General features: G+C 51.2%; 11 protein-coding genes and 1 non-coding gene across 18 annotated transcripts; 5 read left to right on the top strand and 7 right to left on the bottom strand.

The window, feature by feature from the left end:
* Nucleotides 1-2625: 2625 nt before the first annotated feature.
* On the bottom strand, nt 2626-32680 carry TRIP4 (thyroid hormone receptor interactor 4). Its single transcript, XM_054272951.1, has 13 exons — nt 32529-32680; nt 32026-32192; nt 30347-30477; nt 27741-27974; nt 26478-26556; nt 24424-24553; nt 23163-23378; nt 22715-22841; nt 21871-22058; nt 20797-20921; nt 20400-20491; nt 6576-6678; nt 2626-2848 (listed from the first exon to the last, which is right to left on the bottom strand). The coding sequence occupies exons 1-13, from the start codon at nt 32612-32614 to the stop codon at nt 2781-2783; spliced, it is 1746 nt and encodes a 581-aa protein (XP_054128926.1). The 5' UTR covers nt 32615-32680; the 3' UTR covers nt 2626-2780.
* Nucleotides 32681-32962: 282 nt separating this feature from the next.
* Nucleotides 32963-36755, top strand: PCLAF (PCNA clamp associated factor). Its single transcript, XM_054272952.1, has 4 exons — nt 32963-33099; nt 33874-33966; nt 34763-34904; nt 36108-36755. Exons 1-4 carry the CDS (start codon nt 33054-33056, stop codon nt 36163-36165), a joined length of 339 nt encoding a protein of 112 aa, XP_054128927.1. The 5' UTR covers nt 32963-33053; the 3' UTR covers nt 36166-36755.
* Nucleotides 36756-43597: 6842 nt separating this feature from the next.
* Nucleotides 43598-143457, top strand: CSNK1G1 (casein kinase 1 gamma 1). Of its 2 annotated transcripts, XM_054272514.1 has the most exons (15): nt 43598-43661; nt 63303-63410; nt 85956-86371; nt 91919-91959; nt 96141-96210; nt 113813-113964; nt 119567-119801; nt 122139-122224; nt 124235-124319; nt 125940-126088; nt 128078-128182; nt 132291-132398; nt 135025-135131; nt 137230-137253; nt 140159-143457. In XM_054272514.1, exons 3-15 carry the CDS (start codon nt 86194-86196, stop codon nt 140211-140213), a joined length of 1395 nt encoding a protein of 464 aa, XP_054128489.1. In that variant the 5' UTR covers nt 43598-43661; nt 63303-63410; nt 85956-86193; the 3' UTR covers nt 140214-143457. The 2 variants fall into 2 exon arrangements, with proteins under 2 accessions (XP_054128489.1, XP_054128490.1); XM_054272515.1 differs by lacking the exon at nt 137230-137253.
* Nucleotides 143458-144698: 1241 nt separating this feature from the next.
* Nucleotides 144699-146603, top strand: PPIB (peptidylprolyl isomerase B). Its single transcript, XM_054272516.1, has 5 exons — nt 144699-144854; nt 145309-145422; nt 145546-145639; nt 146012-146196; nt 146275-146603. The coding sequence occupies exons 1-5, from the start codon at nt 144699-144701 to the stop codon at nt 146395-146397; spliced, it is 672 nt and encodes a 223-aa protein (XP_054128491.1). The 3' UTR covers nt 146398-146603.
* Nucleotides 146604-147048: 445 nt separating this feature from the next.
* Nucleotides 147049-150523, bottom strand: SNX22 (sorting nexin 22). The gene is made up of 6 exons (XM_054273057.1): nt 150452-150523; nt 147855-147938; nt 147662-147766; nt 147464-147558; nt 147267-147343; nt 147049-147146 (listed from the first exon to the last, which is right to left on the bottom strand). The coding sequence occupies exons 1-6, from the start codon at nt 150521-150523 to the stop codon at nt 147049-147051; spliced, it is 531 nt and encodes a 176-aa protein (XP_054129032.1).
* A 551-nt stretch (nt 150524-151074) lies between these two features.
* Nucleotides 151075-163467, bottom strand: SNX1 (sorting nexin 1). The gene is made up of 15 exons (XM_054272603.1): nt 163330-163467; nt 160360-160462; nt 159474-159607; nt 158914-158980; nt 157459-157502; nt 156412-156553; nt 155869-155947; nt 155549-155624; nt 154421-154534; nt 154203-154296; nt 153107-153312; nt 152366-152509; nt 151953-152033; nt 151596-151667; nt 151075-151486 (listed from the first exon to the last, which is right to left on the bottom strand). Exons 1-15 carry the CDS (start codon nt 163459-163461, stop codon nt 151436-151438), a joined length of 1539 nt encoding a protein of 512 aa, XP_054128578.1. The 5' UTR covers nt 163462-163467; the 3' UTR covers nt 151075-151435.
* A 3083-nt stretch (nt 163468-166550) lies between these two features.
* On the bottom strand, nt 166551-171959 carry PATL2 (PAT1 homolog 2). Its single transcript, XM_054272901.1, has 19 exons — nt 171923-171959; nt 171270-171372; nt 170853-171148; nt 170666-170734; nt 170495-170557; nt 169963-170130; nt 169764-169850; nt 169418-169572; nt 169240-169317; nt 169026-169164; nt 168797-168911; nt 168613-168717; nt 168295-168332; nt 168009-168151; nt 167610-167769; nt 167194-167334; nt 166996-167093; nt 166771-166923; nt 166551-166590 (listed from the first exon to the last, which is right to left on the bottom strand). The coding sequence occupies exons 1-19, from the start codon at nt 171944-171946 to the stop codon at nt 166551-166553; spliced, it is 2175 nt and encodes a 724-aa protein (XP_054128876.1). The 5' UTR covers nt 171947-171959.
* A 2344-nt stretch (nt 171960-174303) lies between these two features.
* B2M (beta-2-microglobulin) lies at nt 174304-176690 on the top strand. Its single transcript, XM_054272832.1, has 4 exons — nt 174304-174394; nt 174530-174808; nt 175270-175305; nt 176448-176690. Exons 1-3 carry the CDS (start codon nt 174325-174327, stop codon nt 175281-175283), a joined length of 363 nt encoding a protein of 120 aa, XP_054128807.1. The 5' UTR covers nt 174304-174324; the 3' UTR covers nt 175284-175305; nt 176448-176690.
* Nucleotides 176691-178517: 1827 nt separating this feature from the next.
* Nucleotides 178518-184549, top strand: TERB2 (telomere repeat binding bouquet formation protein 2). The gene is made up of 7 exons (XM_054272487.1): nt 178518-178581; nt 178993-179074; nt 180449-180594; nt 181465-181523; nt 184056-184144; nt 184250-184338; nt 184407-184549. Exons 1-7 carry the CDS (start codon nt 178518-178520, stop codon nt 184547-184549), a joined length of 672 nt encoding a protein of 223 aa, XP_054128462.1.
* Nucleotides 184550-185188: 639 nt separating this feature from the next.
* RPS17 (ribosomal protein S17) lies at nt 185189-187827 on the bottom strand. The gene is made up of 5 exons (XM_054272787.1): nt 187776-187827; nt 187426-187577; nt 186847-186952; nt 185698-185763; nt 185189-185313 (listed from the first exon to the last, which is right to left on the bottom strand). Exons 1-5 carry the CDS (start codon nt 187776-187778, stop codon nt 185233-185235), a joined length of 408 nt encoding a protein of 135 aa, XP_054128762.1. The 5' UTR covers nt 187779-187827; the 3' UTR covers nt 185189-185232.
* Nucleotides 187117-187244, bottom strand: LOC128935101 (small nucleolar RNA SNORA71). Its single transcript, XR_008482917.1, has one exon. It is a non-coding gene; the product is annotated as a small nucleolar RNA SNORA71 (small nucleolar RNA).
* An 886-nt stretch (nt 187828-188713) lies between the features above and the next one.
* On the bottom strand, nt 188714-212118 carry CPEB1 (cytoplasmic polyadenylation element binding protein 1). Of its 6 annotated transcripts, none has more exons than XM_054272874.1 (11): nt 211874-212118; nt 211421-211609; nt 197012-197226; nt 195289-195538; nt 194944-195057; nt 194725-194829; nt 193789-193925; nt 192658-192856; nt 191062-191156; nt 190771-190851; nt 188714-190137 (listed from the first exon to the last, which is right to left on the bottom strand). In XM_054272874.1, the coding sequence occupies exons 2-11, from the start codon at nt 211572-211574 to the stop codon at nt 190027-190029; spliced, it is 1461 nt and encodes a 486-aa protein (XP_054128849.1). In that variant the 5' UTR covers nt 211575-211609; nt 211874-212118; the 3' UTR covers nt 188714-190026. The 6 variants fall into 6 exon arrangements, with proteins under 6 accessions (XP_054128849.1, XP_054128852.1, XP_054128853.1 ...); XM_054272877.1 differs by having other exon boundaries at nt 194740-194829; XM_054272878.1 differs by having other exon boundaries at nt 194776-194829.
* Nucleotides 212119-229421: the final 17303 nt, after the last annotated feature.

Genomic DNA, 229421 nt, shown 5'->3' with positions numbered 1-229421 from the left:
CACTGTTTGGAGAGGAAATTTCGGTTCAGCTCAGTGGGGATGTCCCACTGCTGTCTCCATGACACCCCAAAACCAGGAAGGTGAACCAGTGTGACAAGAAGTGCCAATGGGAGGTGAGATGCAGGATCCCAGCTGGCATCTGTCAGGGCATGGAGCAGGAATATGCACAAATCTGCAGTCCTGCAGAGGGAGAGGGCAGCACCAGCTCCATGCACCCAGCCAGGGTGTGCTGTAAGTATTCCAGCCCAAAGAGGTGCCACCATTCCTTGAGTGTGCCACCATCCAGTGCGGTTTTAGGAGACCATCAAAGGAGATGCCAATTTCTTCTGATGCTTTGTGCCCTAAACAAGGACAACACAAGACTCAAATCCCTGGCAAAGAATGCCAAGAAGGCCAGAGGTTTGGGTGTCTCGCCAGCTTTTGGGGCTGGGGAAAGTGGGAGGGAGCCAGAGGATGTTCAAATCAACAGGAAAAGAAGGATGAGAACTCTGACAGCCCAAAATAAAGAGGAGAATTCCTTCTTTATCTTGATGAGGACAAACTGTCCTCACAGAGCACAGAGCCAATGCTAGCAGGCTCCAATTATATTATATTATGTATTAATAAAACCAGGTCAGTTTTTACTGAAGTATTTTCAAGGATTGGGTAAAAGGTTTTATGGGCATTTGGTGTTGACGCTCAGCAAATCTCAGACCAGGAATGGTGCTTCCAAGGTGGAAAAACCAGTGTCAGTCAGGAACACAGGATGAACCAGGGACGGGTCAGTGCATCTTTCCTGGCAAAACTCTGATGCCACTAACACAGAAGGAAAACAAAACCCCTGCCAGGCACGGCAGTTCCATTGGGAATGATCTCAGCATTGATCCAATGATGTTTTGCTATGAGCAGGGCCTGTGATCCAGCCTGCTGCAGGTGCTGGAGATCCCACAGGATCCCACAGACCATGGTGGATGTGGAACCCTTAGGGGTGAAACCTGCAGGCACCAGGTGAGCTGTGAGTGACAAAGGACAGGGAGGTGACAAGGCAGCAGCCACCGTCAGAGGTGGGTGCAGGAGATGAATCTGGTTTAATATGGAGCCAAATCATGGTTTCATATCAAAGCCTGGCTCAGGCATGGGATGGGTGACCCATCTGGGGAAGCAGTACCTTGGGATGGGGATTTTAAGAGGAACTAGGTGTGATGCAGGTGGGATTTTGTGGGATCACAGAGCTGGTACGAGATCCCACTCTGTCATGGTCTTTGATGGTGCTGCACTCCTGGGACAGGAGCAGGGGCTGCAGCACCTGGAGCCAGCCTGGCAGCTCCTCCCTGGGTGCTGACTTCCACCCTGTGTCCCACCTCTCCCACATGCCCACAAGGCCTCTCCTGCCTCCTTCCCAAGGCACCAGCACCCCAGGATGATTCCCCAAGCCCCCATCCCTCCCCAGCTCTGCTCCTGTTGGTACCACAGATACTCTCCATCACTCTCAAGGGACATGCACCAGGACAGCAGGATCTCCATGTACAAACAGTGCGGGGAAGTGTCCAGGAATCTCAGCACAGCTGGCTGGACCACAGTGGTGGGACACAAGGGATGCAGCCAGAGGAGGAAGGAAGCAGGAGAATCCCATCACCCTTGGCCACACTGAACAACAGCTGCCACACCATAACATGTGCTAATCGTGGGCAGCTCAGAGCTGAAACACCCACGAGGGTTTTCCCACTGAGGGATAACGTGGGTGAGCCTTGGATCCAGCCCCATCCTTTCCAGCACCTCTGAGATCCCACAGGCAGCAAATGGAGCCAGAAGACAACTCCCAGGGCAAATGGCAAATGTCAGTGCTGCAGCAGGAAGGCTTTGCACCCTCCTCCTCCTCCTCTCCCATGGGGCAGCACGCTGGGACAATCCACACCCAGGGACCGAGCAGTTGAGCTAGCAGCTCCCACCACAATCCTGGGAAAGAGGAGGAAAAGGGATGCTGGGAGTGCTGGGGGGATCACTCCATCCCCACCAGAGCAGGGTGGGCTCAGGGTAATGAGGAGCTCTTAAACCATGGCAAGGCAGAGCCTGGAGTAGCCCAGCACGAAGGGATCATAGCCTAGTACACACCAGTGCATGATGAGCGTGGTAATGTGGGGAGAGGCACAGTGTGAGGGAGAAAAAGGCAAAATTCAGCTTATTCCAAAGGTGTTCTACACACAGCTGCTGGGGCCAGGCTGGTGCTTTGGTACCAATCAGCAGAAGGATGTAAGGTTGGGCACTCAGCAGTGATTCCCAAGGGCAGGAAGAGCACCTGTGGGCAGGCACAGAGCCCACCTCTAATCCCAAACCTCCCATCCCCACTTGGCTCTCTGGCTGTTGGGAGCCATCCCCCTCATCCCCTCAGCTTCTCACCCTTCTCCTCCATGTGTTTGACCCCATAGAGCAAAAAACACCTCACCTTTGGAGAGGGAGACCCTGCCAAAGCCAGGCTGGAGCTGGGCTGCCTGCTGCCAGAGAGCTCCCCATGCTGCTCCTGTGGGTGCCAGTGATTGCTGAGCTGCCTCCTGTCAAGCTCCATCTCCCACCCACCCTTGTCTGCAGCGTGGGACCTCCCTGGAAGCACAGGGCTGCTGGGCCAGGTCTTGGTGAAAACAAGTGTCTTTTAATGCTTTTGGAATACAAAGAGAAAGCAATACCTAAACACAATCTGGGATCAGGGATCCATCTTGCACCTGCCTTCCAGAGCTGAAGACCATCCTGGCTCCCTTCAGAGGCAGTTGGGTGCTTCATGGGAACCAGTGCTGCTCCCCCGGCGCTCACCCCACCGCTTTCTGCTTCATTAACCCCTTCTTTGCTCCCTGGTGGATCTTTGCATCCAGCTTCCCTGTAAAGAGGGGATTAAAGAAAAAAAGAAAAACACAACAAACCCTCATCACTCTTTATTTTTAAATGCTATTTGCAATGCAAATGAGCTGGAGGCAGCGAGGTCTCCTAGTTAGTGTGTTCCTGTCACATCCAATTATCGTGCTTGAGGAGCCAGGCGTTTCCAGCCGCCCTGGCCTCCCTCTGCAGGCGCGACACCCGGGAGCCAGGGGCAGCGTGTCCAACGCGGCCAAGGGGGGGAAATTCAGCCGGGAGAGGAGTGAATTCACATCCAGCACTCACCTGCCACTACCAGGGGGGAAACCAATCCCTGTGCCTGCCCACTGGATGCTTGGAGGAGATGGGGACCATCCAGAAATGTGGCAGGGATGTGTTGCTGCACGGTGTGGCAAAAGGCAGGAGTGGGACAGCAAACCCTCAGCTTGGGATACCAATGTGATGGGGACACCTGCTCCACGTTGCTACGTGCCAGCTTGGTGGTCTCCAAGGCCATCTGCTGCCTTTGCCACCAGGGAAAACCTCAGCCAGCAGCTCCAATGGGACCTGGAGCAAACACTGCCTTCTCCTTGTCCTTCACAGCCCTTGGGGGCTTCACTGCCAGCTCTGCTTTCCCACCTGGGAGAGGAGCAGGACACCAGAACATGGGGTTTTGGGTAACTCCTGCTGAAGAAGCCAGCAGCCAGGCATTGTGATGTGCTTCCTCAGAGTGTCCTTGTCTTCTTCTTCCTGTCTGTAAAAGGATGCTCCTGCTCTCCCAGCTCCCAGAGAGGCTCTGCCAGCAGCCAGCACTGGTCACCTACTCTAATGCCACATCTCCCCAGGACTTGCCTTCCTGCTGCTCCCTTGGATCTTCCCATCCTCTAAATGCCAGCCTCATCCTGTCTCTGTAGCTGGGAACAGAGACAGGGCAAGACAGACCAGGCTCCAAAGCTCTGCTTCAACCACTGCTCCAAAATCTGCTGGTAAATGTCCATGTGCCATAAGAAGCAGGTGCTTCTCCAGAGAAAATGGCTCCTAACCAGCCAGTGACCATCACCTTCTCTTCAAACCAAGAAAACTTCTCAATTCCAGTTCAACAAAGACAGAGTGCAGACCACAAACACCACAGATCCACAAACTGAAACATGGCTTGAAGATGTTCTGGGAGATCCTCCATCCCCTTGGCTACCCCAGAGAAAATTTCCCCCCACCACCTTAGGATGGGGAAGAAGCCCCCTCCTTGCAATTGCTGTTTCCAGTCACTGGCAGCCCAGCAGGCTGAGCCAGCCCAGCAGTGTGTCAGACCACCCTGTCCTCACCTCAGGAGTGGCTTTGGCAGGAGAAAGGCAGCAAGTTCACCTTCTCTCCATGCTCTGGTCCCCCAACACCACCTACTGTCACCAGGGCTGTTGCTTTTCATGTGCCTGCCTGCTTCTCCTGGACCCAAAAACACTAGGAGCTCCTCTGCTCTTCCAGCTTGCAAACACCACACAGGTAACCTTTAAGAAAAGGCTAAAAATAAGGCAAAGCCCCAGGGTCCCTTGCTCTTTCTGCTCAATGATTCAAGGCCTCTTGTCTCACACCATGTCCTCTGCTCCTCTTCACTCTTCCAGACACTGGCTGTTGGAGGGAGGCTTCTAATTGATGCTTCAGGGTAGCTTTGCCTGGATTCAAGGAACTCTCCCAAGAGAAAGGCCAATGAGCTTTGTCCTCTTGCACTGAAACTACAAGGGGACATATCTGGGGAGAGCTGTGCTCCCAGATGCAACACTGTGCCCACCTCTCCACAAAAACAATGACCCTGGCAGCAAAAATTGAGCCATGCTAGGGTTTTTTTCCCATCCCCAGGCTGCTAGAAACAATTTGCAACAGAGAAGCATCCGGATGTCACCGTGGCGAGGTCCACGCTGTTATCTGGCAAGGAAAACTTCTCTGGCTTGGCTTCCCAACAGGACAAACTGGCATTTTGTCATGGTTTGAGCCAGGTTTGAAGGAGACCAGGGCAGCCAGCAAGCCCAAGCGAGGATGTGAGCTGGCACCTTCCCTCTGCTCAGCTTCCAGCTGGGAGAATTAAGCTTCTGACTGCCTGGGATGCAATGCCAGCTTCTATTAAAGCAGTGCCTTGCACCGATGAAAGGTCAAAGGCTTCCCTGCTCCTTCCCCAGGCTGTCATAAATATCACCCAGACGGACCATGTCCCTTCTGGGAGGTGAGCACACAGCTCCACAGCCCCCCTGTGCTGCTCCTGTGACAGCTCCTACTGGGATGGAGGGCAGGGAAGGCAGGGCCAGCAGCGGCAGTGGGAGCACAGGCAGCCGCCAGCACAGCCGGCTCCCTTCCAGGCTGTTAGACTGATCCCTCTCCAAGCAGGAAAGTGTCACAACACAAAGGAGATGATGTGACAGATGGGGAGGGGACTGGCAGCACCTGCACCCGGCAAGGCAGACGGGCAGGAGCCGCAGAGCAGCCTCACCCTCTCCCACCCACGGCCACACAGAGGCAGAGGTGGGAGTGAAGGAGCTCGAGAGCCTGGCAGAGAGAGGGCAAAGGAGAGGTTAAAACAAGAGGAAAAAGGATGCAGGGGCTGCACCAGCACACAAGGGCCACAAGGCCAACCCACAGCCAAGATTTGCATCCTAAATAACTCCGGCCTGCCCACTGGCACTCAGAATAACCCATGTAGGGGGAGAACCATAAGCAAGATTCAAACACCTGCAGGTCTCCAAGCACTGGTCAGCATTGGCTGAATACACCTCCCAGATGCTGGTCAAAAAGGCAAGGAAGAAACCAAATGGTTTTGCAGGACATCCCAACACCCCGCTGTGGGAGAAAGGTGATTCCCAGAGAAGAGAGGGGAAAAAAACCCTCAAAGCCAACAAAAATAACCCTCTGCTGTGCTTCAAAAAAGCCCTTATTAACCAGTCCTGAGAAATCCCAACACTCCTGAACGCCAGGTACTAGCCCAAGGATCCATGTGGAAAGGAGGGAGATCACCCAGTTGTCAGCTCTGCTGAACAAACAGCCAAGACCCTTCCTGCTTCTGCTGCTTTTAGCCCGTCAAATTAATTTTTCACATCCCCTGCAAGCGCGCGCGGTGCCTTCCCCGGGCTGCGCGCTGGGGAGGGAGGCTGCTAATAAGGACGGAGCTGACTGCGGGCTCCCCAGCTGCCGCATTCCCTCCTCCATCCTTTTTATAGCAGGGATAACTGGCAGCCTGCGGAGGGGCTGGTGGCTCGTAAAAGGGACTGACGGCGCTGGCAAGCGCGGCGCAGACAGATGCTGCGGCGCTTCCCCGTGTGCTCTGCCAGGACAGGGCATCCCAGCCCAGCCCATCGGCCTGCAGATGGGGAACATCCATCTGGCCCTGCAGCTCTTGCTGTTCAAGCCCTCAGGGGCAAGAGCGTGGTTTGGAACTGCAGGACACGGAGGTTGCCTGGATCTGCCTGGGCATTGCTGCACCAACTCCCATCCTGACCCATGCTGGTGCTGGCAGATCAGCCACTGACACAACTGCTCTTTGACTCCCCAAGTGTTTGCAGAGGATGTATTTGGAAGGCAGCAACATCTGGGGAAAAGGGGAACTGAAGACAAAAAAATATTACAGATGTACTCAAGCCATTAAACAAACACCTCCAGATCAAAGAGCAGCCGGCGAAGGTTGGGAACTCATCTGGCAGCAGCAAGCTGGGGTGGCAAGGGGAGCCGGCTCTGAGGGCTGGGGGGACACCTGGGGAAACTTTACTACTTACAGATTTTGTGTTTTCCTTTGATGGGAAACTTGAGAACCATCTCCTGGGGATTCGTGCAGATAAAGACAAATGGAGAGCCGGACTCCTGGCTCAGGTCCGGATACTGTGAAACACAGAGAGACACAGAGAGCAGAGTCAGGACGGCTGCATGGGCACAGAAAGAGCTCAGTGGGCAAGACAGAGGGATCTTAGCCAAGACATGGGTTATATGGAGGCTGTAGCAGCTCAGACCAAACCACTTCAAGAACTTCTAATGAAAAAAAACCTCAAACAATTCCAGGTTTGGGTCTTATTCCGCAAGTCCCTTGCTCAGGCTCTTCTCACTGTGCCTCTTTGGATCCACTCATCCTAGGTGTTCCCAAGCCCCTTTCAGCCCCCTTTAGCACCCCCTGTGCTACCCCTGTGGTTTCACACTTGATTTAGGCTGATCAGAACCCTGGGATGTTGAGAGGGACATGGTTGGGGCCCTACCATCACCAGCCCACCTGTTCGCTGGGACTAGCAAGGGACAGATTTTCAGCCTGATGCATCCCCAGATTCAGATCACTGGGAATGTGAATATTCACACTAATCCCTAACTGGTCATGCACAGCACACCAGCACCACAACCAAAACAACCTGCCAAACCCAAAATGAAATGACACCAGAGAGGGGGCCACCACCAGCTGTCCCAGGTACAGATACATCCCCAAATGTTCCCCACAAAGCTCAATCCCAAACACAAGGATTTGAGACTTGGAGAGTGTGCACAGTCCCGCTGTGGGACACACATTCCTTGATATTCACTTGCCTATAAAGGGTGAGCAACACACCTGCTACATACCAAGGTGATGGCTCAGAGAGGCCAGCTCAGGGCTGGCTCCATTCACAGAGTCAGTGGAGGGATTTTAACACACTGAACACATGGGGGAATTTTACAGGAAGAGAATAAACAGATTATAGAATCATACAAGCATTTAGGCTGGAAAAAGACCTCTAAAATTGTTTCTCTCATTAACCATGTGGGGAAAAAAGAGAAAAAACCCACTCCATGCAGGAAGCACACCAAGATCCTGGCTGGCTGCAGCTCAGCCTCCCTGGCATTCAGAGGTGAAATGCAAAACAGTCATAAAAAATGTATGTCTCAGCTCTCACCTCAGACTGTCCATGAGCTGCAGAGCTGGTGCTGACAGCACTGAGGCCAGCACATGGCAGAGGATGCTCCAGCCCAGGAAACCCTGCTCAAACAGACTGCAGAAGTGTTTTTCCTTCCATAGGAAAAATGCCTTCTTTTTTTTTCCCTGCTCCCCTGCCTTCCTCGAGCAGATCCATCAAGGCTGCTGGAGGGGACAGGATGCCAGAGCAGATGGAGCTGCGTGTCCTGGCAAATCCCCCATTTGTTAGTAACAAATGACTCCGAGGCCGAGTGTTTGAAAAGCTCTCACCGACCTGCCAAGATGAGTTTGGATTTGCCCTGGAACAGCTGGGCACGGCGAGGGAAGCAGGGAGAGACCTGCTCTCCCCACACTGCAGCAGGGCTTGGCAGCACTGCCAGCAGCTCAGGGAGATTTACAGAAGCCCAACGCTGGGATTGGATCAACCAGGGGAAGCGTTTCCAAGCCCTCTCATTTTCCACAGCCTGGAAGAGCTGTGCACTGGGTAAGAGAGGGGTACAAGCACTCAGCTGCTCTGTGCTGGGGAGGAGGAGCTGCCCTGATCTGCCCCATGTGCCCATGCCCTGCTGCACCAACCCAGCCTTGGACAGCTCTCCTCCTCTCTGTTCTCTTTTGGCTGAGTCACCTTACTTGACTTGCTTCCACTGCTCCGTGCCCATGCCAAGGATTTTCATTTCCCATCTGCAGGGAAGGAGGATCTTGGAAGGTTAGGAAGAGCCAATGTGAACATCCCAGTCAGTGCCTGGAGAGTGTGAAATGCTGGCACTGCTCTGTCACTGTCAGTATCTCCCAGTGACCGGTGGCACCTCCATGGCTGGAGGACCTGAGGACAAGCCAAAGGACCAAGGTCCTTCAAGGCTGGAGGAGCAAAGGCTACCCAAACCTGGCTGCAGAGGGGATCCTTCCTGCTCCACTCCCCCTGGTTCAGCCCATGGGGCAGCCAGGATGGGTGTGTGGCAGAGGTGCTGCTGCTGGAATACAGCTGCTCCCCAAATCCCCTCAGCCACATCTCCCAGGTGCACCAGGACACCACCGTGTCCCCTTCACACCTTTTACAGCCCCATGCTAGGAACATCTCCCAAACAGGCATCAGCAGGGAAGCAACAGCCAGTTGGTTTCTCCACTGACAGCTTTCATTCAAACCTGGATGGAGCCTTCAGCTCCAGCAGTTCCTGCTCAATCCAATCTCAAGGGCAAGGTGGATGCCACACTGTGACTTGAATTCCTGCTCCCACACCACAGCCTTTCATCTTTGCTGCCAGGGTGCATTTCTGTCTGTGAGCCAAGCCCCTTTGTGTCCTTTTTCATTTTAAAAAGCTTTGGTCCTTCCTCTGGCATCTCACTTCCAGGAGGCAGGGAAGGAGCCTCTCATCCAGCCACTGCACTTAAGGCTTCCTATTGTATCTACTCCAGAAAACTCTTATCTCATGAGGGTGAACAAGAATCCAGAATATTCCTGTGGGCTGGAGCCGAGAAAGAGCCATAACCCTTTCCTGTGCCTAGAGTCAGGATGCTCCCAGGTGAGGAAGATGAGGCTGAGCCCCCACAAGATGCTGAGCCAAGCCAACAGCCCAGCTCCCTTCTTCCCGTAGTGCCTTCCATGACTACATTCCATTCATTCATCCCACAGAAAGCTTCATTCTCAAAAGAGATGCTGCCATCAAGACACCAAACAGGTCAGCTCCTGTTACATTGTCAAAAGCTGCCCAAATTTAAGTATCAAAACCTAATTTCTCACTGTTTCTGCTGTGAAAAGTCAGTTGTGTTACTCTACTGTCTGAAAAGCCAGACGTTTAGGAGACAGAGAAAAAATTTATTCCCAACTACTCCACCCCACAGGCAGCCCATGATCACTTCAGTAAACCTGAGCTTGGAATAAAAGCCCAAACCCAGAGCTGGTGTGGCAGAGGGAGAGGACAGAGCACATCCTGTCATGTTGCTCAGGTTGGACAGGCTTGGTGTCACTGGCTCTAGTGGGAGGTGTGTTTCACCCCATGGCAGGGAATAAAATGAGATGAACTCTATGGTCACTCCCAACCCCAACCAGTCTGGGATTCTGCGACCCCCATTAAAGACAATCTCCAACAACAGTTTTTCAAATAAAAGGTCAGTTCAGAGTGAAACCATGCTCCCTCTCTTCCAGAGACCACAGAATCAAAACCCAGCCAGGAGTCTGATGGGGGCTGTCCCTTCTTAAATTCAACAGCACTCATCTCTCTTGTACTGGTGGTGTTAATAAGACAGGGGCTGATACTCCAGCTTTACACTGGAAGCAACCTGGATACAACAAACACAGTCCAGAGACCAGATTGTCCCTCAAAAAGGAGCAAACCTACCCTTCTCCAGTCGTGCAGACGACCAGAGAAGCTCGAAAGAGAGAGGTTATGCAATGCAACTACAGTGTGAAAAAAAAGATTCAGCCTCCTTTCAGACCTTCTGCCACCTTGTAGTCAGCAGGCAGCAAGGGAGGTGGGAGGCCAGTGGGCTGTGTGGGCTGCAAGCAGCTGATGTGGCTCACCAAGAGCTGCTCCTCCCACTGCTTCACACCAACACCCCACAGACACACTCCACTCACAGCCACTGCCCCCCCTGCTCGTCCCACCTCTCCAGCTGGGCTTCACTTTGCTGCTAACAGGTCTGGGAGACCCCAGCTGTGAGGAGATTAGGTGGGAGGGAAGGAAAAAGCACATCTCAAGGCAACTTAACACCTGCAGGAAGAGCTCGAGGTTAAAGGAAGGTGGAAAAGGGAGCTGAGCACTGGGCTCCTCCAAAAACTGCCCACCAGACTCACCCTGACGCCAGAGCCAGCGCTCGGAACACGTATTAAGTGGCTATCAGATGTCCCCAACAGCCACCCAGCTCAAGCTGCAAGCAGGGATAATTGCTAATGAATGTTCCCTACACTTTGTTTTCACCATCCCTCGTCTCCCATCACCAGCTTGTCACCACCAGGAATAGCAGCAGGGCTGCCAGCCTCCCGCTCCACAGCCCACAGCAAAAGAGCAAAGGAGGGGACGAGCCAGCTCGGAGCCAGCAGAGACACAAACCCACCTTCTCTGACATCTGAGAAAAAAAAATCCTGCTAGATTTTTCCCCCCCCCACACCAATCTGTTACACTTTTTTCTTTCCCAATTTAGGTAAAGCCTGCAGCAGGATGCTGGGGCCGGGCAGGCTCACCCAGCATTCCTGGTACTTAACGCAGCATTTGGGACCCTTTGCTCATCCTGATTGCATCTCCACAGGAGAAAAAACCCATCCTAAACCCCACGATTTCTGCTCCTCTCCCCAATAAGCTGCACTGGCTTGAACCCAACTGCTGTGACCCGGAGGCAGGGAATGGAAAGAGCAGAAGGAAAACGTCCTGGGGGGAAGCCAAACCATCACTAACGAGATGAGCTCTGCTCTGGTGCATCCGAGGCAGGAACAAAGGCACCGCGTGCATGGAGCAGCGGCTCCGCACAGCACAAAGCCCCAGCGCGCTCAGCAGCTTCTCTAGCGACCCTCCAGGAGCATTCTTGCTCTCATTAAGGCCTGGGGACACAAAGGGGTGGGAACAGTCCTGGTTTCACACACGGCAGCCAGCCCGTGGAGCCCCGCAATGCAGCCTGAGCTCTGCTTGCCATGGGAGCGCGGCGGAGAATTGCACGCTGGAACCTGCGCTCCTTCCCCTGGTCACTGCCACTGTCTCTCCATCTTGCAGCTGCTGGGGACACCAGCAGCCAGGAGGTGCTTGAGATGCTCTGCAAGGTTCATGATGGAGAGGGGTGAATCATTTTCCTGGCGGGGCTCCCCAGTGAACAAGAGGGAAAACACGGCTCGCTCTGCCAGGCAGCGCCGGGCCAGGACACCCGCTCCAGCCTTCATTTCCCTGCTGCTCTCCAAGAGCCTTGAAATAAAAGAGACAGCACTGGAAAGCAACGCTGTCTGGAAAGAATAAAAGCAAGCAGACCCCGTGTGCTGGCAAGAGAGTTCACCATAAAATGCTTTCAAAGGGGAAAGAATCATCCTGGTGGAGGCAGCATCTCCTCTGGCAGAGCGGGGCTGCTGCATCCAGCAGGGGCCATAAATCAGCGCCCCCCGGCAGGCAGAAACACACACTGGGCTCGTCCTGGCTGCTGGAGACACCCCTTGGCCACGTGCAAAAAGAGGAGTGGGATGCAAGGGAGCCCCCGGGAGCCCAAGTTCCTTCACCCTGTTTTCTTGGTGATTTGTGGGAGAGGCGGATCCGCTCTTCTTTCATGCCTCATAAGCTTCATCGCTGTCACAGACACGTAACAGGTAATTAACTACTAAACAGCCATTTTCTCCTCCTCTCCGGAGGGAAATTGCTCACCATCCAGCTAGAAAATGTTTCTTCAGTGGTTTGCAAGAGGGAAAAGAAAATGGGCAGCTTTTTGGGAGGGAGGGGGGTGCTGCAGCCAAATAAGGGCACTCGCAGCAACGCCTGCACCACAAACACATGGATCCAGGAGAACTGAAGCCATCAAATCTGAGAGATAATGCTTAATTGGATGTGGGTGCCACTGTGCCCAAGCCACATTTGGCCTGTCACTTTTCCAAGGTGAGTGGTTTAGGAGCATCAGCTCCCTGTCATTTGTCCTGACACCAGTGGTCTCCATCATCTCTTTACAAGGACGTTCCCTTTGGGGAATTATCCAGCCTATTTTCCCAACACAGCCTTCACTCTGAGTGCCCCAGGGCACATTCACTCAGAGGTGACACCCAACTGCCAACAGCAGATCCAGGTTTACCACCACTGTGTCACCTCCCGATTCAGCCCTCCAGTCCTGAAAAGCGCTTGCAGAGCAGCAAGTGCTTCACTCTGAGTTTTGATCACCCTCATGACACAGTCTTGCATCACACTTCCAGCTCCAAGCACTTTGTCAAGCACCATTTTTTAAGGTCATATGCCAACCAGCCTTTGGCCCATGAGAAATGTAACATTTTCCTAAATAGAAACCCTAAAGCACATCCAAGTTTCTAGAAATGCCAAATTTTCTAGCTCGAGGCAGAAACATCCAGAACATGCACCCAAAGAACACTACAAGCTGTCCTTGGCCATGGAAGAGCTCAGGGATGCAGCAGAGCTGCTCCACAGAGGCTGTGTCAGCAAAGGGATGCACGTTGATGTTCAGTTCAAATCAACAGAACACGAAAAGAAGGAAAAAAAAGTAGGATCACAAAGAAATCCAAACAAAAGCCGTCAGCCAAACTTTTGTTTGAAAGCCTGTCAGGTCTAGACTGCAACGTGTGAGGAAGGAACAGCTCGAAACCACAGCTGCTAATGGTTATGGATTTGGCAATCAAAATGTCTTTGTTAAAAAAAAAAGAGAAAAAAAGTTAACTGCCTGACTATTGAGGCTACAAACCACAGCCTTGATGCATTGTTGCAGTCAACATCCTCCCCGCTGTTCCTGAGCGCTTACAGCTGCTGCTGGCAGCTCTGTGTGCTGGCACATGCTCCCTGCACCAGGATGCACAAGGAATTTTGTGAGCCTGCCTTCCTTTCCCCTTCTTCCCACCACAATGCCTGGCAGCCCCGGGCTGCTCTGCCCCTCCATGCCTGGCTGGTAGAACCAGACGCTGGGATCCTTCCCTGGAGGGGCGGATCCATCCGGTGGGTGTTCTCAGAGCCCGGCTCCCATCGAGGTGTCTCTACACCACAGGCTGTACTTTGATTTGAAGGGCAGGGGAAGCAATTAAAACACAGTAAGTAATAACAGGACTTTGAAATGTAGATTTCAAATTCAGCCTTGTGCTGGTGCACTCTAAGCTGTCTGCCAGGGCTCAGCTGCACAGCTCTGCTCTCCCTGAACCGGCAGTGCAGGACCTACAGCCACCAACACCCTCCTGCCCTCACATCCCAGCCCAAAACCCGCCCATGGTAAACCCTGGAAAGGCTGGAGGTATTTATAGAGTGCCTGACAACCAGTTCAGGAGAAACTGGGTGGACTTGGAGTAATATTTGGGAAGGCTGAAAGGGCTGTTTGCATGCCCCGTACCAAGGAACAGGGCTAAGCTCAGCTCCAACACAGCCCCATCACCTGCACCATCAGCAAGGAGAAGGGAAAAGCAACAGGGAGGAGGAGCTGAGGGGAGCCAGGATACCTCAGCTGGCTACATACAGTCAGACTTCAAGCAGCTTCACAAAGGCCTTTCACAGTCAGAGCTGGGAAGAACAGGGGTAGGACACACAGCCAAGCCGGAAAACACAAACGTCGGGAGCACAGCCCTGCCCCTGCCCTGGCTCACTGGGCAGCTGCCTCTCCCCTTGCTGACCCTTGCTGCTGCTCCCCAAGGAGGAATGATGCCAGCACCTGCCCCCAGAACTGATTCAACCCCTCAGATGGGATGGGATCTCTCACAGGACCAGGACACGCATTGGAGCGACCGGTCTGCTCAGGGTTAGGAAATCAGTGACACACAACAAAAGCTTAAGCAAGCACAGTCCTTGGGCACTCTGCATTACTGTGGGGGCTGCACTCTGCAGCTGACACACCATTTGGGGTCACCATGGAAAGGGTGGTCACAGCCCAATCTGGATGGGAAGGCAGTGGGGCACCAGACCTGGGGCTCTGGGTCAGTTTTATCTAACCCTGAGTTTCAGGATTAAATAAAACCCAAACACTGAGAAGGCAGCAAGTATCAGTGACCACATCTGAGAGAGGGAAAAAGCCCTGCCAGCTCATGAGTAGTTTGCTGAAATGGTAGCAGAGGCAAAGTCCACAGTCATCATTAATTAAGTCATATGCTTCAGCCTTGGCTTGGCTTTCTCCCTTGGGTCTAGGAAACCAGAGGAGAGGGCAAGCAGGCCTCTATCATTCGATTTCTTTGGCATGCTAATGCATTCCTAAATTAATCATCATCAAGTGACAATCTCTCCTTCATCTTAACAGCCTGAGCAGTGACCTGAGCAAACCTGCTGGCTTATGCAAGGCAGCTGGAGCCTCAGAAGAGCCTCTGATGAAAACCAAAGCACTTCCCATATGGAAAAACTCCCCCATCTCTTACCGTCCCTAATCCAAACCAGCTGCATTCCTGCTCTGCTCCCAGAACCACAGATCGGGGGATTTTGTGGGGTGAGAACCTGAATTAAAGAGATGCATCACCCTGTGAGCCAGCCTAATGCCTGACACCAGTGGATCTGGCATCTGGCTGCACAGTAAAGACAAATTCAGCTCAGGAGAACGCAGGGCCCTGCAAAGTTCAAAGGCCTTTCGTGGGCTGCAATCATTAACAACCACCTAGACTGCTCCAGAGGGAAGGATATCTGACCTAGCTAAAAATCCTTCACTGGGAGAGGTGCCTCAGGAATGAGAAGGCAAATATCCTGGTGGTGGGGAGGCAAGGAAGGGGCCAGGACAGCCACAGCACCACACAAACAGGCATTTGTCTCACTCAGAGCCTGCACCAGGAAACCCTTCCCTCAGGGACCAGGTCCTCATAAAAAGTCTCTATGCATTTATACTGTTCCTAGAAGCACACATCAATGTCTATGTTTGTGTTTCTCCCCTCCCATTAACTCCTTAGGAAAATACTCCCAGAGGGCTGTTGTTCCTTTATTTGGAGATAGTCTAAACAGGCACCTTCTGGAGTCTAAATATAGAAAGTCTCTACCCTTCTTCACTCCCTTTTGAGAATCTAAACCAAGTTCTGTACACTGGGCACCTGAGTTCATTTTTTTGTTGTTGTTCTTTTCACCAGGGAGGGAAGAGGAGGCCAAAAGTTTAAACCTAAATTTCCTGAGTGGGAAAGCTGGAGCCTATTTAAACGATAGCTGCAATCTCGTGGCACAAAAATAGCTTCTACATGTTCCCTGAGCAGATTTAGGACACTAAGTGATCACCTAGAAATGAAAAATTAACACTTAACTCCCATCAAACATAATTAGCCAATAGTTCAGCCTGGTATAATAACTCCATCCAGGTATTGGCACTCGAAATAAGCCAAGCACACCTATCAACCACCCAAACAGCAGCAGGAAACACTCTTTTTCCAGCTAAATAGCCTCTCAGATCAAAGCCGTTAGCAAAAGGAACATGGACTTCAGAGCACATGGAAATGGCATCAATGTAAACACCTCCCTGCTGGCTTTAGTGCTGTGCCAAGGCCTGCCTGCCCCACGCCACAGATCCCAAGTGGGCACTGCTGAAGTCACTGACACCTCCTGAGGAAAACAAGGGCAGCTCCTTGCTCTGCTCAAGGTGTCACTGACGTCAGCCCCAGCAAGGAAAAGCCTCAGTGAACACTTGGATCTCCAAGGGGGAAAAAAGTTTCCAGGTCACCTCTAGCTGAGAAGTGTAACAAAGGAATCATTCTGGTCTTGAGCAGGGATTTTTGGGCTGCTGCCAGGGAGAGAAGGAAATGAGCCCAGAATGTGCTCTGAGGAGGGGCAAGATGTGCAAAGCTCAAGTGGAAATCCTGAGATTTCAGAGGGATCTGCAGGCAGCAGGCAAGCAGGGCTGAGCTCCCTGCAAACACAACAAGGGACACTGAACACCTGGGCTGGACCCTCCTGCCTGAACTTCTGCTTCAAGCCAAAGATCACAGCTCTGAGCAGCAAGATGTGGTGTAAATAACCTCTGCCTGGAAGAACTGATTTATTTTTCACGTGGGAAAGAGACCCAGAGGAGCAGATTTAACCAGCTCATGCAATAGGCAGCGTAACTGGGATTAGGGTACCTGACTGATCCTAATCACAAGGACATCTCTGCTCTTCCTCTGCTCCCTGCCAGCTCCAGCACTACAGATCCTGTTCCATCATCACTTCCCACACGTCCTCAGGATCTGCAAACCATCTCAGCAACGTCAGCTGGGCCTCCAATGCTGCAGGTAGGGCAGGGGAAGGTAGGGACCGCCCCCTCTCAGTGGTGATGAAAGGCCAGGCTTACATGTGCAGCAAAAATGTGGTTAAATAACCCCTCCCTGGCCATAATGCAAGAGCTCTGGCAGGGAATGGGTCTGACTCTGCTGGGGCAGCATTGCTTAATTTTGGTTTTTTGAGCACAAGTGTAAAAAAAAAAAAAATTAAATGAGGATAATGATAGAAAAATACCAGCGGGGTGCCACAACATCTTCATTAGCAACTTGAGAGAGGATGCAAACAGCAGGGAAATTAAATCTGCAGACAGTGCTAAACAGGGAGTGGGTGACAGCAGTGAAAGGGCTGAGAGGTAATGGGAGAGTTACAGTGGGACAGACCACAAAGCCATGGAATCACAGACTGGATAAAGTTGGAAAGGACCTTAAAGCTCATCCCATTCCACCCCCTGCTATGGGCAGGGACAGTTCCCACTAGACCAGTGCTCCAAGACCTGTCCAACCTGGCCTGGAACACTTCCAGGGATGCAGGGGCAGCCACAGCTGCTCTGGGCACCCTGTGCCAGGGCCTGCCCACCCTCACAGGGAACAATTCCTTCCCAATATCCCATTCATCCCTGCCCAATGGCAGTGGGAAGCCATTCCCCCATATCCTGGCACTCCTTGTCCCAGTCCCTCTCCAGCTCTCCTGGAGCCCCTTCAGCCACTGCAGGGGACTCCAAGGCCTCCTCAGAGCCTTCTCTTCTCCAGGCTCAACAGCCCCAGGATGAAGAAAAACAGACCTAAGACCTGGAAGAGTCTCCCTTGCCTATGGGAACAAATAGTCACAAGAGTCAAACCAAACCTTCGTGGCTGCCAAAAAACACTGGATCACCACCAAAACACCGTGAGCAAGCCAGGAACTATTTCATCCTCAGGAGGTTGGTATAACCTGCAAGTGAGGCTCACCCTGCACTTGTGAAATGATTTCTTCTGGAACATGCAGGAGCCTCCAACAGGAGGTGGTGAGGAGGAGAGGTGTGAGTCAAAGCACAGAGCCTGGAAAAGCTCCACCAGAGCTCAATCCCCGAGAGGTCTCTGCTCTGCATCACCTCCCCTCGCCTGCTCACACATTCCCTGAAAATACCCAATGTTTCTGCACGCCCTAAGTGGTGGGAAAAGCATCATGTTCCTTGCCTTTCTGCCTGAGCTACAAGGAACTTTTGCACGCTGGATCACAGTGCTGACACTGCTGATGAAGCCAGGCTGAAACACCCACGTGAGCAACAGGAATTTCTTACTCCTGGCGAGACCCAACACACATTTCTGAGCTTTGTCATCCTGCTGACAATTGCAATTAAATTCAGCTCAGCTTCCTTCAGATGCACTTGCTGCTCCTGAGAGCCCAAAAAAACCAGATATTTCCTCAGAAAGCAACTGCAGAAAGGCTCACATCTCTGGATTTTAGCTCACAAGCGAGGGAAATTACCACTGCTTAAAGGAATCCTGGGAAAAACAGACAAAATCACCATAAAAAAGCAGGAAATTAGGGATTATAAGCAGTTTGGAATATGGGAGCAGCAAAAAGGCAGAGAAATGCAACTTAGGAAATGCCACAGCACTGAGGAGAAAGGGAAATCTGCCACTAACAGGTTGGATAATGGTGCTCCTGGATACACTGCTCTGCCTCCAGCCCCTCTGCAGCCAAGCAGTGCCCACAAACTGGGAGGGATTCCCAGAGAATGTGGCTGATTGGGAAGGTCCTTCCTAGGAAGATTGAAGCTGGTTGCCTACAGCACAATTCCCAGCTCAGAGATGCTGTCACAGCCATTCCACCAATGCCTGAACCATCCACAAAGCAAGAGCAGGGATTGTGACAAACAGAAAAGTACTTGTAAGAGACCAAGATTTTCCACCACAGCAGAAGATGGACAGGAACCTACACTGAAGCCCAAACTGAAAATTAGTGGATGCTACAAAATAAAATCCCTACAATGGCCTGGGTGCCCCTTCCTCTCCCTCTCCCATGGCTTGTTCCCATACAAAGCCAAATATTCCTGTAGGTTTCATGGTATTCCAGTCCCAAAGCTCCCTCTGCTGCTCATGCTCTAACTTCTCTGCCTTCCTCCTTGTGACTAAGAGACACAACCTCACCAGAAATACACTCCCTGTCTTTCCAGGCATCTCTCCCAGGTAAAAACCTCACAGGGTTGGGAAAGGCAGAGGAGAACTCCCTGAAAAACAGCCCCAACTCTTGCTGCTTCTCCAGCTTTTCACAGCAAGAACATCCTGGTGCATTCCTTCCCAAGGAACTCATTTATTCCACCTCACAAGATGGTCATGGTTCACTATCAAGCCCTACAAGGTTTGGTGATTCAAACATGCACAAGGGGCAGTGGAGTGAGCAGGGATGAAATGGGATCAGGAGCAGCCATGCTGGACTTGGTGCTGAGTGCAGGTTTTGTAAGCCCATAAAACACAGCTCAAGGAAAGCTCCTGCTCCAGATTTTGGGAGCATGGAGTCAGTCACAACATCAGAAGGTCTCTAGTCCAACCTCCCAACCAAAGCAAGGCCAACACTGAATTCAGGTGAGGCTGCCCACAGCTTTGTCTTGAAAACTTTCCCAGGTGCAGACCGTCCAACCCCTTGGGCAGTGCCTGCCCCACTGCTGGGCCATCCTTATGGTGATTTCTTTCCTTAAGCCACATTGAACCCTCCCCTTTCATTTATGACCCTCCTGCCTTGTATGTCAGCACAGAGCCCAGCTCTGTCTCACAACACTCTCCTTGCAGGAAGGGGAAGATCTCTGTGTCTCCTGCCTCTCCCCACAGGGCTGAGCCCCTAACCACCCTTGTGGTCTCCATGGGATTTGCTCCAGTTTATCAACAATTTTAGGGTGACCCAAGTATTCTATATATGGTTTAACCAATACATAGTTACCAGTTTCTACTGGTTTTGACTCCTCTGGGATCTGTGCCCACTCCAGGACAGCAGGTTAATAGATACTCTCCATTCTATCTATTGGATCTAAGAACTCCATGGGGTTAGTGAAGCATGAGTTTATGCTTAGGTAAATCCACACTTGCTAGTCCTAATGTCCCCTTCCTACATGTGCCCAAAACTGTTTTATTAGTTTTGTAAACAAAAACAAATGTAAACTGGCTTCCAAGAACAATCTCTCTATGAGGTTCCCAGAGTCCAAGGTGAAGCTGCCTGGCCTGAAGTGTCCAGATCTCTTCCCTTCCCTTTTTAACCACAGCTGCAGGAGAGTCCTCTCCTGCTTTCCATAACCATCCCAAGCTAAGAGTGGCCTCACAAGGTCACCTGACAATGCTCTCAGCACATCTGGAACACATCATCATCACCCATGGACTTTCACAGGCTGAGATTTCTCAAGAGACTCCTGATTCCAGCCCTGCTTCACTGCAGGTAGTCCTGTGGCTCTCCTGTCCATCCTCCCTGGTGAGAAAGAGCTCACCTGTCCATGGCTGCATCTCCAGGTCACTCAGTGCCCCAGACAGGGCACAACTCTCACCAGTGTGGCAGCACCAGTGAGGCCACTGTGATCTCCAGCTCCTGTAAGAAGATCCAGCAGTTCTGGCCCAGGATCCCTCTGCACAGGCCAAGCCATGTCTCCCACAGCAGGGCAGTCAGTGCCACTGGCACCACAGGGCAGGGACAAGCTCCCAAGGCACAGCACCACCACTGGGGCAGAGCTGTCCATGTTTCCATGCTGTCCTGAACTGCCAGGCCCCCTCACGTCCTCTGCCACAGAAATTTCCACTCAATGTCTTCTCCAGAGGCAAGGTCCACTGCTTTAAAAGCCTGCTGGTTACTGCAAGCATGGGAAGGTTCATTTCTGTACTCACCTGCTCCTGAAATTGTTCCTGTGATAAACAATCAGTCACATCCACACAGCCCAGGAGGCATCCTGAGGGATAATCACTTGGAAATTCCACATCTGCAGCACAAGAAACAGCTCTTCAGGGAGCCCATATTCCCACACACAGCTGGGGTCTCCCAGTCCCCAAGTGCCCTTCCCTCTCCTCCAGGCACCTCTACTTTTTGAGGCACAAGAACACACACAGCAATTTTAGCACTTTTTTTGGTGCCTTTTCCAGGTCAGGATCTTCCCCATGAAGGATTAGGGCTGGGAAATTTAATTTTATGTATAGCACTCCCTACTCAGCAGAGAGGGATTTCCGACACTGCTCATTACGTGGCTCAGTGTACCAAATCATCCAAGAACCAAGGAGAGGAGTTCACCTTTCCTGTGCAGCATTCTGTAGGTGGCCTCCAGCTCTGAGATTTCCTGAGGGGAAGGTCTTTTAGCAGTAGCTGCAATCCATAACCTGCCTCGATGAGATGTGTACCAGGTCCTGCCCTCCACCCTAAAGAACAGAGGAAAATGCAGGAGTAAAACTTCAGCAGACACCCCCACATTTTCATTCCAACACAGTCAATTCCTGCTGCTAAGCTTTGCCCTGATTACCCCAACTCAAGCAATGTGTCAGGACCACAAAGAAAAGCTGAGATAGGCAAAAAACAATGTCACAAATAAAGCAGAGCATGTCCTCAGGGCTTTAGAGGACACCAATCCCCAGCAGGGCCAGCAGAACACACATACAGGACAATCTGCTCACACAAGTCCCTCACAAGCTCCCAAAGTCACACAGAAAAATCAAGGGAGCAATAAGGGATTAGGTCTCTGCATGGAACAGTTGTCTGGAGATCCTGGAATTCTGCAGCTGGAGCATCCCCAGAACGCCTGGATGAACAATCCTGGCACATTAAGATTTACAGCATCTTTAGCTTGGGAAGTGAAAAAGCCTTGGTCTCCAAAATGAGAAATGTGGTGAAGGGAAAAAAAGGCAAAAGGAGATTCTTTGTTCACTATTAACAGTAGCAGCTCCTTTTTGTAACCCAATTCCCAGCCCAGGAGGCTGAAGGTAGTGGCAAGGGTTGGGTTTCTTTTACACAAAGCCTGGTGCCACTATTGCTTCTTTATACTGAACAAAAAACCCAGAAGAACCTATTTCAAGTGATTACCTTATTTGCTTTTCAAATTTCACACAGGAACGCCCCAACTACAGCAGCGAAATCTCAGCTTCTCTCTACACTCATTCACCCACTGTGAAGAAATTTGTCCCTTACAGGTTAGGTACTATCCCAAAAAAAAAAAAAAAGATTCTCTAGCTCCTCAACGCACTGGAAGAGGAAGCACAGCTTCCACACCTGGAGCTATCACAGGTATCAGAGATTGCACAGGCCACAGAGATGCTCTGAGGAACACAACCTCCCACCTCCCTGTGGAGCAGGAGCTGCCTGGGACACCTTCACCTTTTGATGCCTCTCACAAGCAGGGAAGCCCAAGGCTGGTGCAGGCTGAGGCACCAACCATCATCCGAGATCTCCTGCAGCTCCCGGTCCTGGATCCGCAGGCGGCTCCGCTCCGAGCTGCACTCGCCTCCAGCCTCCGTGGAATGAGCAGCTTTCCTTGGTGGGAGCAAACCAGTCTGGTCCACCCACTTGGGAGTGTTCAAAAGAAACAGGGAAAAGGTTAGCACCTCTCCATGTGTGCAAATCCTGTCTGAAGTTTTCCTTCATTACCCTCATGCTCTTTGGGAAATGGGAATCTGACAGAAAAGGCTTCAAAAAATAGAGGTGAAAGGGTGACACAGCCTTAGGCTGACTCAGAAACTGTTCTGCATGCCTGAAAAGGAGGCAGGATGCTAAAAATCCAATAAACCAACCCACCAGGAGCAGGGCATTGTCAAAATTTCCCTATCCCAGACTGAGATGGCCAATGAGGGACACGGGGGAGGAAACAAGGGCAAACAGGGGCAATGGCTTCCCACTGGCAGAGGGCAGGGTTAGATTGGATATCAGGAGAAATTATTTGCTGTGAGAGGTGTGAAATGCTGAAACAAGTTGTCTAGAGAAGTCACTCCATCTCTGAAAGTGTTCTTGGCCAGGGTGGACTGGTGAAAGGCGTCGCTGCCCATGGCAGGGGATGGAATGAGATGGTCTTTAAAGGCCCTTTCAACCCCAACCATCCTGTGATCTTTTCCCCAAAAGAAAAGATCACAGGATGCTTCTACACACATGCTGGAATTGACAATTGTCAAGCTCAACTCCCCAACTTAGTCACCACTCTGGAATAAACCACAGAAGCCCCACTGACCAAAGGAGCAGGCTGGAGGAGACGGGGATTCACCAAAACCCCCGAGTTTGGTGTCATCTCTGCCCCAGGGCTCCTGGCTGGCTCGCTCAGTGCACCACAGCTCATGGCTGCAATGGTCTCATCCAGCCTGCAAGCACAAAGGAGAGGGATGAACATTCCCTGCCTCCCCTGGGAACATCTCCCTTCTCCCCACACACTCTGACTCAAAGCATTTTTTGCCCCATTGCCCATAACTAAATGACTTCCTTGCTCAATCTGATTTCCAGTCTGAGGACTCACTGCTCTCTAGTGCAGAAACAGCTTGGTGTGAATCTGAGCCCAAGTGGCTCTGTTGAGACAGGCCTTCTGAAACACCTCTTTCCCAGGCAGCTTTACCAGGCGTGTCAGACCACTCTCCATAAGGATTTGCACCTCCTTGCTCCCGGGCACGCTGCCAGCCCTCACTCACTTGCTGTGGTACTCAGCCATGTTGCTGTCCTCCTCCAAGATCTGCCTGCCAGCGAAGTCGATGGTGATTTTCCTGGCCAGCCGGGAGGCGTGGCGCAGCTCCCGCAGCTCCTGCTCCCTCTTCTGGAGCGCTTCCCTCTCCTGCTTGGACAGCCACTGGTTGGAGTCCGTGGCAAAGTAATCCGACTCGTCATCAATGACCTGCGTCCGACGCACGCTGGGAGAGCAGCCCCCACAGGAGAAGGTGAGCATGGCACAGCCTCAGACCCACCCTCCAGCCTGTGCAGTCCCACTTTTCTCCTCACAGAGAAAAGCAAGGCACAATTCTTCCCAAGAATATTCTTATCTTGTTTGCTGTGCCTGTGTTTGTGCCAAAGGAGAATGCAATATGGAGATTGTTTACCCAAAGTGATGAGGTTTTGTTTCCTTGGCCTGTCAGGGGACTCTGTGTGTGTGTTGGGACTGTCTCTGACAGCCATGAGATTCTGTGCAGTGTGTGCAGAGTTGAGTGCTTGGCAGATTCAGTTTAGATGTAATATAGTATAGAATAATATAGTATAATAAAGTAATTAATTAGCCTTCTGATAGGATGGAGTCAGATGCATCATTCTCTCCCCCTTGTCAGGGCTGCCTGTGAATTCCACAAACCTGCTCCTTCCCATCCCTCTGGAGAACTGGACTGTCAGGGACAAAAAGCAAGGACACCCAAAAGGATCCATTCCAGAGACTCACTCCTGTCCCACCCAATGCCATAGTTAAGGTGTCAGTGGCTGTCACTGTGATATTTTATGAAAAATCCCTTTGTCAGGATTTTTCTCCTGAGACGTCTCAGAAAATAAACGTAAACAATAACTACCTGATTGCTTGGAATGTGGTTTGGAGGTTGCTCACCAACAGGAGCATCTTGGATTGGTTCCATGTGAATTGTTTTTACTTCATGACCAATCCCAGTCCAGCTGTGTCAGATTCTCTGGTCAGTCATAAGTTTTTATTATTTATTCTTATTTTAGCCTTCTGATGTCTCCTTTCTCTCTTTCTTTAGTATAGTTTTAGTACATCATTTTCTTTTAATATAATATCATAATATAATAAATCAGCCTTCAGAGAACTTAGATTCTCATCTCTCACCTCATCCTGGGTACCCCCAACACCACAACAAGTGGCTGTGGGTTTTAGAAGGAATTCCCAACATTTCTGCTAAAGGCACCTCACCTGCCAGGTCATTTATGGTAATCATGACAGTCTCCCACCTAGTATCTTACCTTGTCCTGTCAAACTCCAACAGTTTGTCCTTGTGCTTCACAGCCATCTCCAGGCCTGACTTGAGTCTTGCTTCCTGCTGAGGCAGCAAGCCTTTGCTTATGGCATCCAAATTCCCTGAACTTTCAGCACCTGAGGCACAAAACAAAACACAGCTCAGCACTCAGTGTGTTAAAGCCATTTGGGCTGCAGAAATGCCCCCTAAACTAAATGCCATGCCAGGAGCTAAAAGCACAGCTTTGCAGCAAGATCAGCATCTTTCTGCGAGGTTAAAGCCACAATTTTCCCTCAAGCCCATTTTAAAAACTCCTTCCTCCAAAGAGAAGGAATCACTTAAATATCACAGTGATAAAGTCTGGGTAGAGGTTAAGGAGAAGCTCTTGGCCTTTGGCTTTCCTTCACCCTTCCCTAACAATTTGGGCAGCCAAAATCCCTCCCATCACCAACCACGGGCCTCAGGTCACAGAACCATGGAATGGTTTGGGTTGAAAAGGACCTTAAAGCTCATCTCATTCCACTCCCTGCCATGATGGAACACCAAGGACACTTTCCACTATCCCAGGGTGCTCCAAGCCCCATCCAACCTGGCCTGGAACACTTCCAGGGATAGGACAGCCACAGCTTCTTTGGGAAACCTGTGCCAGAGCCTCACCACCCTCACAGAGAAGGATTTCTTTGCAAAATCCAGTCTAAATTTCTCATATTTTAGTTTAAAACCATTCCTTCTTGTCCTATCACTATGTGCCCATTTAAGTAGTCCTTCTCCCTCCTTTTCATAAGCCCTCTAAGACTGAGAGGGGCTCAAAGGTCTGGAGGCCTTGCCTCTTCAGCAACAACCCAGCTTTTTTAGGAGGCCCCTCCTAAAAGCCAAGCCCTTCCTACATGCTGTTACCCCCACAGATTGCCCAGGACAGATTCCAGGGAGACCCAGAGCCTTCTGCTGCTGTTTGTGCCTCCCTCAAACCAGATCCTCTTCTGACACACCACACCAGATTCCCAAACCAGCTGTTTCCAGGGATGGAGAAATCTATTCCCAGCAAATGCTCTTCCTTCTTACCCCTCCTTGGCAAGGGGCCCAAACCCACCCAACCAACAGGGAACAACCAAAAAATGCCACAATAAAAGGCTTGAACCCAGGCCATGATGGAACAAACCAGTGCATTTCACCACACTGGGAAATGCCTTCATTTCAGGGAAACAATTGCCTGTATTGCCCTTTGGTCACTGATGCACAATTTTTACTCCCAAGACAAACAGCAAACCACATTCCAGCTTTTACCTACACAGAGAACAAAACAAGAGCTGGCAGGGCCAGGAGGGAAAGAGACAAAACAGGTAAGAATAGAGATCCTGAAGTGTGCCAAATCTGTATTGGAAGGACAGAACAGACTGGCTGGTGCTCTCAAGGACTCCAATCCTCCTGCCATGTCCACAGCTGTAAGGAGAAGCCCAGATCTGCAGTAAATATTTCCCCAGTTCCTCAGCAAAGTTTCCAACCAAGAACAGCACGACCTTGGCTGCAGTTCAGCTAAACTCAGACAAACATCCCCACAATGCACAGGTCCTTGCTGGGACACTGGGTTGTATTTCCTCTTGCTTTCCTTGGCTCTGTTCCCATTTCTAGCTCCCAAGGTAAGTGTGAGACAAGAAGAGCCATTAGAAAATATTAACCACCACCTCTCTAAGCCCAGCAAATCAGACAGCAGCACTTTATCTTGCACAGCACACACTCCACAGGAGACTTATCCTAATTTCCAAGGACCGCTACAACAATCCAGCTCGTGGGATTGATTCTGGAATGCTGAATGAGCAGCCTTGGGGCCTCAGGGAAAGGACAGCACACACTGCCATGTGACACTGGCCACTGTCACCTCTGCTGAAGCCTGGCAATGCTGCCTAGGGCTTGCAGGAGGAACCAAGGAACAACTTCCAATCCATCCCTTTAATGCCAGACAAAGGGCAGCAATGAGGGCAAGTGGCTCAGTGAAGTCTGAAGGAAATATTGCACACAAACCATTTGGATTCATTCTATTCCAGGTATGGAATGGCCACTGACCTGCCATGAGCTTCTTCAGCAGCTTCTGGCTCTTGTTGGAGTCCCGCTGAAGAATGTCCTGCTCTTCTTTAGTGCACACCTGAGCAACAGAAGGAAATTAAGGCTTGGGAAGGACATCACATGGGAAGGATGCCACAGCTTGACCAGTTTCAGAGCCCTGGACAACAATTCAGGCTGTTTAAAGTGGCAGTGACAGTCCACACCTCCTCCTCTTCCCCACTGACATGGGGAGAACCCTGGAAGCTCATTCTTTCCTAAAGAGAAAAGTAGAGTTTGGTCTCTCCATTTTCTGTGGGTGGACATGCTGCTGACTGAGCTCAAAGGACAAGAGATGAGCTCAGAACTATCCCAGGCAGAACCACAACCCTTAACTCAACAGTTTTTCTCTCCTTCTTGGCCACTGGGAGTTAAACTCATCTTTCAAAACAGCAACCAATCTGCTTTAAAACATTTTGCTCTACCCAGTTAAAATTCTCCTCTCACATGGAGAAGAATTTCCTCTGCCATCAATAACTTGTCCCCTTCTCCAAAAGGTGCCCTTTGAACTGAATCTGGTATCCCAGAGGATCCATATCACACAGGAGTTGAAGGAAAAGCAGGACACTGCTCCTGACAAGGAGACCAGGGCTGTGCCTGGGATGGGGCTGAAGCTTTGCAGAGATTTTGGACACTGCAGAGACACACAGGAGACTGTCAGAAACCAGACAAGCTCCAAAGCCATGTAAATTATGGGGGAAACTCCTAACAGGTTCTTTCCTTTCCTGATTTAGAACTCTGCAAGAGGAACTGCTATCTGAAGGGCTAATTCAGCCAAATTCTCCAGGTCCAAGCAGGGCACAGAATTCACAGAATCACTGGGCTGGAAGAGACCTTAAAGATCATCAAGTCTAATCCATCATCTCAAATAAACCATGGCATCAAGTGCCATATCCAGTCTACTTTTAAACACATCCAGGGATGGTGACTCCACCACCTCCCTGAGCAGCCATTCTAGAACTTTATCACCCTTTCTGTGAAAAACTTTTTCCTGCTATCCAACCTGAATTTTCCTTGGTGCAGCTTGAGACTGTGTCCTTTGGTTCTGGAGAAAGAGCCCAGCCCCAGCTGAGCACAGCCACCTTTCAGGGAGTTGTAGAGTGATGAGGTCACCCCTGAATCTCCTTTTCTCCATGCTGAGCACCCCCAGCTCCCTCAGTTGTTCCTCCCAGGGCTTGTGCTCCAATCCCCCCACCAGCCCCTCACAGTGACTCCCTGGGTACTCACCAGGGCCCCACAGAAGAGGCAGGGCCCAGAGCCCTCCTGCTCACACACAATGCGCCCGCACTCCAGGCAGTTGTTGATGAGTTTGTGCTTCTGGCCCAGGCACTCGCAGGCGTGCCGGCCTGGGATGAGCACAGCCAGCCTGTCCTGCCCCTCCCTGGTGTACAGGTTGACATACTTGGGCTTCTTCTTGCAGGAAATGCTACTGCTGCTGACCCTACTGCTGCTCTCCTGGGCCTGGGAAGGAAAAAAATAAACAAACAAACCGGGCAGCAGAGAGCCAGCACTGACCCCCGGGCAGGCCAGGAGCTCAGACAAGTGTGTCACTCTGCCTCACTGCAATGGAACTTGGACCAGACCCCAGACTGAGCACAAAGACAAGCTCAGGCCTGCCAGAAAAGCTCCAAGGAATCCAAACAAAGCAAGGACACCAGGATGCACTCGAAGTTTGCCACCCATGCCAGCTGGAGCTGGTGGGATTTGGGCAGTGAGTGCTGCTCTCTGTGCTCTGCACAGCCTCATGCCTGTTTAACAGCTCCAAACAGCAGCTCAGCTACCCCTGATGCCTCAGGGTTTGGCTTTTCTATTTTTCAGATTCTGTTCTGCTTTAGTGTGTAAGTCCAGGTTTCATATCAGGAGACAGTGAGCTCTGTGCACAGAGCAGGGAGACACAACAATTCCTGCTCCAGCTGGGGAGCCAAGGACAAATGATCCAAATCTCAGGCCCAAGAGCACAAACAATGTGAGTTGAAGACAGAAAACAGGAAGGATGGGACTTTATGGGCTGGAGCTGGAATTGTTTTGGTCCAATATGCTAATAGAACAAAACTGGGACTTCATGGGCTGCTGAAGCTGTAACTGTTTTGGACCAAAATGCAAATGGACCAAACTGATAAAAGTGTGTGACCCCATAACCTGTGGTCCATTTTGTGGCCATTTTGGGTTGTGCTGCCCAAGGTGGATCCATTAATAAATAATAAATCCCTACTTTATTCTTTAGCTCTGTCCAGTCTCTGTTCTGGGTCAGCCTTCACAAGGCATCACTCCCAAGCTCATTTCCAAGGATTATTCAGATTCCCTGTTTGTAGCAGGGAATTATTCAGATTCCCTGTTTGTCTGTGCACCCTGGGCACAGCTGGGATGGCAGCAGGGCATTCCCAGCCATGTCACCTCCCAGCAGCCTCCCCAAATCCCACAGCCACCTCAGCAGAGGTTTTCCACACAGGAGGGTTCAAGTACTGAGCTGTAAAATAAATTCTGCTCCTCCTTCTGTGATCTGGCCTCAGTGATTTCATGATTCACTCCTGAGTTTCAATTTGGTTTAGTGACAAGCAGATGCAGCATTTCCAGTCCTCCCAGTAAGGTCCAACTGGTTTTAGTGCCACTGCCAGATTCACTGCCACCATAAAATACCCAAAAGAAGATAAAGTGACTTTGGCAGATCTTTCTCACTTTTCTCTTAATTAAAATTAAGTTAGAAGGTAACTACAAGGAAATGGAACATCACTGTCCACTTTTAACCCACCAATTCAAAAATGTTGTGGTTTATCCTATAACACTCTTACAAAATACTTTCAGCCTTTGCAGCCTCCCTGCTCCAAAAAGTTCAATTTAAAAACATGAAATCAAGTTCCACTCCTTACTCAGGAATTGCAGCATTTCTCAGGTTTTGGTGTTTCTATGCTCTTATTCTACAGTTTCTAATTAAAGCTTCAACCAGTGTGACAGAGATAGTTTAAATACAGTAGGAAAGGATGTTCTAACCACTTGGTGGGTTCAATTCCCCTCATATCTGATTTAAAGAAATCCCTTTTATTCCTAATTAGAGCCTCAACTTCCTTCACCTGCTTTCTCCTCTCAGGCTTTCTGGGGGAGAAAAATCCATGCTGGCATATTTGCTACCTGATGGTTATTTTACTCCCAGTTACAGACACAAACAGACACAACCTTTCTCCCCATCCTGGACATCACAGAAACATGGAAATGGTTTGGTTGGAAAAGCCCTCCAAGATCAGAGACCCATCATTAATTTGCTCTCCTTTCCTTTCTCTCCCTCTCCCTCCTTTTCCCTCTTCCTCCTTCCCTTCTCTCTGTCCTCTCTTCCTCTCCAAGTGCCACATCCACATGGTTTTTGAACCGTCCAGTGGTGGTGACTCCACCACTGTCCTAGATAGGCCATTCAAGTATCTGACTATGGTTTCCATGATTTTTTTCCCCTAATATCCAACCTAAACCTCTCCTGGCACAGCTTGAGGCCATTTCCTCTCATCCTGTCCCTGTTCCCTGGGAGGAGATGCCAACCCCACCCAGTTCCACCCTCCTGTCAGGGAGTTGTGCAGAACCACAAGGTCCTTTCTGAGCCTCCTTTTCTCCAGGCTGAGCCTCCCCAGCTCCCTCAGCTGCTCCTGGTGCTCCAGACCCTCACTGCCTTTCTTGTGAGGAGCCCAAAACTGACCCCAGGATTTGAGGTGTGGCCTGAGCAGTGCCCACCTGGGCACCCCAATGTCCCAGACTCTCATTTCCACCTTCCAACCACATCTTCACCAGTGTCTGACACCTTCTTACCCCAAGGAAGCCTCTCCAGTGCCCCCCTGGCCCCCAACACTCACCTTGGCCAGGTCCAGGGGGGTTTTCACCTCCTCCCCATGAGCGCTGGGCTCGGGCTGTGCCGGGGTCTCCTGCCTGTTCCTCCCTTTGCGCTTCCCCTTCTTGCCCTGGTCCCGCAGCACCTCCAGAGCCTCTGCAGTGGGAGAGGCACAGACACAGGAGCAACACTCAGGTCACCCCAAAGCTTCTCTTCTCAGGCTGAACAACCCCAATTCTCCCAGCCTCTCCTTCCAGCTGAGCTGCTCCATCCTCTGAACGTTCTGGTGCCTCCTCTGGCCTCACTCCAACAGCTCCACGGCCTTCCCGTGCTGGATTGCTCTCACACATCATGAAGCAGATAAAATCTGATGGAGCTGGAGCTCACCAGGCTGTGCAGGGATGGGAGGTGCACAGAAAGAGCCTGGCATCAAATATGGGCCTCTGTGGAACCTCCCACCCTGCTGGGAACCTCAGGAAAGAGCAACACGTGGGATTTAGGAGCAACTAAACTGCTTTGGCCTCTAATAAACAAATCAAGAGAGAGGCTGGGTAAGTGCCAGCAGAAGAAAAATGTCCCTGGACTCTACTTCATGACTGAAAACGTGTGGCAGCAGCTCTCTGGCCACAGACTTTGCCAGAAAAATCCTAGTAAGCTGTGGGAAACTTAGAGGAAAAGAATTCAAACCATTATCTCTCCTTCTATAGCCACTGTCTATAGATGGTTCTATATATGGTTCTCTAGAGTCTGTTATTGATAGCCACCAATAAATGTGTGAGAGGTTTCCACTTTGACACCAATCAGGTCTTAGGTACACCATTGTTTCTATAAGAACTGTAGATTTCCAGTAATAAAGTGTCTTTTATACCTTCTTGTGAAAAATGTGTCTTTTACGATTGGCTTTTTGCAAATATTAAAATGAATATTATATGTGTTGTGTTAGAAAGTTATGCTGTGTTAATTCTATTCAGTACTGTGTTAAATATAGTTTTAGGTTATAAAAATCGTTAAAATAGAAACTATGCTATGTAGGATACTTTTTTTTTTTTTGTAAAGAAAGGACTTGCAATGAGATAGCAGCCACAGGACACCTGAATCTTCCAGAGAAAAAGAATTTATTGCTCCATTATCAGAAGAAACGAACTTCTTCCTGCCTTGAAGGTGCTATCAGGATTCAGAGGAAGAAGCTGACACTGCCCAGACAGAATCCTGTGTTTGAATGGAATTTATGCATCATGTATGAGGTGTATGAATATGCAACAGGCTGTTGTTTTTAAGGGTTAATCCTCTGTTAAGGTGGGTCCTTTTTAGGGCTTATTTTGCCTGGAAAAGGTACCCAGACTGTCCATAACTCTTTGTCTCTATTGTCTCATATTATCCTAATTCAAATTGTCCAAATTGTCATTACTCTAATTGTATTACTATTTTTATAACCATTTTATTACTATTAAACTTTTAAAATTTTAAAAACAACTGACTGGCGTTTTTCACACTTCTGGATCACGGAGTCAATGCTCATTATTACCTGGCTGGGGGCCTGCTACCACAAAAATCAGCTTTAAACTGCCCCAAATCAGGGATGGGATGGTATCCACACAGGGATTCGTGGCATGGAACTGTTTGTGAGCACAACAAGCAGGTTTATCTGGGAGTTTCGCACAACAACCGGGTTTATCTGGGAGTTTCCCGCTCTGCAGCACTCACCGTCCTTTTTCCGGTAGGCAGGGAAGGGCTCGGAGGGCAGCTGGGCAGATTTCCTCCACCGGCTCAGCAGCTCTTCCACAAACCAGCTCTTCTTCCCGTCCGTGCCTTGAACAAGGTCCACAACGTACTCCCGGATCTCCTCCTCGTTCGTGATGGATAAGATGTACCTAGGGCGGGCCGGGGTGGATAAAAATGGGTGAGGGGGAGGATGGTCCGCGCTCTCGCGGCACAGGTGGGACATTTATCTTTCCTTTTCCATCAGGTCTCTGTGGTAAGACCATGGCAGGAGGTAGAACGATATGATCTTTAAGATTCCTCCCGACTAAGAGCAATCTGTGCTTCTGTCACCTCACATCCCACCTCCCGCCACTTCTCCTCCCCGAATCTCCCCCCGAGCCACAACCCCGGGCAAACTCCCGGCAGCTGCTCCGGCACACCGTGTTTCCTCCGAGGAGCCCCTCTCAGAGGGCAGGAGAGCCCCGCCCGGCCCCGGCCCCGCTCACCTCACCACGTCCTCGCCCACGTCCAGCCCGAAGTCCCCGCGCAGGTGTTGGACGCACCAGGCCAGGAGCGCGCTGGACGCCGCCATCTTCCGCGGGGGACGGGAAATGCCGCCGCACCGCCCGGCACCCTCCCCTTCCTTTCCCTTCCCCCCGGGAACGCGAACGCGGAGCGACCGTTCCGGGACCAGTTCATTCAAACCGGGAATGGCTTGGGTTGAATGGGACCGTAAATCCCCATTCCATTCCATTCCAACCCCGCGCTGCGGGCAGCGACACCTCCCGCTAGACCACGTTATTCCAAGCCCCATTCAGCGCGGCTTTAAACACTCCCAGAGCTGGGACGGCCACAGACGCTCTGTGCAACCCGTACCAGCCCCTCGCTCCCCTCGCAGGGAATTTCTCCCCAGTATCCCGCCCGGGCAGAGGAGAGCAGGAAGGGCAGCGGGACGGGGGCGGCCCCGTGCTCCATTGGCGGGCTGTGGCCAATAGCGCTGCCGGGGCGGAGCTGGGCCGTGCCGGGTAGGGATGGCGCGGACCAAGGTGGATCAGCGTGGTCGTGCCTTCCGCAAGGGTGCGGGAACGGAGCGGGACGGGGACAGGGATAGGGATGGAACGGGCTGAGGGGCGGGAAGGGAACGGGCAGGGCTGAGGGGGTTCCGAGCGGGCCGGGACGGGCAGGGGCTGGAGGGGGTTCCGAGCGGGAAGGGAACGGGAGGGGCAGGGCTGAGGGGGGATACCGAACGTGATGGGCAGGGCAGGGCTGAGGGGGGTTCCGAGCGGGAACGCGACGGGCTGAGGGGGCGGGAAGGGAACGGGACGGGCAGGGCTCAGGGGGGTTCCGAGAGCTACGGGACGGGCAGAGCTGAGGGGGGGTCCGAGCGGGAAGGGAACGGGCAGGGCGGGGCTCAGGGGGGTTCCAAGCGGGAATGGGACGGGCAGGGCTGAGGGAGCGGGAAGGGAACGGGCAGGGCAGGGCTCAGGGGGATTCCGAGTGGAAGGCAGGGCTCAGGGGGATTCCGAGCGGGGGAGGAAAGGGACGGGCAGGGCTCAGGGGAGTTCCGAGCGGGAACGGGACGGGCAGGGCTCAGGGGGTTCCGAGCGGGACGGGCAGGGCTGAGGGGCGGGAAGGGAACGGGCAGGGCCGGGCTGAGGGGGGTTCCGAGTGGGAAGGGAACGGGACGGGACAGGGCTCAGGGGGGTTCCGAGCGGGAAAGGAATGTGACGGGCAGGGCTCAGGGGGATTCTAAACGTGACGGGCAGGGCTCAGGGGGGTTCCGGACGGAACGGGACGGGCTGAGGGGGTTCCGAGCTCGGCTGCTGAGCCCCGCTGTCCCTTTCCCCGCAGTGTTGGTCGCCCGCGCTCCCCGCAAGGCGCTGGGCTCCGGCAGCAGCGGCAGCAGCAGCGTCAGCGCGGGGCCGGCAGTGCCCGGCCGGAGAGGTGAGCGCGGCCCCTTCTCCTCCATCCCTTCCCTCCCTCGCTTTTTCCTTTCCTCCCTTCCCTCTTTCCCTCTCTCCCTCGCTACTGTGAAAAACGCCAATCACTTGTTTTTAAAATTTTAAAAGTTTAATAGTAGTATGATCACAGTAATAAAAATTTGGACAATTACGATTTAGGACAATACAAGACAATAAGAGCAAAGGGTTACAGACGGTCCGGGTACCTTTTCCTGGTACCTTTTCCTGGGCGAAATAAGCCCGAAAAAGGACACACGTTAACAGAGGATTAACCCTTAAAAGCAACAGCCTGTTGCATATTCATACACTTCATGCATGATGCATAAATTCCATTAAAACACAGGATTCTCAGTGTCAGCTTATTCCTCTGAATCCTAACAGCATCTTCAGGGCTGAGCGAGGCAGGAAGAACTCGATAAAATAGCAATAAATTCTTTCTCTCTGAAAGATTCTGGTGTCCTGTGGCTGCTATCTCAGTGCAAGTCCCCTCTTTAAAAAAGTACCTTACATAGCATAGTTTCTATCGTAACCTTATGTTATAGCCTAAAACTGTATTTAACACGCTGCTTAAGAAAATTAACACAGCGTAACTTTCTAACATAATACATGTAATATTTGCAAAAAGCCAATCATAAAATACACATTTTTCACACTACATTCTTTCTTCTTTTCTTCCCTCCTCCTCCTCCTGTTCCTCCTTCCTTCCTTCCTCCCTTTGCCACTCCCTCCCTTTGCCACTCCCGCCCGCCCTGCCCAGGCTGACCCGGCGCTCCCCGCAGGTGAGCGGCGCCCCGTGGGGCTGAACCGGGTGTGTGTGAGGCCGGTGCCCGCCTGGCAAAGGGGCATCAGCGACTTCCTGCAGCTGCCATCCAAGGAGAGCCGGGCATCCGACGGAGACACGCCCGGGACCAGCGGCCTGGAGTGGGTATTGGGGCAAGGGGAGGTGTGCAAGCCCAGGGAATATTTCTGTGTCTGCTCTGGGGTGCCCTGACTTTGACCCTCATTCATGGAGGAAGTTTCCTAAATTCCAGAATAGACTAGAATCCACAAAAGTGTGAAATATAGAAAGCAATGTAGGTGTGTCACTTGGTGAGATATTTAGGTTTTGGGATTTTTAGTGTGTTGTGGATGGAAGCAAGGTGGAGGGCACAGAGTATCCTCCTGGGTTTCTTCTTCATGCTTCTTCTTCCTCCTCCTTCATGGTATTTTGTAATTGGGCAGAAAAGTCCCCATTGCAGCTCTTTGGGATCAGTTATTGGGTTAAAAGGGAAAATAATCCTGGTGTCAGTTCTTAATTGGATAGTTTAGTCTTAAAAGACCTTGTACCAAGAGATTGTTGGCCATTTTGTGCCTTCTAATGAAAAGGTGCTGAACTCACAGCAGTGAGACTGTTTTAGTGATAAGAAATAATAAACACCTGATTCTGAACATGAATTACCCTCTCAAGTGCCTTCAGTCCAGACCCAGAGAAACCAACAACTGGGACCACCACAGGGAAGCAAGCTGTGATTATTTTTTCTCTGTGAAACTCCATTTTTGGAGGGGCAAGTTGACATTGTGTCTCCTGACCTCTGTGTCCTCATGGAAGTGATGTTTTTCACCAAATCTGGCAAAGTTTTCAGGGACCTCGTCGAGGTTCCAATTTCCATGTGCCAGGAATTGAATGGCTTTTCCAAGCTGGAGCCTCAGAGATTAACTGTAGGCTGCACTGCTGACTAAAAAGGCAGCAGTATAAAATAATGTCTTACTGTTTTCCATAGGGAATTCTGGGTTGGAACTCCATTCTTCCACCAGATATAGGTATTTCTAAACTGCTAGGGGGAGTTTGGAAATACCTATAAGATGCCATAAGAATTGGCCCCAAATTGTCCTGCAGGACAAGCAGACAAAGGCTTTTAAGTTGGTGAAACAGAAAATGTTTGCTGTAGCACGGGAAAACTTTCATCCTTTTAATTTGGAGTTTGTGGGCTGAACAAGAAAAAGGTGGAGGGAAGAGAACACAGAATAAAGGAGCCCCTGTCAGTCCTGATGCCTCAAGGTCTAACTAAGTCCTTGGGCTTTGGGAAAAGCCTTTCAAACCAGAGCTGGTTCCTGCTAATGCTTCTGAAATAATGCTCCTTACAGAGCTCGGCCCCTGCCACTGGATCCTGCTGAAGAGGGAGAGTGCTTGGAGGAAGAGTAGATGTGACCTGACCTCAATTTTCATGTTAAAATGCTCCTCCTACTCCAGCTGGGTTTTGTACATTTGCATAGCTCTTTACTTTTTTTTTTATTACTTCCTTTCAGCTTTTGTACAAGCCTAAAAGTCTGAGAGATGGCGCAAACACTGGAGGAATTAATTAGTTTTTACTGTTTGGCACTTGATGTTCATTGTAAAGCACTGGTTTAATTTTTATCTTGGTTTGCTTGAGTTCCTCCTGCTTTTGTCTTTCATCTTCTGCCTGCCTTGTGTTTGTGCAAGACTTGCATGATCATGGTTGTTCCGTTACTGCAAAGCAGATCCTCGTTTTTAATAAACTGAAACCATCTGAGCACACACCTGTGCTGTGTCTTTACTGCAGTAAAAGCTGTTAATGAAGATTTCTTTGTCCAAAGATGAGAAACTGGACTTGGAAAGACACTGGAGAGGTGGGTGGGCAGCTGAAATTTGCTCTGATTAGAGTTGAAGTTTGATTAAAACAAACTGGTTGTTCTAAAGAATCAGAACTCTGAAAGCTGAGGCGGCAATAAATGGCTAAAACTAAATAAATCTTGTTATTGTGGATGTTGTAACATTGCCACATAACTTCTGGGGAAATTCATAGGAAAAAAGCAAGTGGGGCCTTGTGCTAGGTCTTGATGTCAGGGGTTCTGCTTCTGCTCCTCCTCTGAAGCTCCCTGAAGTTAACATGAGCAAATGAGAAGGGGAAGTTAGGAGGAGATTAAAATTTAAATTTAGCACACCAGGAGAGTTTAGTGGCAGCTGTTGTAGGTCAGCCTGCTGGGGAAAGCAGTGAATGCTGTAAAAACCTCTTCCTAAAAGTCTATTGATAAAAAGGAGAGTTGTCACAGAAAAGCAATTCAAGTTTGAATGAGAAGCTGCAATTGATTTAAGATTATGTAAATTAAGGGGAAAATCTGAACAAGCCAGACTTCTTTGCCCTAACACCACACAAAACATCATCACAGTGACAGGTGGCATTAATGGCAGCTCTTTCCTGTCCCTTTGACCTGCCAAACCAGCGTACCCTCACTTCCATTTCTCCTATAAAAACGCCTGGGAGGCAGCAAACACCTGGGGGCTCTGATCAGATCCCATCCCCTGCATGCCCTCAGCTGCTGCCTGTGTTCAGCTGCTCCCTCAGGGCCGTGCAGCTGCCAGCTGGGAGGGGAAGGATGAGGAGCTGCTCACCAAGGAGCAATGTTGGGATCTCAGCTGGTCACAGTGACCCTGAGAAAAGTTGGAAAGTCTCTTTATGCAGCCTGGCACTTGATGAAGCAGTCAGAGCTCTTCATTTGTCAGTCTCAAGGTCGTTTATTGTTTCTTATCTGTAAAATTCTTTCTCCTGTCCTGCCAAGGTCAGCTCAGCAGGACAGTCCCAGACACTCTGCCTGGCCCAGGGTGGTGTTATCTCTTTATGCTACAAACTACATATACAATGTTTACAATTGCTTCCCAATACCTATCACCTATGTTAGACAGTGAGCTTCTACTCTAAACCAATCCCAAAGTGCCAACATCACAGCAGAAGATGGAGGCCAAGAAGAAGAAGGAGAAAGGCTGGACACACCCAGTTCCCTCCATCTTGCCCCCTGAACCCCCATACCAGAAACCCCAAAATCTACTTTTCCACCCCGTGATAACTTCACTGTTATTCTACCCAAACTGTTGTGGCTTGCTGATCTTCATATAAGGTTTGTAATTTGCTCCACAGGTGATAATCAAACCCACAGGTGTTTTAGGCTCTGTGCCAGAGCTTCTGAGCCCCCTGGCAGGGGTCTTGGCTGTCCTGGCCAGCCAGAGGGATGCCCTGGGTTCCCACAGAACAATGCTTGTGGAGACCTGAACCACAGATCCCAGAATGGTTTGGGATGGAAGGGACCTCAAAGCTCATCCCCTGCCATGGGCAGGGACACCTTCCATTAGCCCAGGGTGCTCCAAACCCTGGCTTTGGACACTTCCAGGGATAGGGGCAGCTTCTCTGGGAAATCTGTGCCAGAGCCTCACCACCCTCACAGGGAAAAATTTCTTCCCAATATCCCATCTAACCCTGCCCTCTGGCAGTGGGAAACCATTCCCCCTTGTCCTGGCACTCCAGGCCCTTGTAAAAACAGTCTCTGTCCATGTTTCTTGCTGCCTCCTTCAGGTCACCCTGAAACTTCTCTTCTCAGGCTGAACAACCCCAATTCTCCCAGCCTCTCCTCCCAGCTGAGCTGCTCCATCCTCTGAATGTTCTGGTGCCTCCTCTGGCCTCACTCCAACAGCTCCACGGCCTTCCCGTGCTGGATTGCTCTCACACATCATGAAGCAGATAAAATCTGATGGAGCTGGAGCTCACCAGGCTGTGCAGGGATGGGAGGTGCACAGAAAGAGCCTGGCATCAAATATGGGCCTCTGTGGAACCTCCCACCCTGCTGGGAACCTCAGGAAAGAGCAACTCTGGGGACTGAGGAGCAACTAAACTGCTTTGGCCTCTAATAAATAAATAAACCTGCTCCCTCTGCACAGATAAAATCCAAATGTTTGCAACAGGACCTGCAGCCTTAAAGCTGAGTTTTCAATAGGAGCAAAATGCAGGAGAAGATGTTTACTTGGCTGCTTTCCTGCCCCAATGGGAATACAGGAGGGTGACCTTCAGCCCACCCTCCCTGGGGCTGGAGCTGATTTCGCTCCAGCTGTGCCCCTGCTGCCAATCTTTGAGTCTAGAGGGAAACAGGAACAGCACCCAGCTCTTCTGAAAATAAGGGGAAAAATTAGAAAAGGAGAGAATGCTAAAGCTCAGGAGCTTCAGACAGCCCAAAATAAAATTTAGAACTAAGACCAGACTTATAAGAGGTTTCCATGTCCAAAAGCTTGCCTGGTTGTGTTTTTTGGGTTTTTTTTCCAGCTATTGTTGTTCCAATAAATATCTCCTTAGAATGCTGAAGAGAGCTGCCCCTATGCTGACACCTGTGCTGAAGGATTTCCATCAATCTCAAGAAATGCTTCAGCCCAGTGACATAATTAATAGTGAAATTTAATGTGGTAAAGAGGGGTCATGCACAGTGCTGAAAATTAATTTACAGATAAATTGTCTGTATCACTGTACTCGGTGTAATGTTACAGCACCTAACAGGTTTTCCCTGTGAAATGGGATTTCCACAGTTTTAGGGCAAGAGGTGTGGTGCAGAGAAACCTCCTAAGGGGAACAATCAGCTGGAAATCCAGTCAGTATTACTTTTATTTCTTCAGAGTAGTTTTTACTTCTGAGGTAATTTCTTGTAATTTTAAGGGATTATGCTATAATAATGATATTTTGGTTAAATCCATATGAGCACCACGACTCATTGACAGCCCCTTCTAGTGCCTAAAAGGGGTTCAGGAGAGCTGGAGAGGGACAAGGGATGGAGGGACAGGACACAGGGAATGGCTCCCACTGCCAGAGGGCAGGGATGGATGGGAGATTGGGGAGAAATTCCTCCCTGTGAGGGTGGGGAGGCCCTGGCACAGGGTGCCCAGAGCAGCTGTGGCTGCCAAGGCCAGGTTTGATGGGGCTTAGAGCACCCAGGAAGAGTGGAAAGTGTTCCAGGGGGATAGATTGAGAGGAATTTAAAGACATTTTCCAGCCCTAATCCAGCCCGTGGCTGCACCACTTTCAAACACTTTTCAGTACCCCGGGCTGACCGTAGATGTCAGCAGCAGCTTCAGCTACAAACGCTGGGCTGTGCCAGCGACCAGACAAGGCTCCTCCTGCCTCGGACCAGCTTATTTAGGAAACGTGAAGAGAATATATAAATGTACGGACGGGAGACTGGAATTGCTCATTTCCTGAGCCTGTGCTATCTTGCCAGGTAAGGAAATGGCCCCAGCAAAATCACCCTCTATGTCACCTGCTGAATCCCTGTGGCTTCCTCGAACCCAGCGGTGTGCAGGGTCAGGGATGGGCAACCCACTCCCCCCAGCAGCTTTATTTCCATCCTCACACATGGAATTTTCTTCCAATAGTCCAAATAATGATTTATCCGACCCCTGACCTCGAGAACAGCACGGCCCTGAGAGCACTAATGAGCAATAAACTGCTTTCAGCTGAGCCTGCTATTCACGCCTGAAGGTCCAAGAGCTCCTTTTGACCCAGGCTGGGGCACCCACACCTTTCCCCAGGGGATTTTGGATGTACCCGCATCACAAATGAGAGCTCAGGGGGTCACTGCTGCCACAACTGGGCATGTGGTTCAGCAGGGGCTGTTGGATGCTCCAAAGACAGCTGCAAAGTGAGCAAACAAAGGAGAGGAGATGGAAGTGTTTAGGAAAAAAAAATCCCAAGGGCCTAATATATTGAATTTTAAACCTTACTGGGCAAAATGATCTTTGTTTGGCCAAGAGACAGTGATGGAACAGACACCATCCCATCTCATCCCCATAGCCTAAGGCTTTTTCTCACAGGGATAATCACAAACTGCTGCTGCTCCAGAGCATTTTTGAGCTTTTCCTTGCAGACCCCTTCTCCCCTGAACAGGCCAGACAGCCCATTTCTGTTGGATTTAGCTGGAAGGAAGGAAGGCAGGAAGGATCCCCTGCTGCTGTCCTGCTCAGGGGGCAGCTGCTCGGCGGGGACAGCAGATGTCTGGGCCATGGGGACACAGACAGAGGGGAGGGAGCAGGGCCATCAGCTGTCAGCCTGCCGACCTCTTACCCCGCCATGGGAAATCCACTGCCAAATCTCAGGGATCTCATCCCCACATGAGGGAGTTTCATCATTTTTTTTCTGATTTTCAAGGCTTTTTCTGTTACCAGACCATGTCAAATTTATAGCCGTGATTGTTGACTTCCCATCTTTGGAGCGCAGCCTCTCTGCTGGGGACACTGTGCTGTAGAGTTCAGGTGTTGCCTGCTTGTGTTAAGGGAGATACACTCGACTCCTTCTAGAGCTAATTTTGCTAAATTCCAAACCTGTTCATGCACATTCCTGCTGTGGATTGAGTATTTACAGGGCTGTTTCTACGGGAAGAGAGACAGGTGAGACCCTCTGCTCTCACCTCTCTGCCAAAACATGCGCTTTAAAGCTTTGTCTTCCCTTTAACTTTGCTTTTTTCCCTTTGGACATTACTCAGAAGGATATGAGGTCTGTGTCTGCAGGGTTCCCCTGCCCACGCTGGGGCGGTGCCTCCCTGTGCCTGATGCTCAACAGGAGCTTCATTGTCCTTGCCAATGCTGGGACAAAGGGGGATTGTCCTGCCCACCACGAGCTGCTCCATCCCGACCAGAGATGCAGGAAGAAAAGCAGGAGGTTTCCTTTCTCTGCATGATAAGGTGCTTGGGAATCAGGCTGGAATCTCACCTATCTGGGCTGAGGACGAGGAAGCAAGGAACTTCCACTGGGGTGCTCCTCACTCACCCCAAACATTTTTGGGTCAGTTTTCATCCCTCCTTTATTCAGCACGCAGGCTGGTGTTCAGATAAACTCCCAAGGGATTATCACAGGGCTAATGAGAATCCACGCGTTTAATAGGGCTTAGCAGAAGAACTTCTCGGACTAAAATTGATGATAAATCATTTTTTTCAGAATTAAAATGCTCCTTGGGAGTGCCCAGAGGGTTCAGAGCAGAAAAAAAATGGGAGCTGAATTGCAAAAAATGCCTCCCCCTTTGATCAAAGGTGTTGTCAATATTGTGATATCCACATTATTATTATTTTCCACAGATAATAGCACAAAGAATGAGCAAAATAAGCTCATTTTGGAGCAGAGGTTCAGGGTAGGGTTTGACAAGATGCTGCCAGATAAGGCTTTTCAGGTGCCTGGATTGAGACATTCTGCTTTTGATATTGACAATTTAAAAGGTTTAATCAGAAATATTAAGCCTTTATTAAACCTATACTGAGTCAGCCAAGTGTGTATAGCTCAGAAAAGAGAAAGAAAAACCTAAAGTGAAATGTCCATTTTTATTAGAACTGGTCTTTGTTTTCTGGTCCACAGCATCAGGGAAAAATTTCTAAGCTCGGGCTCAGGATTATGAAGTAGTAGGGGAAATAAAAATTTTAATGCTTAAATTCTGGATCTGCACACATTTTCCAAATAAACCTTTGCTTCATCCTTGGTGGGGCCCATATGCTGGCAAGCTGTTACGTGTGTGGCTGGATAATGGGATTGTCCCAGACTGGAGGCCTGCACACCAGGGAGGAAGGTTTTCCTCACAGTGTTTCTAACCATTTTCAAGGAATGAGCAACCTGGTTGGGTGGAAGGTGTCACAGCCCATGGCAGGGAGGGAATAAGATGGCCTTTAAGGTCCCTTCCAACCCAAAGCAGTCCGTGATTCCATGATTCTATGAATACGTCAGCTTAAATGCCAAGAAAACGCCAAGTTCTTTGCCAGAATCTGCCTGGCAGCATCCAGGTGACAACACCAGTGGGTTTCTGCTCCTCTTCCACTGATTCAAGGAATGGTTTGGGTTGGAAGGGACCACCCCAATGGGTGCTGAAGCCTGGGGGATTGCTGAGCCCCAATGGGGTGCTGAGCTGAGCCCTGGCTGATGCTGAGTGCCAGAGGATGCAGAACCCCACTCGGTGCTGAGCCGGTGCTGAGCCCCGGAGAGTGCTGAGCCCTGGCTGATGCTGAGCCACAGAGGATGCAGAACCCCACTGGGTGCTGAGCCCAGCTTAGTGCTGAGACCCAATGGAGTGCCAAGCTGAGCCCCAGAGGATGCAGAACCCCATTGGGTGCTGAGCCCAGCTTTGTGCTGAGCCACAGAAGATGGTGAGCTCCAGTGGAGTACCAAGCTGAGCCCCGGAGGGTGCTGAGGTCCAGTTGATGCTGAGCCAGGTTGGCAGTGAGACCTGGAGGGTGCTGAGCCCTGACTGATGCTGAGCGCCAGAGGATGCAGAGCCCCATTGGGTGCTGAGCCCAGCTTTGTGCTCAGCCCGGTTGATGCTGAGCTCCGGTGGGTGATGAGCCGAAGGGTGCTGAGTCCTGGCTGATGCTGAGCCCCGGCTGATGCTGAGCTCCAGTGGGTGCTGAGCCGCAGTGGGGTGCTGAGCCTGGAGGATGCTGAGCTCCAGTGGCTGCTGAGCCTCGCTTATGCTGAGCTCCGGTGGGTGCTGAGTCCCGGAGGATGCTGACTCCCGGCTGATACAGAACCCCGGCGGGTGCTGAGCTCCAGAGAGTGCTGAGCCGCAGCGGGGTGCTGAGCCCGGCTGCTGCCGAGCCCGGCCAGCAGCGCAGCCCCCGCGGCCCCGGTCCCGCCGCGCTTCCCGCCCGCCGCTTCCTCCTGGCAACGCCACGCGGTTTCCAGGGCCGGCGGTGCCCCGGAAGCGGCGCGGGCGCGGCGCGGCCATAGGGCGGAGCCGCGCGGGGCGGTGCCGGCGCCGAGCGCTGCCGGGTCGGGCTGTGGCCGTCGAGTGCCGTGAGGGAGGAGCTGCGGCGGGCGCGGGGAGAGCAGCGGCGGCTCCGGCCCGGCCCAGCCCGGCCCGGCCCGCCCGGGGAGCGCAGCGCCGGCGGAGCAGGTACGGCCGCGGGGCGCGGGCGGCGGGGCCGGGGGGGGGGCGGTGCTCGCGGCCCGCCCGCCGCGGAGCCTCCGCCGGGCTCGGCGCTGCCGGGGCGGCGGGAGCGGCTCCGGCCGGGCGGGCGGGCGGAGGAGCCGCCGTGGGGCGGCCCCAGGGAGCCCCGGGCGGGGCGGCGGGCGGGGGTCGCGGCTCCGCCGGGTGTGGGCGAGGGGAGCGGGGCTGGTGCTGCCGGCGGGGCGGAGCGGCGGGATCGGATCGGGGGAAGGCGGCAGCCCGAGCTGAGGGGCTGTCCCGGGAGAGCCGGGCACGGACCTGCCCGGGGAGGAACGGGAGGTGCCACCTTCCTCCCTGGTGGTGTTCCCAGTGCTCTGTGGAACTGGAGGTGTATCAGCAACTTATTTGTGTGAAGAAGTTGTGTGTCCCCCCTACGTCTGGGAATGTTTGGCACACTGTGAAACTCTAAGGGTTGGGGTTTGTTGTCTTATCCAAATAATGGAGTCGGGATGGTTTGGGTTGGAAAGATCTCAAAGGTCATCTCATTCCAGCCCCTGCCATGGACAGGGACCCCTTTCACTAGACCAGGCTGCTCCAAACCACGGCCAGGCTGGCCTTGGACACCTCCAGGGATGGGGCAGCCTCTGCCCCTCAGGAGGGTGACATCTGCCCTTCCAAATGTTTCACCGCTACCCACAGTCCCCTGTAGCCTGTCTCGACAGTGACTTCTCTGTTCCTGGGAAGTCTCCTGAGCAGAGTCCAAGCTCTGTCGAGCTGCCTCCCGTGCCTGACTTGCGTGACATTTTCTACCTTGCTCGTTTCTGGGCTCACCATGACCTGCCTGCAGTCCCACTGTCACGGGTGTGACCTCAGACTGGACTGGTTTTTTTTTTTACTAGTGACCTAATGCCTGTCAGCTTGTGCAGCCACTCCCCAAGTTCTTCAGGATCTGCTTTTCCTTCTCTCAGCTGCCCAGCTGTGATTTACCCAGACAAACCATCTCCACATCCCTGGTTCTGTGCTGTGCTGGTAACTCAGTCCCTCTTGGGAGAGGATGATGGGTGAACTGGGAATCACGAGCTTTGTTCCTATTGAGAAGCTCTTATCAAATATTAGCAGCATACACATTCCAAAAAACACAAAGAGTGCCTTTGAATTATGAGTTATTTGCAGAGATTCAGGCTGCAGAATTCCTCAGTGCTTGCCAGTGGCTCAAGTTTTAGAAGTGCCACCTGGGTGGTGGAGTGTTACTGATGAGAGAGTTTGGGTTTCATGACATTGCTGTTGTAGGGATGCACACCATGGTTATTTCCACGTGGAGCTGGGCTCACACTGGAGCTCCTGGAGCCAGGGATGAGCTGGAGGTGCTGCCAGTGATAAATACCAGCAGGAGTTCTGTTCAGGGAAGGTCACCGCTGGCAAGGTGTGACCCGATAAGAAAAGAATTTAAATATCATGGTGTGTCATAAAAAAAAAATCATTATTAGTAAGAAGCCATGCAGATGTAGTTAGGAAGAGGGAGGATGCAGGTGAGGGGTGCCAGGCAGATCTCAGTTTCCATGCTGAAGGTCTGGCCGCCGGTGTAGCGGCACCGCTGATGCTCCAGCCTTTTGGCAAAAACCTTGCTGACTCCAGTGAAATCTTAGACTATTGGCCTGATAAAATCAGGCCTTTATGCTCACACCCTGCGTAAGCACCTCGGCTTTTTTCAGATACAAGTGTTTCTTGAAACAGCTCCTGCCCTGAAATCGCTCTTTTGCTGGACTGGGCTGGTGCATTTTGTATTCTTTAGGAGATGTTGGGTGCTGAGGAAGAGGAGTCTCCTCTCTCTGCTCTCCTCTGCAAGTCCATAACTGTGTGTTTTCAACTGCTGGCCAAAAAGTCCTCACAAGTTTGGGCCAGTTTGGGCTCCTTGCTGTGTTTTGTGTAAGTTCTGTTTTCTGGACATGAGATCTGGGAACTCACACCAGATTGTCACAATAAATTTACCTGGGACATACCTGCCTGTGTTTATGCCAGAGTTGCTTCCTATAAATCAGCTCTTCTCTCTGTTGGTGCTTTCAAAAAGCTTGGCCCAGCTGTTGGCTCCTTATTTTCAAAGCACAGTCACTCTTTTCCAGGTTCTCTTGTTGCTCTCTCTCCTGCTCACATTGGCAGGGCAGGGAATGGCTCTCTGGGATGCTGTGCCATGCCATGGAGATTCCTTTGAGCTGGTATCCTTCATGGCTGAGACAGGTTGGTGGCTCACAGCATGGCAACAAGCTCATATCCTGTCTCTTTATTTTTGCTTGGATTAAAGAGTTTTTGCAGTTCATAGCAGTGTTTGTGTGAAGTGCCTCATTCCAGCCCATCTATCTTGCTCTTCCATAGGAGTTTTCATGTTGTTCCAGTTCTCTGGATTGGCAACAGCCTGGTTTGCTGTGCCAGAGTCAGTGATGGAAAATCTTCAGGCAAGATCCTGAGTCCATCCTGGTCCACAGCCACTTGCTGCTTTCCCTGCTCCCTTTTCCAGCCCTTAGGAAGCGATCAGCCCCTGTGCATTTTCAGGTTAACAGATGAAATCCTGTGTAATGCCTTAAAAAGTGCTACCAGATGAGACCAGGAATCCATCTGGCCTGGTATCCTGCTCACTGGTAACCAGGAGCAGATGCTTGGGGAGGGGAGAACACAAACACAGCAGATCTAATCCAGGGAAATAGTGCTTTATTCTTCTCTCTCCTGCAGTTCATGACCTCCCTGAGCCAGGTGTCGAATTTAGGAACCTTCACACTGCTCTTCATGATATTCATGATTTTAGAAAAATACTTTTTCCATTCCTGGCAGTCTCTTGGCTGAATTGTCCTCATATATTTTGACTTCCTGTGGCTCTTCTTGTATCTCATGTCATTGCCAGCTGTGCTTCAGCCTCCTTGAGACAGGTAAGGGGTGGGGCACAGGGCAACAGAGGACATTGACAGAGGTGCTGGGTTACATTTATGGTATAAAAATATATTTATATTTTTAGAGATATTTTAGGGGTATTTTTCCTATATTATCATCTCTGTAATTACAAGTGTTGTGCTTGTTCATTAGTGATCTTGGAGCCATGTTTTTTGGTGGAATATTCTGCTGCAGTCCTGCTTTCCCAGGGTTGGTTTGAGTTCAGTCTCTCGTGTCGCCTGAAGTTGATTTTAGGGTGGTTGTTCCTGATGTGCTGCTCTGTGAATTGTATCACCCACTCATATCACGAGATTTTACTGCAATTCCTTGGAGTCATTGCTCTTATTTACTTCTCATCCTGAATTATTCAGAGTAGCAAATGTTGTCATCTTAGTAACACAGCTCGGTGTAAAGCAGAATCCTTTGGTGAGTCCCTCCTGCTGCAGAACGGACCAGTGATACATTCTTCCCCCTCCTTTACCTGTTATTTATGTACATGAAGGATTTTTCCTTTTATCCTGTAGTTTTTCTCTCCCGAGAGCTTTGATGGATTCTGCCATATAGTATCTTGCTTTTTTTCAATGGAGTTTATCAGCTGATTTTCCCCTTGTTGATGTGCTCTGTCCACTGCAAAAGGAAGAAGGAAAAGGAGAAAAAAGAACAGCAGCCCCTGACTCCTGAGACATGGCTTCCTTTTGTACAATATAATTATCTCTGCAGCAGTTTAGGCTGCTCTTTAGGCCAGCTCTGGTTTGCCCAGGCTCTGCTGAATGGTTCTGTGAAAGCTGGGCCAGGAGACTTTGGGGTACCAGCTTTAACAAGGGCACTTCCCCATCTCCTCCTGTGTGACTCTGGGGTGAAGTGAGGCTGTTGCTGTCACCTCATCATTTTTACCCACCAAAAGCCTGATTTTTGAGGTCAAGCAGGGAGAGAGGAGGTGGCCAAGCTCAACAGAGTGTGTATAAAATAAAATTTTAATTTTTTGGAGATGTTGTCCGATGATTGATTAACACAATAATGGATCGTGTGGCTTCTAACCTTTTTTTCCTTACTAAAAGTAATTTTAGTAATTTTAGATTTTGTAATTTTTTGTAATTTTAGATTTTGTTTCCTTCTTGGACATTTAGCCTTGCTGTACAGATGGGCTGGCTTTGATTACTTGGTCAGATCACACTGCAGGGCTCACACCAGTACTCCAACTGCTGTCAAGGGTGAAGGCAGGAATTAATTCAGATGAGATGTTTAGATGAAATTCTTCTCTGTGAGGGTGGGGTGGCCCTGGCACAGAGCAGCTGTGTCTGCCCCATCCCTGGAAGTGTCCAAGGCCAGGCTGGACAGGATTTGGGGCACCCAAAGGCTCTGCTTTTCTGGTTTAAACTTGTAATTCTGATGTACAGGGGATTTCTTGTTGACACAAAAAACTTGAGGTGCTCAGATGGTAGTGTCAGCTTAGGTCCTCTGAGTATGTGCTTACTCCTTGTGTTTTTTTAATGTCTAGTGGCTTCTTACTCTCCACTGTGTTCTAAATGAACTTGCTCTGTCCACTTGCAAACCAGACATTTGAGGTTTTTCCATCATGCGTTTAGATTTCCAGCATTTGTGAAGAAACACTCCTGACCCTTGTTTTTTGTCTTTCCATCTGGCTTGCACTGTGTTGATATTTTTTCCTAGCCATGGATTTTCACATGGCTAATTCTTGTCCCATCTGTAGGAGTTCTTGAGGAGATGAGGCTCTTCTTGATGAATCACCTTCTTTCCCCCCAAAGATGCATCCTCCTCAGATATACTCTCCCCTGGATCTGCTGGCTTTCTCTGCTCTTCTGCAGTGTGAGAGGAACCTTTGATTTTGATTGCAGGGGCCACTGTCACGGTGCTGTTTTGATCCATTCAGTCCTTGTTCTTTTACAGGCTTCCAGTTGTCCCAAAACCTTCTCAGATCCTAATGAACCCAAGCCCGAGTGTGGGAGCCATTCTTTGAGGTGCTGTCACACAGCTCTTGCTCACTGCCTTCCTATTCTCAGCCTGAGTTTTGCCTCTGTACCCTTGCAGACAAGAGCCTGGAGTGCCAGGACAAGGGGGAATGGCTCCCCACTGCCAGAGGATGGGGTTATTTGGGTTGCTGGGGGGAAATTCCTCCCTGTGAGGGTGGGCCAGCCCTGGCACGGCTTTTCCAGAGCAGCTGTGGCTGCCCCACCCATGGCAGTGTCCAAGGTCAGGCTGGATGGGACCTGGAGCAGCCTGGGATAGTGGGAGGTGTCCCTGCCCATGGCAGGGGATGGAATGGGATGGGCTTTAAGATCCTTCCAACCCAAACCACTCTGGGATTCTATGAAGTGGTAAAATCTCAGAATTTTTGTACCCGCCTCATCTCTATGTTCCACATTAACACCCCCCAGCCCCCGACCTTTGTTTTTTACTTGAGGGAGGAGATATTTGAATTTCTTGTTAAATGGCCCATTTAATTTCTGGTTCATCAGATCTCCCTACCTTTTAAACAATCCCTTTTTTCCTAGAAATTGGCAAAAGCAACAAAATGAAACTCACTAGGGGTGAAATTACCATTTTCTGCTGGCTTTTCATATGTTCTTCCTTCTTGTCAGATCCATTTGGAGCAGCCCATCTCCTGCAATGGATAGGTGTCTCTTACCTGTCTGAATCTTCTGGTTTGCTTTGCTCATCTTTGAGCAAATCTCTTCAGGAGAACAGCTTAAAAGCCTGAAAAGCTGACAGTGATTCCACCCTCAAGATCAGCCTGACAATTTCTGTGTTGTGGAAGACAATGGAATAGCTTGGATTTGCTACTCCGAGCATTTAATGCAGGAATTGGGGATATTCACCAGGGAGATGGGAAAATTGTTTTCCTGTCTGCCTCTGCTCTCCTGCTCCTTTTTTTTTTTTTCTCCCCCCTTCTTAGAGTTCTATTGTGACATTCCTTTAGGCTGGGAATATTGTGGCTGTTTACAAAGAGGTGAAGGTTTTTCTGCAGCCCCAAATCTTTTTCCTGAGGTCATCCTGTCTCTGTAGCTCTCTTAGATGAGTTGGCCACGTTGTGTGGGGTGCATTAGAGGAGGCCACATCATTTATTAAATATCCTGAGTAGCTGCTGTCCTATATACGTGTTTTAATGTCTGGTGATAAAGCCTGAGGAGTTCAGTGCTGAGGTTAAAAAAGCTCTGAGATACCTGGTTCCTATAGAGCTGCTCCTTTTTCCCAGCCCACAAGGAATTGCTGTGCATCAGTGCCAGAGGTAGTTACATCAAGTTGTAGGAGAAACCTATTTGAACTCTGTGAAACCAACCTGCCTGACGTGTTTCCTGGAGCTATTTATTTTATGTTAGAGAAGATGATCTCTTCCATCTTACTGATTTGCTGCAGAGCTCAGTTTGTGATTTAACCCCTGCCGTGCCCTGGGCTGATCCCCCAATGTGGGCAGCAGGACAGGGGTGGGGGGGATTCTGTCCCTCTGCCCTGCTCAGGTGAGATCCCACCTGCAGAGCTGCCCCAGCCTGGGATCCAGCATCAACAGGACATGGAGCTGCTGGAGAAAATCCAGAGGAGTCCAGGGCTCCAAGGGCTGGAGCCCCTCTGCTCTGGAGCCAGGCTGGACAAGAGAAGGCTCCAGGGAAACCTCAGAGCCTAAAGAGGCTCCAAGAGAACTGAAGAGGGAGTTGGGACAAGAGCCTGGAGTGCCAGGACAAGGCAGAATGGTTTCCCACTGCCAGAGGGCAGGGTTAGCTTTGATATTGGGAATAAATTCTTCTCTGTGAGAATGGTGAAGCCCTGCCACAGGTAATATCTTGTTTGTAGAAAGAAGCCAGACTCACTGTTCCTTTGTTTTGCACATTCATTTCTGAGTTACAAGTCAGAGGACAGATTCAGCTCATTTCAGCTGTCATCTTTCACATTAATGGAGGGCTCACAACAGGGAAAATTAACACAGGAAATGTGTCTGCATCAGTCTTGTGCTCAGCAAGGAGGGGTTCATAGATTGACTCATTGATTTGTTCAGGTTGGCATCACCTTTAAGAACACTGAGCCCAGCCATTAATGTTACTTCCCCTGTCTAAAGTTCTTTAGGTGGGTTTTGGAAGAGTAGCACTTCGGAAGAGTAGCAGTTTGGAAGAATAGAAGTTTGGAGTCTCTCAGACTTGCTGCATCTCCAAGCTTTCATTCCTCATCACTCAAAATTCCTTCCAGATCTGACTGCTGTTTGTTTGGGTCTGTTACAACAAATGAGAGGCAGTTCTCTAAAATACAGCTTTAATATCATGCATGGAAGGTGGCAGTTCTGGCAAGTGTCAAGGAAGAGTTTGATTCTTCCCAAGGCTGGAACAAGCTCCTTCATTGTGCAGCAATAAATCCCATCCTGCCCCATCCTGGCCGTCCTTAGTTACCTTCTAACTGTCTTCCTTTGTAATGCACGAGGCCAGTTTAGTTTCTGCAGTTTATTTTTATTTCCTGGATCTTAAAAGAACAAGTTTCATTGAGCAAATGAAACCTAAGAACCTTTAACATCTTATTTTAATGAAGCAGAGGCCACAGGCTTTGTAGTTGTCTCTTTTCAAGTCCGGGTTGGACTTCAAAGGTCTCGCCTTCAGGAGTTTCATGATGCAGACTCATCCTTGGTGTCGCTTTTTGGCAGGTCACAGCACTCTGGTTTGTGCTGGGGGAAGGGACTGGGGCAGCACGTGCTTTGGATGGCAATAAACACTTCCACAATACCTGCTGTGTGCCATTCCTCCAGGTGGCGAGGCTCCTGAAAGTGTCCAAGGCCGTGTTGGGTACGGCTTGGAGCAGCTTAGTCTAGCTGAAGGTGTCCCTGCCCATGGCAGGAGGAGGAACAAGGTGGTCTTTAATGTCCATCCCAACCCAAATCAGTCTGGGATTTTATGGTTGTTTCCCCACCCTGAATAATTTTCACTCCCTGGTTGCTCTCTCATTTTTCTAGCCACCCTCAGCTGGCTAGCCTTCAGTGCTGGGTTGGATGCTTTGGAAGCCCTCAGGTTCTCCAAATGATCATCCTGCAGCTGACATCAGGCCTGGAGCCACTTTGGCATGTGATCCTGCTTCCCAGCTGTCCTCTCTTTGGAAAGGCTTTGACCAGTTTCCCATTCTGGAGCAGCTCTCTGCAGTGTTGGCAGCGCTGAGGCTTCAGTTTGATTTGTGATAGATGCACTGCCAGTGAGGTAAATCATCCCTGGGCTGTGCTCTGCATCTCTGGGGGGATATCTCTGCTCAGATCCCTGGCATTCTGTGATTAAAATCCAAGCCTGGTATTAGGCTCCAACACAATTCACAGCTCTCTGGTTTTGTGTGGATTTGCTGGGCACAGTGCTGGCACTTGGTGGTTTTTATCCCTTCTAAGTGTTAGGAATTACTGGGCATGCCAGAATGGCTTTTCCTGTCATGATCTGAGACTGGGAGTGGGATTGTTTTGCAGCCACTTGTTCTGTTCTTCCTGATGCTTTGACTTTATAGAGACAGTGTGATTGAAGATGGGGGTTTGGGGGAACTTGGCTGCTGTGGTGACAGCTACAGGTTTTGGCTGGGGGACCTAGGGGTGATGGCATCCTCCTGGCTGGGGCCTCTGCAAGGACAAATTTATTGAGAACAGTGATGTACAGGGTGGCTGTTGGATGTTCAGGTAGCCTTCTGTGTCACCATCTGTTTGCAGAGGCATTAGGGGATGGAGCCTGACTTCCAGATGCCTTTTGGACCATACACGCTCAACGTGTGATGTGAGAAACCTTGTGCCTGGTTGGACTTGGTGTAGTCATCTTAGTGATCCTGGCTTTGCATGCTCGAGTTAATGCTTCTGTTTGAATTTCTGGCACGAAAATAGGTTCTTGAGCATCTTTGAAGACCTGTAGGGCTGAGGCAGATAGTTCAGAAATTCCTCAGTGGTGTCTTGAAACCAGATTCTTTAGATTGTTTTTTTCCTACAGAAGATTCTTGCAGTGATGCTGGACATCAAACCTCAGCTGACTGCTCTGGTCCTTCCGTGGGCTCGTGGCTGATACTGACCCCAAGACCTGACACAGTTGAAGAAACTGAGTCACCCCTGCCTGTTTGGCTTGGAAAATTATTAAATGTGTGACAAAACTGTTGGCTGATACACTTTTTGATAAAAAAAAGCCAAACTGGGGCTTGTCTTCACAAACTGTTCAGTCAGCCTCTGCTAACGTTTACAGAAGCTGGGAATAATCCCTGAGTTCTTGTCTATGTAGCTGTTAGAAGTGTAGTGTGAGGTGAGGTAGAGGAGGAAATGTGCTTGCTAAGGAGGTGTTCTGAAATATATTTGTGCTGAAACCCCATCTGTTAAACCTCCTTGAGCTCCTCCTGCTCACTCTGAATGTAGTAGTTTAAGCAAACCAGCTCTAACAGGATGGCAGTGTCCCATTGCTGAGTTTGTGGGGTACTCAGAGACAGCTCCTCTTTGATGGGTTGGGATCAGGCTCCCCATTTATAGCTTCAAGATCATTTGCAATTAAATGGAGCCAAGTCTTCCATGGGATTTACCCTAGGAACAGTGCTCCACACCAGTATCCGAGCTTCCCATAACCAACAGACTTGCCTGAGGCACAGGTTGGCTAAATTTAGTCTTCCAGCGAGCTTGGTACGACCTTGTGCTGCAAGGACTTTCTGCTTGTGTCTCTCTCAACACATAAACACTGTTTTGTGTGGTGGACAGAGCTTTGAGCCTCGAGGATGCCAAACAGCTTTTTGTGTTTGTCATTGGCCAACGCTTCCAGCGTGGCTGTTGGCAGGAATTCCCTTGGGATCTGAATGCAGTGCAAAAGGTTAATGAATGATCTTCTGGTACAAAGCCATCCTCTCCAGTGGGCATTGAGGCTTCAAAGGAGAAAGACCTGATATGGTGGGTAGAGCAGATTAGTTGGTAACAGACATTTCTAATTGACAGCTATGCTGAAGATAGGGGCTTGAAAACGGAAGTTGAACCAAAGCAGCTTCATACAGATGCAATTTCTGAATTGTGGGAAATGTAATGTGTGCCTTCAAGGTAACATGAAGCTTATCTGTGCAAAATAGCTCTTCACTTGAGCTTCTGGGAGAAGTTTGTAGCATGTGTGAGCTGGTGCACAGAGGTGGCCAGTTTGGCACGTGCTCCCTTGTGTGGGTTTGTGAAGTGAGACTCATCCTCCGTGTTCAACTTCAGCAACTTCTCCTTGAAGCTATTTCTAATTAAATATATAATTCAACTTATGAGCATAATGAAGAAGATGCCTTCAGTGTGTACTCAGAGCACTTCTGGAGCTCTTCTGCCATGCTCCAAAAATGCCAGGCTCCCCTGAAGTTGGCAGCACGCTGCCTGCTGAATGGGAAAAATTGCTGGAAACTCAAACAGGATTTTTGGGTGTCTGCCATGCTGTTCAGGAGCACAGTGAGTGGTGTGGGGTTTTTTGCCTTCTGAAAGAAACTCATTTGCAGGGGAGTGGGCAAAAACCTTTTGGTTGGCATGGGCATGGCTTGGAGCCATTGAGATTCATCTCTCTGGCATTGACTCAGTTGTTGTTGGAGCACTGGTTTCTTGCTTGCTACAGATAGCACACATTGTTTTATTTCTTGGAAGGCTGAAATATTAATCTGATTAAGGATTAGGGTCGCTGAGTAATGCACTGAGTAAATTGCAGTGGGTGAGTGTGTGATTACTCCTATTGTGTTGTGCATTTCTGGTCATTGCATCTTTACCAGGGTTGGAAAACCTGTGGAGAGAGAGAGAAAGTGGAGTTGAAGGTGAATGAGAAGCTGCCTGTCCTGGGCTGTCTGAAATGCCTGAGACTCTTGGGATTGGGAGGATTTCATTAAAAAGCTGGCAGCAAACTTCTGCATGTTGCTCTGGGGCTGTGTAGAAGCTGTTGGTTTAGAAGCTGGACAAACCCAGGGTCAGCATGTCCGTAAAATAAATGCTGGTAGGGCTGGGCAGTTGTGTGCATGCCAACATCTGTAATCCAGGAATGGCAGATCCTGGAGCACACTGCAGAAGTTTGCTGCTCCCTGGATCATCCTCAGTTGCCAATTGACACTGATGCTCTCCTGCTATTAATTCCACCTTTGTGAGCCTCCTGCCTTTCCAGCATCCTGGGGCAGCATGAGGGGGGGTAGTTTCTGAAGAGCTCTGGAGGATGCCTCAGGGATTCTCAGAGAAGGGGAAATCTCCAGCTGTTCCCAGGATACTGTCCATATCTACAGGCCTCCCATGCTGTGCTCTTCAAAGAAGATTTGCTCTACAATGTACTGAGGCTTGTGAGTAAAAGCATTCCAGGGAGGATAGATAGAAATGGAAAGGAGGGAAATAAAATTAGAAATTAGGGATGGAGGAAGGAATTGAACATAAAGTTCTTGGTCCCTTTAAAAGGGAAAAGTTACTGAAATTCCACCTTTCTATGCAGCAAGTGGGAGGAGGTGATTATAATGCCTCTCTTCAGCTTTGCCAGTGTGGGATCCAGCAGGAGCTGGGCTGGCAATCAGCTGGTGGCCCAGAATGGGGCAGGGACAGCCAAAAGTGAAGCAGCACAAGTTAATGTCCTACTCTGTGTCACACTAATTACATGCAGTGTATATATGTGTGTGTGTGTATATATATATACATACATATATATATATATATATATACACACACACATACATACATATATATATATATATATAAATATGTAGGGGTGATCTCAGTATGTCCCTGGGGCTGTTTCCCTTGTGTTCATGTCATGGCTGACCAACTGTGGGTTGCTTTTTAGCTTCTGTGCCTGCTAAAAATCTAGTTTTAATCAGACACTGACCTATTAAATTAATAACTTTAAGCATGGATGAGGAGCCATTAACGTAGTTTCATATCTAAACATGACACTTAGTGTTTCATTACTTTCTCTGGGATTGAAATATCCTATTGGAGAATGTTCACAGCTTGAAGTCTTTTTTTGTTACCTCCACAGAGGTACCTGCTGTGCCCAAAAGTGGAGATTTTGTCCTGCCTTTCCCATATGCTGCTTGTCAAACCTGTTCTGAACTGCCCTGAGTTTCTAACCTGGCACAGAGCTCTCCAGGTATTGTGGGGTTGGCTTTCTCCTGTTGCTGTGATGAGTTAGACTGGCTCAGCAGTGGCTGTGATGAGGGGAGAAGCCACTGGGGGTTCCTGCAGCTCCTTGGTTCCTGCAGGGTCCAGAGAGCACCTGTGGGCTTTCCTTCAGAGCTGCTGTTTCACCCTGGGGTCAGTTCTAGGCTGCAGGCATCTCCCCAGCTTTTGGGGCACTCTGGATTGTTGTGGGGTTCACACATGGAGGAGGAGAACCAGAACCAGCAAAATATCTTTAGGTCTCCTAAAAACTTGAGGGGCATCAGCAGAGGCCCTGAGGAATGGAGACTACTCAGATAATTTGGTGTTGCTCCCTCTCTTTAGAGAGCCATGGTGTCACCTGAGTGTGTGATGAGCTCTCTGGATCTCTCCAGTGAGGAAACAGGATCTTAAATATCTGCATTTGTGTTACTGGCTTGTGCTTAGGTCTGGAGAGGGCTGTGAGCTGAAAGAGCACTAAATCAAGAGTCTGTTAATGATTGAGTAATCCCATGTAGTAAGGAGAAATGTGGAGCAAATCATCATTGCTGTGCAGGTTGGGAGCAGCGAGTGCTCCAGCAGCTCTGTTATCCTCTCTTCAAAAGGATGTGAAGAACTGAAGCAGCTCTGCTTCAGATGTGAATCAAAGGGATCTTGCAAGAAAATTCCTTAGACTGGAGGGGATTATTTTCAAGGGTTTTTTTGTTATTATTCTTATTTTTTTAAAGTATTACTGCACAATGGTCTGGGTTGAGATTGAGACCTGGAGTGTGAACTTGGCCATGGCTGACAGCAAATGCCATTTAGTGTGACTTTAAACTTAGGAGGGCTCTGTCCCTCTTCCCAGAGGCTCTGGGAGTGGTGACATTTCTTGTGCAGATGACAGAAGGATATTACCTGTGTGATTCATGTAACCCATAAAGGGATCCTTGGAAAAGAAGAAAATAATAATAATAATACAAAATACGAGCAAAGTGCAGTGTGATAATGGTAATAGAGAGTGTGTGAGCTGCATGCTGTGTGCTTCAGAGGGAGGTGTAAGGTGAGTGAGTGCTGTGTAGAGGCACTTGGGGCAGATTGTGAGCAGAGTCTTCCTCAAAGCCTTTTTCCATAAGATAGTGGGAGTTCAAATTCTCACTTTTAAGTATTTTTCATAACTCAATGTTTAGTCAAGGTGGATGCTCAGTTTTGACCCTTCTCTGTGAACTCAGGGCACCCAGACCCTTACTGGGTGCTGTTGTGGGGTGCCCTCTGTTTTTGCTACAGGGGAAGCCAAAAGGGAAAAACTCCATTTCTTTGCCATAAAAAAGAGTAAAAAGCAGATGTTTCATATTAAGGTATGTGCTTGTGTTTCCCTGAGCCACACTCTCTCCTTCCTCCAGACCACTGTTCCTTGCACAGTATCTGCAGCTGCTGCAGGGGGAAAGGTTAAATCATCTCAAAGTGAAAAGTAAAATACTCCTTGGGTGGGCTTTCCCTGTTGGAGGTTCAGGCTCTGGAAGCTGTACCAGGCAGGTCAGGGTTTGGGAGCAGAGGCTCACACTGGAAGGATAAATCAGAGTTCTGTTCATGGGAGTGCTCAGCTGAGCTGTCACATCTCTGAGCTCCCAGGCTGAGGTGTCACCAAACCACATCCCATGGAGTGACTGCTGCTGGAAGCACACAGGGCAGCTCCATGCTGGGCTACCTCAGATATAGGCAGGGAAAACATTCCATGAAATTTGATTTAGAATAAGCAGGCCTCTGTTCCTGGTGAGTTAAAAGATTTAAAGAATCCCATTCCATGATATTCCTGTGTTGCAAGACTCTACCTGAAGTTGCCTTCATGTTTTCTCTGAATTTTTTATTCTTGTATTATTTGAGGCACTGTTCTGTTCCCTTTGATCACAAAGGTGGTTACCATCAGTTTGGAAGCCTTCAATATTTTGCTGTTAATGAAGTGTAGGCCCCTGTTATGTGTTAGGGACAGGCAGCTTACTGGGAATATCAAACCTTCATGTGCTGGGATGGTGTCACAGACATCTTTTCATGAAAAATCCTTTCTTTAGGATTTTTCCTCCTGCGGAGCTGAGAAGCCTCAGGAACAAAATGTAAACAAAGATTATCTGCTGCTGTGGGATGCAACAGGTAGATCTTTGATTAGCTCATCTTAGATGTTTATAATTAATGGCAAATCACAGTCCAGGTAGCTTGGACAAGAGTCTGAGACAGCTGCCTTTGTTATCATTCTTTCTATTCTATTCTTAGCTAGCCTTCCGATGAAACCTTTTTCTTCTATTCTTTTAGCATGGTTTTAATGTAATATATATAATAAAATATAAATCAAGCCTTCTGAAACATGGAGTCAAATCTCCGTCTCTCCCCTCATCCGAAAACCCCTGTGAACACGGTCACAGGATGGCATTAGGTAACTCCAAAAATATTTGCAGTTTTCCTTTTGTAAATACAGAATTGAGATCTTGACCTGTTTGCAGCATTTCCTTGCTGTGTTGGAGGTATGCAGGCTGCTCATGAGTTAAGGGAATTGGGAGGGGGATGTCAAATGGGTTTTGTGAACCACAGGTTTGTATAATTGTATTTTTTTACTGTGGTGTGAGCTGATAAAGGCTGTTCTGAGCAGTGCCCAAGTACAGTGTGGGATAAAGGCTGACTCTCTTGCTTCAGCTGAGCAGAATGAATGCAGATATCAGCTTTGGGGTGTATTCAGGGGGGAATTTGCAAATTACTGAGTCCCAGCAGGAGCTTTGCTTCAAGTGCAGTCATGAAGGCATTCATCTTTCTGTCCAGCTCTTCCTCAGGCGTGGAATGTGTTTGGTTTTGACAAAAAGACAGCAAAATCTACTCAACAATGTATGACTTTTCCCCTTTTGACCCTGCTACATTTCATGTTTTGAGGGCAGACAGCCTTAATGTGTCATTGAGGTCCTTTCTGCTTCGCTGCTGCTCTGCTGGTTTTGGTATCTGCTGATAACCAGCAGATGATGTCACTGATTTATTCACAGCAAATGCTGTTTATTGAGTGTGTGCAGCCAAAGTTCATGTCTCTTTCCCTCCTGCCAAGATTTGTTGTTTAGACCTGTCTGCCACTCGAGGGCCAGGTCACAGAGCCATCAGGGTGCATGTGGCAGCACAGTCCCCTCCTGCTGCCATGAGGTCCAGAGGGGGTTAAATGGGGCTGACAGGCCACCTCCTCAGATATTGTTCAGGTAGCCAGGGACTGCTGTGGCTGCAAAGTCTTTGTGTACAGAGTCTGGAGAAGAACTGGACACACTCCTGAAGAGGCTGCACTGAGTGTTCTCCATAGAACTGCAGAATGGCCTGGGTTGGAAGGGACGCACCAGGACCAGCAAAGTCCATCACCTTGCACAGGACAACCCTAACAATCACACCCAGAACACTCAGGTGCCCAAACTGGCTTGGGGAGGCCCAGAAATACAAACCACTGCAAGTGAGAGAATGCATAGTATTCTTACTCTCTTCCTTCCCTTCCCAAATATGTGTGCATGGGTGCTCTTCCAAGCTAGCTGTGCCCTGTTCTTTGGTTCACTTCTTTGCCTCTTGGAGGATGTGACACGAGGTCTGAATGGGCTCATCAATCCAGCTCCTGGTGCTGCAGAGCCACCCCAGCAATCCCACCCTGTCAGCTGGACTGATTCCCACCCACTTTTTGAGAGTGCTGTCCAAAAGGTCCCTGAGCTGTGGCACCTTGGGGCTGTGACCATGCCCTGAGGAGCCTGTTCAGTGCCTGACCACCCCTGGGGGAAGAACCTTCTCCTAATATCCAACCTCACCCTCCCCTGACACAGCTTCATGTATTTAAGGTTTATGCTGAAGCTGTCTGGCAGAGTTGAGGTGTCCTGGAGAGGCTTTACCACACACCAGACATGCTCTGCAGACACCTTGTATTTTTCCAAAGGAGTGTGGAATGCTTTGATTGAGAGTCTGCTCATGTGAGCCCCCACTGATCCAGGACTGATGGGTTGCTTTTCACATAAGTCACTTGTTTCTGGAGAGTTGCACATCCTGGGCACTGCTGAGCCAGGTTCTCATGGTCTGAGCTCAGCACAAGGGCTGGAGCATCATGTTGACTCCTGAGCTTGTGTTCCATCATCTGAGACTGGTGGGAACAGTTGTTCCTTTTCTGCTGTGCTCAGTGGTGTGAACACTTTGGAGCAGGGCAGTGTCCATTAGGTTGGAATTTGAATATTGTTCTTGTGCTTTAATTTGGGAAGAGTACAAACACCTCCAGCCTAAAGATGAGAAGCTTTTTCAAAGTGCTACCCTGAGTTTTGTGCTGCTAACTGATAATAAAATAATAATGAGCTGAAGTATGAAAGATCCAAAAACTGTGTACCAGCTTCCATGGAGAACTATGGAGAAGTGGATTTGTAGTGACTTCTCTGCTGTGGCAGGAGTCATGTCCTCCTGGCTCAGGCTGCCAAGGATTTCCCTGGTCCCTGGAGGAGATGAAAGACCTGGCTGTGTACTCCAGGTAGCAAATGCTGGCTTTTCACACCATGCCCTCAAGGATGTTAGTTTTTATCTGGAGCTGAAACAAACTTCTCGTCTGCTCCTTGCTTTGAAAAGTAATGTGGAAAATAACCAGCAAAGCTTAAAGCTTCTGGGGGAGCCCTGTTCTCTCTCACTGACAGCTCAAAGAGTTTTTGGGGTCTTTGTGGATTCTCCAGCCAGTGTTTCTGTGATATTCAGGTAATGGTTTAGGTTGAATGGGCTCTCAAAGCTCATCTCATTCTTACCCCTACCATGGGCAGGGACACCTTCCACTAGACCAGAGCCCTGTCCCACCTGGCCTTGGATACTTCCAGGGATGGAGAGTCCACAATTTCTCTGTTCCAGTGCCTCACCTGGGAGAGGTGAAGAACTTCTTCCTCAAGGGACCAACATGCTGCTTTTGGCCCTGTGCTGGGAACAGACCACTTTGCTGTGGTTCTCTTGACTGATGCAGGGGGTCTTCTCCTGAATACAGGTGTGTGGGACCCATGCCCAGCTCCACAGCCCTGACTGCTTCGTGTCCTCCTGCCTTTGGCACTCTGGAAAATCAGTAACTTATTGCTGAAGTGCCTGGTACAAAGCAAGGCATCCTCATGGGAGGATCCTGCATGGCTGTGAAACACCAAGGCCTGTTCAGCTCCAGGTGTGTGTCTCTGGGCCTGAGGCCTCTCTGGAGCTGTCCATGCTAGGACATGTCACAGGAAATGGGCTCAGTGTCTGAAGATGCTAATTAGGTGCAAAAAGGGTTAATTATTTGTCAAGAGCTAGAAAAGGACCCACTTGCCAGTCAGAGTTTCAGGTTTCCTCTTTTGTTGTAATTCTGCATTCTGCCTTATTCTTCCCTTCACCCAGGGATGTGGTCCCTGGATTCTCTTCAATGTCAGGCTTTGCACATCAAGGCTGGATGGAAAGGGAGAGGCTGGAGCTTGTTCCCATGATAAATGTGCTCTAACAGGGCTCTCCACATATTCTCACTTGCTAACCATTGCCAGAGGTGCCCTTCTGCTCCATGCCATGCTTGCAGCTAAATGAGGTTCCTGGCCATGTTTAACACAGGCAGGATTTCTGGGTGTGTGGCCAGGGAAAGGATGGAGACCAAGCTCTGCATTTTGAACCTGGGGTTCTCTCAAAATGCTGGAGTCACATCTGTGTGAACGTGGGAGTTGTGTTTGCTGTGCTTCAGGTCAAAAGGTCTGTTAAAAAGAGGTCTTGGGTGAGCTGGGGATGGGTTTTGCCACTTGGCCTTGGCAGTAGGAAGTGGCAGGGTCAGACTGGCACGGGGATTTTCCCACGTTGCACTTTGATCCTCTGGAACGTGCTGGTCGTCTTGTTCTTTGAGCAGAACATGAATAATGCCTAACCCCTGCTTCAAACCTGAACCCTAGGATGGCGTGAGATGATTTATTTACCTTTATTCCTCAAGTGAATCATCGTACCATGGAGTGCATTATAAATAGAGTCTTCTGTTCTGCTTCCTTGTTTGGAGTCACCACCAAACATTGGGATTGGTGTAAGGAAACTGAGGAATGAACCCATCTGGAATTTTTATGCACAGCTTTTGGTTTTCTGAGTTTAAGTAGGGCATGTTCCAAGTGGCAAGACAGCAGAGCTGAAAGGGTGTTCAGCATTTAAGTATGTGGACTGTCATGTTAATGGGATGCTCCAGTTTTTTGCCCAGGAGTGGATGACAAGTGGCTAAATAAAGCTGCAATCTCTGTTTTCCTGTGAATAGGTGCTCGTGTTTTCCCTTTCTTTGAGGTCTTGGTTGGTTTGGTACAAGTTTGGCTGGTTCTTCCTTGCTGCAGCCTCTGACCTGGTCAAATAAAGAAGAACAAAAGATGGCCTTAAATGCTTCACAGTAAATTTTATATTGAGGGCTCCATTCAGCTCCCTAATACCTTTTCATTTGTGAGGAGTGAGTGTCACTGCTTGTACACTGGAGCAGTGGCGTGTGTTCCTCACAATGGTGCTTGGCTTCATTCTGAAGCTGGTGCTGGATAATTGCAGAGGAGGATTAATTAATGACAGCTGTTGGGAGCTCGTGAGGACTTTCAAAGTCTTCTACAACCCCACTGAGCAATCCTCCAGGCTTCTGGGGGACAGAAACCATGAACAACATCAGAAAAGCACGGGTGTGACTTGGGCTGCACTGACCACAACTCCTGAAAGGACAGGTCAGAGCTGGACACCAAATTCCCATGTGCTTCAGTCAAAGTGGTGTCACAGCCACAGTGGCTTCAGTCTGTCTTGCATTTCATGATGGAGAAAGCAAAAACACCCTCTGCTTTAAGATATTAATATGGAACTTTACTGTTACCTTGCCACAACAGTTGGAAAAATAAGGATAGAGTGCTAACTTAGCTTGGAATACTCATTGGAGAGTTGGTTGCTTGTAGCTGTGTAAGGGAATCTCCTGTGGTGTTTCAGAAGTATCTTCTTTAGATGACAGTCAGAACTTAAAGTTGCTTTTTAAAATTCTCATTTTTGTTAGAACTCTCCATGTGTTTTCTTCCAAAGAGCATTACATTACATGCATTACATTACATGCCCAGGTTCTGAGTGCAGAACAGAACAGGCTGTCTCTGGTTGCTCTGGGCAGAGTTACCCAGAAATAGTTTCATTTCAGTTTGACTTCCACACGTGTCTTACAGTGCACTCCCCCTCAGAAATCACTGTTTGGAGGGTGGTTTTTAAGGAAGAAAGTCACAAACAAACAAAACCCCCCTGTGCTTCCTGCTGGCCAAGGTGCCTGGAGCAGGGCAGGAGATGGAGCCAGCCCAGGCACTCTGCGTCAGGGCAGTTCAGGTTTGGGAACCTGTTTGCCAAGGTGGGGAAGCACAGTTCACCAAAAACCAACCCTCCAATTACTGAAGAGACAGAAAGATGTGTTTTTAAAGAACTCACTGACATTCACATTATTTATTGCATGGAAAGCTTTGAGTTTGCCCTGACATAGGGTAAAGAGAATTATTTTCCTATGAGCAGTGGGGTTTGGCTCCGTTTCATCCCCATGCTTGAATGCTGCCATATCCAGCTGAAACCAAACAATGCCTTTTTTGTTTTTAAGCAGAATACAATAAGATTGGAAGTCATTGGTATCAACTGTTGCATGGAGACTTCCTAAAGTGTGTTTTCTTCCTTCCCAGGTTTGGTACAGATATGAGTGCCTGGCTGCCCTGCTGCTCCCGTGCCTCAGCACTCCCTGCCCTGTGATTTTGGATAGCAAGCCTAAGAAGTGAATTACACATCAGCTGGTGAGTGTCACATGCCTTTGATGTCCTGAGGTGTCCTAGCTTGGAGCTCAAATAGTCATTCCTAAAAACCCAAATTCACCTGTATTTGATAGGAGGCACCTCCCTTGTGGAAGCAGGGAGAACTGAGTCTGTTCAGCCTGGAGAAGGGAAGGCTGCATGGACACCTCAGAGAACCTTCCAGGATCTGAAGGGGCTGCAGGGAAGCTGGAGAAGGACTGTTTATCCAGAACAAGACAAGGGAGAATGACTTCAAACTAAAAGAGGGGAAATTTAGGTTAAATGCAAGAAAGAAGTTGTTCCCTGTGAGGGTGGGAGACCCTGGCACAGGGTGCCCAGAGCAGCTGTGGCTGCCCCATCCCTGGCAGTGCCCAAGGCCAGGACAGGGCTTGGAGCACCCTGGGATAGTGGAAGGTGTCCCTGCTCATGGCAGGGGGTGGAACAAGCTGAGCTTTAAGGTCCCACCCAACCCAAACCATTCTGTGATTCGCTGATTCTCTATATGAGGCAAGACACTAAAAATCCAGTATTTTATCTGGATTATGAATAAAATACCTACCAAGCCTATGGAAGGATGCTTAGAGACCCAAATGTAAGTTATTCAATTCTTATTCCTTATTTCCATTTTGGGTTTTTTTTTTCCTCTCAGTTTTGTCAGCATTTTTCATCTGAGGTAACTTATCTGGGAACTTACATCCCTGATTTCCTTTCCCTGGCATTATTTTTAGAAAGACACGTGTGGAGCTGAGAAGTAGGTGCTGCAGTGTTGCTTGTCAGTGACTAACAAGGAAATTGGGTAGGATTAAAGGCAGGGAGAGTCCAGAGTCTCCTCTGGTGAACTCAGAGCAGAGTTGTTGTGTTGTGTGTATAAGTTTGTTTGTGTGACAAACAAAGTAATGGCCAGGTTATCTAATCTGTAACAGCTCACCTATGGAATGAGCAGATAACTCAAAACTGAAGTTGTTGGTAAAATTTTCCTCTCCAGAACTCAAATGGAATAGTATTTGTAGGTGGGAGTGTTGGACTGGTTGCAGTGGGGGTAGATCCCTTGATTTCATGAAAATAAACCAGTGAGTGTTCTGGTTTGGTGAGGGTGGTGACCTTTAGGGAGTGCAAGTCCTGCTTGGCACAAGGGGTTTTTGGGGTGTACATGAAGGCTGAAACTGGCACCAGAGTTCCCTTTCTGGACTTCTGAAAAAGCATTTATGTACTGATAAACAATTTTTTTCTGTGCAGACTAAGTGATCCTGATTAAGTCATTGGGATGTTTTGTTTAGGGCCATAATTGTGCAGCATCCTTTGGGAATTTGTATCTGTTTTTTTCAAAGTGATTCAACAAAACAAATTCTTTTAAAATTGTAATTTCCATTTAGAATTTTCTCTGTAGAAAGTTTGATGAGCTCTTGCCTTTTGGTAATTTCAGCTGGGGGCGGGGGGGGGCACGGTGGATGTGCCACAGTTTCATCCTCTCAGCAGCTTCCAGCCTGGAGCAGAAATCTGCTTCCAATTTTGCTTGATATTGCATCTCAAATTTTTTTGCAGCTTCATTCCCTAAAACCAATTTGTCTATTTTTGGTGACAGTAGTAGGAGTGTCATTAATTGTTGAAAAGTGTTTAGTTTGAGCAGTTCAGGCTGGTGCAGTGCTTTAATATCTCCTGTGAGCCCAGCAGAGGCTGTGTCATCTGCCTGGGCCTTCTTTCACATTTATTTTTTTCTCAAAGAGAAGCCCCTGCAGCCTAAAGCTTTGCTGTTGTGATATTGTGGAGGGTTTATTTGGAGCTGAAGTCACTGGCTTGTTTTTCTGTAAGATGTCTGGGATCTTGGGAAGTTTTTCGCCTCAGATACTCCTATTTCCCAAGGTTTGTGTTCCTAGCATGCTTTGTCACTTGGGTGAAGCTTGTTTCCTGTTCCTGCCTCCTTTAATCTTTCTGTATATTTTAATTTAATATTTAAAGACACGTGTGAGTGAGGAGCTGGCTCTTGGCCCTGCCTTAGTGACCTCAGTGTGCTCAGTCAGCCACGTCCAGCTTGTGGAATTTGGCCTTAGGTGCAAATTTTTCTTTTCCTGGATGGCACAAATGAGCAAGAGCAACAGCAGCTGCAGCCTCAAGCTGATGTCCAAAATCAGGGAGACACCTGTGAGGGCCATGGGTGCCTCCTCTGCACCCTGCCTGCATCCTGAGAGCAGCCCTGGCAATGTGGGGAAGCCTAAATTTCTCTTTGTGCATGGAGCTTTCTAGTTGTATTAGTCATCCATCAGGCTTCTGGATTATTTAAGTGCTTGAGCACTCCTCAAAAACCCAGCACTATCTATTTGTAGAAAGGTACATCGTGTGAAGAGCAATTCCAGCATGTTAGAGCTGCCTGCTGGAGGTGTTCTTGGGAATTTTGCCTTTCCAGTTGTGGGACTTCAGGAGCTGGAGAGCCCCCATCAAAGCTCTAAGATCTAAAGGTTTCTGGTTGGTCTTGTGGACCTATATGGTGATATATCAGAGCTCTTCTCAGCTTCTCCCATGAAATCCCTCCTCCTGTTCAGCCCAGTGCAGCCTCAGCGGCTCTGTGTTGGTCTCCAGACACTGAGAACCCTGAGGAGAAGGTGTTCTGGAGCATTAAAGGGAAATATTCTTCCATTAGGCACAGGAAAACTGACTCAAACAGTGACAGACCAAAACCCTCTTCTCTAACTCTTCAACTTGTTCTGTCTTGAAAGTCTGAAAGTGCCTAAAGCTGAAATGCTAAATTTTTAAGCTGTAATTCATCTGTCCATGCTGTTGGCAGGAAATCTTTAGGACAGTTGCTAGCTAGAAAGTTAATTCCAATACAGCACAATTGTATCCTCATAAACTTAGAGAAAACTCAGATTTTCATGAGTTTTGTAATGTGTGTGAGCTGACTTCATTGTTTTCTAACCCAGAAATGAAACATGATGTTTCATGTAAGCTTCTGAGATTCACAGGCTGGCAAAACACTTGTCCTTGCTTCTGCAGTCTGGCTTTTATGTAACTCATTATTTTTGCTCAAATGTTGCAGATAGTCGGTTTCCTCTAGCAACAGCCACCAGATGTTTCACTGAACAAGACTTAATTCTTTAAAATTGACCTGTGAGAAATGTGTGAAGGCGAACAGGGAGGCGGAACAATTGTGTGCCAGTGTGATTTCCATTTCCTTGCTCAAGCCCCACTGCAGGCCCTGCAGTTTGATTCCAGCAGTGAGGGATCCTGATTTCTGTGCTGCACTGTGAGGCCTTGTCTGTGGTTTTTGGTGTTTCCATAAATGTGGTGTTGGGAGCTGGGGGATGGGATCAAGCTGTCTCGCAACTCTTAGTGTTGCTTGGGCAATTAGCTCTATATGGATTAATTGTATTTAGTGGTAATCCTGCTGTCTGTAGGTCTTCTGTGATCAACCTTGTGCTTTGCTAGACTGTTTCCTATTTCATATTTCCATGGGAAACCAACTCCTACCTCAGTTTCCCTCCTACCTCAGTTTTCCAGCTGGGGGAAGAGAGTGACCCAGTGGGGTGAGTGGTCCTGGTGGTCACTGCAAGAAGTTCCCAGCAGCTTTTGTGTCCATCCCCATTCTGGGGGTTTGTCCTGTCCATCCGGGGCCACTTTGTGTGGGAAATTGCACAGGGATTCTTTGCTAGGGGGGAATTATGTGCAACCTGGATTTTTGGGTCTGTTGTTTTATTGTCCAGGTCTGCAGAGAATACATAAATCAAGGCAGGGCTGTGTGCTATTTCCCTTCCCCACAAGGATATTTTGCTGCTTCTTGTGCAGTTTGGGCACAGATGTGTGCATGGGACAGATGATCTTCAAGAGGAGATTTACTGGTCTGTAATGGGGGTACTGGTGATAGCTCTGTGCCTGAGAAGTAAGGATTGAGCAGAGAAGTTCAGCTCTGCAGATATTTTCAATATTTTGGAGATGAGAGTATCTCAAGGCCAGGTTGAATGGGGCTTGGAGCACTCTGGGCTGGTGGGAGGTGTCCCTGCCCATGGCAGGGGGATGGAGCTGGGTGAGATTTTGGGTAATTCCAATCCAGTGTGGGATTCAGCTGGCAGCCAGCCCTGCAGTCCTGGAGGGCCTCACTGAGAGGTCAGACAAGTGCCAGGGCTGGTGAAAAGGAGGGACCTGAGGGTGTCTGGTGGATGGAGCACCAGGCAGGTGCCTTTTGGAGGAGCTGGATGTTAACTGGGGTACACACCTGATGTGGTAACCTGGGGGCTGTTCAGCTCTGCAGTCAGAATTATCTCATCCCAGAATTACAGAATCAATTAGGTTGGAAAAGACCTTTAAGATGAAGTCCAGCTTTTGAGCAGTCACCACCTTTTGAGCTAGAACAGAACTAGAACAACCTACCATCAGTTGTTTCTTGAATAGCTCCAGCTATGGTGACTGCACCACCTCCCTGAGCAGCCCATTCTGATGCTCCATAACTCCTCCTGAGGAGAAATTCCTCCTGATGTCCATCCTGAACCTCCCCTGGCGCAGATGGAGGCCATGTCCTCCCATCCTCATCCCCAGTGAGGCACCTAAAGCCTGGCTTTGCTCCCCCTCTCCTTGCCCATTGTAACCATGCCATATGGGGCTCTCTGCCCATGGAGCTGCCCTGTCCCTCCCAGCAGTGGCAGGTGTGACCCTGACCTGGGACTGCAATGCTGGAGGCTCCACTGGGCTGGAATTACCTTGGTTTTGCCTAATTTCAGCTTTGAGCCTGTCTCAGCCTGGCTGCTGAGCTGCTGATGCTGTGCTCATGGTCTGTCCCATCCCTGGAATGGCTGGAGGAGCCTGAGCTGCTCTGTTTCAGGCCCCTGGGGTGCTGTGGGGCATTTTGGGGGTTCACCTGAAGGCAGCTGCTGTAAGTGCTTGTGGACAGCATAGAAGATGTTGCTGGGATAAACTGGGATTTTTATCTGGGAAGGTTTCCTTGCTGCTCACTTCCTTTGGGTCATGACTCTGAAGGTGTAAACACTGAATTGTTTTAATTCTAAGGATTAGGTGCTTTTTCTCATCACTTCAACCCCTCTTTCTGAGCTTCAGCACTTGCAGATGATTAAAAGACTTAAGATCAAATCTAGAAGGGACCTGTCACAGTGAGTGGCATCCCTGCCAGTGGGATTGGAATGAGATGAGCTTTAAGGGCCCTTCTCACCCAAACCATTCCATGATTCCACCAGTGTGTGGATTGCTGTACATATGGAGCTTTGACTCACACCCAGACTCTGTGGTTGTGCTGTTGTAAACAGAGTTGAGAAGGCTGATTTTTGTGCTGTGCTGGAGGCTTGGTCTCACTGACTGCTTTCCTGGCAAAAAACCCCCCCACCAGGAAAACTAAAGCTTGATTGCTAAGTTTTGTACCTGATCACCACCTAGATCAGGTGTAAGCTGCTTTTTATATGTGTGTGTGAGTTGGGAAAATTGTCCTACAGTACCACTGACCTTTCCTTAGAACAAACAAACCCCACTGCTAAAATGCACCATCACAGTAATCCAGGGAATAATCCCTGGAAAATATTATAAAATCATATGAATCCTTTCGTTTTCTCAGCATGCAGGTGTGTAAGAGATGCCAAAGAATACTTGAGCATCTTCACCTGTGTCTGGTGGTGTTTCAGGGGACACCAGAAGAGCCTGGCTGCTGGAAGTGGCATCTCCTGTTCCTGTCAGATGTCCTTTGGTGTGAGTGCTCCCAGGTTGTGCTGTGCAGGAGGAGACATCAGCTGCAGCCAGGGACTGTCCAGCCTCCTCCCTGGCCAGCTGGTGATGTGATTTCTACAGGCCAACACATGGTTGTTGTCATCTTCTCCTCCTCAAGCAGCAGCAGCAGAGGTTTGCAGGGCTGGAAATCACTTCAGGGAGTGCAGGTAATGAAGCCAGGTCCCTTGGGGACATCAGACTGGCACTTTATAGATGTGGTCAAGCAATGACCCATCACAAACAAGGGGCTGGTTATATTTAGGTGGGTTGTTTCCTTTCCCATGTGCAGCTTCTCCTTGTCCTGAGATGCAGCCTGGGAGGGATGATGGCCAGACCAGCATGGTTGAGAGTTTGCTTTCCATTTTAATGTTGCCCTCAGGTTGTGGGAGGTCTCATTGTTAATATTTGATGTAGTAGGAGGCAGATGCCAATTCAGGGAGTCCATAAGGTGTTTTCTAACCTCTCTGCACCAAACTGCTGCTATATCACAATTTCCTTCTCACCTAAACTTTATTCTCCAGGTGAGTGAGAATCAAATCTGGGCAGTTTCTGTGAAAAAACAGCATTCTTCCAATTCTTGTTGTCTTGCCTATCAATGGAAATGGAAAATGGGTTAAAAAGACCTTTCTGATGCAGATGTTTAAGCTTGCCACAGTGAAATTGTATCAAGTTTTGCTTTTTCTGGGATGCCATCTCTGGGGACATGGAGCTGCTCCTGTGAACAAGGATGGTGGCCGGCCTCAGGTGAGCTCTGAAGGTCACAGGTCCAAGAAGGGATGAGCTGCCCCTCATGTCCCTGAGCTGTGGGAACAGGAGCTGCACAGATTCACCCAGAGCAGGGTGAGTTCAGTCAGCTGGGGAAAGCCAGTCCAGCACTGATAATATTGCAAGTTCTGAGATGGTTTTTAAGTCCTTCACTCCAACACAGAGCATTGCTGTGCTCTCCCCATGCTCCCAGGGCTTGGCTGCCTGGTGCTGGTCCATCACACCTGCACTGCCATGGCATCAGCTTCTCAGGAATATTCTGGAATGCCCTTGTGCCACCTGCCTGTGTTCATGATCTGACTGAGGAGACTCAGCTGGAAATAGCCTGAATTTTCTTCCGCGTGTGGTGATTCAAAAGGGCTGAGCACAGAGCCTTTTTTGGGTTTCAAACCACAAAAACAATGTTTGAAAAAGTGCCTAAAGTACTGGGCTGTTGTCTAGAGATGTGATCAAGAGGTGCTGTGTTTCTTGTGGAAGAACTGCCTTGTAGGCAGAAGAATTGAGCTCATTTTTCCACCTTTCTCAAGGTCATGTTGCTGGCATAGGAGGGGGAACAGGTGCTGTAATGGAGTAATTACTCTTGGAAATACAGTTTAAGATAGCACCTAAAGGGGATCTGTGGTTGAGAGAGGCAGGATTCCAGCAAAGGATTCTTAGAGCTCAGCCTGTATTTCAGTGAAGATTTGGTGCTGGGGGAGGATTTAGGTGGGAGGTTTGTGCCTCTCAGAGGGCAGAGAGGCTCAGCAGTAACTGGCTTCTCCCATGGTTTGGAGGCAAGTCCTGCATGGGACAGCCCCTCCTGTCTTGTTTTAGATGATGATTTTAAGCTAATAGGGTGGGAAAGGGTGTTGTGTCTCTGCTCAGTGAGGTTGCTGCCTGTGAAACAAGTGCTGGGGTTCAGTGTGAAGAAATGTGCCAGCTGTGATTAGTCCAGGCCCATGCAGTGCAGGATAAAGCAATGCTGTCATCAGGATTTGCATCTCTCTAAGTACCTGTGTGACATCTCTGCTTCATTTTAAAAGATAAACTCAACTCTGAAGTCCAGATGAGTGTGAGAGGTAGAATAAACAGCTTTCTCCTTCAGCTCCAGAACTTGCTCTGATCATCACTCCTTGTTCAGGGCATTTCTTTCATGGTTTTCTTGCAGGGCATTGGTTTCAGTTTCTCCCATTGCTAATCCAGGGAGTCCATAAGGTGTTTTATAATCTCTCTGTTATACCAAACTGTTGCTATATCACAGCTTTGGTTCTTGAGGAACCTTTAGGCTTCTCTCTGCAGTGTCACTAATTTTTAAGTCATTCTAGGATGGGAAATACAGTTTCATGGAGCTGCACACACTTCCTATAGCTTCTGCTGCTGGAGTGAGTGAATTCAAGGATGTATTAGGAAATGTGGTTTCAGTTCTTGGATGATCCAGTATCTAATAAGGCCCAAGTTCTGAAGTTCTTTTTCTGTGAACAGGGTTAAGCATCTCCATTCCCATGTGGATTCCTTTGTGTTGTGCTGCACAGCTGAGCTGGTACTTCATTATTTTCCTCACTGAGGGAATATGTGTGGATAGGCCTCCTATGAGACCTATCATATCAGTGGAGAAATTCAGGGTGTTTGAATTCTTTTTTAAGTGGGATTGATGCCAGTTTGTTGTGGTCAGCAATCTGTGGTGGGAAGGGATGGCAGGCAGAGGGACCAGGAGAGGTGGGACTGTGGGGAACTCATGGAGCTCAGCAAGGCCAAGTGCAGTGTCCTGCCCTGGGCCAGGGCCATCCCCAGCACAAACACAGCCTGGGGGAAAGGACTGAGCACAGCCCCCCAAATCCACTGCCCTGGGTGATTCCCCAGATGGGCAGCAGGGCAGGGGGAATGTGCCCCACTCAGGTGAGACCCCACCTGCAGAGCTGCTCCAGCTCAGGGGTCCCACCAAAGAACATGGAGCTGCTGGAGAGAGCCCATGGAGATGCTCTGAGGGTGGAGCCCCTCTGCCCTGGAGCCAGTCTGGGAGAGCTGGGGGTGCTCATCTCAAAAAGGCTCCAGGGGAGCTCAGAGCCCCTTCCAATGCCTGAAGGGGCTCCAGGAGAGCTGGAGAGGGACTGGGGACAAGGGATGGAGGGACAGGACACAGGGAACGGCTCCCACTGCCAGAGGGCAGGGATGGATGGGATATTGGGAAAGAATTCTTCTGTCTGAGGATGGGGAGCCCCTGGCACAGGTTTTCCAGAGCAGCTGTGGTTACCCCATCCCTGACAGTGTCCAAGGCCAGGCTGGATGGGGTTTGAAGCACCCTGGGATAGTGGGAAGTGTTCCTGCCCATGACAGGGGGTGGAACAAACTGAGCTTCCAACCCAAACCAGTCTATAAACACAGGAAAGGGCCAGAAATTTCTGAAACAGGAGTCTCAAATACAAGTATAATGCCTTGAGGACTGCAACAAAATCCTTCTTTTTGTTAACCGCAAGCCTTCCCTCTTGTCCATACTGGTGGGTATTTATAGTTTTAGTGGTGTGTGCCTTGTCTTTCCTTCCTAATGGATTGCTGGACCACAAGTGGGTGGAAGATTTGTTTGTTTTGGCACCATATTCCCTTTACATGGGCACGTCTGGAGTTGAGAGCAAACGGAGCCAGGCCGTGAACTGTGCAAAGTCCTTACCAGGAGGGAAAGGAGAGAAGCAGGAAGAGTTGTCATGTAAAATTACCTCTGTGAAACTGAGCCATCCCTTCAGTTGATTTCCCTGCTGGTTTACAGGCTGCTCCCTCGAGCTGACACTGCTCCATGGATGCACTGTGAGGTTGAGGGTTTGTGTCAGCTCTGCCTGTTCCTGCCACCTGCCCTCCCTGGCTGTGCTGGGGGTTGTTAATCCAGTATCCCTGGTTTGGGGCATTGAGGAGCTCCAGGGTAATGCTCTTCTGGCACAGATTGTAATGGATGTAACCAAAACAGCAAGGTGACCTCAGAGAGGGAGCTCAGGTGTTCACTCACTGTTGAAGTGCCTTTGATTGACCTGTCAGATAAGCACCAGGCAGTGACACCGTGCTGAGATGCACATAAAGGGTTATCAGTGTCAGTGACAGCAGCTGACATGAATTAAATCCACTGCCATGACCTTAACACAGCAGCATTTCTGAAATTTGGCTTTATAATGAAAATAAATGTGCTGTTGAAGCTGGATATGCTTTGGAGTTACTGCTTATGAGTAGAAAAATCATTGCTTAGGGAATATCCTGACTTGGAAGGGACCCACAGGGATTATCAAGTCCAACACCTGGCCTTGCACAGGACACCCCAATAATCCCACATCCCTGAGAGCATTGTCCAAACCCTCCTTGAGCTGTGGCAGCAGCCTTGGGGCCAAGACCATTCCTTGGGAGCCAGTTCAGTGCCTGACCACCCTCTGGGGGAAGAAATTTTTCATATCCAACCTAACCCACCCCTAGCACAGCTCCAGGGTATTTTTCTTGCTATGCAGGGATTTGGGGGGTTGCAGATGTCCTTGTAGGCATTAACACCCTCTTGGGCACATTGTGCAAAGGCAGGTGATGTCTGACCACCCCTGTTTGCCAGCCTGTGTTCAGAAGGGATAGTGATGTCTTAACCAGGCTGATCCTTCACTAATTTAAATTTTTCCTTTTACTGTCAGTTTGAGGGGGGAAATCTGATGACCTTGGTGATGCCCATGTGAGAGTTGGATGGGTATTGGCAAGAAGATGTCTCTGAAGCTTCTCCAGACTGTCACTTTGAGAAACCAGAGTGTGTTTGTTGCCATCTCTGGTGCTGCACGTGCCACCCAGACGTGTTCTGGTGTGTACAACGGCTTTGCAGGAGTGCCAGTGCAGAAACTCCATCTCTACTGATGGAGCACATGGACCTCATCTTGGCATCATTTTAAAAAGAAGCTGCAGCTGTGAAAGCACAGGTAGAAGAATAACAGGTGTAGGATGGTGCTTCCTAGCACGCCTGGAAGGAGCTGAAATCCCCATCCAGTGTGTGAAGACTTCTGAGGAGCTGAGAGCTTTGTTGGAACTCAGTGCATCCCTCTGGGTGTCCAGAGTCACTGAGGACCCTGCCAGGGGGCTTGGAGACCTTGGCAGGCAGCCCAGAGCACCTGGGGATTTGATTTTGACCTTTGGAGCAAGTTGCCAACTCTGTATGAGGACTTGAAAGTCACACAGGTTTGAATGGTGTATTAACAAAATGATCACTGGGTGAAAATGTAGATTTTAGGATTTTTGGTATGGGAGTTATGGGGACAAAATGGAGGAATCTGGGTGTTTAGCCTTCCTTCTTCTTCTTCTTGTTCTCCATTTCCTGCAGTGATGTTGGCACTTTGGGATTGATTTAGAGTAGAAGTGCACTGTCTAACACAGGTGATAGGTATTGGGAATTAAGTGTAAATATGTTATATGTAGTTTGTAGTATAAAAGGACAACACAGAGTGCCTGTGGCTGCCCTGCTGAGCAGATCTCTCTCCGCTGGGCAGAAAGAAAATTTTACAGATAAGAATTAATAAACAACCTCAGGACTGAAGAGTGGAGAATCCAGACTCGTTCTTCAGTTGCACAGGCTGAAACAGAGACACCCTGCACATCTCAGGGCAGCAATTAACAGCAACCCGAGACAGCTTCAAATCTGAGGAAGAAAAAACCCAGAAAACCAACCAACAGCACAAACCTTCAAGTGTTATGATTTTTTAAAGCCATGTGGCTGCCCCTGGAGTGTTGGTGCCTCCTGCTTGGCCTCCCCCTGCGGGCAGGTGCCATGGGCCACTTCCTTGCCAGAAACATTTTGTTTCTGTGAACAAATGCAACTGTTTGCCTGTGTATTTTGGGATCACAGTGCCTAATTGCCCTCCTGAGGAAGTGCAGATTTTTATGGGGTTGATGGTGTTTGTGTGGGTGTAGCCACCAGCACAGAATCAGACCAGTAACCAGGAGTGGACCTTGCACTGGGGAGGAGGCAGCTCCTCCTGCCAGCAAACAGAGCGACCTTTGCTTCTTTCAGAAATAAATGAAGACAGATAAATTATAATAAATGAAAATTTAAAAGGCAAGAGACAGGATCCAAACGTCTTCTGGCCTGCCTGCAAGGGGGTTGTGCTTCTCCAGGGGGTATTTTGCTTGGTCTGGATGTAATTCCCAGCACCTTTCAGTCACACAGGTAATCCAAATCCTTCTGACAGCTGAGCTGCCTCATCAGGACACAGAGCTGGGAGATCTGGGAGATACAGGGAGTCTTATCAGAGAGGAAGGAAATGATGGCTCCTTATGGGCCATAAGGATGCTGCCCTGTGGGACAGGTGGGTTTTGTGGTGGGACAGCTTGTTCTGACATCATGGAGTTTTTATAATCCCATACCAGGAAGGGGATTGCTGTAGCAGGTTTCAGGCTTTGAGTATAACAGCACCTTAAATATCAAATTCTGGCAGTTTTTAATTATCTATCCCAATAAAAACCTTCCTCTCCCAAAACAGAGGTAGCAAATAATCAGGGTGCTGGCAACAGCATTGGGTTGCTGAGGCTGAAACATTGATTTATTAAGCCCATATCAGTAGGATTTATTACTTAGGGGTTGTTCTTACCTTCCCAGCTCCCTTGTGCTCTAAGCCTCACAAGCAGGTGAATGATCCATAAGCAGGTGAATGATCCATAAGCAGGTGAATGGTTTGTCACCCCCATTTGACAGCCATTCACCTCCAAAAAAGCAGCCCATTAAAGGCTGGGGCAGATTTCTCTCCCTCTGTAGGTCTCAGGTACAAGACATGGTTTAGTTGCAAATAAAATATGTAGGTGATGTCAGTCAAATTCCTGCCAAATGTCTCATTATATGAAGGACAAGGTGGTCTGCTCCTCTCTCCTTGACTGCTGGAAAAGGCACAAAAGAGAAGGTAAAGTTCAGGCATTGAAAGGAAAAAGACATGTCAATTAAATCATGGACTTTCAGGTTTTCTTGTGTTTTCCCTCAATACACTCGCTCTCTCTCCTAGTGGCATCACCATTGCTATTTTTTACAACATGCTGCAGTTCCAGCTCTTACATCACCATGTTTCCAGTTTATTACCCAGCTCTTACAAGGAGATTTTAGTGATGAGCAGCCTTGAATGAAATCTGTTGGGCACCATCAAGAGTCTGTGGGGTGGAATGACACAGACTTGGTGAAGTTCTCTTCTCCATTTGCTGTGGGGCGTTTGGGCTTTGCCTGCCAGGCCAGGACTTCAAGTTCATCTGCACAGAATGTCCTTGAGAGTTCTCCCCACTGCACCCTTCTTGCCTTTTCATCCTCTCTTTGTGTGAGGCTGAGTGGTGATGAAGAACACTGGAGTTACTGTGGGGTCATCCCTGGAATCACAGGAGGACGTGGATGCACAGTCCCTGGAATCACAGGAGGACGTGGATGCACAGTCCCTGGAATCACAGAAGGACATGGATGCACAGTCCCTGGAATCACAGGAGGACGTGGATGCACAGTCCCTGGAATCACAGGAGGACGTGGATGCACAGTCCCTGGAATCACAGAAGGACATGGATGCACAGTCCCTGGAATCACAGGAGGACGTGGATGCACAGTCCCTGGAATCACAGGAGGACGTGGATGCACAGTCCCTGGAATCACAGAAGGACATGGATGCACAGTCCCTGGAATCACAGGAGGACGTGGATGCACAGTCCCTGGAATCACAGGAGGACGTGGATGCACAGTCTCCTAGAGCCACACCAGCTTTGGCTGGTGGCTGCTGTTCATCCCTGCAGGACACACCTGAGCCAGGCTGAATCGTGCCCGAACCATCTCACTGAGTTAGGTACTTGTGTGAAAATCCCTTTCTGAAGCCACCTACTTCTGGTGCACCCTCATAACTTCATTCCTGTTGCATGGAAATGGAATCTTCTCCAAGGCTTTGCTGCTCTGTGCCGGACATTTGGACGCTGAGAGAGCCCTTGCAGCATGTTCAGAGCTCAGTGCTGTGAGAGTCCAGATGTTTTCCTGTCTCCTGAGCCATTTGAGCACCAGAGGCTGATCCTGGGTCTAACCAGTGCTGTCTGAAGATCATTTTAAGAGCTGGTAAGAGGCTTAGCAGAAGTTTGGTGTCATTTTGAGCTGAGGCAGCAAAGAAACCGTTCTGCTTGTTTGTCCTCAGCTTTTGGAAGTGCTCTAGGTATTGGTGGGACAGAGAGGGGACAGCCTGTTCCCACAGGTGACCACAAGCCAAGCCTGGGGACCTGGAGCTTTCTTATATTGGAATACAAAGACCCTGTGTCTGAATCCCACCTCACTGCTGTTCTGTTAGGACACTTTTTATGGATACTTTTTATGGATGGCACTTGACAGGATTGTCCTTCCCTAGGGGAAACACAAATACCTGTTGGATTCACCTTGGACAGTGCCAGAAGGCTCTCAGAACCTCAGGGCTCCCTGTTATCCCAAGCTGGGTTCCACTAGCACAGCTTCTACCCACCCCCCTTGCCATCAAGGTGTCTTCAGTTTTCTTTGGCCCATCTCCTCAACTTCACAAGGACTTTTCTTGTGGTGAGAGGCTTTTCCCCACCCCACACACACTGTGGAAGCTGCCTTGGCTCTAAACTGGATATTTGCATTCCTTTCTGAAGAAGAAGAAAGCACTTCATGGTTTGGAGACTTCCAAGGCTTTTGGGGGTGGGGGGAGTTGTGTTTGGCTGCCAAGCTCACCAGTCCTTCCAGGCTGTCTGAGCCTGTCTGCAGTTTATCCCCTGTGCTGCTTTTCCCTGCCAGACAGAGCAGATAAAGCAGTCGTAGATGATTGAGGTGCATCTGTGTTAAATTATGCTGTAAATCTGGAAAAGTGATGTTGCTGCCAGTGATCCAAGGCTGCTCCAGAGCCTGAGCTCCCCTGGTGGTCTTGTCGAGGACTTTGATACCATTAACTGCAAACTACATCCATCAAGCACCATGGGTGCACCTGAATCCATGTGCTGTGGATTATTCCTTGGTGATGGATGCACATGGCTGTCTGGAAGTCATCTTTGCATTTTTCTTCTCCAAATCCATGGCCTGGAAGGAAGGAGATGGTATAGGAACATTTGCACCTCTCTTTTGTTAAACAACCTGGTATTTTAAGAGGAAAAACTTACAGGTTTATGATGCCTGGATATCAGAGAAGAGAACTTCTGCAGGGTCTGTTGTAGAGCTTTTGCTGCTGGCAGGTTTTTCCTCATTTCTTCCGTAGCATCCCCATAAATACATATTTCTGCTGAAACCTGATCTTTTGTGGCCTTTCACAGCCCAGCAGAGATGTATCCTGACCACCAGGCTCCTTGGGAAGCTGTTCAAAGCTTGGAGTTGATGATTTTGGAGGTCTTTTCTGACCTTAGTCATTCTAAACACTGGATTATAAAGCTGGGTCAGCTGCTGTATTATTAGGTGGTAGATCCCAAAAGTGCTGTGGGTGTGAGAGTCCCCTCCAGGCAGGGACAGCCCAAAGTATGTAGAGCTCAGGTTTCATGAGGGGATTTTTAATTTTATTCCAGCATTCAGCTGCTTCTTTAGCTGTTCCAGCATAATCTCCCTCTTCATAGACAGCACTAACCCTCCTTTTCTGACAGATTATGGTCTCTAGTCCTTTTTACATCTGTAGGAATGTGCATCCCTGGCTGCTGGGACTCAGTTCAGGGAGAGAAGTCGATGAATTGATCTCACATCACACAATCCACTCCCCTGGAAAATGCTCTCTGCTTTGTTTGGACTCTGCTTGCTTTGTTTGGACTCTGCTTTGTTTTGACTCTGCTCATGTGGAAGAACTAAATTTCCAACTAAATTAGTTTTTCCCTTGGAAACATTGCTGGCTTTCGTGCTGAGCTTCTGTAGAGGGGACTGGGAGCAAAGTTCAGGAGTGAACTTAGGGAATGGGTGCTGGGATCACTCTCAGTGAAACAATCAACTGGGATCACTTGGAAAAGTAACTTGCCAGTGTATTTACTAGGGGATTATACAATTAATGTATTTTAGCATGTTCACAAGGCCTTCAAGGAAAAAAAAGAGCTCTTGGAAGTTCACTTTACTCAGCTGGAAAAAGACACGAGTTCGTTTGGGTTCATCCTTGTTTGTAAAAACTGTAACTGGAGGATGCAGACCTGACAGTCCTGGGCATTCAAGAGTAATGAATGAGTGTAATGATCCACAGTTGTCCATCCCTGTCCCTTCCCAGCAATATAGACTTAAATATGGTTTGTGTGCCTCCTTATTTTCCTTCTGTGAAGCACTGAGCAAAACTAACTGCACAAGCTGAAGATTAAATTGTTGGGTCAAATGATTCAACAGAAGCAATTCATAATGTTTAAAAGGCATCTGCAGCCTCCAAGGCTGGGCAGAATCTCCCAAGTGAGGGGCATCTGATGTGCACCTGCTTGCTGTAGCTGGCAGCCAGCTTTGTCACTGCTGTTCCCAGCTCTAAATTGCAGCAGAGAATTTTGACCTACTTTTTCAGTTTTTCTGTTGTTTTGCACAACATTGAGGACACTGAAACCAGGTCAGTGTAGTGCTGGTTGGGGAAGCACAGATAAATGCTGTTCTCTGTGGAGAGGTGCTGCTGGGGTGCAGCAGGGGAGCTGGAATCCATCCACTGGAAGATCCTTGAAGTAACCAGGGAGACAAAAAGGTGAAAAAAAAACCCAAAAAAAGATATTTCTCATGTCTGAGTGGGGAAAGTATTTGACTTCCATCTTCCCTTCCTTGGCTTGGGTAATAGCCAAGCACCAGAGCAGGGCCCTCTTCCAGGTGACACCAGGAGTGTGGGTCTGCAGAGGGATCTGGACAGGCTGGATCCATGGGACAGGGCAGGGGTGTGAGGGTCCACAAGGACAAATGCCAGGCACAGCACTTCAGTGACAACAGCCCTGTGGAACACTCCAGGTGTGGAGTTGGTGCCTGGTGAAAAAGGACCTGTAATGGTCAACATGAGCCCAGGTGTGCCCAAAAATCCAGCAGTGTTCAGGCTTGTGCCAGCAATAGTGTGACCAGCAGGAGCAGGTAAGGATTGACCACCTGTGCTGGGCACTGCTGAGGCCACACCTGGAATCCTGGGCTCAGTTTTGGAGCTCTCACAGCAAGAAAGGCACTGAGGGGCTGAGGGGTGTCCAGGGAAGGGAATGGAGCACCAGGAGCAGCTGAGGGAGCTGGGGAGGCTCAGCCTGGAGAAAAGGAGGCTCAGGAGGGACCTTCTGCTTCTGCACAACTCCCTGACAGGAGGGGAAAGCTGAGGGGGGCTCAGGCTCTGCTCCAAGGGAACAAACAACAGGACAAGATGAAATGTCCTCAAGCTGCGCCAGGTGAGGATTAGTTTGGGTATTGGGGAAAAGTTCTTCATAGAAAACTTTGTCAAAGGTTGGAACAGGCTGCCCAGGGCAGTGGTAGAGTCACCACACCTGGAAGTGTTCAGAATGTGTGGATGTGGCACTTGGGGACGTGGTTAAGTGGTGGCAGTGCTGGATTAATGGTTGGACTTGAAGAGCTTAGACAGCCTTTTCAACCTTATGGATTCTGTGATTCTAACATAAGATATTTGTTAATAATAATCTGTTCATTTGTCTCCTCAGGAGCAGGGCAAATCTCAAAACTCTCATTATTAGAACAGTGACTTTGTCAGGAGTAATAACAGGAAGGCTGCAGAAGAAGAAAATTTTGTTGTGGCCAGTTGGAAGGACAGAAGCAGGGTAAGAAATGCAACATAAAAGCAGTGGGATAAGAAGAATTAAGGGGTATGAAGCCTGTGGAGATGTGTGACCATGCAGAAGAGAGCAGAGCTGGGAATGAAGGCTTTCCTAATTGCACTTTAATTAAGGCAGAGCACTGACACCTTGGAAGCTGTTAAGGCACACAGTGAGGCAGAGCACACAAAGCCAGCTTGATCCTCTAAACTTAGGGGTGTAAGCATAAAATGAGTTGGTAGATGCTAAAAACATGAGCAACACATTGTGTGTGTCCTGGTTTCAACATTTCTCCTTACCTGCAGCTTGGCTGCTCTCCCTTTTCCAGAGGGTGAGTGCTTTGTCCCAGTCTGTGGCAAAGTTTTCTGCTGCTGAAGGCTCTGCTTTTTCCACAGTGTGAGGGTGGAAGCTGGTGAGCTCATATCTGTGTGTTTATAACGTGTCAGTTGAGAGCCCTGGAGGATTTTCTAGTCTTTGAAGTCATGTGGGAAGTAGCAGATCTTGTCTGGAAAGTGCTCTCCACATCAGGAGACTTAGCAGACGTATTCACACAGGCACGTGGGGTGGATGTTGGAGAAGCCAGTGGGAAGGCATGTGCCTTGTCCTAAAGCAATGATCTTGGAGCTGCTTTGAGGAATTGTGGTCCTGTGTCTGTAGAGAGCAGGGTGAGTTCACCCATCCCAGCAGAAAATGGGGCTTTCTTGGACATTTCTTCTTAAAAGATTAAAAAAAGGAATTATTGGGCTGAATTGCTGCTTTTCAGGGTGTTGCTCCATCCACCTGGCATTTTCAGTTTTATTTCTGGCATGTAGTGACTCCTTCAGGGATGAAAACTACACACAGACCTGGAGCAGGCCTGCTTGCTTGCTTCAATTTGAAGAAGGGGATGTTCACTGACTATTTCAGTTTGGGCAGATTTCTGAAATTGTGCCACAAACCAAGACTTTAAGAAAACTTGTTCCTGTCATGGAATGGTCTCCAGAGTAACTCAAGGAGGTCAAAGAAGTTTTGAGTTCAAGGGAAGTGAGCTTTCCCTTTGGGGAACAAGGGAAGGGGGGAGCAAGGATGGCTTTGGCTTCATTGCACCAACCTCTCATTTGTGATGTCCTTTCCTGCATCTGAAGGGCTCCCCTGAAAAATGGTGTGGCTGTGAGCAGAGTCTCTGTGCCATTCATTAAACACTCCTTTATGCTGGACTGTGGATATCAACACAAACAGCAGCTGCCCTCCAGACCTGCCTGGAATTGTTCCTGTCCAGGACCAGGCTTGGAGCACCTGGGATAGTGGAAGGGGGTGAAACAAGATGGGTTTAAGGTCCCTTCCAACCCAAGCCATTCCATGATTTAACACCACCTGGAAGCTGGTTTCTAGCTGTAGTGCTGTGGGTTTATCAGTGGAGGACAGGTTGTGACATAGATTTGGGTCTTAATGTTTGGAAGTGTGTAGGATACTGTGCTGTTGTTTTTTACTTAGCTAACTGTGCTGCAAATAATCTCCTTTCAAGCCTGTTTCTTTCATTAAATAACTGTTCCTGTGTCTCCAACTGTATTGTAGTGAAATCAATCCTGGAATTGGGCTGATTCACCATTAGGCAAATATCTTCATGGAGCTCTGTTCAAATGGAAGTAACTTTGAGGAGCAATCTTGCTGAGTGGGTGGAAAGGTAGGAAGGAATCATTATAAAAAAGTTTCAATCATGACAGGAAGTCATCCTGGTGTTCTGAGCAGCCTTTAAATATTAATGTGACTGACAGTCTGGTCTTCATTCTGCTGCTGCTTCCCGTCCAAAGCCAGCAGAGTTTTCTCCTGGTCCTCAAAGGCCATATTTGATGCCATATTTATTACTTACACTTTTGGTAGGTGGTAATGATGGTGTAAGATCTTTGTGTGATCCGTGTGCTGCTCCTCAGCTTGGCTGTGATAAAGAGCTTCTCAGAGGTGTGGTTCCCTCACCTATTGCTGCTCTGAATTCCTGTTTGCAGGAGGCTTTCAGCTGAGAGAATGGTTGGTGTTTGCAGACTGCCAGGCTGACCTTTCCATCCTTCTCCCCAGGGAGAGCTGATCCAGATGGGGAGCGGGGGAAGGAGCTCATAACTGTTAACATGTTAACATCTCCCTTTGTGAGCCACAAGATGTGTGGTGGGACTTGTGCTTGATTTGCCTGAGGATAATGGGCTTGCTTGTCCCATCTGAGATGTGCTGAGCAAGGTATGAACTCAGCAGAGTTTGTGCTCTTGCTGGAGATTTTTTTCTGTTTCCATTTCTGAGGTTGTAGGTAGTTCTCTGTCATAAATTATTCAGTCTTGACTGAAATAATGACTTTGGTCTCCAGGGAGAAAAAATTCTTCTCTGGCTTTGGCAAGTTCTGCTGTGATTTCCAAAGTGTTACTGGGTTTTTACTCACAGAATTCCTGTGTCCTGCTCATCTTCCTTAGTGATCCAACCCTAGGAACACTCCAGCACAATGGAATCATTTAGGTGGGGAAAGCCCTGTGAGATCACAGAATCCAGCCACTCTCCCAGGTCCCCAAGTGCCAGACCCATACGTTGTATCACATGGAAGATGATAGCTTTAACTGCAGATAAAACATTTGGCTGGAATGTTCTGTGTCTACTTCTCTTGCCATAGCAGAGATAGACCAGATAGACCAAAACTTCCCATGCTTCAATTTTATTTTTCCAAAATTTTATCAGAAGACCAAATAGACAGATAGATGAAAACTTCCCATGCTTCAGTTTTATTTTTCCAAAATTTTATCAGAAAGACCTAATAAAATGTGTATGTGAGTAAATCCACCTGCTACTAGAAGTCATTCTCACGTTTGGTGTGAGTTGAGCAGCAAAGCTCTGTAGTTTCACTGATGGTTCTTTTTCATGTTGTTTGTTTTGAAGGCAGTCTCTCCTCCCAGGACAGCCTGGGGTGGAGTCCAGTCAAAGTGATTTTCTGATATCTGATAGAGCCTCATCACTGCTGCTGCTGCCTGGTTTCACAGGGCAGACACAGCTCTGCTGTGTGTGTGCCAAGCGTGGCAGCTGAGTGGGGATGTGTGTGATGAAAAACCAGCTCGGCCTGTTCACTGGTAACGGAGGCTTCCTGCTTATCCATATTCAGCTCTGAGTATTAAATCTGGGATTAATTTGAGGGACAACTAAAGCTTGGTAATGCTAAATAATTTCTTGTACATGAACATCTCCAGCTCTTTTGTCTAGGCCAGAGGTACAAATGGTGTTTCACACATTGCATGGGAGACTGGTGGTATGGCTGAGACTTGGAGGTTCTCAGTTGACCTGGTGATTGTCAGACCTCCTGGACATGCTGCAGACCTTTTCTGTGTGACATTTTCTGCAGGGATCCACAGCTGTCCCAAGTGACAAGGAGAATTCTGATACCTAAAGGGGATTAATGTACAGGAAGGCTGAGGAGAGACTTGTTACAAGAGCAAGAAGTGACAGGACAAGGGAGCTTGAAGCTGAAAGGATGTGTTTAGATTGGATATTAGGGAGAAATTCTTCCCTGTGAGGGTGGGCAGGCCCTGGCACAGGGTGCCCAGAGCAGCTGTGGCTGCCCCTGCATCCCTGGAAGAGTCCAAAGCCAGGCTGGACAGGGCTTGGAGCACCCTGGGCTAGTGGAAGGTGTCCCTGCCCATGGACAGAGGATGGAATTAAATGAGATGGGCTTTAAAGTCTCTTCCAACCAAACCATTCTGTGATTCTGTAAGTACTCAAGGACTGGAATTCCCAACTGGTAGTCCCCTGCATTTTGTGCATCCAGCATGAGTGACCCCCACCTTCTATCGAGGTGCCTTAGGTCAAACAAAAAGTCTCCAGAAACAGAAGTGTTCCACAGCTGGAGGCCAGGGAAAGCATTGTGAGATTTCAGAAGGGCTCCTGCTTCTGTTCTCTGTGGATGGGTAACAATCCTTGTCCTTTATTTTTGGATAACTGGAAGTTAGTAGCTTAGCTTCATCCTCTTGTAGACCAGAGGATCATCATTGAACAGGTTAATGGTTGGACTCGGTCATCTTGGAGGTCTTTTCCAACCTTAATGATTTCATGGCAAAATGAACGGAAGGAACTCTTGCTAAGCCCTCTACAGAGGTATTGCTGCAGGAGAAGTGAGCCAGCTGCCTGAGTAAAGTAACTTCTGAGCCCTTGTTTGTGTTTTGTGTCCTTCCGTGGGACTCTTGGGTGGGTGGTGTCATTGAGCACTTGTGTGATTGCTTCGGAGGCATTGGAAGTAGGACACAAATTTTACTTGTTGATAAAATTATACAGGAACTGTTCTATTCACATCTGGAAAACCTGAAAGCATCAGTGTTCCTGTACCTTTGTATCCTGGGATATGGGGGGCAGTTCCAGGTGTGTTTATTCTAATCCTTGCTTGAAAACTGCACCCCAAGAGTGCCCGATACCATCTCCTGATGCAGCACCTGTGCAGACCAGACACCCTGCAACCTTTCCCTTTATTGTGCTGATTTCTTGGGAAGTGAGGGGAAGCTCAACCACCAGGCTGGTACCTCTGGACTGTCCTTGTGGGGCAGGACCTCCTGGGTCCTTGCAGCTCCTGCCAGTCTCCTCTGGTCTTGTTCCTGAGCACAGAAGAACCATTTGGCCTGCAAGGGTTGAGAGGCATCTATGTTTTGTCCCCTTTAGAGTGAATTATCAGCTTTTAAAAAAAAATAATTCATGCTTTGGCTCTTCATTTTGGTCATCTCTGTAGGTCAGCAGTTTCAATTAGCAAATATATCTGAGGTCAGTTTGGACTTCAGTGATTCTCATGGGTCCCTTCCAACTTAGGTTATTCAAGATAATCTAGATCAACTTGAAAAGAGGTAAAAGGAAGGAGAATTTATTTAAATGATACAAAATTTTCTTCTTCTCTTGGCGCTTTTTATTGGCTCCTTTGTATTTTTCATCTGGCTTTTCTGTAGTACTTGATAAATGTATGAAGTGAGGAAAAACCAAACCTACCCTTCACAGGGGCTTTAAAGGTGGGGTGTGGTTTCCTCACAGTGTCCACCTGACGTGCTGGTGTGGTTGGAATGGCTCTGGTTACTGCTTGTGGTGTCAGTCCTGATCACTCCAGTGGAATCATGGAATTACAGACTGGTTTGGGTTGGAAGGGACCTTAAAGCTCAGCTGGATCCACCTACAGCCAAGGGCAGGGGCACTTTCCATTAGACAGGTTGCTCCAAACCCCATCCAGCCTGGCCTGAGACGCTTCCAAGAATGGGACAAGTAGCAGCAGTGGATGGACAGCACTTACATTTCTTCATGGCATCAGGGCTTTTTAAGAAAATGATAAAGTTTCCATATAGCTGTTAAATTCCTCGAGGCCAGGAAAGCTCCGGGCATTGTTCCTTTCTCACCTGGTATTTTAAAATAATGATTTTTATTTCATGCATTTCTTCTTTCCCCCAGGTAAGAAACCAAAAGCAACCTGCCTTTATTGAATTCTCAAGAACGCAGCCGACCCTTTGGTACATTATCAAGATGCATTAGGAAACTGGATCTGGTGCCAAAAGAACTCCATGAGTTTCCATGACTCTCTTGAGCTCCAGCGCGGATACTTTTGGATATAAATTTCTGTTCTAAGGAGGAGAGTGTGTACTCCAGCTGCTTTCTGCCAGCCCGCTGGCAGAGGTATTTCGCTAAGATCATGGACCATCCCAGTAGGGATAAGGATGAAAGGCAGCGGACGACGAAGGGAATGCCGGGCAGGAGCGGGCACGGATCGCGGCCGAGCTCGTCGGCGTCCTCCGGTGTGCTCATGGTGGGACCCAACTTCAGGGTGGGCAAGAAGATTGGCTGTGGGAACTTTGGAGAACTCAGACTAGGTAAGAAGCAAGCGTTTCAGTGGCCTGCATTGTGCAAAATAGCATTTCACCACTGGAATAGGAATACATAGAAACCTAGCCTGGCTCGAGAAATGCGTGCGCTGTATGGTTTCCCAGGTGTTGAGCTGTCTTATCCGAAGCTCCTGACTCAGAAGATGTAACTCTTAGAGTGATTTTGATTTGCATAAAGTCAAAGGGAATACACTGGAGAGGCCAAAGATGCAAATTTTGAACAATCTCAACAAATGACGACTGTTCACAGCACTGAATGTCTTGCCTAAGGTGAAAAAACAATCTCAACTGTGAATTGCTGATTCTTGCTCTCAATTTTTTGTTTGTAAGCTAGCACACCCATTTAAAGGGATGGGTAAAACTCTTTCTCAGCACTCAGACTCAATTCCATGTCCTTCTCTAGCCTCACTGCCCTAATTCCAGCCCCATCACTCTGTGCCTGCTCTGTCTGTGTGCTGGGTTTGCTGGCGAGGAGCAGGATGTGCAGAGTGGCCATCTGGCTCCCCCAGCCAGCCCCACATTTGTTCATGGTCTGTTGGTTTCCTGACCACATCTTGCAGCTGGTTGCCCAAAGCAGATGGTCCCACTGCTGCATTGTTTGTTTAGGGCTACTTAAGAGACCAATGCAGAGCAGGGCACTGGGCCCTTAAGTCCTCCTAAAAAAACAATGGCTGTGTTTTAAATGAGATGGGGGAAGCAGCTGGTGTTGCTTCACATAACTCAAGGGTCGTAACACTGCTGATAGTGTCTTTGTAGATTCCTGCTCAAAATCTGTCATCCTAAATGAATCTGTGTGATTTCCCTCTCTGAGGTTGGGTTATTGCATCAATACATGGTGTGAAGATCAACCAGCTCACCTCTGGTGTGTCTCAGTAAATGCGTATTTTGGTTTCAGCATTGCATCAGAGAAGTTTTATTGATTCATCCGAGCAGAGATAACACTCCTAAGGTGGAGAGAAACCGAGGGCAAGGGTGGAAACTCCCACCTTCCTGCACATGAGTATAACTGGCAGCTCAGATAAATTTGGATCCTTACAGTGACATAACATGAATTGCTCTGTTGGATTCTCAAAGCTCCCCCCAGCACACGTCACACACTCAGGATCCCCAGGGAGATGTTGAGCTGCTTTGTAATCCAAGCTCTGCTCTGAGGTTTAGCACCTGTAGTGGATCCCTCTGGCTCTTGAGTTTATTCAGCTGGTGCCCAAATCACAGAATCACAGCCTGGTTTGGGTTGAGAGGCACCTAAAGCCCATCCCATTCCACCTCTGCCATGGGCAGGGACACCTTCCACTGTTCCAGGCTGCTCCAAGCCCTGTCCAGCCTGGCCTGGAACAGTTCCAGGGATGCAGGGGCAGCCACAGCTGCTCTGGGCACCCTGTGCCAGGGCCTGCCCACCCTCACAGGGAGGAATTCCTTCCCAATATCCCATCCATCCCTGCCCTCTGGCAGTGAGAAGACATTGCCCCTGCCTGTCTTGTCCCTCCATCCCTTGTCCCCGGTCCCTCTCCAGCTCTCCTGGAGCCCCTTTAGACACTGGAGGGGACCCCAGAATCTCCCTGGAGCCTTCCCTTGTCCAGGTGAGCACCCCCAGCTCTCCCAGCCTGGCTCCACCCTCAGAGCATCTCCATGGCCTCCTCTGGACTCTCCAGCAGCTCCAGGTCCTGCTGCTGTTGGACCCTGTGCTGGGGCAGCTCTGCAGTGGGGTCTCACCTGAGGGGGCAGAGGGGCAGAATCCTCCCCTCCCCTGCTGCCCACACTGCAGGGAGGCAGCTCCTGTTTCCAGGATGCTTTTTCACATTTCTCAAAATTTTAGTGATGCTGATTTTGTGACTCATGTAAAGTTTCATGGCATGGGCTTTACAGAAGAGATTTCACTTCTGAAAAAGTGAGTTTACAGAGAAATTCACTTTTAAATTGCAACACCTGTTAATTGAGTGTTTCTTTTTTTTTAATGATACATGTATTGTTAATTCTAGTTTACTAAAAATTTAGGCAATGAGCCACACATACTGATAACAGCAATTTGTTGCAAGGTTCTTACAGAAGCTGTATTACTCTTTTTTCCCATTTCTCTTGCTTTTTGCCAGTCACTATCACTTTAAGAGTTCCTGTTTGCTCAAATAGCAGCTATTTCTCTAGCACAGCCCATGGTAATTATCGCTGGGGGGAAGGAGAAGCAGCAGCTGAAATCCGAGCACACACAAGTCTCTGATAACAGTTTTGTCCTGTGAAGATGAATGATGTGCCCTCTGCTTTTTTGCCTATTTTTTACATGGTTTCAGAGCAGTTCAGCACCAACATCACAGGCAGAACAAAGTCATGCACTGAGAAGCAAAGGGAAAATAGGCTTTTCCAATTCCCTGAAGAATTTCTCTTTTTTGAGGTGTTGTGTTTCAGTTGAGGCTGCTCTTGTTTGATTCTTCAGGGAGGAGATGGCACTTACCTAATGAAGCTGTTTGCTGTCTATACCCAGCTCACTGCTCAGGGCTGATCTTTCTTCCTGAAAATACAGATCACCCAAGGACATGGCTTTTTTGGGGCATGTGGGAGCAGCACAGTTGGATTCCAGCCCTCAAAGAGCTGAGATGGGGAGCTGAACACAAAACTTAGCATTTGGTAGGACAGGGGAAACAGCCACAAGTTGTACCAGGGGAGGGTAAGGCTGGATATTAGGAAAAAAATTCCTCCCTGAAAGGGTGGATGAGCATTGGAGCAGGCTCCTCAGGGAAGAGCTGCAGTCACCATCCCTGGAAATGTTCAGAAAAGGAGATGTGGTTTAGTGGGAATGGTGGGACTTGTTCGAATGTTGGCCTTGATGATCTTGGACGTCTTTTACAAAATAAATGATTGTGTGATCTGAAACAGGGGCTGCACCTTCACTCAGCACAAGCACAGATCTGCAGCACAGTCAGGGGATGTCACTGTGCTCCAAAAGCCTTTCAGGCTGAGGCAATGCTTTTGATGGAGCAGCAAGTCCGTGGCTCAGGTCTGGGTGCTTCCACTGACAATTCTGTCATATTCCAAAGGAGAAGGGATGCATTATGTCACCTGCATTCACGTGGGAAGCTTCCCCAGGAGGATTTCTCCAGGCCTTGGCAGTGAGATGTGAATGTATGGATGGACTGGGGAGAGCAGAGAAGCCCAAGAAGATCCATCTCCAAAATGATGCATCTGCACAGGGACAGACCATTGGGCACTTGGGACATGCCTGATTTGCTGTCCCTTCCACAGCTCCTGGTGTAGGAGCTTCCCAGCCCCTGCTCCTGCCCTGCCCTCCACATCTAACATTATTCCACTCAAATCATGACTTTGGAAATATTGGTTATTTCCAAAATTTGGTTATTTTGGTATTACAGCCCCAGTATCAAATGTTATTACCATGTTTAAATATTTATTTTACTGGTTTGCTTGTTTTGAAGCAGAGTTCCTGGCTTCAAACTGCAGCCTGGGAGGCAGCTGAGTGATTCTCACTTTTGGGAGCTCCTTCCCAGTTCCAATGGAACTGCTCTGACCTACCAACCTACAAAGAAGCAGCTTTTCTGCTGGTTTGGGGCCTGCTGCTCTTCTAACAATTTTTCCAGTTTCAAGCAGGGTGAAAAACTGTGTTAACTGCCATTTTTAAATGGTACCTGAAATAATTTTTAAATTATACACTGTTTTGAAAATGCTAGATAATGTTTCAATCCGAGCAAAAAGACCAATTCAGCAAAATGAAGCTGGAGCTGCCACTGGGGCTTATTTGCTGGTAGCTAATGCAGAGCAGAGCAGATAATCCAAGTGTATTTAGATTTCCTTCCCTTAATGTCCTCACATCTTCTGCCCCCAGCTGCTGGCTGCAGCCCTGCTCTGTGTCAGGGGGTGGAGGGGTTTATCTGCCACCTCCTTTTCCATGGATTTGGCCTGTGAGCTCCTTCAGTGCTTCCTGCTGTCAGTGGGTTCCTGATGAAACTGCAAAATCTCCTTTCTACTTTTAGTTTCCAGTCTGGGCATAATATTATGGTTTTTTTCTAAAAGATGGAAAGAAATACATGGAAACCCCCCATGTGTGTCAGGGGTTAGGGCTGGAGCTCAGCTTTCAGCTCTGCTGGCAGAAAACACCCTCTGAAGGTATCTAAGCTCACATTTAAATCCCTGTCCTGTGCATCACCAGGTTAGAACAATGATGTCTTCTATTACTGAGAGATGTCAGAAAAATCCGCTTGGTGCAGCCTGGGCCTGGGAACACCCAGTCACAGATTCAGAGGCCAGAAATACCCTGAGTGATACAGCAGGGAACGCACCAAAAGAAGTTAAATGCAGAAAACATGAAGCTGTTATAAAGTAAACTGAATTTCCTCTGATATTTCAGGATTTAAAGATGACTGTGTGTCTTTTCCCATGTTCATAATGTCTTTAATTTCATTGAGTCTCCCTGTGCTGTTGTATCCTGTGCTGAGAGGACATGGAAGGTTTTTTAATGCTGTCGTGTGGATATGGAAGAGCTGCTGCAGCTCCTGCCTGCTCTGAATGATGTCACTCCATGTCCTGGGCTTTCTCAAGAGCTGGGCTCTCCCAGCATCAGTACCCATTACAGGAATTAGAAAATAATTGAGTAAGAGAGCTGAGCAAAGCTGATGCTACAAATAAGCCCTGATAACTCCTGGATTTTGGAGCTGCTCAGTAAAAGCATGACTTGTGCTGTGACACTGATGACAGAGATCAACATTTCCCTAAATAAATCCACAGGGAGCTTTTGTGGTGGGACTTCCTCCCTCCAGGGGGACAGTGGGACTGGGACACAGGGGCTCCAGGGACTGCCCAAGCATTTTCCCTGTGGTATCTCCTCCAGGAGAGTTTGCTGTGTGCCAGGTGGAGAGCAGTGACTGCTGCAATTCCCTGCCAGGGGAAGCAGGGGACATTGAGGGATAGGATAAGTGGCAGTGCCAGAGCACAGGGAGAGATGCTCTGTGACACAGAGCTGTGCATCACTGCCTCACATCACTGAGGAGGCCCAGGGCTGCCTGCAGACACCAGACAGGCTCCTGGAGGACAATTCCCCTCCAGCTGTAGCACACATGGGTGCCAGCTCTGCTTCAGTGCACCTGGATTGAGCTCAGCCTGTTGTGCTCATCTCACATTCCTGCCCTTCCTGCTTCCCAGTGCAACTCCCTGCACATCCCAGGATGGAATTGTTCTGTGTCCAGCAGATCCAAGGCGTTTCCAAAAGCAATGACACTCTGACTCTTCAATTTTTGTTCCCAGACTTTTTTGGCATCGTGGATAATGAAGCCTGATGTGTCTGGGATACCACATGGAGCAAAATACAATTGCCTTGTGCTAAGTGGAAGGTGTTATTTACCTGCCCTGCTAAACTGCTGCAAACTGTTCATTATTTTGATTATTTGCAGGCAAATGCTTTGTTAAAGGCAGGGACTTCAGGGGGAATTGGGAAAACAGCCCTTTGGCATCAGTGTCATTATTTCTCATTGTGCCTCGAGGTGCAAGTGTTGAATGTGGAACTAAAAGATTTTTTTTTTTCTTCTTCCTTTGCAGGTAAAAATCTCTACACCAATGAATATGTAGCTATCAAACTGGTAAGTAGTAGCTTCAGGTGTCTTTCAATGACTTCATCTGAAAAATTCAGACCAAAAGCAAGTTTTTCAGTTTGGGCTCAGTGCTGCTCCCACCCTCAGCAGGGAATGATTTGTCAAAACTAAAATAAGTTCTTAAAAGCAAGAAAAAAACCCATCCTTCCACCTTTGGAAGGTTTTTGGTACCTGAAGGATCTGTAGCTGTCTTGGAGCAGTGAGAGACTTGTTCCTTTGCCCTCAGTGAAGGGCACTGGTGGTGGGGTTTGCTGTGGCTCAAACCTTTCCATTCAGGGCTCCAGAATGTTTGGTTAGGAGTATGGCACTGTGCAGCCTGGTGGTCCATGTTTTTGGAGTCCAGAGGCAGGAAAGAGGGTGTTCCTTTGGTTATAATTCCCTGGGGGAGAAGAGTACAATTTGGTCTGGTGTGGTGCTGAGAGCCTGAAGATGCAACAGGCAAAACAAGATCCAGTTTGGTGAAGATCAGTCTTCCTTGGGTTGCAGAGATACAGTCTCATCATCTGTGGAATCTGGGGGATGAGGAGCTCCCTAACTTGTAGCTCTCCTGCATTTGTAAACTCACAGCCCAGTAGTTTGTGTTTAGGCATTAACTTTTCCTATCTGTAAGCTCAGGCTTTCATTAGTCCCTTGGGGTTTCAGATTCCATGTCTTCACCTGATGGGCTGAGCTCTCATGTGAACACTCTGTAAACATAACCCAAGCCCTAAAATCTGAAGTTAAAGTTGTGCTGCTGTATTGACACTGCAGCAAACCCCTCAGTTTGCCCAGTTGATGGGATCTGGCAAAATGAAAGCAACCACTCCTTACAGAAAATGAGGATGGGTTTGATGTATTAATTGTGATCACATTTGAGTGCCTCAGATTCCATATCTCTGGCATTCCCCTTATGATGTCTAGTAGATGAAAAATAATTACAGCTTTGCTGGAGAGACTTGTTTTCACACCTGTTAGCGAATGCCAGAAGATGTTCCCTAAAGTAAATAAATGAATGTCTGCAGAGGAATTCAGGAACAGAGTATCCCACACAGGTTTGGGTATCCTGGAAGGGATCTTAAAGTTCATTTCATCCCATCCCGTGCCATGGTGGAACACCAAGGGCACCTCCCACTATCCCAGGCTGCTCCAAGCCCTGTCCAGCCTGGCCTTGGGCACTGCCAGGGATCCAGGGCAGCCACAGCTGCTCTGGGCACCCTGTGCCAGGGCCTCAACACCCTCACAGCCAAGAATTCCTTCCCAGTATCCCATCCATCCCTGCCCTCTGGCAGTGGGAGCCACTCCCTGTGTCCTGTCCCTCCATCCCTTGTCCCCAGTCCCTCTCCAGCTCTCCTGGAGCCCCTTCAGGCCCTGCCAGGGGCTCTGAGCTCTCCCTGGAGCCTTCTCTGGTCCAGGTGAGCACCCCCAGCTCTGCCACCCTGGCTCCATAGGAGATGCCCTTGATATGGATGCACATCAGAAAGGAGAATTGTTGCTTTTAGCCCTTAGAAAATGTGCTGTGTACACAGGCAAGGTGTTTTATTGAGGCAATAATGCTTCTAGTTTGTTCCACAGATAATCCCACAAAGCTGTTGCATTGGAAACCATAAGTTAAAACACAGCTGTACCAGTCCAAAGGGTGCTTTTTTCTCTCAGAAAAGTGGCTGCAGTGACACCTCTCAGTAACCTGAAGCTTTTCCATATGGCAGGACTCAGTGGCATTGCCTCATGGCTGCCTCAGCCTGTTTTTCTGGTCACATTCTTCATTTTTCTTACTATTTTTCCCCCCAAATAACTGAAAGTTAAAGCAGTTACACTGCACCACTCTCCAGTTTCATTTGCCCTGTTGTGATCCAGGCTTAAAAATCTCAGGTTCTTCTTGTGTGAGGGGCTGGAATTGCCATCTGATGGCCATCCAGGTGTCCATATCCATGCTCTGTTTTGGAGAAGTTTAAGGAAGGAGCAGTAGGAGATATGGGGGTTTCTTGATCTCCTAATCTTAGACAAAATTCCACAGGAATAAGAATGACTCAGCCTCCTCAGCAGCAAATACACTTTTCTTACATGTGGACTTAACTGCTATTTTCTTTATCCTTCAAGTAATTTGGGGATTAGTGGTGGAGTAGCTGTAAGATGTACTTATAGGCAGCATTTTCTTTTATCTCCATTGTTGGACCGAGTCAAAGCTCTGCTCCAAGTCCTTCAAGCTGTGAGATCCTCTCCCAGCACTGCAGCCCTGCTGTCTCAGCTATTCCTGCCTCCTATTAGAGCTGGGAAATGAGGAAATTGTCTGATAGATACCAAGAGCCCATCAAAAAGTGCTGTGAAATTCCATGCTAAGGCCTCACGGTTTCTTTTTGGGACTGAGGCTCCACTTTGGAAAACTGCTGGCAGTGGAGGTTGGTCCTTGTGTGTGGTGTCACCATGTAGCTTCTGGTCCTGCTCTTCAGCTGCCTTACTTGGTCAGGGCCATCTGGTTCATTCTTCTGAGGGTTTTCCAAGCTGCTCTGCTGTGCCCACATGAGGAATTTCTTCCCTGGGAGCAGCCAGCCTGGTGCCCCCCAGCTGCAGTCAGAGCACCAGCACCAGCCCGTCCCCTCGCAGCAATGATGACACCCCTGCTTCCAGCTGTGGATTTTCTCTGTTAGGCAGCAGCAATTCGGTTGTTTTTGCTACAAACACAAAATCTGCCATCATCCCTAAGCCCTTGGCCTACAGGACAACCATCTGTGCTGGTATGATCTCCTCAGAAGCTGCCATGACTCTGGCAAGTGTCCAGAGCTCTGGCTCCGGCAGATCCTGATGCAGAAGCAGCTCAGGGCTGCCCCTCCTGATTTTGTCATGAGCAGCATCACGTCCTGCTGCATCAATCCTTCCCCTTTGCATGTTTGGATAAATAAACTACTCCCCGAACATGCTGAGCTCCTGTTGCCCTGAATCCCTGTGCTTTGCACGTGTCTGTAGACCCTCCCTCAAGCCACCAACAATTATCTTAATTTTTATATAACAAGCTTTTTTGTGTTTGCCTTTGGTGCAGGTTCAGTTTTTCCTCCAGAATATTTTTTTCACATTGTTTGCTGAGTATTTGGTCATATTTGTCTGCTGGAGCTTTAAAACATCGGGAATTTGATGACTTTAGAGTCCTTTTCCTACCTCAGTGATTGTATGATTAAGCTGGGAAGTAACCAGGAGCATTCATTCCCCTTGCTGGGAAATGGATGGGATGACTTGAGCTGATGGGGAACAGCTTGGCTACAAGTCAAACTGCCTGAATTCCTGTACAGAATTCCTTCTCCACACTTAGAAAGAAGCCTTGGCTGTGGATTTCACAGCCAGTGTGGACATCAGCCTGTGCAGACTAGAGGTCAGCAAAAATTGAGGCAGTATGAACTCCTATCTCCAGGGCTGTTGGTAAACCCCATCCATGCCCATCCCAAGTGCACAGTTTTATTGCAAATGTAATTACTCCAGTCTCTTAATCCTCTCCATATTAACTTCATATTTTTAGAACCTCTGTAATCTTGCACGTTAATGCCTTGATGGATTGTAGGCATTAAGTCTTGTATGTAAAACACAGATGAGTAACAGTTAAAGAATGGGATGGTTTGGGTGCATTGCAGACTTGCCCTCTTATTTTTTTGTATTTTGTGGATGAAAATAGAATATTATTGAGTGTTTCAAGATGTTTGACTGACAGCTGCCATAAGGAGGGGGAGACTTTTTCCTTTTTCCCAACTGGCTTCACTGTGGTGCTTGCTGTGAGTGACTGTGGTCTGATCTAAAACACACTTGTATGACTCAACATTTTTGAGAAATACAGGCTGGAGACCAGCAAAAGCACTGTGGGCAGTCACAGAGCCCACAGAGTGAACTGGGGCTTGAGCTTCTGCACCCTTGACTTCCCTCTGCCAATGTCCAGGGTTGTTCTTCAAGGACCAGCAGCTCTATGGAATGATCTTTGAATTTCATCACTGCAATGAATGAGCTTTGTATTTAAATGAGGATGTTATTTCTCCTCCAGAGAGCAAATCTTACTGCTTTTTGTTCTTTTCTTATTTAAATGTCATTTAATGGTGAAGTCAGTTGCTAGAATTTCAATTTGAGGTGTATTAATACTGCACAAATCTTCAAGTATAGGACAGAACTTCTTTTAGTCAAACTCATTTTAACCAATTTATTTATTTTTGTCCTAGGAACCAATTAAATCCCGGGCACCACAGCTTCATTTAGAGTACAGATTTTATAAACAACTTGGAAGTGCAGGTGAGTAAACCTACCTTAAGCTTATCAAAAGTTTTATTAAATTTCTTTAATAAAGGGATTTCTTTATTAAATCAAACACCACCATAGTATTTGTTGTGTAACTCTGACTTGAACTTAGGGATCTGGGCCAATTCCATTTATCCTCACACAAGTTTTGGAAGTGATTTGGTGAGAATGGGATCATAATGATGATGTTGTGTAATTGTGTGGGCCTAAAACCTTGAGTTTGTGAGGATATGCTGATATGGAAATACTCCTGTAAGTGTGTTTGTAAAACACAGGAATTGCCAATGGATGGAAAGTTATTTGTGTATGGAACAACACCCCTTAAGTAGGTGATCTAAAGTCTAAACCTAGGAAACTGTTTTCATTTTTACTTGTTAAATCATAAGAGTGTCCACAAGCTCCATGGCTTCTCTGTGCAATCATGGTCTGTAGCAAACAGGAGAAAAATAGAGCAGAATCAGCCAAAGGTGGAATTTTTTATACATTTTTTCTGGCAGTCTCTGATTTCCCTGATACAGAGCTTGAGCTGTGTCTAACAGTGTTTGGATTTTTCTTCCCTGAATTTATGGTTGCTTTTTAAGCCTGCAGAGCCTTTTAGCATGTGCTGTTTCCCGTGCCAAGGATTTCCACAGCCTCATGCAGGGTGTTCCACTGCTCAGGGAAGTCTCTGTGAAGCAACAACCTTCTCTTCTCCTTCTGTGCCTTGAACATGTATTGACTTTGGCTTTTGACAAGTTTCTTACATTACTGTAGCGTTTTTATACTTCTGATTTTATTTTTCCTGTTTTCCTTGAATGGACCCAGCTTCCACTTGCAGAGGGTGTCTGATGGACATCCAGAAATACTTTGGTGATAATATATTACCAAAATACTTGGTTAAACTTCTGCTGGAGTTCTGTTGGTGCTTGTGATGTCTGGGATACCCCAGCCCACATGTCTTGTGACACATGAGTGAATCCCAGCCTGCTTCTTCTACACCACTTGGCTTCCTTCCACTCTTTAGAGATGTTATTACAGAATTATAAAATGATCAGAGTGGAAGAAGTGGCTTTATTTTGGTCAGATTAAATATTTTTAGGTTTTCCTCTGTTCCTAAAGAATTTAAGCTTTCCATCCTGTAATATTTACGCACTCAGAACATTCATGGAATGGTTTGGGTTGGAAAGGACCTTAAAACCAGTCTCATTTCACCTCTGCCATGGTCAGGGACACATCCCACTATCCCAGGGTGCTCCAAGCCCTGTCCAGCCTGGCCTTGGGCACTGCCAGGGATGCAGGGGCAGCCACAGCTGCTCTGGGCACCCTGTGCCAGGGCCTGCCCACCCTCACAGGGAGGAATTCCCTCCTAATCATGCAGCATTTGTGCAGGGGCTGCTGAGAAGCCTCCTGAGCACCCTGACTGTGTTTCTGTCTCTGTGGTCCCACGGGTGTCACACACCCAGCTCTGGATGCCTTTGGAAGCTCTTGTGCTGCAGTTCTGCTAAAACAATTGGAAATTGGCCAAGACTTGAGGGGAGGATGTGAACTTCAATTCTGGTCTCACCATGAAATGTGGAATCCCAGCAAAATAAATTTTGGTGGAGTCAAGCTGCCAGGAGCAGGGAGGCTTGGCTTGGGAAGAGTGTCTGGCTGGAAAAACAGATAAATAAGTGCCAATAAATAATTATTGGGGTAATAGAGGGGTTTGTTCTCAGTGATGTTGTGGTAATGGTCCTTGCTCTGGAGCTGCTCAAACAGCCAGGCTTGAGCTTCCAGTAGGGATGTCTGGTTCCTTGGAATTGTCCTACAGCAGCCAAGCCAAGACTAGGAGTGTCCGAACACATGGTGTGCATGACTCAGAGAGAGCAACAGTAGCACTGCATGTGACATTCTGCTCAATAAATCAGCCAATTAATGCTGCCAAGTGACGTGTCTGGCTGCAGCTCCCACTGTTAGCTGGAGGAGGGAGAGCAGAGGGAGCCTGGTTGTGACACCACAGGAGCCACCTCGTCCCCTCGTCCCCGTTCCACAGCCAGATGGTCCCAGAGAGCTCTGAGATGTCAGAACTGTTATCGCATGCAGCTTTGGGAGCAAAATGGGGGATTTCTTCCTAATAAGAAGAGTTTTAATGGTGATTTCCTTCTTGGATGTTCAGAATAAACATTTTTAAATGTGTTACTCTTGGTAGTAGTTAGAGGAAAACTTGGGCTGGAAGGGACCAACCTCCTTGGCCAGTACCTGAAGGATGTATGTGGGTATCAATAACCTGCTGCACTTGACATCATCAAAAACTACTGAAAATAGTCTTTTTTTCCTTTTTCTAAGTTATTCAGTCAAGTTTTGCATTTCCCTTGGTTCAGCTGGGCAGAGTAGCAAACAGCCCAGTGATTCAGAAGCTAAATCCTGAGATGAGCTTCCATGAGAGATGTTTCTACATGAAGAGAGGATGTGATAACTGCCTGTTCCTTAGCAGTGGCTCTCCCTGTGCCACGTGCTCCATCAGCCTCCATGTTCCAAGACTTTCTGACAGGGCACTGAAGTTGCATCTGTTCCCTCCCAGTCAGCTTGGATTAGCAAAGGAGCAGACTGGATTTCATGTGTCTCAGACATCTTAAGATGCTTCACACTAGATTAAGTGATGGAGCAGGGAGAAGTTTGTCAAAGGGATCTAAACTGCAGGAATGTGGCTCTTCTTGGTGCTTTTCGGAACTGCTCAATACTGGTGGATAGATCCAGGGGGTTCAGAGAAAGTCCTGAGTCAGGAGTAACCAACTCACAGATATCTCTGATGTGCTGCTTTGGATATTTGATGCTGTCTCTGATGTTTTAGTGCAATTCCCTTCCTCTAACTGGAGGAATGCTTGCACATAGAAATGGATTTTTGTGATCCTTCCTTGAACATTTCTCCCTGCAGAAGTCAAGCAAAGCCCTGCTGCACAGTGACCATCTGCCAGCTTCTTCCCTCTCACTGTGGAATTAAATATCTAACAACCTAAAATAGTGTCTGAGCACTTTGCTTTCATGTGAGCAGCAAAACAAAGCAGCAAAGCTTGGGCATGGAGTCAGAGACCTGATGGTCAATCCATAGGGTGTCTCAGGAAAGCACATTTTTCCTTTAGGAAATGTAATTCATTTAGGGTTTGGGTAGTCTGGGATATGATCCATTTGCTCACCAAGGTAATTGAAATAATTTTAATCAGCTCTGTGCTAACTAGTTGCATTGCTCTCATCAGTCCTCTAATGCCAGTGTTGTACTGAACTGTTTAATGATTGGTTTTTGTCCTAAAAGCCACATTGCTCCAGCATCCTGACTGGAGTCAGGATCATTCAAGTCTCCAAGATGTTTCTGGTACTGGATAAATCATTTGAGCATGTCACTTGTCCCCTGTACTTTGGAGTTTGTGAAATAAACTGAGTTATTTGTCCATGGTCTAACACACCCAGGTCCTTCCTGGAATAATTCAACTTCTTGGGCAGTTAGCAAAGGACAAAGCTTTGGCTTTGCTTGAACTGTCCCCTGCACACCCAGCAGCATCCCAGGACCCTCCTGCTTGGTTTGGGATGAGGAAAAGCCACTGCTTTTCCCATGGCTTGCAGGAGTCCTGCAGCAAGGGGTCCTGCTGGTGGCACACCAGGGTCTCAGTGAGTGTGTCCTGTGGATAACAGGAATGGTTTTTTTGTTTTGAGGCTGACTCCAGATTAGAGGAATCTAATCTTCTTTTCAGGAGCTGCTGGAACAAGTCCAGAGGAGAGCACGGAAATGTTTCAGGGGCTGGAGCCAGGCTAGGAAAGCTGGAGGTGCTCACCTGGACAGGAGAAGGCTCCAGGGAGAGCTCAGAGCCCCTGGCAGGGCCTGAAGGGGCTCCAGGAGAGCTGGAGAGGGACTGGGGACAAGGGATGGAGGGAGAGGACACAGGGAATGGCTCCCACTGCCAGAGGGCAGGGATGGATGGGATATTGGGGAAGGAATTCTTTCCTGTGAGGGTGGTGAGGCCCTGGCACAGGTTCCCCATCCCTGGAAGTGTCCAAGGCCAGGTTGGATGGGGCTTGGAGCAACCTGAGCTAGTTCATCTCATTTTACCCCCTGTCTATGAGGGGGTAAAATGAGATGAACTTTAAGGTCCTTTCCAACCCAAACTGTTCTGGGCTTTGTTACCACATTTCAAAGCAGCTCTGGCATCTCTCCCTGAAGCATCACCTTGGGAAGGTAAAATGGCAGTAAAAACTTGCAGGTTTCTTCTGGCTGCACGGAGCTGATGCTCAAGCTTCCACATAGTGACAGCTTCTGCCTGTGCACGTCGTGTGCACAAGTCATGCATTTTTGATTCAGTAGTAGTTTATTTTTATATCAGCTGGCAGATGAGTCACACCTTCCCCCAGCCCTCTCAGTCCCACCTTGGCACATGTGATTGATTCATTCACACACGTGCATTGTGCCACTGCTCTGGAGCCACTGGTCATTCCCAGCATGGGGAGGTGACACTGGCAAGTGGCCGTGGGACGTCATGAGCCTCCAGAGTGGCGTGGTGAGGAGCAGCAGAGGAGCCTGATAGGCTGGAGAATCCCAGGAAACCGAGATCTCTGCAGTGCCCAGCCCACGCAGGGGATGAGTCACAGAGTAGGAGCAGAACGTTCTGAGTCAGGGAGGAGGGCTGTGTCAGTGCATATAGAATATTGACGGATTCTGTGGTTTTGTTTTAATTCCTGCTCTGTAAACAAGTTCACCTCTAATGAAGTATGGAGTCTCTGTGTTTACTTTGGGATCTCTCTGTGTTGCACAACTCGCCAGAGCGAAGCAGTCTGTTTACTTGTCAGGAGGTAGGACTGAGGGAAATGAAGGTGTTATAAATAACCAATCCTTTGCATAGTCTAGTCAATATTTGCATATATATTCCTCAGTGTGGCTGAGCTGTCTGCTATCCATGCTGCCTATGGAGCTCTCCTGTTGGGATTGCTGCTGTTGAGCACCTTTTCCTGTGTTGCTCTTGCTTTACCCACATGTGATGGTGTTCACAGGGCTCTGAGGATGAGGGAAGAGACGAGGATCTGACTCCATGTTTCAGAAGGCTTGATTTATTATTTTTATACTATATATTACATTAAAACTATACTAAAAAGAATAGAAGAAAGGATTTTATCAGAAGGCTAGCTAAGAATAGAAAAAGAAAGAATGATAACAAAGGTTTGTGGGTCGGCTCTGTGTCTGAGCCAGCTGACTGTGATTGGCCATTAATTAGAAACAACCACCATGGCCAATCCCAGATGCACCTGTTGCATTCCACAGCAGCAGATAATCAATGTTTACATTTTGTTCCTGAGGCCTCCCAGCTTCTCAGGAGGAAAAATCCTAAGGAAAGGATTTTTCATAAAAGATGTCTGTGACACCCACACACACTTTGTATGTATCGGTGTGCTTTATGAAGAAATTCTTTCCATGCCAGTTGCACAATGCTGTCATTCACGTGGCAATTAGGGGTCATTTTGTTGAAGCTCCTTATGGGATGGATGTAAACAAGTCTCCCTGGTGGAGCTGCCAACACCACAATTTTATGGGGAGGTCGTTGAGCACAATTCGCTTCCCCGAGGGAGCAGAGTAACTCCCGGCCATGGGAGGGAGGGTTAGTGCAAGTGGTCCCCACCCTCGTGTAATTAAGAAGTGTGAACATACCCATTAACAGTGGCTACAGTCTCTGTAATCTTCAGAATTCCCACTGGTATTTGCCACCTGGATGGAAACATTGCTGTGGGCAGGAGCTGAGCCAGGTCACCCCTCAGCAGGAGCTGGTTTGGGGGGGCTGATCATAAAACCATGGAGTGGTTTGGGTTGGAAGGGTCCTTAAAGCTCATCTCGTGGCCATATGGGCACACCTACTAGACCAGCTTGCTCAGAACTCTGTCCAACCTGGCCTTGAACATCCCCAAGGGTTCCCCTTTGCACCCCAAAGTCAGTTTGGACTTGTGTGGGGCAACACGTGGCTGTCACCTGAGGTATTTTATATCCTACTTATTGTATGGGTTTGTTCATACCTGTCACACTGCAACACTCTGGATGAGCACTGCAGCCTCCTCCTTTGAAATACTGGAAATATTTTATATTGCCAGTGTTCAGTGACTGTAAGCATTCAATAAGTGACTCATCTGTGCAAGGTGATACAAAACTGACGTCTCTTCACAAGGAAACAGCTTCAGGACACATCTCATGTCACTCATTCCCTACCTCAGATGCCTGCAGTACATCTGAAGGTTTGAAGATGTTGGGTTAATTTTCTACCAGTGAGGAAAAATGTCTCCATTCTCAAATCCTGCCCAGCAGTGTGCCCTTGGCCTGAGGTGGGAGATATTCAGCAATGGAGATGCATTTTCTTTCTGCTGAAGATGTTTTTAGGCAAAAATTGGAGACCCTAATGCTGAGCTGCATATTAAGGAATGGTGATCAGCAGCTTCATTGTAAAGTCAGAGTAGTCCAAGGAGCCTGAACCTGAGGGATCCTGGACTTCCAAGCTTTTGAATTGCAGAACGAAATGTAGAGGGTTACTGTAAAGTGCTCAGTTAGACCCTGCTGCTTTCAGGGCTGGCTTGCTGTTGATCTCCAGAGAATTATGTTTCACTATTTAAAAATACATGGCTTTTCTTTCATGTGGCCATTCCCTTGTTAGGAAGGGCTTCCTGAATGTGCACATTTCAGCATCTCAGCATCAGAAGTTTTGACTTCCTTGGGCTAAATTTAGATTTTGTCAATTGGAAGTTATCAGATGCTTTTAGAGCAAGGCCATTAATATTTGAGTATGAGATTAGGGCAGTTTCCTTTTCATGTTCCGAAAAGTCCTCGTGCATCTCCTGCTCTTCCGGTATTTGTGGCAGTGATCACAAATCAAACACCAGCAGCTCCAGGCAGCAGCTCCAAATCAAACACCAGCCACTGAAGGGGAGCAGCAGGATGCTGGGAAGCTGGAAGATGCCTTTCCTGGAGACACTTTTCCATAAACCTGGAGCAGCTGGTCCCATCCAGGTCATCCCAGATGTCCCACTGGGTTCTCCTCGTGGTCAGCAATGCCCATGAGAGCGGGCTGTGGGATGTGCTGCTGCCCTGAGGATCCAGCAGGACTGGAGGAGAGGGACAGACATTTCATCATTAAGGTCTCTGTGCTGCTTCTGGTACCTTCTAGCAGACCCTGAGCTGAAATAAGCCTTGCTGGCTGTGCTGGGAACTGGAGTTCCTCAGCCATCAGAGTGGGGAGGTGGAAACCACAGAACCACAGACTGGTTTGGTTGGGGGGGACCTTAATGTTCCTCTCATTCCATTCCCTGCCATGGGCAGGGACACCTTCCACTATCCCAGCTGCTCCAAGCCCCATCCAACCTGGATTTGAAAACTTCCAGGGATGGGAAAGTCCACATGATACATGATGTTTGAAGATAAACTTTGGAATTTATATTTACATTGGATGAAAAACCCAGTTTGGCAATGGGGAACAGGATAATTAACAAGGATTAGGAGCTGGTTTGCTATTCTGCTTGTTCCTCTTTCTGTGAACATTCCCCTTCTATGAACATTCTTCAAGCCATGGGGATGCTGCACTTAGGAACTAATTGAGGTTTAAAGTGATAAAATTAGTTTTGAGAGGGGCTGCTGTGTCAGGTGTTGAGCACTGCTTTGACCCAAAGCTCTTTCCCCTTTGGATTTAGTGGGATCCCTTCCAGTGCAGCAGAGGCATGCTACACACACTGGAGGTTTCTAAGGTGAAACACTGAGCTGTGCCAGGGAAGTCCTGTTATGGAGGGCTGCCCACCTCCCAGACAGGCTCTCCAATGGCTTTGGAATTTGTGTTTTGGAGCTGTGCCCTGCCTGCTATTGAAAAACATCCTCTCATTGCTGAAAGATAAGGCAGAGGCTCTGCCTGAGTGTGATGGGTCAGGCTGGAGTTCTGAAGTTTTGTAAAAATTTTTCTGTCTGAAAGTTCCTACCCGCTCTCACTTGACTCTCTTAAGGTGAAACAGAGATGGGATCTGATTTGGTGCCTCTGAACTTCTGTTGGCAGCAGGTTCTCCTGCCATTAGAGGGAGTGGGAGGTTTTCCCTCAGGCTGGAAGGACTGTGTGGGTAACACTTCCCTACTCATGTGAAAAATCCCTTTTTACCTCCAATCCTACAGTAGTGATGGGACTGATGGGAGCGAATCTCTTGCTTTGTTGTGGAGAGTTTACATCATTTCATTCTTATCCATCACTTTTTTACTTTTGATGCTGCTGCAGGGGCAGACCTGCAGAAATCCACCCTCCCAGTGGGACCAGTGGGAGTTCTGGGGGCCTGAGCTGCAGGAAGATCCCAGCACAGCTCTGGGGTGACACATAGGGCTGTGCTGCCAGAAATGGCCCCAGATTGTCCCACCACAGTCTGGTGGGAACCTGGCCTTCAGCTGCCTGAGCAAGGCCGAGCATCCTCTTCCTCCTGAGCACCCAAAGGTACATATCCAGTACCACATCTGCTTTATCCAGCTGGGTCTGACCCCTGATCTGCCATCCCAGGTGAAAATGCTGCTGGATCCAGGACAAATCATGCCTGTTGTGTGCCAGTTTGGCCTCAGGTGGCTGTGCTGTGCTGTGCTGTGCTGGTGGCACTGCCTGTGGCCCCTGCTCAGGGCTGTGGCTGCAGCTCAGGCTGGCAGAGCCTCCTGCATTGTCATCATGGAAATGTCACCCTGCGTGCAGCTGGGCAGGGAGCAGGGAAAGCTCTGCCCCCAGCCAACAGTCTCCAATGGAGATGAGCTGAGGAACAGCAGGAGCCACCTGGGACTTGCTGTGATCAAACCAAAATGGTTCTCTGGGCACCAGAGGGGCAATTCAGTACAAGCAATTTGTTTTTGCTGCTTTTGTGGCATTTTTCATCTGCCCAGAAGTAGCTTCTTCCCTGGCACTGCTTCTGGAGTTAAATTTGAGTGCTGCTGAGCAACCAAGAACTCTTGTTGTTGATTTTTCTGGAGGTTATACCTGTAATGTCATTAACTCACATCACTTCATGTGCATAACGTGTTGCTGAGGGCCACTTCTGATCTCTGCTCCCTGTCACCAGGAACACCACCTGAGGGAAGTGTTGGAGCTGTACTAGGGAGGTTTAGGTTGGATTTTGGGGAAAGGTTCCTCCCCCAGAGGGGCTCCCCGGGAATGGTCACAGCCCCAGGGCTGCCACAGCTCAGGAGTGTTTGGAAAATGCTCTCAGGCACAGGGTGGGATTGTTGGGGTGTCTGGGCAGGGACAGGACTTGGACTTGTTGGTCCTTGTAAGTCCCTTCCAGTGCAGGATATTCCATGATTCTATGAATTTATTCTCGAAAGAAAAGAAATTACCAAAGAATCCCATGATTTCATCTCAACTCCCTCTCGGCAGGTAGGGCACAGCAAAGGAAAACTGATCAGGAGCAACTTCCAACTGCTCCTTGGATTTTTATTTTTTGTGGGGGGAAGGAGGGAATTTATTTCTTTCTTTGTTTCTTTCTCTCTTTTTGGTTGGGTTTTTGTGGGTGTTCTTAAAAGCAGAGCCCACTTGGCCACCCAGATGTGCTTACACAGGTATGTGACCTGCAGAGGAGCAGAGTCACAGAATTGTTTAGGTTGGAAAAGAATCCTTCTCAAACCATCAAAGAAAAGAATCCATCTCAACCACACCCCAGCACTGACAAGGCCACCATGACCCCCTGTTCCCAAGTGCCACATCCACGTGGCTCCTAAATCCCTGCAGGAATGTTATTGAGTGGCTCCACCACTGCCCTGGGCAGTTCCAGGGGTTTTCTTTCATCCCTGTCCTTGTATTGCAGGTGTGTGGGAAAAGGTAATTAACTAGAACTTTTGTGGATGGTTTGAAATAACTCTTCTGAAGTTATTTACTGATTTTATCCTTCTTTTAAGGCGTTGTTCTATGTGCCAGCTGCCATCATCACTGGAGCAAGATGTTGAGTTGGATACAAAATCCAACAGTAATGTGTAGATTTGAATGCAGTCATTTCCCTCAAGCCCTAGAAATGTGAATTCAGTCTTTTGAAACTTGAGAAAAAAATCAATTTGTTGTGCTGTTCTTTATTCTTCTGTGTTTGTCAAGAACAGAAACAATTTCACTTGATTAATTTAGTTGTTAGAGCTAAGAAACTGCCTGTGAATGGGTGTTTCTGGGTAAACTTCCCAGATTTTGAAAGTTTTCCTGCATTTGACCTTTCCAGATAGGGTTGATTCTTCTCCCAACCTTTTTTTATCTTTATGAATACAAATATGAATATCTCCTTGGTACCACCTCTTCAAGTGCTTCTTGCTTTGTGGATGTGAAGAATTGTTTAATTGAGAGAAGCCATGATGTCAGGAAACCAGCTTGTACCACTCAAGGAAGATGAAATGCCACCCTCTTCTAATAACACAACGATCCTGAGATTTGTTTTTCTGCAGTTGAAGTAAAAATCAAATTGTTTGGATTTTTACCAGCATCAAGAACAAATATGTTCTTCCTTCTGTCCTTCCCGGGCCTGTTTTTCCCCTGCTCCTTTTCCCCTACCTTTTCTTTTTTGTAGGTTCAAATATTACCAAACTGAAACAAAACACAGAGAGTTAAAATCCATCCTGCATAATGTGAGATAAGCTGGAGTGAGGCTGGAGCCTTGGGAGTGCACGTGGAACTCCCAGGAGATGACAGTGGCTCTGTCTCCTCACAGCTCGTACCCAGCTGTTGCCTTACACTGTGCTTGGTATCATCTCTTCCCATGGAAAGCTCAGCTCTCTCTGCCATCAGCAGGGAGAAGGTGTTGATCCAATATTCCTGTGGCTTTCGCATCCCTGGAAGTGTTCCAGGCCAGGTTGGATGGGTCTTGGAGCAACCTGGTCTGCTGGAAGGGGTCCCTTGCCATGGCAGCTTTGAGGTCCCTTCCAGCTTCTGAGGTTCTCCTTTGAGTGATTTCCTCTCAATTCAGAGAGTGTTTGAGCTGTGCCTTTGAGTGATTTCCTCTCGAGTTCAGAGTGTTTGAGCTGTGCCTTTTCCACATCCAAGGCCAGGATTAGGGCCTTGCTCTGCCTCTCCTCCTCCTCCTCAGCCACTGATGGGCTAAAGCAGAAGGTCCTGCTGCAGAAATTCCTGCTAGGCAGTGGTGCAGGAGTGTCACAGACATCTTTTCATTAAAAATCTTTCCTTGAGATTTTTCTTCCTGAGAAGCTGAGAGGCCTCAGGAACAAAATGTGAACAATGATTATCTGCTGCTGTGGAATGCAACAGGTGCATCTGTGATTGGTCTCATGTGGTTGTTTCTAATTAATGGCCAATCACAGCAGAGCTGGCTTGGATAGAGAGTCTGAGGCAGCTGCCTTTGTTATCATTCTTTCCTTTCTATTCTTAGCCAGCCTTCTGAGATGAAACCTTTCCTTTTATTCTTTTTAGTATAGTTTTAATATAATCTATATCATAAAATAATAAATCAGGCCTTCTGAACATGGAGTCAACATTCTCATCTCTTCCCTCACCTGAAAACCCCTGTGAACACGGTCACACAGGAGCATCCAGCATTGCTGGGAGAAGTGATTTATTGCCCAGACAAAGCAGGGACAGGATGCTGTGAGAAGCTGGCATCAGAGAGCCAGCAGAGTCTGGCAGCAGCTGGAGCACACAGCAGGAGATGTGTGAGGGGTCTGGACAGGCCTGGCTGCTCTTCACCTTGTTCAGGTGAGTGAGAAAGAACTAAAGGTGAATTTTGGGCTCTGAAACCACAATGTCAGAGCTCAGGAGAGCAAGGAAACTGTTCAGGCACCTTACAGCATGGCGGTGTTCTCTGTGGGTCACCATTGGAGCAGCCTTCCTCCAGATCCTCCAACCCCTCTTCTCCATGTGCATGTTTCTGTGTGAGGCTGTTGAATCAGATCCCTATTTTTAGGTTCTTTCCCTAATCTTATGCCAGTTCAAGGTTGGTGAAGCTTAGGAGTGGTTGGTGAGATTGTGGCAGACCTTTTGCATCACCTCTTTTTCCACCTGCAGGTGAGCTGGTGCTGGAGTCACAAATTGCATTTTCTGCTTGTTTTCCTTCACATCTCAACTGCTGTTTCTCAAACAAGAGAAAACACTTTCAATCACCCAAAATCTCTGTCCTTCCCTGAGCTCCTCCAGTGAAGATTTAAGGTGAAGGACTGTATTATAAAGCTTTTGCAGCTGTACTTTGAAGGAAGATATCTCTGAAAGGCATCCAATCAAATGGATGGATCAGCCCTTAGGACCAGGTTATTCCCAGTAACAAGCCCAATCTCAACTTTTGTCCCATCTTTCTATTTTTGAAGCAGACTATTCCAAAATCTGAAGGGCAGGATGAGTCTTTTTACTTGCAGCTCCCAGAAATAACCTGTTAACTAACGTGCTCAGGTAGATTTACATGGGACATGTTTGAAGACATTAAAAGCTGAGATCTTGGCCCAGTCAATGTTGATCACAAATCTTCTCTTTCAGCCAGGATTTTATTCCGATTTGAAAATTAAGAGAAGGGTAGATCCTCATTAGTGTAATCAGCTTAAATGGGTTGACTGCTCTAAAGCAATTTGTTTAATTTGTTTGGAACATGTTTAATTTTAGCTATAGATATTCAGCCCTCTCACAGTTGCTATTTATGGTGTTCATCGTGTAATTTTGTGTTCTGTGATTTGTAAAAATAAACTTTCTGCTCTGAATGAGAATTTTGTGACAATCTACGGCCCATTCATCAGAGCCTCTTTAAAACCACACAGAACTTTCTGTGCACTGATGCTTCTGGTGTGTGTGTGTGTGTGTCTGCATCTCTTTCAGTGAGAAAGAGTTCTTGCTGCCCACACAGAGCGTGGGTTTGCATCAAGCATCAGCTTTTTGCTGGCCTTGGATTCCTCCCCGCTCTGGGTGTGGAATTTGGGGCTCTTCAGGAGTGTCTCCCCTCAGTGTCAAAACCTGCATGAGGAGAGGGTCTGAATTCTTCTTAAATTCTTGAAATTGAAGACATCAGCTTCTCTATTTGGCTACAACTCATTGAAAGACAGTGGAAAACAATTCCCCATGGGACCAAAAGCTATGGGTGGTTCAGAAGCTGCTGGTATTGATCACAAGCTCTGGATGTTTCTGGTGATTTCCTGTATGGGGATGTGGCACTTCTCCCTCCATTCAGATGCCACGTGCATCTTTCTGCACTTGCTCCCTCGTTCCTCCTTGGGTGTATTTTACTTGCTGTTGATGAAGTTTATTCACAGAGCCTCAGGCCAGGTGTTCTTCTGGAGCAGGTGGGTTCTGCTTCCTGTGCCCTCCATGCAGGGCAGGTGCTGCAAACTCTGATTATTCCCTCATGCATAACCTTAGATTGGCATCTCTGCCCATCACCATTTCATAACCAGGCCAGGAAATGGCTTTGGAATGTCAGTGTGCCTGAACCAGTGAGGTTTTTTGGAGTATGTTGGATGTCTGAGGAGTTTTGTGGCCATTAGTCATGCTGTAAGAGATATGGCAGCAAGACAACATTACTGAAATCATCCAGGGTGGCATGGAGTGGATAGCATTACTCGAATCATCTTGTGGTGGAAGTTCCTGGAAGGTGTTGCTCCAGGTGTTAATCCAGCTCAGATGAGGCTCTCTGGAAGAGCAGTGATCCTGCTCCTTGTTACTGTTCCCATTCTTGTGTTCAAGCTCAAGCCAAGTGTTTTATTGGGTTGACCCAACATATTGCCCAGCCTCAGAGCGTGAGGAAGGATGGGAAGGTCCCTTTTGGTGGCAGCCCAGAGCAGTGAGAGTTTAGCATCCCCAGAAAGCCAAGACCGGTCACGGGAGTGTGGGGGAATCAAAGTCTTGAGTTTTTGGCTTTGATGTCTGCATTTGCTCTCGTTCCAGCAGTGATGCTTTAATCTACAAAATGCTTTGCTAGGTTTTCGCTGCACTCAGCTTGAATTTCTTCCAAGACATCACTCTGCTGAAATAGCAGAATTTGCCTGTGGATTCCGGTGCAGCAATCAGTCTGTGTTTATTGGGGTGATAAACTTCCTGTGAGAGTGAGGGTGGAGTGGGCCCTTTTCCATGTGGCTGAGCCAAATCACTCAGCAGCGAGACCAAAGCCGTTAAGCAAATTGAGATGATTTCTGCTTGCAGCAGTCTCTGCTGTAATAAACTGGTTTTCCTCCAAAGGAGAACCTGCACGTAGCATGCCTGTATTTTCTTCCCTTAGTGTATTGCTCTTGTTTGATACCATGGAGAAATTCTTGGTTGTGATGTGATTTCATGCATTAATTGCATTTAACAGATCCTGGTTTGTACTTCAAGTGTTGAGTTGTACCTTTGAGTCCTCAGTGTGAGACTCTGCTCTGCTGGTGGCTTTTCATCTCTCTGAATTCAGAGCTGCTCACCTACAGCATGACACCTTGGCTTTGTGTGACCTTTCCAGTCCTCTCCCACTGAGATTATTTTCCATTAAAAACCTCAACTCCAACTGCCCAGGCAAAAAAGGTCCTTTTTCCCCCATCAATCTTTTCAGTTGGCAACATCCTTAAGTATTTACAGATCTGCTGGTGATATTTATGGAGTTCCTGTGGTTCACTGTGACAATGGACTCAGCACCAGGACACAATGCTTTTTGCTGAAATAGAGCCAAGCTACGTCATAAATTATGCAGATGGACTGTGACAAAATCAAATTTTATGCAGATTTTCTTAGGCTGACCCTTTTTACTGTTCAGAGTGCTTATGGAGCTGCCTGTATCTCAGATTTCATCCAGTTTTATCTGCCAGCACACCCTTTAATGTGTACATCAAGTTCATCTTTTGAGCTTTTCCTCTTCAAAATGGTGAAGGTTGAGTTGAGCTTGAGTGAGCTGAGGATATGTTATGCTGAGTTCTTCCCAACTTTATTTCCATAACTAGTGTGGAGCTGAGGATCCCTGGTGTGGGCTGGGAGCTCCACAGGGCTCATCAGCAATATTCCTTTGGATCCAGAGGGATGTTACAGCAGCTTTATCCTGGCAAAGGCAAGAGGGAAGTCCTTGACTGCAGAGCTGGCAGTCGGAGAAAACCCTCAGGGAAAAATCGAACCCTAAAAATACGCCCGAAGCCAATGGTGTCTCCTGTATTCTGACATTTAGGATGCTTTTTTTATGTTCTTCACTAAGGCCTGGCTTGGCTAGAGCTCCCACAGAAAGCAGAGCTTTCCTGGGGGTTTAAGACAAAGAGGGTACTCCAAGCTCTGGGCTGTGAGCTCTGAGTAGGTAAAGCTGAAGGAATTGGGATCCCAGAGAGCACCAAGTAGTGTTGCTTCCTTCCCTGCATGAAATCCCCACCTTTTGGGTCTTGCTGCAATCTGTCTTTCGGGGTCTTATGCCCAGTAGGAAATTCATTTTGATTGCAATGCTTGCCCCTTACCACATGAGGCTGTCAATGTTCTCATACTCCCCTGGGAATATTGATATTAAATGGGATCCTTCACCTTCTTTAAGAGCCTTTCTACAATTTTATTCTCCTGCATCCCTTAGTTAGCAGAGTCCTAACTAATTCCTTCCTCAGTTCCACTATTTGAGACTTGTAGAAATTGTGGTAGAGGAACTCATTGTCTGTCTGTATCTAGAATCTATAATGGGCTCAGGTTTAAACTTTGCATAAAATATTCTGTTAATCTCTTCTTCTCTATTATTATTCTATTATTCTCTAAAAAATAGAGATGCTTATCTTGGTGTTAGAGGTGACTTTGTAGGTAAGTCCTCATCAGACTTCACTGAAAACCCAGTGGCTCACCATGAGTCACTTCAAGAGCTGTTGCAATTATTCCAGCCTTCAGCACTAAGCTGATGACATTAAATTGCCATTTGTGTTGATTTGGGGATATTTGAAGGCATCTTGGAGCTGCCTGGATCATATCCCGTCATTGTTTGGCTTTCTGAATTGCTTCTGCATCAAACCATCCTGTGTTCCTAGAGGATTTAATGAGTGTGACTGCTTCCTGAAGCATGGAGCTCTGTTAGGAGCAGCAGCCTCCCAACCCCAGGTTGGGTCAGTGTTTTACATGGGACACAAAACACTGGTTAGGCAGGGAATTCCTGCAATGTCCTGTAATATCCCATTAATGCATCCTGCTGACAGATTCCCAGAGCATGTGAATTAATGAGATTAAAACCCTCCTCAGGTAATGTTTGTCAAACTGCAGTTTGTTCTTTTGGAGCAGGAGTTCTGTGATATTTACAGTTTGGTGATCTCAGTGCTGCTTTGTTATGTTGTTGGCAGGTTGCAGAGTTCTGAGTGCCACGGGGTGGATTAGCAGGGTTTCCCTAAATCTGGAGTAGGACTTGCACTTGTTGTGTTGCTGACATTCTCTCCAGCCTGGAATGTTTCACTGAGCACCTCACACCAAACTCTGAGCTTCATTAGTCAAGTATTTTGCTATATCTAACATTGATCACTTATGCAAATCCAGGTGCATGCCTGCACTTGTTTAAAACATGCCATAAAATTAGTAATCACAGTGCTTTCAGGTCCTGTGCACTATAATTTGTGGATCTCTGTGGGAAAAAAACATAGCAGTGCTCCCCATGCTCAGCCTTTACACCGAATAGCAGGACGCCAAATCTTTGGGCATTCAAGCACATATTTTGTTTTGACATAAGACAAAGCCCTGTATTTCAAAACAAACCCTTTCTGTTGTGTTTTGGAGCTGCTTATGAGGTGTAGACTGGAAATACAGAGATATTTAAACGTGCTACCCAGCTTGTAGGACGCCAAGGGTTGGTGCAGGTGCTGATTAGCAAAATGAGCAGTTGGGCCTGTGCTAAATTCCTCCTGTTTAGGCTGCTGTGGTTTCCTTTTTGACTCAAAGGTAATTCCAGGAGTGCTGTGCAGCTCTCTGAGTCTTCCAGCATCAAGGCTGGTTTCTTCCCTCTGCTTCTGATGCCTTTCAGAGAGCTGATCCACCCAAAAATCCCCTGCCAGCTGAGTATCAACACTGCACTCCCACAGAGCAGTCTGCTGGGCGGGAAGATGGGCTCTGGCTCCTGCCAGTTCAATGTTGATGGTTGTGTTGTGTGCACATATGCTGATGGCCATGATCACCTGTTTTTGTGTGCTGATCGGTCAAAATATAAAACTTTTTCCTATTTTATAGGAAAAGGGTTTTTTTCCTTTTTATTGAGTGTAAACTTTGTGTAAGGTTGTGCTGAAAAGCAAAGGCTGGGTGCTATTTTGGTGACAAAGCAGCCCTTTTTTGGCCGTGCTTCATTTTCTCCAAGGACTATCATCTTCCTAACTGCTCCAGCAAGTGCCAGCCCACATCTGGGGCTGTCCTCTGCCTGGTTTGTAGTGGAACACAGGGAACTTTGTGTCGTGTTCCCTAAATCCAAGCCTTTAAGCTGCCAAAGCTTTGAGGTGGACTTGTTAATTGCTCTAAAATCCCTTTTGTCTGTGCAGGGCTGTAGCTGAGCAGAGCCTGCACTGCTCAGGTTTGGCCTTTGGTTCAGTCACAGTTTGTGCTGGGACTTTTATTTCCTTGCTGGGCAGCAGCAGCAGATAGAACACTCAAGAAGTGACAGTAAAACTGCCTAACAAAAGGTGTGCACACAGGGGGACGGGAATTAACTTTGTCCCATTGACTGATTCCAGTTTTTTTCCCTGTTCTTCCAGCTGAAGGGCTCCCCCAGGTGTATTACTTTGGACCCTGTGGGAAGTACAATGCCATGGTATTGGAGCTGCTTGGTCCCAGCCTGGAAGATCTGTTTGACCTCTGTGACAGGACCTTCACTCTGAAGACGGTGTTGATGATTGCCATTCAGCTGGTGAGTGATGGCAGGGCCTGCCCTGGGGTGTCCTGGGTGTCCTTCCATCCTAGAGTGGGCACAGTGCAGGGTTCAGGGCTGAGAGAATCTTCTTCCATCACAGAATCACCAGGTTTGAGTTGGAAGGAACCTTCAAAGATCTAATCCCACCCTCCCTGCCATGGGCAGGGACAGCTTCCACTATACAAGGGCGCTCCAAGCCCTGTCCAACCTGGCCTGGAGCATTTCCAGGCATGGGACAGCCACAGCTTCTCTGGGAAACCTGTGCCAGAGCCTCCCCAGCCTCACAGGGAGGAACATTTCCAGGCTTCTCTGGGAAACCTGTGCCAGAGCCCCCAGTCCCACATTCTCCCCAATATCCCATCTAACCCTGTGCTCTGGCTGCAGGAAGCAATTTCCCCTTGTGCTGTCACTCCAGCCCTTTGTCCAAGGTCCCTGTCCATCTTTCCTATAAAAGAAAACCTCTCAGGGGTGAGGAGGCCTCGTGCCCCTGGAGGAAGGTCAGATGATGTTGATGAGGAGCTGGCTCCCTGCACAGCAGAACCAGTGCAGCCGGATTCCTACGGACTCACGTCCCTCATCCCCTGCACACCCCAGGTCCCTCCCTCTCTTTGGACATCCCAGGAACATCTCATTTCTCACCCTCTCCGTGGGACACACAGAGCACAGCACCCTCCCACACTCCTACCAGTTCTGCTGGTTTGGTGCTGCTGGGCTGTCCATAGACTGAAACCTCACGGGGCAGTGGGGGCTGAGCCCTCCCCAGCCAAAACAGCAGCCTTTGCGAGCTCTGCCTCTGTCAAATGTGGTCAAAATTTGGTCAGTCAAGTGAGTTTGAATCCCTGACACTTGGGATAGAATAATTCTATGGACAACATCATAGAGCCTTTAATGTACCCGAAAAGGAAAGGAAGTGAAGCTGGAAGGGATCCAGCTTGGATTTGGGTTTGTGTTAAAAGCAAACAACATGAAATCTGAACATTCTAAATGTGGTGTGGATACTTCCACAAGTCAGTGGGGCCTACCAGTCAGTTTGGCTTTTTTGGTTTTCACACTAGCTTGCAGATTCCCAAGTACCTAAATATCTGCAGATATCCAGACCTTGCATAGCTGGACCTTGGGATCACCCAGATGCTCCACAGCAGAGATGGAATTGTATATTCACATTAATATCTCTGTGGATAGAAGCATGGTAGGGAAGAGGAGATGTAAGGGATGAGGAACACAATCCTTTCCCGATAAACTGAAGTTTGACACAGCAGATGGAAAACTGAGGTCAGAACTGCAGAGGTTTGAACAGCACCTGCCTGGTACTGAGGCCTCCCCAGCAAAACAGTCAAGTTCTCTTGGATTTGAGTGTTTCCTGATCAATGGAAAACCAATTTATAGTATTGGCTTTGATTAAATCAAGTGGCAACAGCTGGCAAAGCCTCAGATGCAGCTTGTGTGACCTTTGCAGGGAAAATATAAAGATGTAAATTCATTCCCAAGGGACTGCTGGGGAAATCAAGACTGTCACAGCCATGGCTGCTGCCTTCTGCTGTGCCCTGGGGCTGCAGCTCAGCTCTGGGCTTGGATGTTCCTCACTGGCATCACATGTTGATCTGGTGGCCAGGCTGCAGCTCACCAGGGCACTGGTGCCAGGTGAAAAACACGTGCAGGGGGACAGCAAAAGCAGCTGGAAATGGAGGAGCTGATGTTCTCCCAGAGGATCAGGTGCTCCCCTGGCCATGGGGAGATGCTGTAGGACCTTCTCAGTCTCCTCAGGGGGGTTACATGAGTTTCCACCTTGGAGTGTGCACATCTAAGGGGACAGATCAGACATGCTCAGGTGTGCCACATCACCTTGGCTCTGGGAAAAGTGTTTTCCAAAGGGGCTGGCACTTACTGCTCAAATGAAATGAAAACACTCTGCTCTAGCCACAAGGCTTTAGGGAAAACCTTTCTCCCACACTAAATGATTGCAGTCACTGTGTCACACTCCTGTGTGAGACACATCAGAAAGGAAAGCTGGACTCTCAAACTCCTTGGGCTCACATCCATGAATTACATTTCATTCCTGCTTCTGACTGGCCAAGTCTGCTAAAGCTGTAATTCTAGCCATGGGCATTTGTCCCCTGATTTTCTCCTCATACTTAGGATGATCCCCATGTCTGTAGGAGCATCCAGTCCTGTGGTCAGTTTTTAACCAGAGGCATTTTTTTGATTTTTTTTTATACGTATTTCTGCTTGGCTGTTGTGAATGAGCTTGACAGGCTGCAGCATCTCAGGGCTGGGGTGGATCCTTTCCAGATGTTAGAAGAAAGAAGAGTCTCTCTAGGAAAAACAAGGGCAATGTCTCTTAAGAAGTGCCTCGTGGGATTACAGGAGAATTCAAACATAGTTTTACATCAGGAAGGCTCTCCTGGCTGAGGGCAAGAGAGACTGGGTGACGATGAGTCCTCAAGGAAGGCAGCCTGTTTGGGAATTGTTCAGACTCAAACTGCTTCCTCCATATTCCACATGCAGCTGAAGACATCCAGTGGGTGAAACTCCTGAACAAAGCCAAGCTTGGCAATTAAAATGTAGTCACTGTATCAGTCCCCACAGCCCCATAAATCAGGGGAGAATGTTTTTTTATTCAGACTTCTGGTTTTCACTCTTGGCCAAGCCCAGCCTGTACAAAGCTCACTGACAGCTTACAGCAAGGTCTGTTGTGCCACCAGGCACTGGAAAAATACTCTGGATGTGATCTGGACCGAGTTATGGCAGGATGTTTTTCTACCAGTGACCATCAAAATTGCCTTTGAACAAGATTAATTTCATTCTCTGCTGGTCTGATCTGTATTTAAGCCACTGATGTGTGGAAGGAGGGCTCAAATTTATCAGGAAGGTCTAGAGATGGAACTGCTGTCAAGATCAGTCTCTTAAGAGTTACCTTTCTGGGATCAGAGGGTTTGTTACACTTGCTGCCTTGGCAGGAGGAAGGCACACGAAAGCACGGGTTCCTTTGGCACCTGCTAAATGTCACAATTTCCTCTCATTTCTCCACCACAGCTCAGGGGTCCTGCCGTGTGCCAAGGGATTCTCCCCCCTCCTAAAGGTTTCTCTGACATCTGAAATGGAAATTTATGGCTCCAAGGATGGACTCAGCCAGCCGTGCCCATGGAAATCCCTCTGTAATTTACAGTCTTCCATCTACCCCAGTGCTCCCCTGCTTGCTGGTTTTCCAGTGTCAGAGCAATGGAAAAACAGCATTCCATTCCTGGAGTGGTTTCTCTGCCCCTAAAAGAATTAATTCAGAGTGTTTTGAGCCTGTAGTTCAAACCCAAAGGAGCAGGCACCTGTGCATCCAGCACATTTCTGGAGTGGCAGCTCCACCTCCCCTTTTCTTCAGCCGGGGTTGGTGCCGAGGTTGTGCCCCAGCCCTGCTGCTCCTGTGTGCTCAGGCAGAGCCTGGGAGGGAGATGCAGCCCAGACACTCCACATCACAGCAGCCACCAGCAGGGACACTGGCTTGTCAGGCTGAATACAGCATGGAAGCTGCTCCAAGAAACATCTTTCTGACTCGGGGAGTGTCTTTGAGCTGCCATGGCTGAGCAAAGCTCTCCAGCATGAAGCGTCCAGGCAGGTGGAAGTAAAAAAGGAATATGAAAGACCCCACAGCAGCTGTGTGTGTGTGTGTGTGGTGGAAGCAAAAAAAGGCAGGTGGGAGGAAAAAAGGCAGGAAAATAAGTGTCCTTGATTACTGCTGGAGCATAATGGCTCACCTGACACCTCAGCTGTCCAGGTTGTTGTCCTGCCTGCTGCAACTTGCAGAGAGTTTTTAAAGAAGAAAAAAAATGGGCCCTTTTCAGGCTCTCTAATTGCTGTTGGGATTTCAACAACTGAGCTGCTTTGGTAGCAGGAACAAATCAAATGAGGCAGTCAGGCTCCACTTGGAAGCTTGTTATGTGTGGAGAGGCGAGGAAACTCTTTGTTCCACTTTCAAGGGTTGCATCTTCATTTGAATTGCCTCCCAACGTGGCTTTTTGTCTCACGACCTGCTGCTGTGTCCTGTAGGTGATTCAAAGTGTGAAGAATGACTGAAGAGCATCTGCTCTGCTCTGCACCAGGCTGTAATTGATTGGAAATAATGGCTGTTAGCCGTGAAACCCATTTTCTCTGCACATTGGAATCAATCACTGCGTGAGGGGAGGGAGCGGCAGCACGTGCTGTTCCCTTCTTTGAAGAGTCTTGGAGCAAATTCTGGTTTTTAAGCCTGATTGACCTGCAGCCAGTTTTTTCCTGTCTGTTGCCCTCCCTGTACAGCTGTTTATTTTATAAAGAGGGCTGCCTGCTCCTTCTTTCCAAGAGGTGGAAATGCAGCAGATTTTCCTTTAAAACAGGGTGCATGATAAGGGCCTGGGAGTGTGATGGAGGATCACATGCATGTGGACTTTTAAAACCAGGTGTGGGTCCAAGATGTGTAAAGAGAAAGAGTGGTCTGGGTTTGCCAGGTGGGAGTGTGTCTGGATTCAGTGAGGAGTGAAGGAGCAGTCAGGGTGTGCCAGCCCCACAGAGTGAGCAGGGGGTGGAAGGGCTGATGGGGGGTTCCTGATGCTTGGCTGGGGCAGAGATGGCTCAGTGAGCCAGAGACTCCATCCTGCAGAGCTTTCCCAGCAGGATCCACCCAGTGGGGTGAGCAGCTGGTGGCCCTCAGCCTGGATGTGCCTGTGCTGTCCCTCACAGCGGTGTGGCAGTGACCTCTGGGGACTGAGGCTCGTTAGTGCAAAACTGGGACTTGGTGCAACTTTGCAGAGCTTTCGTGGCATTGCCAGCCCACAAATATCTGGGTGAATCCCAGTAGCCTTTCCAAAGAAGCATCTTTGGCGTGCAGGGCAGCTGCAACCAGGACAGCCATAAATGAGGGTTCTTTTGTGTTCATTTGAAACATGTAAAGGCAGTTAAAGGTAATAAATTAAATGGAATTGAGAATTATTTTCCTTTAGAATCATCTCCTAAATTCAGGACCCAAGGAGTACTGCTTGACAATACACCTGCAATATGTTTGTTTTCAAAAGCAATTTTAATGATGATCTTCTGAGCAAGGTGTGTTGTTAGAGGCACTCTGTCACCTCAGAAGTGAGGTTCCTGCCCTTCCACCTTCCCATTCACTCAAACTTCCAGAAAAACATTAGTCAAAAGCTGAAAAATATTCCAGCTATTCCCAGTTGACAGCAATGAGATTAATTATTATTTTAGTCAGCTTTGAAGATCGTAAAGCTCCTGCCTGCCCAAAAATCCCCCTCCACGAAGAATCTGGCATGTCTAAGACAACATATGGGTCGAGGGAGGAAGGTGATAAGACACAGAGCAACAGGGGAAGGAGATGGGCAAGGGAAGAGCTCTTGGTAACCGGTTTAGTATGTTTAAAATCAATACAAAAAGGCTGCTGCAGCTCCCGTGGCACCCTGCCAAGAGCTGCATCCCAGTGGTAACGCCTCAGAAACAGCCCTTGCCATTTCCGTGGGAATAAAGCAGGGAGCACAGCACGATAGCCTTGGAAAGGAGGGGATGACACATTCCTCTTGCGGCTCTGCTGGGAGCCAGAGCTCTGCTCACATTTCCCTCCTTTCTGCAGATCTCTCGGATGGAGTACGTGCATTCCAAGAACCTCATCTACCGCGACGTCAAGCCGGAGAACTTCCTCATCGGCCGGCAGGGCAACAAGAAGGAGCACGTCATCCACATCATAGACTTTGGACTGGCCAAGGAGTACATCGACCCCGAAACCAAAAAACACATTCCCTACAGGGAGCACAAGAGTCTCACTGGAACAGCGAGATACATGTCCATCAACACGCACCTTGGCAAAGGTTTGTGTGCGTGGGGGCAGCTTGCAGGGTGTGCTTCAGGCTGGAGGAGCTCTCTGAGGTCACTGAGTCCAACAACTGGCCAGCACTGCAGTGTTCACCTCTAAACCACGTCCCCAGGTGTCACATTCACATGTCTCTTGAACACTTCCCAGCATGGTGACTCCATCATGCCCTGGGCAGCCTGTTCAATGCTTGACAGCCCTCTCAGTGAATTATTTGCTCTAATATACAACCTAAACCTTCCCTGGTGTTGCTTGAGGCTGTTTCCTCTTGTCCTTTGTTCCTCTGTCCTTTGTTCCCTGGGAGCAGAGCCCAACCCCGCCCCCCTGGCTTCCCTCTCCTGTCAGAGGATTCTGCACAGCCAGAAGGTCCCTCCCGAGCCTCCTTTTCTGCAGGCTGAGCCTCCCCAGCATCTTCAGCTGCTCCTGGTGCTGTGCTCCTTCCCGAGCTCCCGTCCCTTCCTTGGACACATTCCAGCTTGCCATTTGAATCCTGCAGACCTCCCATAGCATTTTGGCTGAGCTCTCTTGTGCCCCTGAAGCTGTTTGTGAACCTCCCAATGCCGTTCACAGTTGTGTGCCTCTTTTTTTTTTTTTTTTCTCCCTTCTTTTGAGGAATTGAGCCAGCTGAAATGTTGGAAGCCTGATAATTACAGTTTTTATTAGGAACTAAATGACTGGGAGCAGCCCTGCACTGATAAAAGACAAGCAGGCAGGCAGTGATTGCTGCACTGGATGATAGACAAATAGATTTTTATAGCACAGCACTGTCCCAATGCCTTCCAGTTCCAGGTGTTAGAGTTGGATGTTCCCTGACCTAGTAACTGGTTGGAGAAAATGAATGATTTAAATAACTTTAAACCTGGCTTTCATCTCCTCCCCTTGCTGCTTTCTTTCCTAACAGAAGATTACATTTCTGTGGCTGAAAGGCAAAAAATAACTTATTAAATGTTTATATTCTCTTAAATCTATACAAGCAGTGAGATAATGGAATATTTTCCAGGAGGCCTCCTAGCATGTTGGCTCCCACTTGGAGAGCTCACTGTCTTTGGGGAGTAAGGAGGGATGAGCCTGGTTTCTAATTTTGGAAAGTGAGGAGTCAGGCAGGGATGGAGGAATGGGAGGGCGCAGTGCGAGCAGGCTGGGAAGCTGCTGATGAGGGCGATGTGGAGGGAAGATGTGTTTGTGTTTGAAGTGCACCATGTGCCTTCCTTAGGACCCATCTCCCACAGGATTTCAGCTCCCACCATGGCTCATGCAGGGGAAGGGTCCAAATCAGTTCTGGGGGTATATTTGAGGGGGCTGTCCCTGCCCACAGGGGCTGTGAGGAGCTGATGCTTCGCTGGTGAGACCAGCCCAGGTGGAATCAATCTTTTCATGTTTCAAACACGGGAGTCTGACTCCAGCTTTTCTGAGAGACAAGTGCACTCAACCATCTTCCTAGAAGGCCATCTGCATCAGTGCACTAAATTACCCAGGGCATCCTCCTTTTTTCCCCTTTTTATCAGGATAACTGCAGGAACTGTCATTTCAGTTCCCTTCTCCTGAGTGTTCCCACTCCCAGCATCTCCTGCAGGTTAAGTGGCTGCAGTGGATCTGCTCTGGATCATGGATCATGGATCATGTTGTTTGGAGCAGGTGGGGTTCAGAGGAGGGGAGGTTACACCAAATGAGTCCAGGAGCTCAGTGAACCCAAGAGTGCAGCTCAGCCCAGCCCAGTGTTGCCTCCACATCTGTTGTTCTCTTCTGTCCTCCCCAGGGGTTTTGGATACATTTTGGCCGCTTGTTTTAGGATATTTTTCCTTTGGCTCTGTGCCCCTTTCCCCCCCTCTCATTTATAATTACAACATCTGCATGTGGCAGCAGCAGCAGCAGCAAGTGTTCCATGGTGCTGGAAGGAGCTATTTTTGATCTGCTCTGATGAGCAGCAGAGGAAATTGGGGAAGGGTTGGCACTGTGCAAGGGTAGATCCCTGCAGCTGGCTGTGAGCATCCCATTCCCATTTAGTCCAGAGGAAATGATCCAGCACCACATGGCAGCACTGACACTGCTAGGTCAGAGAAGAATTGAGGCACTGCTTTATTCCTCTGCAATTAAGAGTTGTCCATTCTGCCTCAGGCTGGATTGTGCAGTTCCCATGTTACCTCACGACTTCTGGCTGATTTTACACATTTTCTGGCTTTCTGAAACAGCTTCTGGTTTTGCACAAGGTCTGAGCTGCAGACAGTGAGTGAATGTCCCTGTGGTACCTTTATCTCAGGTACAGGTGTGGCTGCTGCTGAGATCTCAGAGCCATTTCTGCTTCTGCAGCAATAATTTGTCGTCTCTTCTCTTTCAGAGCAAAGTCGTCGAGATGACTTAGAAGCCCTTGGCCATATGTTCATGTATTTCCTCCGAGGCAGCCTGCCCTGGCAAGGATTGAAGGTAGGTTCAAGCTTCAGGTTTTGTCCTTTAAAACTTTGGCTAGTCTCTACCCAGAGGAGAATCCACTGGGGAAACATTGGCAAAACCCAGCCAGAAACACCGTCCTCTCCTTTGTGTCCTTGCAGCCTAACACCCAGGCATTGAGTTTAGCTGCAGGGAAGATTTTAAGGTAGAAATACTTTACCTGGCACTTTAAATTGCCAGATTGGTACAATTTTGGAGAGAAGGTTGAACAGACAGAGACAGGGACAGCAATGGGAGAGCTGTGATTGGAAGCTGCCCTGAACTGGAGCGTGACTGGGACACAGTGATTGTTTATGAAATTCCAGTTACGGCAACACAATCCCCCAGCTGCATCTGTGATCCCTGTTTATAATGGAGCAGTTTGATGGCTTTAGATGCACAGATGGACTTCAGCTTGAAAAACTGGTTTTCTGGCACAAGTATTGGACTTGGCTTCCCTCCAGAGACACTGGACACTCAGTGCTGGGGAGTTTATGGGATGCTGTGTACAATGTGGAGAGCTGCAAGAAATTGAGTTGCTGACTGCCGCCAACATCCATCAGCTGAGCTAACAAGGAGTAAGTCATTTTCTGGCTCCAGAGCTGTTGGAAGCTGCATCTTCACTTCTCCATCACCTCCCTGATGATTAAGCTACTGTGTTCAGCTTTGGCATTGAAGGGAGTGAAGGGACTGATCAAGTTAGGCTCATCAGGAAAGACAGCAGCTCCTGTTGGAAAAAGGAGCCAAGGCTTTGGGTTCAGGAGCTGCTTGGCAGAGTTCTGCATTGGTCAGTGGGTTCCAATTGGGTTGATAGAACTTGTCCAGCTTTTTTTTATCACCTATCCAGAGTCAGTCTCAGCTTAGCCTCATCAGGCACATGCCAGAAATGTTGGCAACAGCTCATAAAAGCAAAGAAAGGTTTATCAAGCATGAAGGGGATTGTGAAAGAAATCAGACTCTCTCTGATTTTATGTCCACGTCTCTCTGTAAGTGTGTTATTCTAGTATGTATTTTCTTTCTGGCTTAGTTGAATTCATCTGCTTTAAATGAATCCTGTAAATTATTCTAAAAAAAATCCAAATTTATACAAAGTTCTACAAAAGTTCCTCAGTTCAGTGTTAAACTTGATAAGAATTAGTTGACTCCTTTTTGAGGTCCAGGGCAAACGCAGACTCTCCAGCTGGATTTAGAATGTGGCATCTTTGCCCTTCTAGGTCTCCTCAGCTTAGACTTTTGGCCTGCACTGTCAGGGCTGTATCTGCAGAGAATGTCTGCAGTGCTAATTATGCTGCTGCCAGGTCTAACTGACAGATTTTGAAATGGAGGCAAGAAACCCCACTTTTAGGGTGCCAGCTGGAGCAGAGTTCTCTGCCTCAGGTTGATTTAGGTGGGAAATCCAACTGCAAATAGTTTCATTTTCTTGTTGACCAGGTATTAAACCAGTGCTGAGTGATAGATGCTCTGGGGGTGAAAGGAAAGGCTGTGTGGGAGCAGCCTGGGATTTGGGAGAAGTGCACTGATCTAGAGTCATATTCAATGTGGTAACATTCTGTTGGCACAGAGGAAAACCCAAATTGCTGTGCATTGTCTGTGAATTTCACCCAAATTGCTGTGAATGTGCTGTGCAACTGCTGTGCATTTGTTTGTGAAGGTAGCTCGATGGCTGGGGAGGTCCAGATGTGCCATCACAGTTCATGCACCTTTATCTCCTTCTCCCATGAAACCTTCCCTGCACAGTCCTCAGGACTGGGCTGTGAGAAATGAGCCTTGTAAGACACTAATGAGGGTCCTGCCTTTCATGAACAAAGATGTTTGCACATCCTTGGATGTTCTCTCCTGTGAAATATTCCCACTGGTGTAGTCCAGGATGCAGTTCAGTTACAAGTAGCATCTCCTGATGTCACCCAGAGTGGACATTAAATACCTTGTTTTTCTTCCCACACAGCATGTCCTTTCTCACATGGTTGAACTCTTTCTCCACAACTGTTTTGTCTTTGTGCGCTGCAGGCTGACACCTTAAAAGAGAGATATCAGAAGATTGGGGACACAAAGAGAAACACTCCAGTTGAAGTTCTCTGTGAGAACTTTCCAGGTAAAGCCCTGATGGGATTGTGTGAGTGCAGCTGGAGGTGGCCATACCTTGTTAAATGGGATGGGCCTGCACATCTCTGACACTTTCTCTGTCAGAAAGTTTTGGGTCACATGTATCCATCACATTGTTCCTCAAGCTGGCAAACAACTGAAGCTGCTGCTATAAATTAGCAGGGCCTGAGGTCTTAGAGTGAACAAAACTCTTCTCATTAAGGAGGCTGGACAGTGCTCAAGGGCCTTGTATGCCTGTTTTACTTCTTGGCTTCCTTCCAAAAGAGCTCCACGTTATTTTCCCTCTCCCAAATGACCGTGCTGAAACTACTGAGTTAATTCTTTTCCAAATGGAAGGTTTTTCAGGTGTTGCAGGTGTGGGTGGCCAGCTTGGAAGATGGGATGGTGTGTCTGTCCATGAATCCCAGCTTCTGGGAGCAGTTTTAAGCAGAGTGTTACTAAAGAGTGCTTCTAGCCAAGCCCAGCACCTGATCTCCAGTTTAACAGATCTTGGAGCTGGGGGAGCAGGGTACAGAGTTAGTGCCTTCCCCAGGGTCCCCTGGGCACAGAGTGGGCTTGGGAGGTTTTGTGGAGTGTTTCTGAAGGCCTGACACCAGGGAGAGCACCCACAATTAATCCCATTCCTGTACTGCCACATGTCTTTCCCAGCATGAGGAGCAGCAAGCCTGGAATGGGATCACTGTTCACTCAATTTACTCTAATTCTTCAGATGTCTCATTCCAAAATCCACCTGGTTCCAAGCAGAACAGCTTCAGGTTGGCTGTTCTCATCTTTTAGCCAGTACTCCTCCTCACAGCTCCTTCAGGTCTGGGCTGATAGGAGATGAGAGAGCTGAGTTCTGTCCCTTCCTTGCCTGAAACTGGTTGTTCTCCACCTTCTGGAGGTACTTAAAAGAGAGGATTCTTTCTTCTCCTTTCTTTTCCCCCTTTTTTACCTCCATGGAAGCCACAAGCCACAGACAGAGTTAAGTATCAATAAGCAGTACTGTTCTTATTTTTGTCAGCTGAAGTCAAGGCCATGAGCCAAGGGAGAGCTGGGAAAAGGCAGGACATGAGCTCCTAGGACTCAATATTCTGTGCATGCAAAGTGAGACCCAGATGCAGGAAAGCAATTAATTATCTTAACACCAAACCCTGGTCTGTAAATTAACCCTCTTCAGGTAAATTAACCTTGGAGCCTCCCCTTCTAGTCTAGTTCTGAATATTCAGGCAGTGCCAATGTCATGGTGGGACACCTTCCACTATTCCAGGATGCTCCAAGTCCCATCCAACCTGGCCTTGGACACTTTCAGGGATGAGGCAGCCACAGCTGCTCTGGACAAGAGCATTCGAAATACCTGTGAGCAGCCTGTTGTCAGGTTCAGTGAGCTTATTCCTCACTCTGTTTATTTTTATACAAATGTATAGACTAAATCAAGGTGTGGAAGTCAGATTTGAGCAAAGGTGGGACTTCCATCTTTGCTTGAATTGTTTTCCGTTGAGGACTGTTGGGAAAACCATGACTTGTAGGAGAAAAGCCAGAGGTAGTGCTGGCAGCCCAGACATTGGTTTCTAAGAACTCATTTAGAAGGTTCAGGCTAAAATCTGCTGCTTTTTGCCCTTTCTGACAGAGGAGATGGCCACGTACCTCCGCTACGTGCGGCGATTAGACTTCTTTGAGAGACCAGACTACGATTACCTGCGGACCATCTTCACGGAGCTCTTTGAGAAGAAAGGCTACACCTTCGACTACGCCTACGACTGGGTCGGCAGGCCAATTGTGAGTTGTCCCTGCCACATCCCGTGCCTTGCCTTCCAGGTGCTGCTCCCCCAGCACTGCCTTTCTGTTCCCAGTAATCCCAATTAATGCCAGTGAGTTTAGGATTGAATCTTGTTGAATTTTTAGGCAGTCTTGACATGGGAGGAGATGAGAATCTTGACTCCATGTTTCAGATGGCTGATTTATTATTAATGATATATATTATATTAAAAGAAAATTATACCTTAAAATAACACTAAAGAATAGAGAAAGGATTTCATCAGAAGGCTAGCAAGGAATAGAAAGGAATGATAATAAAATCTTGTGACTGACCTGAGAGTCTGAGACAGCTGGACTGTGATTGGCCATTAATTAGAAACAACCACATGAGACCAATCACAGATGCACCTGGTGCATTCCACAGCAGCAGATTATTGTTTACATTTCATTTCTGAGGCCTCTCAGCTTCTCAGGAGAAAAATCCTAGCAAAAGGATTTTCCATAAACTATGTCCGTGACAGGATCTTTCAAATCTCAACACAGTGAGATATCCTGATGTTGTGTTCAGGGGGTTCTTGCAGTGCCTCCAAGTTTTCCTGAGGGACACAGGCCCCATCCACCTCTCTGGACATTCAAGCCTCATTTTCCTATTTGTGACAATGATTATGATGAGACAGCTAGATTAGTCCAGCACAGAATTGGAGACCAGTATCTAAAATCCATCTTAAAGCAAGAGAATCACAGAAACCCTCTGTAATGGTCATGTTCCCATCAAAAAGGAACAGAGTTTGTGATGGATGTTCAGAGGATAGTAGAATCACCGAATGGTTTGGGTTGGAAGGCAAGATTGTGATGCCCACTTTGTTCCAACCCCCTGCCATGGGCAGGACACGTTCCACTGTTCCACTATCCCAGGTTGCTCCAAGCCGTGTCCCACCTGGCCTTGCACACTGCCAGGGGTGGGGCAGCCACAGCTGCTCTGGGCAGCCTTGCCAGAGCCTCACCACCCTCACAGGGAGGAATTTCTTCTCAAAGATCTAATCTGAACTTGCTCTCCTGAACTCATAATATCCTGGAGGACACTCAGAGGCTGAACCAGCTCTGTGCAGTACATGGAAAGGAAATATGGGAGAAACCAACCTCCATGTAGCAGTTCCATGACTCCATGTACACCATCACCCTGATCTATTGCATGACTTTTACCATCAAAACCCAGTTAAATTCAGGAAGACCTTAGCCAAAGAATGTGTCATGGGGAAATATGGTAGAAGAATCTAAAGCTCTTTGTTCTGGATCATTGGATCGTTCTGCTCACAACCCACCCCCAAGAGCAGTAGTGACATCTGTAAATGAATTGTCATTGGTGCCAGATCAAACGCCATCGGTGCTAAACTTGGTACCACTGCTTTAGTGTCCCAACTATATTTAGTGTTCCCCATGCTTACTGTGCTCAACAGAGTTCCTAAGAAATCATTCCCTTTGTGAATCAAGATTTTCCCTTCGTTTATCTTTAATTACAAAGGCAGTTGATAAAGAGCACCTTGTAAGACAAGTGTGCTATTGCTGACAACCACGGTGGTTGCCATGGAGATCTCGATGTTGGGAGCAGGGATTATGACTTTGGTGAGAAGAGAGCAGATGAAGCTTTAATTTTAACACGTCCTGTTTCTATGCAAGCGTGATTTTTACAAGTGGTGAGACAATGGGATGAGGAAAACAAGTCTGTATATTTTCAGTTGTAATAATTCTGTGTGAGACACACTAGGTGTGATCTGACATCGAGACAGGCACCTAACTGTATCTTCTTAATTAATTTTTACACAAGACATTTGGTGCTGGTATCCACCACCACATTTCATGTCTGTAAACCACAGGGATTTTATAGCCCTGGCTGTGATTCTCCTTGGCTCCTTTGGGCAGTGATTTAATGTTTTTCTTCTTCCTGCTGGCTTGACAAGGTGAGTTTGTGCAAGTGAGAATCTTAGCCCTAACCAACACCTTATTTTCCAGCCTACTCCTGTGGGATCTGTCCATGTGGATTCTGGGACCTCTGCAGTGACCAGGGACAGCCACATCCACCGGGACCGACCATCCCAGCAGGCCCTCCGCAATCAGGTGTGTTCCTTGGCTCTCTCCCAGTTCCCTGGCACCGGGCAAGCAGGAGCCACATGGCATTATAGATAGCTGGGGCTGATTCTTGGTCATAGCAGGGACAAATCCTGCTTAACTTAGAGATGGTGATTTGAGGAGAATGTTGTCAAAGCGACAGGTTGTTGAAATAAGGTGTCAACCAGTGGAATTCCTCAGTATGGTGAGCTAACCAGAGTCCACTTTGGAATGGGGTTGTTTTTCTGTAGTTTGTGGGTAAACAGGTTAAAGTCGATCATCCAGCATGGTTAGACTCTGTAACTACCACATTTTTGAGGTGCTTTTAATCATAACACATGGACTGGAGCAGACTGAGAGTTGTGCTGATAGCAGCCTGTTCCCAGGTGCCCTCTGCCCACAGAGCTTGTGGCTGTGACAGGGATGTGTGTCCCAGAAACATCCATGTGTCCTTCTTGGAGTGCCCAGTTCACAGTGGGAGGGTTGCAGAGCACAAGAACAGGCAGGGCAGAACCCTCAGGAAGGCATCACAGTCTGGATGAGCTGCCACGGGGAAATTGAATTTCCCATTTTTTCCTTTCTCGTTGCGCTGTTTTGTTGGTGTTGAGAGTTTGGGTTTTCTGTGTTAACAGAATTCTCAGACTTGCAGTAGATCTCCCAGCTGTTGCTGCTGTTATTCTCAGGGAGTGGTTCCAGGTTTATTCTGCTCCCCAACCTCCAGGTTCTGCTCAGCTCCTCGAGCTGGGGTTTGTGGGTACAGAACCGAGCCTGGGGTGTCACAGCCTGTCTGGGCTCAGCCCTCCTGGGCTCTGAAGGGTCACACAGCTAACACAGGGTAGGACACATCCCAGTCCATCAGCTGCAGTCAGGATAAGCCCTCCTTGGGCAGTGTGGCTGTAGGAGGCTGGGTTGTTTGCAGCATGTGTGCATGATGGTGAGTGTGGGCTGCTGTGTGAGCCCTGATACAGTCATCTGCTTTAATAAATACCCTGATGGATGCAGTAACCCCCTGGTTTTGGGGGGATTGTTCAGCCAGTCTCCTATTGTCCACCTTAGCCACAGACCTTCACATTGTGTATGTGTGAGGCATCGTGTTTCCTTGACAGCACAGTGACACCTGGCTTCGTTTTCAGGCATTTTAGTTCACAAAGGCACAAAGAAATCCCAAATTATGCAGGCAGCCTGCAGGCCTTGTTCTTCTGAGCTGCACAGTTCTGGATTGCACAGCAGCTTTTCTCATATTTTCACCTAAACATTATAGGATGATGAATTGTTTAATATGCCACAGAGGAAATCAAGTTCTTCTCACCAAAATACAAACAATTCTCTTCTGAAGGATGGTCCCTTAAAGTCTTCAGCAAAGCATTTCTCTAAGGGAAAAAAAGCAAAAAATAAATGTCTCAAGAAGTGAATTGGAGGCATGGGTTTGGATCTCCAGATTTAATGGCCTAATTTTTGTTCTTGGGTCTAATAATGCAGATTCTCTCTTACAATATTTGACTCCTAGTAAAGAGCTAACGTGGAATCACCTCTTTGTAGCCTTTTCCTCTGGAAAGTGAAGTGTTTTTAATCAAAGATGAGTGAGCCTTTCCCCCCTCTGTCTTCAGTTTTGCCATGTGATTTGGGGGGGTTTCTGGAATCTTTCCCTGGATGCACTTTCACTGCTCACAACCTGGGTTTATCCACTGGAGCCTCTTGTTTCCTGGCCAGATCCATGGTGGCTCATTCAGCTGAGGCCTGAGGCCAACACAGATCTGTTTGTCCCACGCTTCCCAGACCTGGGAAGCATTCTTCCCACTGGTCAGTTGGGTTCAGGTGTGCTGAAATCCTCCTGGGTCTTAGGTGAGCACTGGAGGTGTTGTCATCCAAGCTGGGTGACTGTCTTGGTTTGAAAGACAGGGGTCTGCCAAGGCATGTGTGAACCTCCCTTGGAATGGAAAAAACATGACCCCCTTTCCTCTCAATTATTACAGTTTTGAAATGAAGGGGCTTTCAGGCAGAGATGGGGAAAGGATGAACAGTTCTTTACCAGTGTGTGTGTATAACAAGGCCCACAAAGCCCAGCTCTGGCACTGACCCCAAACCCAGCACAATCCCAGCCCCAAACCCAGCACAATTACGGCCCCAAACCCAGCAAAATTCCGGCCCCAAACCCGGCACAATCCTGGCACAATCCCGGCCCAAATCAACCCCAATCCCAGCTCAATCCCATTCCCAATCCCAGCACAATCCCAGCCCAAAATCAGACACAATCCCAGCACAATCCTGGCCCCAATCCCAGCTCAATCCCATTCCCAATCCCAGCACAATCCCATTCTCAATCCCAGCACAATCCCAGTCCCAATCTCAGCACAATCCCATTTCCAATCCCAGCACAATCCCAGCCACAATCCCAGCTCAATCCCAGTCCCAGTCCCAGCACAATCCCAGCACAATCCCAGCCACAATCCCAGCACAATCCCAGCTCAATCCCAGTCCCAATCCCAGCTCAATCCCAGTCCCAGTCCCAGCACAATCCCAGCACAATCCCAGCCACAATCCCAGCTCAATCCCAGTCCCAGTCCCAGCCCGGCCTCTCCTGCCCACGGCGCTCTCCCCCCGCTGCAGTTCCGGGCTCGGCCACCAGGGGCGCTGCTGGCTGCGGGCCGGGCAGGGCTGCGGTGATTCCCCGATCCTGCAGGGGGCGCTGTGGCGCGGCCGCCGCTCCCTCACGCGGGGATGGCGGGCGGGCCTGACACAGGTTCAGGGCTGCAGCCGGAACCTCAGAGCGGCAGCTGTCATGGCTGGGACAGGCAGATCCCAGAGTAGTGAATGAATGTATCAGAAACTCCACAGCTGTAGCAGGAGCTGTGAGGTGTCCTGGCAGGCGGGGCTGGGCAGTGGCAGCCGGGCTCCTGAACATGGCCATGAGAGGCTCCCTTGGAGCAGGGAGGGGCTCACAGTCCTTGTTTTTGCTCTTAGGCATCCCACTAGATGTTAAGGGTCCTTTCCAGTTTGATCAGATGTTAATAAGTTCCCAGTCCTACTGCTTCTCTTACGAGCAAAGGCTCACCCCCAGTAAGAAAGAAGCAGTAGAGGGCTGGGCTCCAGCAGTGGCAGTGAATTCTCCCCACAGTAAGCAACAGCTCAAACATTCTCCCCTGATGCTGACAGCGAGAGGGGAGCTGCACCCAGCCCCTTCCCTCAGCCTAAAATCTGACAGTGAGAGGGGAGCTGCACCCAGCCCCTTCCCTCAGCCTAAAATCTCGTGGTAACTCTGCCCTTCCCCAGAGAAACCCCTCAAGTAAGAGGGTAGCCAGCTGCACACTTATCCCTCCTCCTCCTCCCAGCCACATCTTTTGTTCTCTTAAGTATCTTAGCAACAGATGGGACAACATTTCCTGAGAGAAAGAAACAAAAGGAAAAACCCTCACCCTCAACAATGACCCACCTGAGCTTCACGTGCAAGTGCAGAGTGATTCTTCTAAGAAAATAAATGAAGTTCTAATAATTTAAATTACCTGATGTTCTTCTGTTGAGGGCAAAGAGGAATCTTGTTAGCCAGAGCATCCTATCTACTTTTCTGCAGAAACCCAAAAAGCCCCCAACCCTCTCTTCAGTCAAGCAGGTGTGGATGTTTCCTTCTGCACTGCACAGGTGAATCAGCGTGTGGTACTGCCTTTGGGTGAAATTAAATGTTTGGTTTCAGTTGCAAATTTTAGTTTGAAAATATGTGTTTGAGGGAGGTTGAGCTTTGTGAATCCCATCTTGCTGCCGAGCCAAGTGCTCTGCTGTGTGTGGCCTGACAGACATAGTTAAATACTGTCAGTGTAATTGTGGCTGTGCTGAAATCCATGGAAGTGAAGCTGTTCTGAAGAAATTATTTCCAGAATAGATCTTTCCCTTCATTCAGCAGCTAAAGGAGATGAAATCCACTCCCGCAGTGGATCACTGCAGCCACTATGGAAGTAAATAATGAGGTGCACGTGGTAAAGGGGAATTTTAGCCCAGCTAAAAGTGTCAATGCCTTGCTTTCTGCAAAGAAACTGACTCACTAACCAATACACCTTTATTTCTTCTCCTCATTCACCTTTTGCCCTCCCTTCTGTTTCTTTCATGCTCCTGAACTCCTGAGCAGGCGTCATCGGATCGCCGAGGGGAGTGGGAGATCCAGCCGAGCCGGCAGACAAATACCTCGTACTTGACATCTCATTTGGCTGCAGATCGACATGGAGGATCTGTGCAGGTACCTCTTCCTTCCCTTGTGTTAAACCCCCTGAATTCTGCTCAAATTGCAGCAATGTTGTGGTCAGGAGAGCAGTTTCACTGGTGCTGTTCTATACATCATGCTCAAGCCATGGTTTGGGAGGGACCCAAGCTGTGATGGCCAGCACCATAGCTTTTACTGTTTCAACAAAATTTTTTAAGCTTTTTTTAAGTTTTGAGCCCAAATTTGTTAAACTGAAAACAAAAAGGAGTGGCATTAGTAGATCTGGTCTATAAAGTACCCTCTGTTCTATCTTGGAGATGCTCTAGGGCAGTACAGGCGGCTGAAGTAGGATTTGTTGTACATAGTCCCCATTAATATTGGGAAGAGTTGAGCTGTTCCACAGCAGATCAACACCAGTTTGAGGGCACAGTGGGCACAAGGTGGATCTTCAGGGGGCTGCACTGCCAGGAGATGAGCAGAGGATGTGCACCAGACAGTGTTGGAGCTGGCACTACCAGTGTTTTTAAATTCCTGAAAAATTCCTATTTGTGAAGCCCTACGTGTCCTGGTTATCACTGAGGCTTGCTGAGGGACTTTCTGGCACTAAAGCCAGAGTGAGCTGGCTGGACAAGCTGGAGAGAAGGTGCAGGAGTCATCCAAGCAAAGAAGAACTCTGTTATCACTGCCTCTTTGGCACAACTTTGCAGCAGAGCTGGCTCTGCTGTCAGACACAACACCCTGAACAATGGCTCTGGTGAAATGGGAATTAGTGCTTGGAGCAGGACAGAGCTGAGCCAAGGAGACAGGTAGTGCAGGATGTCCCTAAGGAAAATGCAGATTAGGTTGACATTTTTACTTATTCTTGATACTAACTTGGATTTAATGTGGTTTTGGCTCGATTAGCCTTGGTTCTCTTTTAATTTAAAGATATTTTAGTGAGTAACAGAAAAACAAAAATAAGGAGGACCTGATGAATGTGTAGCTCTGCTCCCAGATGTGAGCAGAGAGTAACCTGGAGAAGTGTCAAAGGTCAGGGTGGGTGGAGTTTGGAGCAACCTGTTCTAGTGGAAGGTGTCCCTGCCCGTGTCAGGGGGTTGGATTAGATGAACTGTAAAGGTTCTTTCTGACACAAACCAGTCTGTGATTGTACAGCTTCAGCACTCAGTACAGAGTAGATGTTCTTATTTACTTTTTTTTGTGTGAGTGTCCTGTTCCACAATAAAAGGAGTCTACAAGCAAGCCTACAATTCCTACAAGTGATCCCCTGCTCCCTCCTAGCAACCTAATGCAAAATGGCTCTCCTTGTGTCATAGTTAGCTGCTTTTATGTGTTAATGTTCTTCCCACAGCCTGAATTCCCCGAGCATCCTTCATGGGTGGGTGGGGAGAGGTCACTCACAGTCCCATCATGGAGACTTTCTCTGCCCTGACTGGCTGTGAGAAACCTCCCCAGGGACAGGGCTGCTAGCACAGCACGTACACTCTTACAGGAAACTTTCATCTCATGTATAACATATGTTAAGGCATGAATAAAAATCAGATTGGTCCCTCTCAGTGAGGGGAATGTTTCCTTGTGACAGCAGCACTGAAGCAGCCCTAGAATTGAATGGGAAGAGTTGCCAACCTGAGCAGTTTACGAGCTCCTTGTGCCACTGTAAGCACTGAAATTCTGCTTACCTGCAGTTGAGAACAGGAAATGTGCTGTGTGTGGCTGCTAAGCTGCAGAGGCTGGAATTGTTCCTCAGCAGATGCCCCAGCTCATGCTGGACTTTGGCATGTCAGCAGCTTCCAGTCTCCATTCCCTTTAAGGCAGAATTTGCCACATGAAGATGAAGTGAAAAGCAAGGAGGAAAATCAAAGCCTTTTGTAACATGGAATTTAACAAGTAGCTGAACAAAGTGTGGGAAGAGCCCTGTGAACAACACAATTAAGTGCCAGTGCTCTGCAGATCTGCATGGGAAGCGTGGGGGTCTGGAGAACCCAGGGCAGCCCAGGCAGGATGAGTAAGGGAAGGGATGAAGACCAAGGAATTGTCACTTGAGGAGAGCTCTGAGCACCATGTGAGCAGAATTCTAACCTGTCCTGGCAGAGCCCAAGGGGCCTGGTTGGCAGAAACAGCAGCTCCTGGTGTTCAAATTAGTGTGTATTCAAAATTAACATAATGTGCTGACTAGGGGACATTTGCTGCAAGGGCTTCCTTCCCTTCATCCCTGGTGGTCAGATCATCCAGAGCCACCAGGAGTTCTGGGTACCACCCCTACCCCCACCCCATGGGAAATGCCTCCTTTTACCTTGTAGAAAGGCTAAGAGGAGGTCCTGTCAGGCAACAGGACTGAGCTGCTCACCTGTAAAAATGTCAGGAGGAAACAATCAGCATGGTACAGCTGATGTGAGTAGACAGGGCTGGCAGTCAGTGCTCACACCAGTGCCTGCACTCCCAGAGGGGCCTCTCAATGCCAAGTCATGGGCTGGCACAGGAATGTGAGCAGGGGAGCACACACACAGCCCCCTGCCTGCTGCTCCAGCCTGGAGACTCCAAGGCAGCCACAAAACTCAGCAGCCTCCTGAGAAGGTGAAAAGAGACAGAAGTAAATGGTGATGTGTCAGCTTTCCCATTCCCTCAGCAGGCAGCCTCATGAACAGGGTGTTCCTTTGTGTTGCAGGTGGTGAGCTCAACCAACGGGGAGCTGAACGTGGACGACCCCACAGGAGCACACTCCAACGCACCCATCACGGCACAGGCGGAGGTGGAGGTGGTGGAGGAAGCTAAGTACGTTTGCTTTACCACAGCCTTTCCACTGGTTGGTCATTATCCTCTCCTGGGAAGCGAGTGGGGACATTTCTCTGTGGCAAAGTCCTCAGTGCTCGTGTCCCGTGCCCTTTTCCTTGCCTATTGCTGCTTTTGTGCATGGTGCCTTCAGTGCTGCTGCTGCTGCTGCTTCTCTTTGACACTTGTCATGCCTGGAGAACATAACTCTTACTCAGAGCATGTATTGCCAGATAGACATTTCAGGAGCACAGATAGCAAAATCCTGGGAGCTGATCTCAGGAATCCCAGTGAGCAGCCCCCATTGCAGAGGGAGAACACGCTGTGCTTTTGTGCTGAGAGTGTAGGAGTAGCTTGAGCATAGCTCAGCAAAGAGATCCTTGGTCTGAGAGTTGTCACTTCATTTCTGGCTGTGAGAGGTGTGTGATAGGTGTCCATAACAGGCTGGAAGTAACTCCTGCAGGGACGGGTTGTTCTCCCTGGGGGTTCTCTTGGTCCAGCCCTGAGAAGCTGAAAGAGAGGAACCAGAAACAGCTTGTGGAGGGGAGAGTGCTCCCTCTAAGCTGACCTCTCCTGTAGCTCGTGGTCAGGTGTGAGAACTGCTGTTGGAGCTGCTGCTTTGACCATTTCCTGTCCTGTATCCAGCACCATCATGTCACCTTTTGCACCTTGTCACCACCCCTGAACTAAACCAGGACCTGTCACTGCAGGGTCACCACAGAGTTCTGGAACCCCCCAGGCGAGGGGCCAGTAGGCCCAGGGCTGCCTTTGAGCTGGTCATGGCCCAGCTGCCTGGTTATTATTTGACTGGGTGATCCTGGTGCCACTTGTCCCCCATTGTTTGCCTCAACCTGTGCAGGCACTTCTGTATGAGGAGGAAAAGTGGCAGGTGTAAGGAAGGGTGCATGGATGGAAAAGGTCCCTAGGTGTGTGTCATCTGTGCTGGTTGTCCTGAAGGTCTTGTGCTCTCTGTTCCCCACTCCCTCAGGGATTCCCCAGTCCCTTGGGCAGCCATGTGTGTGGGATCTTGCTCACTGGTAGGTGGCCTGGCCTTGATCCCAGCAGCCACAGACACACCTTCTCCTCCCAGACCAGGAAGCCTCAGATTTGCTGCAGGCTCCTCATCAAGCTGGGAGGGTGGGGGAGATCTTGAGGAGCAACTTCCAGAGTGGGCAGCATTCCTGTTAGATGTGGGTTATGTGGCCAGCAGAGACCACCAGCTGGGCATCATGGGCTCTGAAGGGGGTCCCCCCGGGCATGTGGCTCCTAGGATGGGGCAGATTCTCATCCTGAACAGTTCTGATCCAACAACCCAGTGCAAGGAAGACCCAGGAACATCTCCAGCCCATGTTTGTGCAGTGAGGCCAAGTCCAGCCCCACTCTTGTGTACTAGGGGAACGTCAAGCCAGGTGGGAAGGAGCTGTGCCACCCAGGCCCTATCCCACTGCACATGGAGCTGTCCTGTCTCTCTCCAACCCTTGTTTGTGTGCTCCCAGATCGGTTTTGGAGGTGCTGGGAAGCAGAGCATATGCTGCTTTGCACTGACAGGTTTGTAATTCCCGGGCATAGGTCACTTCATTCTGTTTGCCACAGGGAGGGTTTGTCTTCCCTTACATCTGATTACACAAGGACAAAGGACTTTGGGATTCTGCTCTGCAGGAAAGGGTGCCAGAGAGAGCTGGCAGGAGCTGGAGCTGGGCTCTGTGTTTTGAGATGCTGTGCAGTAGTGGGCTGGGCTTTCCCTGGCACTCCACAGGCAGAGCTGTGCCAACGCTCCTGCTTGGAGCGTGCTGGAGAGAAGCTCCTGATTCTGGCAGTGGGTGTCGCTGGAGGGCAGGGCCCAGGTGCAGATCCATCATCGGGCCCTTCTGCTGCTGCTGGAGCTGCAGGGGACAAGAGCTGATGGTGGCCTGGAGTTCCTTCAGATGAGAAGCTGAGGGCAGAGTGGTGTGAGTGCCGGGGCGGGCGGCGGGCAGGCCTGCTGTGTGTCTGCCGCTCTGCACTGCATGTTTGCATGGCTGCAGTGACTCGCTTCCATCCCACCTCTGTGAACTAATCGCTCTTTCTTCCTTTCTGTGTTTTTTCTCTATACTCTCTGTAGCTGCCTGAAAATGCTCAACTTGTGGTGAGTCCCTCTCTCCAGTCCACATGCAAGGGGGAGCGGACCAGACTAGACTGGGGTTGGCAAAACCAAACCCACCAAACGCTAAAAAGGCACAAAGTCAAAGCCAACCCAGAGCCGTTTTGATTTTAGGACCATTTGCAATATTGGGGAGGGCATGGGCTGTGTCTGACCGGCCACACTAGGCTGAGGGATTTGGCTGATCTCTGGATGGATGCAAAATCAGATTTGAATCCTTTCCTATTTGGCTTTCCATCTCCCCCAAAACGTTTACGTCTGTGAGCAGATGATGCCTGATGGAGTTGGGCAGAGTCAGGCCTAGGCTGGCTGAGCCTCTTGCAGGAATTCCTCACACAGACGGTTACAAAGGGAAAGCCCTGCACTGAGTGTTGAGGAGAAGGGCCACTCACTTCCTTGGAAAGTCTCCTCTTGGAGAAGCACAGGCCAGGGAGAATGGAAGGACAAGGCCAGGGAGTCCTCATTAGTCACAGAGCCCCTACTGAGAGAGGACAGGTGGAGGGTGGCTCCTTTCTGAGCTGAGATGCAGGTGAATGGGCTTCTCCAGGAAAGAAGGGGTGGGAAGGTTGGGATTAGCACTGGTCCAAGCAAGCCCAGCTTGGGGTTTTATCAGACCTTTGAAGCTATAGTGTTCCAGTCTCAGGTTGTCCCAGGAGGTGCCCCTTGAGGAAACCATGTACCCAGTAAGGGAAGGGCCATGCAGACACTCAGATGAGTTTGCAGGTTCCAGGGTGGGCTGATGGGTGGAAATTGCCACAGAGTGAGGGGGCCGAGGCCGTGTGTGGCGAGGAATGTCCTTGTTGGATGGGAGACTGACTCTGCCCTGCTCTCCATAGGCATTGCCTCCAATACCTCTGGCATCTCTGGCTTCTCTGTATGTCGTAGTCTGGGGCTGTTCTCTTGGGCATCATCTGCATGCAGAGAGATCACGTTCTGTAATTGTCAGCCTGCCTTATCCTTTTATTTTGGTGTTTTGCCTCTGCCTGTCTGAACTGCCAGGACTTCCTTTCCTGAACCCTTCCCTGGACCTCTTGAGTAAGAGCCTAAAAAGACAGTCACAAGAAAACCAGCCAGAAGTCAGTCAGCTCCCTTTGTTCGGCGCCCAAGGAGTCGAGTGCTGCTCAGCCCCTTCTTCCCTTACCCGCTGCATGCCAAACCATCACTCATGCATCCTCCATCCTTTCCCTGTGATGTCCCCCTGACTCTCCATCGCACAAGCCATGAAGGAAGGTGGCTACTGTGGGACAAATACTGCAACAGGCTAAAGCAGGAGATGGTGGCAGATGGCCCGGGATGACAAAATGCCAGAGCAGTCCTGGGGTGGGGGTTCCAGCCTGGGGTGGGGGTGCTGAGGTGGCAGACAAACGCCTCAGGGTGGGTGGGCAGCAATGGAGGCATCACTTGCCCTGCAAGGACAAGGGCTTTGCATTTCTCCTCGTCCCACCACTGAACTGGGCCTTTCAGGAGCCTAGAGACAAACCATGGACATCAGTCCGTGCACTGGGAGGAGTCCCTCCTCTTGAGGGGCTGTGGGAGCTCTCCATGTCACAGGGAGAGTTGTTTGTTCTCCCAAGCAGTGGATCTGTGCTGGCAGGCTCAGCTCATGGCAGGTTGTGCTCACACATCACTTTTGCACCCCAGAGTGAAGCTTGTGCACCCAGGGACAAGTGTTTGGGTGAGAGCTCCTCCAGCTCTGAGAGGACAGGGGTGTAAAGCTGACACTCCATGAAGGACCCAGTGAAAAATAGTTTGGAGAAGATGTTAGAGTGGTTTGGAATGTTTTTAGCCTACAACAGATGGTTGTAGGAAAAAACAGTCTTTGCATCCTCATGTTTGCCTGCCAGAGCTCAGAGAGCATTTGAACAACATGCTCAGGCACATGTTGGATTCTTGGGGCTGTCCAGCCAGGAGTTGGACTCAGTGATCCTTGTGGGTCTCTTCCAACTGAGGATCTTCTAAGACTCGGTGGTCTACTCTGGTTGTTTATCCAGGCATCCCTTCCAGCAGCCTGAAAGAGCAGTCTTCCAGCAACACCCAGGCTTCTCCAGGGACAGCTGTCCCAGCAGATGGAGAAAGACACGTAGCCTGGGAGGACTCTCACAGATGTGCAGAGCATTCCTGACAGGGCAGGAAGGTAGATACATGTTCAGCACCAAGGAATTCTGCAGGAAGCCAGGAGGAGTTTAGGCTCTGGAGGACTGCTCCCAGTGCATCCCACAGGGAACCCACCGCTCCTCACGGTTCAGCTGCGCTGGGCGTTCCCTCCCCACCTCAGCCTCCACTCTCCATCCTTCTTGCTTCCCCTAACCCTGTGCACCACCCTCACAGCGGATGGGGGAAGAAGCAGGGGTTCTGCATCCCAGCACTGAGTGATTGATCCAAGGTGGAAGCTCTGGTTATCGTGAAAGGTTCAGTAAAGAAACCTGGTCCCTGAGCCAAGGTCTCTTTGGAACTCGTTTTGTTAGTGAACAGTGGTGAAAACCGTGTGTTTGTGGCTGGGGAGAGCAGCCAGAGCTCACCTCCCCAGCCCAGTTCCTGTGGGGTGGGACACAGGGAGTGGAGCACCTGGGTCCCTGTTTTGCTGCTTTCCCAGATGGCTCCTTGTGTTCCAGAGGAGCCTGGGAGGGAGAAGCCTGGCTGGCACTCTGGGGCCTGCAGTGAGACACCCCAGCTGGCCCTGCCTGCCCTCCCAGTGCAGGCTGGAGGTGTCATCACCCACCAGCACCTGCCCCCATCCCAGCAGCGTGGTGGGGCCCAGGCCGGGCAGGCAGAGATGCTGTTGCATGAGGACAAGCGGGGGGGATGGCAGGGACATCATGGGGACATTGTGGGGACATCACAGGCTGCCAGGCGTGGGGCTGACTCTCCCTCCTTGTCCTTTGTGCCCCAGGTGCTGCTGCTTCTTTAAGAGGAAACGGAAGAAGACGGCTCAGCGTCACAAGTGACCGGTGCCTCCTGGGCCTTGCAGGAACCACCACGCCTGCAGCTCCTGCCCTGTCTTACTGGAAGGGGCTTCTCTTTAGGAGGGAGGAGGAGGAGGCATAGGAGGAAGAGAGAAAAGTGAAAACAGAAAAAAAAAAAGAAAAACAAACCCAAGTGACATTTTAAACCAAAAAGAGAAGAAAACGTTCCAAAACAAACCACTCTGGGGTGGATCTGCTGAATGGTCTCCCTCGTTCACTCCAAGCCTGAAGCTCCTTTTGGGACCAGGACTGTGGCTGGCTCAGGTCTTGGTCGCCCTGGGAGGGGGGCTGGCTGGCTGACCCTCCTTCCCATTGTTTACGGTGAAAGCATCGTTGACGCAAACCTGAGGACTGTGCTTAGTTCCTGCTCACTTTCCTCCCCTCCCTCCCCTGTACTCTGCTCCTCTGTCCTCCTCCCTCCTTAATTAAGTGAAGAAATTCCATAGGCTCGATTGGCTGTGGAGAGGGCAGGAGGATGTGGGGCAGGCAGGAGAGTTGCTAGGAGAAGGGCCTGACTGCTGCAGCAGGAAGAGACAGGTTCTCTCTGTGGCTCCTTGGGAACAGTTACACTGTAATGTGCAAGCTGTGAGAAATTTGCAATCTACTGTTCCAGTTAGGGTTTTTTTTCCGGCTCCCTTGACACCTCCCTCCTGTGACAGTAACAGAGCAGTGTGGATTGTTTTAAAGAAGCTGACGTCCTTGCACTTTTTATTATTTTTAGCATTTACAGATGCACATTGTATCTGTGGATCTCTGCGTGGCCACGCCAGCGCAGGCAGACATCCAGCGGGGAGGATGGTGGGGTGCACGGAAATGCCCTTGGTGGAGTGGGGATGTCCACAACCCTCGTGCCAGTCTGGGGCTCCTGATGCCCACCTTGGGCCGCGCGCTGAGGAAAGCATACTTGAATTTCCAATCACCCTTCCTAGCTGCCAGTGAACGTCCTTGCCATGGTTTCCTACGCCGTGCCTGACCCAGCTGGCCAGAGAGGCGAGGCTGATGCCCGGCATGGGCTGGAGGGAGCGGCATGGCTTTTGCCAGGCCAGAGAAATTTGTGCTGGTCTAAGAGGTAGATCAGGATTGAGGTTCCTGGGAAACAGCCATTTACTGAAACGTGGGCGTTTCTCAGTGTGGGTAGCCGGGCAGCCTTCCCAAATCCCTCCTTGGGCTGGTTGGGAACTTTCTGCAAGAACATATTAGTGGGAGGAAAGCATCCCCAGCAGGGGAGAGGATACTTCATGCCTTAACACTGATCCCATCTCCCGGTGGTCAGATAGGTTTGACTGGAATCGCCTTCACATCCTCTCTGTGAGCACGGGGCACCATCCCAGCCCTGCAGCAGCCACGCTTCTCCTGCACCACTTTGAGCCAAACCAATAGCAAGGAAAGGGCTTGGGGTGCTTTGCACACCCAGAAAAACACTGAAATCATGCATCCAACTGCAGTGTTTCCCAAAATGGAGATGAGGCTGTCCAGGGGTTACTGGAGAGGCGGCAGGGCTGTGGGAGAACTCGAGCAGCTTTGGGGAGGTTATAAGTAATTGGACTTTGTATTTCCATGTATGACACCAGATCAGGCTGGAATAGTTCAGTTGTGATAAACTTGGGCCTGGCTTACCCAAAAATCATGGAGAGCATGAAGGGAGGAAAAGGAGAGACTAGATCTCATTCTTGTTTATTTGATTTAATGCTAAACTGTGTAGCTTGGAGTACACAGAGCAGCATTGCCAGGAGGTTCAGTTTCCCTGGCTGGGTAGGAGCAGGCTTAGAGGGCACGAGATCAGCCTGGGCAGCAAGCTCTGGGCTTGCTCCTGGTGCATTCCTGAGTCAGGCAGACACTGGTGTGGTGCCAGGGTGTTAAAGCCTCCCTCCTGGCCAGGATGCCAGCAGGGCATCTCTCCTCCATTCTCGGCTGCGTTCTCTCCATGCCTTACCCCAGAGAGCGCAACAGAGGCGCAGAGCCCTCGGCTCACACGTGCACCTCCTTCCTTCCCCCTCAGCAAAGCGCTTTCCTCCAGCCAGGCCGTGGGCTGGGCTGGGAGCAGGGCAGGAAGGGCACACTCACCTCCCACAGGCAGGTGCCAGGTGTGCCGCAGGGAGGGCACGGCCACGGGTACATTCCACCTTTCTCCCTCCAAACTCCTCCGCTGCCAGTGGTTCCCAGAAGCTGCGTCTGTGGCACAGGCAATCCTCTCTCTGCTGTAGGAAACCATGGTTTGGCATCTTGGGAGGGTGTCCAGGGGCAGGGGCGCTCCCCCTGCCCGCTGCCCACAGAGCTGGCCCTGAGACACTTCCGTTGCTGCCCTCCCAAGCCCCACTAAGTGCCTGTCACCAGAACTCGATTCCTTCTGCATCTCCTGCCGTGTTTGGTCATTCCTCGCTGCCTCCACTCAAGGAGCAGCTTGTAGTTGCAGCATATGTAAGTGTTTGCAGGGTGAGGGAGGGCGGGGGGGAAAGGGGCCATCTCAACAGGTTTTGTTCCTAAATGTTTTTGGTTTCTTTTTGTTTTGTTGTTTTTTGGGGGGTTTTTTGGTTTTGGTTTTTTTTTTGTTTTTTTTTAAGTGAATGTATTTGATCGTTTAGAAACTTTCCTGACCTTGTTTTTAAGTGGGTTGGTTTGAAAGCTGTTTCATGGTGACCCACTACAGCTTCTCTCCAGAGATAACGGTGTTCTTTTAATCCTACAATGATGTGTTTGTAGGGGAGGACTGTCCCCCCACGGCATGCTGGTAATGCTCACTTGTACCAAGCCCTCTTGCACTATAATCGTACGTTGGACTCTTCAAAAAAAAAAAAAAAAGGGCAAAGATGTGGGGTGGCTTTTTAACAAAAAAAATAAAATAAAATAAAATAAAAAAAAAAAAAAAGGAAAGAAAAGAAAGCAGGTTACCAGCAAGTCCTGTGCTTGAGGGAACCGCTGTCCCCGGGGAGCTGGGAGGTGACAAGGAGAGCAGCCAGACTGAGCCAGCCATGCTGTGGAAGGATGTAGGGCATTATCCTGGGCAATCCCTCCTCTCCGTGCCGGGAGCAGTTGGCAGCCAGGAGGCCCCAGGCAGGGGAGGGCTCCTGGGGCTCCTGGTGCAGGTGCCTCTGACGCCGCTCTCGGCCCTCCAACGTTGCGATGCAGTCTTCTGAGGTATCAAGTGAGATGATTTTTTTTTTTTCAATAAAACATTGCACTGCTGCATTGTTCTCCATGAATAGAAGTATTTATTACCTCAGCCTGACCATGGCACTTGTGTTTTGTCTTCCTTTGGCTCTGCTGGGCGCTTGTGTCACCCTCTGTTCCCTTTGGAGGGGACAATGCATGGGTGGGACCTTGCGGGACCTTCTCAACACTTCATGCATTACAGCCATGGGTGGTTCAGCCCTATGGAGCTCAGTCAGGGCATGGTGATACTGATTTCCCTTCTCTCTGGGCACACACATTCCCACTTCAGCCATCCTGGAATGCAGGATGGATGAAGAAAGGAGTGAGAGAAGCCCTATTTCCTCTTAAATACCTGGAGATGCCGGGCTGGAAGCCCTCAGGTGCCTCTGTTCAGCTTAGCACCATCACTGAAGGTGTCACTGCCCATGGCAGGCTTGTAAAGGTCCCTTCGAACCCAAACCGGTCTGTGATTGCAAATCCTGCAGTCAGTTGAACATGTGGGAATTAGGTTTTCATCAGGTCTGGGTCACTGTCAGTCCCCACAAAGATAAATCTCAAAGGTGGAGACGTGGGTTCCAAGGGTCAGGGAGGGAACCTTTGAGGCTCATCTCCTTCTCAGAGCGCACGTGTCCCCAGGCAAATTTTTGGGAGCAAGAAATGAAAGCTCATGCTAAAAATAATACATTTAAGGCTGGGAATTAGGGGGAAAAATGTCACACGAGAGATCAGAGTGTGGAGCAGGTTCCAACTGTGGGAACACTTTGGTTCAAGCGTCTCTGGGCGGGTACAGCGCCAGCTGCTCTCAGAGGCGCTTTGGCTCTGGGGTGGCATCTCCCCAGCGCGCCCGCTCAGCCATTGACCGCAGCCATTCAGCTCGCCGGGGGCGGCTGCTGCTACCGGGGACGCACCGGGCGCAAGGACAGAGCGGGGACAAAGCAGGGACACGCCGGGCCCCGAGGACAGAGCGGGGACAAAGCAGGGACAGCACAGCGGGACACGCCGGAACAGCACCCCCGGCCTTCCTCAGCCCCGCCCTCCGCCCGTGCCCATTGGCCACCGCCACCCTCGGTCCCGCCTCCCCCACCTCCTCCCCCTCAATGACCAATCATCGCGGCGTTCCGCTCATGATTGACAGCGCCGCGGCCGCCCAGCGAGGGGCAACGTGGCATACGCCCGCGCTCCGCCCGGCCGGAAGGGGCTACTTTCCCCCCCTGTGGGACCCTGTTGGTCGCGCCCAGGCGGGCGGAGCGGACGGGCGAGCGGCGCGGGCGGTACCAAGAGGCGGTGCGGGCGGGGGTGCGCGGCGGGCGTGGCCGGATGCCGGCGGCGCGGCGGGCGCTGTGGCCGGGCTGCGAGCGGCGCAGGATGAAGGTGCTGGTGGCGGCGGCGGCGCTGGGCGCGGCCCTCCTGCTCCTGCTGCCCGCGGCCTCCCGCGCCGACGAGCGCAAGAAGGGACCCAAGGTCACCGCCAAGGTCGGGGGGGGCCGAGGCGGGGCCGGCGGGGGGATCGGGGGAGACTCCGGGGGGTGGGAGCCCGGATGGGGCGGGGGAGACCGGGAGAGGGAGAACTTGGGGTGAGGAGCCCTGGTTGGGGCTGGGATTGAGGGTGGGGTGAGGCCTGAGGGAGGGAGGGAGGGCCCAGTGCGGGGTGATTGGGGGCGCCTGAAAGGGGGAGGCGGCCTGGGGAGAGCTCGGCCCAGCTCTGGGGAAGTTGAGGGGGCTGAAGGCCTGGGCTGGGGGCTCCAGCTGGGGTGAGTGTGAGGCTGCAGAGGGGGATGCAGCCCGGGCTGGGGGGCACCAACCAACCTCCCCTAGTGAGGGTTTGGGCTTGGTTGGAGTTAGAGTTGGACTTTCGGGGGTGGGTTGGCCCAGCAAGGTGAGTCTGGCGCCCCTGATCCCCCCTAACCTTCCTCCGCCCCCCTTCAAGGTGTATTTCGACCTGCGGATTGGGGAGGAGGATGTGGGCCGTGTCGTCATCGGGCTCTTCGGCAAGACGGTGCCCAAAACCGTGGAGAACTTCATGGCCTTGGCCACCGGAGAGGTGAGAGGACCACGGCACCCTGGGCCTCCCCTGCCCCTGCTCGGTGCCCTGGGGCAGCGCTGGGGCCACGGAGCTCTGGTCTGTCCCTTTGCCTCACTCCCTGTTCTCCCTCCACACCCCCAGAAAGGATTTGGCTTCAAGGGCAGCAAGTTCCACCGTGTGATCAAGGACTTCATGATCCAGGGAGGAGACTTCACCCGCGGTGACGGCACTGGAGGTAACCTGGTGGATCCAGGCCATTGTCTTGGAGTGAGACAGCAGCTGCAATTCCAAGCACTGCAGGGCTGGCACCAGTATAGAGCTGGAGCTTGGTGGAATCAAGGGGGCATGGAGCTCACAAAGGCATGGCCTCAGAGCAGAGCTGAGTTCTGGGGTAACTGGGAGCCTCCTGCCCCACACCCCTGCCCAGCCCCTGGGGTGTCCAGCTCCCTGCAGCAGCCCATGGCTCATGCATCCCTGTGGCATCAGTGCTAGTCCCTGCTCTGGAATTGCTCGTTCCCCCACCCACCTCATGTTGGAGTTACCACCACCATCACCCCTACCTGCCATATTCCATGAGACCACTGTGGCCTTTTTGTCCCCCCTTTAGGGAAAAGCATCTACGGGGACCGTTTCCCTGACGAGAACTTCAAGCTGAAGCATTACGGGCCGGGCTGGGTGAGCATGGCCAACGCTGGCAAGGACACCAACGGCTCCCAGTTCTTCATCACCACCGTGAAGACGCCGTGGCTGGACGGGAAGCACGTGGTGTTCGGCAAAGTGCTGGAGGGAATGGTGAGCCAGGGACAGGGAGAGGGGTCGGTGCTCTGGGAAGGGCTTGGCTGAGCTGGGTGTCACACTGTGCCCCACCAGGACGTGGTGAGGAAGGTGGAGAGCACAAAGACAGACAGCCGGGACAAGCCCCTCAAGGACGTCACCATCGTCGACTGTGGCACCATCGAGGTGGAGAAGCCCTTTGCCATCGCCAAGGAGTGACGGGACCAGGGACCAGCCCTGCCAGGCTGTGAGGGGCTGTGGGGCTGCTGTGCTTCCCCTGCCCTGGGGCCACCGGGTCCCACTGTGTCCCAGTGCCAGCCCCTCTCCCTGCTGCCTCCAGCCAGTGGGACAGGGCACAGGCTGCTCTTCCATCACTTTTGTAAGAAGCACATGCACCAATAAATGTGACCAATGTGTTTTTTAAAGAGCTGCTTCTCTCCTGCCTTCAGAGGGGTGCAGATCACTCTGCATCCCTCAGCCAGATGCACCCCTCAACCTTCCAGCCCCCCTTCCAACCTTCCTTTTTTATCTCATCCAGCTGGGAGCAGTGCCACAGTTGGCCCTGGGTTTGCTTTGGAGAATTCCACAGCACAGCACTTTGCCAGTCAGTCAAATCCAGGAGATTTATTGCACCAAAGCCTGGATGCAGAGAGGTTTTCCAGCACCATTCAGCATCCAAAGGCTCGTTCTGCGAGCCCACAGCAGCAGGGGGGAAGGCAGAGCTGCTGCTCTGCCAACAGAGGCACTTTGCATGTTGGTGGGAGAACATTCCCAACATCCCTCTGGCTTCTCCCAGCAGGCAGGGGTGAGTTTCACCACAGGGATCCTTTCTCTCCCCACTGCATCCCCGGCTGCTGGCTGGAGCTCTGATCATTCCAGAGTCTGGGGGTGCTGCCAGGCCGGGACACGGCTCAGGGGGAGGTAGAGGCCCTGCAGGACCCCGCTGAGGACGGTGTTGGGGAGCAGCTCTGTGAGGAAACAGGGGTGCTGTAACAGCTGGGTCCCTCCTGGGCCCCCCTGAAGGAGAAGCACCTTTGTAGGAGCTTCTTGGAGGTTTTGGAGCCCTGCTCCCCTGCCCTGCTCCTTACCGGGGCCGTGTGGCCGCACGTAGGGATCCGAGCAGAAGCCGACAGTGGGGCGCTGGGGGGGCAGGAGTCTGGTGCTGCTGTGGGAGAGGGGACACCAGTCCTCAGCCTGTCCCCAACCCCAGGTACTCATTAGGGGCAGGGGGACAATCCCAGTGCCGTGTGGCATAACCCTGGTGCCAGCAGAGCTCATTACTCACGGGGGGCTGCTGCCCTTGGGGCTCTGCTGGCACCGCCGCACCTTCAGGAAGTCCAGGATGTCCTGGGGCAGCTCCTTGTTGTGGTACAGCACACCCTGCAATGCCCCAGAGGGTCAGCACCCCAATAAACCCTTCCCAAACCCAGCACCGTGTGTTCCTCACCCCTAAACCCAGCCTGGCCCTGCCATACACCCTCACCTGCAGGTAAACCTCCAGGGCCTGCCGGCGCTGCTCCAGCGCTTTGGGCATCCAGTTGGGCACATGGCGGGGGGGGAAGTCGGGCACCTTGCAGGTCTTCTTGATCTGGGGAAGGTGTGGGGGGATCAGGGTAGGCCAGAGAGGGCGAGGCCAGGCCTCCCTCGTCCCCTCCTGCAGAGCTGGGGGCTCTCACCCGCTTGTGCAGCGCCTGGAACTCGCTGTAGCGCTTGGTCACCGTGTGCCGCCGGCCATTGCACAGCACCTCCACCCGGAACACCTGCAGGGGACAGACAGACAGACAGCGTGCTCCTCGCCAGCCCCAGCCTCATCAAGCTCACTGTTCTCACTGTCTTCATCACCCTCACCACCCCTCATCATCCTCATCAGCCCAGCCTCACCATGCTTGTTGTTCTCACTGTCTTCATCACCTTCACCATCCCTTGTCATCCTCACCATCCTCTCTGTTCTCACTATCTTCATCACCTTGACCATCCCTCATCATCCTCATCAGCTCCAGCCTTACCATCTTCATCTTTCTCATCATCCTCACCATTCTCACCAGCCTCAGCACTCTCACCATCCTTATCACCCTCACCATCTTCATCATCCTCATCACACTTACCAGCCTCCCAGAGGAGGTAGGGGCCCCTGACTCACACACCTGTGGAGAGCACCTGGGACACTCCACCCCCACTTCTCCAGGACAGGCAGAGACCCCCAACCTCCAGGGCAGACCCTCAACACGCCCACGGCCAAAGGGGGTGCCATGGGACCAGGCAGGACCCCCACAAGCAGATGGGACACAATTCTCCCCTCCCGAGCAAGGTGTGACATCCCAACCCCACCAAACCCCACCAGACAGGGACCCCCAACACCTTGGGGTGTGCAGGGACACCAGGAAGGGACACGTGGGGACATCAAACCAATGGGACAGAGGGAGACAACACTTTTATCCCCAAGGCAGGTGAGGTCCCCTACCTAGGGACAGTCATGGATCTCCACCCTCCTGGGGAAGGCAGGAGAACCCTTCTTTCCCCCACACCAAGGGGTGCCCCCAGCTCCAGTGGGGATCCCCCAGGCCAGGGACAGCCCCTGGTGTTAAGGGTGGGCCCCTGAGGACAGACAGACATCTCCATCTCACAGGCACCCCCCAGGCCAAGGTAGGAGGGCAGAGGACCCACCTCAGGCCTGCCTCAGACAGGAACCCTGTGGGGGCCTCTGCCCAGCACCCCCTGCGCCAGAGACCCCATCCCCTCCCCTTCAAGGGCTTTGTGTCCCCCTTCCCAGAAAGGGATCCCTGAGGACAGCTGGGGACCTCTCCTCAGGGCAATGATCCCATCTGCCCCTCTCTCCCCCTGCCTCCTCACTCACTGCACAGTTGGGACCCCTCGGAGGAGGTAAGGGCTGCTGGGAACCCCCCAAGCACTTGGAGGATTTGGGGACACCCCGGTGGCACATTAAGAGCCCCACACCCTCCACACCCAGGGCAGAGGGGGGCACCCAGAGACAGACAGGGACCCCAACATCCTGGTCAGAGGGGATCCCCAGGGTAAAGGAACAGCCCCTGGGCCAAGTGGGGCTCCCCAGTTACACCTGGGACCCTCAGTCCCTGACTCACATGGAGATACCCTCGGGGGCAGGTGGGGAGCCCATGGGAGAGACAAGATCCCCAGAACAGGACCCCGGGGTGGGCAGGAAGAGCCTCCAACCCCTGGGGGCACCCCTGAGATGTGGGGACCCCTGGGGACAAGGCAGGACCCTGCACCCCTGGGGAAGCTGTGGGACAGACAGACACAATCCTGACTTCCAGGGCAGGAGGCGCCCCCGGCAGGGCCCCAGGACAGGCAGAGACCCCCGGGGATGGTGGGCACCACCCAGGGGCACTTGAGGACCTGAAGCCCTTGAGGCTGGGACATTTCAGGGTGGCGTGGGGGAACGAGGGGACCTCCAGTGCCAGAGCAGGGGGGGCATGCCAGGGAAGGAAGGGAACCCCCAGCCATGGGGGCTACAGGGACCTCTCCCCTTTGAAAGGGTCTGTACTCCCCCGGCTGGGACCCTGCAGGGACGGGAAGAGGCCTCCATCCCCTCCCTCCCCAGACCAAAACAATCTCACCTTGCTCACGTCCCCCATCCCCTCCTCCAAGGGCAAAAGGTCCCCATCGGCAGCGGCCCCTGTGGGGATCCCCGGGTCAGGGATCTGCTGTGGCTGCCGGGGACCCTCCCCGGGCTGTTTGGGGTCCTCCAAGCCCACAGGGACACCCCGACCCCGGGGGTAGAACAGGACACGGGGGAGGTGGGACAGGAGAGCCCCCCAGCCCCTGGGTTAGGGTGGAAGCACCGCCGGGCACGGAGAGCCCTGGGGAGAGGCAGAAACCTGCAAACCCCGCAGCCAGCGGGGACAGCGGCAGCAGGAACCCGCAACCCCGGAGCAGAGACAGACACCCCTTTCACAGGCAGGGTTCTGTGTTTGCCACCGGCAGGGAGGCCCCAGGGACACGCAGGGACCTCCATTCCCAGGGCACGTGGAAGACTCCTGGGGCAGAGATCGACAAATCCCCCGGGAGCAGAGGGTGACACCCCTGGGAACTTGGGAACCTCCAGTACCAGGGAGGCACCCCCCAGAGAAGGGAGCCCCGGGGGAAGGCAGGGAGGGACTCGCACTCCGAGAGGACACCTTGGGGACAAGCGGCGACCCCCAGCTCCCGGGGCAGGAGGAGCCACCCTCGCCCGCCCTCAGCCCCGTTCCCTGAGGGCACAGCCGAGCCCCGCTCGCCCCGTCCCGTCCCTCACCGTGTGCGCCCGCTCGGGGCTGCGCGCTGCCGCCGCCGGGGGCTCCGCCGCGGGGATGGACACGGCGATCATGGCCGGGACACGGCGATCACGGCCCGGAGCGGGGCCGGGGCCGGGCAGGGACCGCCCCGAGCGCCCCCGCGGGTCAGGGCCCCGGGCAGCCCGGGGGGATGCGGCGGGCCCGGAGCGCTCACTGAGGGAGCCGCAGGGAGCCGGCTCCAGGGATAAGGGGAAAGGAAAGAGGGAAGTCAGCCCGAGCTGCCTTTTCGCTTTTTGAGCGGGTATCGGTTTTGATAAAGCGCACACGCGAGGCCGGGAGGGGGGAAGGAGCGATCCCGGGTAAGGGAGGGGGGCAGGAGCACCGCAGCCCTGAGAGCTCCAGCGTGGATTGATTCCTGGGGAATGCCACAGAGTGGGATCGCCACAGAGCCCCGCTGAGCTCAGATCCTAAAAACGGCTCCCACCGGAGGAAAGGCAGAGAGCCAAAGCCTAATCAAGAGCGGGGACAGGTGGCCAGAGCAGTCCAAGGTCACCTCTGTCCCGTCACAACACGGGGGAGGCTCTGCTGCCTCCAGGGATGCACCCTTACCCCTCCCCATCCCACCCCGAACACCCAGAGCCTGTTTGCCCTGATAGAAGTTTTATTACAGAACTTTAATGGCACTGCAGGAGTAAGATAATTCATTAGAGCCTTAAAACCCAGCCTGAAAAATAGATATTTGCCAGATCTCATTAACCCCCTGGCTGCGGGTCTGGTCTGGAAGCAGGAAACTAGTTTCTCTTCAGTAAGAAAATATATGTTGCTAAATGAAAAATATACAGTTAGAAGAGTTACTGGCTCACAAGCTGTTCTTCTGGGGGTGACACCTCTACCAGCTCCAGCATGTGGAACGAGGGGTCGCTCACGTGGAAAAGAGGAGGAGGTATAGTGTATATAAAAAAAAAAAAAAAAAGGCAAAATTCAGGTTTGTTTGCTCAGTCCAATTAAGAAATGGCCTTGGCTTCGGGCAGGAACGCTTCCCAGTACTTCACCAGCTGCAGGGAGGAGAGGGAGAGAGTCAGGAGCCTTGAGGATGGGTCATGCTTGAGAGATTCACAAGCACGGCCTGAACTTGGACATAAACCCACATCAGGGAGCACTCACCTGCTGCTGAGAGTTCAACAACGTCTCAAGGTATTTCGTGACATGATTTCTGAAGTCCTTAGATTTCTCTTTCTGCAAGAGATGGCCATGAGGCTGGAGCAGCCACCAAAACCCTCCAGAGTGTGGGAGGGGGAAGGAGAAGCCAGCAGGATTTTGCTGTTCCTCCTGGGGCCCGTGAGGAGAGCAGCACATGGGAGGGACACAGAGGATCTTGGCCCACCCAGCTCCATTTTAAGGTTCCCTGTGGGGAAGCCCCCTCAGCAACAGCCCAGCTCACACATGCTGGGATTCAGGGATGCTGCTGTGGCAGGAGGAGGGGCAGGAGCCCGGGTCAGTGCCAGGGGCTGCCCCACGTACCTCGAAGCGGATCACCTCCTTGCGGATGACGGCAGAAATGCGCTCAAAGTCCCGCTCGTACTGCGTCACCCGCGACTCCCACTGCAGGGACAGCAAGGGCACCGTGGGCACGGGAAAAGGAGCCCCTGCCCCCTCTCCATGGGGGTTTGGAGCCACCACTGTGCCTGTGAGAGGGGCTGCTGGAGCAGAGCTCAGCCCTTGGCACCGCCTTGGCGTGGAGGTCACAGGAGGCACCAGCAGCCTCACTCAAGGCGGGCTTGGTCCTTGGTGTAACCTGGCCACAAACACCTCTCCCTCCTGCTCAGGAGGGGCCCCCCAGCCCAGGAGATCCTTCCCCAGCCCAGGAGATCCTTCCCCACTGCAGCAGGGAGGGCAGGAGCAGAGCAGACCGCACCGAACCAGCAGTTCCCTACCTCCGAGATCTCATCCTTGGCCTGCTGCAGCTTGTCGGGTTTGTTTGCCCACAGCAGCCTGGCCTCCATCTCCCTCTTCTTCTGGAGCATGGTCTGGGCATCCTGCCACCGCTGCCAGGTCCTCATGCGCTGGTCAAAGGCTCCCTGGGGGGAAGGAGGGGCACAGCTCTCCTGACAAGGGGACACTGGAGCTCCTGGACCAAAGCTGAGCCACAACACAGATTGGGTCCTGCCCTGGAGCATCTACAGCTCCTGTATGGAGCAGTGGGCCCAGGATATGGTGGTCTGGCCTTTGGGGCAGGAAGGGGTCAGCCTGCTGGACTTGCTCCTCCCATGGGATTGCTCTTCCCAGTGCACCAGCTGGGCTGTGTGGATTTGATGCCCAGGTTCAGGAGCACTCAGGCCTGGCCACAGCAGGCACTTGGCAGGTCAGTTTTCACCCCCTGTATCACAGGTTAGCAGCTCACAGCTTCAGCCTTCACCTCTGGAAGGGCTGGGGTCACCCACAAGCCCTGAGCTCGCTCCACATCCCCTCTGGAGAAGAGCAGCACAGCCAGGCCTGACCCACAACCATCTTCCAACCCACCCAGGGCACTCCTGCCCAACCAGCAAGGCTTCCCTCTGCCTGAGGAGGCCATGCCCTGCACACCCTCTGCTCTGCCCTGTGCTTGAGTTTGGAACACCTCCTGGCATCCCTGAGCCTACAATGGGCACAAAGAGCAGGAGCAAAGGAATCCTCACCTTCACAACCGAGAGCAGGCGGATGTAATCCCCCAGGAGCTCGGCCAGAAGGAAGAAATCATTGTTAGCCTGTTCATGGTGCAGCTGCTCGATCTTCTCCTCCACCTCAGCCAGCTGGGACAGGGCCCTGGACAGGGCTGTGTTGTCCTCTGAGCTCCCCAGCATGGCCAGGCTCTTGGCAAACTGGGCTGTGTTCAACGCCAGCTCTGGGGAACGGGATGGGGGTCAGGAGAAGGGCCTGGCTGCACCAGGAGCTCCCCAGCAGAAGGTTCAGCCCTTGGAGCTGCATCCCCACAGCTCCAGGAGATACCAGCAGGGAGGGCCAGCAGCTCCCAGCCATGAGGAAAAGGGAAGCAGGAAAGGGAAGGAAAAGGGAAGCAGCTGAGCCCAAGGACAGGCACAGCTTTGCAGAAGTCAGTGAAAAATGCAGAGGAAGGGAAACATCCCCACTCCCAGAGGTCAGCTCTGCTCAGGTTTGCTGCAGCAGCATTCAGGCCCGTGAGGACAGGCTGAGGGAGTTAGGGTTGATCAGCCTGCAGAGGAGAAGGCTCCAGGGAGAGCTCAGAGCCCCTGGCAGGGCCTGAAGGGGCTCCAGGAGAGCTGGAGAGGGACTGGGGACAAGGGATGGAGGGACAGGACACAGGGAATGGCTCCCACTGCCAGAGGGCAGGGATGGATGGGATACTGGGGAAAAATTCTTCCCTGCAAGGGAACTGAGGCCCTGGCACAGGGTGCCCAGAGCAGCTGCGGCTGCCCCATCCCTGGCAGTGCCCAAGGCCAGGCTGGACAGGGCTTGCAGCAACCTGGGACAGTGGAAGGTGTCCCTGCCCATGGCAGGGGGTGGAACAAGATGGACTTTAAGGTTCCTTTAGCCCCCAAGCCACCCTGGGATTCTGTGATCCCACAGGACCCCGGTTCCCTTCCATGCTGCCATCCCGAGCTTGTACAGCTGCACACAAGAACTGGGGTGACCATTTCTGGTCTCCCAGGAGGAAGGGACAGAGAGTCCTTTACAGCACTGTCCCAGCTCCTTGGGAGTGTCCGTGGGACAATGGTGACCCTCTCCAGGCCCAGCCCAGGTGTGTCCCCGTGTCACCTTTGCGGTGGTTCACCAGCGTCTCCACCACCGCGTGCAGCTTCCGCAGCCGCTGGTCCTCGCACTCCACCTCCTGCAGCTTCTCCTCAAACCACTGCAATGGGCAAATGCAGGGCTGATTCCCACAGGGGGGGCTTTCCCTGCACCCAGAGCTGGAGCTGGGAAGGGCACACAGCTCTGAGTGAGGACAGGGATGCCCAGAGGTGCCCCACACTCACCATGTCCGATTCGTTCATCTTGATGGTCATTTTACTGACTGCATCCGTGGCTTTGTTGAACATCTTCATTATTCCTGCTCCACTCAGGGTCTGGGTTCCTACTGCTCTTGGGAGCTGGAAAGGAATGGAAAAGTTTGCTTTGCCATAGGAGATGGAGGGAGCTGGGAGAGCTGGGGCTGTTCACCTGGAGAGGAGAAAGCTCCAGGGAGAGCTCAGAGCCCCCAAGTGTCTAAAGGGGCTCTAGGAGAGCCGGGGAGGGACTGGGAACAAGGGATGGAGTGACAGGACAAGAGGAAGGAAATGAGTTTCCACTGCCAGAGGGCAGGGACAGATGGGATATTGGGAAGAAATTCTTCCCTGTGAGGGTGATGAGGCTCTGGTTTCCCAGAGAAGCTGTGGCTGCCCCACCCCTGGAAGTGTCCAAGGACAGTGGATGAGGCTTGGAGCAAGCTGGGATAGCAGCAGGTGCTCCTGCCCATGGCAGGGGGTGGAATGAGCTGGGCTTTTTAAATCCCTTCCAGCCCAAGCTGGAAGCTTTAAACTGTGTTGGTATATTTCTTGTAACGTCTTCAATTTGTGTTACTCTGGAATTGACTCACTGCAGGAGCTTCTGCCCTGTTCCCTCCTTTTCCAGTGTTGTCCTTACCTATTTATGCACTTAAATATCACATCTGCCTTGAGAACATTTGTATAACAGAACCTATTCTGATGTCAAAATAAATATATAGACAATAAAAAGGAATTTACTCAACCTTCAAAGGTGAGGGTTAGTCAATTGTTCCAAAAAAAACCCTGTCATAATAAAGTTGAATAAAATGCTTGTCTGACCATAGTAAATAATGTTACTTACAAAGGCATTGTAGTTCTTTCACCTTCTTCATCTGGCAGCCATTATATTAAGTGGTTCTGATGATTCTGTTTTGCCCATGAGGCACCTGCTGAGTGATCTCTCCCTGCCCTTGTGTTTGTTTTCTCCCAGCTGAGGGGATGGTTCAGCAGCTTTGGTGGGCACCTGGTGCCAGCAGCAGCTCCCACTCCCCACTGAGTTTTGGGGGACCCTGCCTCATTAACTGCTCAAGGACCATTTCCTTCAGCACTCCCAAGGGTTCCTCACTCCACCCTACTGACCTCCTCCTTCTCCAGGAACTCCCTGACATCCGGGTCCTGCAGCATGGTTGGATGGCTGACCACCCTCCGTAGGTACCTGTGGGAGAACAACTCCAGGAGTTACTCTGGCTGTGCAAATCCAGTTTCTGATTTTAAATCTGTCTATCACAGCTCGGTATTTACTCCAGAACAGCAGCTGGGGGGCTGGAAATCAGAGCCAGCAGCTGCTCTAATTCACCCAGCAGCTCTCCTGTCTCCCTGGGGAATTTGGAGGTGCCACCATGAAGAGCAAACCTCTCTGAGGTCCCTCAGCAGTCCAGGGATAGCTGAGGGGGTCATACCTCTCTAGAGCAGCCCGACGTTTTTCTAGGAACTCTGCAGAGGAGGAATCTTCTTTCCCAACTTTCACTTTGGTCATGCCTAGCACAGAGGGAAGATGTGGTTAATGAGCTGCTCCAAACTCTACACACGAGGTAAAGTGGTTTATTACAAGGGAAAGTGGTTTATTACAGACTACCAGGGTGACAGTGGAGGAGAGGAATCTTACAACAGGAACGGGACTTTGGAAATTTGAAATCGGCTCACACCCAAGGAACTGACTTGCAGGAAAGAGGCAAGGCAGTGGGCTGAACTCAAGTGAACAGCAATTCAGTGAGGTTTTACTCTTCATCAAGCAGGTGGGGAGGCACCTGTGAACTCTATCAAGGATTTAAGTGCAGAGCTCCAGGTATGGGGCCAGAGCTTTGTGTGTGCCACGGAACCCAGATTAATTTCCCTGCCAGCTCTGAGGCTGCTGCAGGGCAGTCCCTGGGCCCAGAGCTCCCTCAGAAGGGCTCAGGGGAGCTGTGGAGGGGCAGCCCTGGTGCAGGGCAGTCCTGACTCACCGATGAGGCTCTTCTCGGGCGGCGGAGGGACGATGAAGCCGTTCTGGGCGTGCTTCTCTGACAGCTTCTCATAGAGCCCCAGGAAGTCACTGAACCTCCTCTTCACCGAGAACTGCTTGCTCCTGAACATGGGCATGCTGGTCTGGGGAACACATGGCACGTGGGTCACACTCCCCCAGGAAAGCCTGGCCCTGCTGGCACCTCTGGGGTGGAGAGGGACAGCACCAGCTCTGCAAGATGTGAGCAGAGCAAGTTTTGGCCAGGTTTTCCATTGTTTCTCTCCCAACTGGGTTCTCCCTGGAGCCAGCAGCAGAATTAATGGCATTAAATAACAAACAGCTGTTCCTGCAGCCGTGGGCTGCTTAGTAAGCTCTGCCCATTGCCTAATCCCATCATCCCTGCTCCACACGGGAACAGGGACACACCCCTCAGGCCACCCAGACCCACCAGTGCTTTGGACTGAGTTTGCAGGGCAGGAATTAAGGATAACAAATCCTCTTGTCTCTTCTTCAGACCACAGGTTGCCTGTAGCCCAGCAGCCATGGTACAGGCAGCTGGAGATACTTTCCAGAGCCCAGAGCCAGACTCCAAAGCATTCCAGCAGCTGCATTTCTCATGGAAACTGAGGGGAATAGGTGCTGATGTGAATGCAACTACAGCAGCAGCTCTGCAGAGAGTGCTGAGCTCAGGTCAGCTCAGTCTGCTGCTGCCACTGGCACAGAACCCTCAGCAGCAGCCCTGGGCTCAGGGACTCTCCCAATGGATGTCATTCCTGCTGCTCCCTGCAATGCTGAGCATCCCTCTCAGCCAAGGCTGCAAAGAGGGAACCGGCTGTGAAAATAAAGCCAGTCTCCTTTCAAACAGATTCCAACCCTATTCCTCTGCTGGGCTCATCCTTTGTGGATTATAACTCCTGAATCCACAGAACAAGGCATTCAGGCCTCCTGTTTATTTAGGTCACTGCTGGCTTGGCTGAGGACACACAGTCCAGCTGCCTTTAAGCATGGAAACATAATGGAAAATCAGACACAGAGGGGTCAGACATACCTGTGTTGACACTTTGTAGGCTACGTAGGCATTCATGCCATCCCCTAAGGAAAACAGAAAGGAGGTGTTGGTGTTGCAGACAACATTTATGGAAAATCCTTTCCTTAGGATTTTTCCTCCTGAGAAGCTGAGAGGCCTCAAGAACAAAATGCAAACATTGATTATCTGCTGCTGTGGAATGCAACAGGTGCATCTGTGATTGGTCTCATGTGGTTGTTTCTAATTGATGGCCAATCACAGTCAGCTGGCTCGGACAGAGAGCTGAGCCACAAACCTTTGTTATCATTCTCTTCTATTCTCAGCCAGCCTTCTGATGAAACCTTTTCTTCTATTCTTTTAGTATAGTTTTAATGTAATATATATCACAAAATAATAAATCAGCCTTCTGAAACATGGAGTCAGATCTTTGTCTCTTCCCTCATTCCAAGAACCCTGTGAACACTGTCACATGTTGGGATCACAGCACAGCACTTTCCACTATTCCCTGAGCACAAAGCACAAGGCTCCTGACCTTTTCCTGCCTCAGTGATCCTGATTTCAGGTCTGATGGAGCCCTGGATCTTCCTGCAGAACCAGAGGCAGCATCCTGCTGCATGGCCCTGGACTCCTGCCCAGCAGCCACTTCCCAACCTGCTTCTGCCTCCCCACACTTCCTACAGAGCCAGCTCTGACAATTGGGCACTTGTTGTGCCAGCAGCCTCTGGGCTGGCTCCACACATCTGCTCACACCCAACAATTCAGGGGCTGTGGGGCACATGAAGCAGTCCATTCAGGGGATGCAAGGCAGCCTGGATGGGGCTGGGTCCTGGAACACCGCAGGCAGTTTGCTCCAGCTCACACAGAAATCCCCTTGTTCACCTGGCAGTTCATCTGAAGGGCACCCTCTGAGCTCCAGTGCTGCCCTTAGGATACATCTGATTGACACCTCCCAGCTCCAGGGATCACAGGCCATGCAGGGGGAACACTCGTGGGGCTGCTCTGCTGCCTGGGATCTGATGTCCCCATGGGTTTTCTGCACCCCAGAACTTCCACATGGCAGGTCGTGACACTCTGACCCCTCTTTCAACAGACAGAAACCCTCTTGCTTCTCATTTTGAAGCCAGAGTTGTATCCCTGGCAAGCCCAGCTTCCAGGGAATGTGCCAGAGCATGGAGCAATGCCCTCAGTTTCAGGTTAAGGGAATTTTGCTTACCCCATGCCAGCTGCACACAGGGCAGTGCTGCCTGGAGGTCATGCCAAGCTGGTCACCACAGTCCCAAAAACCTGGCTCTGGGCTTTCCAGAACCTAACCCTGCCTGGCTCATTCTCACCCTGGGCTTTGTGCAGCATCATTTCTTTAAGATGCCAGAGGAAGCCTTGGAAATGTTATTCAAGGCTCAGGTTTGTGCTTAGAGGCAGGAGCTGCAAGGCCCAGCCTGGCTCCCCCAGCCCTTTTCCCTACAGGATTGTACTCACCAACTTTCTCTGGGTCACTCACTCCCACAGTCAGGTCAAATTTGTCCTCCTGCTCCTCCTCCTCCAGCTGTTTGGAGAAAGCACAAAGGGACAGCAAGTGAAAACAGGAAACCAGGGTTTAACCCACCCCAGAGCATCATGGTGAGCTTGTCCCCCTGCAGGCAGCTCTAGCACCTCAGTCTGGCCAGGACTGTCCTATAAACCATTCCAGCTCCTCCTGGTTGTGTCCAGGCAAGGATACCACGCTGGGCTCGTTGTTCCCACCCCACTCTCTGCCCAGACTGATGCACAAAGTGCTCAGCCCCAAGAAGAATCTGGGACCCCCAGGAGCAGACCCAGCACTGTGACAGCTCTGGAAGGAATCTGGACCTCCACAGGAGCAGGAATGCCACCAGGCTGAGCTGAGCCCCACTGCAGTGGCATCAGTCCCACACTGATGGCCTGAGACACAAATCAAGGCATTCAATACAGCAATTACATATTAATGACATCATTTAAGATTCATGTTTACAACTGAGAACACAGAGAGGTCCCTGCCAAAGCCAGTTTGGAATTCTCACCTCCTCATAGCTCTTTGAAAGGTTTCTAGAAGAACTTGCTGCTACATCTAATGAGGGCACAGGACTGGAGGGTTTGGCCACCTCCTTCTTCTGGTTGTTCTGAGTGTTGTCAAGGGACAGCTCCACGGTGGCATCTGCCAAAAGAAGTTTGCAAGGGTCAGCCTCTCTCTTGAGGTTCTGAAAAGGCAATTGCAATATTCTCTGATTTGTGGGATCCAGGAGGTAACAACAGCCTTAATTAGCAAAGAAATCCATGGGGAGAACACCTGTAAGCACTGGAAGAGCACAACGAAGCAATGTCACTGCAGAAAGAGCATTTGAACACTCCTGCTGGAGAGCAGCATGGCAATCCAAGGAAGTTCTTGTTCCAGAAGGAGCCAGGCATCACCTCTCACTGATCACCTCCTTGCTGTGTGTGTGAGGAGCTGCTTGAAGGCTCCTCCCCAGGCCACCTCTCCACCTGGGACATGTTAAAACCCCCACCTCTTAGCAGAATTATCCAGAACTGACTCTCAGCCCATCATGCCAGTGCTAGGGGATGTCTGACTCTCCTCACTTTCCCCTTCTGAGGGGGTTTGTGTTTCCTGTCCCTTGGGAACAGCCAGGTCTCTACTAGAAATGCTTCTTCCACTGGCTTGGAGCCAGGAGAAGGTGGAGAAGAAAAACTCTGAGGAGACACTCATCACCTCAGGGCTTAAGGCAACAAAAATCTCATTTTATTCCTCCTCAGCTCCCAAACAGTTTCTCCTGTGGCAGGGGCTGCTCCAACCTACCTGAACACAACACCAGAGCAAGTGGACTCAAACATGTGTCTGAGATAAGGATTGATGATCTGCTTTTGGTTATGGGGATTTCAGGACTATCACTCCAGCACACCCAGACTCACCTGCAAACAGGTCCTGGTCATCCTGCTCCACATGAACTCCGTTCTCTTGGGAGGAGCTGCTCACAGGGAGAGGAGGTTCCTCTTTCAGGGCTGGGGAGTTGCTCTGTGAGAAGATTAAAAGGTCAAAGGCAGGTCACACACTGAGGGATGGATGAGAAAACGTGTCACCCTCCTGCCCACCACCCTGTGCCCTTCAGCCTCACCCTTTCTGCCATTCTTAAGGACAACAAGTGTCACACCAAACTCTGGAGCCACTCTCCACCCAGAAAGGACCATGCTGGCTGCTGGGATAGGCTTGGGGACAAGGGGACGGCCCAGCTGAGAGCTTTCATGCCAACCAGTCCTCCCCAGCAGAAGAGAGAGCTGCTCCAGCATTCCTGTTATGGATGCCTGCATCCCACACCATCCCTCATTTTGCAGGCAGGCAGATATCCCAAGGAAGAAGGGGACAGCCAGTGCTGCTCTGCAGGTCCCAGCAGAGACCAGAACAGGTCATTGATGGGCAGTAATGGAGCTCTATCAGAGACTCCTTGGCACTCTCTCCAGCAGGGCAGTGCCATGGGATCACATCACTCCTGAAGGAGTGAGGCTGTGCTGAGGCAGCTTTTCTTTAAGGTGCTAAAAACAAAACAGCCATCAAAACTCTCACTTGATGGCAAGAGCTGCTGTATTTTAGGATGTTTTCCTAGAGGAGGGACTGCTCCCAGCTTGGGTCACAGCAGATAAAGGCAGGAGCTGTGTGTGTTAGTGATGGAGATGGGGAGCAGAGCCCTCCATGTCAAACATCCCTCCAGACTGGTGTCCGAGCCAACAAGAGGCCTGGTGCCAGTGGTGACCCATGAGGAAAGGGCTCACACAGCTCCTCTGCTCCCCCAGGAAACATTCAGGCTCATAAAGAAGCCCACTGTGCATGGACAAAGTGGTTTTTACTGTAACTGCTTCCCAGCTTGCCTTAAATTTAGTTCCTCAGTTCCTCAGACATGAGAGCACCACGCCCTGCTCCCACTTCTCCATCTGCTGCTGCAGAGGAGCTGTGGCCTGCTTAGATCAGCCCATAGAGGACACCAGCCATGTCTGGGCTGGATTCAGCACCCCAGCATGCCCCTGTGCCAGGCTGACCCTCACCACAGGGAAACAGAGCTCCTTGGGAAGGGCTGATCCTCGGGGGCAGCCCAGAACAGGCTGTGCTCGCACAGGGATCCAACTCTGCCAACACACAGGGCAGGTCCAGCTCTGCTCCTGCTCAGGTCTGACCCAAACCCTGCCCTGCTGGTTCCCAGGTGCTGCTGAGCCTCCTGAACAGCAGCCAGGCTGATCTGCCTCCCCTGCTGCCCACAGAGTGTTTGCCTAACGTTCAAGGGCACAGCCAAGCAAAGGCACCAGGTCACAAGAACAGGCTTCCACAAACACTGATAAGCTGCTGGGCTCAGCAGCCTCCCCTGCCAGCACTGGGATTGTGATTCCCATGAAATCCCACAGCACCCTGTGCTCACCCCTCCTGGTGGGCCACAGACCATCCATCCACCTCCCACACCCTCCAGTTCCTCACCAAAGGAAGCTCCTGGGAAGTTCCAGACCATCTCCATGGCCTGGTGCCTGCCACAGGTAACAGCACCTTCTTCCTGCAAGGCCCAGGGCTGGACTTTCCCAGGTCTGCAAACAAACCCGGCTGCTGTTCTGCCCAGAGCAGTGGGGGTTCCACCCTCACAAGGTCACAGTCCATCCACATTGCCCCAAATCTCCCTTTTCCCTGCTGCACAGCTCACAGACAGCAGGCAGGAGCTGCCCCAGGGCTTTGTGGCAGGGGCAGGAGAAGCTTGGCCAGGCCATTCCCAGCAGGTTCATCTGGTCATGGCCACAATCTCCTGCTCGAGGCCTCCCTGGGCTGGAAAACTGCAGAACGTTCCTGGAGAACTTCCTGCCACAGACACCAACTCCTCCTGCGCCTCCAGCTGGACCTGGCAGACTGCAAAAAGCCTGGGTGAGGTGGGCAGAGGCTCCCAGAGCTCAGGGAATCACCCCCACAGCGTTCCAGCCTCCAGGAAGGGCTTCTGGGGCCCCTCTAGCTGAGATCCCTGCTCCATGGGAGACGCTGATCCCAAGGACCAGAGGCTGACTGGGGAAATTCAGCAGACTGGGAAAGCACCAGTCAGTTTTAGCTCCCCTCCTGCCTGCTGGTCCCAGCCTGGAGCAAACCTGGGAAATGCCAGCAGGAGCCTTCAGCAACCTGGATTTGCTGCACAGGAGACTGCTGGAAACGAGGAAAGCTGCTGACACTCTTCACACCTCTCCCTTCAGCAGGGATTTGCGCAGCAGCCCCTGGTTTGCTGAACCAGTGCCACCAAAGGCTCCAAATCCCTCCTGCAGCCCAGGAGGGTTTTGGAATATTTGGTGGCACGTCAACGCCCCAGCACAGAGCCCTGGCGAGCAGGGGACACTGGATGGCTCCTGTCCCCTCACCAGGCTCAATCCCAGACTGAAGGCACCACGGCAGCACCCTGTGGGTGTGGAGGGGAGCAAAGCTGATGATGTGGGGAAGGCAGACGGAGCCTTTCCCCCAGGGAAGCCTCACGGCGAAGGGGCTGAGCTGTGGCTGCCCCTGAGGGACCCCGAACCCCACATTGCTCCAGCAGCTGCCATGGGTACAACACCTTCCAGCAGAGCAGGCTGCTCCCAGCTCCACCCAGCCCGACCTTGGGCAGAATTGCTGCAGGATCAGAGAGGGAACAGCCCGGGCACACGGGAGCGGCCGAGCACAACCCTTCCCTCGGTCCCGCAGCCACCGGAGCGCTCCGAGCCCCGGCCGGGCTCCCCCTGAGGGGACACCACACCGCAGGCATCGCCCCCTCGCGCTTTACTCGGGGGATTTCGGCATTTTCGCACAATTTTCACCAAGCCCAGAGGATGCCCCGGGCAACTCCTCTCACACGGGCCCGGCCCCGCAGCGCCCCCGGGGCGGCGCGCACTCACGCTGCCGGTGAAGATGTCCTCGCCCTCCGAGTCGCTGTCGGGGGCGCCCAGCCCTTGGTGCTCGGGGAAAGGTGGCGGGCGGCGCTCGGCCGGGGAGGGCGAGCGGGACCCGCGGCTGCCGCCCGACGCCATCGCCGCCGCTTCCGCCCGCGCCCGCCCCGCCGGAAGCGCCCGCCACGCCTCAGCCCGCGGGGCGGGGCCTCGGCTGCGGGCGGGATGCGGATTGGACAGCGGCGCTGCTCGCCCCGCCCCCGCCAACAGCGACAGCCAATGGGCGGCGCCGCTGGCAGGCGGCGCGTCGTCACCATGGAAACGGGGGTGCGGCCATGCCATTGTGGCGACGGAAGGAGGAGCGCGGGGAGCTCAGGGCGCTCTGTCCCCGCCGCGCCCCGGCTGAGGGACAGCGGGACCCGACACTGATCCCGTGTGCTCTCACAGCCCGGGAGTGCTCCCGTATCACCCAGAACACACGCCAGGGTGAGCCCCTTCTCCCCAAAAAACATCGCAGGGTGAGCCCTGTGCCTTGAATTAGCCCCATAACCTAGAGATGTCCCAGCATGAACCCCGTACAAAGTCCAGGGCATCCCAGAATGAGCCCTATACCACTCCAGATGTCGCAGGACGAGCCACCGACCTTGAAGATGCCCCAGGATGAGCCATATTCGCCCCCAGGATGTTCCAGGATAAGTCCCAGACCCTGACGATTGCACAGCATGAACCCCATATATTCACCAAGACATCCCAGGATGAGCCCTAAACCACTTAAGTTATCCCAGGATGAGTCCTATACTCACCATGATTTTGCAGGATGAGCCTCTGACCTTAAAAATGCCCAGAATGCACCCTGCACCCCACTGAGACATCCCAGGAAGAGACCCACACCCTTCAAAGCACCTCAAGATAAATCCTATCCCACCAAAACCATCCCAGGATAAGCCTCATACCCTGGAGGGAGACCAGGATGAGCCCTATAAAACCCCAGAATAGCCCAGGATGAGCCCCATACCCTAAAGTTGCCCCAGGATGAAGCCCATACACCTACCAAACATCCCAGGATGAGCTCCATAACCTCAAGACATCCCAGGATTAACCCCATACTCCCACAAGACATCTCCAGATAACCCCCAAGACGTCCCAGGATGAGACACACTCCTTGAAGGTGTTTCAGGATTAACCCCAGAGAATTTGGGTATTGTATGGGGTTAATCCTGAAATTAGTCCTGGGAGGCTTTGGTAGGTGTATGGGCTTCATCCTGGGGCCTCTTCAGGTATGGGGCCCTGGATGAGCTCCACACACCCCAAAACACTCCAGGATGAGCCCCACACACCCCATTCCCCCCCAGGACAGTGACAGCCCATGGTCATGGGTCACCACCATGCTGTGGAGCCAACAATGCTCTCAGGAGAGCACCAAGAGGAGCTGGGCAGGTGAGACACCCTAAACTTCCATCAGCCCTGGATTAAGGGAGAGCATCCAGATGCAGGTGAATGATTTGGGGGTCCCTGACCTGCAAGACACCCCTGAGCTGGATTCATTCCTGGGTGCTGCTCCATGGAGAGGGTCTGTTCCTGCAGGTGGGAAGCACTGGGTGCTATGGGAGAGTAACAGAGATGGGTTTTGCATCTTTTTCCCTCAGCTTTCTCCTGTAATGGAGCAGCAAAATCCAGCAGAAATCTCCAGCCTTCCATGCTAGAGACCTTGGTGTAGCACACATTTGCAGCCAGGTCACATTTTCATCCTTCATCCACTCAGGCAAGGAGCAAACAGAAAACAGAGCACAGCTTATCTTTATCTGAAGGACTTGCCAGTGTCCTCCCCAGCTCCTGCTATCAATGAGCAGCTGCTCATTCCCTCCTGCCTGAAATTCTCCCTGGGATTTGTAACAGCAAGGTCTGTTCTTTCACTGGCAGGTGAGACCCACACTGGAATTCTCCCCAGATTGCCTCAGTGGGGTTGGAACAAGGGGTTTACCCCATGGAGAACCTGCCAGTGTCACTCTTTAGAAGAGGATGGCTAGGAATGAACAGAGCTGTGCCAGAAAACTCCCTAAGGATAAAGCATGAGGAGCATGTACATCCTTTAGGATTAGCAGGAGGAGATGGAGCTGCCAAGAGGATTGGGAGGTCCTGCCCATGGACTCTGCACTCTCTGAAGGAGAAGAAACTGAGCTACCTTGATGAGCAGTGGAGATAAATCCCACCCAAGCCCCCACAGCCTTATTCTCTGTACATTCTCCCTTTGGCCCCTAAAGGATGCTCTTTTAAAGGAATAATTTTATCCACTCAGGGTTAGAGCTTGGGCAGTCTGAGGATGAGACAACTTTCTGCTGCAAACCTCTTTTGGGTACACACCAGGCTTTGGGTGTCAGGTTTAGAACTCTGGGTAGGTGGAGGTGGCCCAGTCCCAGCTCTCTCACAGGATCAGGAGAAATTCCACCATAAAACCAGGCAGGAGCTACCAAGATTCCCACAGTGGGAGCAGACATTGCACACACTCAGCCTCAGATAGAAAAGTGAGGATCAGCTTTGGGGGGGTCAGAATTGCTTAGGAAGATGCCTCAAGGTACTTCCAAGGGGAAGATCTCATCAGAGACAAGAGGTGCTTTATTACCCACCCACATATGTTTAAGACCCCCCCAGGTGTGCATCAATCTCTATTTCCCTATCAGGACAAGCTCTGACTTACCTTCCCCACTACATCCCTTCTTTTCCAGCCCATTTCCCTCCCTGTGTGCTCTGATTCCCTCTCCAAGCACTCCTTTTTCCTTCTCCTCAATCCTCTGAGCATCCCTCCCTTCTCCTTGCCTTTTGCCAGGGGTCTCCCTGCCCAGCAACGCCCATGGGACCACTGTCCATCCAACACAAGCTGCCCCAGGAGCCAGAGGAGCTCATTCATCACCTTTTTATTTTATTTCAAGCACTGTACAGAACGTGCCATAGACAAAACCCCCTCCCCAGGTGCTCCCAGCGCCCCTGTGCCCTGCCTCAGCCCCCTGCCATGACCCAGCACCCACCACTGCCAGGGGGGAGGCCAAAATAAGTTACACCCGCCCACCCCCGTGCTCCGGGGCACCGGGACAGGGTGGCATCACATCGGTGCCACCCCTGCCGCTGCCCGTGTCACCCAGAGTGCCCTGCACCAGGGTCAGTGCTCGTTTCCAAAGCCGCGGCACCGGGCCCTGCCCATTCCCGGCTGCAGACCCCACCCCCGCTGCCGCGGCTCAGCAGAGCATGTCAGCCTCGGTGGGCAGGGGGGAGCACCTGCAGGAAAGGATGGGATTGGGGTGTCAGGGTGCTGATCTGCCCCAAAGAAACAGCAGCAAAGGCAGCAGGATCAGCTCAGCCCAGCTGGACGTAATTCCGAGGGGGGTGGAAGCAGTGAGCCCGCAGTGCTCTCTGCTCCTGAGGGATCCCCAGGAGGGCCATTCCAGCAGTACTCACTCAGCCATCTTGGCTGCCAGGTGGTAAACTGTCTGCTTGTCCAGGTAGCGGCAGAAGAGCAGGACGAGGTTGCTGGGCAGGAAGAGAGGCTCTGCCAGCGAGGCTGTGGGCAGGCGTGACAGCTCCTGGGACATCAGGTACACCGTGTCCGTCCTGGGGACCGCACAGGGGGTGAGCACCCCGGGGAGCAGTGACAAACCCTCCCCAGCTCACCCCGTCCCTCACCAGGCCTCGAAGTCCCCTCTGCACGGCTTCAGCGGCGCGTGTGAGGACAGCAGCCTCTCTCCGTGGCTCAGCAGGGAGTACAGCAAGGAGATGCCAAACTGCAGGAGAGCAGCAGGAATGTCACAGCCTGCAGCAGTGGCACCCCAGGGACACACTCAGTGGCACCCCAGGGACACACTCAGGCTCAGGGCCAAGTACCTGGTTCTTCAAGGCCATGGTGAGGGGGAGCTCCGAAGACTCGGGCAGAGGCCGGGTGAGCTCCTGCAGGACCTCGATGAGTTTGCTGAAGGTCATCTCACCCACCACCTCATTCAAGGGGCTGTAGAGCAGGGGGAGAGACTGGGCAGGGCAGAGGGGAGAGCAGGAATCTGAGATCTTTTGACCTGTCACAGCCACACCCCCACCCCAGCCCTTGGAGGGGAGGTCACTGCCACCAGGACTGCTGGTGGCTGATTCCTGGAGACCACCTCCTCCCTATGGATGGTAAAGGGCTCCTGTGTCATGCTAACCCCACAAGGCAGGCCCCCCCTTATTGCCCAGAGTGCTGCCCCCAGCAAGAACAGAGGAGGAAGGAGACAGCCCAGGTCATCCCTGCCCTGGCTGGAGGTGCTTGCCTCATCCAGCACGTCCTTCTTCATGAGGAAGGGCAGGTGGTAGGTGATTGCCAGCAGGATCTTCTCCTTCTGCTCTCCAATCAGGTGGGGCAGCAGCCGGGCCACGAGCTTCTTACCCTTCCGCACACACAGCAGTTGCAGGAATTCGTCTTCTGCCTCCCTGGGAACAAAGCCTGCATTGGCACAAATCCCAAGGGACCTGGAGCATCTCTGTCCATCCAAAAGGACCAGCTCCACTGGAGGACAAGGTTCACAGGCAGGGTCAGCACAGGCTGCAGTGACAGGATGGAAGGAAGGACCCAATCCTCCTGTGATGCCGACCTGCTCATCAGTGACCATCTCAGATCCACGAGGACCAGGACACGCTGCCTGCTCCCCTTTCCCACAGCACAGACTCACTCTTCACTGCTGCAAGCCCTGATTTTCAAGGCTTGGTAGATACTCTCCACTTTTTGGCTCTTCTGCTCCTGCTTCTGGGGCTGTTGCTCCCCTGGGGACATTTTCTGTTGCACCTCCTCTACTTCCAGCAGCTGCAGGAAGAGCTGGAGAAATGACACAGGGTAAGGAAGAAGCTTGGACATCTTCTACCAACTGGCTGTCCAGGACCCTGCCTAACTAGACATCCCCTGGATGAAAACAGAAAACCTGGACCATGCTGCCCTTCCCCAAATCACCACTCGCTCACCTTCTCGATCCTGTGCAGCGCCCGCAGCCGGTGGGTCCCTGCAGCCTTTGGGAGGGTAGAAAGGAAGGCACAAAGGTTACAGCCATCCCCAGACACTGCCACCAGCCCAGCACTGGGCCAGCTGCTCCCTGGGGAGCAGAGGTGACTTTTCCCTGGGGAAACCATGGCCAGAGCCCAATCCCACCCCTTGGCCAGGCGCAAATGCCACTGCTGAGGTGGTACCTCCTCCAGCTGTGTGCCCCATCCCACTGCTCAGGGCAGCTCCTAAAGCAGCACTCCTGGCAATTCAGAGCCCCAACCAGCCCAGCTTCCCTTCACCTACCTCCTCCTCCACGAGGGCGTGGTGCACAGCATCGATGGCCCGGCGAGGGCTGTAGCAGGTGGACACCGTGACCTGGCCCAGGGACCCCGCGATGCGCACCACTGCGGGACAGCAGGAACACGGTGACACCACACCCCAGAACTCCTCACCCAGCCCCCCAACACTGCCCCAGCCCCTCACCAGAGTCATAGGTCTCCACTTTTTGGATGAAAGGCGTGACCAGCTTGGGGGGCTTGTTGCGCCTGCCCAGCAGCTCCTCCTCCGCCTGTTTGCGCTCCAGCCGGTGGTAGTAGGTCTGTAAGAACAGGAGAAGCCAGGAGTCCCCTGCACCAGTCCTCAAGGGTTTCTCCAGCTCCCAAAGCCCCACTCTGAGGGGAACAAGCTGCAGGTGCTGCCAGCAGGAGCTCACCTGGTAGTAGTAGTCATCATCTATATTCTCACTCTGCAGCTGCATCATCTCCACCTTGACAACCCAGTCCTTCTCCTTGGAAGTCATCAGCCCGGCATAAGGGTCCACCTTCCGAGACCACAGCTTCTTGGGGGAGACACTGGCACAGGAGAAGAACTCAGCCCACTGTGCCCACCCAGAGCCCCCCTGCCCTGCACCCAGAAGACCCCCATACCTCTGCACCTGCCTGCCCTGCCGCTGCATCAGGATGCGCTGGTGCTGGGGGTGCAGCTGGGTCATGTGGCTGGGTGTGCTGCAGGGGACACCAGACAGGGGTCAGGGGGGGTTTTGGGACACCCCCAGCTGCTTTGTAGGACCCCTCCAGCCCCACCCCAACATCCCACTCCTGCTACCTGAAGTTCAGCTGGCCCATGGCTGAGGGGCTGAAGAAGACAGCAGGGTCCAAAGAAGAGGCCATGGGCCTGAAGTGCATGCCCAGGGGCTGGGGTGGGCTGCCCACGGTGGGGGAGCCAGGCTGGAAAGGGCTTGGGGGTGCAAACCCTGCTGTCTGAGAAGGCGAGAGGGGATAAAGGGTGTGAGCCTTCCCCTCTGAGCATTCCAGAGGGGTCAGACAGCTCTGTGCTGGCTTCTGGCTCCCATCCTTCTGGCAAAGTGCTACAGTGCCACTGTCCCCATCCCCTGCCACTCCAGGGCTACCTCAGTGGGGCCGTGGCAGTGGCTCAGAGCCCACCACATTACCTGGCTGGGACTGAAGAGTGCAGGGGGTCTGCAGGCAGGCGGGAAGGGCTGAGGAGAGCACGGGGAGCGAGGAGACATCATGGGTGCCTGGTACAGAGCAGGAGACAGGAGGTGTCAGACAAGCCTGTCCTCGAGGCTGCACCTCCAAGGAGGGGAGGCAGAGAAAGAAGGGGTGCAAGAGCACCCCCAAACCTGTTACCTGCTGGAGAAAGCACTGGGGGAAAGGCTTGGGGGACATCAGTCTTAAGTCAGGGCCTCTGAGCCGGGAAGAGCCCCCGTAGCTCCTCTGCACAGGAGAGCCAAGGAAGTCGAGAGCCATGTTGGGAGATGGTGGAGGTCTCTCCAGCACCTGGAGGATGGCTTTATCCTGTGGGGTGGAGGCAGCAGCAGGTGGGAACAAGGCACAGCTGGGAACAGTTTAGCTCCCTCAGCAATAGTTAGCTCACTAAAACCTGTGGTCACTGCTCAACCAAGAGCAGCTGTGCTCCAATCCTCGTAGTGTGGAGCAGCTGGAGACCCATGGGAACACCCAGCATGGGGGTCCCAGTCCCCCCAATCTCAACAACTTTACCTTCAAACCCAGGCTCTGCTTTGGGTGGGCACTCACAGCCTTGCACCCAAGAATATCTGTGCACCTCCAGAGCCATTTGGAGATGCCCCAGGTGTCCCAAATTCCTGTGAGTCCCTTGTTCCAGAGTATTGGGGAGCCCTTAGCTCCAGCATGTACCCACCTCCAGCATGAGGTGGCGAGGGACACTGCCAGGGCAGGAGCCCCACGTGGGATCCATCGCCAGCTGGAAAACAGGGAGAGGCTGGCATGAGCCAAGAGAACAGGAGGAGAGAGCAGGGGACACCACAGGAGCCACCCTGCCTCATCACCAGATGGGTGGGGACATTTTTACCGTGTCCTCCTTGTCAAACTCTTCCCAGCAAGTCCCAATCCCGCTGTCCAGCACCGCTGAGTCCTGGCTCTGCAAGGAAAGGGGAGTTAAAGGCCTGCCTGTCTGCCCCAGTGCCCTCTGTGGGGCAGGACCCACAGGTGTGGGGGTGGAGGAGGAGCAGCAGGACCCCTGTCTGCTCACACATCACCTCCAGCGTGGGTTTGCTCCGCACAGCTCTCATCACTGCTGGGTCTCCCAGTTCACTGGGCTCCTCAAAGCACTCCTGATCTTCCTCGTGTTCCTCAGTGCCCAGCTCCTCTGCCTCTTCCTCCAGCTGAGAGTTAACCTGCTCCATCTCTGCCTCCATCCCACCTTCCTCCTCGGCCAGCTCCTCCAGCTGCTCAGCTGCTCTTCCAGTTGCCTCTACCAGTGCTTTGGCCACCTCAGGGCTTATCTCCGGTACCACCAGGAGTTTTGGGACATCCTCCTCTGTGGAGTCTCGGTCTTAGAGGGGGAAGCAGCACACAGCAGGGCGGGTGAACGCTTTGGCAGTGCCCACCAGGGTGCCTGCTCCCCCCGAGTGCTGGCAGGTCTCTCCAACACCAGGACTCCCCCGAGGTCTTACCTAACCCAAAAGTCATCTCGTTGTACAGGTCGAGCTCCTCATCCTCCTCAGCCATCTCTTCCAGCAGAACTGCATCTTCCACCAGCAGAAAATCCTCGATAATCTGGATTTGGAAGCAGCAGGTTCCTCTCTAAGGGAGAGGTAACCCTAGCATACTCCTAAAGTGGGGAGGGGCACCCAACCTCCCCCTCATTCTACTGCTGGTGCCAGGCTCACAGCTGGAAAAGGGAAAAGCAGGAGCAACCCCCAGGGCTCACAGCTGGAAAAGAGAAAAGCAGGAGCAACCCCCAGGGCTCACAGCTGGAAAAGGGAAAAGCAGGAGCAACCCCCAGGGCTCACAGCTGGAAAAGGGAAAAGCAGGAGCCAGCGGCACTGCCGGCGAGGACAGGAGGCGCAGCTCAGCCCACGGCTGTGCCGGCACCAGCGAACGCCGGCACGGAGCGGCACCAGCGCGGCTGGGCTGGGACACCTTTAGGCTTCAGAGTGAACACCCGCTACGAGAGCATCCCACCAGCATCTCCAGGGCAGAGCCTGCTCCGAGACCGACCGCGCCGGGGAGCGCCAGCCCCGGAGAACGAGCACCGCACAGGGAGCGGGACGCCGGGAGGCGGCAGCGGGCAGGGGGTAGCGGAGCAGGGCAGGCAGCCACTCACAACGCGCTCGCCGCCCTCCGCCATCCCGCGGTGGTGCTGCCGCCTCCTCCTCCCGCTCACCCACCCTCCGTCCGTCCCGGGTCCCCGTACGGGGGCACGGTGCCCCCGCCGCCCCTTTTATGGGCCGCCCCCACCGCCCCCGGCATGCGCTTGCCGTACAACATGGCGGCCCCCAGCGGGGCCCCGCGCATGCGCACTGCTCTGCACCAGGAGCCTGCCGTACAACATGGCGGCCCCCGGCGGAGCCTCGCGCCTGCGCACTGCGCTGCACCGGAGCCCGGAGGCAGCGGGGATGGAGGGGTTCGGTGACCGCACCTGCGGCTCTCGGGGCGCAGAACGGCCCAGCCCGACTTTCCCCGCTGCTCCCACCGTGCTGTTCTCAGAGCTGATATCCCTCTGAGGAGTTATGGAAATCTAGTGGGATGTGCTCTGAGTATTCTGGCAGGTAACGCCGAGCACAGGTGTCAACACTAACACTATAAATGTCTGCATCTCACAAAGCATAGCGGGTTGCCCTTATTCCCCTGGATTATCCCCCTGAATACCCGGAGCACCTTGCTCATGTCACCCACTCCCAAATAATTCTGCTAATAAAAGCAGAAATGTCCCCAAAGTGGAAGATTTGGCTACTGCAACCAAATCACTGTGGCTTTTAATAAACATCACGTGGAAGAGTTGTGCTCCTCTTTCCTGGGAAATTCCAACAGGTGGTGTGGGTTAGAGTCATTGCCAGGGATTCACATCCCAAAGGGCCCATGGAAAGCATCCATCCTCTCCCCGAGGCGAGGGAGTGTTCACGTGGGCAGAGCCAGATTCACCCCTGGGACAGCTGGACCGGGCTGGTGACTCCTGCTGTGGTGACCCTAACAACAACTCTGCCACTAACGGAGCACTCAGGGATTATTTATGTTGGAGCCTGAGATCCCTGATAACGCTCTGGCCACAGCTGCATCTGTTTATCCCACCCTGAGGAAAACATTGAGTGTTTTCAGCTGGCACTGCTCACTGAGCAGCCAGCAAACCTGGCAGGAGCTGGGCCAGTGGGAACTGATAACAAGTGTTTTCAAGATTTTCCTTTGCTTGGCCTCTCCTGATTTACCTGCTGCCTTTGGGGTGTTCACCATACATGCTTTATTAATTTAATTTGTGCTTTAATGAGATACATTAAGAAGTCCTAAGGGGACTTAGTGTTTTGGTACGTAGACCATGCTACTGTTTTCTTCCCACTAGCAGTGACTTGACTTTCTTTTCCCTTTATTTTCCTTCTAAGCAGCACTACTGGAACACTCAGTGGCATTCCTAGCCTTGCTGGGCTTTGGTGCTCACAGTTCTTCTGGAAGAGGCACCAGAAAACCTGGTTCTTTGGTGTTAGAATTCTCGCGCTTTATGTCAGGGAATTCTCATGTTTTCTGTGTGCTGTGGTCCAACAACAGCCAATTTCCCACCCTGCAGCTGCTGGAATGAGACAAACCACACAGGTTTTGAAAGAGGTTAAAAAAGGATGGTGGATGGCTTGCTCACCACAGGCTGTTGGTGTAATACCAGCCCTGGATGCAAAATCTGCAAGAGGTGACTTTTACCCCCATTTAGGTTGGAAAATCTCTCAGTGACCATCAAGTCAAATCATTCCTCCAGCACTGCCGAGGCCGCCACTAACCCATGTCCCCAAGTGCTTTTAAATCCCTCAATGGATGAGGACTCCACCACTGCCCTGGCAGCCTGTGGCAAGGCTAGACAGCCCTTTCAGAGAGTAACTTTTCTCTAAGATCCAATCTAAACCTTTCCGGGTGCTACTTGAAGCTGTTTCCTCTTGTCCTCTCCTTTGTTCCCAGGGGGTGGAGCACAACCCCACCTGGCTGCCCTCTTCTGTCAGGGAGTTGTAGGAAGAAGGTCCCCCGAGCCTCCTTTTCTCCAGGCTGAGCCCTCCCAGCTCCCTCAGCTGCTCCTGGTGCTCCAGCCCCTTCCCGTCTCTGTGCCTTTTCCTGGACACGCTCCAGCCCCTCGATGTCCTTCTTGGAGTGAAAGACGCAGAACTGACCACAGGGTTTGGGGTGTGGCCTCAGCAGCGCCCAGCACAGGGGACGGGCGCTGCCTGGGCCTGTGGCCACACCGGGGCTGGTCCCGAGCAGGTGCCATTGCCCACCCGGGCTCACGTCCAGCCGCTGTTGCCCGCTGACGCCCCGGGGTCTCTGTCCGGGTTTTCCCCCCACTCAGCACGGAACTGAAAGCGAAAGCGCTGCCCCGCTGGCTCGCACAACCCCGGAGCTCCCGTTCTACCTGGAAACTGATGACGTAGAGGCCGCTCCGCACCACGATTGGCCGTGTGTTCCGGAGGCTATAAAAGGCGGAGTGCGGGCAGGGGTGGGACGTTCCGGGAAACGGCGGGGCAGAGAGGAGCGGCTATGGCGCGGAGGGCCCTGGCGCTCGGGGTGCTCGCTCTGCTGGCGCTGCTCGGCCTGGGGGCGGCCGCTGGTGAGTGCCTGGGGCGGCGCGAAGGGTCCCGACGGGGGTGAGGGGCTGTGGGGTCCCGGGTGGGTGGCGAGTGTTGGCATCGCGGCGGTGCCCGCGGCAGCCCCGCTTCTCACGCGCCCTCGCCCCTCTCTCCAGAGGCGCCGAAGGTGGAAGTGTACGCCCGTTCCCGCGCCGAGGTGGGAAAGGAGAACACTCTCCACTGCTTTGTCACTGGCTTTCACCCACCCAAGATTGACATCGAACTCCTGAAGAACGGCGTGCCCATGCCCGGCGTCACGTACGGGGACTTGTCCTTCAACGACAAGTGGCAGTTCCAGCGCCTGGTCTATGCGCCCTTTATCCCCACAAGGGAGGACATCTTCTCTTGTAGGGTGGCGCATTCCACCATGCCGGAGTCACGCAATTACATCTGGGGTATGCTGTGCCTCCCCTCCTGCGTGCAGGAGCTCCTTGCTTTATATCCGTGCTGTCTCTGTTCCTTTTCCTGGGAAGCAGGGTGAAATGGAGCGGGGTTTGAAGGTCTTGTGTTAGAGGGAGAAAGCTAACTTGCTTTTAGCTGAAAAGGCTGTTACACGTGCCTGTGAAGGATTCGGTAAGGACGCACGCTGGTGTTAATCCACAGGGATTTGGTGATGCCGTGTCACCCGATCTCTGCCGTGGTGAATTTAACTAGAAGGCGATGGGTCATGCAGGGAATTTTTGCTTTATGTTGTGTGTGTATAAAGAAGGGATGATGGTGTAAACCTAGCCTCAGCTACAGCTGAAGGCAGCTCTGGTCGCCGTAAAGGGGCTGTTTCCGTGGGGAACCTTGTGGGCACAGGGGATAGGGGGTGCCATTAGCCCCAGGTTTAACGCTCTGCACTTCTTTCCTGCAGAGCCAGACTTCTGAGCTGCGTCTGGGATAATCCATGGTGAGTTATTCCCGTGCTGTGCTGGTAAGGGAAACACAGACCCATTTCTGTAGGGAGGGGGGGGTTTGAAAAGCTGAGAAACAAAGCACCACACCCTAAAAGTAGATAATATTTGGGACACAAAGAAACCTGTTCCCACACCCTTTCTGCCCGCTATTTTGGTCTAGTTTTGGCCATCCCGTGCCTACAAGAGTCCTTTCCTCCTAAAAAAGGAGAGCTTTGAAGAAAATCTTCCCTGCATGTTGTTGCTGCCTCAGCTAGAAGATACCGCAGAGAGTTGTCGCAGTCCCTAAAGCTCCCTCAGGCCCCGAGTGCTGTTTCCTGTCGGGGGAGGAGCAGGAAGTCGCTGTACCCAAAGTCCCTGTGCCGCAGGCTGGTTAACCAGCACCCTGTGGGATTTATGAGGCACAAACCAGAAACATTTTGGGGTTTATTCACCAGTGTCTCTTTGTGAGGGCTTTAAGTTCTTCAGACTGCGTGTAACTGATCTGGATGTAGCAATGGGGAAATTCCAGTTTAACACTTGATAGGGAAAAGAAACTGAATATGGGGCTCAGCTGACGTAACCGTGGCTGAAACAGCCAAATTATGTGTCCAGTTAGAGGCTGGATAATGATTAACTGTTCTGGGACAAGCCTTGACAGGACCCTTATATGAAATGCCCCAGTTCCTGCAGAGCTATAAAAGTTGTATACAGTCACTGCTGTGGTCTGTCACTCACCTTTGGGCAGTGGGGTGTGAGCCTGGCCCCAAGGCACGGTCTGGATGTGCTGGGCTCACACAGTACCATGGCTTGGGTTGGTGGGACACTGGTGAGGGATGCCACGTCTGGCTGGAGGGGGATGTGGGTGCTTCACTGTGCTCTGGGGATGAGGATTTACTGAGCTGGCCTGGAAGGAGTTGAGAGCAGGACAAACTCCTCCCTGGGGTGGAGAACAAGGATCCTCTTGACTTGTTGGACTCTGAACTCCACCAAGGAGGGGACAGAAAAGGAGTTTCTGCAGGATTTTTACCTGAACCTCACTGGAAGGTGGTTCTGCAGGGAACCAGACTGCTCTGAGGAAACTGGTTTTCAGTCCTAAAATAATTGCAGTTGAAGGTGTCACTAGAGTGACTGACGTCAATCTACTCTCTCCATGCAGGTTTGAGACATTCTTCGTGCAAGTCAGAGTCTTCTCGAGCTTCTGTCCATTCTTCATCATAGCCACAAGATTGATGAACTTCTTTCCAAAATTTGCTAATAATATCACTTAGCCACAGCATCAAGGGAGCTCTGCAGGCTTTTTGAGCTAAAAATTTTACTGCTTAAGAAAATGATATCTTTTCATTGCTCAAAATTTTGGAGGATTTTTATCCTTTAATAAACTGCTAGCCCATTAAATGTTTCTTCAGAGTCATTTGACAAGCTGATATCACAGTCTCTGATGGCCTCTGGGTTGTGGGTGGATACGTAGCCTTGGTGGCATGATGGGCAGTTGTGCTTTTTTTATCCCCCTGAGAAGATGAAAGATCACTTTTCCATCAATAAAAGAGAATTAAATTTTTTAATTTTTCTTTTGCTGGTGTGGTATCTGCCTGGCCTGAGGCTCCTGTGTGGGTCTGAAGGGAAGGCACAAGGGATGAAGAACCTTGGGGCCATAGGGTGGGACACAGAAGGAGGGATGGGGAGAACTCTGGCAGATGCGTTTTGGAATGTGTGGTGTAAAGCTGAGCCTGGGGGAAGCAGAGGTGTGTGTTGGTGAATTTCAGTTCTGGTTTTCTCTGTGCTTCAGCCCATGGAGAAGTTAAGGCCGGTCCTCTGTTACACTGTGGGGGATTCACACTACCCAAAAGCAATGCTGCTGCCATCAGCTCACTTTTATTTTATGAAGAAATCAGAATGATGGCTTGAGGAATATTGTATCCAAATGGATTTAACCAGGAGCACTTGTATGGGATCAAGGTTTCAGCTTCTCTCCCAGAGACCCCAGTGGAGCAGCACTGGGTGCTGTGTGAGCCCAAGGAGCTGTGGAACATGTCCTGGCCTCCTCTCCTGGATCATGAAGGGCCACCAAAGTGCTTTCCATCACCCCAGCTCCACCTTTCATATCCTCAAGAGCACCAGAATAATTGTTGGGTAACCACTCCACCAAGAGAGCTTCACTATAATTAGGAAAGGAGTGGAGACAACTGCAGAAACTGAAGATTCAGTGGAGGCAATGTGAAGTGACCCTGTCTCCAAAGGACACATTATCATCTTTACACATTGGAGACGTCTGCCCTGGTTGCATCTGTGGGATTTTTCTGTTCCTATTTTGATGGTTTACTCAAAAATCCCCTGTCTGTGGGAGAACAACACGTGACCACGCCAGAGGCTGATTTCCTTTAACTGTGGATTTCAGGACCATGTCCAGAAATACCTCCTCAGTTTTATCCAGCATCCTTGGGGTTCTGAAGTACTCGGGATCTTGTTGAGCTGCTGCTGCTGGCAACAGCTCCCCGAGGATGGGTTATCCTGAGGGATATCTTGGGAAGCTTCGAGCATGAAACAAGCCTCATTTGTGCTTTATGAAACAAAAGCAATTTTTCTGCAAGCAGTTTCTGGAATCAGCAAAATGCAAGATTTTTTTCTGAGAAAAGCTTCTAGGAGAAAAAGGATCGAGTCCGACTCCTGTCTCTGCACGGGACACCGCAAAACCCCGCCCTGTGCCTCGGAGCGTTGTCCAAGTGCCCTTTGCGCTCTGTCAGGCTTGGGGCTGCCCTGGGGAGCTGTTCCAGTGCCCGCCCATGTTGTGGGGGAAGAACCTTTCCCTAATATCCAGCTTAAAGCTCCCTGGCGCAGCTTCAGCCGTTCTCCCTCTCGCCGGGGTTTTTCCCCCACCGCTTCCCCTCACGGCCGTTCCCGCCCTCATTTCCCCTCAGAGCGGTTCCCGCCTCCTTTCCAGCCCCTCACGGCCGTTCCCTCCTTCGTTTCCCCTCACGGCCATTCCCGCCTCCTTTCCAGCCCCTCACGGCCGTTCCTGCCCTCATTTCCCCTCAGGGTCGTTCCCCTCAGGGCGGTTCCTGTCTTCGCCCACCCCCTCACGGCCGTTCCCGCCCTCGTCTCCTCTCAGGGCGGTTCCTGCCTCCTTTCCAGCCCTTCACGGCCGTTCCCCTCAGGGCGGTTCCTGCCTCCTTCCAGCCCTTCAGGGCGGTTCCCTCTCTCGTCTCCTCCCCGGGCGGCTCCCGCCGCGATGTTCCGCGGACACCGCGCTTGGTTCTCGCAGAGCGTCAGCCCGGGCCCGCGGGGGCTCTGGGGTGAGGGAGCCACACCACGGTCAAGTCCAGGGGAGCCCTGGGGCACGGAGCGGGCAGGAATCCGCGGGGGAATTGGCAGGGGCACGGCCGTGTCACCGCTCAGAGGGAATTAGGAGGGGAGCACAACCCATCCATCATTCCTCAGCAGGGCACAGCAGTGGGGACACAGCCCTTTGTGGGACTGAGACCCACACAACAGGACAGAGCACGAGTTTGGCCAATCCACGGTGTGCCCACACTGAGGAAAAGCCCTGCCCAGCCCTCAGGGGAGCAATGGGAGTCCCACAGGCATGGGGAGCTGTCACAGCTTCCACTTCAGGGTGGTCCCACAAGCAGCTGTCCCCTCCCCGGGTCACCCCAAGGTGGGAACCCGGGGATGGCCACACTCACCTGGCTCTCTGTCCCCTGCAGCCGATGGCGGCGGGACCATTGCCCACTGGCTGGATGCTGATTACCTGTTCAGCAGCGATGCTGCCCACCCCGACACCCGCAGGTGGGCAAAGGAGGCTTTAATGTATTTAGTGAAAAGTATTTCATGGATATTGACATCCTGTAAAATTCAAGGGTGTGTTTTTAAAGTCATGGCGTGGATCTGCCATTGGCCAGTGGGCTCAGGAAAACACACACCCACACTAAGCTATAGATAGACAGAGAAAAACCATCCATGGGTTGAGAATGGCTTAACAGTGATATAAATTTAATTAATTGTACTGGTTTCTTGCTGGTCTGCTGGAAAATCAGCATCTAAAACAGAGGTGATACAGTTCCCAAGGAAGGAATCTGGTTCCAAAAAATCCAGTGTGAATTAATGCTAAAAGGAAGCACTGGGTTAAAAATGGACAGAAAAGGACAGAAATGCTTAAAAAAAATTAGAGAGCTATGGAACATTTATACATATTTAAGGAAAGGCTTAAGGATCTTTCTCACTTCCTCAATATCAGCGAGTATTTGTATTTATTCATTATTTAGTCATGTAAACATATGTATGGGGAAGGAAGCTGTGATATTTCCCTTAGGCTTTGCTAGGCTGAATTAAATAGTTTCTCTAACAGACCAGTGCTTAAAACTGGCTTTGGATTTTGGAATCTTTCAGCCACCTGCTCCAGCTAAGCGAGGGGAATTCCAGTAAACACAGAATAACATCTTTTATTCTGCAACAATGTGCTGCCAGACCAGCCTGCTCCCCCAGGGGAATTCTGGATAATTTATATATATATATATACATGTACACACATATATATACACATATATACACATATATATATATAAATTATATATATAGTATATATACTATACTAGAGAGTATACTGTACTATATTATATATACTATATATAAGCATTTAGATACTATTACTAATTATAAAATTATATATATTCTATATACATTAAAATATATAATTTTATAATATATGAATGTAATAAATATATAAAAATAGAAATAAATAGATAAATATAATTATATAATCATCCTTAAACCCAGCAAACAAGATTTAATTCCTCTCTAAGGAGGACAGTGAGGGCTGGAGCACCCTCCACCTCCACTTCCTTGCTCAGCTGTGTGAGCAGGAACCAGTATGGTGAAGGATAATTGTAGAAAAATCCTGTCTTTGCCCTCCCCGAAGCAGTTTCACCTCAAGAGCAGAGTGGGACTGTCTAATCCCTAAAAATACGTTTACCCTTGTCCTTCCTCTAGGCTGCCCCTGGGAGGTGCTGGTAGCCAGGACGTGACTGGTAGAAAATCACAGAAAATTAGGGGCTTTTGGCAAAAAAATTCAGAGCAAGTTTCATGATAACACCCCTCTAAACGTTTTGGTTTTGGTTTGCTTCCAAGTTCTCTTTGGAAAGCAGCTCTGTTTCTCTCTTGCAGCATACACGAGAGCCTCAGTTACCTGGAGGGCAAAGCCACGGTCTTTCACTCCAGTTACCTCTCAGTGTGTGCGAGCACCCGAGCTACGGAGAGGCCCTCGGTGGTTCTGGGCCACTTCATCCTGCCCCCTGCCTGCCTGCACGAAGGTCAGGCACAAACAATCATCTGGGGATGTTTTCCCGTGGAAATCCCCCCTGAGTGCAGCCTTGGTGCAAACTAGAGCTGACAGTTACTTGTCTGCAGGGAGGGACTTTTCCTTCTGCTTGGGAGTGGCTCTTCCTCCCGGAGGACAGAGTATGATCCATCTGTTACCACAGAGTGGCTTGACCTTGAACATTCCCAGGATGGGGCAGCCACAGCTGCTCTGGGAAACCTGTGCCAGGCCCTCACCACCCTCACAGGGAAGAATTTCTTCCCAGTATCCCATCTAACCCTGCCCTCTGTCAGTTTGAAGCCTTCCCTCTTTGTCCTGGCACTTCAGGCCCTTGTCCCCAGGTCCCTCTCCAGCTCTCCTGGAGCCGTTTAGGCACTGGAAGGGGCCCTGAGGGGTCTCTGGAGCCTTCTCTTGTCCAGGTGAGCACCCCCAGCTCTCTCAGCTGTCCAGAGCAAAGGGGCTCCAGTCCTTGGAGCATCTCCGTGGCCTCCTCTGGACTTGCTCCAACAGCTCCGTGTCCTGCTGCTGTTGGGGACCCCAGAGCTGGAGGAGCACTGCTGCTCCTGAGAGAGGCAGAATCCTCCCCTCACCAGCTGCCCACACTGTGGGAGCAGCCCAGGACACATGGAAGCTCACATCCATGAGCTTCTCATCCACCAACACCCCCAAGTTCTCCTCAGGGCTGCTTTCAATCCACTCTTCCCCACCCTGAATTTGTGCTTGGGATTGCCCTGGCCCAGGGGCAACACCTTGCCTTTGGGCTTGTCCCCAGAGGCACCTGGAGGGCATCACACTGGCAGCAACTTGCCAGAGTTGTGATTTTTGGTGCTCTCACAGTCACTAGTTTTGCTGTTGTTGTCAGAAATCAGAAGGAAGATTGGCCGGTTTATTTGGGAGAAGGCAGATGCCCTTGAAGAACAGGTAAGATGAAAAATTTGTACTTCACATCTATGTGCTGAGCAGGGAGCTTGCACAGGCATTCAGGGGGGAAAGAAGAGCAAATATAATTTATGGGAAAAGGGGCAGGCAACTCAGGAAGCATTTAAAGAAGTCTTTAGGTCATGCAGAAAGGAGAAAATTAGAGAGGTGAAAGCTCAGTTAGAACTCAATCTGGCCACCTCTATAAAGGATAATATTTTTATAAATTATATATATAAAAGGAGGAACAAATGTGACAGTGGTTCACAGGGGTCTCAGGTTGAGGGAAGACACAAGGATCTGACTCCATGTTTCAGAAGGCTTGATTTATTATTTTATGATATATATTACATTAAAACTATACTAAAAGAATAGAAGAAAGGATTTAATCAGAAGGCTAGCTAAGAATAGAAAAAGAAGGAATGATAACAAAAGCTTCTGTCGCAGACAGAGAGCCCAAGCCAGCTGACTGTGATTGGCCATTAATTAGAAACAACCACATGAGACCAATCCCAGATGCACCTGTTGCATTCCACAGCAGCAGATAATCAATGTTTACATTTTGTTCCTGAGGCCTTGCAGCTTCTCAGGAGGAAAAATCCTAAGGAAAGAATTTTCCATAAAAGATGTCTACAACAACCAAGGAAACCCCTCATTCTTTATTGCAGTGTCCATCACCAAGGACTAGGGAAAGGCTGAGATAATTACCACCTTCTCCGCCTCAGTCTTCAGCACTAAGACTGCTTGGATCAGGACAAATGGCCCCCTGAGGTGGTAGACAGGCATGGGGAGCAGAATGGACCCCAAAAAACCCAGGAGGAGGCAGTCACTGCCCTGCTGTGCCACTTGGATGCTCACAAGTCCATGGGCCTGGAGGGGATCCATCCCAGGGTGATGAGGGAGCTGGAGGAAGAGCTTGCCAAGCTGCTGTCCATCATTTATCACTAGTGCTGGCTCACTGGGGAGGTCCCTGATGACAAGGGACAATTGGACACCCCTCCACAAGAAGGGCTGGAAGGAGGGTCTAGGGAATTAAGAGATCTTTCAGGGTGACCAGGGGCAGAGAAGGTTAAGGAGCAGATTACCTCGAGTGCCATCACCTGGCACATGCAGGAAAACCAAGGGAACAGACCCAGCCAGCATGGCTTTAGGAGGGGCAGGTCCTACCTGACCAACCTGATTTTCTTTCATGCTGAGGGGATCCACCTGGATGAAGGAAAGAGTGGATGTGCCTACATGGATGTCAGCAAAGCCTTTGACACCATCTCCCACAGCATCTCCTGGAGAACTGCAGCCCACAGCTCGGACAGTTGGTGTCTGGCCACCAGTGCTGTCCCCCAGGGACCAGTGTAGGGCCCAGGCCTATTCAACACCTTTCCTGAAGATCTGAATGAGGGGACTGAGCCCACCCCTGGCAGACAGACAGGTGACACCAAGCTGAGTGGGAGTTTGGTTCTACTGGAGGCTGGGAAGGCTCTGCTGAGGGACCTGGACAGGATGGATCAATGGACCAGGGTCACCTGTAGGAGGGTCAACAAGGCCAAGGTCTGGGTCCTGCACTTTGGCCACAATAACCCTGCAGAGCTACAGACTGAGAGTGGCTGGAAAGCAGCCCAGCAAGAAAGGTCCTGGGATTGCTGATCAGCAGCAGCTGAATGTGAGCCCAGGTGGCCAAGAATGCCAGTGGCAGCTGGCCTGTGTGGCCAGCAGGAGCAGGAAGTGAATTCTCCCCTGTACTGGGCACTGCTGAGACTCCAACTTGAGTACTGTGTCCAGTTCTGGACCCCTCAATTCAATTCAAGGACATTTTAGTGCTGAAAAGGAACTGAGCCAGGGAAGGGTCTGGAGCACCAGGAGGGAGCTGGGGAGGGCTCAGCCTGGAGAAAAGGAGGCTCAGATGGGACCTTCTGACTGTGCACAACTCCCTGACAGGAGGGGGCAGCTGGGTGGGGGCCAGGCACTGCTCCCAGGGACCAAGGGACAGGATGAGAGGACGCTGCCTTAAGCTGCACCAGGAGAGGTTGATGTTGCACATCAGAATTTTTCCCAGAAGGGGTGATCAGGCACTGGAATGGGCTGTCCAGGATGACTGGATGTGGCACTCAGTGCTCTGGTCTGCTTGGGAAGCTGCTGATCAGTCACTGGTTGGACCCGATGGTCTTTTCCAACCTCACTGATTCTGATTCCTTGTCCTTGCTGTGCTGTGTGTCCCCCCCTGCATGACACCCTGAGGGGACAGCACTGGAAGGACTGTCCCTTGCCCAGACATATCCAGTGTACTGTTCTAAGGATTCCAACTGCCACAGGCTGAGCTCAGCCCTTTGGGCTGGTGTTTTCCTTCCCCATATCACTGCCCACTCTCCTCTCAAAGCAACTTCCCAGCACTTTTGAAGCAGGAATGCCCTTAAATTTAAAATTGAACTCTGAATTATGCTTGAAATCATAAGCCCTAAAAATTCATGCACTGGGAGTGTGTCCTAGGTGCTCTGGTGACCCAGGGACAATTTTAACTTCTTCTTGTGCTGATATTCCTAGCCCAAGGAAAATCCTACAGAGGAACCAGAAGCAGCAAGAAATGGCTGTGAGGAAGAATCAGAGGAGGAAGTGCTAGACCTGGCTGAGAGGTATTTTCCTAGCTTGGGTGGTGGGATTTGGATACACCTCCAATTCCATGCAATCCTAACACATAGGAACTAACACAGAGATTTTTTTTTCCCCTCCTGATACAGCACTGAAGAAACAGAATCTGAAGCACCCACCCAGGGAGAATTTCCATGCCGTGCCCTCCAGGAATACCCAATAAATAACATGGTGACAGGTAAATAAATGCACCTGGAGAGGGCTGCAGATGGAGCAGGACTCAGTGAGCCCATCCTCCCTCCCCAGGCTATGCCTCTGCACGGGACATGAAGAAATACGAGGGGGAACTCCACGACTTCATCCCTGGCACCTCGGGCTATGCAGTGTACTGGGTCCAAAGCAAATGCAGCATTTACTGTGAGAAGGCCAAAATGAAGAGGAAATGGTAAGGAACAGGTGGCTGGAGCAGCAAAACCTTCAATGGAAGAGCTGCCAGATTATTTATAAATTATCCCACTGCAGCTCAGAGCATTCAATATGTTACTTACACATTGTACAGTTATAGCAGTTTTTGCTTCTTTAAGTAACAACTTAAGCTTCACAAGAAACAAATACATTTTTCCCCAAAACACAAATATTTTCTCTTTATTATGGGGCTGTGGGGTGTGTGGTGGTTTAAGATGTGTTTTAACTAGTTTAAGCAAGTTTTTCTTGGAGGGACAATCCAAGGAGGGACATCTCCTCACTTTCATTTAACCAAAAAATTTGAAGACTTTTTCCCTTTTGTTTAAGCACTTCAAAATGACCAATAGGGCTGCACAAACAACTTTTATTGTGGTACAGCCTGATCCTTGGGATGTCCACTTGGAGGAACCACAAGAAAACGTAGGACAGGCTCCCAGAAGCTACCATGGTTATTCTCCCACTGCCCCAAAGGCAGGAGAGTGTCTAAAAGAACAGCTTTGCACCTCACAGCCCAAACTGCCAGGAAAGAACCCAAAAAGATGCTGGTACACATGAAGGTGTCGAGTCCTCAAGAACCCACCCTCCCTGATCCCTTGGGTGTCTAAAGACCAGGCAGGCTGAGGTGGTTTCCTCACGTTTATTGGAAAAGCGACACACAGGGACAGACTCAGAGCGCTCCTCGGGGCGTCTTGAAGTTCATTCCCACTGTAGGCTGTGTCACCTGCAGGTTGGACAGGCTGCCAAAATCCTGGAAAACAGCACAGCAACAATGGGATCAGTCACAGCATCCACTGACAGTGGAGGCAGGTTTCTCTGGGGAGGTGTGGGAAGGGGGAAGGGTGCTGTGGCACCACAAAGGGTGGACCAAGGTCTCCTAAGAAGGGGAGACCACCCTGCTGCAGAGATTGACTCCTTGGAGAGGGAATCATCAAAATGGAGGGCAAGGAACACCTCCCACCCTGCTGGAGGCAAAGCCCCCATGCCTCTGCCCTTCCAAAAGCCATGCATGAACTAATCCTCCCACAGGACCCAGGGCAGAGGGACACCCCTGACATCACCCAGTCACTCAGGGCAGCAGGAGCTGTGCCAGGGCTGTGCCAGCAGCTGGGCAGGAACAGTTGTGGCCACTAACCAGGAGCTTCAGCATTTCCTTGGTGTCCGGGTCCACTTCAATGATCTCCTGGTCAAGGGCAGAGACCTGGGGACAGAGGGGAGAGAAAAGGTGCGATTGATAAAGGCCCACAAGAACCCAAATGTCACCACAGCCACTCTGGTCTCATCCCACTGCTGTGGGGAGCAGCTCCAGCAGCAGAGCCACGAGCATCCTCATGGAACACAGCTTTTCTGACTGAACGCTGCAGGAGGCCACCGGCAGTAGAGGGAAAAGCCTGATTTATGACAAATCTTTGGAAAGTGGGACCTGGTTTATGGCAAATCTTTGGAAACTGAGGCCCAACCTGCTCCAGGCCAAGGCTGCTGAGGAGCTGGTGTTGGACCCTCAACTGCACCAGTCCTGGCAGTCACAGTGACACTCACAGCTGCCTTGGGACACAAGGCCACCACAGTGCCAACAAAGACAGTCCCACCTCCAGGACACCTGTGCTCTCCTGCTCTTTAATCCCAGCAAAACTTCCTCCAGCCCTCTCCAGACCCCAAAAACTCTACCTCCACAGGTTTCCTTCCCCAAGAGCTACGCAAGACCAGGATTTTTCTAGGAAACCACAAACAGCACAGGTTTCGTGTGCTGACACTGCACCAACAGCTGCAGCGTGGACATTCCTTCCCTGTAACCCCTCTCTGGCACCTGCACAGAAACCAGCAGCTCTGCCAGGAGCTGACTGGGAAGATCAGGGAAAAGGGCAAGATGTGCTGTGCCTGAAGGTTACAGGATTTAGGAGCAACAGGATCACATTCCTGGAACAAGGGAAGCCCTCCTGGACCACCTCACCCAGGTGACAGGTGAGATCTTGAGCCCGCCCAATTTTATCAAAACTTCCCTCTGGGGATTCCAGCTGCAAGGCAGGTTTTCAGTCATTCTGAAATATCCTCCTGCTTCCCATCAAATTTCTTTTTTCCTAAATTTTAAGTTAGAAAAACCAAACCACAAGAAGCCAGCTGTCCTTCCTGTCCTAGGTGGCAGCTTTGGAGGGATCCACCTCAGCCCCCCTGATCCAAACCCTCCTCAGCTCCTCCTGGCTGGGGGATTGTTTTAAAGAAACTTGGGAGCATTTCTGGAGATACAGCGAGGCAGGATGGAGCGATGGGGAAGCTGGAGCCTCACCTCGGGGACATAGTTGTCCCTCCTCTCCCTCTCCTCCTCCTGCAGTTTGATGGAGATGCCGCGGACAGGGCCCCTCTGGATTCGCTTCATCAGGTGGGTGACATACCTGCGGGGACACGGGGGTGTCCTGGGCTTTCCCAGGGCTCATGGCACCCTTCCCCACACCCAAATCCCGGAACCACAGCAGGATGAGGACCGCTGTTACCCTCTACCCCGGCAATGTCCCACCACTCACCCTGGCATCATCCCATCACCTCCAGAGGATCAAAGTGTCCGACAGTAACAGGGTTTGGGGGAGACACAGACCCCCCCAAACACGGGAAAACTCTCGCTCTGCTCTCCCTGCACTATCAATGACCCGGCCACAGGCGAGACCGTAATCACTTTCGAATGCAGGAACCCCCACGCCGTGCCCGAATCCCCCCAGGCGCTTCCGATGCCCAAACCCCTGGGACACCGCCAGCTACCCGAAGCCCATCCAGAGCCCCGCGGTGCCCGAACCCCCCTGCGACCCTCCGGTGTCCCAAGCCCAGCCGGTACCCCCCACACCCAAAGCCCACCCGGGCCCGCAGTGCTCACCCCGCAATCTTGTTGCGCAGCTTCTTGCTGGGGATGATGGCGATCTCCTCGCACACACGTTTGTTGGTGTGGAAGTCATTCCCGAGGCGTGTGTAATACTTCTCGATGATCACCCGCGCCGCTTTCTTCACCGTCTTCGTCCGGACACGTCCCTACGCGGGGCGGGCGGGAGGGCCGCCGGTCAGGCTCCACCGAGGCCCCTGCCCCAATCCCCCCCTCCCCAGCCATCCCGGGCTCTCACCGCCCCGCATGCCCCTCGCCCCGGTCCCTTGCGGTCCCCACCGCCGCTCCCCGCCGCGGGGGCGCGGGCCCGCCCGAGGATGGCGGCGGATGGCGGGACCCGGACTCACCATGTCGGCGGCAGCCGCGGAAAAAGAGCGGAGAGTGGCGGGAGGCGCCGGAAGCCAGCAGCGCTCAGCGCGCCCCCTGGCGGCTCGGAGGGCTCCGGCAGAGGCGGGAGCGGCGGGTGGGGCCGAGCCCAGGCGGGAGGGGCCGCAGCCTGAGGCGGGAGCGGCGGGTGGGGCCGAGCCCAGGCGGGAGCGGCCTGAGGCGGGCGGGGCCGCGGCCTGAGGCGCTCCCGCAGCGCCCCGCGGCCCGGAACAGGATGGAGCAGCCCGGGAAGGGAATTGCAGAGAGCTGCGGTGCCAGCGGCATCAGCCCCTCCCACAGCCGGCCCCGAGAGAGGACACGGAGCAGCCGCAAACTCGCAGCCCCCAGCCCACAGGAGGAGGAGGGTGAGCACAAGGCTGCTCCAGAGTTACCGCTGTGGGACAGGGAAGGAGCCCGGAGCCTGCACTGGGACATGGGACACACAAAGTGTCCTCTGTGGCAGCCCCAGTCCAACTCGGCCCTCCCCAGCCCCACAGAGAGGAGCTCTGGGTCCCTCTCCCCTCCCAGCCCTGCAAGATTAGCACCTCCCTGCCACAGTGGGAGAGCACACGGCAGCACAGGCCCCTCTATCAGCCTCATTAACTTCTCGTTGCAATTAGGGGAGCTCCGACTGGAGCCTAGGGGCCTGAAGGGACTTCAGGTAAAGGAGATCTAAAAATGCATTGCCCAGCAGATAGAGCTCCCTCCCAGCTGAGTCACCCACCAACAGCATCCACAGTTCATAGCTCCATCCCTCCCTCCCTCCAAACCACATCCATACCTTCCTCCACACCTCCAGGAGTGACACTACAGCCTCCGAGCTGCAGATATCACCCATGAAGCACACAAGGCACAGGAAAATTTTTTTTTTTTTGCTGCAACGTGTTTATTATGTGCCAAAAACTACACCACAGCTTACTCCACACGTCTGTAGGAGAGTGCAGTCTTGCCTGCATATACTACAATGAGGTAGAGACTTCACACACAGCTTCACAAAACCCCACAAAGAGCAGCTGGGATATGCAACAATGCAACATCAGCTCAGCAGTAAAGAAAAAAAAAATAATCATAGTAAAGAGGGAGAAATTATGACACTGGTTCTTTGGCACACAGCTTCCAATAGAGGGGAAAGTAACAAAATAATAATGTGATCAGCATAATTAAGGTCTCAAATCCCAGCAGCAGCATTTCAGTCGACTGCACTGATACTCCAAACATCTCGGGAAGGAAAGGAAAATTACATGTCCCCTCTAAGAGAAAGGGCTCCCAGGAACCTTCATCGTCCACCAAAACGCAGCCCTTTTTTAGCTTGTTACAAAAGAAAAGGTAAGTCCTGTGACTTTGTGTGATTAAAAACCTCTATCAACCCCCCATAAGTGCAACTTAAAAAAGTGCAACAAACTATTTAAAACTATATACAGCAGCTCAGAGATCCTCATCCCGTCCAGTTTCAAATCCAAAAACAAAAAAAAAGCCCGGCCTGTCCCGTTGCAAACCCCTGGATTTACAACGTCCTGCCATCAGCCCCCAGACACAAATTGCAATAATGTTAAAAGCTGCCAGGAAAAGAAAAAAATCTCTCATTTCAAACGACTTAAAAACTGTTTTTAAGAGTGTAAAAAGGAACTCGTAAAAACCCTCGAGCGTAAAATATGAAATATGATTTGGTTTAAATGAAGAGCAAAGTCTCCTTGTTGTTACAGTAAAAAACGCCAGCTGAACACCCAGGTCACACCATCCAGGTGGGGGTAAATGAATGGAAAGGCACTGTATGGCAACGGCAAAACAATGACCAATGAGACCTGCGCTCTCTCCACCAGTATTGCAAGGAATGTAAAAAAGCGCCTTTAAAAAATAAAAAAACCAGGGCGGGGGCGCGTGCGGCGACGCCCCCGCGACACATGGCCCTTGGTTGGTTGGGTTTATTCGTTTTCCAATTTTTGCTTCTCGTCAGCAAACCAGGAACCAAAGTCTGGGAACTGCAGAATGGCTTGAGGGGCACTCCCCCCCTCAAAACACCCCCAAACAAACCCCAACAAAACTCACTGTGCATTAGTGCAGAAACAAAAAGACCAGCAAGTGCAAACATGAATGTAAGATTTTTGTTTTTTCCCCATCAGTCCTCAGGAAGAACGTTCCCAGCTGGGCCTGGCTCCGGCAGGCGCTGCTGCGCTCTCCTCGTGGCAGGCTTTCCCAGGACTCTGCCCGTGCCAGCCCCGGGCCCGGTGCCCCTTAGCTGGAGTCCCGGTTCTTCTGGTTGCGCATCAGCGGGCGGTGGTGGCGCAGGACCTCCATGGAGTGCTGCCAGTGCCAGCACGAGCGGCAGAAGTACTTGAAGCAGATCTGTGGGCAGAGCACAGGGCGGGTGACACCAGCAGAGCCACTCCTCCCCTTCACCCCTGCCCGGTTTCACAGCCCCCACCAGCACAGTGGATCCAGGGTTGGACAGGGAATGCCAGCGATGCTGTGCAGGGCCTGGCGTGCCCAGCTTCCATCTTTTGAATAGGTTTGAAAATCAGGCACTGGGGCAGTAGCTGGGCTCTGCCAGGGCTCCCATCACTCCCATGGCATTGCTGCCCCCTGCTCATAGCCCATCCCAGCTCCTTGGCCTGCAGTCAGAGCTCCCTATGCCTCAGCCAGCCCCAGGTACAAGCACACCCAACCCAGCCCATCATGGCTCACATAGCAGCAGCCTCCCCTCCCCTCAGGTGCACCACGAAGTCCCAGTGCTGGCACAGCCCCAGCAAACTGCAGCACCCATGGCTCAAAGCCAGGTGGACACTGCCTGCCTGGGCCTCCTGGCAAGCACCAGCATTGCCCTCCCCAGGAGGGCTGCACCTCCTCCAAAACAAGGTCACCCTCCCAGCTGAGCCCCATCTTGCCCACTGAGGAAGAACCAGTGTATATATCCCCAAAACCCAGCAGCAGGGCCTGCTCCTCCTCAAGCAGCACAGGCTGCAGGAGAACTGGCCTTACCTGGTCTCTACAGAAGAATGGGCCAGGCTGGGCATTGCACACTTGGCACATGGAGTCCTCCAGGTATGGGTCGATCTGAACCTGCAGGAGAACCAGGCAGTGGGCATGGAGCAGCACCTTCCCCTGGAACCTCAAATCCACCCCCAGCAGCTCCCCTGGGGCTGGCAGAGCAGCAGCCCCACTTCCCACTGCCTGGGCAGGAATATGGGGCAGCCCCATGAACACTGGTGCTCCCAGCAGTCCACCCACCATGCACACCCCTCCCTGGGCTGCCCCACCAGCCCCACTCACTTTCTTGGTAAACTTGGTGGTTTTGATCTCCACAAACGCAGCAGTCACAGCCTTCAGGTAACTGCGCTGGTTGTTGAAGGTGACACGGCCCGACCCTGCAAGGAGCCAGACCACAAAGGTTAGAGAGGAACAGCAGAGAGCAAGAGGGAACCACTGCCAGCACTGTTCCCTCCCTGGTGCCACTCAGGGAAGCAGCTTTGACAGGGAGATGGTTTCCAGAGCCCCCTTCCTGCCTCTTCTCCAGGGACCACATTCCCAGGATTAGCAGAGTGCTTCACGCTACACCTGAGATGCACCAGTGCTGAGACAGCTCAGCAGCTTTTATCCCAGCCCCCCTCACCCCAGAGCCTCGTGTTCTGCAGCCTCATTGCTGGTCAGCAGCATTCCAGCACTACTTGCTTCCAGCCAAGGTCTATTAAGTTTCAGGACTGACACTGGCAGATCCCTACAGCTCAGCCACAGGACAAAGTGCCACCCAAAACCCATCCATTCCCCTCCTAAAGCATCACACAGGACACAGGCAGGAGGGCCTGGATCCACTTTGGGGTTACAGATGCCCTCAAGCAGCACAACCAACCAGGGCACAGCTTAGTTACCAAAACTGAGCTCTGATTGTTGTGACTTCAGGACAGCTCTAAAGGTGAAAGTGCCACTGAGCTGTGGGAGATGAATCTTGCCTACTTGGAGCAACCTGGGCTCTGCATGAAGCACAGGAGATTGGGGTCACACACTGGGATGTCACAGGGCCAGGTGATTCTGGTACATGTACATCCTCCAGGTGGTACATGGAGGTTCTGGGACACCTCATCCACAGCCACACTGAGGATTTGCCTCAAGTCTCATATCCCCAATTCCCACCCTCCTTGAGACTGTCCCCCTAAAGGCACTGCAGGGGCTTTGAAGCACAACATGCAGGCCCTAAACACAAGCCTTGCCCAGAAAAGCCTGACTGCCATCCAAGCACAGTGACCAAGCAGTGACAGCTCTGCACCACCAAGCTCTGACACTGCTACTGCCTGGCAACACCAGGAGATCCACAATCTCTCCAAATCTGTGACTTGCTGCAGCCTGAGCCTGGAAAGCTGGTCCCCAGGCACAGGCTGTGGGGCTTTTCCAACAGACCAGCCACCTCAGTGCTGTTCCCTGGCCCATGAGGTCTCCAGGGACATACACACATCATGACACGCCACGTTTCAGCTCTGGTGACAAGAGCCCAAGAATGGGTTAAGACCCACAACTGTCCCTGCCCTGGGAACAGAAAAGCAGCTACAGCAGCATCCAACAACCACTAACAGCACTGAACAAGGACAGAGAAACCTTCAGAAATGCCTAAAGGCATACTCAAAACTTCACTCTGCTCTGGAATGATCCAGGACCTTCCGATTCCCCAGCACATCAGCTCTACCAGCCCTCCCCAAGGCTGCTCTTGCCTCCCCAGGGCCAGGAGATGAGAAGCACAGACTGCAGTAGAGGTTAGACAGCATCTGCTCCCCGAGCCTGGCACCTGGGCAGCGTTCCAACAGAGGGACAAGCCAAGGGCACACTGCAGCACAGCACAGCAGGGGTGAGCACCAATCCAGGGGAACCATCACTCACCTATGGGGTACTTGTGCTTGTCGGTGTCGATGCCAGCGTAGACCACCCCTCCGAAGAGGTCGTACATGACGGCGGCCAGGGCCTCGGCGTTGAGCATGCCGTGCAGGGCGCCCACAAACACCGTCTTGCTGGGGTCCAGCCGCTGCGATGGGCTGCGCACGAAGTTGCTGTCGGCCAGCACCCAGGGGATCACCTGGACCTGCAACCAGAGCAGCCCTGAGCCTCAGACCTCATCAGCCCGAGCTGCAAATGTCATTTGTTATCTATTGCTGCTCAGGCTCCACATCCATCTACTCCAGACACACCACACAGGGACAGATCAACTGCTTCCAGCCAAACCGGAACCCAAGCCAGCAGTTCCTTGGAGGTGGAAGCCAGAGGACAATCCACATCCCTCCACCTTCATTTATGGCCCAGTCAGGTGCCTCCCAGCACAGGAGCCCGATGTGGGAAGGGGCCACTGGAATATCATCCACTGCCAGCTCCATCTGCAGCTCTGGAGAGAAGCTTCTGGCAGAACTAAATCACCAAGCACAGAAGCCCTGCCAATTGACAGACACCAGGAGAGCTGTCTAGAGCACAATTAGTTTGTGCCTGTCTAGATTAACAGCTGCATGTCCATCCTGTAACCCCCTGAACTCCATGATCTGAGGACACTCTTTCCCATAAGCCCAAATGGGGCCTCTGGCAGCCCCAGCACTCCAAAACAGAGGTCAGCCAGCCAAGGCCACACTGAGGAGCAGCCTGGGATCCAAAATATCTGCCTGCTGAGGGTGAGTTACTTGCTCTGCAGAGGAAGCCTGACAAAGCAACTGAGGGGTCCCACTATGCTTCTGCAAGCAAAGGTGTGATGGAAGCAGCACAGAGCAGTCAAATTCCTGTTTCCATGCTCTGTCCCAGCTAGCTGAAGCCTCAAGGCAGAGTCTGCCACCAACCCAGGAGCTCCAAGTTGGTTTGACAGAAGCTGTGTGAGGGACAATAACACTGAGCTGACACAGGCACAGAGCAGTCAAAGCCAGCCAGGACCCAGCACACCTTCAGCTGCTGTTCCAGCCCTGCTTCCCTTTCCTCCAGGGATGTCCCTCTGCATCCCCTGCTGCCACCCCAGGCTGCTCTCCCAGCCCTGCTCACCTCTTTGCAGCGCATTCTGCGGCTGGACATCTTGAAGTAGTACTCACTGAGCCCGTCGGGGCTCAGCAGGTCCTGGGAGCAGGCCTGGAGCAGCGCACGCACCGACTTCTCCGACTCAAACACCAGGTAGACGTAGCCTTGGGAAGGGAAGGGAAAGCAGCAGCTGTTAGAGCTGTGGTGGAGGAGGAGCAGATCATCCCAGTTTGCAGACATCCTCAAAATCACTCCTGAGTGCCACCTGAAGTATTTGTGTGGTAGCTTTTGCTGTTCTCAGCAATATTATTCTCTTAATATATTAAGCCAAGCTTGAAGAGCCCAGACCCAAGCTCAGCACGAGGGGCAGGATGCCCAGGGCCATGTGGGCCACTGTCCATTATCCACAAACTACACCTGGACATGCCAGGTGGGCACCACCAGCCTGGCCAAACAAGGTCTGCAGAGAAATAGACCCTGCTATATATTTAGGATGGCCTGGCTCAAATACAGCTCAGGGTTAAATAAAGTCCCTTCCATGGATGCCAGTGCTCTGCCTCACACTGCTCTGGTGACTGAATGAGGCCATCAGCACTACAGGGCCTCCAAACCAGCCACTTCCTACCCTGTAGGTAATTCCTGCTTACACAATATGCCAGCCCAGCTGCACATGCTGGCAGTGGGATTGGCAGCTGTTCCAGAGCCACAGCCCTACATGGAGCTCCCAAAACACCCAGAGAGGCTTCCCCCAGCCCACACTTCAGTCCCACACTGCTATGGAGGGGTGAGGAGGGTGGGTTTGGGGTGCCAGTGCTCTGCAGCCCAGGTGGAGACCCAAGTGAGGGAAGGAGATTACCCCAGGTGCTCTGTACCAACCAGTCACCAGCATGCAGCTGTACCATCCCAGCATCCGTGCTGTAACATAGCATGGGAAAAAAGTAACCCTACCGTGTTCGCTATTACCTTTAGGCATATTACCTTTGGGAGGACAGCGTGGGTGTTTGCCATCCTTACCAGGCCACTCCACACTCAGGGAGCCAAAAACACGGAAAGTGTTGATCAGCCCAGCTACAGAGAGAAGCAGAGAGGTCAGTGTCCCCCACAAAAAGCTCCATCCCGCACCCTTCCCAATATCAACACCCAAGGCCTTGGCGTGGGGCCTCGCTTTCCAGGGCTGCTCACCTTCTGTAATGTCCCATGGGACTCCTCCCAGGAACACCTTGCAGGAGTAGACGGGGTTCTTGTAGTTTCGGGGAGGCAGCTGCCCGCTCCAGGTGCAGGTTGCTTCGTTCACAGCTTGTAGAAAACACCAGTAATGGTCAGTGCAGGATCATTTCCTTCCCACTCTCCCACAGGTCTCCTCATCTTCCACAACTACAGGCTGAGCAGAGCTGCATAGCCACAGGCAGCTGCCCTGATCTCTCAGCACACAGAGCCTGGAGCAAACTCTGTGTTCAGCCAGTGTCTGCACAGATGCCACCAGCCCCCCCAGGTGTGGAGCTGTCCCCATGCCCCCTCCCAGCTCACCTGCTGCCTGCCGATGAAGCCGGGCTTCTCTCTCAATGCTGAAGGGATCCTCCGGAGAGTCCAGAAGATCCCAGGAAGGCCACGCAGAGGCTCCAGGCCATCTTTTAGATGCACCGGCCGGGGAGGAAGTGACTGCAGCCAGGGCAGCTTGGTCTTGATCCAGCTGGGATCCCACTCCCATCTTCAAGGGGTCTCTCGACACCCCACTGAGAGGCAAGAAGGGCAGAGGAGGGGAAATGCGAAGGCTTGACTGCAAGAGAAAAGCCATGTTGAATTCCAGCTCTGAGTAAGAGCACGTAATGCCAGTGGTGAGGCATCACACTGGGGCCCTGCCCTTGCCCCTGCAGGAGAGGGAGCTCTCAGGGATACCCTGAGACCCTCTGAGGCTTGGCAGAGGCAAGAAAGCAGCAATCCCAACACATCTCCTGGCACCCTGGGAAAGCCCTGGGCCATTCCCCACCGAACCCATGGCCATGATCAGCAGCAGGGATCATTAAGGAGGAGGCACTTCGGAGACCACCGAGCCAACAGCTACCCCTGGGCTGTACAGCCTCAAGAACAGCATCACCCCTGGGGAGCACCAGCCTCAGGCTCTGTGCTGTGCCTGCAGTGGGCAGGGCTTGCTGGAAGCGCTCAGGGACTCTGCAGGCACCAGCTGGATCTCATCCTCACAGCCCAGCTCCAGGGCTGCCTGACCAGGGAGCGAGCACCGTGCACCACAGCTCCTGCCAGGGCAGGAGGAGGGAAGGCTGGATTAATGGAACAGCAGGGAGGCAGGATGCTGCACAGCGCGGTGCCAGCTGCGCTGCGGATCTGTCCCTGCGCTGCCACGGCAGCCGCCCACGCCGGGCCCTGCTCAGAGCCCTGCCCTTCACAAACAAGGCCAGCACAGAGCCTTGCACCACCTGCCACCAGCACTGCCTGCCTGCTGCAGGCACCCAGCACATCCTGACCCTCCAGGGTGCATCACAGCACAATCAACCCCACAGCCAGTCAGGCCTGTCCTTCACACCCACCCCAACACAGGGGCCAAGGCCATGGCAACACCACAGCACAGCCTGAGCAGCTCCTGGCTTTATCCCCCCGTGCCAAGGCCAGGCCATGCAGCAGCACCCCAGAGCTGGCTGGAGCCAGGCTGCCCTGCTGGCACCCAGAGCTGCCACTTGCACCCACCACAGACCCATCAGAGCAGACTGGGGCAGCCAGCCAGACACTCACTTGCTCCCTCCTGCCTTTCAAATTTAGCTGTGCTTTAGGGAATGGGAGCAGGCCAGACCCAGTTTGCTCTAGAAGAAACCGCCCTGAGATGGAGAAGTGCAGCCAAATGGGAAGAGCAATGAAAGGACGGTAGCTCCTCAGAAGTCCAGGCTGGATCAGCCACCTCCCTGCTGGGATCAGGGCACAGACACTGCCCTGCCTTCACACCAGCTCAAGCACTCCAGATCCCTCTGGGAGCTACTGTAACCCAGTAGGGCTGCAAGCACAGACCCAAAAAGCCAAAATATTAGCTTAGAAGAAAAAAAATACAAGGATACTGCTGGCTTGTGGTGAAAGACTGCATGAGCAGCCTTTCTCCCAACCCCTGGGCTGTGCCAGTGTGCGCACAACAGCTCCTCCCAGCATACCCTCCCATTCCTGAGCAGGCAGGGCTCTGGCTGGCAGCTCCACTCAGCTGTTCTGTGCTCCCCAAAAAACACAGCAAGGCCCCAGGAGCCACACTTACAATCAAGTCTGAGAGGTGGTCAGAACCAGAGCTGAACCCACTGGTGTCCGAGTCCGAGGGGCTGCTGGAGCGGGAGTCCAGGAGGGAGCGCGAGTTCCTCAGCGGCGGCGTGGAAAACTTTTCTGGCAGGTCTGAACCAATGGGGTCTAAAGGCAGAAAACCCAGCGGGGGCTTCCCCAGGACGTTGCCAAGAGGGCTACTCAGCATGCTGAGAACTGCAACAGAGAGGGACACACAGTCTGTCAGGGCTGCAGCACACACTGCTCCTTCCTCCTGTGGCCCAGGAGGCCACCGGGCTCCTGTCAGCCCACAAATGTCATGTCTGGGAGGTGGCACCTCTGGTGTTTGCCATCACTTGGGCCACAGTGCTGCACAGAACTCACAGCAGCTGGTGTGGCTGATAAACATGAAGGTGGGTTATGAGAGAGACAGGCCAGGAGAACCCACTTCATGTGGGAGAAGTTCAGAGATCCCACATCCCAGATCACAGAGCTCAGAAGTGCTCTGGGACAAGGCCCTCTGCTCAGTCCGAGCCATTCCCTGCCACTTGTCCTGGAGCAAGCTGGGGCTCAGGGGGGGCAGCTCCCCAGGGATGGGGGCACACACACCTGGCCCAGCAGCAGGGATTTCCAGGCTGCTCCCAGCATCCCTGCCAGGAGCTGGCTGTGGGCAGGCAGGAAGGTGCCAGCCTGGGCTGCTGACAGAGAGGCTTCGCTGTCCCTGGTGTGCATTCACAGCAAGTCTGTCTGGTCAGGCCTCTGCCCCAGAGCCTGCAGACAAGGATGTGTCAGACTGCTTCCCTCACACTGCAGGTTCTCCTCCCACTGAGGAGAATCCAGGAAAATGCCTCCCTACAAAGGGAGCTGCTTCTGAGCAGAGGAGCAGGCCATCCAAAGGTCACAAAGTCACATCCTGGTCAGTGATGTGGGGGCAGCTGCCACCCACAAGGCGAGGGAATGTAGGGCAGGGATCCCACAGGGGCACACCACCAAGCAGCCTATTCAAAAAGAGCAAGTCTCAGCAAGCTGAATGCGTACCAGAACCAAGTGAAAAGAGCAAAGCATTCAGAAATGGTTTTAATTATTCACAGGCTGCAAAACAAGGCAGCTTGCCCTGAAGCTTTCAGTTTTCAGCAAAGCAAATTTGGGATCCACTCGAGATCCTCCAAGCCCCACCTGATCTCAGCAAGCTGAACCATGAGGTTTCAACCTAGATTTTCAGCAGCTCCTATGCAGATGAGGATTAACAATCCAAACCACCAGCCAGACCAGGAGAGTGACAACACCATGGTGCTTCAGCATGCTGTGGGTCAGACACCAGGACAGCGTGGTGCCAGTGCCAGGGAGAGCTGCTGAGCACCACTGAGGCAACATGCTGGGATGTCCCTATCCCAAGCTACATTATCCAGTCCCACATCCAGTGTGAAGCTGCCATCTCCAGCCCCACACTTGGGGAAAACCCTCACCACCCAACAGTACACAGGTACAGGTGGCTCCTTGATGCATCTCCCTCAACTCAAGGCAGAGACCTCAGCAACAGTCACTACATCATTCCCACATTTGCAGAGCCTTATCCCTGCAAGATTCCCCTATTCTGGCTACATCACAGGAACTAGGAACTCATCTCTGACCACACTGAGACAGGGACCTCCTGCCCCTGGCTCTCCTGGACAGGCAGCACCTGTGTTCACACCCAGCCCTGCAGCCACAGGAAAACAGCAGCTAGCCTGGCAGTCCTTACCTGGGCAGCAGCAGCCCTGGGACCAGGGGAATGTGACACAGCTGGGGAGGAGCTGCTCCCTCCTAGTCACAGCTCCGAGCAGGGCACAGCATCTCCCAGCCCCGGCAAGCCGCACTTGCTGCTCTGCTGACTTCTCTGAAGCCACGTGATGTGTTTAAAAATACAGCCGGCGTATTGTTCTGGGGAGACAGCTGAATCTGTCCGACAGGCTCCAAAATCTGATTAGTCACTAAACAGCAAAAGAGGCAAAGCAAAGCAGCTGATCCCACAGCCCAAGCCTTGCTGCCAACAAATGCTCCCGGCACTGACACCCTCCTCTCCTTGCCCGGCCAGCGAGGGCCGTGGGTTTGGAACGCTGCAGCCCTGTGCTGACCCCAGCTGCACAGCATTCCTGAGACCTGGAGCTGCTCATGCCAAGCAGGCTGCTGCCAGATAATGCTGCTCTGCCCTGTATCTCCTGGTTAGCAGAGATGTGGAATCAGAACTCTATTTAGGATGCAACAGCAAGGGGTTGGGGCTCATCAAGAGCTCCCAGTGATGTTACAGGGTCCAGCTGCTCTGCCCTATTTATGACATCCTTGTCTCTCCCATGATTTCTCAGCTCTCGCAGCAGCTACCAAACCAGTAAGGCCAGCATAAGCACACTGAAGTGGCAGGATTACTGGCCTTTAAAAGGATCTACTGTCTGGGCATTTACCACCACACAAAACCCTGCCAGCTTCAGCTGCCCCAATCCTAACCTCATGTCCTGGAAGTGCTGACATCCTGCTGTTAACACGGATGGATTCCATCCAGTCCAGCAGCTTTGACAGCTCTGCACTGGCAGCATTTGATTACACACTCTGTAGGACAAACTGAGCTCGTGGGAGACCCCACATCACCCCAGTGGGCCTGACTCAGCTTCACCTGGTACCCACAGCCCCTCACAGGGACAATGGGAGGAAAAGCCATGAGTCAAACTCAGCATTTTTACAGTGACCAGGCTGTGGGCTCTGATGCCAAGCTGTGCAGGTAGCCTAGGAAACACCTGCGTGAGACACCCAGCTCTTATTCCTCAGCACAATCCCAAAGGCATCCTGATCTAACTCCCTGCTCCAACCCACCAAACCCCTCGTGAGGAATGGGGCACAAGAGCCCAACACAGGCTGCCCATCTAAAAAAAGCCTTCAAGGCACTGGGGCCACACTTCTCCCAGGGGAGTTGGCCTTGTTTCCCCATCCAAGCAGACAGCTCATGCAAGGGAAAAAAATCATTCCCAACACACATGCAAGATGCATCAGCAATGCCTGGAGTTAAGAGCATCCCTTAAGGTCCCAAAGTGACAAAGCAAGTATCATGGAACTACTCAGGGTAAGAAAAGAACATGAGTGCAAAGAAGGATTTTTCACACCTAGAGGGGAAATCTTAACTTGGGGGGTCAACTTGATTCCCATTCACCACTCACACACCAAGAGCTGCTGGAACTTCTCCTGCCTCTGCTCAATGCAGCAGGGGAGGCACATGGCAATGCTCCTCTGCAGGGGACAGCAGAAAAGGAGCTTTTAATAGAATCTGGGCACTGACTTTTGACTCACTGCTGCAGCTCCAATGCCTGACACAGAGGCAGCTCTGCTCCATCTCTGGCTGTGCCAGCCCAGCACGGGCACCTCTGGGCTCTGTGGAGCAGCCCTGACACCACAGGGCACTGCCAGGTCCTGGCCACAGGCCACTCCCTGGAGAAGGAGCATTTTTCAAACTGCTCCTCTCTTCCTTGGCTGAGCTTTCCCTGGTAACTGCTGTTTGGGGTTATTCCATTATTCCTGCATCAACCCAGGGCCCCTAAAGAAGCCCAGGGGAGCACACTCAAGACTCTCAGACCCATCACACCTGAGCCAGACACCTGACAGAAACAAACAATGAGCCCACAGTGCTGGTTTCAACTACTGAGGCCATCTCTACCTGCAGACCCTAAATAAATTATCCCTTAAATCCCACTACCAGCCACTGAACTACTCCATTGAATGTGAGTTTACACTAACAAGCAGATCCAGCACAAGCTGCAATGCAGAGCACACTTTGGCAAAGTGTCCCAACAGCAAGGTGCCCAATCCAAGCACTAAGGACAGCTTTTACTATTCCATCCACCAGTTAAAACATGCAATTTAAGCACCTGCCCAGGACCTTGGAGCACACAGTTCTTCTCTGTACACTGTAATTTGCAGCCATTTGATATGTGGACCTTCCCAGCAGCTTTGCCCATGCCCATTCTGTAAGACAAGAATATAAAGATGAGCCCCAAGGATTGTTGGTGGTGGCAGCTCAGGGAAAGAAGGGCTCTGGGAGAATAACCGCTGTGCTGATGACAAATGACAGCTTATTGCCTTGGAGAACACCTTAAGAGCAACAGGATCATTGAGGTTGAAAAAGACCTCCAATATAGAGCTCAACCTTTGACCAATCACCACTTTGCCACCTAGACCAGAGCACCAAGTGCCACATCCAGACATTTCACATGGAGCATCCCCTGAGTTCATGCCTGATGGACAGAGCTGACCAGAACCTCAGCTACCCCCACAGTGCCCTTTGAACAAAATGCCTCAGCTCAGCTCTGTGGGAGACCACCCAGCCACCACCATACACGATCAGCACTGATGCTCTTCACTCCCTGGTCCATCAGTTTAATCAAATTATCCAGAAACTGAGTCTTGCCCAGAGCAAAAATCTCCTTATCCAGCAGCTGCCCAGGTCCTTCCACTCAGGTTCTTTATCCATACTCAGAACATCAGTGGCAGCTCCCCCATGGCTGAGAACAACACTTGTGTGTCTCCACAGGGCCCTGCAGACACATGGAGAGTGGGCCAAGGACCTCCTGCTGCAGGAGCAGCGTGCCAGGCCCAGTCCCTGAGCTGCCAGCTGTGTCTGCACCCACAGACTGAGCACAGGCAGCTGGACACAGCCCCAGGGCCAGAGGAGCACACACACTCTCACAAGTAATGCTCTGGAGAGGTGTTCCAGCCTTTAGAAACTCTCTGCAGGGCTGAGAAAGCCTACTTTGAAAAGTCCAGGACTTGTCTGAGCTAGGTCACCTCTGCAGCTGGCACCTCCAGCAAGAGGGACACTGCCATCTCCACAAGTTCATCTGCTCAGAGATTACTCAGCACAACAAGGATGGCAAGGCTGTTAACACCTCCCCCTGCATCCACCAGCTACTACACAGGCTGGAAATCCACCTTCCTGCCTGGATGTCCCCACAGAACAGGAATGCTCTCCACCAGGAGAACAGCCAGGTTTCAGTGACACCTGCCATGCCCACAGGCTGCAGCACCATACACACATTTGGGGCAGGGCAGCAGAGGAGAGCGGCAGTGTGACTGAGGCCCTGGAGACTGAATACAGTGCACTTTCTTTTGTCATGCATCAAAATAAGCCTGTAAAGTTAAAAAAAAAAAAAAAGCTAATGTCCTAAACAATAGTCTGCTGCAATTCCAGAAAAACAGCTCGTCTGCAGTTTTTACCACCCAGCCAAGCTCTGCCCTGGTGGGGTGGGAGCAAGCTGAATGTTTTAGTCAGCCAAAATGCAGCACCTCCTACAGACACTGAGAAACTCCGTGGCAAGAGAAACATTTGCATGTCTGAAAAGCAAATGGGCACCTCAAGCAGCTCCTAGAGCTGTGGTTCAGCAGTGACACAGCCAGACAAGCTGCCAGGGTGAGCAGCTTACCCTCACCAAACAGCTCAAAGCTCATGGCAGGGAAGGGGTGATCAACACTCCAGTCTAATCCTGAATTTCAGCACTTCTCACCTGCAGCTGTGGGAGCTGGAGCTGCCTGCAAGGAGCCTGCACAGGAACATTGACTGAAACATGGCCAGCAGCAGCTGCAGGGGCAGATGTGGGGCTGGAGCACACAGCACAGGGACAGGCTTTGCTTGGCACAGGGAAGGCAGACACTGCATTCTCCCTGTTTACCAAACTCTCACAGAAAAGCCAAGGAAAAGCTGCAGCAAGAGCAGTGGCACAAAAGTTTCTTCCTCTTCAGTGGAGCAGCCGGGGGATAAGGCCCAGAGGTGGAGGGAACTGCGTCCTTAGAGCCTGAGCAGCACACAGGATACAGCCAGAGGATCTGCCCAGCTCAAATCCTCCAACTTTCATTACATTCCCATTGCTCCACTGAAAAAACAGTCTAATAACAGTGCTGTTATTAGAGGAGCCATGCAAAGTCCAAGGCACACTGTCCTCTCCAAGCTGTACCACCACAGAAGCCCCAACAATCTTGAGTTCTGGAGAAAAGCAGCTCCCAGAACTGCAGATGTAATCACAGCAGCAGCAAACACAATCTAAGTAGGACCTACAGCACAGCCCATTTTTTTTCCTGAACTACAAAAGAGGAACCTCTGCCCTCACAGATTCTTCATTTGGGGCAAAGAAAAACTGAAGATACACTGGCAGCTATTTCTGGTTTGCTAAGAAGGGGGCAGGGGAATAAAAAAGGCAGCATGATCCCACAGCTGAACCACAGAATTAGAGTCAGGACACCTGAGGTCTATTCTTGGTTCTGACACCAACACGGTAAAGTCACTTGCCCTGAAAAATGGAAACAGCAGCATAACTGGGAACAAGTAGAAGATTATTGCATTAACATCTGAGAGCACTGGCACTGAGAGCAGGGCCTGGCTGACAACAAGGCTCACAGCTTCCTCAGGCAGGGAATTTACTCCTGTGTGTTTCTAGGAAGAGAAAACAGCTGCCCAAGGTAAATATAAAAATCAGAAAAGACAGCTAAAACGCAATTCAGGATTACAAGTGGCCAGGTAATTGCATTCACTAAGCAGGCTGCCACAACCACAGCTGTCTTTAGAAAGATCAGAACACTGAAATACAGCAGGTTTTAACATGTATCACTCCCAGAGAGATTTAAAAGCCAACATATTCAGGTCAAATTCTGCACAACAAGCTTCAGCGTTGCAAGCCTCAAGAACAAACACTTCTATATTTAAGTACCAAACTCTTCTCAATTATCTGCTGCAACATCTAGGGTGCAAACTGTGCTGTGTGTGTTACCTGACGTGAGAACAAGGGTGACTGACTCATCCTCAGCTGCATCACAGTTTGGGGGTGCCAAGGCCAGGATACACCTTTGGAAGGGGGGACTCTCTGGAAGGGGACAGGGTGTTGGCCAGACCCCTCTGCAGGCTGCAGTGAGGGAAAAACAACTGAAAAAAAGACAGACTTTAGTCCCAAACTCAATTTTCCTTGGGAAATGGCACACAAGCCTCAGCTGGCATAAAGCCACTGCCAGACTGGCACTCCCAAGCCCCACCAGGGATGCAGGCTCCCAGTTACCTTCCAGAGCTCTGCACCCCATAGCATCACAGCTTGGGAGTCTGCCTGACCCTCCCCTCCACATTCTGGGGGAGAAAACCAGGCAGAAGGACAAGGAGGGATGTCCCCATGGCCATCTCACATGTGTGGCACCAGCTGCTGTGCCCGAGAGCAGCCTCTGTGCTGGCAGCAGCACAGACAGCACCTGTGATTCAGCTCTTTTGCCACCACCTAAGGGACCAGGCACAGGGCAGTGAGCTGCAGATGGGGACAGAAGGTGCAGCCCTGGCTGGAGATGCCTTGCTCAGCACCCCAGCCCTACAGCAGCACCACACAGCCTCTGAGCAGTGACAGCTCAAGGACTGCAGCATCCTTTGGAAGGGGATCATTCCCGAGCCAGCTCAGGGGAGGCACCCCCTAAAAGGGTGTTTTGTAGGAACAAGAGGCAGAATTCATTTCTGGAGCCCCCTTGGGCTACATTATTTCTGCCACCCTCCAGCAGCTTTCCTACCCTGCTCTGAGCAAGAGCTGGGCTGGATAACCTCAACCTTGCAACTGGAGCTGCCCTAAAATCCCCAGCCTGCCAAAAGCACTGCAGAGGGCCCACAGCCTCTGCTACAGGCACATTGGGAAAGCAGGCCCAAAAACTTTCCTCACCCAGCTCCATGTGGAAACACTCATGTCAGCATGTGCTGTGGAGTTTGCAGTAAAAGCACCGAGTCAAAAACACATCCAAGACCTCTTCTAGAAAGCTCCCATGCTCCTGATGGAGCTGCAGCACAGCCTTTGGAGTCAGCTCTGCCCGGCAAGGAACCCTCACATGCACTGCCTGGACATGCAGCAGGGCAAGGGCTGGAGGAAAACCTCATCTCTCATTTGACTGATGCAATTTTGGGGATGAATACTCCAGGCCAGGGCTTGCACACACTAAACCACTCTCCTTGCTGCTCCCTCCATATCAATCACAGCAAAGACTAAGCCATGAATTGCCTGGGGCAGTTCAGACCCACAAACAGCAGCTCCAATGCTCTCCCTGGAAGGGAATGTGCCTTTTAAGACTCAATTCCAGAGTGAGCCAAGAGAAATGTTCTCCAAATCACCACTGAACAGTGCCACAGGGCTGCTCCAGAGGCCACAATCAAACACCCATCCCTGGCAGAAGCCAAGGGGAGGGTTTGGGTGGTACCTGCCTGCTCCCACAAGCTGCCTCCAGCATAGGACTGGAGCTGCCCTGACCCACTTCAGGCCTGGCTGGGTACAAGCAGAGATGCTGGTTGGGTTCCTGTTCCAGTTACTCCTCTATTTGCATCTTCTGTTTTACAGCATCAGCGCAGATAAAAATAAATCTGTTTTAGGAGAAGCTGCTCAAATGGAAGCGTTAAGAGTTGGACTGAGAGCAACTTCCTTTAGAAACCAATTGCAAGCTCAGGTTTGATACTTCTTTTACTCATTTGATACATATTTTATTCTGTTCAGGATCAAATACTGCTGGCACATGAGCAGTGTGCAGCTTTTAAGTGCTTCCCACTCCCCAGCACGGGTGGCTGGAGCCAAGCACTGAGGAATGAGACCACTGAGCATGAGCAGCTCTTATGGAAACGCATTCAAGGAACAAGTGCCCATTAAGTACCAATATCGAGTAAATCCTTAGAAGAGTGCTACAAGCACTAGGATGGCATGGGACAAGCTCTTAGTAAGGCTGTCTCAGGTACTCTTGGAATACCAGCACCAAGCAGGAGACCCAGAGAGCCAAACCAGCTCCCAGCTTTGTGCCTTTACATCCATACATTATTATCATCCACAACCTTCACCCAGAAAGCAACACCACATCTCTGCTTCCATTACTGCACTCTGAACACCAGCAAGCTGCTCCCAAAGAACCAAAGACTGCTGGGAAAGTTTGTCCTCCTTTCAAGGGAACAAGCATGCCAAGAACATGTAATTCAGGACCACCCCTAAAACTCTGGATACCTGTTCTCCTGAACCAGGCACAGGTCCAGGGTCAGCAGGAGTTGCCCTTCCCTCCTCGTCCCAGCAGGACAAAGGAACATTTCACTGAGCTTCCTAGGCATACATGGAAGTAAGTATCACCCAGGTGAAGTGCTCTACCCTCCTCACCCCAAACACCCCTTTCATTACAGAGCAGGAAAAATCCTCCTTGCGTACTCTGATGCCAACCTAGTGTTGTCCACACACTGAGCTCTCCATCAGGATGCACCTCTGCAATCTTCCTCCAGCACAAGGAGAAGGATTTACACACAGCCAAACCAGAATACACAGGAGCTGAGGACACACCTTGTCCAAAAGACAGCAGGAAAAACAGCAGGGAGAGACCTGGGCATGCACAAAGGAGAGCTCTATGGAGCTTGGCATGGCTTAGCCAAGCAGCAAATTAAACAGATGGAGAACTGGAGACCCAAATCCTCTGCCCCAAGCTCTGCATCCGACCACTCAAACCAGCAGCTTGAGGAAAGCCAGTGATTGCCATGCTGTATTTATAACCAGCCACCCCAGGCTGAGCAGCACCTCTCCCCTGGGGTCTCAGGTGCCCTCCACCACACACAGCATTTGAGGACACTCTGAAAACAGCCTGACCTCGGGCAGCAGCTTATGAATCCCTCCTGCTGTTATCAAGAAGAAAGGCAAGGAGTCCATGACAACAACTGTTCTTCCTGTGCAACAGGTCTTTTCTTTCATCTTTCAAATGGGGCTTTGCCTTGAAGACTTCAGAGAGATTTGTGCTCTAAGGCCTCGCTATCTGCCAGGCAACACACAACAGACTGCCCGCAGCTCCAGCCTGGCAGAGTTTAAGCAGCTACAGATAAGCAAGCTTATTGCAAAAATGAGTTGCTGTGCTCTGGGAAGCAGAAGAGCCAAGGGCTGGAAAGACTCAGCAGCATTTTCCTACCATGGGCCATTTCCCCAGAAGCAGAGCGACAGGAGCTGCAAGAGTGCAGGCTGGAGAATGAGACAGCAGCAGCCACCCCGCAGAGGGCACAGATGAGGCTGGAGCTGCAGTCTCAAGAGCAAATCCAAGGAAAAGCTCAGATCTGTTGCTGCACCAGCAGCTTTAGGGCCACACAACAAGCAGAGAGGCAGATGCAGCAAGGTGCTCCATCAGATGCCAGCAGGAAGACCTTACCTCGAGAGCCCAACATCCTCTCCAGAGGACCTGATCCTGCTAAAAACACTCCCAGGTTAGCGCTGCAGACTTAGTGTTAACAGATTGGTTTTAGGATGATTTCCCTGTGGGCAAGTCTGCTGTCCCACATAGGGACAGCTCCCAATGTAGGGCAGGACAGACCAGCCAGACCGAGCAGCTGGCACGCCGGCTGAAAGCCAGGCAGGGAGACCCAAAATGTGCACACAGATCTGCTGCTCTCCAGGCAAAAACTGGATCAAGACCCCATTTGCCTGCACCCCTTGAGAAACAGGGCAGTGAAGGTAAAGGATATCATCAAGGGCAGTCCCACCTCGCTGCCTCTTAACCCCTCAGAGATCTCAGCACACCTGCCTGCCTAAAGACAGAGACACACGGCCTCAAGAAACACAGAACAGCAGGACTGCAAGTGTTAAAGGCCAGCCTCCTGCACAAGTCCCTCCCCAGGTCACAGAGCAGGTTGCTGGGACTTGCTGAAGTATTTCCAGCCTGACAGATCCAGTGGCAGCAGAGGGTTTGAGACACTTTGCCGGCTGTGAGACAGCAGTTCCATCCTACAGCCAGGAAGTGCCAGCAGCTCGAGCCTGCAGCAGCCACTGCCTCCAGAGAGCCTCTCCAGGCACCAGCAGTGCCTCTGGCACGCTCCCCAGAGCTCAGCACACACCCTCTGTGCATTACAGGCCTGGTGCAGAAGGAAAACTCCTCACAAATAACCCTGCCTGGGCACAGGGGGCTCAGCAGCCCTTTGGGAACAGGGGATGTCAGTAGGACTGGGGCATAAAAAACCAGCCCCGCTGCTCTCCAGCCTCCAGTCAGCTGGCATGTGCTCCTACTGCACCAAGCTGTGTGGTGACAACGCCCTGGGAGCACAAGGTGACACCAGAAGGCTTTGCAGCCAAAGGTCCTTCCCAAGCTGAGGAAGCTCCGAGCTGGCAGGGACCAGACAGAGGAGAAGAGGTCCCAGCTCATCAGTACTCAAGCACAGCACTGCAGGGGACCACATGAGCAATATTTTTAGCCTAATTGTTCGCTATTTTGTTGCATTTCCACCCTTCCAGCCACCTCTCCGTGGGTCCGCACAGCTGAGTCACTGCTGGAACCTTCCAAGCGCTCGGGTGCCAGCAGCACAACAGTTTGCTTGGCAGTGCCAGCCCTCCCCCATGGCCAGCACTGCCGCAGCCTCACCTGCCTGCAGGACACCCCATGGGGGCCTCAGCAGCACTCAGACACAGCAACATCCTCCCTCTTCCCATCTCTCATGGACAGGCCACCTGAAGCACCAGCACCTGCCAGCTCCTCAGACCCACAGAGCTTTCAGACACGGGACACTTTTCTGCCACCCAGAGTGTGCCACAACCTTTCAGCAAACACTTCTGAGCTACAGGCCTTCTGCTCCCAAGGAGCTCCACTGCCACTCCTCTAGGCCCTGAGGAAGGGCTAAGGCCCCGCAGAGATGGGAGGGGTGGGGGGCTGAAGTAATACAAAGCTGTGCACAGGACCAGCCTTCACCTACCATCCCCACAGCTCTCAAATACAAAGCTGTGCACAGGACCAGCCTCCACCTCCCCAGCCAGCACCTCCCATCCCCACAGCTCTCAGAGCAGGGGAGTAACAGCAGCCCAGACCATGAAGCACTCCTGGCCCAGCTGCTGCTCGCCTGCAAAGGGAGCGTGGGAGTGAGGAGGAGAACATTGTCCCAGGATCACAACACCGCCAGCCGCAGGGCACTGGGCCCTCTGCACAGCCACTGAAGGCCAGAGCTGCTCTGTACAAGCAGTACAGCTGCACTTGGGCAGGTCTGACACCCCACCAAGTCCCTCTCTGTACTAATGGGAATACCAGGAGCCAGAAGTGAAGGAACAGGCCTCTTCAGACAGCACTGGGTGCCATCTTCCACCAGCTGTTCCCACACTTGTCACAGCCACCCGGTGGGCACAGATCATCAGAGTCCAGGGCTGTGCTTGAGGTAAGGTCCTTTCCACAGCTCTATCCAGGCCTCTGCGGCAGGCAGGAGCTCCAGCACAAAGCACTGCAGTCAGTGGGGGCACCTGACACCAGATACACCCTCTGTGAGCAGAGAGGTCACCAGAGCACCTTCAAATCCTCTCCAGCTCAATCTCTCTCCTGAAACCAGCAGCCCTTCCACCCCCTCAGCAGTGAATTCCCACCAGCAGCATGGCCATGCCAGCCTTGCCACCCAAGCTCCGAGGCGCAGAGCCCGCCCCGGGCTCCTGCCAGCACTGCTCGCCTGCCTGCCGGAGCACTGCGGAGACATCCACGCCTCTGCCAAGGCAGGCTGGCAGGAACCTGGCCAAGAGAGCTCTGGAGATGGCTCCAGAGGAGCAGGTGGAGCTGGGACACCTGCACCGAGGGGCTGCCCCCGTGTGTGACAGCCCCGTTCCGCAGCGCACTGTGCGCCCAGCCCAGTGCCAGGGTCACTCCAGGGGATGTCACCTGCTCCGAGTGTGCTCTTCATCCATTAAAGACCCTGTGACACAGGGAACAGCAGGGCTCCAGTCTGCCAACAGCCAGAAGGGGCTCAGAGCAGAGCTCTGAAGCACCTGGCTGGCCCACTGCACACTAACAACTTTTCTCTCCCTCCTTCGAGGTCTCAGCTGGCAATGGAAGTACAGGCAGGAGTGTGTGGTATTCCCTGGTTCATTAGGGGAAGCCCACAGGACCATGTGGAGGTTTGCTCACTGGAGCAGAGCAAAGCTTAATAAAGCTACTGCAGCTGGGCTGCAGGCAGACCTCAAGTGCCCATGCCAGGCCCCACATGCCAAGTCTCGTGGAAATTAAATGCAGAAACTCAAATGAGCTGTGCAGATTGAGCTGTTCAAACTCTGCTACCCCACTAGTACTTTTTTTTTCCTCTTTTACAACTCATGCAGCAACTCAGGGATGTGTCCCAGAAGCTCCTCCTCTGCTCAGTACAGCACCCCCTTGCCCCTCCAAACATCCACACAGGCAAGCCCCACTGCCCAGCTCCCCCAGCCAAGAATCTGTCTATAACTCCTGTCAGCACCAGCTCCAAGCCTGGGGCCTCAGTGTCACCCAAGCCTGCACAGCGATGCACTCTCCTTTTAACAAAGCAGCAGCATGCTGCTATAAAGGGATGAGTTTCTGTAGCAACCAGGCTGTACTTGTACAAACTCTGCCAAAGCACTAGATCTTTCCACAGACTGATACTTAAACGAACACACTGTTTGTGAAACTGGTTTTTACGTGCCTCAAAGGCTACCAAGTGAACTCTTCCCTGTTTTACCCCCCTGCTCCAACACCAGGCTGACAGGATGCATTAAGTTTGTGCATGCAGCACCCCTTCCTCCCCTCCTGGGATTTTACAGGGAAGGCCGGTGTCTCAAACAGTTAACTGGACCCCACATCACTCCAGGGGGGGGCACCCAGCACGCCTGGAATCCCCGAGCTGATCCCAGCTGCAAAAGCAGACTGGAGAGGATCAAGGGGGAAGGGCACAGCAGCCAGCAGCGCGTGGCTGCAAGCCCACACCCTGCCCATCACGTAGGTTTGCGCTGGACCACAAGAGTTAAAACAAGAAGCCATTCCACTGCATCTCCTGCAGCCCACTGCCAGGCACAGCCCGCTATTTCTAGTTGAGTGTGGGAGTGGAGAAGGATCCCTCCAAGTCTCCCACCCAGCCCCAACCTGGCTGAAGTTGTTGGGTGCTGGCTGTACCACACCCCACGGCAGAGTTGGGCAAGCGAGGCTGCCGGGACTTTGGGAATCAGGCACGGGGGGGACCCTCTGCAAGCACACCCCTCGCCACCTGCAGAGCTCCCTGCCACCAGGGATTTCCTCAGGCTGCCGGAGCGAAGTTCAGCCTCACTCCTACCCAGCGTGTTCAGCCTCCTGACACCACACCCCCCACCCACTCCTTCCAAACACAGCAAGAGGATTTCTCCTCTCCCGGTGAGGTTATTCCTCCAGCAGCCTTACAGCTCTGAGCAAAACAACCCCGGGCACTTCTCATCTGCAGTGAGCTGACAGCAGAGCAGAGGGGGCTGTGGCACAGGCAGCCACAGCCTCCCCAACTCAGCTGTCACATTACACAAGCAGCACGGCTCGAGAAGCCCCCATTAGCCGCCGCCAGCGCCCTGTTACACAAGCACATCGCTCCACGTTAGCTTGAAACCAGCCAAAAACACACACACAACCCAACAACTGTTGCTGCATGTGTCAGCAGACTCACCGGACTGTGTGCTGGTTTGTGCTGCAGTGTCAGAGTCCTGGGTGCTCCAGGGTCTGTCCCACCCTGTCAGGTTGAGAGACTGCAGGCCAAGGCACAGATCGTTGGTGTCTGGGAGGCCACGGGAAGACTCTTGCGTGGACGTAGGGAAGAGCATCCTGCTTGCCGCTGCTTCTTCAGAGTCCTGGATGTCTGCTCGGATGGAGAACAAACAGAAGCTTGAGAGTTCAGGGCTGCTTTTTTCTTTTTAAAGCAGGAGTTTTCCAAAGCATTAAGCCCCAAGCCAGGTCTCGTGTCGCTCTGAAGCCACAGCTCCTGCAACCAGCAGTTGCACCCCAAAAGGGAGGGCTACCATATGTCCAGAATCCAGCCCCCCACCCCCCTCGGCCCCTCCACCTTCCTATCCCGTCTGCATTACTGACTGGGTCAGCATGTGACCAGGCTGCTGATGCTTACTGTGCTGACAGTGACGTCACTCTGCCATGCAAGAGAACTGCATCAGCTCTTACAAAATAAAGGTAAGAAGAAAGGAGAAGATTTCCCCTGACAGACAAGACGGTAGCAGGAGCAAAGAGGAGCAGTTCCAGTAAATCAGGGGAGGCAGGCAGCACAAAGCAGGGCTCGTCGGCACAGCAGACACCAGGCTGGAGGCAGCAATCCCCCCAGCAACGACGAGAGCAGCAGCGACAGAGCACAGTTAGTTTTAGTGCTACCCAGCTCTCCTGTCCCCGCCTCCCTCCACCCACAAAACCCAAAAACACTTTAGTCCTGGCCAGCTTCCAGCTGCTGGCTCCGATTCAGAGCCCGATGCAAAGCTTCGCAATTCTGCTGGCATAATCTGTTTGGTTGAGCCCGGCCACTGTGCCTCACTGACTCGGCATTGTTTACCCCTGAGTAACAAGGATAACCTTCAACCCCCACTGCCCGGAGAGCAGCCCATCATCCCCGCTCCAGCCCAGGCAGGCACATCCCACTGGTACAGGAGGAAGAGGACCAAGCAGATCTATTTCACATCGGGAATTTTTCATGGCCTGTCTACCTTTAGCCTGCCTGGTCCTCCCTTTCCCAGCCCTCCCCTCCCTCGCAGGGTGTTCACAAGCCTACAGTACTGGAGATGCGGATTCTCGCCTGGGTTTAAGCCCGTGCCAACAGCCTAAGGAAACGCAGCAGGTTCATAGTCTGAGAATTCCAGTTTAACGCAGGGATCTGGGGGCTGGTGAAACCACAAGATGCTCAGCTGTGCTACCCGAAATCTGAGTCAGAGGGCATTTATAAGCCAACTCCCAAGCAGCAGCAGCTGTCTCCTCCTCCTCCCCCTGCCCCCACAGCCTCCCACTGTGCCATCAGATGTACACCTCGCTCCACACACCGCTCCCGGCTCTTCCGCAGGCGCTGCAGTCGCTCCAGTCTGTCACATTATCCCTCACGTGCAGTCCCAGCCATCCCAGACAGCCCGGCAGCGTTCCTGGCCTCCTTTCCCACATCCCATGCCACTCGGATGCCCACGAGCAAAGGCCAGGCAGAGGCTGGTGGCAGCTGGGTAGCCCACGTGTGACACAGGCCACCGCTGCCAGAGGCAGGACCCTTGCCTCCACCCCGTGGCACTTTGGGAGCACCAGCATTCCCAGACCCCAGGGAGGGGACTGAGGCACCACAGGCAGGATCAGAGCATTTAAAACCATCACCTGCTGGCAACATGTCACCTTCCCTCCTCCACAGCACTCCACCAGGGTGTTTCCTACTCCTAGTAGTACTAGTACAAGCTGTAGTGCCAATTCAGTCACATTACTACCAAGCACCTGTAACAGCATCTACTCCTCTGACAGCATCACACTGCACCTCCAGCATGGTATTGCACTGCATCAATTCTTCCCAGACAGTTTTTGATGGCTTGTTTTGGACATCTAACATAGGGAGGAAAGGATCAAGACACAGTGCTCAGCCAACTCAGTTCCCACAGCAACCATAACTTGTCCATATGAATATGGAACATTCCTGCCTTTATGAAAAGGCACAAGTGCTGTGCACAGATCCCTGGCAGCAGGAGACTCCCTTCCCTTTGGGAACCAGGGATCTTGCTAGGTCTCAAAAGAGTAAATCCCACCAAGCTTCATCTTCTGGAAAGCATGGACACAGTACTGACACACAGCAAAACCTGAATCCCAACAGCTTGGATGAACCCACAACTGAAAAAGTAAGAAAAAAAACCCCCACAAATGAAAAAATAAGAAAAATAGGGAACAAATTTATCTGTGACAGGAAGCACTCATTCCACAGTATCCAGCCAAGCTTTCCCTAACTATCTGCATTTTTCAGGAAATAAACTGTTTCACTTAATCAAACCAAATCAGATTCAAGTAAAAGATCCATGATTCCCTCTGATGACTTCAATCCACATTAAAAACAAACTCCCTGCAATCCAGTTTCAGCTCTAACTGGGGAAGCACACAGCAAAATCCACTCAGATAACCAGCAGTTTTTAATTAGATCTTTTCCCATCGGAAGCCAACAACCAGCCCAAGCTGCTTCCCCTTTAATACTCCCAGCCAGGCTGAGAGACAGATACAGGTCATCCAGACAAAACATCAACTAAAAAAACAAGGAGAACTTAAACAGATTTCTGGACCAGTTATTTTTAAAAGTCAAGAGTTTGGAGATTTGCTACAAAGCAATCAATTGTTGTAGGCAGAAAAAACTAATCAGATACTAGACCAGGAAGAATTAAATTTCTGACAAAAATTCAGTCTAAGAGTCATAACCTCAAGTTATTCATAACTAAATGCCTACCAAATACTGAATAACTTCACTTTGCAATCTGACACAGCCCAACCCAAATGCTTTACTGCAGCTTTTTCCAAGCCCCAACCACCAGCACAAGCCCTTCCAACCTGGATTTTTCCCTGGAGTTGCCACTGGAAGCCAACCATCCTGGCAGAGGGAGCGGCGCAGCGCTGGGCTCGTGCCCGAGCGTCTGGGAGAGACTGAGCTCCTGCCTCCCAAGCCTGTTGGGTTTGATTTCAACAGCATTATGAGAACAAAGTCCTTAACAAAACACTCCCTCACTGGGCTTGGAGCAAGTGTCTCTCTCCTGGGTGACTCCCTCCTGGCCGGCCCAGGAGATCCCTGTAGCACAACACAGGCCAGACAGCTTTCCACACCACTGCCCACATGGAAAGCTGCATTTTCCAGACTTTAACTGGGAGCCCTGGATTTAAGGCATTCCAAAGGCTCTAGAAGATGAGGATCTCCAGAGCTCAGCTCTCACCTGTAGGCAAGGACAGCTCCCACAGGCCCAGCCCCTGTCCCCACCCCACTCACACCACTTGAGGCAGGTGAGTTTCCACACAGGAAGCTGGGTCGGGGAGCTCATCTGGTTAAAACCAAGCCACAGGGAGTTAGTTTTAAACCTGGTTCTCTCCCCTGATCTGGTATGCAGCATGGCTGCACCAACCAGGCACTTCAAACAAGAAAATATTTAGGAAATTACAGCCTAAGCCTGCGTGGGAAGGATCCACAGGGCCTGGCAGGAGAAGCTGTGATCCACAGGCAGGTTGTGGGTTAAGGGAGCAGGAGGAGCATGATTCAGTTCCCAGCCCATGGCAGCAGCATCTCTGTGCCATCAGCCTGGAAAGGTGGTGCTCCAACCTAGCACAAAGAAGCTCAGACATTGGAGCCTTCCAGATCTGGAAAGGCCAGCTAACAATCCAGCAAACAGGGTTTTTCTTCCTCTGGGCTTTCTCAGAATTGTTAAGCAAACATGAACCAAGTCAGATTCCATTCCTACCACCTCCACAGCCAGGACAGCTCTCCCTTTGCTCCCACACACTGGTTTCCACCAGAGCCTGAATAAACATGAAACCCCTCCTCAAATGCACCCCAAGCATTGAGGGCAGCAGAATGACAAGCCCAGCTCAGCTGTAAGCTCTCTCTGACAAAACCAGATTCACCCTGTGGACTAGAGCTCTGGCCAAGGCTGAGCTTCCAAACCAAACCTGGAGAAGCCAGAGGGAGAGGGAGAAGCCTTCAGAAGACAAACAGGAAGGCAGCAGCCAGCAGCAGCATTGCTTTGCCTTTCACACTTCTCTGCACCTCCAACTGTAAAGGCTGGGAATTGCAGCCCTGAAAATTAAGCCTCTCAAGTGCCTTCTGCACACAAGACAAATACCCAAGTGAAAGCTGTCAGATGAGTCACTTGTACTCCCAAAGTGCATTGGAGATCATTAGGGACTTAGAAAAGCACTTGTTCACCATAAACCTACTAGTTATAAGAGGTTTTTCTGAAACACAACTAAGCATCTCCCCTGTAATCTGAAAGTGGAGACACTTGCTGCTGTGTGACCTGTTTCACTGCCAGATGAAGGAGTCTGCTTTACTCCATAGCCACAAACACTTGAGCAGCAGGCAAACAGCTACTTCAGAAACCAAGGAAGAGACACTGCAACAGTCTTGCTGCTCTGCCTCCCTCTTCCAAGAGTAACAGAGACTGCCACAGAATTACAGCACCAAAAACCTGAGTGACAGAGCTCAGAACAAATCATATAACTGCTGGGTCTTCAGGAACACCACCAGCCTGTGACCACAGCAGAACACAACAGCTCTAGGCCAAGGCCCTGCTCTGCAGAACACTGACCCGCTTCTGTCTGCATATCTGATACAAAACCCAATTACTAAAGGCACTTTCCAGCAGAGAGAAGGATCATGATTATATAGGCAAAAACCTGGCCATGTGACACTCCAAATCTAAAGGCCAACAAGACCAAGGGAAGTAAGTGTGCTCCTTTTCTGGAGCACAGGTATGGAATCTCCCTATTCTGGATGTGTACATGGCATCCAGCATTTCTTTGGGGCAGGCAGAATAGCTCTGTCAGCTTCAGGTGAGCTCCTGTTCAGAGTCTGACTCTGCCTCAGCACCTCCAGCTAAGCAGAGCTACCTTTGGGGTCCCTGCATCCTAGAGCATTTTATTCCCTGATTCAAGGCCATGTATATCAGGTCAGCTGCATCCAGCGCTGTCTGGAATGTTTTCTTGGGGCTGCAGAGGAAGAGCAGAGGAATTTACATTACGGTATCAGAGACACTTTTTGGACGGCTAAACAAGTGATAGGTCATTAATTGACTGCAGTTAAGAGCAAAGAGGAAGCCGGTTTAGTCATCAGCTAGTCTGGGTTTGCATTTGTCCTTCAGTTTTCCTTAAATAAAGCAGCCACAGAGTCATTAAAGCCTGATGGGCCACAACTAACAGCCTTTTAACTTGGCACCTGAAGCCTCTCCCATACGAAGGAAGTCATTTAAGCATCTCCTATTTCTTCACACAATGGACTGTCAAGTTAGAGCAAAATAATGCCTGCTTTGTTGCTGTTAAATGAGCAGAGCTTAATGAATGAGATATCAATGTTGCTGGGACATTTGGGGTACCTACATGTCTTCAAAGTTCCTTTCAAACAAAGCACTGCCTTCAGCTGAAAGCAGCCACAGGTATACAAATCCTACCGTGGGAGCTTTACTCCCAGCTCTACTAAAGCTGGAAGTTGTGCCTAGTTTCAAAAGCTGGTGTATGTAGCAGCACCCAGCAAGGCCCAGCTTTAAAGCCTGGCAGCAGGCTTTAAAACGAACCAGCAGCCAAGCTAAGAAATTGTCCTTGCCCACACTCTTATCCAGAGAGGTGATAAACATATGCAACAGCTTTAAAATCACACTCCTTGTGCAGCAGCTGCTCAAGGACAGGCAGCTGCTCCAGCAGCACCGTCAGGAGATGCTGACTCCTGCCTCTGTCAAGGCCACGCTGCCTCTCCCATCTCCAGCACCACACAAAAGCCACTAGAGGTGCTGCACTGAGAAGGTGCTGCCTTTCCCCAGAGAGGACTGAGCCAGACGTGCAGCAGTTGTGAAGCACCATGACCCTGTCCCTGAAGCCACCAGACAGGTTCTACAATGACACCACTGCACCCCGAGCCTGGTGCTTGGAGAGCTCCTGGAATAGCAACCCACAAACCTCGGGGGTTGGTCAGCCCGGACATCCCCACACAGACGGCTCTGACAAGGGGCAAAGCTCACCACGGAGTATCATCAGCTGCAAACTGATCTTTACAGACACCCAACTGTAGGTGTGGCAAGCTGAACCTGCAGCAGCAGCCCCAGAGGCTGAACTCGCAGCAGCAGCCCCAGCTGTGCCCAGAAGGGGATAGATAACCCTGCCGGTGTGCATGCAGAGTGCTGAATCAGCCCGTCCCCTCGCATTGCCCAGGCTGATCCCAGCACGGCCTTGCTGCCACAGTAAAGTGTCTCCACACGTGCTTCCCCAATAGCATTAGTGAAAGGTCACGAACTTCTGCCATCTCCTCTCCACCACGTGTAATCCTCTTAGTGCTCAAAGGGGCTTCTTCAACACAAGTGCAAGCTGGGATAAATTTAGTTTGACCTGAAGATGACAACTGAAAAGCTTGAGGGACCATGAATAGATTAAAGTCCAAGCATTTACTGCTGGAATAAGGTCTCTTCCCCAAGCTCTGCCCTTTAAAGAGTTTAAGTTGTAAAAAGACAGTCCTTTCACCTGTTATAGCTACTACATTCATGGTGGATCTCCAGATTCATAAGCCTGCCCAAGCAAGGAATTGCATGATAATCTAGTCTAACAGTGGCTCCTGCACAAGCAAAAACCCCACAGACTCAGGAATTCTTCAGGAGTGACTTGACTTGGAGCAGAGACAAAACACCACATGAGATAAGGGGTCTCTGCTCACTGATCACCTACCCAGAAGTGACTCAAGGGCAAGGCAAGCAGCTCCAACAACCTGTTCCAGGCTTAACCACCTGCACTATATTCTGCATTTTAGCAATCAGCTGCTCAGCCTTACAGCCATCAGGTGTGAATTCCTGCACAAGCCAAGGTCCAGGTGCCAAAGTAACTCCCCCATTTATAGATCACAGACACCCCAGGATTCACATCTTTGCTGACTGCCAGCTTTTGCATGGAGAAGACCCATTATCAACCTATGAAACATCAGGAACAGCTCCTGCACTTTCTAGCTCCAAAGACAGGACAAAGCCTGCAGAGCTGCTGCATTCAGGCCCTCCTTACCCTACCCAGAGAACCCAGCTCCAACATTAAGGAAACAAGGCTGGGACTGCAAGGAGACCATTAACTCTGAGCTGCTGATGCTTTGGCAGATGCTGACTCATCCACGAATTTACAGCTGATAACTGCTGGCTCCCTTATCAATACCTTCACATTTCTATTGTCCCAAGGCAGCCCCTACTCCAGCCCAGCATCCTTTGAGAACTGAGGAATTCTTTCCTCACAACACCATAAGCATTGTGTCACTACACAAGGGATTTGACACAAGCTGAAATCCTCCTGTGTGGATAACTACTGCTGAGCAAGGCTCCCACCCTGCTCCCCAGCACTCACTGGGCAGATGTCTCCAGCTGCCAAAGCAGGGAAAAAAGCTGCTTGGGTGTCCCCAAAGCACAACTTTGGTTTCCCTGCAGCAAAAATAACATTTGCTAGAGGAAGGCCCTCTGTTTTACACCCCAGTGCCAGTGTGTCTGCCCTATGAGAGATCTTCCACAGGACTTATCACCTATCACCTGAAACAAGCAGTTTAACACCACTGGGAAACTCAAGAGTTTCCAGACAAGGCATCACCAGCAAGACCCTCTGCTCCAGACATCCCTAGGAAAAACCAGAGTAAATGACAGAACACACAGATTTGCAAGCAGCAGGTCAGTAAAAGCTCCTACTTCAGTGCCAGGCAAACACCCCCATCCCTCAGAGAAGAGTTCTCTAAGTCAAATACAGCACTGCAAGTTAAAATTGCTGTGCCAGCTCTTGAGCCCAGACACAAAACCAGAACTAACCCACACCTTCACAGGATCAATCTGCTCTAGCAGGCAGAGACATCTCCTTGATAAATCAGGTTAATTTCAGCAAGCTGAAACTTAATCAGGAAATACCATGAACATGTTTCTAAGAGTCTATGAAATATTCCCATTCCAAATGGGGTAGGAAGGGCTATAGCAAAGACTTCAACAAGGAAGCCAGAAACAACTCTTTCATTAACCCACTGCAAGGAGATAAAAAAAAGCATTAAATTTATTTCTCCTTTATGCTTCCAGTGCACCCAGATCAGATACAGCACTGGCTACTACTGTGCCAGGGGACAAAAAAAAAACAACCAACACACCAGCTCAGCACAATGCACCACTAACCTGAAAGGGTTAATATTCACTACACCACTGCTCAGGAGTAGGCAGCACAGCCCCCAATGCCACTTTACCAGACAGGTTTCAAGCAATGCTGGCCATGGATCCAGGCCTCCAAGCAGGCAATTCACTTCCCCTGGTATTTCTGCAGCGCCAGCACGGGATCACATGGCCAGATCAGCCCCAGGTCCACACTGCTAAGTCCTCAAATACCCAGGAGATTAAACTGCACTGGAAGTCATCTGGTAGCAGTCATTTTGTTAGCCCAGAACAAAGTTGCACTGTACGGGCATCAAGCAGACCCACACGGTGTGCAGCCACTCATTTAGAGCTTTTTTCCACACCCATTTGATTAAACTCAGATTACCCACCAGGCCAAGGCAGCCCTGCCTCCATGTGACTGCAGAGAAACCTGCTCTGCCCAGGGAACCCTGCAAGGTCACCAGCTGGGGAGGCTCAGCCCTTCACTCCCCACTTTGTTTTGGGAATCTATCCTGAGGGGTCAGCTTGTTTCCAATAAAGGCTGAAGTGTTTATTGACCCTGTAATTCAGAGGCTGGAGAGGCAGGAGCAATCCCTTTCAAGTGCCCAAACCCTGGCACAAGCAAGCATTGCTGCTCAGAGGTGTGCTGGCAAAAGGAGAGTCAGGCACAGGTACATTTACTGGCAGACCTGGGCTGCTGCAAAGGGACAAAAGCACGTCCTTCACTTGGATAAAAATAAGACCAGACCAAACACTCTGCTTTGGCACAGAACTCCTGTCTTGAGGCAGCAGAACATGCCCACTCCCCTCAGCCTGGAGCAAACAGAAGCTTGCAGCACTGATTTCATCACACCAAGCTTGCTTTGCAGGGAAGTCTGCACCCACCTGTGCTCTTACATGCACGTTAGCTGACCTGTGGCAAACATGGTTTTTCAGAATTCTTTTGCAATTTCAATGTATGCAGCAACTCAGCCTGGCTAACCTTGGGAGCAGATGACTGCCGACTAAAGGAGCCTGCTGGAGGTATTCCCACCAGCAGGTCAGGCAGGGAGCACTCACATCCTGCCCACAATGCCCCACAGCTCGGCAAGCAAGCCTTCCCAGGCACCTCCACACAGCCAGGGAATACACAGAGTGCTCATTTCAGGCACACAAGCAAAGACCCCCTGGTACCAAGCATGCCAACACCCACACCACTAAGGATCACCACCACCTGTTCACCAGGTCCCACCAAGCACCTCCCCACCCCTGCAGCCCCCCTCCATCACCTGGCAGGGTGTCACATTTGCCTTTTGTGACAGGCGTGGTGCAGACTCCACTGAAATCCAGAGAGTTGTCCAACATGGCATTTATTCGGCGGAAAATATCTGCATTGCTGCAAGTGGAAAGTGCAGGGGCATTCGGGCTATCCCAGCAGTCTTTTATGCTCCTCACAGGATCTTCTTTCTGGTAAAAAAGAACCAGTATGTTTGTCAAATAGGCAAATACTCAGCTTTCAACACATTGTGGAAAGCCTGGACTGCCTCCAATATTCACATTAGCTTAGGTCTTAGCAACACTCAAACCCAATTCGTGGCATTAAAGAAGCATTTAAGCAAACGGGTCAGTAATTTGTCAGCAGGGCACACTGGAGCAGAGTGCCCATCACACACAGGGAGCAGGGATGGACTCCGGGCTGACAGCACAGCAAACCAGCTGGGTTGTGAACACAGCTCCTGGCTGTTTGTCCAGCAGAGATCTGATTAATGAGGGTACAACACCTTCTACCCCACAATCAGTCTCCTGACACCAAGGGACAAGTGGGATGCTCACGGTCCAGGCAGACACCACAAGGAACCACAGCAGCTCCTCTGATGCACGGCAGGGGAGCACAAGGCTCACCTCACTACCCACCATAGAGTTCTGAACAGTACCTCAGAATGATCCAAGTCAGCAGCAATCACTTCAGGTGCACAGAAAAAAAACCCAAACAACACTGCTTCCCAGCTAATCAAACAGCCCCAAATCCTGAGGAAAGGCAGAAGATAAAATCCTTATCTTCCCTTCAGGCAGCAGCACCTGACCACAAAGGTAGTTACTCCAAAGCATCTCTGCTTTAGCACAACCCGACATGGACACACCAGCACCCTAAAAGAGGATCACCCCTTGTAAAGCTTCTGCCTGAGAAACATCAAACCCCTCCACTGAATCAAGTTAAACTGAAACCCAAAGAACTGAAGAGCATCAAGTCTGGCAAGCGAGCCCCTGCTCCTCCAGCACACACCGACGCGCTAAACGGGGCCGTTTGTACTTGTCAAGAAAACAATACAGGCACCGCTTGGCTGTGCTTCTGCAAGGCTCAGGCCTCACTCACTCACCTCCCGTTCTGCTTCACTCGCAAACAAGCCTGGAGCACCCAGCTGGTTTTAGTTTCAAATGACCCCTTGCGGATCGTTCAAGGAGGCTGGTCGAAACTGAACTTCACATGGAGACGGGAACATTAGCCCAGCCCACGCCTGGCACTCGCATTCCACCCCCCAGCTCGTCATTAGACGCGCACGATGTGAGCCTTTTCTCCAGCTACCCACCGCATGGGTAAAAAGCACAGGAAACCCAGTCCTGGGAGCAGCAGGAACACGGACAGCTCGCACCGTGCCTTCAGCAGGGACCTGAACAATCCCTGCAGAACTCCAGCCCGTTTACAACTATTGGCATTTCTTCAGCGCTGAGGGCTGCGATCTTTGGCTATTGAAATGCTCAGAGCTGTGCAGGAAATCACGCTATGAAAAGTCAGTGCCCATAAAGGAGACAGAGGAGTCCTGCAACTTTATTCGAATAAAGGGAGAGACTGTCCACTGGGGCATAGACCCGTGAGGTTTTCTCCCTCACGGTTTCAGAGGGCACAGCCTCCTTTCAGCCTAAACTCCCGGCCGCATGTTGCCCTCTTCCTTCCCCCATCAGCCGAGGGACTCGGAAGGTGCGGCCTTCCCGAACCGCCTACCACATATTCCCCCTTTAAACACGTCATTTTCCCCCCAAAGATCAGAAACTCCGGCTGAGTTTGTCTGTCTGTTTCAGGAGCCAAACTGTCTGGTTTCTCTAACAAACCTGCGGCTTGAAGTTGGTAGAGACATTAAGAACCATTTAAAAGAATTAACACCCATGGAATTGTTTGTAAATGCACGAATATCAGAGCACACCCCCAAACAAGTGAACATTTACAAGAGTGAAACAGGTAAGGCTAAAACCGAGCTGAAGGCTGAGAAAGGAGGCAGAGCGCGTTTTAAGTCATCTTTATAAAGAGCAGCTGGAGTACAGAAGCTCAAATTACAAAAGTATTGCCAGTCATCCTTAATAAAAAGGAGTGCCGCATCAGGCTGCCTTGGCATAAGGATGAAACTCCGCATTCTACTCCCGCTCCTGGTGAAAGAACCACTTCCAGCGGGAGGCAGAGCTTTTCCCGAGGAGTCTGCACTAGCAAGACAAAATAACCCGGAGCAGCCAGCCGAACGCCCCACCCGCTCCTTCTCATTCAGCCGCCACCACTGGCAGCACCAGCCCTGCTCCAAACGGGCACAGAAACCAGCGAGCACACAGACAAGCCTTTCCACAAGAATCCCTTCTGCTGGAGAGATTTTAACCCTAGACTCTCAAGGATATCCTTGGGATACTGCAGTCATGCTGGACACAGGGTGGGGGGATCTTGCAGCACTGCAACCCCTTGTAGGAAGGGGCTTGTAGCGCACCCTCCCCTCTCCTAAACCTGAAAATAAAATACTCCTTTGAGAAGAGGTCTCCAGAGCACTCAGAGCCAGCCCAAACCACCCCCAAGAGCCTGGAGAGGATGGTGGAGGAGTTTGCAAACTGGAGAATCCACCAAGTGCTTCTGTCTCGGAGTCAACACTCTAAATCCCAGGGAAACACCTCGCCTGAGGCAGCATCCCCAGAGCCGGTGCTGCTCACCATCCCCAGCCAAGACAGCAACTCCAGAGCCCAGGGACGATTCGCTGTCCCTGCCCCACCTGGAAGGGTTTGGCAAATTCAACAGTGCCTCTCCAGGCTTCCCTAGCAGCCTCCACACTGCAGCTACAAACTACAAATCCCCTCTGCTTCCAGTGGTGGGCTCTCCTGGCGCCACATGAAACACCCTGGGGTGTAAGCAGTGACCCAACAGCCATTCCATCCTGCTATACCTCACAATCCCAATCCAGAGGCACAGACACAGTTTTATCAGGGGATAAACGAGTCAATGGAGAGGCTGATCCAGCTGACAGGTGCTTTAAAAGCCACCAGGAGTCAAACACCACTTCTTAACACCTGGTAAGACACCCAGTCTCTTAAGAGAGTTGCAAGTTTCTACAGAAGCCTCTGGATAAGAACCAAAGGAGAAGGACAATTCGGTTCTCTGCTGCAGGCTCACAGAGCAAATGATTGTGAGATTGCAGGTTAAGTCACTGGATGTCAGAAACACAGACCCAAGCAGCATCATACATGGACACACAGCAAGAGGAAGCTCAGGCAGGAGGGCAGTCGTCCACATCCTGACTCAACCAAGAGCTTCCAAGCAGGAAAATTCACTCCCAACAACACTGAGGCTTCAAGGAGGGTGTTGAAAGGCTCCAGATCCCTCTTGCAACCCCAAACAAACACATGGCATTGAGAAAAGGAGTGCCAAGAAACAGGGAGGAGCTGCCCTGCCTCAGAGTAACAGAGCACAGCAAGCCTTACCACCACGGCAGAGAGCTCTTGTTTTCCTGCTGCTCATCAGGAAGCTGGCAGGTCCCTGGAGCTCCCACTCCACCTGCCCCAAGCAGAGTTCACCTGCAGGAGGGGCCACTCCAGGCACCACCAGCAGCACTCGGTGCTACAGCACACACCTGTGCAGCAAAACACCCCAAAGATGTCCAAGGCAAGGGGAAATGAGGAACCTCTGAGGCACACACACCTGCAGGAAACCCAGAGATAATGAAATCCCAGGGCTAGGCAGAACCTGCAGCATCACAACAGCACTAGCACAGGATTAGGATAGCCTAATCCTTAGGGAAGTCATTAAACACAGCCTGGCTGCCAGGATGGCCAAGATGTACATTAGCTCCCAGGGATGCTGGGGAGCAGGCAAGGCTCATCCACCTCAGCTACAACCCAGCCTTTGCTTTTTACATCTTCCATGGAAATCTCACGCAGGCAGCACCATGCTGATGCCCAGAGGGGTTCTTGGAGCTGTAGCTACAGCCAAGAGGGCCTGCAATCCCAAGGCAAAATTTAAGATGCTGTTAAAATGGTGCCCATGTCAACATAACCAAGCTGAGATGGCTCCACACTTCAATAAAAGGCAGCTCAAAAAATCCTTTATTGTTGGTATGTTTTGCTTCCCAAACTGAAGGCAGCTACACCCGTGCAAAACACAACACTGGTGTAACTGTTTCCACCAGGCACACATTCCCACCCCAGCTCATCCTAAAAAGTGTTAGGCAAGGCTGCACCAGCTCTCCCACCATCAGCAAGGCTAACGACAAGCAGCTGTCCTGGGGTTCAGTGAGTAGAGACATCTTGAACACACCTGGTTTGAATTAAGACTGGTCTTAATTCACAGGGGAGCACTGACTTCAGAACAACTCCAGTTTTGCCAAAATCCCTTTTTTAAAAAGACATTTCACCATCAGGGCAGCTATTTTTTAAATTTTTTTTATTTTTTTGAAGGCATCACTCACCAGAAGCTTCGTACATGAGCAATACCCATAGCTGCCTGGTGCAGCAGACTGTCAAAGCTGAATAAGGTTTTAATTGGTTTTGGGAGACTGTTCCAGTTGGGACAAACTGCAGGAAAGTAACGGGGTCCTGGAGCTCTTCCCAAGCCCAGCTGTACCCCAAGTCCCTCATCAGCACTCCAGGTGCCAGCACACCTTGTTAGCCCGTAACACAGGCACCACTAATGAGCGTTAATTGGCTTCAGCTGGGGAACAGCAAAGGGCAAAAAAAAGAACTTGCTTTTCAGCAGACTTGTCTCACACAGAAGAATCACCTTTGTCCATACTCAGTTATGAACGGAGTCTCCTGTATCACCCCTCACCCCAGCCAGACACTACATGGAGCTTTCAGCATACGGTTTACAAATAAAACAGCACCTTTGGTCACCTTTTACAATAAAAAAAAAAAAAAACAAACACTTGCATGAGTACAAGTGCCCACTCTAGCCAAAATATGCCCCACCACGCACACCCGAGTTCAGCTTCATCCCCCTAAAGCCCCGGGAAGGGTGGAAGCGCAGGTTGCTAGGCTAGGCAGCGGTTCCGTGGCGTTTCCCTGAAGGCAGGGTCAGTTGTGTTCCCTGAGCTCCACCAGACCCCGTGTTCCCCGCGGGTACCTCAGCAGCCGGGCTCCCTCGAGGCCAGTCCGAAGGGAACGGGGATCCCATGGCAGCGCTCCGCCGGCAAGCGGGGCGATTCCCTGCAGGGCCGCCCTGAGGGCTCGGTGTCCCGCTGCCCTCTTCAGGCAGGTGGAACGGGCGGGAACGCCGCCCCCGGCAGCTCCACCGCGTGGAACCACGTGGCGGGGCGGCCTCGCGAGGCGGCACGTGCTCGCACTTACCGGCGGGAAGGCCATGGGCAGCACTACGGACGGGCGGGCGGTCCCGGAACGCAGCACGGACAAGCCAAAAGGATAACGAGAACACCGAGAACGGCGCAGCCCCTCTACCGGCCCCCGGCTTTTATGGACCGGGCCGGCCGGAGGCGGGGGCGGGGGGGGTGAGGGCGTGGAGGGAGGGGCGGGGGTGCCGCTGAGGGGCGGGGCTGCTGCGCATGCGCGCAGCACGCGGCGGCCGCGTGGCGGCTGCCCCGCCGCCATCGGGCGGTTCCCGCCACAGCCCCGCGGAGCCGCCTCGCCGTGAGGGGAGCGGGCAGCCGCGGGTTAACGTGGCGTCACGCGAGGCATTCTGTCAGCCCCTCTGAGCTCGGCACTGTGCTGTCCGGCTTCTGCCACCCTCCCAGGGACACCTCAGTCCTGGCAGCTGCCACCTGCAGGATGTGGCACTCGCCGTGCCCCCGCCATGAGGGGAGTGGGATCCCCTAGGTGTTAAATTGAGGGCCCCAAGGGGCGGCTTAGTGTCATCATTTCTTCACACATGGGCTGTGGTGCTCACTCAGCCCCTCAGAAGGGATGGAAGCCCCGAGCGGTTAAATCAGCCCGTCTGAGTGGAATGGGGTGGTGGTGGCACTGTGGTGCCCAGCTGTAGCCCCTCAGGTCATCTCAGTACCAGAAGCTCTCCACTCATGGGCTGTGGTGCCCACTGAACACCTCATGAGGGAATAGGACTCCTGAGGGGTTAACTCAGCTCCCCTAAAGGGAGTAAGATGGTAGTGGCGCTGCCCAGCTGGAGCCCCCTGGGGACATCTCAGCACTGGCAACACTTCATGTTCCTCTGAGGGGAGCGGGACCCCGAGGCCAGTGACGGGAGTTCAGGACTTAAATCAGCCCCTCTGAGGGGTCTGGGATAGTAGCGGTTCTGACTTTTTCTTCAGCACCTCTGGGGCCACTCACCACACAGAGGCTGCGTGTTCACCGGGTGCCCTTGTGAGGGTGTGCAGAAAATTACATTCTGAAAAGCCAGTATCCATAAAGGAGACAGAAGAGTCCTGCAACTTTATTAGAATAAAGGGAGAGATTGTCCACTGGGGCATACACCCGTGGGGTTTTCTTTCTCTCTCAGTTTCAGAGGGCACAGCCTCCTTTTTAGCCTAAACTCCCGGTCTCATGTTGCCCTCTTCCTTTCCCCATCAGCTGAGGTACTCGAAAGGTGCAGCCTTCCCAAACCGCCTACCACATATTCCCCCTTTAAACAAGTCATTTTCCTCCCAAAGGTCAGAAACTCAGGCTTGTAGGGACCCTTTGTTTGTTTCAGGAGCCAAACTATCTGGTTTCTCTAACAAACCTGCAGCTTGAAGTTGGGAGAGACATTAAGAACCATTTCAAAGGCTTTCATACCCATCCCCTCACCCATGGAATTGTTTTTAGATACATGAGCACACATCTTTTCTGTCAAGGGGAATGGGGTTCCCCAAGAGCAGCCTCAGTGCTGCCAACTCCCACACGCAGGCTGTGATGCTCACTGAGCCCCTCGTGAGGGGATGGGACCTCCAAGGGCTTAAATCAGTCCCTCTAAAGGGAATGCAATGATGGCACTGCCTGGCTGGAGTCCTGAGGACCCTCAGTGCCAGCAGCATTCCATGCACGGGCTGTGGCACTCATGGTGCTCCTTCTGATGGATGAGACCCCCAAAGGGCTCTCAAATGAGCCCCCCCGTGAGGGCAATATGTTGGTGGCAGTGCCCATCTGAAGCCCCCCAGGGACACCTCAGCACCAGCATGTCTCCACACACACAGGTTGTGGCACTCACTGAGCTCCCTCTGAGGGGATGGGGCACCCCATGACTAAAAAAGGGGTTCCCCAATTGTAGCTTCAGTGCTGGCAGCTCCTACAGATGAGCTGTGGCATTCACTGTCACCCCTGTGAAGGGATGGGACGCCCAAGGGGTTAAATGAGCCCCTCTAAGGGGAATGGGATGATGGCACTGTGGTGCCTGGATGGAGCTCTCCAGGGGACACCTCAGTGCCAGTAGCTCTCCACTCACTGGCTGTGGTGCTCACTGAGCATCCCATGAGGGAATGGGACCCCAGAGGGGTTAAATGAGCCCCTGTGAGGGGAATGGCATGGTGGTGGCACTGCAGTGTCCATCTGGAGCCTTCACAGGGACCCCTCAGTGCTGTCAGCTCCCACACACAGGCTGTGGTGCTCGCTAAGCCCACTCTGTGAGGAATGGGATCCCCAAGGGCTAAAATCATGCCTCTAAGGACTTAAATCAGCTCCTCTGAGGTACTGGAATGGTGGCAGTGCTGTGGCTCTCAGCTTCACAACCCCCACAGTGCCAGTCACTTGCCACACGCAGGCTGGGTGTTCACTGAGCCCACTCTGAGTGGAATGGGACCCAAAGGGGTTAAAATGGGTTCCCCAAGGAAAATGGGGTGATGGCAGTGCTGTGGTGCCTGGCTTTAGCCCTTCCAGACCCCCTTTGGCTCCAGCAGCTCTCCACAGGCTCAGCACTCTTTGGGCTCCCCATGGGAGAATGAGTCCCCCAAGAGCTTAAATCAGTCCCCCTGAGGAGAATGGAGCGGTGACACTGTGATGCCTGGCTGCAAAATCCCTCACAGGGACGCCTCAGTGCTGGCAGCTCCCACACACAGGCTATGCTGCTCACTGAGCCTACCATGGGGGAATGGGACCCCCAGGGTGTTAAAGTGAGGTCTCCAAGGGCATCTCTCCACATACAGGCTGTGGCACTCGCTAAGCCCATGAAGGAATAGGACCCCAAGGGTTAAATCGGCCTCCCTAAGGGAAAGAGGGTGGTGGCATCATTGTGCTCCCTGTGAGGCAGCTGCAGCTCCTGTCCTTATGGGAAGGGGCTTTTTTCCTATGGAGCAAGCACTTGGCACCCAGTGCTTGCTGCTGCTGCTCCAGCCAGGGATTCCTCACCCATCAGAAAACACAAAGGGGTTTTTTTCATCTCTTACCCGGAAAAAGCAGAAAGCCCCTCACCCTTTTTGTGGCAGCGGAGGCGGTTCGGGATTCAGACCTTCCCGCACGTCCTTTGCTCATCCTCTGCCTCTGGTGCCGGGCCTGACTCTGCGCTGAGCTGCAGCTTTGGATGGAGAGAGCCAGTGCTCACTGAAATCCCACCCAGTCCGTGCTGGGAGGAGAGATCTTAATAAAGAGTCAGATTTCCTTCTTTTTTTGTAATCCCAGTTTGGAGATGAAACGCCTCCCCGAGCTGGCCCCAGGAATCCCTCC

The sequence above is a fragment of the Melozone crissalis genome, unplaced genomic scaffold, assembly GCF_028551555.1.
Source record: "Melozone crissalis strain CALT ecotype California unplaced genomic scaffold, PUWL_Pcris_2 ptg000014l_1, whole genome shotgun sequence".
NCBI lineage: Eukaryota > Metazoa > Chordata > Aves > Passeriformes > Passerellidae > Melozone > Melozone crissalis.
Note: the sequence above shows the minus strand (reverse complement) of the source record. Positions and strands in the feature narration are given on the sequence as shown.

Bases quoted from the DNA above. Each gene is read 5' to 3' on its own strand.
- SNX22 (XM_054273057.1), bottom strand. From the start codon at position 150,523: ATGATCGCCGTGTCCATCCCCGCGGCGGAGCCCCCGGCGGCGGCAGCG. The intron at 147,767-147,854 runs GTGAGAGCCCCC...CACCTTCCCCAG, and splicing joins TCCAGGCGCTGCACAAGCGG to ATCAAGAAGACCTGCAAGGT. The intron at 147,559-147,661 runs GTGAGGGTGTAT...GGGGCATTGCAG, and splicing joins CCCTGGAGGTTTACCTGCAG to GGTGTGCTGTACCACAACAA.
- PATL2 (XM_054272901.1), bottom strand. From the start codon at position 171,946: ATGGCGGAGGGCGGCGAGCGCGTT. The intron at 171,373-171,922 runs GTGAGTGGCTGC...TTCCAAATCCAG, and splicing joins CGGAGGGCGGCGAGCGCGTT to ATTATCGAGGATTTTCTGCT. The intron at 166,591-166,770 runs GTGAGTACTGCT...CCTTTCCTGCAG, and splicing joins CTGGCAGCCAAGATGGCTGA to GTGCTCCCCCCTGCCCACCG.
- PCLAF (XM_054272952.1), top strand. From the start codon at position 33,054: ATGGCGCGGACCAAGGTGGATCAGCGTGGTCGTGCCTTCCGCAAGG. The intron at 33,967-34,762 runs GTGAGCGCGGCC...CGCTCCCCGCAG, and splicing joins GGCAGTGCCCGGCCGGAGAG to GTGAGCGGCGCCCCGTGGGG. The intron at 34,905-36,107 runs GTGGGTATTGGG...TGCTCCTTACAG, and splicing joins CCCGGGACCAGCGGCCTGGA to AGCTCGGCCCCTGCCACTGG.
- PPIB (XM_054272516.1), top strand. From the start codon at position 144,699: ATGCCGGCGGCGCGGCGGGCGCTGTGGCCGGGCTGCGAGCGGCGCAGG. The intron at 144,855-145,308 runs GTCGGGGGGGGC...CCCCCCTTCAAG, and splicing joins GACCCAAGGTCACCGCCAAG to GTGTATTTCGACCTGCGGAT. The intron at 145,640-146,011 runs GTAACCTGGTGG...TCCCCCCTTTAG, and splicing joins CCGCGGTGACGGCACTGGAG to GGAAAAGCATCTACGGGGAC.
- CSNK1G1 (XM_054272514.1), top strand. From the start codon at position 86,194: ATGGACCATCCCAGTAGGGATAAGGATGAAAGGCAGCGGACGACGAAG. The intron at 119,802-122,138 runs GTTTGTGTGCGT...CTTCTCTTTCAG, and splicing joins CAACACGCACCTTGGCAAAG to AGCAAAGTCGTCGAGATGAC. The intron at 126,089-128,077 runs GTGAGTTGTCCC...CTTATTTTCCAG, and splicing joins ACTGGGTCGGCAGGCCAATT to CCTACTCCTGTGGGATCTGT.
- SNX1 (XM_054272603.1), bottom strand. From the start codon at position 163,461: ATGGCGTCGGGCGGCAGCCGCGGGTCCCGCTCGCCCTCCCCGGCCGAG. The intron at 156,554-157,458 runs GTATGTCTGACC...TGTGTTCCCCAG, and splicing joins CCTACAAAGTGTCAACACAG to ACCAGCATGCCCATGTTCAG. The intron at 152,034-152,365 runs GTAGGGAACTGC...CTGTCCCTGCAG, and splicing joins CCAAGGATGAGATCTCGGAG to TGGGAGTCGCGGGTGACGCA.
- RPS17 (XM_054272787.1), bottom strand. The intron at 186,953-187,425 runs GTGAGCACTGCG...GTGTCCCCGCAG, and splicing joins CTGCGCAACAAGATTGCGGG to GTATGTCACCCACCTGATGA. The intron at 185,764-186,846 runs GTGAGGCTCCAG...CTCTGTCCCCAG, and splicing joins GGGACAACTATGTCCCCGAG to GTCTCTGCCCTTGACCAGGA.
- B2M (XM_054272832.1), top strand. From the start codon at position 174,325: ATGGCGCGGAGGGCCCTGGCGCTCGGGGTGCTCGCTCTGCTGGCGCTG. The intron at 174,395-174,529 runs GTGAGTGCCTGG...CCCTCTCTCCAG, and splicing joins CGGCCTGGGGGCGGCCGCTG to AGGCGCCGAAGGTGGAAGTG.
- CPEB1 (XM_054272874.1), bottom strand. From the start codon at position 211,574: ATGCTCTTCCCTACGTCCACGCAAGAGTCTTCCCGTGGCCTCCCAGAC. The intron at 195,539-197,011 runs GTAAGTGTGGCT...TTTCTCTTGCAG, and splicing joins ACCACCTCTCAGACTTGATT to TCAAGCCTTCGCATTTCCCC. The intron at 193,926-194,724 runs GTAATAGCGAAC...TCCCTTCCCAAG, and splicing joins CAAAGGTAATATGCCTAAAG to GCTACGTCTACCTGGTGTTT.
- TRIP4 (XM_054272951.1), bottom strand. From the start codon at position 32,614: ATGGCGGCGTCCAGCGCGCTCCTGGCCTGGTGCGTCCAACACCTGCGC. The intron at 6,679-20,399 runs GTGAGTACAGAA...TGTGTTTCACAG, and splicing joins AGGAACAATTTCAGGAGCAG to TATCCGGACCTGAGCCAGGA. The intron at 2,849-6,575 runs GTAAGTAGTAAA...CCCTCTTTACAG, and splicing joins CAAAGGAAAACACAAAATCT to GGAAGCTGGATGCAAAGATC.
- TERB2 (XM_054272487.1), top strand. From the start codon at position 178,518: ATGTTCCGCGGACACCGCGCTTGGTTCTCGCAGAGCGTCAGCCCGGGC. The intron at 178,582-178,992 runs GTGAGGGAGCCA...TGTCCCCTGCAG, and splicing joins GGGCCCGCGGGGGCTCTGGG to CCGATGGCGGCGGGACCATT. The intron at 184,339-184,406 runs GTAAATAAATGC...CTCCCTCCCCAG, and splicing joins AATAAATAACATGGTGACAG to GCTATGCCTCTGCACGGGAC.